We start from the raw sequence: 288,358 nt of genomic DNA on the forward strand, positions 1-288,358 counted from the left end.
CCTTCCCCTCCCCCATGGTCTTCTGTTAAGTTTTTCAGGATCCACATAAGAGTGAAAACATGGTATCTGTCCTTCTCTGTATGACTTACTTCACTTAGCCTCACACTCTCCAGTTCCATCCACGTTGCTACAAAAGACCATAGAGAAGGCCTCTTCAGGGAACAAGGTAAGGAGTCAGAGAGGCCACATCAGGAAGCAGGACCACAATGGGGGGTGGAGGGGGCAGGGAGACCCTGAGACCAGGGATTTCTTAGACCTGGCAGGGTTTGAGGGTCGGGACAGAGACCCCCGCGGGCCTCTAGGGAAGCTCATTCCTCTGAAGTCAGCCTGCTTAGTTAAGGACATCGCCTTCGTGGAATCCCAACGGATTTACAATCCTTGCTTCCTTCCTGCAATCCATTCCGCCAGATGGGGGGTCCCTGACCAAGGACACACAGAAGTTGGTTCCGAATGTGAAGAAAAGTTCCCCTGATGGCACATGGGTCTATGGCCGTGGGGGCCTCTGGTCAAAAAGAAAGAAAAAAAAAAAAAAAAGACGTCTTTCTTTTCTTAATTTCCTGCCGCGGACCAATTTCTCTTCGCACAAGACTAACGCGTGATGTGGCTCCCGGGGGTTTGGAGCCCCCCCACCCCCACCCCCCATCCCCCCATCCCCCCATCCCCCCATCCTTGGACGCCGGAGCCAACCGGCCAGGTTGGGTAGCTGCTGGGGCCAGGCGTCAACTTGAGGACGAGCGTCCCAGGCCCTCTCGACCCACAGCGAGGGCAACGGTCCATCCGGCAGAGCGAGCCTGCGACGCCAGGTGACCGGAGGGGACTGCGGTCGGTGGAGGCCAGTCAGGTGCCCGCGCGAGCGTCTCCCCCGCCGCCGTCCGCACTCGGGACGGCCGCTCCCCCGCGGGTGTGAGTGGCCCGGAACCCGGGCGAAGGCGCGGCCGGCAGAGGGCCCGGGCCCCGGCCGTTCCCAAACCCGCGCCCACGCCCGCAGAGCGGACCCAGCGAACAGCAGGTGTCACCCTTCTGCTTGCAAAGCCCCGGCGCCTCCAGGTGCCTCGCGCCCTCCGCCAACTTGCGGCTGGGAGCCGTGGCCGCGCGCACCTGCGCGGCGCCCGCGGGGCGGGGGTCGCCGCGTCCCCGCGCGCCCCCGGCGGGGGCGAGGGGCGGGGCGGGGCGGGGCGGGCGGGGCCCCGGGCGGCAGGTGCCGGCAGGAGCCCGCGGGCTGCCGGAGGTCGACGCTCGGCGGCGCGCGGAGGTGAGGAGGGCGGCCGGCGCTTGCAAGTCCCTCCCCTTCCCGCGGCCGTTTCCCGGGGCGCCGCCCGGGCTCGGGGCGGCGGCGCTCGCAGCATGGCCCGGGGCCCGGCGCGCCTGCAGTTCCGCGTGCAGCTGCGCTTCGTGACCGAGGAGCAGCTCTTCGGGGCGGGGCCGCTGTCGCCCCCCAGCCCGAAGTGCCTGCGGCTGGAGGTGCACCCGGCGGGGGAGGAGGCGGACGCGACGGTGACCGACGGTGAAGTACCCAGTCCCGCTCGGAAGTTGGGGCCGGGCGCGCGCGAGCGCGGCCGTGCGGGCGGCGGGGGCGTCCGCGCGTCCGCGGGGGTTGCGCGGCGCGGGCGAGTGAGGGGTGCGCTTCGCGGCTCCCCGTGGGGGCGGGGGGTGGGACGTGCCGGGAGGCTTCCGCCCACCCGGACCTGCCCGCGTTGCGTCTCTAGTGCGCTCAGAGAACTTGGAAGCCGTGGGCAGCCGGGCCCTGAGAACTTGGCCGTAACTTAGAGGTGTCCAGAGCGAGGTCCCGAGAAGAGAGGCGCGCGACGCACCCACCCAGGAGCAGAGCGGGACGGGAAACCCTGTCTCCTTTCTTCCAGGCCTGCTGGGCTCTCCTTCCCTCCCCGGCGGCGGGCCGCCCTCCAGCCGCACCTGCAGCCTGGTGCTGCCCGGGTTCTGACGCGCCGGGAGGGCTGTGCCGGGGGGGTGCACCGGTCCGGAGTGGCTGTCGCGGCCGGTGTGGGCTCTCTACTAGGTGTCTCCTTTTAGGTTCAAAACGCGACCTCTTCCACGACGTGCACGTTTTCCAGTCCCTAGGTTCCTGGAGCTGTGGGCTGGCGAATGCTTCTGGTCTTTCTAGGGTCCTGGACCTTTTTGAGCATCCGAGGAAACCCATAGAGCCTGGCCCCACAAAATGTGCGTAGGGAGCACCAAACTTTGCACAGAGATATGACGGGGTAACAAACATCTCCACGGCGCGGCTCGTATTAAACACCCCATCCTAGGAAGGGTGGGGAGCAGAGCCCCAGACAGCTGCAAGCCTCCAAAGACTCCTGGGGCTTCTTTCTTCCGACCCTAACTTCTAAGATTCTGAGTACAGTTGAAAATGCTCTGCTGTTGTGATGTGGTTCCGTTGATAAGAATTCCCACAAGTTCAAATAGCTCTCAGGTCTAGACGTGCTCGTCTGGGACAAAGCGAATCCAAGTTCACTGCTACATCTCCAAGGCCTTAGAACAGACTCAGGCACACAGTAGGCATTCGATAAATGCTTGTTGTGGTAGAAAAGAAAACCATCCGATGTGTTTTCTCCCTTTACTCTGGGCTGGAATGGAGAAGTCTGGGTCTTTAAAAAAAAGTATTAAATACTGTTTGACTGGTGTCTTAGTTTGAGTCTTGGCCCGGGATCAGAAGCCTTACTCAGCAACTCCTAGATTGCAGGAGGGAAAAGAAAGTAGCTTTCAGTGTTTCCCCTGGGAATTTTAAAACGCAAGGTGCCAGAAAAGTGTTCAGTTTGTCAATGATGGTATTTTTTTTAAATGTTGGTGGTTTTTCCTTTTGAGAGAGAGCATGAGAGAGCCCAGGGGAGGGGCAGAGAGAGAGAGAGAGAGAGAGAGAGAGAGAGAGAGAATCGTAAGCAGGTTCCATAGTCACCGTGGAGCCCCAATGTGGGGCTCCAGCTCACCAACCTTGAGATCATGACCTGAGCAGAAATCAAGAGTTGGACGCTTAACTGAGCGAGCCACCCAGGCACCCCAGTGATGGTAATTTTATTTAATCCGTAGCCATACACATGGAGAAACAAAGGACCAGGTTTGAGATTTAACCATTAGTCAGTGTCCTATGAATTCCTTTCCCACAGATACATGTTCAGAGAAGAAATATTGGAGGTTCGAGGTCATTGAACTCGTAGACTCCCCAACAAGTAACCCAGTGCCTGACCTGTAAGGACGAAGTTCCTTTACACAGAAGAATATGTTTTCCCTTAAAGCAGTAAATAGAGTCTAGAGGTGACCTCTGTGGTAGGGATTAGACCAGACTCATGGAAATAGAAGGAATAATTAAAGCTGAGGCAGGCAGGCAGTCATTGTGTGAATTTTTGAAAATTCCTTGGGAAAGATTCACTGACAAGGAAGCAGAGAACTCACGCTCTTAACAGCTTGAGTCCTAAAATGCAGTTGTTAAAGCTAGCTACTCTTTTTATGGAGAGTTTCTGGAGAGAAACTATTCTGGAGTTGTGTTTTTAGTAGCTCGTCTTACTGTATGGCCAACTAGACCACTGTGGGTGATGGCCAGGCAGAGCAGGTTGAGAAACAGATTCTAGTGTACTCTTTGAAGAAATGGTGTTGTATTCAAATAGCGGACCTTGAGTAGCAGAAGTCCGAATGGCGAGGCTTTCTCCCCGGGTGAAGTTTTTGGGATGGGTGCGAAGTCTTTAATGGATTTGAGGAATGGGTCTAAGCAATGTATCCTTAGAAAATGATACAGTTTCTTAGCTCACGTATGGAATTAGTTATTAAACAAGTAGGCTCTGGAGTAACTGTGCCTGGATTCAAATCCCGGTGATGTCTTTCACTAGCTGTGCTGCACTTAGGAGATGATTCACCCTGTGTAAGCGTCAGTTTCTTCATCTGTAAAGTAAGAATGGTCACACGCGTGTTACATCATTAAATAAAATAACATATATACCACGTATAATGCATGGCATGTATTAAGAGCTCAGTAAGTGTTCACCATTGTTATTAATATTTATATTCTGCCCCCCCCCCCCCCAAATAATAGTTTCCTTGGCTGTTCTGAAGATAGCCAGGCTGTATTTTTGTGAAGATGTTCCAAAGGAAACTCCATTAAGTCTAGTCGATAATAACTAGGAAAAACTGAACAATCTTTTAGAGTCCCAGTCTCAATAGCTTGTCATGTAAAAAAAAAAAGGAACAGAACAAGACAAACCAGTTTATTCTAATTTCAGGCCCTCCAAAACTGACAAATGATTTTATGAAGGGAACACACCAGGGGATCCAGCACTCCAGCTTATGAAATCTGAGAAGACAATCATTTATTCCTTTTTTTCTCAAACATATTTTTTTGAGACCCTCTTTCTACCGCGAGCCTTCCCAAGAGCATGCCTGGTTCATCCTTTTCTCCCCAGAGCCTTCCATAGTACCTGGTACCCACAAGCCATCAATAAGTGTTTGTTGAGGGAATTGGGGATCTAAATCAAGAATTTATTTTAGTGTTTATTTATTTTTGAGGCAGAGAGAGATAATGCGAGCGGGGGAGGGGCAGAGAGAGAGGGAGACACAGAATCCGAAGCAGGCTCCAGGCCTGGAGCTGGCAGTAACAGACCCCACAGTGGGCTTGAACTCACGAGCTGTGAGATCATGACCTGAGCCAGAGGTGGACACCCAACTGACAGAGCCACCCAGGTGCCCCTTAAATCAAGAATTTTTAAATTTTGTGGGGCGCCTGGGTGGCTCCGTTGGTTAAGCGACCGACTTTGGCTCAGGTCATGATCTCGCGATTCGTGAGTTTGAGCCCCGCGTCGGGCCCTGTGCTGACAGCTTGGAGCCTGGGGCCTGCTTCGGATTCTGTGTCTCCCTCTCTCTCTCTCTGTCCCTCCCCCTGCTCACTCTCTTTTCTCTCCCAAAAATAAATAAACACTAAAATTTTTTTTAAAACAAAATTCAGTGTATTGATAGGAAATTTGAAGCGTAGTGAGGTCAACGAATCTGGAGATGGTTGCCACTGGAAGGTTAGTTCCTCAGGGTTCCCAAGAGAAGGAAACATGCCACACCATGGTGGTGAGCACGTGGAGAAGCAGTAGGCGGGTCAGGGGGCAGGGGGAGTAAGGGGAGTTGTGGGTAAGAGCCTTCACTGTGGTTTCTGTGGGGGAAGAATGGGGGAGGCGGGGTAAGCAGGCTGAGGGTGGCTGCTTTGAATAATTTCAGCAGGCTGGGGGTGTAGGGTCTCTCCCGAGTTGCCGGGCACCTGGCCCTGGGTTGATTATCGTTGATGGTGGCCTGGAGTTGGAGTGTGAGAGCCCGCTATAGGGAGTGTTGGGGGTGTGGGCTCTGGATTGACCGGCTTGTGTTTGAAAAGTGTGTTTGCAGTGAGTTGTTGACTGTCTCCAGGAATTGGCTCATCTAGGAGGGGCGGTCTCCCTGGGGTCCCCAAGGTCCCAAATGTCAAAGCATCAGTATACAGGAATAAAAGACAGAGTTGGGGCACCTGGGTGGCTCAGTCCGTTGGGCATCCGACTTCGACTTGGGTCATTATCTCGCAGATCATGAGTTCAAGCCCCACATCTGGCTCTCTGCTCCCAGCGCGCAGCCCGCTTTGAATCCTCTGTCTCCCCCTCTGCCCTCCCCTGCTTGCGGATACTCTTTCTCTGTCTAAAATAAATTAAAAAAAAAAAAAAAAAAAAAGAAAGAGTTAATACAAGGGAGAATCAGAGCATACCGGAATCGGTTAGTATATAGGGTGGGGGTGGCCGCACAGAGGAAGGGCCTGTGGATAAGGTCTTGAGTTCGGGTGATGGGGGAAGAATATTATTTTCATCCCTCAAATGTGTTAAGGAACTGGAAAATGGAGAGGAACCACACAGTGGGTGGGGGATGGGCCTGCCTCCTCTCTACCCCTTCCCCAAGGTACGTTTCCTGATTGGTGGGGGGAGGGGGGGGCCCGGAGGACAAAGGAATTTAAGATGTGGGACTGTGTCACACAAAGGTTAATGGTAGACCAGGTCTCCAGGAGAGGAGACAGACGCTTTCTTCCTTGTTCGGTTTAGAGCTGTCTTTTAATTAATCTGGAAGAGTTAGGAAGATACATGAATAAGCCTCATAGGTAATCAAGTATAAAAAAGCAGTGATTTTCTTGTCTCCGAGGTATTTTAAAAGGACGCTACGTATCTTGTTCCCTTGCGGTTGCTCATCTCATTAGAGGGGGAAAAAAAGAACAGAGGAAAAGTCAGAGAAAAACATCCTTTGTATCACATGGGAGTATTAATCTCCCTTCATTAAATTCTGTGGTAGCAAGTGAGTAAGTTGGAGCCTATGACCAGGATCCTGAAGTCAGTCACCTACAAACGATAGAGGCATTCATTATTTTTCATTCAACAAACACTCATCGAACACGTGTTCTGCGCGAATCACTGGCTGAACAGTAAATGAGCTGGAGAAAGACCCATTTGTATGGAGCTAATATTTTAATTGGGGGAAGACAATAGCCAATGACAGAGTGAGGCAGTTGCAGAGCGAGATAAATGTTTTGAACCCAATGGGAAAGAGAAAAAAAAGAGACAAAGGAAGGGAGGGAGGCCAGTTCAAAGAGTAGTCAGGGAAGGTCTCTCTGAGGAAGGAACATTTGATGTCAGGCAGCAAGGATGAAAGCAGCCAGCTAAGCCAAGAACCGGAGGATGAGCACCCCAGGCAGAAGAAATGGCAGGTGGCAAGGCCCCGAGGCTGGAAGGAGCTGTGCTTGTGACCGGGTGGAGAGGGACGGGGAGCGGTATGAGTGAAACTTAGTGCTGCAATTATTCTTAGAGTATAACGAGCCATCTCGGACCCAGTGACTTAAAATAACTATTTGAGGGGCGCCTGGGTGGCGCAGTCGGTTAAGCGTCCGACTTCAGCCAGGTCACGATCTCTCGGTCCGTGAGTTCGAGCCCCGCGTCGGGCTCTGGGCTGATGGCTCGGAGCCTGGAGCCTGTTTCCGATTCTGTGTCTCCCTCTCTCTCTGCCCCTCCCCCGTTCATGCTCTGTCTCTCTCTGTCCCAAAAATAAATAAAAAACGTTGAAAAAAAAAATAACTATTTGATCACGTTTCCAGATTCTGTGCGTTAAGGGACCAGGCAGGGTTGGGCTGGGTGAGGCTTTTGCTCCTTGTGGCATCAACCGAGGCTGCCCTCTGGGACTCAGCTGGTGGCCAGCCTGGTCTGGGGGGGATGCAAGAAAGCTTCCTTTACCTGGGCTGATATCTGGGCTGGTGTGACAGTTAAGCTTTTGTGCCGGTTTGGGTGGGCTGCGGGCCCAGATATTTGGTCAGATATTACCTGGATGTTTAGGTGAGGGTGTTTTTGGATGAGACTAACATTTAAATTGGCGACTTTGAGTAAAGCAGATTGCACTCCCCTCCCCTGCCCCCCGAATGTGGGTGGGCCTCGTCCAATCAGTTGAAGGCCTTAACAGGACAAAGCCTGATCTTCCCCGAGCAAGAAGGAATTCTGCCAGCAGATGGCCTTTGGACTTGAACAGCAACACTGGCTCTTCCCCGGGTACTCACTCTGCCAGCCTACCCTGTGGATTTTAGATTTGCCCGATGTACCCACACACCCTATGGATACTGTTTCTCCAGAGAACCCTCATAAAATGGAGAGGATTCGGAGATTAGGACAGTCAGTGGGGAGCCTGCGTGTGGCTTGGCTCCCTCCCACATGAGCTTCTCCCACCACGGGCTTCTTCCATGGAGACGCATGGCTCCAAGAGAGAGTTTTCCCACAGACTAAGCAGCAGCCGCATTACTCTTGGTGACACGCACCTAGACATCAGTACGACATCACCTGTGTCGTACCATATTGATCACTGCAGGGATAAGGCTGCCCAGGCTCAAGGAGAGAGCGTGTAGACCCCACTTCTTTATGGCCAGAGTGGCACGGGATTATGTGTATAAACTGCGTTAGGGCGAGCCTGAGTGGCTCTTGGTTTCTGCTCAGGTCGCGATCTCATGGTTCATGAGATCGAGCCCCACATTGGGGCTGACAGTGCAGAGCCTGCTTGGGATTCTCTCTCTCTCTCTCTCTCTCTCTCTCTCTCTCTCTCTCTCTCTGTCTCTCTGTGTGTCTCTCTGTCCTCCCCCCCCCCCCCCGTTCATGCTCATTCTCTCTCTCTCTCAGAAATAAAAATACAACTTTAAAATTGCCAGTTAGACCAACCAGGTCATATGGGATGTAACACACAGACACTCTCTCACTCACTCGCTCGCTCACTCACTCACTCACTCACTCACTCATGGGGTTTGGGGCATGAAAACCTCCCTCTCCATCGCAATTACTGAAAAAGCTGGTTAGAGGGCATGGATTTTGATAGGTGCCACAGCGGACTCCCTAACTCTTCTCTCTTGAATTGAATTTGCTCCTCCTCACCTCCCCCTGCAAAAACAAACAAACAGCACACAAAACCCCTGTAAGCCTACCACTTGGTGAGCAGCCCAGAAAACACCATCTCAGCTGGTCATGAAGCGGGTGGGAGGGGGCTGGGATGGGTGGGCTCCTGTCCTTCTCCCGAAGGCTTGGAGAACCCTGAGGGGACAGGGGGTGCAGCGAGGCTAGAATCGCCCCTGGGGAGCAGCATTTCTGAGTGAGGCATGGGTAGCGCGTGTGCTGGGGTAGTTCTTCGTTGTGAGAGACATCACAGAGAGGTTAGCGTCCCTGGCCCCTTGGTGGTAGGTGCCAGCCACCCCCCCCCTCCGTTGTACCTGTTTCTGTGACAGTGAAGAAGAAGTTCATGTGTGCCAGCCGAATGCCCTTCACGTGGGCGCAGGAGGAAGGAAAAGTGCACAACTCTGGCCCCTGCTCACGCCCCGATAATCACAAACTCAAATACTCTGAACTTCTCCATCTAGACCACCAGAGAAACGCAGCGTGTACCTTTGGCATGGTAGTCCCTCTCCCCAACAGTAGACCCCTCCTGTTCACAGTCCGGTCCGACCGTGGTACCATTTAATCACGGCAACTATTCAGACATTATGGTTGGACCAAAGGGTTGTTAAAGGAATAGGAATCCTGCCGAGTAACTTCTTTCTTTTCTTGCTGTTTTTACCAAGAGCAACACTTGCATGATTTCGTTTTAGTTTTTCCCAGGAAGATATTTAATACAACTAAACGGGGATGCCCAGCTAGACCTGGTTTGGGGCTCCAGCCCTGTGGGCTGTTCGTCAGTGAAGAGAAAGCATTGCTTTCCTCTGTGAGGCAGTAGGGGTATCTCGAATGGATGCAAAATATAAAACCATCCAAAGCCCTTGTGTGTTTGAGTCTAACGTCACTGAAGGGAAAATGAATGAAAAGACTCCTTTTCCTGGCGGAATACGGACTCTTTATGATTCCTTTCTTCCTCCACTTTGAATAATTGTACTGAGTTGTGGTCTGTATTGAGTACCCATGAATAAACCAGTTTAAAGACAGGCACTCCACGGATTAAGACTTAGAGTCCATGCCACATGGAAGAGAAAACAGACATGGGCATCTTGTGAGTCAATAGACAGCACAGCCGTCCCTTAATTTGACGAGTTAGCACTTGAAACGAAGAGGTTTATCTAGGCAAGAAGTTCTCCTCCCAGGATCATCCCCCCCAAATAAGTTAGACCAACCAGGTCATATGGGTCAACTAGGTCAACTAGGTCATCCCCTAGTGCTTGGGAGACCTCCCCACAACCCTCAATTCTCTCTCCCCTGCAGCTGGGTTTTCACAGTGAACATTTGCAGATAAAAGCTGAGGGGTTAGATTTTCCCAGCATTTAGTCCTTGAATGTTTCACTCAGAGGAATGACTTTGCATTCTTGAGCAAGGTCTTTTTTTTTCCGGGTCTGAGAGATTGCTGGGTATCCTTAATCACTCTCCAATTGTATTTACCTCCATTCAGCTAAGCTACTCCTTCGTGGTAGGTGCTAGACATGTTATGTCTAGACTCACTGTGAGCTGGAGGGAAAAATAATATTGACCTGATTTTATTGGTTCATTGTGTCCCAGGTGTATCGTCCTCAAAACCTGACTCTGTCCCCCTTTCCGTGATACTGTCTTGTGTTTAATCACCCAGTCTTTAGCCTGGGGCGAGGTTGGACTTGTAGCCACAAACCCAAAGTCAGATTAGGCCACGGAATTAGAAAACACTGTTTGCTCATGGTTTGCAGCAACTAGATTTATCAGTGAGTTTAGAAACCCGAGTAAGAGAGTCGCGTGGCTGATGATACGCCTCTTGGCATATTTCAGGCAGAATTAAGGTTTTCTAAACTCTGGACCAGTCATCTAAATAGAATTGTGTGACCTTCCTTTGTTAATTGCTTCTCACCATTTTAACCCCTGTGTTACAAGGAGGGTGGCGAGGTGGTTGGATTAACCAGATCAGATTTCCCCACGTTTTAGCTTCATGACCTTGGGTTTAGTGAACCTGCCAGAAGCTCACTTTGTTTTCTCTTGTAGAAGCTGAGATCATTTTTACCTCATAAGGTTATGTTGGGGGGGTGGGGTGGGGAGAAACAGAATAATGAAATGTGAAAGACAATACAGTGACTTCCATTTATTTTTGAAGGAAGTAGGGTCAAAACGATCCAATAAAAATAACGCAGAGATACTCAGCAAGCAGTCGTAAAGCAAAGTTACCACCTCTCTGGGGCGTACTTAACGTTCTAGAACCATTTGCAAAGCGGTTTCTGTGGGATTCTGTCCATGGTGGACTTCGCACAGGACTCTTTGGGAAAAATATATTTTGTGATTCTAGCCACTTTCACCCTGTGGCTCTCTGTCACACCAGTCTGTCTCTCTACTGAGGGATCATTTCTCGGGGCCTTTTTAGGTACTGTTCCATTTGCCTACAATGCTTTTCCTACTCCACATCTCCACTCCAGCCTTTTTGTATATTTGGGTCCTTCTCGTTCTTTACTTCAAAGCTTGGAAATCCTTTTCAGAGAAAGGACCTCTCATGGCCCTCCGTGCCCACCGCCATTTGTCTAAGCCCTCTGCTTTCGTGGCGACGATCACAACTTGGAATGAGAAGTGAAAGAATTTTACGACCTACTGTTGGTTAAAATCGAAGCTGGAAACGCAGGCCGCAGGTTGCAAGAGGATTTAATGAGAAACCTTGAGAGGCAAGGAAGAGGTTGACCCAAATGCTTCTGCGAGCATGAGCGACAAGGTCGAAGTGTGTTTTCCAATTAGGAGCCATGAAGGCATGGAGAACGGTGAGTGAGTACTAGCCGGGTCAGGAGAAGGCTCTGTCTCAGTCAGAGTTATGCACGTTCTGAATCTTGTCATCATGAAACAGAGTTCCTGGTCAGTGTATTTACTAAGAAGGGCAAAAAGGTCTCCAGTCATATTTCGTTTTTAACCGTAGAAAGGCCATGGTTATCTGCTGGGAAATAGAAGTCAACCTTGAGGCGATTAAGACTGCTGAAAAGCTTGTTTAACATGTTTGTTGTGGGAAATTGTATTTACTTGCTATATGTTTATGTTAGAAAATTGCATTCTTTAGCATGTTTGTTGTGGAAAATTGAGTTTATTCGCCTTGTTGTGTTGTACGCGGCAGCACCATGATGAATAGCTTACTAACTTCCTTCAGTAACTCTAGCTGTACCTGTGAGAGGAATTCGTTTCATTTATTGATTCGTGCAGTTCATATTTATTGCATACCCACGGTGAGCCAGACACCGTTCAGGGCAAATAGCAGTGTATCAGTTACCTGTTGCCGGGTAACAAATAACCAGAGACTTAGTGGCTTAACACGACACGCATTGATTGCCTCCTCATTTCTGTGGTCAGGAGTCTGGGCAAGGCTTCGGAATCGTCTGCGTTAGGGTCTCAGAACCTGCAGTCAGTGCTCCGGCCAGTGCTGAGATTTCAATATAAAAACTTGACCGGGAAGGGATCCTCTTGTGTGGTTGTTGGCTGAGTCCGGTTTTTTAAGCGCTTTCCACTGTAGGCCTTGGCTTCTTACTGCCCATTTGCTGGAGGTTACCTCCAGTTCAGTGGTACCTGGGCCTACACAATGTGGCCCTATGTCCTCAACGCCAGCAAGGGAGGAAGGGGTCTGATAACAAGATGGAAGTCTCGGTCAAATGTAACTTAATCATGGAAGCCACACCCGTGACCTTCGCCATCGTCTGTTGGTTAGTCCCTAGGCCAGTCCACACTTGACGAGAGGGGATTACATGATGGCACGATCATGCCCTCCCGGGAGGCAGGGATCATTGAGGGCCATCTTGGAGTCTGCCGGCCATGTGGAATGAACAAAAAGAGGTCACCACTTTCACAGAGCATGCATTCTAGTACCATTTGGAAAGGATCAGGGACGTTGCGCTGGACTTCTTGCAGTCTTGGCTGAGAAAAACATAGTTGGAGTTCTAACATGAATTGGTAAACATCACGTAAAGAATCCTTCTTCTTTAAATTAGTTATCAAGTACAGTCCTGCCCTGAATCTCCCAGGGAGTCTGCAGCTAAATCGCAGAACAAAAGAATGTATCTAAAAGTATACAACATCTCCTAGCAGAGTTGCACTGATCGATAGAACCAAAAATCAGCTCCACTGTGCCTCTGGCTTCTAGGTCCTTTGCTCTGCTTTGGAGAGCTGGATGGAAGAGGCCCCTGTCTAGGACCAAGACAAATCCCGTGGTGGTAACTCGTGTTTAGTTTTTAGTCAGGGTTACTTCATCATGACCTCATTGCTTTTTGTGGAGGGCTTAGCTAGCTATTCTTCTTTGTGGGGAAGAGATCCATTGAAGGTAAGTTTGTGCTTAGGTTCAGACCCTGAAGCATTTTCAGGTTGCTCACGGGACACAGTGCGACGTTGTTTCAAACGCGAGAAATTACAGTGGCCGTTGTATGGAGTGAACCAGGAGGCCGGTGCAGTATGGGAAAGGAGAAATGGATAAGGAAGGGAGGAAGGAGGGAAGGGAAGAAAGGAGGAAGAGGTAGGGAGAAAGGAAGAAGGGAAGGAGGGAGGAAGGGAAGAGGGCAGAAGGGAGGGAGGGAGAAAGGGAGGAAGGATAGAAGGAAGGGAGGTAGGGAGAAAGGGCGGGAGGAGGGGAGGAGGGCAGAAGGGAGGGAAGGACAAAGGGAGGAAGAGGGAGGGAGGAAGGAAGGAAGGAAGGAAGGAAGGAAGGAAGCTAAGCCCTCACTGTGTATTTATTGCATCTGAGGTGATAAATGAGGGCTACACTCTACGGATCTCGCTGTTTTCTGTGGCAGTCACGTTGTATGACTTAAAGTCATAATCTAAAACCTGTTTCACAAACCTTGACATTTACCCAGTCATGGGTTTAGAATTCATATTTTATTTTATTTTATTTTATTTTATTTTATTTTATTTTATTTTATTTTATTTTATTTTATTTTTTTAATGTTTATTTTAGTTTTGAGAGCGAGAAAGAAGAACGTGAGCAGGGGAGGGGCAGAGAGAGAGAGGGAGACACAGAATCCGAAGCAGGCTCCAGGCTCTGAGCTGTCAGCACAGAGCCTAATGCAGGGCTTGAACCCGCGAATCATGAAATCATGACCTGAGCCCAAGTCAGGCGCTTAGACGGCTGAGCCACACAGGTGGCCCTAGAATTTGTATTTTAAAAGACTTGGAGATAGACTCTGGACAGGCTTGAGAGAGCAGCTCTGCCTTGGATCGCAGGTATCAGAAAATCCGAGATGAATGAAAATCCATAAATCGGAACAGGGAAGAGGAAGGTGGGTCTGAATGGTGTTCACTGCTCTTCACTCACCCGCGTGCGGCTAACAGCTGCCCACATCCCAAGGTGAGTATTGCAGGTTAATGTGAGATGCTACGTGCAGAATAAGAGCATGTTCGGGAAAGCCTCTGACGTTCAGAGGAAAGGACAGACCTGAGATATAAGCCCAGGCACTGGGCTGGAGTCTCAGCCCTCATAGCGCTTCACTGTGCTTGGAGAACAAATGCTCTGTCATTGCTTCATGCATTTCCGTTGGATGAAGCTTCTTTTTTCCTTCCAGGGACGCTCTTTCCCGATTTCGTATTTTTTCTTCCTCCGAGAATTGTTTCTTTTAATCTACAGATTCTACAGATGACAAACCCCTCAGGGTATGAATGCTGTTTCCTTAGGTTTTTAGAATATCAGATCAGAAGAGCACAGAACATGTCGGCTATAGGCAATGAATATTAATTTCCTAATCCATAGAATAATAACAGCTTTAGAAGAGCCTGTGGTTCAGAGACGTGGAATCAACGTATAGGCTCAGCCAGCTCCTGCATATAAAAGAGCCAGCCTGGAGCTCAGCCCCCCACTGTCCACCTCAGCTCTCTCTCCTGGTCTCCTGGCAGAATATTTAGAATGTGCTTTCTTAGCCAACTTGTATGATTTTTTTCTCCTGCCTCACAGAAATAGTTGTGATTTTTCTGTCTCTCTCTTTCTTTCCATATAGCATTTGATTCTTTGATATTCCACTTAGACTGGGAGTACATTATCTGGCGATAACGCATTTCAGCATTACCTGTGTCTTTGCATTTCCCCATATTACTTTTTAAAAATATTTATCTATTTTGACAGAGAGAGAGTGAGCACAGGTGGCAGAGGGGCAGAGGGAGAGGGAGAGAGAGAATCCTCAGCAGGCTCCCTGTTGTTGCACTGTGCCCGATGTGGGGCTGAATCCCACGAACTGTGAGATCGTGACCTGAGCTGAGATCAGGAGTTGGATGCGTAAGCAGGTGCCCTGCATTCCCCCATATTCTGACGTGGCCCTTTACTGTCAGGGTCTTGGGGTCAGGGCTTATGTCTTAACCATTTCTCTATTTCTAGGGAGATATACAGTAGCCCCTGGTTCTAGTGGGCGTAGTTATGTAGCTTCTGGGGTGGAAAGTGTAATTTTTCCTTGGAAAATATGGGCCTAGATTCCAGATCAGCTTTATTCAGCCATTATTACAGTGAGCTAAGTTTTCTGTAACCCTTCTTATAAATTAACCAAGTTTCTCTTCTTTTATTGCTTAATTTTGTTCTTCTTGGAGCAAATCCTTCCTACTCAGAACATGTGCTGCCGTTTATTATTTTTATGTGTTTATTTTAAATTTTAGTTAACATACAGTGCCATATTGGTTTCAGGAGTAGATTTCAGCGATTCCTCACTTAAAACACCCAGTGCTCATCACAGCAAGTGCCCTCCTTAGTACGCGTCACCTGTCTAGCCCATCCCCCATCCCCCATCCACCTCCCTCCATCAACCCTCAGTTTGTTCTCTGTATCTAAGAGTCTCTTATGGTTTGTTTCCCTCTGCTCTTTTTCTCCCCCCTTCCCGCATGTTTACCTGTTTTGTTTCTTAAATTCCACATATGAGTGAAATCATATGGTATTTGTTTTTCTCTGTTTGACTTATTTCGCTTAGCATAATACACTCTAGCTCCAGCCATGTCATTGCAAATGGCAAGATTTCATTCTTTTTGATGTCTGGGTAATATTCCATTGTGTATATATATGTATATGTATGTATATGTGTGTATATATATGTATATATGTGTGTGTATATATACATGTGTACATATATACGTATATGTATATATACACCACATCTTCTTTCTCATTCATCAGTTGATGGCCATTTGGGTTCTCTCCATAGTTTGGCTATTGTTGATAATGCTATATACTTTGGGGTGCAAGTGACCTTTTGAATCTGTATTTTTGTATCCTTTGATACACTACCTAATATTTTTGTATCCTTTGATGCACTACCTAGTAGTGCAATTGATAGATCATAGAGTAGTTCTGTTTTTAGTTTTTTCAGGAACCTCCATTCTGTTCTCCATGACAGCTGCACCAGTTTGCATTCCCACCAACAGTACAAGAGGGTTTCCCTTTCTCCACATCCTCACCAACACCTGTTGTTTCTTATTAATTTTAGCCATTCTGAGAGGTGTGAGGTGGTATCTCATTGTAGTTTTGATTTGTATTTCCCTGTTGATGAGTGATGTTGAGCATCTATTCATGTGTCCATTAGCCACGTGGATGTATTCTTTGGAAAAGTGTCTGTTCATGTCTTCTGCCCATTTCTTAACTGGGTTATTTGTTTTTTTGGGTGTTGAGTTTGATAAGCTCTTTATGGATTTTAGATACTAACCCTTTATTAGATATGTTGTTTACAAATATCTTCTCCCATTCCATCAGTTGCCTTTTAGTTTTGTTGACTGTTTCTTTCTCTGTGCAGAAGTTTTTTATCTTGATGAAGTCCCAATAGTTCATGTTTGCTTTTGTTTCCCTTGCCTCTGGCAATATGTCTAGTAAGAAGTTGCTCCGGCCGAGGTCAAAGAGGTTGCTGCCTGTGTTCTCCTCTAGGATTTTGATGGTTTCCTGTCTGACATTTATGTCTTTCATCCATTTTGAATTTATTTTTTGAACTTTAAAACAATAGTCCAACACATGAGGGGAAGCAGTTGAGCTAATTTGTGATGTTCACCTCAACAAAGCATCATTTAGTGTTTTGGGAATCAACTCCAGGCTTCTCCACTCCTTTTTCCCTGCTTCTTTCTTAAATGTGTTGTTACGCTGTTAATTAGCTCAGTTCACATGGGGCCAAATAGACTTGCGGTGAGTAGATAATAGCCATCTTCTAAAAGGTCCTGGAATTGCTAAAAAAAATCAAGCTCCCCAGAAAGCTGGAGAAGACGCTTTTCTCCATGGAGCTTAGACCTCAGAGACAGGGACGTCACATCGTTTGAGGCCCAATGGCTTCCTTGACACAAACTTTTTCCAAAGCAGGATGTTCTGTCATTGACAGATAGCAAGATTATGAAATGTCATGGTCATTTTCATTATTTCTGATAGTTGTTCATTCATTTGTAATTGTTATTAAGCACGTTTCTTTGCGCCATTATAAGACCTTCCTAGTAATAAAAAAAATAACCAGTTTACAGGGTGCCTGGGTGGTTCAGTCGGTTGAGCGCCCAACTCTGGATCTCAGCTCAGGTCTTGATCTCACAGTCATGGGTTTGGGCCCCATGTTAGGCTCTGTGCTGGGCATGAAGCCTCCTTAAAAACAAAACAGAACAAAACAAAAACAACAACAAAAAATAATCATTTTTTCTGTATAATTCTTACTCTTGATAATTTTACCTAGTAGACACATAGACTGTTGTCAGCAGTTGGTGGACTCAGTCCCAGGACTTATGAAAAAGGCGCACACTGGCCCTTATACTTCTTGATGAGTGTATACTTATACACTCCTCCTGAGTGTGCCTGTGGATCCCACCAGCTCTTAAATTCATAGAACGAAATTTCTATTGTAGACACCCAAAACCACAGTATTAACAGAATGAGAGAAAAGAGACATGTAACCCAGGGGAACTGAGGCATGAGAGGCAAACAAGGTTAGAAAGAACCATAAGCCCATGTCCGTCTTTTTATAGTAGCCTCAGAAAGTAATTGCCAAGTGACACATTTCCTATGCAGCAAACGTCTTTTACTGGATACTTACGCACCACATAACTGCTCCCCAGCACTCTGCTTTCCTTTTTGTCTCATATTTTTCACTTCCGGCCAATTAGCTGTCTGTCTTTTTGGATATACTCTCAAATACACATAAGTCTTTTGTGACTCTTGAGATGTGCAGCCTACTAATGTCACTGCAGTCATAACAGTACATGCCAACAGTTTACTGGCGAATTAATAAACCTGTTTTGCAGTGTGTATTCTGACAGAGGTAGAAAACTAAGCCCTCCTAGCTGTCATTAGAAATATTTTATATGGTACGACAATGTTATTAAACATTCATTTGCGGCATAGTTGAGCCGATGGTGATGGTGTAAATCCTAATCTCCCAATATATCCTTCCCCCAAAACAAAAACAGCAACAGAGGACTAAAACTCATGCTCTCAGCATAACAAGAAGACAGATACTGTCCAAACATTGTCAAAATACCTGCCACTACAAAAGTGAACATGGAATCCCAGTGAGTTGTCTCTCGTTTTCCTGCTATAAACTCTTGTGAATTACAAGGGCAGCCCCTTAACATTTTCATAGAATAGAGAAGGAAAAACTAGCAGCAGGCCTGGTATTGATCTAAAGTCATCACCAGAAAGAAAAAGTCCACCATAAGAGTGAAAAGACAGGGAACAAAAAAGTGATCGTGTAGATCAGGAAACTGATAACAGGAGAAACTTAAAATGGCAAACAAAGGAGGCAGTTTTGGGAAAGTGACACTTCAGGAGAAGAGAATGAGTTTAAAATGGAGAGGCATCTTTTGAAAGCCGTAGGTAAAGAAGGGGTAAGGGAAAGCACATTTGTGATCCTTTGACATAAAAGAAAAAAGCGAAGAACACTGCCCCCCCAAAGCCATCCAGTAAATGTACCACATTGCACACCCTGATAGAACGAGGTGTCTCTTAAACCACTCGAAACCACCTGTACATCACACAGAAATGCAGAGGCATAAACAGTCTTCATCTATATATAACTACCATGAAAATACAGTAGTGAATGAGAAATTAATGCAGCTGATGAAAATTCCACCCACTAAATAAAATAGAATAAAATATTCTCAAATAAGCATTTGGGGATTCGAAAAACAAACCACTTCAAGACAGAAATTTAAAATCCAAGAACGTAAATGGACACAACATAAAAAAGACTAAAATAAGGATTGATTAAATTCAGGAAAAGCATTGAGTAGTTTAAATTACATAAGAAATGAATACTAATTTAAAAATTCCCTAAGGAATAAGACACTCAAATGAAAACTTAATAAGAGCATTGGAGAAAATTAGGAATATATCACAAGAATAAAAACAAGGTAAAAAAAGAAAAGAGAAAGTGTTTGAAATGAAATGTAAGCAAAGATGATCCAATTAGTTATAATTGGAGTCCCTGAAAAAAGATACAAAAAACAATGGAACAAAATTAATATTTAAAACTGTAACTTAAAAACACCTTTTATTTCTTATAAATAAAAAGTTAGACTATAAATATTGAAAGGGCTTCCTGGGTACCAGGGACTACTGGTCTGTAACAACTAATTCCGAGACCTAGCTGAGTAGCTCTATTAAACATTATGAAGATATCTTTTAAAGTCTTCAGAGTTAGTGGCAAAAACGATAAAATATCTTACAAAGGCAAGAGTGCTAGGCTGGCTTTAGATGTTCAAAAACATGTTTGTTGTTCAAAAGCAACATACAAAGTGCATCACCAATAGAGTAGCATTGTTGTCTTTTTTTTTTTTTTTTTTTTTTTTTTTTTTTTTTTTTTTTTTTTTTATAAATGCAGGAACTCAGGAATGTGTATCCAGGAGGCTTCTTGAGAATCTACTGGAACGCCACTAAAACATGAGTGGATAAGCTTCAGTGTAAGGACTGATGAGGAGAATTTGATGTATTTAAGGGCACATCTAACATTAAATAAAACATAGGGATGAGGGTAGAAAAAATATATGTTAATTGGTGATTAAAGGAAGATGCACAGCCTTAAACACTTTCATCAATGAAAGGGAAAGGATGAAAATTAACAAATTAAATTCCACACTTAAGAACTTAGAAAATGTTAAAAAAAAAAAAAAAGAAAAGGAGGGAGTTAATGAACAAATGTAGATATAATTAACAAGTCAAAATCATGGTTTTTGAAAAAATTTGCAAAATATACAAACCAGTAACATAATGAGAAAGCATAGATATTCAAAACAAGAATTGGCAAACAGGAAATAATCATTAAAACAGATTTTAATATAATTAAAAATATGGTTTTTGAAAAAATTTGCAAAATATACAAACCAGTAACATAATGAGAAAGCATAAATATTCAAAACAAGAATTGGCAAAGTGGAAATAATCATTAAAACAGAATAATTAAAAATATATTAGGGATTCTTTTGCCAATATCCATACAAATAAATTTGAAAATCTGTACAGAATGCACAATTTCCTAAAGAAATTGACTCTGTTGGAAATAGGTTACGTATGCCTATTTTCATCAAGGAAATAGAGAAAGTCATAAGGTAGTTGTTCCATAAGGAAGCATTAACCCCTGATGGTTTCACAGGGGAATTTACCAAACCTTCAGAGATCAGATAGACCCAGTGCTTAATAACTTATTCTAGAATTATGAAATTATTTTAAAGAAGTAAGCTAGTGACAATATAATTAGAAAATTATTGCTGATATCACTTTTGAATATTGATGTAAAAGTACTTGATAAAACCTTACAAACAGAATCCAACATCCCAATAAAAAAACTAATAAATTACAATGAAGTGACATTTATTGCAGGAATGCAAGCTTGGTTCACGCTTAGTAAATCCAGTAGAGTAATACACTATGTTAACAGATCAAAGGAGGAAGAAAAAAATAATATGAATATCTCCAGAGATGCTAAAAAAATCTTTGGGCAAAATCCAATTTAATTAAAAACATATAATTCATTCTTAAAGCCAACATCTTAATGGGAAAACATTAGAGGCACTTCCACTAACATTAAGGACAAAGAAAATAGATCTCAACTACAATTAACCTTGTCCTGGAAGTAATAGCCAGTGCAGTTGGAGGATAAATACTGGAAAAGAAGTAAAATGATTTGGGTTTGCAGATAATGTGATGACGTACTTGGAAAACCCTAGAGAAACAATGGTGAAACTTTCCCTCAAAATAAAAAGAATTCAGGAAAATAGCAAAAGTGAAACAATATAAATTGAAATTGCTAGCATTCTGATACAGAATCAATACCCTGCAAACTGGTGCAGCCGCTCTGGAAAACAGTGTGGAGGTTCCTCAGAAAATTAAAAATAGACCTACCCTATGACCCAGCAATAGCACTGCTAGGAATTTACCCAAGGGATACAGGAGTACTGGTGCATAGGGGCACTTGTACCCCAATGTTTATAGCAGCACTCTCAACAATAGCCAAATTATGGAAAGAGCCTAAGTGTCCATCAACTGATGAATGGATAAAGAAATTGTTGTTTATATACACAATGGAGTACTACATGGCAATGAGAAAGAATGAAATATGGCCCTTTGTAGCAACATGGATGGAACTGGAGAGTGTGATGCTGAGTGAAATAAGCCATACAGAGAAAGACAGATACCATATGGTTTCACTCTTATGTGGATCCTGAGAAACTTAACAGAAACCCATGGGGGAGGGGAAGGAAAAAAAAAAGAGGTTAGAGTGGGAGAGAGCCAAAGCATAAGAGACTCTTAAAAACTGAGAACAAACTAAGGGTTGATGGGGGGTGGGAGGGAGGGGTGGGTGGGTGATGGGTATTGAGGAGGGCACCTTTTGGGATGAGCACTGGGTGTTGTATGGAAACCAATTAGACAATAAATTTCATATATTGAAAAAAAAAAAAGAATAGTAACAAAGGAGATTAAATACTTGAAATAATTCAACACTAAATTTGCAAAAGCACTCCCGAAAGACACAAAAGTATATGATTTAACACAATCTTAATAAAATATCAGCAAGCTTTTTGTTTAAATGGAATTGAGTGCATTGATACTAGGGTTTATGTGGAACAACAAATAGCCAGGAAGACAGTGAAAAAGAAAAGCTATGTGGGAAAACTAGCCCTACCATGCATTAAAACACACCACAAAGCCTATATAATTTCTAAAAAAAATATTTTATTTATTTTTGAGAGAGAGACAGAGACAGAGTAGGAGTGGGGGAGGGAAAGAGAGAGAGGGAGACACAGAATCTGAGGCAGGCTCCAGGCTCTGTGCTGACAGCCCTACGCAGGGCTCTAACTCGTGAACTGCAAGCCAAGTTGGACGCTCAACCAACTGAGCCACCTGGGCGTCCCTCAAAGCCTCTATAATTAAAACATGATGAGAAAAATAGGTTGATGGAATAGAATAAAAATTCCAGAAATAGACCCAGGAATATATGGAAATATTAAAAAGTCATCAAAATAATCTCAAAGATGGACTTTTTAGTATGTTATTCTGAGGCAACTTGTTAGCCCATCAGCAAAAGATAAAGTGAGATCCATAGCTCACTCATATCATACACAAGAATAAACTCCAGATGGATCAAAAATCCCAATATAAAAAATATAATCATGTAAGTACCAGCAGAAAACATACACGATTCTTCTCTTATTTGTGTGAAGGAAAAGACTTTTTAACCGGATTCAAAATACTGATGTAATAAAATAAATGATTAATCAAATTTATTACAGAAAAACACAAAGGCTTGCAATTTAAAACTTAAGTGACAAACTTATGCAAACGTTTTTTGCAACAAATAGCCCAAAGATTTAATATCCTCAATATATAAGTAAATCTTTAAAAATTAGAGGAAATGAAAAATGTGCAAAACACACGAACAGGCAACTCAAAGTAAAAGATATAAAATGACCCTCTAACCTATGAAAAACTATTCAACCTCACTTTAATAAGAAACATGAAAAATAAAAGTACTCTGAGACATCACTTCCTATGTATCAGATTGGTAAAAATCAAAAAGTACACGAACACATTCTGTGTTTGGGGCTGTGAGAACGTAGGCACTGTTACACATTGGTGGTGCCAATGCAAATTGGTACAGTCTTCATAGAGGAAAGTTTGGCACTACGTAAACAAAACAAAACTATATATGTATTTGCCATTTGATCCAACAATTCTACTTTTAGGAATTTACCCTGAAGGTACCCCCTTGAACAGTGTGTAAACACATATGTGAAGTTTTTTCATTGCCGTACAATTTGTAATTGCGCAGTATTGCAGTCTAAATGCTGAGACGTTGAAGATGGATTAAAATACATAGTTACCCACATGCCACGGAGAACCGTGCATGTGTAACACAAATGAACGAGGACAGTCTCTCTGAGCTGTTATAAAGTGATTTCCAGGAGAAATGAAAAAGGCAAAGTGGAAAAGAGTACTATAATCCGCTATGTTTTGTATAAGAAAGAAGGAGAAATAAGAAAATATGTGCACCTGAAATTCATACCAACAAGAAGGAAAGGAAGGATAAATGAAAAACTAGATTGGTTACCCAAAGCGGGTAGATGGGAATCAGGTACAAAGGGTAGAAGTAATGAGAGGGGAGAGGGTTGACATTTTTAAAACTACATGTGTTTAGATAGCTCTTACTTATCGAACTATGCTGATGTTTTATTTACTCAGTATAAATAAAGTAAATAAAAATAGCATATATTGGGGGGGGGGACTTTCAGCTGGAATACAGAGACATAAACTGAACAGTATTGTGAACAAATGATGTAACCACACTAAAGTCTCTGTGAGAGATAAATTGAAATTCTATGATGTTTGAGCATTAGAAGCCTTAAAAGTACTTAATCCAGTCGACCCTTGTTTTGATCACCTTCTTGTTAGAAAGTAATTTGTGTTAGAGGAGAAAGATGCAGTGGTTGTGGGAGAGAAGAAGGCCTGTGTACCAAAAATGTGGGAGTCCATGATAAAATAATAGGGGAGGGATGAAAATGGCACCCTAAAATTGATGTAGGCCCAGGCAAATTTGGCTGATGCAGACATTCTGATCCTGTGGTGTAGCTGATCGATACAGTATCTTAGATTATCGCACTTTTGTTATTTCTGCTTTCAATTCTGGTTTAAAGACAGCATTAATAACTACAATAATAACCATAACAACATTGAGCAAACCTATAGCATTTAAGATGTTTAAAGTTCCATTCTGAGATCTGGCTTAGGGAAATAGCTTCATATATCATTTCTTTAGATGAAATCAGAATATTTTCAAATAAAAATTAACTCAGAGAGTGTGAAAATAGATTAAATTTAATGTACTTTGTTTTATGTTGGTATAGTATGATTTTCAGAAGTTAAAAAAAAATCATAGGGGTGCCTGGGTGGCTCAGTCGGTTAAGCGTCCTACTTTGGCTCAGGTCACAATCTCGTGGTTCGTGGGTTCGAGCCCCGTGTCAGGCTCTGTGCTGATGGCTCAGAGCCTGGAGCCTGCTTCAGATTCTGTGTCTTCCTCTCTCTCCGCCCCTCCCCTGCTCATACTCGGTTTCTATCTCCCTCAAAAATAAATTAATATTAAATTTTAAAAAATCATCAGTGGAATCTGAAAAAATACTAAAATCTTTTTTTTTATTAGACTTGCTGGAACTTCGAGGTAAATAACACAGTCTATAGGAGCAATGATCAAGCAGGCATGTGCAGAAGTTGAGTATCTTTATTATTTAGTATTAGAATATGAACACTTACTTTCATTCACCGTCCACTTATAATAATCATCCTGAATAAAGACTTTAAGATATTGTAGACAACAATAATTTTCCATTAAGTAATAACCCAATTTTTTAAAGATCATGTTAGTTGTTCTCTTATTAAGAACAAAATCTACCCTATTCATGGATTATATAGGTCAAAATGTAGTGGGCTAAGTAAGTGTGTCCAAAAAGATAGGTCCCTGTCCTAATTCCCAGACCCTGTGAATATTACCTTATATGGTGAAAGTGAGTATTACCTTGTATGACAAAAGATGAGATTAAGTTAAGAGTCTTGGGAGGAGGCGCTTATCCTGGGTTTTCTGCATGGGTTCTCAATCTAATAAGCAATGTCCTTATAAGAGAGAGACAGAAGGAGATTCCACAGAGAGAAGAGGACGCATTGTGACTCCTGGCCCGGAGACTGAGGTCATGTGGCTGCCTTGTAGTGGGGGACTTTGTGCCACATAATCTCAGTCCAACTGTATTATTTTGAGACTGAGTAAAAATATAGCTCAACATTTCTCTGGACCTTGGAGTTAAATATAAATCACCTAATGAGCATGGCTAACCATGTACAGAATTTGAAATCTAAGAAACATTTGCACAGAGAGGATAGATCCTCGTAACGATGATACTTTTTCTTGATTCAGATACTTAGAAAACATTCTGAGTATGAGGGAAAAAAAACCCTGAATATTTTATAGTACAAAAGGGTCAACTGAATAGTTTGAGACTGTAGGAGCTGAAGCCACCCTTCACTTTTAGATAAGAGCACATGACATATAGGGAAGATTGCAGGTTGAGAGCTTATTCAGTTGCGTTACATTTTTCTAAGTTCTCTGCAAGAAATCCGTAAAGTATAAATTGTTGCATTGAAGGATTACAGCGGGTTGGAAGGGTATCTTTTGTTGCAAGGGAAGCAGGCTCTTCAAAAGGAGATAGAGGTGTTGTATCAGCAAGCTATGTGCCCATGGAAGCTCTTGACTGAGATAGAAATTTGGGAGCTAGAATGATGTCAAGATGGGAATGTGTAGTAGAATTCCTGACCTAAAAGAAGATGTGGATGGATGTTACATGCCTGGCAGCAATCACCTAAGGAAAGGTACAGGAAGGGTGAGAATTTTCAGTTATCTGGGTATCCACGGGTGAGGAATTTGAGTCATCTCCTGTGTGGTATAGACACTGTATTGAATAAATGTTTGATTTTTTTTTTTTTTGGTTGACAATTCCTTCCTTTAGGAAGCAAAAGAATTTATCCATCCTACACACCAGGGAAAAATGAGTTAGAGATGCAAACGTGATGGGAACTTTGGATAAAAGTGGCCCTATTCTAGAAGGGAGAACTCTGGGCATTTGGAGATACGTACTCTGGATGTTAGGATGTATATGTCACTTTGTTCAGGACTCAAAATGTGAAGATTGTTCGTCATGATTGAAATGTTATTAACATTGAAATTCTCATAAAAATAATGGCGTATAATTCCAACAAAGAACAAAGGGGTGACCCCTTAGAAGACTTGATGATTATGTGAAGAACTTGAAAATGGGTTTTAATTGCCCATAAATAAAACATATGAAGTAAAGATATATAACTAGGGATAAATAATTGCATGACACACAGAACAGTAAGAAATTAACCAGAACATTCTAGTTCCATCCACATTGTTGCAAATGGCAAGATTTAATTCTTTTTGATCACTGGGTAATATTCCATTACACACACACACACACACACACACACACACCCCACATCTTCTTTATTCATTCATCAGTTGATGGACATTTGGGCTCTTTTCATAATTTGGCTATTGTCAATAGGTCTACTGTAAACACTGGGGTGCATGTGCCCCTTCAATCAGCATTTTTGTATCCTTTGTTTTTTTTTTTTTAATTTTTTTTAACATTTATTTATTTTTGAGACAGAGAGAGACAGAGCATGAACAGGGGAGGGGCAGAGAGAGAGGGAGACACAGAATCAGAAGCAGGCTCCAGGCTCCGAGCCATCAGCCCAGAGCCCGACGCGGGGCACGAACCCACGGACTGTGAGATCGTGACCCGAGCTGAAGTCGGACGCTTAACCGACTGAGCCACCCAGGCGCCCCAACATTTTTGTATCCTTTGGATAAATACCTAGTAGTGCAATTGCTGGGTGGTAGGGTACCTCTATTTTTTTTTAATTTTTTTGAGGAACCTCCGTACTGTTCTCCAGACTGGCTGCACCAGTTTGCATTCCCACCAACAGTATAAAGGAGTTCCTCTTTCTCCACATCGTCACCAACATCTGTTTCCTGAATGGTTAATTTTAGGCATTCTGGCAGGTGTGAGGTTGTATCTCAGTGTGGTTTTAATTTGTATTTCCCTGATAATGAGTGATATTGAGCATCCTTACATGTGTCTGTATTATGCTAAGCAAAATAACTCAGAGAAAGACAAATATCATATGATTTCACTCATATGTGGAATTTAAGAAAGAAAACAGTTGAACATAGAGGAAGGGAAGGGAAAATAAGATACAACAGAGAGGGAAGTAAACCGTAAGAGACTCTTAAATACAGAGAACAAACTGACGATTGCTGGAAGGTTGTTGGGTGGGGGGATGGGCTAAATGGGTGATGGGCATTAAGGAGGACACTTGTTGGGATGAGCACTGGGTGTTACATGTGTGATGAATCACTAAATTCTACTCCTGAAACCATAGTGTAATAACACTGTATGTTAACTAACTTGGATTTAAATTAAAATAATACTAAATTAACCAGAAAACCTACAATTTAGCATGGTTTGAAACTGGTTGAAAGTAAAGTAAAACTCAAAGGATTTTTAAATGCTTTGATGATTTGCACCACCACTTTGGGCTGGATGATACAATGTTAGTTGGTAACAAAAAGCAGACTCTGTTTTGCCTCTCTGTTCTTTCTTTCTTTCTTTCTTTCTTTCTTTATTTACTTACTTACTTACTTACTTAATGTTTATATTTTGAGAGGGAGAGAGACACAGAGTGTGAGTGAGGGAAGGGCAGAGAGAGAAGGAGACACAGAACCCGAAGCAGGCTCCAGGCTCTGAGCTGTCAGCACAGAGCCCGACGTGGGGCTTGAACTCATGAACTGTGAGATAATGATCTGAGCCAAAGTCGGACGCTTAACCAACTGAGACACCCAGGCACCCCAATTGCCTCTCTGTTCTTTAATAAGGTGGACCAGAATTCCAATGTATGTGGAAGGATGGAAAAAGTTAAACGCTCAGAAGTTCATAACCTGGGATCCATAGACTCCCAAGCAAACCATGGAGAGAATTCAGATAGTTCAAAACTTGAATGGGTGAAAAATACATCTTTATTCTCACTGACCTCTGGCTTCAATTTAATGTTTCCTTCAATTTTGAATGTAGGCAACAAGCCACAGTAAAATCAGCATTAAACTTTGTCACTAATAATATTTTTGTATCATATTACAATAGTTGTAGCAGCCTCAAAATATCATTTATGCACATCACTGCTTTAAAATTACAATAGTTATTAGAACTACAACTAGATCATGTTACTTAATTTCTCAATAAAGAAAGCATATATTATTATATTTTGAAAACTGCGTTTTGAAATTAGTTTTCTTAATAATGTCATACATTTTTTATGCATTTAAGGATATTATTCTGAGAAGGGACCCGTAGACTTCATCAGACTGCCAAAGGGGGTTATAGAATGAAAATTGTACGAACCCCTGAGTTGGCTTGCAGCTTGGATATCCCACGTACTTGGTGAATGGGGAGAATTCTGAACTGTACTTGGTTGTCTTTAGGGAAATTGGAGAATCACAGAGGTAACTAATGATTAGAAATGGGTAAATGTCATAATTTAATCTAGATCAGTTATGTTGGCCCTAATATTCAGAGACTCCTATATTAGGGCATTAAAAGGATCGATTAGGAAGATAGGGAATAGTGGTTCTCATAGAGCTGTACGTATTATTCCTGTGATCTTTTTTCAGCCTCTATCCAAGCTCCCCACCAATCTCTGTGGTCAAGAACTCAGCTTCACACCATGACCCCATATTTCATTCTGAGGTCAGTTAAAAATCTACCAGCACTTACTATGCCTGCCTTCAGCGTCCAACCCTAGTGAAGCCTCTATGGTCATCCAACCTCTTCCTTAAGGACGATGGCACCCGTTCACAGATTTCCTCTTCAGTTTCTCATCCTCTCATGATCCTTCGTAGTTTTGTGGTCTTTGGGTAACCTCTGTGACCTCAAGCTGAAATTTCAATTTGACCATGCACTACGTCGACCACACTCCAGAATTTGTTCTCGACCAGAAATGTTCCATCTCTGAAATCTTAAACTTCAGTATCTTATGGTCTAATTGCAACAGGCTCACCTGTCCATGAAACAAATGTTTAAAAATGATAATTAATAGCCATCAGTTAAAAATGGAGAAATTTAGCATGAATATCTGGATTTTTCAGCTTCTTCCATAAATTGGAGGGTTTACAACATTGGTCCGGAAATCCTATGTGGGTAGAGTGGGATAGGGCTGCCACATTTTCATGATGGTTCTTTATCTATTCAAGAGCTTAGGCCTTTTGGTCCTTTTTCTTCCCATTTTATAAATCTACTCATTGCTTTACTGCTTTTCTATCTTGTGGGATCCAAAGGCTCCTTACTCTGAAAACATTTTATCAGCACTCTCAAATGACCTTAAGGTCATTAGTGTAAAGGAGAAATTGGGAACAAAAAATTTTTAAGCAGACTCCTTTTCCTGGAAATTAAAAAATAAGCAAAATAAATTAACAAGCTTTTGAACATCTCTTAACATTTCACCGCCTGCAGGAAATCACTAAAACAGGGGTTACAGGGAATTTATGGCATTGAGTTATATCAATAAAAAAAATGCAATACCCAACTCATTAAGTCACCAAAATAATATTTATTTAAACAAACCAAAAGAAAATAAAAGAAATTAGCATTAAAAGCAGGACTTCATGAGTTAGGAAATGAAAATACTGAATAAACCTTAAAAATCTTGTTCTTTGAGAAAATCAACAAAAGGGAAACCACTAGCTAACCTAATCTGAGAAAAAAGGAGAAGGCACAGATACACAAAACTAGGATCGATAAGGGCAAGTAGCTATTAAAAGGGAGGAAATTGTAAAAGATCATGGGACTACTTTGTACTACTTTTATCAAAAACATGGAAAGAGTAAATACCATGAGTATATTTTTCTAAATGTAGCTTACAGAATTGACCCTGATAGAAGCAGAAACTCTGAAAAGATCAATTAGCATAAAAGGAAATTGAGGAAATATTTAAAGAGCACTCCCAGTACAAGCACCAGGCCCCGATGGTGTCACAGGGGAAGGCTGTCAGACTTTTTAAAGGTCAATTATACGAAGAAAGAAATACCTAAGCTATTCCAGAGCAGAATAAGGAACATCTTTCCGATGTGTTTTATCAAACATGTATCATTGATCTCAAAACTGAGAAAGATTGCATAAAAAATTTATTAGTTATCAAAATGAATAACTAATCTTGGTTAGGACTATTGATGCAAACATCTGAAGTAAAAGTAAACAGACCCCCAGAGAGTATCCTTTAAATAACCAAGGAAATGTCATTCTAAGAATATTAGAAAATCCATTAATTTATTATTTTAATAGGACCAGGGAGACGCTCCTCTCGGGCTCTGCATCCCGGGCGAGCAGGCGTGATCCTCAGGTTAACTGTCTTGCCCTTAGTCTTTCTCATCACCCTGAGGGGAAGCGCATAGGAAGGGGTTGGTGATGGGTTAGGACTCCACTTGCATCTGGGGCTCCCAGGGATTCTAAACTCTCATGCTCGTCTGCCTTCAATCTTTAAAAATTCTTCAATCTTTAATCTTCCTAATTGATTGTTCTTTCCTGCTTTTAAGTTTGCCACCGCTTTCTCCCCGAGCCTTCCAAGATGCAGAGCAAATTGTGTTTCCCATTTCTCCTTAGAGGGATCTGGCACCCCACTGAATTTCGTTTGCTTGTTTGCTTTGTAACCTCAGCTGTAGTTAGAGTTCTCCGGAGAAATAGAACCGACATTTACCAATAGGGAAATGAAGAATTTATTCTAAGGAATTGGCGTGTGCAATCATGGAGGCGAAGTGCCCTGATCTGGTCTCTGCAAGCTGGAGACAGATGAAAGCCAGTGGTGTAATCCAGTCTGAGTCTGAATGCCTAAAAGCCAGGAGCACCGAGGGCAGGCAAGATCAATGTCTTTGCTCAAGCGGTCAGGCAGGAGGAATTGAATTCTTCCTTACTGTACCTTTTCTGTTTTATTGGATTGCCCTCAGCAAATTGGATGATGCTTACCCACCCACACTGAGGAGGGCAAGATGCTCCTCTGACCCCACTAATTCAAATGCTAATTTCATCCAGACACATCCAGAAATAATGTTTGGACAAATACCTGGGCACCCACGAACCAGTCAAGTTGACAAATTAAACATCATATATATAAAATTAGGGCCAGGGTAATGTTCTTTTGTGGCTTTCTATATCTTAAACTCAGGAATCATGCCTTATTCGTCAATATATCCCTATAACTAGGGGCACCTGGGTGGCTCAGTCAGCTAAGCGTCCAACTCTTGATTTTGGCTCAGGTCGTGATCTCGCGGTTCATGAGTTTGAGCACCACATCGGCCTCTGCGCTGACAAGGTGTGGAGCCTGCCTGGGATTCTTTCTCCCCTCTCTCCCTGTCCGTATCCTGCTCACGCCCTCCCTCTCTCAAAATAAATAAACTTAAAAAATGTTTAAAAAAATGTCCCTGTAACGAAACACATATTCCTCTCTTGTTCCACATACTTTATTCCATACCTGTTCCATAACCTTATGATTGACATAAAGTAGACATGCCTAGTTACATTAATTGAAAGATTCTCTATTTTTTTTCCTTCTGTGCCTAAAGAATCTTCATATTCGCTCTTGGTTACTTCCTAGTGGTAGTTTCAAACAACTGACAATGTTTATTAGTAAAATATCTGACGGTATTTCAGGAATGAAGGAGAAGCTGTAACTTACAAGCCAGGACCCAGAGGGACAGAAACAAGTTTTTCTGGAGACAAATAAACATTACAACATTAAAGAAAGGTAAAGAAACAATAGATCACCAACCCTTTTCTTCGATTGCTACATTTCTGAAAAATGGTACCAACCCCCTTGATTGTCATCCCAAAGACTTCGTAAGGGCAACTGGGCCTTCTTTTGTGTTGTCAGAGTTCCCGCCTCTAAAGAATGTTGAGTTTAGGAAGAAGAACACGGACACGGACCAAATAGATGCACAATTAAAAGGGCAGCTGGAAGAATGAGAAGTCCGGTGTGTTATATCTGTGCACAGCCGGCAAGACTGTTGAAACTCATTGGGAATTTCCTTCAGTCTCATCTTTCTTAGTCTCTTCTATGATTTGTTTTCTCTTGGTTTCCAGTTTTTGTCACCTATCTAATCTATCTTACTGTTGAAAACAAAAACAACTCTGATTCTGGATTTGACTCCTGCAAGCCATCCTTCTCATGCCAGATTTTGGCATCAGTTTCACAGCCTCGGTTCTTGCATCTTGGAGTGGATCTGACGGGTGTTTCTGCAGGTGTACACCCCTGGTATGATCACGCCCCAGGCTCTGGCCAGTGTTCCAAATTAGATTAGGATGTCTACATTTCTACCCTTTCCTCCGACAGTCCACATCTCTTTCACGTTTTGCGTAATGTCTTCCCAGCAACGTGTTTTTCGTTAGTTTACCTTAATCCAGAATGGTCTGCACCACATGGTGCTCAAACCATTCGCTCAAACCAATTTGTGTATTAATATATGTAAATTATATGCATATTTTTCATAGTTTCCTTGTGCCAATTGAATCTGTGTAGGTCTCTGGTGAGCCATTGGTGGGATATTTGTGGTATCTCTCGGTACCTGTCCTGCTTCCTTAGTAGCTTGTAAATTCGGCATAGGCAAGATTGAAACTTAGCCCATCCCTAAACTTTAGAACACATCTCAGTCTTATGCTTCTTGGGAGGATGCAGTAAAGCCTTTTATGATTCTGGCGCCCTCACTGTAAGCTGTAATTAACATCTACCCTTTAGTAGTTGTTTGGAAACGCGCAAGTATGGACGTGCTAGGGATGGAAATGGCTTATGTAAAAACTTATAAAATATTTATAAAAAAACTTAGATAAAAACCGATCTTACGGAGTTTATAGAAGGTAATGCACCCAGTAAGCATCCATATTCACTCTTCTTATTCTTACTACATTTTGTACCCTTTTTCATTGGGGACTAAAAAAAGCATATCCGTAATTATGTAACCACTGAGAACTCTTTGATTATCCACATTTACCGCTGACAATATGGGTGACCAATTCTTTTTTTTTTTTTATTTTAATTAGAACCAGTTAATTGTGACAGTTGACAGACTTTAGAAAATGCTTCCCCATCCTTTGTTTTCAAATCAGCTGGTTCAGGCTGACTCCCCTTTGAGAGGATAATATCTGATTGAACATATATAATGTCTCCATGTTCTTCCTCCTTCTCTTTCCAAGCTAAGTCTCCCTACCCCCTTGATTTTTTTCAAGTTTTCTCTTTCCTTCAAATTTCCTGAGTGTTGAGTATCTTATCTTAGTTCAGGCTGCTGTAACAAAATATCATAGACTGGGTGGCTTATAAATAACAGAAATTTATTTTTCCCGGTGTTAGAGGTTGGAAGTCAGCATCGGCGTGGCCAGCATGGTCAGGTTCTGGTGAGAACCCTTTTCCAGGTTGCAGACGGCTTGACTTACTACATCCTCACATGGTGGAAAGAGGGAGAGAGCACTTTGGGGGGCCCTTTAATGAGCCACTAATCCTATCGATGAGAGCCGCACCCTCATGACCTCAGCACCCCCCAAAGGCTCCACCACCAACACCATCATGGTGGATTTCGATATGTGGATTTTGGAGGGACAGTAACATTCACACATGGCAATGTTACATTTTGTAGCAGCTAGATTAGGGGTAGGTGAAATCTTCGCCTCTGTATAACATGCTACACTCCGAATGTCTTTGAAGAAAAATTGCCTCAAGAATTGGTTTTGGGTAGCTAGCAACTGACCATTTCGCTGTATAATTTAATTTTTAAAATCCTGGTGTTTTGTTTCTCTCAGTCATGTCGTACCAATTTGTACTTGAAAAAGTTTGCCGTGTGAATTAAGAACAATGTTATTTAGCAAAGGCAATTATTTGATTACCTCCCCTGTGCTAGTCACAGCCTGGCATTTAATCTGGCTGAGGCCCACAGACCGCAATTTGAACAATCAGGGTAGTTTTCTGTAATTGCAATAAATCATATCATTAACCATGACAGACTTTTCCTCCTACATGTATTTTTTTTCCCCCCAGTAACAGTTAACTCGTGAACTCCTTATGAAAGCCACATTTCACTGTAGTCAAGTGAATTTCATAGTCAGCTGGGAGAATCTGAAGACAGAGTCTGTGTTGGAAAAACACTGATGTCCCAAGAGCGGAGCTGAAAGAGGTCACTCTAACTTTAAGAGAGGTAAAGCTCAAATGAATACCCCCCCACGGAGGCCATCTGAAAGAATAATTTGTGAAAGGATTAGCTGTGGCAAGGCTGTTTAATTTTCTAGCAGGGAGACAGATGGAGATCAAGTTGTGAGGCATCCTTATATTGTTGCATTTTGGTCATTTATATAAAATACACCTGCCACTGTATTGAGGCTTCCTGGAATGAAAAATATGAAAAGAGAAAATATTTTAAAAGGAACACTTACTGCCACCTTATGCGAGCTCATGTTACAATATGTCCTCTTCAAATAGGAATTTTAAAAGTGGGCTGTGTTCAAGGCCCTGTCATCTTAAAAGCTTTACTTTGGGGCGCCTGGGTGGCTTAGGCGGTTGAGCGTCCGACTTCAGCTCAGGTCATGACCTCACTGTTTGTGGGTTCAGGCCCCACGTTGGGCTCTGTGCTGACAGCTCGGAGCCTGGAGCCCACTTTGGATTCTGTGTCTCCTTCTCTCTCTGCCCCTCCCCTGCTCGTGCTCTGTCTCTCTCTCAAAAATAAATAAAGATTAAAACAAACAAACAAAACATTACCTTCACATTAACCTTCTCTGGTCCCTGATACGTGACCACATTTAAGAGTTTATGATTTCAAATGATACGCTTTTCTCTGTGGTCCATTTGGTGTTCAAACTGTGGGCTCTCGCTGGGGAAGATGGGAAATACAGGGCATTTTTACTCTAGCATTATTGATTTTGTTATGCACCCAGTTTTTTTTTTTTTACTTATTGATGTTTTGACCATTTATACCTGGTTCCATGTCTCCAAGTCTGCTTTGCTTTTCTATATGTTCAATAAAATAGCTCAGTATTATGATTATGATTATCTAAGCCTTCCAACAGCATCCAGTACTGATCAGGGCTTCTCGGAAAAGAAGTAATTGCCATATCTTCAAACCTTTGCTAATCAATGAAGCATGTCCTAATGTCAAGGACCCTTTGCTTCTTTTTAATTTCTTTGGGCTTTCTTGCTACTTTTAAGTCATCCCTGAATGCTGTTTTGGGTCCAGGGGAGGTAAATTCTCTGAGTCTTGTATGGATTTGTGCTATCTGTATTTTGCCCTCAGATTGATTTCTGTCTATTACCTATACGATTCTAGCTTCAAGACTTTTTTTTCCTCAGATATTTGCATGCATTTCCACAAAGTCCTGCGGTATTTGCCGTTGTATTGAGAAGTCTGTTGTCCGTTTGATCTCGTGTTTTAAAGGTAAATCTAGTTTTATTTTTCTCTTTATACTTGGGGCTCTGAAACTTCAAAATAATGAATTTGAATGCTTGTAAGTTGAAATTAAGGTATCTATCCCATTTATAATTGCACCAAAAACAATAAGATATCTAGGAATAAACCTAACCAAGGAGGTAAAGGACCTGTACTCTGGAAACACTGATGAGAGACATTGACGAGGGACACAAAGAAATGGGAAAACATTCCATGCTCATGGATTGGACGAACAAACACCGTTCAAATGTTCATACTACACAAAACAATCTACACATTGAATGCAATCCCTATCAAAATACCAACAGCATTTTTCACAGAGCTAGAACAAACAATCCTAAAATTTGCACAGAACCATAAAGGACCCTGAATTAGTCAAAACAACCTGGAAAAAGCAAAGCAAAGCTGGAGGCATCACAAGTCCAGATTTCAAGTTATGGTACAAAGCTGTAGTCATCAAGGCAGTATGGTACTGGCACAAAAATAAACACATAGGTCAATGGAACAGAATAGAAAGCCCAGAAGTGAACGCACAACTATATGGCCAATTAGTCTTTGACAAAGGAGGAAAGAACAACCAATGGGGAAAAGATAGTCTCTTCAACAAATGGTGTTAGGAAAACTGGACAGCAATATGCAAACAAATGATACTGGACCACTTCTCTACACCTTACGCAAAAATAAATTAAAAATGGATGTAAGACCTAAATTTAAGACCGGGAAGCATAAAAATCCTAGTGGAGAACACACGCAGTAACCTCCTTGACATCGGCTGTAGCAACTTTCTTCTAGATATGTCTCCTGAGGCAAGGGAAACAAAAGAATTTAAGAATTTAGAATTTAAGAAACAAAACAGACAAGCAAAGGGAGAAAACAGAGAGAGAGAGAGAGAGACTAACCGAGACATAGACTCTTAACTACGGAGAACAAACTGATGGTTATCAACGGGGAGGTGGGGGGTGGGGTTAAATAGGTGATAGGGATTAAGGAGTGCGCTTGGGGGTGCCTGAGTGGCTCAGTCAGTTAAGCATCAGACTTCAGCTCAGGTCATGAGCTTGCAGTTCGTGGGTTCAAGCCCCGCGTCGGGCTCTGTGCCAGCAGCACAGAGCCTGAAGCCTGCTTTGGATTCTGTGTCTCCTTCTCTCTCTCTCTCCCCTTCCCACTTCATATTCTCTCTCTTTCTCAAAAAAAAAAAAATAAAAAGTAAAAATAAACATTAAAAAAATGCACTTGTTGTAATGAGCTCCAGGTTTGTATGGAAGCATCCAATCACTATATTGTACACCTGAAACAAACACAACACTGTATGTTACTTAACTGGAACTCAGATAAGAACTTAAAATAATCCGGTTCATTTCAGAATTCTTATTTTTCATTCTTAAATTATAGTAGCCTTTTTCCTTTTATTGATGCAATATCATTTTGCCTATTAACATCTAAAAAAAAAAATCTGAATGCAGAGAAATACTGAGAAGTGGGTGCTATGAATTAGGTAATACCCTCCAACTAGATTCAACCATTGCTAATCGTTGATGGAATGTTCTTTGGAGTCTAGATAGCAGACGTCCTCAAATATCCTCTTAATGTGTATTTTTGAGAGAGAGAGACAGAGTGCAAGCAGGGGAGAGGCAGAGAGAGGGAGACACAGAATCCGAAGCAGGCTCCGGGCTCTGAGCTGTCCGCACAGAGCCCGATGCAGGGCTCGATGTCATGACCGTGAAATCACCACCTAAGCCGAAATCAAGAGTCAGACACTTAACTGACTGAGCCACCCAGGCGCCCCTAGCTATTTATATTTTATATTAGTTGTTTTTATTAGTTTCTTATCTATATTTCTTAAAAGACTAGATTGATTAGCGTATAGGATTGGTAGGAGTTTCTTAAGCAATTGTGTATTGATTATTCTGTAGGTTGGCATGAGTTTCTACTGGCATTACATCTTTTCTTCAGTGAGAAGGCTGACGGTAGGCTGTGTGTAAGAAGGCAGGTGTGTCGGTCATCAGGCTTCACTTTACGCTGTGGGTACGGAGGAGACAGCATGGGGACTTCTGCCCTAACTGCCAAGGTGCGTGTGACTTCAGGACTTCAGCGTATTTGTTGCCGGACAGAGCGATCTTTCTTCCTTTTCCTCCTACGTGACCTATTGTGTGTCTTAAGAGTTGTAGTCAACTTTGCTTGTCTGTTAGACTTCTACACACAGGTCCACTGTTGAATTAGAAGAAGGCACCCCTCTCTGCACGGATACAGAGGTTGTGGTTAACAAGAAGATGGCCCCCGTGTCACCCCTGACCGGGAACCTATGGGCACTGTGCAAACTGCACACCTGTGTGTGATGGCCTTACCTACATCCAGGACCTAAGGGTTTGCCCCAGAGTGTAGGTCACTTTAAAGAGCTCTGGGGGGTGAAGAGTGGTAGATGGAAAGGTGCCATTGCTTTTTGAGTGCCCACCCCAATTCCCACCTCAATGTAATTTCCTCTTTGCTACGAGCCAGATCTTCCTAATATTCCTAAGCACGACTTTCCCACTTGTCCAGCAAGAGAGGGAGATGTGAGCTTGCGGAGTGAAATTGTACTAACAGATTCAGGGAAGTCACGGTGGACAGCTGCTGGAGTCTAGAACAAACATAAAATGCCCAGATGGAGGGAAGAGGTGTGAGGGAGACACTTGGGAAGGGACACGGGTATCTGGAGAGTCACCTCCGTGGAGGTGAGCCCTGACGCCGTGAGAAGAAGAGAAGCCGTGAGCATCTGAATGAGGAGAGGTCAGGGGTCTTGCCCGGCGCACCAAGGGCGGGAGAGACAAGAGGAATTTGGGAAGTTAAGAGAATGGTCTGTGCCATTTGACATCATATTTGTCCTACATGTATGTCTATTCAGAGTTTCCTCATCAGCCATGGGAAGAAGTCAGAAGTGTTGTGCATGTATACAGTTTCCTCCACAACCCGGCACTGTGCCCTCCTGCATTTTTAAGCCCTTTGTGGCACCTTGAAAGCTGTGTTCTCTCAGGTGCCTGTAACTTCAAACGGAAGATTTTATCTGATTCCTTTTCATCGACGTGAAAAACATATTCGCCTCCTCCTAGACTTCGCTGAGAGATCTCTTTGCCACTTAAATCATTCCTAACTGTAGTCAGTGCTGAGCTGTTTTGTTCCTCCGACCCCTTCCCTGGGTCCATCGCCCTTGAACCGTGCTGCATTTATTTAGTTACACAGAGCAAAAACGATTTCCGTGTGGAGCTGTCTTCATTATGACGTTGATAGTAACCTGATCTTTAACAGAGAGGTAGGTGCTTAGTGATTGTGGGCTACATGGATGGATGAGGTCCCCACCCCAGCCATCTCCAACCGTTCATTCTCTGGCACACCTTCTCATTTTGGCCCTCGACGTTAACGACTTCCATTCTTCAAACTGAGAAAAACCTTGTCTAAAAGACTCATCTCCTCAGAGGCTGCAATAGCAGTTCATTTATTCCTTCACATACCCTTCCATACTGTACTGGGCACTGGCAGAAGCTGGAGATGATCACAAGCAGAGTCAGTCCTCACCTTCTTAGGGCTGACTGTTCAGTGAGAGAAGCTGACCTTAATCCCATGATTACTCAGATAAGTGTAATCTTGTAAAGGGGAAATATGTAGTCCTGGGAGAACCTCAGATGGGGCAGAAGATAATTCAGGAGGTCATGAAAGGCTGCTTCCGGGAAAGTGACAGATGAGCTGACGCTGAAAAGGACGAGAGGGAAGGGGGTCCAGCAAGTGTGAACAGTACGTGCAAAGACCCTGTGGCTGGCACAGACAATAAGAAGTCGGAGAGCAGTAGGCGTTAGTACATGCAGTGTCCTCTGGGCGCTGCTAAGTGGCTTTTGCCTTTAATGTGCCGCGATCCAGGGACCCGGCTCCCTGGGTTCGTATCCTGACTGTAGCACTTACTTCCTGTGTGCCTTGGGGAAGTCTCTATGCCACGGTTTGCTCAGCTGTAATGTGAAAATCATATGTATATATTATAAATATACCTATAGTGATACATGTATACATGTGTAGGTATAGATACAGGTATAGATCTATATGTATACATAAAGTATACACCAAAGATTGTATAGGTATACATACATATACATACATTTATACCATTGGTATATGTTTTATTTGTGCATATATATCTATATCATTATAGGCATGTGTGGGTGTGTGTATGTATGTATGTGTGTGTGTGTGTATATATATATATATATATACACACACACACACATATATACACATATATACATATATATGTGTATATATACACATATATATACATACATATATACACACATATATATACACATATATACACACACATACATACATATTTCCATGACTTAGTGTAAATACTTCCTTGTGTCTAATCTTGCTCGTATTTATTTTGGTAAAATTTGCCTGAGAAAGACATTTTGTTTTGGAAAGTAGAGAGAGAAAGAAATTAAGGGATTGTTTCTCTAATTTTCCCTTTCAGAACTGTAATTTTGAGACTTACGAGGACTTTCAGGCAGTTAAAAACCTCTGCATGTGAAGGATTGTTTTTTCCTTTCTATTTCTTGTCCCTATTTAAGAGCAGGAAGAGCCCGTAGGTAGCATTTCTCTCTAAGCTAAGCGACAGCATGCTTCCAACACCTGAATACATTGATCCGGCACCCGTCACCCCTGAAGTTGAGGCGAGACGTGCAGCCGCAGAAGTCTTGCTGATAAAAACCCCCTTTTTCAAGCCACTAACTACTACTAAGACATTCTTGCATAAAGGGTATAAAGGGATTTCATTTCAAGCATCATTGAGTTGTGAAGGTAAGAATTACGCATAATTTGTTTCCTCGGACCTGTTATTTGAGAGGCCTTATTGATTTTCATCGGTGACCACATATAACTTGCAACATTTCCCTCAATGATCATTTTGATTGCACTTGTGTTAAAATAGCATCCAGAGCACAAATAGAGGGGAAAGGGAGATTTCATTTAGAACTCCTGTTTTATTGAGTGCCTGCTTTGTGCTATTTGGCAAAAGTGGAGTCCTGTGTATGTGTGTGTGTGTGTGTGTGTGTGTGTGTGTGTTTCACAAGTATCACCAAGTGTAGTGACTCTTAGAAGTTATTAGCTTCTGAATACCTTTAGACCATGAAACAATATTTCCCTTTGTCTCCCTTTGTCTTTGTTAATTGGGAAAAATTGCCACACTTCCCAGTGGTAACATGTCTAATTTAATAACCTGAGAACCTGATGCTTGAAAATATAATGAAGCGAACTAAATACCATGGCCGTTTTATAATTACTAATACAAAGCATATTGTAACGAATCTTTACTGATTAGAAAAGACTTTTATAAGGCACAGAATCAGATGAGAACTACAGCTCTATCTGCAACATTTAATATAATTATCAATCAGGAAATTGAGCCTTGAACACATAGGCTGACGGGGCAGAATTTGTTTGAAGATGGAGAGGATCAGCCAATAAATCCCCTGCCAGATTTGTTTCTTCGTTCTGCAAAAAACACGCAGAAATAAATGTAGTGGAACTTTGACTCTATCTTCTCCTGGGGAAAAGTTTGCATCATTTCGTTTCCATCGGGAGCTTAAGTGATCACCCCAGCAGAGCTGGCGATTTTACTTGAAGTTTTGGTATCTTGTATTCCCTGCCTGAGGCAGTATTTCTGTATACTGTAGAAAACCTGGTCTCTTTCAGTATTTTTATGTAAAAGAATCATACAGGTGGCATTATGGCATGATGGGACTTACACTGAATCCCAGGTAGAGTCCTCCCTAGGTGTAGGACCACAGAGAAAGATGAAATTTGGCAGGTGACTTACCCTCAGTATCTCAATGTCCCCATCTGAAAACACAGATGCTTCTTATGGGGATTAAATGAGATTTCATTATAAAGCACACGACCGGATGCATCAAACGTATCAAAAAATGTTTTCCTTTCTTTTCTGCCCTTTCCTTCTGGGCAAGCGGCCGTGACATGGGAACAGTGACACACACAAAGACGTAGTGTGATGTGTGATTCTGAAGCTGTGGCACAATTTATTTTATTTATGTTTAAGTGCCTTTAGTTCTGTGGGGAGGGTCCAACCCTGAGTGCGGGGGGAGATGGTTGGGCGGGGTGATTCAGAGCTTGGAGGTGAACAAATGCAAGCTTGGGTGAACTTGAATCCTGGGTCTGCTCCATATGAGTTCTGTGGCTCTGTGGAGATTACTTAATCTCTGGCAGCCTTATTGTCTAGATGGGGATAGTCTTAGTATCATTGGCTAAGGGATTAAATAGGAAAGGTTAAATGGAAAAGCATATGGAAACCTCATGCCATAGCGGACCCATGGATGTTTTTCTGTGTTGTGGTATTTTAGGTCTCTTATCATTATCTTTTTTTAAATGTTTATTTTTGAGAGAGAGAGAGAGAGAGGGAATGAGCCAGGGAGGGGCGGAGAGAGAGGGGGACAGAGGATCTGAAGCAGGCTCTATGCTGACAGCAGAGAGCCTGAGGTGGGGCTCGAACTCATGAACCATGAGATCATGACCTGAGCTGAAATCAGATGCTTAAACAACTGAGCCACCCAGGAGCCCTTCATTATATCTTTTACATATATATTTTATATGACATGTATTTACATATGATATATCTATATATAGATCTTTGTGTCTTTTAGAATTCGCACACTCCTGCGAGGCCTTTCACTTCACTCATCTACCCCCTTATGTCTGATGTTGGTATTTGAAATTCCCTTAAGGTAAAACCTAGGTTTTTATTTCCCCATTTCACAACCACTTTGACTCTGCAAATTTTGCAAACATAGTTTAATTAGTTTGAGTGGATCTGTGATTGGTGGTGGAATCAGATTTTTTTTCCTGGTAACCGTGGTAGCAAGGAGGCTCAAAAGCAGGCAAAAACTAATAATACACGTTCCTCCGGAGAATAAAAATGTCTCCACGTAGTTTCTCCAAAATTACAAAATCAGTTTCAGGGAGTTGAGGAGGTAGAAGTTCCAAAATGTTGCATATTTCAAAACCTCTTCCCATTTCGTGTTTGTGTCAGCCAGTTTTTCCCCCAAAGAACATTTATTGAGCATTTATAGGACACAGAGTTTGGGATGTGATCCTTGCTATCAAGATATTCAAGGATGGGGGCAGGAAGCAGTGGGGACAGGTGCACAAGTGGGTAACTGTCATACACCTTATGGGGACAGTGGTAAAGAACTAGAGTGATGTTAAGGGGACCTGAGAAGGCAAGGAAGGAAGGGAAAAACGGAGTAGGTGATGGATAGGGATTGGTTCTAAGTCAGAGGCCAGTTCTACACTCCTTGGAGGTGTTGAGAATGTATAGGTGCATTTCTGGTTGTCATAGTGACTGGGGGTGTGGCCTTATTGGCCCTCAGTGAGTGAAGGCCTTCCGTGTACAGGATAATGTCACGCAGCAAAAACAGTTGTCTGACAAACGTCAGCGGTGTTGTGGGTGGCAAACATTGAACAAAGAGGGGAAACCAAAGGAGTCATATTTATATGCTGTGTGTACTATAGGCTTGGGGAAAAGATTTGCTTTGGGCTCGCAGCATTTGTGAAAATAAAGGCAATTAAAAAGCGGGAATCTTCTTTTCCCATCTACTGCCTTTTGTCGGGGTGTCTTGAACTGGTTTTTCGATCCCGTGACTTTCCCAAAGCTTAATGTGATGATGCGTGTTTGCTTGAACATGCCCATCGAGGGTCCGGGGCCTCTTCTCAAGCACCTGGAGAACGAGTCCGCCCAGATCACTCTCAGAATGATGAAACCCCAGGAAAAAAAAATTTTTTTCCATTTTTTTTCTTTCCAACAGACTGCCAAGTTAAGAAGGGGCCAGCTATAAAACACTAGTGACATTCTGAACCAGAAAATCTGTTTTCCTTTGCTTTGATGCATTTTAAAATAAAATAGATTTGCTCAGACATCCAGTGCAGTTAATAGACTTGTCCCTGATGGTGGCCTAAAAGAAGAGAAGACACCAGGAGAAATAATTAAGTTGTGTACGTACACGAGCAGAAGGAAAGGAAGACGAACAGGAGATACGAGTCTGGGAGCCTCAGGCCCCAATAGTGCACCTGCCGATCGCAGAGGATGTAGCCCAATAGGGAAGGCACAGACAGGGGGCCCCAGCATTTCAGCAGAAACCAGAGTCTCATGATGATATATGCAAAGGTTCAGACTCCACTCCATTAATTCCAGACTTTTGCAGAGGCATCTGTAGGCCAGGGCTGGGGATGGGGGGAGGAAGTAAGACAGATGGGAAGAGGGGTAAGGAGACACTGGGTTAGATAGTCCCTCCCTTGACTTTTAGTAGGCATCTCTGACCCTTATGTATATTGGAGTTCTGTGTAAGATTACATTTGAAAATAGTAAAAAGCATTTTCCCTTAAAAACGATTTGAAAAACCACTGGTTTAAAAAAAAAAAAAAAAAACATTGAAGTGCTCATTCCTGTGTTGGCTATTCATTTAGAAATTAATCTGCTGTGCAACTTTGGTCAAGTGCCTGGGCCTCTCTGTGCCCTTGTTTATTCCCTCGTCTGAGTGATAAACGATTCAGACTATAATTTCTTTTTTTTATTAAACATTTTTTTTAAATTTATTCATTTTTGAGAGAGGGAGACAGGGCGTGAGCAGGGGAGGGGCAGAGAGAGAAGGGAGACACAGAATCCGAAGCAGGCTCCAGGCTCTGAGCTGTCAGCACAGAGCCTGCTGTGGGGCTCAAACTCAGAAACTGTGAGATCATGACCTGAGCTGAAGTCAGATGCTTAACCGACTGAGCCACCCAGGCACCCTGTGACTAGAATTTCTTTTTTTTTTTTTTTTTTTTTATTTTTTATTTTTTATTTTTATTTATTTTTGACACAGAGAGAGACAGAGCATGAACCAGGGAGGGTCAGAGAGAGGGAGACACAGAATTGAAACAGGCTCCAGGCTCTGAGCTGTCAGCACAGAGCCCGACGTGGGGCTCGAACTCACAGACCGCGAGATCATGACCTGAGCCGAAGTCGGCCGCTTAACCGACTGAGCCACCCAGGCGCCCCTAGAATTTCTAAGGATTCTTTAGCTTTAACCTTCTGTGAATTTTTAAATGTGTTAACCAATTTACTGCCCTGTTGTGAAGGAGAAGGATTTGGTGCCCTGAGAGTGGATTGCTTTCATGAACTGCACAGAAGACCTAGGAGAATCTAGGTTTTTGATCTGAAAGTCATAAGAGGTGTGAAATGAAAATGAGGTTATTTCTGGAAATTCACAGTTTCCTCCTCTCACAGTTGCTAGTGTTTTCATCAAGGCAGAACGTCTTGACAAAGTACAAGAGCCCTAACTCACCGATTTATTCCGTGTTGTAGTTTAGTCTTTTCACCGGAACGACTAGTGGGCCAGCCTTCCACCAGCTGGATGTTAGGTTTTTACGGAGTAACATTTGTACGGTGGGATTGTCCAAAAAGAGGCCTTTCAGCGGGCGATAAATGTTTTTAGTCAGATACAGGTGCACGGGGTATACATTTATTTGTCTAGGAGTCCTTTGATTAAACAAAACTGTCTGTGTGGCTGGGCTTCCAGTGTAATGCAAGGATCTGAAGTCACTGTCCAGCCTGTCGGTTCTTCTGACAATTCTGACTTTGCTTCCCATTTTCCTGTTAGCATTTAAAGACTTGTGTTACTGGGGCACCTGAGTGGCTCAGTCAATGGAGCGTCTGACTTTGGCCCTGGTCACGATCTCACAGCTTGCGAGTTCGAGCCCCGTGCGGGCTCTGTGCAGACAGCTCAGAGCCTGGAGCCTGCTTCGGATTCTGGGTCTCCCTCTCTCTGTCCTTCCCCCACTCGTACTCTTGTCTCTCTCTCTCTCTCTTTCAAAAATAAGCAAAGATTAAAAAAACAAAACAAAACAAAAAAAACAACTTGTGTGACTTATTTGACCTGCATTCATTTGAAGCATCTTCCGCGGCCGAAGGTTCCAGCTGCTTGTCTCCTCTGTTTGCCTGCGTGAGTCCCTTGGCCATTTGCCAGCCATTTACAATGGTTTTGCAGGAGTGTTGAAGGTAGCCTGGCTCTCTGCTTGTTTTGAAATACAGTGGCTGGCATTGTAGTCGTTTGTAGAGGATGATCTCCGTGGGAAAGAGAGCCAGGAAATCAAATCAGAGGAGAAGAGTAGGGCCTAGCACGTCTTCACACGGTGATTACAAATCCGCACGTGAGTACTGTGCACAGTGTGTGAATGGCCTCACAACACCCCTACGGGGAAGGTATTATTATTACTGTCGTCGTCATCACCACCACCCCCCCTCCTAATTATAGATGAGGAGACTGAGGCTTAGAGAAGTTGAATAATATGCACAAGCCAGTGTTGATTGCTTTGCGGACTTCCTTAAGCTCACTTCCCCTTGGTGGCTGTACGTGGAAATGATATAAAGACACATGGCCGTGTAGTCCTTCACGCATATGCTCTCGTAGTCTAATATCCCAGATTTTTGTACTAATTTAAATTGCAGTGGGACTGCATGGCCTTTATTAAGTTAATTCACACTCGGGTCTGATGAAATGTCACGGACTCCAGGTGAAGTCTGCCTGGTGGTTAGTAAGAGCCTTGGGTTGGGGGCTGGCGTTTTCCTGGCGTCTCGCCGAAGCGTCCGTCCTCGTGGTGTGTCCAGGCGGGGCGCAGCCTGGCCCACGGGCCCCTAGCCACCGAGCACGTGGCCACGGGTGTCTCTCAGTTACATTTTGTAATTCTGCAGTTGAGAACACTCCATCCCGTTCCTTCCCTTGTCGTGCCCGAAAGCAGCTGGGAAGCCTGAAGTCTTTGTTTCCTTCGGCGCATGCTTAGCAGACCAATAGTGAGAGAAAAGGATTCGCTAGACATTGTTTCTCAGCCTTTCTCGCAAGAAAGGAAGATGGATAGGTGGGTTCAAGTGATGTCAGGTCTCAGTGCCAGTTTGTTTTGATTGTCCAGCACAACGACTCCTTTCCGAACGCTCTGAGTATTTAACAGTGCCGTGACCCAGAACTCTCTGTGCTGCGGCTGACGCAAGCCAAGTTCACCCGCACTCTCCAAGGAGCTTTTTTTGCAAGTTTTCCCAATGTTGACCTCACCACATCTTATGAACAGCCTGAGATTCTTATCGGAAGTAGGTAAGGATGTAAGTCATAAATGGATAATTTCCACTGTGCTCTCTGGCCAGCACCTCCTCTGTGCATGTCTATGCTTCAACTTGGGCTAATTTCTTGCCCCCGTCCCCCCTTTTTTTTTTTTTTTTTGCATGTTGTTTGGTCATTATTTCAGTTTCATGGATGTGCAAATTATCTCTTGAAGCTTTTGAGAGCACCGAATTATATTCATTTTTCAACATAAAAGGCTGCCCCCCACCCCCAGGGTAGAAATACTACAATCTCATTGTGTAAAGAAAAAAGGAAACTGTAAAGGTGGAAAACAGAAAAACCAAAACTGTCCCGTGAGACGATCATCCATAATACTTTGTGTTGCGACGTCTCTTTGTTCAAAGTATTTTTTTTAATGTGTCTATGTTTATAATGTGTATAAAATTGGTGTCTTTTAAATGTCATGTAAGTGAATCTATGGTATTAGCATTAAGAAATTCGACCATAGAGGCGCCTGGGTAGCTCAGTCTGTTAAGCATCTGACTCTTGATTTCTGCTCACGTCATGATCTCATGGTTGGTGAGATCAGTTTGTGAGATCAAGCCCCACATTGGGCTCTGTGCTGACAGCATGGAGCCTACTTGGAATTCTCCCGCCCCCCGCCCCGCCCCTGCAAAATAAATAAAACTTAAAAAAAGGAAATTCCACCATAATTTTATGCTATTAAACTAAGGAAGAGAAGGATTCTTAATATTTTTAAGGCTACAGATCTATATACCCACCAGCCTGGTTCATAATGATGATATGGGAGAAAGTACAGACACTGGGGAGCATAGCACATGGACCGCTGGACAGGGTGGCCGGGAACCTTTGAGCTGGACCGGCATTCTCTGGAGGCCTCTGCTGTGTGAGACATGAACTCTTCTGGGAAGAGAACTGGGCTTTTTCTGTGAGTGTCCAGACAGCAGCTCTTTCCCAGCCCATAAATCCACACCAGTAGACCGGCTGAAAATGAGTTCTGGCTTTCCTTACAGAGTCCGGACCAGGACAGGGGCGTCTGCTCTAACAATTACAATTCTGGGAAATCCTAACCTATTTGAAGACAAGTGTCAAAAATAGGGAAAAATGGAGAAGAAATATATAAATGGTTTAATTGTCTGTCTAGAAAAAGGAGAATCAATGGAAACATTATGATTATCAAGAGTTAAGTGACCCAATTCAAAAGAAGTATACAGGGGCGCCTGGGTGGCTCAGTCGGTTGAGCGTCCGACTTCAGCTCAGGTCATGATCTCGCGGTCCGCGAGTTCGAGCCCCACGTTGGGCTCTGGGCTGACGGCTCAGAGCCCGGAGCCTGCTTCCCATTCTGTGTCTCCCTCTCTCTCTGCCCCTCCCCCATTCATGCTCTGTCTCTCTCTGTCTCAAAAATAAATAAATATTAAAAAAAAAAAAATTAAAAAAAAAAAAAAAAAAAAAAAAGAAGTATACAAAAATCATCAGCCCTACCACAGATGAGCAGAAGCATTATCGAGCCTGTAATGGAATAGATTCTGTTTAGAGAGTTGCCCGAAGTGTAACATCTCCAAAAATAACCTTAAGCAATGTCTAGGTATCTACAGAAAGAGGCTTGAAATGTTGACTGAGAACCTTGGAAAACTTGGATAAATGAAGAAACATGCCATGTTTCACACTGGAAAAATTCATCATTATTAATGCTTTTATTAGAATTCACTCCAAGTTATAATCAACATATTGATCATTGGAAGAGAGATGATATTCCAGAAGCCGGCCCAAATATCCAATTTCACCAACATGGATATTAGGGGATGTGATTGTGGAAGGGAGCATATGTGGAGGTTGTTAAGATAATAATACCCCATGAAATCTGACAGGCACAGACTGAAATCCCACATCTGCTCGTTTTTGTGGTTCACTGTTGTTTCTGCCATGGCCGCAACGTGAGGACAGTACCTCCTATTACCTGGGGAATTAAGTGGCATATAACTTGCAGACAGTAGTGGTAACGTTAGTTCATACTGTTTCGTCGTCCAAGTTTTGGGAAAAATAGGCATCCTGATTCTTTTCCTAACATATTATCCTTAAGTCTTTGAAGTGTATTCCTAACTCTATATTTGTAAAGTATTTGTTTATTTAAATATTTATTTTTGAGAGAGAGAGAGAGAGAGAGAGAGAGGAAGAGAGAGAGTCCCAAGTAGGCTCCACGCTGCTCCTCACTGCAGAGCCTGTCATGGGGCTCAGTCTCACGAACCACGAGATCATGACCTGAGCCAAAATCAAGAGTCGGACCTACAACTGACTGAGCCACCCAGGTGGCCCTGGATAATTATTAAAGATAAAATATAATAAAATTTGACTCCTAGGGAATATAATTAATATAGTATTTTCTCTGGCCCCACAGTTCATCCCTTTACTGATTGTCATGAATACTTCCTGTGTTCCGAGAGCATCTTAGAAATGAGTCCTGGATTTCCGGGATTCATTTATAGGCACTGTTATATGTCAGTGGTCCTTGGCTAAAGTAATGATTGTTGTAGAAAGCTTGAAAAACACAAAAATAAATGAAGAAGAAATTTAGAATGACTCATCATTCCATCACTTGAAGATAATCATTATTAATTTTCTTATGTCTTCCCTTCTGTGTTTTCTTTCCCACTTAGGTGTGCATTTGGGTTTCAGAATTAATAAAGACATTTAATCTAATTTCAATAAGAACCTCAACTGAATGTTCTAGAAGTTCAATGGAGCTTAACAAAATGATTCCAGAATTTGTATGGAAGACTTAATAATTAGACCAATTTGAAAAAAACCGTTTAAAAAATATTTAGGGGAGACTCTCCCTTATCAGATTTGAAGCTATTGCAAAACTCCCCAAATTAAAATTGTGTTGTACTGATGTCACATTGTGTAGATACCCCAGAAACAGAATTTGGTGTTTAAAAGAATTTAGTATATGATAAGAATTGGCATCATTATCAGCGGGAGGAAACATTACACAGCAAATTTTTCTGGAATCATAAATTAGATCCTCACCTCCTATCATAAAACAAAATGAATTTCAAACTAATCTAAGGTTAAACATTACAGTTTTTAAGTCAGTTGCTACCACGTTTATGATTTTAATGCAGGCTTTCTTTAACTTAGCCTATGCCTTTCTGATAATAGTCTGCTCTGTTTTATTTTTAACTTTCTCTAATGTTTATTTATTTTTGAGAGAGACAGAGACAGCATGCGAGTGGGTTAGGGGCAGAGAGAGAGGGAGACACAGAATCCAAAGCAGGCTCCAGGCTCTGAGCTGTCAGCACAGAGCCCGATGCAGGGCTCGAACTCACAAGCTGTGAGATCATGACCTGAGCCAAAGTCGGACGCTCAACCGACTGAGCCACCCAGGTGCCCCCTATTCTGCTTTATTTTAAAAAGGCAGTTTCTTGATTTCTTTGATTTTCAATTCTTGATTTTGGCTCAGGTCATGATCTCATGGTTCATGAGATCGAGCCCCATGTTGGGCTCTGTGATGACAGTGTGGATCCTGCTTGGGATTCTCTCTCTCTCTCTCTCTCTCTCTCTCTCTCTCTCTCTCTCTCTCTGTCTCTGCCCCTCCTCTCCATCAAAATAAATAAACATTTTTTTAAAAATGTAATTTATGTTATCGAGAACTTGAATTATACAATTTTTTTCTTGCAGTAAATCTGTTTTATAAAAATTACTTTTATTTGAGAGCATTACCATTATTTGCCATGATATTTTTGGGTTTGAGAATAATTTCATAAGGTCAGGACAATCTCATCCTTACAGAGAATAGTAATTATTTTGTGGTTACAGAGTGAGTTTTCATGCTTTGTGGGCAGCTTTTAGGATCTTATAAGGAGAATGCAGAAGGTCTTTTTTTGGGCACACATCGAAGTACCCAGTGTGACTTATATCTGACTTATTTTGTTTCCTAAATCTGACTTTATTTGTGGTACAAAGTTCCCCTTCATGATTCATTTTAATATGGAGAGGATCCTACTTGTTTCGATTTCTGTGACTCCCCAAATCAGGACTTTGATTTCTGTAACTCATATTATTTTGTCATCAAATAACAATTGGAAATGCATGCAGCATTTTAATTGTTGAAGGTGGAGGGATTATACCAAGATCATCCCAGAACTCCGTGGCTGAAGAATGGCCCCGTCCAGAATGCTCTCTTCACTTTGGACCGTGTAACTTGCCGTGATAGAGTAGTGCTGTCCTGAACCTCACCATTTGTTGATCTGTACCAATTCCCATGTTTGGTTTGTGATACGTGAGTATATTCAGTGATTGTACAGTTTTAGAAAATTCCAGAAAGAATTCTCAAGGTAAACGTAATTGCAACTTATTATAGATACAAATGTCAGGTGGCTTCCTGGAGAATGATAAAGGACATTGATGCAATTAGCATTAAAAATAATGAAGGAGTCATCAGATAATAAACAGATAACGAAGTCAAGACACTGAAATTTCAAGTTTTTCCAATGGTGTGGACACTTTTATTTTGTGTTCCCCCCTTTTTGGGCAATAACACTTGTCCTAAAGTTATAGCTTGCTTCCCCTTTTCCTTGCAGTTGCTAAGACAGTTCAGTTGCTAATGAAAATGCCTTCATCTGGGGCACCTGGGTGGCTCAGTCAGTTAACCGTCTGACTTCTGCTCAGGTCATGATCTCACGGTTCATGGGTTCAAGCCCCGTGTTGGACTCTGTGCTGACAGCTCAGAGCCTGGAGCCTGCTTCGAATTCTGTGTCTCCCTCTCTCTGTGCCCCTCTCCCATTCACTGTCTGTCTCTCTCTATCAAAAATGAATACACGTTAAAAAAAACTAAAGAAAAAAGAAAATGCCTCCGTCTGTTTTTAAGCTGTGTGAGAATGTGCTTTGGAGGCAGGAGTGTTTTTTCCCTTCTTCACACACTCTTCTAATAATCTGTATTGATGTGCTAATCTTCTGTCTGTATTTCCAACATCTTATAAGAATGGTCATATTACAGAAATGTTCAGCATTATACCATGGGCGAGGAAAGTTATACCAACCTTCAAGGTTTTTCTTATTAACTGTTGAGAAAAATTGGTGATTGTGTTTGACTTAATGGATTTGGTGCATTTATTTGAACAATACTAGGTTTTGAATGAAGTTTCTTTTTTAAAAAAATAAAATAAATCATAGCCTTGTATCACCAACGTGCACAGCTGACAGTTTTTTTTAAGATAGTAATTTCAATCTATTTGTTACCAAAGGTCTGATTTCAGAGTTCCATAATGGTAGGGATTTATTTAGCTTGGAAAACCTATAGCAGCCTATTCATATATTCTAAGATGGAAACTAGGTCAAGGAAATTTTTTATAATGTAATGTCTAACAAAGAAGAATTAATTAAGGTGGCTATTGGTTTGTTAATCTGCAAGAATGTGTGAGTTTCCGTGTTTCATATTTCCAATTCCGAGGCGGGATGGATGGGAGCAGAATAATTTTAGTGAACATTCTCTTGAAATGAGAAGGAATTTTTCAGTGTGGCTCCCTAATTACAGCCAGCATGTCAATATCTGAGATGCCTCATAAATTTATATTTGAAAGACTGCCACTGGTCAAACTTTCCTGAAGCCTTTGATTCTCATGAAACAATATTATTTGAACATCTGGGTGGTTTCCCCCAGATTCGTGCAAATCCCACAGGGGAGGAAACAAGCTGTATCCTTGTTCTACAGAGAGAAAACCAGTTTTATAGAGAATTGCCACAAACAGAGTTACGTAGCCCAGTGGCACAGCTAAGAGGTAGAATCTGTTTACACAAGTCATGCTAGTTTTTTTTTCTCTGTCACTAATTTCTACCCCAAAGAGTTAGCTCTTGTATTAGCGATCAGTCTTACGTGGTTGACATGACTTACTCCAGGACTTACTCCAGTCCAGGAACCCAGGACTCACCGTTTGGGTATTCTGAGCTCTTTTGGCCTATACGTAAGATCTTATAAATAGCATATGGTACAAGTGTCCCATATTGTGTCAAATATTACCATCCCCATGCCAGTTGTAGCCGGTGATTCATCCCTTATATAGAGCCACCAATCACACTCCAAATATAACCTCAGAAAATTTTGAATCACAGATTTTTTATGAACTCAAAGCAAAGTGAGGCAGGGAATGGGACACAGAGCATTGTGCGTTTGAAACTGAGCCCAGTTGGGTAGAGAACCTGGGATTCCGAGAGCAAGTCCAGTAGCTATGCTGGGCTCCTACATGGAACCCTTTCCAGAAAACCACCTTCTCCCTCTCTTTCAGTGTCTTTATTAAATGTTTATGTTTACTTTATGGGCTGATCTCCCCCCAGCCCTTATCTTGAGACACATAGTCAACGTAACTAGTCGTGTAAAATGATTAACTGGAAATGGTACATGCCTGAGTCCCCTGTTCCCTGTGATGGTTAATTCTGTGTGCCAACTTGGTTCGATCATAGGCACCAGTTGTTTGGTCGAATGCTAGTCCAGATGTTGCTGTAAAGGCATTTTTTAGATGTGAATTTAAAATTAGTTGACTTTAAGTAAAAGAGATTACCCTTTATGGCACAGGTGGGCCCCATCCAATCAGTTGAAGCCCTTAAGAGCAAAGACTGAGGTCTCCCAATGGAAGAAGGAATTCGGCCTCCACACAGTGTCTGGACTTGAGACTGCCACCTCAGATTTTTCCTGGGTTTCCAGCTCAACAGCCAGTCCTACCGATTTAGGACTTGCTAGCCCCCCAGAATAGTGTGAACCAATTCCTTAACATCTCACCCTCTATTGGTTCTGTTTCTCTGGGGGAACACTGACCGTTACAGCACCCAAGAATTTTCCTCGTGATAGCAAAATACATTTCAGTGGAGTATGTGTTACATACTGGACATTATACTAGATCTTACTCAAGCTACACAAAAACCCTATGAAGTGAAATTCTTATCCTGTCTTTAGAAATGGAGAAACCAACGCTCAGAGACCCTAAGCAACATGCTAAAGTTTCATACTCAGTTGGTTGGCATCTTGGAAGCCATTTTGAAATTCTAAATCAAGACTTTTTTTTTTTTTTTTTTTTTAATTCTATCCTCTTTGCACAGAGGAATGGCTGCTGCTTGGCTATGTGTTTGTCAGATAATTTCTTAGATGACTGGGAAAGCAACCTTGCCTTTTCTCCTCCAGGTTAATTGTGGGTAGCAGCCTAGCCACTAGGGCAGTGAGTTTGATGGAATTCAGCACAGCCACCTCACGGGCATTCCATTTAGATCTCACTCCAAACTTGTTGTCGTCCAAGTGGAACCGTCCGTGTAATGTTGGTTCATTTTCCCTTGGGATAGAGCTCAGGTGTGAGAGTTCTGGGTGCCTGTATTCCACCTGACCCAAGAGACACACTTCGATCAGCTTTATAAACCAAGGGTCACTGGCCAGCTCGAGTTCCCAAGGAGGCTCCTTTCAGTTGGGCACAGCTGGTGTCTTCTCTGTAGATAGCCGAATCAGCCAGTGAAGATGGCCCACCTCTGAAACTCTTCACATTCTACTCTGATCCCTTGTAATTCATGTGTTTAATTCTACAGGTAAACCAGTTCCTGGATGTGATAAAAAACCATTGTAGATTCTGTTCATTTAAAAAAAATTTTTTTTTCCCTGTGTTAAAATAGAAATAAGATGAAATTTACCATTTAAAACATTTTTAAGTACACAGTTTGGTAGTACGAAGTACAGTCACTGTGTGAAGCAGTCATCACTGTTATCTATCTCCCGAAGTTTTTCATCATCCCAAACAGAAACTGGGGGCCCATTAAATAATAACTCTCCTTTCTTCCCTCCCTCTACCCCTGGCAACCTCTTTTCTACTTTCTGACTACTTTTTGTCTCAATGAATTTGCCTCTTCTAAAATCCTTTATAAGTAAAGTTATATAATATCTGTCTGCGTGTGTCTGGCTTATTTCACTTGGCTTAGTGTTTTCAGGTTTCATTCATGTTGCAGCATGTGTCAGATTTTTTTTCTTTTTTTACCTGCCCTGGTCCCGCCTCTCTGCCTGGATCAGAATTTTCTTTCTTTTAATTCCCTGCTTTGGATTCTTTGTGGTATATATCTAGAAGGGAACTGCTGGGTCGTATTGTAATTCAATGTTTAACTTTCAGAGGAAGCATGCAACTTTTCCACTGTCATTGTACCATGTTACATTCCCATCAGTAATGCACAGGGTCCCTTCCATTTTCTCCCCACTCTCACCAACACTTGTTTTGTTTGTTTGTTTTTATAGTAGACGTCCTGATGGGTCCGAGATGGTATCTCATTGTGGTTTTGATTTGCATTTCTTTAATGGCTAGTGATGTTGCGTATCTTTTCATGTGCTTCTTGACAGTTTGTATATCTTCTTTGGAGAAATGTCTGTTCAAGTCCTTTGCCCATTTTTGAATTGAGCTGTTTCACTGTTGTTGATGAGTTATAGACGTTCTTTATATATTCTGGATATTAACCCTTAAATCACATATATGCTTTGAAACTATTTTCTTCCATTCTTTGGATTGTCGTTTCACTCTCTTGATGTTGTCCTTTGATGCCCCCAAAGTTTCACATCTTGATGAAGTCAAATGTATCTGTTTTGTTGTTGCTGTTGCCTTTGCATTTGCTGTCATTTGTTCTTTTTTATTTAAAGGATGATCTTACATAACCATCCTCTCCCCAGATTGTAGCTCCATTAGCTTTTTGGACATCTCATCCAAAATGTATTCTAAGCCTCCCTGAAAAACCATGTGCCTTATGAGCCAAAAGAGTACAGCATACAGAGCATCATGAGTAGAACATTACTCTGAAGTAAGATTGTCTGGGTTCGAAATCTGTTCAGCCACCCTCTAGATGTGTGATTTGGGACAAATTCATTCATATTTATGTGCCTCGCTTAAATCATCTGTAAATTTGAGTTATAACAGTACCTAATTTATAGGATTGCTGTGAGGATTCAATGAGACAACAACATTAAAATCTAGATAGAATATTGCCTATCAAATTGCCAGAATCAATGTGTGTTGGCTGTTATTATTATACCTTAGAAAGCAAGTGGACTTAGGTAGAGCTGGTATAAAATAGAACACTACTATATTATTTATAACCTCATTGAGAAACCTGTCAAGAACTATATATTTATTTCCAGATTTTTTTATTGCTCTCTCTTCTATCTTTGACCCTCTGTACAAGATCTAGCTAACTTGCTTAACTTCAATAAAAACTTTGTCTACAGATGTTTGTGTAGAGCTTAAAACTCAATACCCCCCCAAAAATCAGAATGAGCAGGCACAGATCTCCTGACACAGGGAATAATAATTCCTCATGCTGTAAAACTGGGAAAGTTTGGACAGATTTTCCTCTTATGCTTAACTTGATCTTAAAGATGTCAGACAATTTTTGGATCACATTTCTTTATCTAGAGAAGGAAAATATAAGATATTTTATTACCACAAACTAGGATCGAACTCAATTGACACCTGGTTCAGCGAGATTAACTAATTATGGTCAGAACACACGATGGCCCGCAATCAACTGCTTCTCAACCAAAATAATTATTTTTACCAGATGTTTTAATGATATTTAATTGGCTTATATCTAGTTACTATGCAAAAGGTCAGCTCAAGGTGTTGCCTAGGGGTTAATTTTGCAACTGATTCATCTTAGAGGGTTCATCAGGAGGTTACATTGCTTAAAATTGATAATGCTGATTTTGAAAAATTTCCAGAAAGAAACTATCATAGCCATGCTCTTTTTGGAAAAAGCGTGAGCAGTCGTTGTTTTCCCCCATTTCCCCATTTTGGATGAGAACAGACCCAGAGCTGTTTTCTCCACATTTGTTAGCTCATCGTCCATCACAGCTCCTTGGGCTCATCTCTTGTGAAGGTGGGGTGTCTTATTCTTTGGACAAGGATCTTGGTTAGACTCTTCAAATTTTTTTTTTTTATATCAAGACACATAGCTTTTTTTGTTCGTTTGTTTTTTCGGAAACAGAGAACATGGGCATTCTAGTCTCGCTCTCAAAAGACTAGTCTCTTAAGAGAGAGACCATCTGCCAGGAGTTTGTGAAAATCACCAATGTAAATTAATATTCATGGAAGTAGATGTCCAAAACAATTAAGTTAATCCCTTACTCTAGATGGACTAAGATTTACTGTGGATAAAACTAGGCTATTTATGACTGAAGAGCATTATTTTGATCTCTAGTAGAATGGCTTTTGATTTAATTACAACTTCTGTATGAAACTTAACCTGGTATATTTTATGGGCATGTTGAGAGCGCTGTCTACCACATCACTGTATGTGTTTATGAAAATTCAGAGGCGGCATTTATTTAGGTATCTCTGATTTCCGTGAGTAATTCATACATGTTTATATTCTGGATACAGTGGGCCACTGTCTGAATGTGGTCATCTCTCTGTGTAACAGCTTATTAACCAGATAGAAAGTTCTCAGACAAATGGCTAGCCGTTTCTAGAGAATGTATAAGACTGTGGGTTGTATGTCTATGTAGTCATTCTTCCTTTATGTGGAGCGGTGGAGGAGCCTATCGATGAAGAGGGTAGCCTCTGAAACTGAACAGCTTTGGTTCAATTCCCAGTGTGTGTATTTCCTGACTTTGTGACCTTGGGTAAGTTAATTTCTCAGTCTTTGTGTGTTTCAATTTCCTTATCTGTAGAAGGGAGATAATAGTAATATCTTTCACATTGTTTTGTCGTGAGAATTAAATGAGTGTTATATGTAAAGCAATTAGAGCAGTCTGTGATACCTGTAATTTTCCATACATAAGTTTCATATCATTTTTGCTCTCCCACCATTGTTCTCAATTCTTTTTTTGTTTTTATTTTATTTTATGACATTATAAACGCACACACACACATAATTATTATTAGAATAGCACTCCTTCTGGGGACTCTTTGTTGGAGGTATGAGAATCACATCTTAAACTGCAGTAAGTTAAAAAGACTAACAAAATTTCAAGAATGAATCTGCTTCAGGCATAGCAAGATCCAGGAGCTCAAGTGATATCATTGTTTCTCACATTCGATTAATCCTGGTTTATTTTAAATGGAGTAAGAGATCACTGCTTGCCCTTTTAGCCCAGTTATTCCGTCCGATGGATTTATATGAAGGCAAATTGAATTGAAATAGCTTTAATCCACCATCTGTAACCAGAAGTTCCTCATTAAAAACCACCCAAAAGAAAATGAACAAACTAATAAAATCCATTTCTACTAAAGATTTCTTCAGGACATTCAGAACCTTTTGGAATGAGATAGTTTAAAAGTTACTAAATAAAAGATGATACCAGGATCTTCAAATTTGTACTCTTTTAATGAACACTACTTTTCATAGCAAACAAATTTGTTTTGCTAAAATGGGAAGCGTTATTTTGCCTCTGCCATCACAGAGTTTTTCAGCCTCGTGGTTTGAAAATTCCTTAACAACCCAGCCTGTGTTGCCAAAGAGAATACTCCACAGTCAACAGAGTTCAATTATGTAACTGTCAAGTCATGTTTGTAGTTAACAGAAATCTGACTTCTACATCCATGACTTAAAGACATGTAGGCAAGGGCCGAGATTACTACCTTTATCCCGTGTCAGGTCTGATCAGTTAGTAAGGCCTGTCTGTCCCTGTGTTGAGAAGGATTCTGTGGCTCTATTGGGCCAGGTAGGAAAGAGTGCCCTGGGGGATTAGTATGATCTACACTGAATCAGTGAATTATCATGTATCTGTCATCCTTGTTTTATGCCGTCAGTTCTAAAGAGCTACAGATTATATCCTAAGGAGCCACATGGGGTTCTCATATCCCTACATAAGGTAATTCCAAGATGTTCATAGTCTGTCACACGTAAAAATTTAAAGAGTTAGAAATGCTGCAATCTTCTTGATAGAATTATTAGGAATTAGAATTGCCACTGAGAAATTCTACTTTAACCCATCTGTTACTATTAAAATGTGTTTTCTTTACTTCCCTATGTAGCAAACAGTTGAAGAAAAAAAGTGATTGCTTTATCCTAAACAACTCAAAATGGAAAGTCATTAAGTTTCCCAGCTGGTTAGAACTTGACACGTATAGATATTAAAAAGAAGCTTCGGTAGAGGTAAATAATTATCTCTTTTGAAGACAATTATTAAAAACCAATTCATCACTGACTTTCAAAATACTGCTTTCAAAGTTACACTCTAGCCACAGAATACAGATTGAGTGTTCTGATGTAGTTTTTTATTGAATTTTTTAAGCTTTATTTTTGAGAGAGAGAGAGACAGGGCGTGAGTGGAGGAGGACAGAGAGAAAGGGAGACACAGAATCTGAAGCAGGCTCCAGGCTCTGAACTGTCAGCACAGAGCCCGATGCGTGGCTCAAACCCACGAGCCGTGAGTTCACGACGTGAGCTGACGTCGGACTCTTAACCGACTGGGCCACCTGGGTGCCCCTCTGATGTAGTTTTAATAAAAATACCAGATAACATAAATGTGGCTATTTCAAAATTTATATTTTAGGTTATATTCCACATGAATACACTTTGACTTTATAAAAATAGGACCACAAATCCTCAATTTTCACAGATAATACCACTTAGAAATATTTTCACCTAAATATCCGTAAGTAGAATCAAACTTCCTTTTTCCCCAAATATTTGAATATGAAAATTTTATGTTGTGAGTGAACATCCATATACCTAAAATCTAGATTCTGTTATTAATGTTTTCTTATTCTTGCTCTATCTTGCCTATTTATTAATCCTTTCCTCTCTCCATTAATAAATCCACCTGTTGGGGTTTTTTTTAAATGCTTATGTCTTTATTTTGAGAGAGAGCATGAGAGTGCACGTGTGTTGGCATGAGTCGTGGAAGGGCAGAAACGGAGAGAAAGAATCCCATGCAGTCTGCATGCTGTCAGCATGAGCCCGAGTCAGGGCTCGATCTCACCAACCCTGAGATCGTGACCTGAGCCGATATCAGGAGTCAGATGTTTAATCGACCTAACCACCCAGGCGCCCTCACCATTTTGTTTTTGACACATTTTAAGATCAGCTGTAGACATCAGTACATTTCACCCTAAGTTCTTCAGGATGCATATCATAAAGTTTGATATTTGTTTACTGTTTTTTCTTTTTTTGTAAAATTTACGTGAAATGAAATGTGTAAATCTTATGTATACCGTTTGATGAATTGTGATAAATGCTTCCATCCATGCAACTTAAACCCTATCAAGATAGAGAACATACCATTACCCCTGGAAGTTTCTCAGTCTTGCACCTCTCCACCCCCGCAGGCACAACCACTGTTTTGACATTTTCCCCCTTGAGTTTCAGTCTTGCCTGTCTTCTATGTAGAATCGCACAGTGTGTATGCTTCTGTGTCAAGTGTCTATCGCTCAACATAATGGTTTTGAGATTCACCCATGCTGTTTTGAGTATTAGTACTTTGTCCTTTCTTAGCTGGGTTCTAGTCCATTATATTAATATACCTCAGTTTGTTGATACATTTTTACTGACGGACATATGGGCTCTTTCCAGTTTCTGGCTATTATAAATAAAGCTGCCGTAAATATTCTTGTACATAAAATGTTTTTTGATGGATGTATGTTTTCGGTTCTCCTGCAGAAATACCTGGGATTGGAAGTTCTGGGTCACAGAGTGGGTATATGGGTTTTAAAAATTTTTTTTCTGTTTATCTCCATGATTCTGAAAAATTGGACAATATTCTTGGGTTTGATAAATCAACTAACTCAAGTAAAACAAATATTTCTTGCTCTGTATTTCACAACAGACATCTAATCAGTCTCCTGTCATTAATTTCAAGATATGCCCATGCATTTTGCTGATATCATAAATTAACACATTAATTCCAGTGGCTCTTAATGAAGGCCCAAATAAGACTCTACTCTTCTCTGAGCTTAATGAAGTTATGTCATTCTGAAATGGAGTCATTGTGCCTTTTTTTCAATCAGCAGAAAATAAATGAATTTAATTTTCTTAAAATTTCTATGTTTGCGGGGTGCCTGGGTGGCGCAGTCGGTTAAGCGTCCGACTTCAGCCAGGTCACAATCTCGCGGTCCGTGAGTTCGAGCCCCGCGTCAGGCTCTGGGCTGATGGCTCGGAGCCTGGAGCCTGTTTCCGATTCTGTGTCTCCCTCTCTCTCTGCCCCTCCCCCGTTCATGCTCTGTCTCTCTCTGTCCCAAAAATAAATAAAAAACGTTGAAAAAAAATTTTTTTAAAAAAATTTCTATGTTTGCAACTCTTTCTCTATGGTCTTAAGAGGTGACAAAAGAAATTTCCAGAGATGCACATTAGAAAGAAAATCTTGAAGCATCCAGTCATGCCTTATCCAAGAATGCTGGTGCTTTCATGGGCATGGTTTTCATGGTATGATGTTTTTAACCTGTTGTTAAAATGTTTGAAGTATATGTAAAGGTATATGAAGTGTATGTATCAACATGCAGTGTTATATTAGTTTCAGGTGTACAGTCTAATGCCTTAACAATTCTCTACATTACTCAGTACAGTAAGTGTGTTCTTCATGTCCTATTTTACCCACCCTCCCTCCCACCTTACCTCCGGCCCGCTGCTAGTTTGTTCTCCGTGTTTAAGAGTCTGGGGTTTTGGTTTTTGTTTTGTTTTTTTCTTTTTTAAAAAATTTCATACGTGAGTGAAATTATATGATATTTGTCTTTATCGGATTTGTTTCACTTAGCATTATATCTCTAGGTCCATTCACGTTGTGGCAAACGTCAAGATTGCATTCTTTTTCTGGCTGAGCAATTTCCACATCTTTTTTATTCATCTACTCATGGACAATCAAGGCTGCTTCCATATTCGGGCTATTGTAAATAATGCTGCCATAAGCATGGGGGTGCATGTATCTTTTTGTATTCGTGTTTTTGTATTCGTTGGGTAAATGCTCAGTAGTGGAATTACTGAATCGTTTGGTAATTCTGTTTTTAATTGTTTTTTTAAGAACCTCTACACTGCTTTCCACAGTGGCTGCACCAGTTTGCATTCCTACCAACAGTGCACGAGGATTCCTTTTTCTCATCATCCCCGCCAATACCTGTACTTTCTTGTCTTTTTGTTTCTTGGCGTGCTGACAGGTGTGAGGTGGTATCTCAGTGTGGTTTTGATCTGCATGTCCCCGACGATGAGTGATGTTGAGCATCTTTTCGTGTATCTGTTGGCCGTCTGTACGTATTCTTTGGAAAAAATGTCTATTCAGGCCTTCTGCACATTTTTTTAATTGGATTACTTGTGAGTTTTTTGGTGTTGAGTCGTGTAAGTTCTTGATATATTTTGGATATTAACCCCTTTTCAGATAATATCATTTGAAAATATCTCCTCCCATTCAGTAGTTTGCCTTTTTGTTTTGTTGATGGTTTCCTTCGGTGCAAAAGCATTTTATTTCTGTGCAGTCCCAATAGTTCATTTTTGCTTTTGTTTCACTTTGCCAAAGGACACGTATCTAGAAAAATGTTGCTCAGGCCAGTGTCAAAGAGATTACTGCTTGTGTTTTCTTTTAGGAGTTTCTATTAGGTTTCAGGTTTCACATTTAGGTCTTGAATACATTTTAAACTTATTTTTGTGTATGCTGTAAGAACGGGGTCAGGTTTCATTCTCTTGCTTGTAGCTGTCCAGTTTTTCCAGCACCATCTGTTGAAGAGACGGTCTTTTCCCCCATTGGATATTCTTGTCTCCTTTGTCATAGATTAATTGACCGCAGGTTTATTTCCGGATTCTCTGCTCTGTTCCATTGATCTGTGTATCCATTTTTGTGCCAGGATGCATGTTGAGTTTTATAAGAAACTGACAGACCTTTTCTATAGTGATTGTACCATTTTGCATTCCAAGCAGTGACACGTGAGAGTTCCAGGGTTTGACAGACCCACCACTAGGGTTATCAGCCTTCTTGACTTTAGCTATTCTGCCTGGTTTTAGTAGTATTTCCTGGGAGTTTTGATTTAATTCTTCGAATGACTACTGATGTTGAGCACTTTTTCAGGGGCTTATGTTCTGTGCCTATTTTCTCTTCTGAAGTATTTTAAGTCTTTTGCCTACTTGGGGGGTCATTTGAATTGTTGTAGTCAGCGATTATTAAATTATGTCAAACGTGTTTTCTTTGTTACTTAAAACTTTACAGTGTTAATGTGTGAATTATAGTGATCGAGTTTTGAATGTTACACCAGCCTTGCATTCGGGAGAAACCCTACTTGATCATGATATATTGTCTTTTGTATATACTACTGATGCAGTTTGCTTTTATTTGGGAAAGAAATTTTGTATCTGTTTCACGAAGAAAAATGGCATATAATTTTCTACTTTTGTTGCTTCTTTGTCACAAGTTATCCTGAATAAGTATTGCAGTTTTATTGGCCTCAAAAATGACTTAGGAAGTGTTCTCTTTTCTATATTCTTGAGCATTTTTATGGGATTAGTATCCTTTTTCTTTAAGCGTTTAGCATCAAATTCACCAAGAAAACTATTTGAGCGTGTAAAAAGTTCTTTTTGGTCAAGTTTTTGATAAGAAATAAAAGTTTGTTATTTACATAGGACTTTCAGACGTTTTATTTCCTTTTGTGTCATTTTGTTAAGTTGTACTTTTCAAGATATTTATCCACTTTATCTAAATGGCAAATTTGAGGATTAAAAAATAGATTTATTATTATTGATTTCTACTTAATTCTATGTGGGCGGAGGACACACTCAATATGATTTCATACTTTTTAGAATATTCAAAACTTCATTTATGGTCTATGATATGATGTATTTTGGAGAGTATACTTTGTATTTTTTTTTTAATGCTTATTTATTTCTGAGACAGACAGAACACAGTCAGGGGAGGGTCAGAGAGAGAGAGGGAGACACAGAATCCAAAGCAGGCTCCAGGCTCTGAGCTGTCAGCACAGAGCCTGATGTGGGGCTCGAACTCATGAACCATGAGATCATGACCTGAGCTGAAGTCAGATGCTTAACCAACTGAGTCACCCAGGCTCACTTGTATTCTTGAAAAGAATATGTATTCAGCAGTTTGGGGGCGAGTGTTCTATAAATATCAGTTATATCAGGGTGGTCTATGGTGTGTTCAAACCATGCATGCTTTTACTTTTTTTTGTCTATTTCTGTCAAATTTTTCTTTGTATATTTTGAAATTCTGTTACTAGGTACATCTACTTCTATGAGTGTCTTCCTGATGAAAGGACCCCACTACATTATCAAACGACTCTCTTGATCTCTGGTAATACCTTTTTTCTTGAAATATACTTTATCTGATATCAGTACACCTACTCCAGCTTTAAGCTTACTGATTGCATGTATATATAAATACATTTATGTACACGTATATAAATTTATCCCAACATATCTGTATCTTTATGTTTAAACTGTTGTAAACATCATGTAGTTGGTTTTGATTTTTCGATCAATTCTGATCATCTCTATGTTTTAATTAGCATTTGGTCTACTAACGTTCATTTTTTAAAAAATGTTTATTTATTTATTTTGAGAGAGACAGAGCACAAGCAGGGGAGGGGCAGAGAGAGAGGGAAGAGAGAGAATCTCAAGCAGGGTCCACACAGTCAGTGCTCAGAGCCTGATGTGGGGCTTAAACTCTTGAAATTGTGAGATCGTGACCTGAGCTGAAATCCACAGTTGGACGCTTAACTCACTGAGCCACACAGGTGCCCGAGTCCATGAACATTTAATGTAATTGTTGATATGGTTGGATTTAGGTCTGTCATTTTATTTGTTTGTCTCCTCTGTGGGTGTCTTCCCTGTTCCTTCTTTCTTGACTTCTTGTGGATTATTTGAGTATTTCTGAGAAATCCATTTAAATTTATTTTTTGACTTTTCAGCGCTTTTAAAAACACTTTGCTGTGTTAAGGGTTGCTTCAGGAATTATAACGTACACTTTACCTTTTCACAGTCTACTTAGAGTTATTCTTGTACTGCTTATGTAAAATGTAGGAAATTTCAATCCATTCGGTTCCCTTTACTTTCTTACTGTTTATATTTATCATACGTGTTACATATCCATGTGCTATAAACCTCAGAACAAAATGGTTAAAATTTTACTTTAAACTGTCATTAATATTTTAAAGCAATTGGGAGAAATATTGTTTTCATTAAAACCTGTACTTAACCATTTGTGATGTCTTTCATTCCTTCCTGAAGATCTAAGTTTCCATCTGGTATAGTTTCCCTCAGTCTTTGTAATTTCCTCTGGCATTTTGTATGTTGCAGGCCTCCTAGCAACAAATTCTTTTCAGTTTCCATTATATGACAATATCTTAATTTTGCTTTCATTTTTGAAGGGTGTTTTCTTTGAATATAAGATTTGAGGTTATTGGCCACTTTTTTTTTTCCTTCTAGTACTTTGACAATGTTCTCCTCTCTTTGAACTCTGTGGTTACAGGTGGAAGTCACTGACAGCTCAGATTACTGTTCCCCGTATGTTATGTGTCATTTTTCTCTATTTTAAGGTTTCTATATTTGCTTTTTAGAAGGTTAGCGGGGCACGATTTTCGTTGTATTTATCTTGCTTAGGATCTGCTGAGCTTCTGGTATTTCCAAGTTTGGGAATTGCGCAGCCCTTATATCTTTAAATATATTCTCTGCTGCGTTCTCTCTCTTCTCCTTCTGAGATTTGGATGACCTGTATGCTCGAACTTTTCATGTTTTCCCATAGTTCATTTGAGTCTTTTGTTGTAATTTATAAAATATTTTTTTTCCTCTTGGATAGTTTTTATGTATGTACAGATTCACTGGCTGTTTTTTCCTCTCATCTCATTCAATTTTTCCCATTCTGTACATTTGTAATTTCAGATCTTTTTTTTTTTCGTATTTTTAGAATCTCTTTTGATTCGCTTGCTAGTTTCTCTTTCTTTGAATTTCTCCTATCTTTTAATCCATTGCAATTATTTTTGCTTTATGTCCTTGAGCATATGTAAGTAGCTGCTTTACAATTCTTGTCTGGGGGCTCCTGGGTGGCTCAGTCAGTCGAGCATCTGATTCTTGATTTCAACTGAGGTCATGATCCCAGGGTCATGGGGATTGAGCCCTGCATCATGCTCAGCATGGAACCTGCTCAAGATTCTCTCTCTCTCTGCCCTTCTCCCCTGCTCCTACTCTCTTTCTCTCCCCCCTCTCCCTCTCTCTCAAATAAAAAAATAAAATAAAATTCTTGTCTGCTAATTCTTTATCTGGATCATCTTGGGGGCATTTCCTGCCAATTGTCTTTTGAGAAACTGGTTACTTTTTTCCTGTTTATATATAAGTCACCTAATTTTTGGATTGTATCCTGAACATGGTGAATGTTATATTGTGGAGCCTCTGGTGTTTGTAATATTCCTCCAGAGTTGATTTTCTCTTTTATAAGAGCCTACATCTCAGTTGAGTTCATTTACTTCAGCTGAACTGTTCAGCGCTCGTCCACGTGTACGTGTTTTAGTTGTCAGCAGGTATTTGTGGAGCACATCTGCAGAGTCACCTCCCCCTCTCTGGCTGTCTTCTTTCTAGGATTATCCCCTTGCTGTCTGGCAGCTGTGAGCACCCATAATGATGTCTTCTTCTTCAGGCCAGAAAGTCTACTTTTTGTTTTTTGTATTCAAAGTGTTGCCCAACCTTCGTGGGACACCGGGGTCTTATTCTCAGGCTAGATGCTTTGGAAAATAGAGAATCAACACAGTGCTATTCCTGTCTTCCCTGGGTCAGCTCCTCTCTGGTTTTGGCCTGCTCTTGATGGATGCCAATGCAATGCCAACGCAAGGCACAATCAATAAATATATATTCAACGAAAGATTGTGGAGCAGGTTATTATAGCATACAATAAGGCAAGAGTACGTCCTGATATGATGTTAAATTGTGCTTGCTGCTCTGCATGAAAAAGCTATTTACTTGTTTATTTATGTTAGATTTTAAACCTTGTCCACTGGTGTAAATGTTTCTACCTTTTCAGAAAGATTTTATTAGAAGTGATTAAATCCCCCCCCCCAAAGATTCTTAGAAGGATCCTCTTCACTTTCATAAAACATTGATTTACATGGGACATGTTTTTGGGTATCAGACAATTAACACATTTAACAGATTGCACTGTTCATTTGCTCATTAAGTTATTCACTCATTTGGGACACCTGGGTGGCTCAGTCGGTTAAGCTTCTGACTCTTGACTTTGGCTCAGGTCCTGATCCCACGGTTCATGGGTTCCAGCCCCATATTGGTCTCTGCGCTGGCCGTGCAGAGCCTGCTTGGGATTCTCTCTTTCTGCCTCTCTCCAACTGGTGCTCTCTCCCTCTCTCTCAAAATAAATAAACTTAAAAAAATTTATTCACTCATTCAAAAATGTTTTTGAGTCCAGGTCTGTGCCAGACTCTATGGACACAAATATGAACAAGCAAATTCCCAAACTAATAACGATGCCTCCGGACTCCCAACATCCCCTATGGACCGTGTCTGTGATTTTGTCTTTCCTCTTGAAGCCAGTTATCTTTTTTTGCCTTAAGCTATTATCCTGTAAAAATCAAATCAAAAAAAACCCCCGTTATTCTATTCTTTGAAGTCATTTATAAAAGTCGTTACCAAACCACAGTGCTCCGTCTTCGAGCACTGTCCTGAATGAATTCGGGTGAATCCACTCACAGTGCCCATCAGCACCTATACTGAGCATCAGGAAACACACACCAGCGCTTTTGATGTAATGTTCAGACATCAGGACTGCTCACTCAGCCACGATGAGTCTTTAGATGACAGCCAGTTGCTATTAATAGAATGAACTCTGGTGGGAAACAACACTCTGGCCAGCCGGTTTTTTTTAAAAATTTGTTTTTTCAACGTTTTTTATTTATTTTTGGGACAGAGAGAGACAGAGCATGAACGGGGGAGGGGCAGAGAGAGAGGGAGACACAGAATCGGAAACAGGCTCCAGGCTCCGAGCCATCAGCCCAGAGCCCGACGCGGGGCTCAAACTCACCGACCGCGAGATCGTGACCTGGCTGAAGTCGGACGCTTAACCGACTGCGCCACCCAGGCGCCCCGGCCAGCCGGTTTTTATGTGCACATGCACATCGAGGGACTAATAATCTCTGCTTGTAGCCTGTGATGGAGTTTTACAGAAGGGAGAATGAAAGACCCTGCTAGTGAGCAGGCTGCAGTCTCTAGCTGTGTTTGCTTGGCACACACATTTAAGACCCATCTATTCCAAGTAGGCCAACCTACATTTCTTTTTTTTTTAATTTTTTTTAACATTTATTCATATTTTGAGAGAATGTGAGTGGGGGAGGGGCAGAGAGAGAGGGAGACACAGAATCCGAAGCAGGCTTCAGGCTCTGAAGCACAGAGCCCGATGCGGGGCTCGAACTCACAGACCGTGAGATCCTGACCTGAGCTGAAGTCGGAAGCTTAACCGACTGAGCCACCCAGGTGCCCCCCAACCTACATTTCTGTTTGCAAGGGTTGGGTTTTTGCTCTGAAGTGTTGATGGGTCTCCAGTTTTGGAGAGAATGCTCCTAAGAGCATGAACTCTGTGGCACTCCTAGCCTCCTCTGAACACGGGCTAACTCTGTTTCTGAACCAGAAGCTTTCAGGTAAAGAGAGAAGTTCATGGTGAAAAGCCATTGGCATGAATGGAAAGCATCCACCAAGCAGCAGGTGATCACGGGAAACTGACAACATGTAGTGTGCAAAGTGTTTGATATATATATATATCCAGTAAAGGCATCCTTTGTAAAGAACTTCTGCAAACCAATATGGAAAAGGCAGACATATCGCAGGATGAATGTATAAAAGCTTAAGTAGGGTTTTCACAAAGGAGGCTATCCAAATGGTTAATAAACACGAGGAAAAGCCCTGAATCTCACTGGTTTTTAGGGGAATAGAAAATAAAACCACAATAATATATCATTACGCACACACCAGAAGGGGTAAGATTTTAAAGCCTGACCCTACCAAGTGTCGGTAAGAGTTTGAAACGACGGAACCTCTCATACACGGAATTGTTACGACCACCTTGGAAACCTGCTTCTCAGTAGCTCCTAAACTTGAACATACACCCAGCAGTTCCAGCAGGTAGATTACAGAAATGCAGATAGGTGTGTACCCCAGACAGGTACACGTGTTTGTAGCAGCACTGTGCGGAATAGCCCACACTGGAAACAACCCATGCCTGTCAACAGCAGAAGAGGTAGCTTAATGGTGGACTTCTCCTAAAATGGAATATTCTACAGCAGTAAGACGGAACTAAATCTTTTCCTCTTCCTCAGCAAACGTACGTGCCTTCATCCAGAAACACCAAATCAATAAATAAGTGTCTAGTGAAACTCAGATTAAAATTATCTCACATTGTGATAATCAGTAATCTCTTAAATGATCTGGACTTTCTTGTGCTAACTAATTTCTTTAAAATCTAATAACTTGGACAGGTGTTTGACTTGGTCTGATCCAGCCAAGAAAGTGAATATGGCCTTCTGATTCAATTTCTGTCTCTTTCTGTGTGTCTGTCTGGTTTTTCTTTCCTTTCCTTCCTTCCTTTCTTTCTTTCTTTCTTTCTTTCTTTCTTTCTTTCTTTCCTTTTGTTCATTCTTTTCCTTCCTTCTTTCCTTCCTTCCTTCCTTCCTTCCTTCCTTCCTTCCTTCCTTCCTTTCTTGTCTGTCTTATATGTGCTTTTGAGGGACTTCTTGTTTTTTTAATTGAATAGGTAAAGCTTTGTTTTATTGACATGTTGCACTAGACCTGTTGAAGGTGAAACTTTAGGAAAATACATGGGTTAGATTGTGGGTCTAAAGAGCTCATGATCATATATTCCTGGATGGAACAATGATCTTGATGGGTCTTAGGCCATAGGTAATATTCGTAGCTTCCAGTAACCCCCTTGAAGAGGCCTTGACACAGACCAGGGGAAAGGATATATATGTGCCTCAGGATAAATCCAAGGTGACCATATCACACTGAGGGCTGCAATAGTGTAAGTCTTCTGTGAAGAAGACTTCTTTTTATATAATTAACCATAATATTTTCCCATGGGAACATGTACTCATCTTTTTTAAAAATTTTTTAAATTTGTTTTTATTTTTTGAGAGAGAGAGAGAGAGAGAGAGAGAGCAAGCAGGGGAGAAGGGAAGACAGAATCCCAAGCAGGCTCTGTGCTGTCAGTGCAGAGCCCAACACAAGGCTCCATCCCGTGACTGTGATATCGCGACCTGAGCCGAAATCAAGAGTTGGACACTGAACCAACTGAGTCACCAGTCGCCCCAGTTTCCTCATCTTTTTGAACATGCAGTTTAAAATTTTTTTTAATGTTTACTTATTTTTGAGAGAGAGAATGGAGAGAGAGAGAGAGAGAAATAGTGTGAGTGAGGGAGGGACAGAGAGAGAGGAAGACACAGAATCCAAAGCAGGCTCCAGGCCCTGAGCTGTCAGCACAGGGCCGGATGTGGGGCTCGAACTCATGAACTGTGAGATTATGACCCGAGCAAAAGTTGGACACTTAACCAACGGAGCCACCCAGACGTCCCTTAAACATGCAGTTTTGAGTAGAGTAGCTTTCAAGGGACTAACATTATTAATGTATGCAGAACTCTTATAATAATGTGTACAATCCATAGAGATACAAATTTAATTTGCTTAGGAGCAGACAGTTATCCAGTAAGGGGCACATCTCCATTTAGAGCTGCATTGTCTTTAAAATGAAATGTGCAAATTTCATATATTGAAAAAAAAAAAAAAGAAATGTGCATGGCTATCTATTTGACCTTCATAAATACAGCATACTTTTGTAGTGCTTGCTAAAACACAGTCTTCTTTGTGTCCTCCCTCCCTGCCCATTAATCATTAATTGCCTTTATTCTTTCCTTGAATTATTTCTTTTGCTTATATTATTTGTACCTATCAGGGTACCATCATTCATTCATTCAGCTGCTCATTCATTTATTCATAATTTATCAAATATTTATTGAGAGCTTACTCTGTGCCAGTCACAGTGCAAGTTCCTGGAGATGGAATTGTAATTAGGTCACAGTTTCGGGCCTCCATGACCTCCCCATCCTATAAGAGAGGCTAGTAGATAAATACGTCTTTGAAATGCAGCGAGCTCAGTGCTCTACAAGGTATCGTGGTAAGAGAAAGGGTTGCTTAGTTCAGCTTCCGAGTCCAGGGAGGTTGGGTTGGATGGAAGAATTAGAAAGAATGGTCTATCTATCTACCATTTGCAGAGGTTAGATACTTGGGTTGAGTCTGGCAAAAGAATGTTGTAGGACGTACTTCACGTAGAGGGAACAATACGTAACTCCAAGTAATTTGTTATGAGCAGATCACAGTTAATGCCAAAAGGACTAAAGACACATAACAATGGCTAATATGCTTTAACATCAAGTCTCAGAAACTGTTCATAGTATTTTATTTATTTTACTTTTATTTTAAAATAGTCTTTTTTAAATATGAAATTTATTGTCAAATTGGTTTTTAATTCCCTTGCCTTTGGAGATGTGTCAAGTAAGGAATTGCTGCGGCTGAGGTCAGAGAGGTTTTTTCCTGCTTCCTCCTCTAGGGTTTTGATGGTTTCCTGTCTCACATTCAGGTCCTTTATCCATTTCGAGTTTATTTTTGTGAATGGTGTGAGAAAGTGGTCTATTTCAACCTTCTGCATGTTGCTGTCCAGTTCTCCCAGCACCATTTGTTAAAGGGACTGTCTTTTTTCCAGTGGATATTCTTTCCTGCTTTGTCAAAGATGAGTTGGCCATATGTTTGTGGGTCTAATTCTGGGGTTTCTATTCTATTCCATTGGCTATGTGTCTGTTTTTGTGCCAATACCATGCTGTCTTGATGATCACAGCTTTGTAGTAGAGGCTAAAGTCTGGGATTGTGATACCTCCCGCTTTGGTCTTCTTCTTCAATATTACTTTGGCTGTTCGGGGTCTTTTGTGGTTCCATACGTTCTTAGTATTTTATATATAGCAACTGTTTTCACCTTCTCAACAACCTGTATGGTAGTTACTCTTCTCATTTTTTCATAGATGAGGAAATTGAGTCCAAAAGGCTTAAATAATTTGTCCAGTTAACAGTATATGGTAATTGGTGACGCCAGGATTTGAACTCTCAAGTTCTCTGCCACATTGCTTCCTAAATAGGAAATATGAGTTTGGAGAAAGATCTTGGAGGGCCTATCTTAGTCCATTTGGAATCAGTTCTTTATATTATGGAAACCCCTTGGAGAGTTTTAAGGATGGCAGTGGCATGATAAAATGTACATCAGAAAATTCACTCAGCATCCCTGGGGAGGATAAAAATTAGGGAGAGCAATTTTAGAGGCAGGGAGATCAACTATTTATCTGATCCCTGTTTTATTGCAAAATTAAATGAAGGAGACTTATAAAGGTTATACGAGACACAGTAAGAAAACTAGATTACAAGTAGGGAGATAAAGAGAAAAAAGGATACGGATAGGAAATGGTACCAGCGTTAAGACAGAGGCCGCAAACGTGTGGTACTGTGCTGTATGTTGGTTAGGGATCGACTGCAAGCTTAGTTCTAAGCCACCAGGATGAAGAATTTATTTATTTAGAAGGAGGGAGGGTGAGAGGGAGGAAGAGTAGGGGGAGGGGAAGAGAGAAAGGGAGTGAGAGAATCCCAAGCAGGTTTTACGCTCAGCATGGAGCCCGGTGCAGGGCTGGATCTCCTGACTGTGAGATCCTGACTCGAGCCAAAATCAAGAGTCAAACGCTCAACTGGCTGAACCACCCAGGCGCCCACATGCTACACATCTTTCTGCTGACTTGGCTTAATATAGTGGTCAAGCCTGGAAGACAGTATTTTATAAACATTATTACCGTTAGCCCGTGTTTGGGTAGATCCTGGGTAGCAGAGAGTTCACAATTCTGTGTCTGAATAAGCTCTGAATGAGCACTTTCTGTGCCCTACCCCATTCCACTGCTTACGCCTGCACTCCTCAACACATATTCTGCTGGGCCGTGAACCGCGGGACAGGGCTGAGAGTAGAGACCCAAAGGCAGGATCAATATTATCATAAGAAAAACATGTCCATCTGTGCTAACACAGAGCCAGCATGTGCAGGCAAGACCAAAAGTTCTACACCATATAGCATGACCACGTAAATTTCAGTCCGGAAAAACCACTGAAGCAGGTGCAAGCGAATGCCCACCAGAGTTGTAACTCAGTAAAACATCCAGAAGGCTGGGTTTGAGCAGGACAGCCCCCTGGCGTGTCTTCCAAGATTAATCGTTTGTGAAATGCAAGCCAAAGTGACTGTTGCAATGTGCTATGAGGAATTATTTGCTGTAAAAATAGTGGTTCCTCTGAAATTCTTCCTGCTGGCAACTATTGAGACAACAGGGTCAATTTCTTCTTCAGGCCCACCTTGCTCATCATTAGAAACCATAAAGCAATAAGTCTATCTCCTTCAAAAGTGGATTCTGATTATCAGGGAACAAGCGTAAAAGGTCATGGTATACATTTGTCTTGAAAGAAATAGGTCAAAAGAAACATTTTGATTTATGGGAAAGTATTAGCGGAGTTCATGTTGCGGAATGCTGACTCTTCCGGTCGCTGAATAATGGGAACTTGAGGAGCATCAGAAACCAGGGCGTCTACACTGAGAGTGAGTGGCTTTTAAGCCATAATCAGTTCCTGCCTTTGGACTTACCGGATGAGGACAAGGAGATAGGAGATAGCAAAAGTCACAGATGATCTGGCATCCGTCCTTTTGGATGTCTCTGGAGCTGTTACACACACTAGGATAGCCTGAAGTGGGTTGACCCAAGCACACACTTTCTCACCTTGCTTCCATCGTCTCCCTTGTTTTTTGGGTAGATTGACCTGAGAAACCCTGGTCAGCAGTTTTGTAAAGCAAGAAACCTGCATTTTTTTTTTTCTTATTTTTTGGAATCAGCATATGGTTTTGAAAGCATTTCCAAAAGATAAGAAAGAGGAGAATTCTGGAGAAGTTTTTTTTTTTTAAATGCCGTATTTTACAGCATTCAGGATAGTTAATTGGGAGACTTTTATCAGTCTTTTAAGAAACAGATCATTCCAATGCTGTTAAAACGGATCCAGAGTTAGAGTATTTGGGTCGAACTTCTAAGGCACTGTGTTCATTTCCATGAGGTTGGCATGGCACTGATGGCCAAATATGGCGAAAAACAAAGCAACCATAGATTAGTCTCCCATAGGAGTGAAGAAGTGAAAATACACAAAACTCTCACCAATTTAAATACACTCGCTTATAAGAACGACACTTACCAGTATCCAAGTCAGTTTAACAAAGAAATGAAGGAATCGTTTAACAGAATACCCATGAGTAAAATTTTGCACTTAGCACATTAATAGACTAAAAAAGAAAACATAAATAGATGCTGAAAATTAATATATTCAAGCTTCATTTGTGGTAAAAATATTAGTAAACAATGTTAAAAAGTGCTCTTAATATGGTAAGGAATTTCTATCGTAAATCTATAGCAAACATCATACTAACTGGTCACACAATAGAGACATTAACCTAATATTTTTCTTCTAATTTTTTTAAAGTAAACTCTATGCCAAACGTGGGGCTTGAACTCATGTTGCTGAGATCAAGAATCATGTGCTTCACCGACTGAGCCAGCCAGGTGCCCCAATATTAATCTAATATTAAAAAATATGACATAGATGCTTTCTCCCACTGCTGTTTATTCCATGGTGTCATGGAACTTTTAGACGAGAAAATAAGTTTTTAAAAAGGGTACCAGAGAGGAAATTACAAAATCGTCATTGTTTTCAAATGTTAGGTTATCTACCTAGAACCAACTGCAAATACTATTAGGTGTAATAGTGGAGTATGGTAAAATCACCAGATAAAGGGGAGAAAAAGTTCCAAGTAAATATTTTAATGGAGAACTTATAATATACTAAGACATAAGTAATAAATAAAAACATTAGGCAACAAAAAAACTATGTGGAGAATTAAAATAGGGTTATATGAGAGGAAGTCACTGAGAGGCTAAAGATGGAAGGTTGGGGACAGCTTTATTTAGGAAGTGATGTTTAAACTGATATTTGAATGCCCCCAAAGGATCCAGTCACGAAGAAAAGTACTTCTCACTGACAGAACTGTGAGCCAATAGATTTGTGTTGTTTAAACTGCTAAGGTGGTGGTAATTTGTTGTCAGAAAAAAAAATAGCATTGAGTTGAGAGGCCTGCAGGAGAAATGGGCTCATTAGGTGTAGCCAGATTTCTCTTTGTTTTAAAAAAAATTTAATATTTACTTATTTTTGAGAAAGAGAGAGAGGTGAGCACAAGCAGGAGAGGGCAGAGAGCGAGGGAGACACAGAATCTGAAGCAGCTCTAGCTTCTGAGCTATCAGAGCCCATCGCAGGGCTCGAACTCATGAACCACGAGATCATGACCTGAGCCAAAGTTGGACGCATAACTTAACAAGCCACCCAGGCGCCCCCAGGTTTCTGATATAAAAGAGGATGAGGGACACTTGATACAAGATCAAGGTGATGGAGGGAAAGAACAGGTGTATGGTACAGGGGTGTTGGAGGTCAAGGAATTATGGGAGGCTGGGTCAGATAAACGAATGGCTTGGGGGGCTTGCCATTCTAGTAGTGCGTGAGGTTAACAGGAGCATGAGGCATGATGGGGGAAATCCTGAATGTTAGGGAAGTGGGCAGCTAGACGGGAAGTATGGGGCCACTGGGTCATTATTCTCTTCTGTGGTCCCTGGTGGTGTGATAGCAAAGAGGCGAGTAAAGTTCTCTTGGAAACTGTTCTCTTGGTGATGGAACTACTGCTTTTGTCTTTCCGCAGAGGTGGTGTAGGGGGCTGGGAGATAAGTGATCTCACTGGAAGCAGGAGCCTAGGAACTGCCTCTTCCTTGTAGAGAGTGTTAGGTGTGGAGAGACACAACATACTGAAAGACGTAACAGACACTAAATATAATGATGATATAATTGACCTCGGTTTATAACGCAGAGAGAGTGGATCTCTCGGTTATTGACCTTCATTTCCATATCTTCCCATCTTGTAATGCTTCAGTCTACTGCTTAAAATCCTTAACATCATACTTACCGGGGAAACACTGAAAACTTTCCCCCTGAGGTCAAGAGTGACGCAGAGGTGTTTGCTCTCACCAGTTCTATTCAACGTAGTATTGGAGGTTCTTGCCAAAGGATTTATGAAGAAAATATGAAATAAACGGCATCTAGATTGAAAAGGAAGAAGTAAAAACATTTATGTTTGTATATAAAGAATCCTAAGGAACACCCCCCCCCCCACAAATAATAAACTGTTAGAGCTAATAAAGAAGTTCAGGGGCACCTGGGTGGCACAGTCAGTTAAGCATCCAACTTTGGCTCAGGTCATGGTCTCACAGTTCATGAGTTCGAGCCCTGTGTCGGGCTGTCCACTGTCAGCACAGAGCCTGCTTTGGATCTTCTGCCTGCCCCCTTTCTCTGCCCAGCCCCCATTGGTTCTCTCTCTCTCTCTCTCTCTCTCTCTCTCTCTCTCTCTCTCTCTCTCAAAATAAATAAATGAATGAATAAATAAATAAATAAATAAAGTTCAGCAAGTTTGCAATATACAGGATCAACACACAAAACTAAGTTGCATTTCTAAACACTGAACAATGTGATGATAATATTTTAAAATTCCAAATTGTTTGAACATAACTAGAAAATACTAAGAGTTGATTTAACAGAAGAAGTGCAAGAAACAATGAAAGCTCTAAAACATTTTTGAAAGAAATTAGATAAGACCTAAATAAATGGAGAGACATCTTGTGTTAATGGGGGGGGAAGACTTAATGTTGTCAAGATGACATACTTATCAAACTGACCTGCGGATTCAGTGCAATCTCTGTCGAAAGTCCAACTGCCCTTTTGCAGAAATGGACAAGTTGATCCTGAAATTTATATGGAAATGCAAGGAACCCAGAATAGACAAAATAATCTTGCAGAAGAAGAAGAAAATTGGAAGACTCACACTCCTCAATTACAAAACTTACTACAAAGCTATAGTAATCAAGACCGTGTGGAACTGGCATAAGACTAGACATGTAGGTCAATGGACTAGAATTGGAAGTTCAGAAATAAACCCATACATCTATGATCAGTTGATTTTTCGACAAGGGTGTCAAGTTAGTTAAGCGGGGAAAGAATAGTCTTTTCAGCAAATAGTACTGGGACAACCGGATGTCTACATTAAAAAATGAATTTGGATCTCCTCACTGTATACAAAAATTAACTCAAAGTGGATAAAAGTCTAAGATTTAAAACTATAAAACTCTTAGAAGAAAACTTTGGCTTAAATCTTGTGACCATGGATTAGGCAATGGTTCTTAAATATAATACCTAAGGCAAAGCCCCTAAAGGAAAAAAAAACATGTATTAGACTTTATCAAAATTAAAAACTTTTATGAATCAACAGAGAGAACCAAGACAATGAAAAGCCAACTCACAGAGAGAGACAAAATATTTTTGAAAATCACTATCGGATAAGAGTCTAGGATTTGGAATATACAAAGAACTCTTACAACTCAATAATGAAAAGACAAATAACAATTAAAATATGAGCTAAGGATATGAGTGGACATTTCTCCAAAGAAGATATCAAATGGCCAATAATGATAGTAATAGTAACAGCAAAAAGACCAAATAAGACTAGTGTTGGAGAGGATGTGGAGAAACTGGAAACCTCATATGTTGCTGGTGGGAATGTAGCGTGGTGTAGCTGTGGTTGAAAACAGTTTTACAGTTCCTCAAAAATTTAAGCATAGAGTTACCATATAATCTCACAATTCTACTCCTGGGTACGTACCCAAGAGAACTGAAAACACGTTCAAGGGGCGCCTGGGTGGCGCAGTCGGTTAAGCGTCCGACTTCAGCCAGGTCACGATCTCACGGTCCGTGAGTTCGAGCCCCGCGTCAGGCTCTGGGCTGATGGCTCGGAGCCTGGAGCCTCTTTCCGATTCTGTGTCTCCCTCTCTCTCTGCCCCTCCCCCGTTCATGCTCTGTCTCTCTCTGTACCAAAAATAAAAAAAAAAAAAAAAAAAAAAAAAATTAAAAAAAAAAAAAAAAAAAAACACGTTCAAACAAAACCTTGTGTAGGAATGTTCATAGCAGCATTATTCATGATAGTAAAAAAAATGGAAGCAACCCAACTGGTCAGTGGATAATCTCATGAATAGATAAACAAATTGTGGCATATCCATACATTTGAATATTATTCAGCCATACAAAGGAGGGAGGTATTAGAACATGGCACGGATGAACCTTGAGCATATCATGCTAAGTAGAAACAGCCAGACACAAAGATCACACTTCATGTGACTCCATATGTTTGAAAAGTCCAGAACAGGCAAATACATAGAGACAAAGGAAATTAGTGGTTAGCAGGGGCTGGAGGGAGGGAGGAATGGGGAGTGACTGTTGATGGGGATGGGGTTGCTTTTCAGGATGATGACAATGTTCTGGAATTAGATGGTGATGATGGTTGTACAGCCCTGTGAATTAAAAATATCACTGAATTGCACATTCTAAAATGGTGAATTTTATGGTGTATGAATTACATCTCAAAAAAAAATCCTTGGTGAAAACCAGGCTCATTGTGATGGTGGGCCAGAGATCATACTTTCTATGACTTGAATGCATTTCAGCTGTCTTGTAGCAATCCTTAATGCGTGCTAGATGCTGGAGAGTTTGCATCGAGATGGTGGACCAGGAATGCTTTTTGAAAGCCAGAAAGGATCCAGAGGTATCACTTCTGGTCATTCTGTCACAAATGCTTTGGGATTTTTGTTTATTTTTATTTTTAGAAAATGTTTATTTATTTTGAGATAGAGGGGGAGAGAAAATGAGCAGGGGAGGGGCAGAGAGAGAGGGTGAGAGCACAGAGCCCGACGCGGGGCTCGATCCCATGAACCGCAAGATCATGACCTGAACTGAAATCAAGAGTTGGACACTTAACCCGACTCAGCCACCCAGATGCCCCTGGATTTTTAAATTCATTATTATTTCTTTTTGGTGCCAGAGGCAGCAGAGTTCCCAGGGACTGGTCCATAGTTACATGGGTGTTGAGAGCGAGGACTGAAATATCCATTTTGCTGACATCATCTGTAGCTGAACATGTGTGGCCCTGGAACCAGCAGCCACAGCGCCAGCTCCGATTCCCCGATTCCTGATCATGACTGAGACGGTGGCTTCAGTGGAGGGTCATTTTGGAGTGGGTGCTGCTCCTTAAAGATCAGCCTCGCAGCTGCTCACAAAGCCCTTCCAGTTTTTTCTAAGCTCTTGTTTCTCCAAAGGAAATGTCTTTTTTTCCTTAGATGGAATGATTTCTGCTCCTTCAGCTCTAGACTGATGGATGAACATGGTATATGAAGCTCCCACTCACATCCTCCTCCTGTCCTTCCTGGCCGCACACTTTATGTCCCAGCTCCATCAGACCAGGGTCATTTCCCTCACATACCCTGCTTGTGCGTGCCTCTGTGTCTTTGCACCTGTCGTTACTCCAGCCTGGGTCATCTCGATCTTACTTCTCTGCCTACCTATGTTTTGAGCCTCTGGAAGTCTGGAATCATCTCCGGGAAGTCTCTTGAAGTACCCTTCTTCCCCTCCAAGTCTGGCAGGTGCTCTTTCTTCCTACACATTGTCTCCATGACACCCTGTTATATTTGCAACACTCCGCTTGTAAGTGGAGACTATGAGCACCTCGAGGGGCAGAACCTCTTCCTGCTTTTCTTTGTTACCCTCTAACTCGGCAGCCTAGAACGATTCTAGCGTTCATCCATGCTTTCTTTTCTGAATTGAACTTGTGCCTTTTAGCATTCCTACTGATTTTTTGTGTGTGTAACTTTATAGAAGAAGTGAACACCAGCCGGAGAAAGTAAATTAAAATACTTGAATATATACTATATACTATATAGCTTTATATATGTAGTATATAAATTATACTATATATTTAGTGTATATATATATACACACTATATATATATACTATATATATACATATGTATATACTATATATATTTATATATATACTATATATATACATATATATACTATATATATTTATATATATACTATATATATACTATATATACTATAGTATATATATAATATATATATATTATATATATATATTATATATATATTATATAAAGTATATATATATAATATATATATAAAGTATATATATATAAATTTATATATATATAAAATATATATATATAAAGTATATATATATAATATATATAATATATGTATTATATATATATTATATATATATACACACACACTACAAGCCAAATTTTTGGCTTGTAGTTTTTGAGAGGGTGGCCTTACTCTGGACAGAGGCTCTCCTTTGGACACTGTATCAAGTTCTGGATTTCTCGGAAAAATTAAACAGATACAGATCGAGTTAGGAGAAAAAAAAGGCAGATGGTCCAGTTAGGACAGCGTACTACTCAGCCTACAGCATGGTATTTTAAAATAATAGTGAGTTAGGAAGATGTGCATAAACTACTCTTCATGAACTTGCACTTCTTTGGAGATCATTTTAGGGAAATGCGGGAAGACGAACACACTCAGCCTTGATGCTTTCGTTCTTTATGGTGCACTTCTTGAGTTCAGTGTCAGATGCATTCCAGTGATTCCCTAGAGGACAATTTCAGTGCGCTGAAATGTACATGCACACGATTCATTTTCCGTGCCTTTCAATTCAGTATAATACTAAGTGGTTGTTACCACTTCAAGGCATAGAAGACATATACTATGTGTCTCTCTCTTTTTTTTGTAAAAATAGCTTTTATTTTCTTATTAAAATTTATACATATGAATCACTGAAACCTTTAAAAAATGAGGACAAGGGAGGAGATAAACCATGATTCTACCTACCACTTAAAAAAAACACAAACTATTAAAGTTTATGTGCTGATGCTTCCAGACACTTGTTTCCTTATAAAATTAGAGTTATACAAAATATTTTATTTAAACATGTCATTTAAAACACGTAAGGACCAACTACCCATGTTAACATCAGTTTTGGCAATTCCGTGGCGTTCCCATGTGGATTACCACCATCTACTTAATTAATCCCCCATTGCTTGACATTTAATTTTTTCCAATTTTTCCAAAGCACAAGCAGCACCACAGTGGAGAGAATTGTAATTAAATCCTTCCACACAGACATTATTATATTCTAAGGGTAAACTCCTCAAACTGAAATTACTGGGTCAGAGGGCATGATTACTTTAACAACTTGTGATATCCATTACCAAATTGTCCTTCCAAAATGTCCTATCATCTACACTCTCATCGTATAAGAGTATTATCTCTCTGGATGTTAGCATTCACTAAAAACATAGAAAAGTATCCGCACAGATTTAAATGACAGAAAGGTTAGTTATCTCTTTGTGAGTCTTTGGCGATATTATCCTTCTGTTAAATATGGTAGCGTGTTTCCAGTTTGTAATGTCGTACGCTTGTGTCCTTTCAAAGAATAGATTGCCAGATGTATTTGGTTTTTTTCTTCAGTGGTTCCTGTCATTGGTATCCTGCCTGGAAAACGTATCCAAATGTTCTGTGGCCCAAGTTAACCTAACAATTTACCTTTATGTTATCCCTCTTATGCTTTCGTTTTTCTTTTACAAATGAAATTTTAACCTACTAATAATTTTTAGAGGGAGAAGTGAGAGGTAAATATGTAACGATTTTAAATGTTTATCCAATTGTCTCAACACAATTATTGAGCAAACCATTTTGTCCCCTCTTATTTGTGTTTTCCTAGTTACAGAGTAACTCAAATTATTTGAAAAATCGCATGGTGCTCTTTAAAAACATGCTCATCTAAACATTAAAGAGTCTTTTTGTGACTGCGGTAAAAATGCAAGTGCTTTATCAGATCGAGTCTCTTTTTTTAAAAAAAATATTTTTATTTTTTTAAAGTATATTTACTAGAGAGAGAGAGAAGGAGTGTGCATGAGCGGGGGAGGGGCAGAGAGAGAGGGAGAGAGAGAGAATCCCAAGCAGGCTTCATGCTGTCAGTGCAGAACCTGACTTGGCACTCCCAAGTGCCATGACCTGAGCGGAAAGCAAGAGTCAGTGGCTCAACCAACTGAGCCACCCAGGTGCCCCTAGATCAAGTCTCTTAAAGGACTTTTGGATTCCTTCATAAAATGAGAGGGGTGGTGGCAAAATTATCATTTGCCTGTGAAGCTCCTATCATCTTGTCCTTTCTTCAAACCTAGAATTTCTTGGAAAATTCCAAGACGAAGTCACCTGCATTAAATGGCACTAGAAAAAACGTTTCCTAGTTGTTCCCTAATGGCAAAAGAATATTGAAAGTATTCTACATTTAAAAATTCTCAGGGCACTTGGGTGGCTCAGCTGGTTAAGCCTCAGACTTTGGCTCATGATCGCGTGGTTCTTGGGTTCAAGCCCCATGTTGGGCTCTGTGCTGACAGTTCAGAGCCTGGAGCCTGCTTCAGGTTCTGTGTCTCCCCCTCTCTCTACTCCTTCCCTGCTTCTGCTCTGTCTCTCTCTATCTCTCAAAAATAAATAAATGTTAAAAAATTTAAAAAAGATTCTAGATGGTGTATCTATCGAGTTACCACTTTGGAAAATAAAACATTAACTGATCCTTCCTAAATCATTGATTTTTGTGAAAACTGGTGGAACATAGAGCTGGGTTCACTCAATAACTGATTAGAGTGTTTCTTGTTGTACCTTTATGTACACAAAGGAGCAAAAACATTAAATTATATCTTTCTCAAGGGGAATTGAAGCATTCATTGAATTAATAAGCATATTTAAGTGGTGTTGGAAATTACTTTTGAATGAGAAAGAGATGTAGTCAAATGCCTAATGGTTTTAATGGTATTTTGAGGTCTACTACTCACATCTAGGAATTGTCTTTTTTTTTTTTTTAACTTTTAAGTGTTTATTCATTTTTGAGAGAGACAGACAGAGTGCGACAGACACAGGGAGGGGCAGAGAGAGAGAGGAAGACACAGGACCCGAAGCAGGCCCCAGGCTCTGAGCTGTCAGCCCAGAGCCAGAGGTGGGGCTTGAACCCATGAACCGTGAGATCATGACCTGAGCCAAAGTTGGATGCTTAACTGACTGAGCTGCCCAGGCGCTCTATGGAATTTTCTTTTTCAAATAGTGGCAGTGCTGTGAATAAAGGTACATGTGCTATAAAGGAATGTATGAACGAACAGAAAGGAATGAGAAAAGGGAATATGTGGTGTGACATAAAAATAGGATAGGGAACCCTCATGCTAGGATGGTTAGACCAGTCCTCAAACTTTCTTGTTCATGAGTCGTCCTGGAATCTCACAAAGATACATACTCGGATCCAGATTCTGGGCGTAGGCCTGAGAGTCTATGTTTCCGACAAGCTTCAGGTGATGCTAAGGCGCTGGTCCATGGAGCACCCTTTGGGCCGCAATGATATGCAGAAACTTGGGTTCTTTTTAGTTCTGCAATTCTTGGCTTAACTAACAGGAAGAAATTCTTTGTTTACTTGGTAAAGAGATAACTTTGGGTGTAATTTTTCCAAGTCTATTTCTATTTCAACGTGTGAATCGTCCACACATCCAGAATCTTGACCCACAAATAAATTACTTACCACCTGAAGGTAATAAGGAAGGTGATCGCATGTGCTCAGATTTCTCCAGCTGGAAATAGCCAACAGAACTTGGGTAGTGCTGAGCAAGGAAAACGCTGTTACAGCTTACGCGCAGGAGAGTCTCATGCAATCTCGTACACCGGGTGGTAAACGATCGGTATCTGCAGGGAGCCGTCCAGGCTCCATAAGAGCTGCTTCTGATTTGCCCAGAGTTTCAGAAACCGTGACCATTTTTTGGTATGTTTTCTAATCAGTGGTAATATTATCAGCATGTGCAAGAGGCGTGTCGGTATGAATGCGCGTGTGTATGAATTGGCAGATAATTTAAGGTTTTTGGAATAAGCGTTATAAGGCAAATGTAGTAAACTAAAGATAATCCCAATTTTGCAGATTTCCACTTGTGGGGAGATTGATGGAAGACACTAAAGGTCTAGGGCCAGACCTGCTCTTTGAACTAACTCTCAGGTCTTAGAGAAATCACTTAAAACCCAGGCTTTAGGTCCTCCTTGAGTAAGTAGTTAGGTGATACGACCTCAAGGGTCTTTCAAGTCCATAATTTCATAAAAGAGTTTGGTTTAAAACCTCAGGTTAGTTTTGAGCCAGAGTGTCAGCTTAAAAAAAACAGCAAACAAAAAAACACTTCTTGATTTCCGAGTCTGACAATTGTTTGTGATAAGAACACAAAAGGAATCTCCGTTCTTTTGGAAATTGTCAGTGTACTTTTCATTCCCATGTAGTCAACTTGGTTTTTTTCTTCTGGCCTTTTTCATGTTTTTTGTCTTTGTTTTGGCATATTTGTCTTTGTTTTGGCTTGTTTTGGCATTGCAATTTTACCATAGTGTATCTAAATACAGAATTTTATTTTCCTTTATCCTGACGGTAACTCTTGCTTCTTGTATATGAAGATGCATATTTTCCGTAATTTCAGTTCCGATGTTGTCATCCATTATATTTCTCTCCTTGTTGCTCTATTCCCTTCTCATACAATTCTTATGAAGGCTAAATTAGATCTTATTATGGCCTCGGTCTCTTAACTGATTTCACATTTTCTGTGTCTTCGTCTTTCTCAGAGGCAATCTATAAGGTTGCCCAGCATGTGTTTTCTGTTTCATTCTTTCTTCAGCTGCATCTAATCTGTTTTTTTATTTTTATTAAAAAATTTTTTTTTATTTTTGAGAGAGCATCAGTGGGGGAGGGGCAGAGAGAGAGAGGGGGACAGGAAGCAGGCTCTGTGCTGATAGCAACAAGCCCAATGCGGGGTTCGAACTCCTGAACTGGGAGATCGTGACCTGAGCCGCAATCTGATGCTCAACTGACTGAGCCACCCAGGTATCTCTGTAATCTGTTTTTTTTTTTTTTTCAATTAAAAATTTTCTCACAAATCTGTTTTTCAACTCATCTATGGTGGTAGTTATTAATTTAATTTCTAAAATTTCTATTTGGTTCTATTCCAGTACCTCTTTCATTTTAAAGACATGTATTATACTAACAATAAATTATCTGAAAAAGAGATAAAGAAAATGATCCTGTTTGCAATAACATTAAAAACAATAAAATACTTAGGAATAAATTTAACCAAGAAAGGGAAGGATCTCGACACTGAAATCCACAAGACACTGATGAAAGAAATTGAACAAGACACGCAAAAAATAGAAAGGTATTCTGGGTTCATGGCTTGGAAGAATTAATATTGTTCAAATGTCCCTGCTGCCCCAAACTATCTATAGAGTCAGTGTAATCCCTATCAAGATTCCAGTGGCATTTTTACAGAAGTAGAAAAAACAATTCTGAAACTTCTATGGAATCACAAAAGACCCCAAACAGCCGACGTAGTCCTGACAAAGAAGAACAAAGCTGGATGCCTCACACTTCCTAACCTTTCAGCTGGGTTATAAAGCTGCAGTAATCAAAACAGTATGGTTCTGGCATAAAAGCAGGTACCTGGACCACTGGAACAGAATAGAAAGCCCAGAAATAAACGCTTGCATGCATGGTCAATTCATTCATGACAGCTGGAGTTTGAAGTAGGCTTTTTTTTTAAGTTTATTTTTATTTATTTTGAAAGACAGAAAGCAGAGGATGGGCAGAGAGAGGAGAGAAAATCCTAAGCAGGCTCCGTGCTGTCAGCACAGAGCCCAACGCGGGGTTCGAACCCACGAACAGTGAGTTCACGACCTGAGCCGAAGTCAGGAGTCACGCTTAACCCACCGAGCCACCCAGGTGCCCCGAAATAGGCTTGTAAGAGTAACTAAGGTTAAGCTGCAAAAGTCGGGAATATTTACACCTTACTGCTTTGAAAACAGGATCTCAGAGCTCATGTATGGAGAAATTTTGAAATGCCTCTGTCTGTCTTCTTCCTCTTTGCTTTTACTTGTCGTAGGGAGCTGTGCGATGCGGCGTGATGAAAATAGAGGGTAGCGATCGGGACAGAGGTGAGGTGACGCAAACATCCAGGTAACTCTGAGTGTCAGGATCGCTGTGGAGAGAAGAGGCATCAGGAGCCCTTCCTCATGACAAGCAGTGAGGAACAGACGAGGTGAAGGTCGTGAAAGTGTGCCACAAGGATGGCTAGCTGCTCCCTGGAGCAATTCTCCCCAGTTGAATCCCCAGTTGTCCACATTGGAGCAATTATCCCCAATTGAATAACTACAAGAAGACAGTTTATAGTCTTTCGAAGCCACCAGGAGAGAGCTGGTGATCGGAGAAAATGCCGCCCAGACAGCACGTAGACTCTACAGTTTTTAGTCACTCTAAAGATACATTCACAGTGAAATGAAATTGAAATCTAAGAGAAGCAGCTTCCTGAGGAAGAGTAGGAGGATTTTGCCTGTTTCTGTGGAGAAATGAGGAAGACAGGTTTTTCTTTTGACCTCCTACCATAACTGGGAAAACCTTTTATAAACCCAAAGATCCCAACCGTTTGCCAGAGCAGAAAAAAAAAAGTCGATTAAAAATACCAAGTGTTCAGTGGACACTTTGATATCTGTAATGCTCTGAGGTTTCACAGTCTTTCTTTTTTATGTGGTTTAGGGAGCTACCTCTGTGACTGTATTGATTCACTTGTTTAATTCAGTAAGTGTGTATCAATCCCATCCTATGTGCTGAGTGCCGTGCTAGAAGCAGTAGACGAGTGTATGATCAGAAAGAGTTGGGATTAAAAACAGAACAAGATCTGCTCCTATTTTCCTAGAATTCCTAGGGCTCTCTGAGCACCTGGTCACTTTCCCACCTTGAGAAATGGCGGGGTGGGGGGGAGCTGAAGGATTACTCAGACAAGCATCTCAAATAAATTTGAGGGAGCATTGGGTGTCTAGGGGAGCTATTCGGGAGGTGGAGTGCTAATTTGCTAAAGACAGGATGAAAAGTTACTTCCTTCTGATTTGAAAATATTGGTCACAGAAGTGTTTAAAGTTTCATTACGGAGTTAGTTTCAGTGTTTATTCTTTCTGCCGTGGTCATGTGTGGAAAGAAGGATATGGAAGAAAAGAGGCAATGGTTAAGAACATTTTAAAGCTGATTCAGAGGCTAGAGACATGAGCGAAGTTTGTCCGTTTACTTTGTTTTGTTTTTAACGGTGGGTAAGGCAAATAGGCCATGTAGTTGAGTTTGAACTTGAGTCTGAACTTGAGTGATGTGTGTCTGAACGCGAGTGATGCCGTTGGTGGTTGCGGTCATGTCACCAGCATTGGTCCCTGCTGTGTACCAGGTCTCCTGCGGGAATCAAAGACAAAGAGGTCACAGTTCTTGCGCCTGATGGGTGTGATGTCTTGCACAATGAGTAAGATGGGGGTGCAAATCAGAGAAGAAGCAAAAGGCTGTAAGAGAGGCACAACGTGCTCTTGGGGTGGTGGGGGTGATAACATCTACCAGTTGGGGGCCATCAGGAAAAGTACCATGGAGGTGGTGGCGTTTGAAATGGACATTATAAGTTACGTCGTATTTTGAGTGGCAGAAGGGGAGCTGTGTCACTTCAGAAGTCCCGCTCTTGAATTTCACATCCCTACTTCCCCATAATTATAAACCCTTTTTGGAGATCAGCTGGTCCTTAGTTTGGCTATCTGGTATATGTTTGGGGGGTGGTTTGGGAAGGTGCCTGGGTGGGGGTAGACATCCTTGAAGGTTTGAGCAGAGCTGTGCAATGACTGTGCATGTGCTTCATTAATTGTAACCTGTAAGCAGTGTGAACTCACTTCAGTTACGAGAGCAGATTGCAGTGGAGAGATGGTCACAGTTGTCAAGATGTAATGAAACCATAGAATGAGCAAAGTCAAGGAGTCAAAGAGTTCTTAGGCTTGGCACCAAAAGATGGTCAGGTTCCTCTTGACACCAAAAGGAAAAAACGATCAGTTGGATCTCATCAAAATTGGAAACTTTTACTTTGTGGAATATCCTGTTAAAAGGATGAAAAGTCAAACTACAGAATGAGAGAAAAATATTTGCATACCACATGTATGTATATAACAAAGGACCAGGATCTAGAATATAAGGACTCTCAAAACCCAACAGTTAAAAAAATAGTTTAAAAAATGGGTAAAAACACATGAACAGAAGAGGATATACAGATGGTAAATAAACACATAAAAAATATTCAGCATCATTAGTCATCAGGGAAGTGCACATTGAACCCACGATGTGATAACACCACACGACTATAAACATGTCTACAGCAAAAAATAGTGACAACACCAGATGCTTTGAGGATGTGGAGAAATTGGATTATTTGTCCATTGCTGATGGGAATGTGAAATGGCACCATCACTCTGGAAAGCAATTTGGTGTGTCTTATAAAACTATATGTGCAATTATCATCCTTCTAAAAGTTTAGTAAAATGGTATTCACAAGAAATGAACAACAGAAAAGTGTTGAGGTCAAATGCCATGCAGAGTTACTATGAGAAAAAAGGCAATAAGGGGCAAAACAACATCATCACCAACCATGAAAGCATGCTAGAAAGATACACGCTCCAAAATATGTCTGTAAGTTTAGATTTTTTTAAAAAATTCAGAGAAATTATCCCAAATAGCCAAAGCAATCTTGAAAAAGAAAACCAAAGCAGGAGGCATCACAACCCCAGACTTCAAGCTATACTACAAAGCTGTAATCATCAAGACAGTATGGTACTGGCACAAGAACAGAAACTCAGATCAATGGAACAGAATAGAGAACCCACAAATGGACCCACAAACATATGGCCAACTAACCTTTGACAAAGCAGGAAATAATATCCAATGGAATAAAGACAGTCTCTTCAGCAAGTGGTGCTGGGAAAACTGGACAGCGACATGCAGAAAAATGAACCTGGACCACTTTCTTACACCATACACAAAAATAAACTCAAAATGGATGAAAGACCTCAATGTAAGACAGGAAGCCATCAAAATCCTCGAGGAGAAAGCGGGCAGAAACCTCTTTGACCTTGGCCACAGCAACTTTTACTCACCGCGTCTCCGGAGGCAAGGGAAACAAAAACAAAGATGAATAGCTGGGACCTCATCAAAATAAAAAGCTTCTGCACAGCGAAGGAAACAATCAGCAAAACTAAAAGGCAACCGACAGAATGGGAGAAGATATTTGCAAATGACATGTCAGATAAAGAGTTAGTATCCAAAATCTATAAAGAACTTCTCAAACTCAACACCCAAAAAACAATCCAGTGAAGAAAAGACATGGGCAAAAGACATGAATAGACACTTCTTCAAAGAAGACATCCAGATGGCCAACCAACACGTGAAAAAATGCTCAACATCACTCATCATCAGGGAAATACAAATCAAAACCACAATGAGATACCACCTTACACCTGTCAGAATTGCTAACGTTAACAACTCAGGCAACAACAGATGTTGGTGAGGATGCAGAGAAAGAGGATCTCTTTTGCGTGGTTGGTGGGAATGCAAGCTGGTGCAGCCACTCTGGAAAACAGTATGGAGGTTCCTCAAAAAACTGAAAATAGAACTACCCTACAACCCAGCAATTGCACTACTAATCATTTATCCACGGGATACAGGTGTGCTGTTTCGAAGGGACACATGCACCCCCATGTTTATAGCCAAAGTGTGGAAAGAGCCCAAATGTCCATCGATGGATGAACGGATAAAAAAGATGTGGTATATATATACACCATGGAGTATTACTCAGCAATCAAAAAGAATGACATCTTGCCATTTGCAACTACATGGGTGGAACTGGAGGGTATTATGCTAAGTGAAATTAGAGAAAGACAAAAATTGTATGACTTCACTCACAGGAGGACTTTAAGATACAAAACAGATGAACATAAGGGAAGGGAAACAAAAATAATATAAAAACAGGGAGGGGGACAAAACAGAAGAGACCCATAAATATGGAGAACAAACTGAGGGTTACTGGAGGGGTTGTGGGAGGGGGGATGGGCTAAATGGGTAAGGGGCACTAAGGAATCTACTCCTGAAATCGTTGCACTATATGTGAACTAACTTGGATGTAAATTTTAAAAAAATTAAAAAATTTAAAAATTTTTTTTTAAAAATCAGAGAAATTAAGAAAATCGTACAAGACATTCAAGAATAACATACGGAAGAATTAGCCAACACAGAAATGAAATGATAGAATTCAAGATTATACTTATAAATAAAAGAAAATAATTTTAGAAATGAAGATTAAACTATAAGGAACAGGAAATACATCAAATAAAGGAGAAAAGATGGAAAAATATTTAAATGTGAAAAGAGATCAAAAGGGGTCAAAAGAAAATTTCAAATATCAATGATCTGCCAAGAAGATCCAATGCATAGATGAGAGGAAGGTAGCAAAGAAATAACACAAATACTAAAATTATAATTGAGAAATTTTGTCAACATAAAAAAAATGGAAAATATCTATTGAAAGAAAGCCTTTGTACCTGAAAATATTGACCTAGAATGGCTAGTATAAACCACATTCCAGTAAAAATTACTGATGTTTAAAGAAAGAGAGGAAACCCTTTGGATATCTGGGTAACATTCGTATATTACCTATACATGAAAGAAAAGGGGATTATCATCAGTCTTTTTGACAGTAATGCTGTGTGCTAGAAGAAACTGGAAGACTGTATCGGAGATGTCCGCAGAGAAAGAAAATGTGAGCCAATGGTTCCATATCTGGAAAAACCGACCTTCAAAAACGTAAAGGACAGTGACGACTGTTGGCCTGCAAGAGTTCAGGGAATATTGCTCCCGTGACCCTTCTTAAGGAATCTGCCGAAGACTGTGTTTCCCTGAGCCCTTCTTCAGACTCTGCTAGACAATGACTTTGGACAAGCACAGCGACTGGAGAGGCATCTACAGAGGACTAGCTGTGAGCACTAAGTAGTTGCTAAATGGTGGCTGGGAGGAAACCACTGTGCTACGTGATGGATGGCTAATCTGACAGTGCAGGTTTAGTGTAACTATAAAAAAATGTAGAGGAAGGGGATGATACATTTGCCAAAACCCCCCCAAAACAAAAACAAACCCAAACGAAACCAACAGCAAAACAGCCAGACAACTGAGTAATCATAATCGGTGACGACATTGTTGGTCTTCTGAGACTAACGGCTTAAGAGCCTCACTTCCGTGTTTTTCTCTCTCTTTCTCTCTTCCACCTACAGATACTATCCCAGTTCTCAATTCCAAAAGCTCCTCCAAAGCCCTGTCTTGCATTTCCCACATACCTTCCCGTTCTCTTTTCTGCTGTTAACGCTCGCTTGGCCCCTTTTGACCTGAATCCATCAGTCCATTTTCCGTTTTCACTCCAGCAAGCGAAAGCCTAGGATCTAATTTTTCAAATACAAAATTCTCCAGAGGAGAAGGGAGAGGCCGTCATGTATCATTTATTAGTATTGGGTCATATCTCATAGGAAATGGTGGTGTTAATACGATCAGTATGGCTAATTCTAATAGTAGATTTCCTGGAGTGACATAATCCTGTCCTCTTTTTTTTTTTAATATATACCTTTTTTCTGGTTAAATTCGTCAAAAATAATAACTGCACAGTTGTCTATATACTTTATTCTATCTATAGAGGCGCTGCTTATACAATCATTATTTAGATCTCTTTCTAGAAAACACATTCTTTAGGTAGACTAACTTGTATTTCTAGACAGAAAAATAGTAAAAGGGTCGCTGGGCAAAGAATTGGCATAAATGCCATATTATTAGGTCATGAGTGCTCTTCTTTCCCGGACTTTATATATAAAAATCTATTTTAGAACCTCTGTTCTAGACCATGCCTGATACCTAATGTTCTTGGTCAACTAGTATTGTAGCTTTTTTGTGGAGATTTGACTTTGGCATTTGCAACGGCTGAAAGAGGAGGTACATAGGTGGAGAAGTAGAAAATTTTAGTTAATAGGGACGCCAGGGTGGCTTAGCTGGTTAAGCGTCCGACTCTTAATTTTGGCTCAAGTCATGATACCATGGTTTGTGAGTTCGAGCCTCACATCAGGCTCAGCGCTGACAGCTGGATGTACTCGTAACACAGGTAGATCCTGGATTTCTTGGTATGCCTCTGGGAGTCTTGTCAGATGAGGCTAGGTGGAAGATAGAACAGGCATCTAGGTTTACCACTGTCAAGGTTTTCTTTAAGAATCTTCTGGGAGAACAAATGGCTTTTCCTCAAGGAGGAAGCAACAAAGCTCTGGGCTTTTCTAAAGCTGCCCAAGTTTTGTGCACATGAACTTCTGGTGCTTGTCACTCGGCTGGCAGATCCAGGACTTGCCCTTTGAAGAAGTAAGCAAAGGTGTCCCAGATGAAGGTAAAGTTCAAAAGCAGAATGACAGCAAGGACACAGAAGCACCCAGCCTTCTGTGCCACTGAAAAGATGAAGGAAATGTTTGTAGAGTCAGAATGTTCTGGAAATGTGCTTTTTATTATTATTACTAGTAATAACTTGGTAGGAAGATAGATGTACAACGTATGGTGGAAATGATCTCCCCGTCACCCCCACTTTTCGTCAGTGTTGTAATGGTGTTTCATGGTCTTGGATTTTGATGTGCCCCCAACAGTTGTTTATTGTATTCCTTATTTTTCTGATACAGATTCTTTAAACTTAAAAAGACACATTTCTTGGTGGATAATAGACTTGATTGTACACTTGATAGCTGCACTATTATACTGCTCACATTAGTTAACAGAAAGCAACTAGAATGTTTGGTTTATGTGCGAACATCGTCTAAGGATAGGAAAGGAAATTAGTCGAAGTTATAAGATTAGCAAACAGAAAGCATGAGAAAACATTTATTTCTATGAGTTAATTTATTTTTTTAAATTTTATTTTCTTAGAGCATGAGCAGGGGAGAAGGGCAGAGGAAGAGAGAGAGAGAGAGAGAGAGAGAGAGAGAGAGAAGATCCCAAGTAGGCTCTGCACAGTCAGTGCAGAGCCTGACATGGGGCTTGATATCACAACCCTGGGATCATGACCTGATCCGAAATCAAGAGTTGGACACTCAACCGACTGGGTGTTCCTCACTTCTGTGAATGATTTTAAAAATGAGAATTAAAATAATGCTTATATTAGATACACTAATCCCGAAGTCAGTATTTTTGAACGAATATATTTTTGAATATATCTAAAACTACCAATTAATATCTAATAAATGAGAAAATGAAAAGAATGGTAATACCCACCAAGATGAGAATGTGGTAAAATACACCAGTAAGGGTAGTGTGTTTTCTATTTGATTGCTTGTATTCTCTGATTGTTAAAAATAAGTAGTCACATGGAAAATTCAAATAAGGCAGAACCCTATAAAGGGAAAAATAAAAATGACCCCACATCTCTCCATGCAGAGGAAACCCCTGATGACGTTTTGGTGTGTACCTTTTTGAACAGCTTTCTGTGAAGATAAACACTTTAAATTGCTGTAATAACATCATATGTACTGTTTTGCAACCTGCCATGAAGGCATCATGTTCGATTTAACCAACTATGTACAGGGTGGACTCCTCTTCTCTGCATTTTCTTATGAGTAAACATAAGAAAGACGTTCAAGATGAACGTCATTGAATATACATTCATCCGCACTTGACCAGGTACATCCTGGAAGAAATGATTATGAGCAGAATGTTTAGCAAAGAATACACTGACTTTAAACTTTGAGCCCCGTGGGCAGAATACACCCCAGAAATAGGAAGTTTACGTGCAAACTTATACAGTAACTGCTGTTCACCGTATTCGCATACGCTTTCCAGTATTTGGTGTTGTTAATATGTATTTTAAAAATTTTGACATTGAGGCATAAAAAAATTTTTTTTAACGTTTTATTTATTTTTGAGACAGGGAGAGACAGAGCATGAACAGGGGAGGGTCAGAGAGAGGGAGACACAGAATCCGAAACAGCCTCCAGGCTCTGAGCTGTCAGCACAGAGCCCGACGCAGGGCTTGAACTCACAGACCGCGAGATCATGACCTGAGCCGAAGTCGGACGCTTAACTGACTGAGCCACCCAGGTGCCCCTAAAGTGTTCTTTTTTTTTTTTTTTTTTGAGGCATAAAAATTTAGATCTCATTCTTTTATTACACATTTCTTTGAGTCTCCCTGAAATTCATTACTCATATTCGTTTTGCTTTTGGCATTTTTCTAGTTGTCAGTTGCCTACTGATCCCTCTTACTAATCAATAAGGATGTTCCTTCTTATTTTTTTGAGTTAATGGTATCATGAGGATATTAAATCTTTGCTGGGTATGCTGAAAATATTTTCCGAGCTGATAATTACTTTTCAATTTTGTTTAAAGCATTGATTTTGGTTTTTTTGTTTGTTTGATTTTTGTTTTTTTTTTGCGGGGCACCTGGGTGGCTCAGTCGGTTAAGCTTCTGACTTCATCTCAGGTCATGATCTCGTGGCTCATGAGTTCGAGCCTTGTGTCGGGATCTCTCCTGACAGCTCAGAGCCTAGAGTCTGCTTCACATTCTGTCTCTCTGTCTCTCTGTCTCTCTCTGCCCCTCCCCCACTCACACTCTGTCCCTCTCTCTCAAAAAGAGACATTAAAAAAAAACTTTATAAATCTTTTTTTGCAAAGGTAGATTACAAAAATTAAGCAGTTACGAGTACTTCCTGGATTTTTTGGCATACTTAAAAAAGATCTGCTCCGCCCATATCTAAACAGAGGATAGGAGAGGATGAAGAAAAGGGGATATATGGTCAGGCATTTTGCAACGTCTGAAAGTAGGAAAAAACAGCAATATCAAATCGTAACTGAACACACAAACAACAGCAAAACAAACAAAAATTCTGACCATATCTATTTCAGGAGAATTGAACCAGATAAATTTTGATGCTTTTATTCTATTCTGAGAGGCATGTAATCAATATGTGGAGAGATGCTTTCACTGCTTCAAAAGGTATTAAGTACGAGGTACTGTGCCGGGTTTTGATTCAGAGGAAGAAAAGATCGTGATTCTAAAAAATAAAGTCACTCCTGCCTGCAAAGAGCTCCCAGCTCCCAGGCTGTAATAGTTGTGTGTGTGCAAGGTCCTGGAGAAGGCCAACATCTTTATTTTCTCTCATCCTACTTCAAAACCATAAGAAAACAATTGGTAAATGCAGAAAATCTTAACTTCTTGGGAAAAAGCCACATTTCTTGTGATTTAAAGAAAACGTATTATATATACAAGAGCCCCAGACTCCCTCTTCTGCATCTACTAGTGGCTGCGTTCTTGTGAGGAGACATCGACGCCTTTGAGACACTGACTGGGCTGTAACAGTTAAACCTGCAATCATGCTTTATGCCAGGAAAATGTTTTCAAAACATCTGCGCTATTTAACCAGCCGGGATGTTTTGTGCGAAATATATGTGAATGCTTCCGTCAGGAGGTAATCGTTCAGTTGAAGTAATGGCTGAAAATATTTGAAAATATTGGGTCATCTTAACTCTGTGTGTGTGTGTGTGTGTGTGTGTGTGTTGAATGGGTGTGCATGAATGTGCCACATACTCACGTAACAGTAGAATTTTATATGTAATTATGTTTTTAAGTCAAAGCACTTACTGCATTTGATCTTGTAAGGGAAAATGTAAGACATTAAGGATGGGAACGAAGATCTTTATAATGAGAGCAATGACATTAAATCACATCACGTAAAATTCCTTTTCATGGGATTTGGGAAATTATTTTACCTTTATTATTCAGTCTTCACACAAAGCTCGTGGAATAAGCTCAGTGTTTTCATTTTACATAGTGAAAAAAAAATGTGACTCAGTGCAATTAGGTGCTTGGAGTCCCTAGGTGAGTAAATCGCAGAGATAAGAACAGAACCCAAGTTGATTACTATTGTCCCCACCCTACAGCTGCCCCAACGCCAAGACCTGTTTAACTTGTAAAAGAAGGAATAGCAGGTCACTTCCCAGTTACCTATGTATGAAGCTAACGAGAGCCTGGCTGCTCACCATGGCCCCGCTTGCACAAACTAAGCTCCCTGTTGACTGAGCCTGCCTTGCACAATGTGGGAGGAGCAACAGTGGGCTTTGGAGTCAAATTTAATCTTGGGTCTTAATTCTGGTTCTGCCACTTTCTAGCTATGCATATTTGGACCTAAAGTCTCTGCCTTGTCTTTGTGCCAAGACGCTGGCGGTGACAATGCTTACAGTGAAGATTATGTGAGATCTCTGGCACATACGAGGTGAATTACCCACCTCAAGAGTCACCAACAGGGGGCGCCGGGGTGGCTCCGTCCATTAAGCAGGAACCCTTGATTTCCGTTGGGCTCATGATCTCATGGTTCGTGAGTTCGAGGCCCACATCAGGCTCTGTGCTGGCGGCGTGGAGCCTGCTTGAGATTCTTTCTCTCTCTCTCTCTCCCTCCCTCCCTCCCTCCCTCCCTCCCTCCCTCCCTCCCTCCCTCTCTGTCTCCCTCCCCCTCTCCCTCTCTCTCTCTGCCTTTTCCCCCCATCTCTCAAATAAATAAACTTAAAAAAAAAAAAAAAAAAGAATCACCCACAGGGACATTCCCTGACTTTCCTGGAATGCCATCAAGGGATACAAAATGATTTGGGGAGTACAAGGTTTATAGGGAATGGGGCCTGGGACATAAGTCAAGAGTTTTGAGCTCTGTGCTAACCCACCTGCAAAAAATTGGTATGGGGCCATAGTTAAATTCATCTTTTATCTCCGACCCTCATATCCTCTTACGTCTCAAGAGGCGTTCTATTAAGTAGAAAGAAATGGAGAGCCTTGAGAACATGAGAGAAATAGAGGAATGGCATTGCGGAACCTTTTTACAATGCTCAAAATGGGTTTTCCTAATCCTTTCTTTTTTTTTCACCCTTTGTAGCTGATGGCGTCTGTGTCTTTAAATGCTTACTCAACAGAGACACGGAATGTTGCCGCGTGGGGAAGGAATCCGTCTTGATCACTCTGGGATACAGCAGTGCTCTCTTGAAGTTTGAATCTCACGCGGGTAAGTTTTGCGCCTGTCATGGCTCCCTGGCTTTTCTGAGGCCGAGTCTCCTGATTGGGTGACTTTGCTGTTACTGATTGGCTGGCTCTGGCGGTGTGTTTCCTGATGTGAGCTGTCATCAACCGAGACCCGGCTTTGAAACCAGTGCTTACCTGACACCGTGGCTAGAGAACAACCAGCCTTTTCGTAGACCATGATAATGCTGTTATTCTTGGCCCCCCTTTTGGTCCTCCTCCATCCAGAGCCGCGGGAGAGGCCAGGAAGGATTGTCCCAGTCGTTGTCACTTACTGTTGTCACTTACTGTTCTTGAAGAGGAGGTTGTTTGCAGAAATGTGGCGTTTCAAGTGGAGTGCCGTTCAGAATGATTCGACCTTGTTTTTGTCTTTGAATCATCAGCTGAACATTTTTAGACTCCGGACGGCAAATGAACAGCGGCAGGGAGGTAGAGTATAACCGGAAGCGTTTTAAGAAGGGACGGAAAGGCCCTCTGGAAGATTGTGAATCTGATCAAGGAAATGAAGGCTATCAGTGCCTCGGGTCTACCTTAGGTGGTCGATGGTCATTTTTTTAACTTGGATATAAATTGATCCTTGGTGTTAATCCAGACAGTGTAAACCATTAGGTTTGGTAAATAGTCTCCTCTGGTTAGCTAAAATATCCTAAGCTGTTTCATAACTACTTGGGATAAAGAAGTTAACCTGGTTTCTTGTTTTGAAATTCCACTCATGCAGGAGTCAGCCAGAGTGAGGAACGTATCACGTGTCTGTCCGTCTCCATTCTCTGTTCATCCATCTGTCCATCTTATTTTTATGATGCATTTCAGAGGACATGATAATAACCACCACATCTAAGCCCCTCTGGTTTTCAAGGCCACATGTTACGGGGATTCATCTTCCCAGTGTAGGTCCCTGTGTCTGGGGTGCCTGGTGTGATAATCTGTTTCTTTCCCCTCTCTGTGCCCACATTATCCCTCCCTCCTACAGACAGTCCCGTGGGTCAGTTTGGCTCCCGACCGCGTCTCCACCTTTCCTATCCTCTTCAGTGTGGCCTCTTCTCTACATTTAGCTGTGGAGACTCTGTTCTGCCAGTCTTCGGGTCATTTTCTGGGTTAGTCACTCTGATGTGGGTGTTAACGAGTTGTATCCATGGGACAAGTTAAGCCCAGGATTCTCCTACTCCGCCAGCCTCCCTGGAAGTCTCTAATTAATTTTCAATATTAATCTTGGATACCACAACCTTTTATAGTCACTTACTAGTTCTAGTAGTTCTCTTTTAGATTCCTTAGAATTTCCTATGTTAAAAAAAACAACTGTCGTGCTCGCTTCGGCAGCGCTTATACTAAAATTGGAACGATACAGAGAAGATTCGCGTGGCCCCTGTGCAAAGATGACACGCAAATTTGCGAAGCGTTCCATATTTTTAAGGGGCACTAAGGGATCTACCCCTGAAATCCTTGTTGCACTATACACTAAGTTGGATGTAAATTTAAAAAAATTAAAAATAAAATAAAATAAAAACAACGAAAACAAAAACGAAACTGTCATCTGCAAATAGAGATGACTTTCCCTGTTTTCTGATCTTTATGCCTTTTATGTTTTTTTCTTGACTTTTTGAAATTCTTGTGACTTCCAGTACAATGTTGAATAGATCTGGGAAAGCAATTGTCCTTGACATTCTCCTGATTGTAAGGAAAGTCCACTTGTCACCATTAAGTATAATGTGTGTGGTCTATCTTTTGTGGGTGCCAATGATCACATCAGGGAAGTTTACTTCTTTTCCTAGCTTGTTGGAAATTTTTATTATAATTAGGCATTAGATTTTGTTAAGTATTTTTCTGGATCTGTTGAGACTATCATATTGTATAAATGTAGTGAATTACCTGGAATGAAATAGTCTGCATAGAACTGGTATTAATTCTTCATTAAATTTTTGATAGGATTCACCTGCGAAGTGACTGGGGCTTAAGGTTTTAGCAATAGATTGATTTAGTAGATATAGGACACTTCAGATTTTTTCCTCGTGTCGATTTGATGTTTTATATTCTTCCATGGAATTACTGCATTTCATCTAAGATGTCAGATTAAAATTTCTTCATAGTTTACGTGTTATCCTCGTTTTTTATCATTGTTTTTAAAGTTTATTTATGTATTTTGAGAGAGACAGAGACAGCATGAGTGGGAGAGGGGCAGAGAGAAAGGGAGAAAGAGAGAATCCCAAGCAGGTTCTGTGTTGCCATTATAGAGCCGGCTGTGGGGCTCGAACCCACGAAGACATGAGGTCAAGACCTGAGCTGAAACCAAGAGTCAGACACTTAACCGAGAAGCCACCTAGGTGCCCCTCCACGTTATCCTCTTACTTCATACTATTTATTATAATTTCTTTTTTCCTGATAATTGGTTATTAATGTCTGATCTTTCTTTTTTTGATCAGCATTGCTAGAGGTTTATCAATTTTATAAGTCTTTTCAACAAATCAGCTATGGGTTGCATTTTTTTTCTCTTTTGCTTACCTCTTTTCTATTTCATCGATTTCTCTTTATAATTTTCTTTGTTTTTTTTTATTCCATGATTTTGCTCTGCCCTTGTGTTTTAACTTCTTACAGTGAAGCTTTAAGTCAGTATTTTGTCCTTTTATTCTTTCCTAATATAATTTCCTGAAGTCGTTAACCTTCCACTAATTCTGGCTTTCCTGATATATAACCAGACTTCCCTATGTTGCATCTTTGTTGTCATCCTGTTCAAATACATTCTGATTTCTCTTCTGATTACTTCTTTGGTCTCTGAGATATTGAGAATTATTTTAATTTTCAGGTACTTGGAAGTTGTGCAGATCTCTTTCCGTCATGGAAGCTGGACATTCTGAGTGTTCTGCTATTGGGTGTCTGGATTCTGCTGACTTCCTTTACGGAGTATTAAGGTTTGTTCGCTCAGATGGATTAGCTAATTTTAGGTCAGCTTGATTCTTCTGAGACTTGCTTTTTAGCTTTGCCTTGGCCGGCTTAGGGAAGTCTTTATTCTAGGTCTAGTTTTGACATGCTCCTAAGGTGTGTCTGATCCTTGGTTTCTGCTGTTACGTCTTAACTGTTCAGCAAGGTCTCTCCACTCTGGCTGGAACTAGAAGCTCTCCCCACCCTGTGTTATCTCTGGGAATTGTTCAGCTTAGAGCTCTCTCATAGTTATTCTTGGCCCACTGTGGTTTTGACCATCTTCTGGGCATCAACCCTACACATATTTTATTTAAGATTTATTCAGCTAGAAACTCAAGGGGAGCCCTATGCAAATATTTTTAGTTTTTTCTTCATATAGAAAGAGCTTGCTTTCGAGTAATCGGCCTTAGAAATTCCAGCAGCTTCAGCCTTTCTGAATACCAATCTCTGTATCTTCAACTCAGCAAGATCTCTCTGTCCTGGTTTGCTTTCCAGACCATGTGCTGCAGTATGGATAATGTCTCTAGACAGAAAACCAGGCTAATTGTAGCAGTGTCCTCATTGGTTTCCCTTCTGGATCACAATTTTGCATTGCCTGTCTGTTCTCTGCTGTCTGACGGCACTGTTTCATATATTTTCCTTGTTTCATGTAGTTTTCTTGTTTCAGTGGAAGGAAAAGTATGGTACCAGTTAATCTGTCATGATTATGAGAGGAGTGTTCCCTGTTTCTTTCAAAAGAAAGAAATTCACACACTCAGAACACTTCACATTTCCTGGGCAGTAGTAATGGGTATTCATGAAAAGCCAGAAGCAATCAACATTTTCATTACTTTAGCATACATTCTAGCTCATTTGTACAATTACCGTACAACCCACAAATCAGAGCCTTCTGTCCTGCAAGCCAAGAGAAATGAGTTTCAACTCACAAAATATTTGCAAACGTTTCCTTCCCTTCAGTGGTAGATCTGCCTTTTTGACTTTAATATATCTGTGACGTATGCCAATGACATATTTCTATGATCTTCCCGAATCTTCCTATGATCTTCAAGGGTACTTTCAAAAGATTGGCCATAGACACAAAGAGGTACAATTACAGACCCTATTACAAAGCCATTTGTTTCTGCCACGAATGGTGAAGGGTAAAATTTTATCTGACTTGCAAGCTAATAAGTTAGTTTGCCACTGTTTCATGAATGCTAACAGAAGGCACAAGACTTCTGGTTCAGAGGTAAGGAGTTAATGACTCCGAGAAAGAGCAGTAGACAGAATGTCAGCATACTGTTAGTTTTCTGAGCCCCGATACCCAGAGGCAGGTGCAGAGGATCCAATGGGTGTCTGAACATGCAATGGTAGCCATTACAGGAGAGGAACAGCAAGCTTGGAGAACCCGCTGTTTTATAGCAAGCAGTAAGCAAGCTAAGCTCTTTGCTCCAGAGGAAGATATTATTTCATACCTGAAGGTTGATTGTTGCGTACACAACCCTGAGAAACAGCCCAGGCAAAGAGTAGTCAAGGCCTTGAACTCTTGGCGTACTAAGTAAGACAGGAGTCCCAGAAAGAGGCCTGCAGAGGAACTACTCCCAACACTTTTTCTCTGTGAGGAAGAGGGAGATTTTCTCATTTATAAACACTCAGAGAATGACAGTCTTGGAAGTTTCATTCATAGGTCACATTGAGTTGAACAAATGCATATGTGAACAACCTTTGCAGCAAAGACAGGCACAGACAAGGCAGGTTAGAATGTCTCTTATAGCTAAAAGAAAATATCAATAGTGAAGGACATCCCACAGGGCACCTCTCTTCACAAGTCTACTGAGACAGGCCCCTGGTCTTGGTAAACTAAACACCTGATGTAGAGAAGCAGATGCTTCTGTCATTCAAGGTAGCCCCCAAAGTGTAGACCAACAGCACCAAATGAAAATGAACATGAACCTCTTGGCACTTCTCATTTGTTAGAGGGGACCAGACATCCATTAGGTAGAAATAATTCAGATAGGCTTTGGGCAGAAATAAAAGCAGATATCCAGACAGCAAGAGATGAAAAATAATTTAGAAACAGACTAAGTCAGTACGAAATCACTACGTTAGTACAGTTAGACTCACCCTAGAAGCCAGAGAACATGGGGCTGGACCTGCTCGGCTTATAAAGTGCACGGTTCAAGTAATGCAGCTTGGAAGGTCTGGTGGATAAGTCTGTGTGAGCATCTCAGTGAGACCTCCGTGTTAAAAGTCAAACAAAGAAGCCAAACTTGATAAACATTTTTTGAGGACTGAGCGGAGTTATATCTGCAATAATAAAACATATGTGAGGGCGTCTGGCTTTCCCAACAGCTGGCTCCCAGATGAAGAGAGAAGGCTATGTTTGTGGGTCAGATAGAACATTCTGCGGTTCTAGCTGGATTACACTTGAGTTGGGTGTTTTTTGTTTTTGTTTTAAGGTATTTTTTGTGTTTTGTTTGTTTTTTTGTTTTTGTTTTTGTTGGGTTTTTTTGATCACAGCTTTTAGAAACTCTTTATTTTCTGTCAAGCTTATTTCCATTTTCTGGCCGAGCAGCTTAAGACCACTCAGTGGTCCTTGCAGCCGCTCAGCAGCCTGAGCAGTGGGCGCTGTGGTCCGGTCCTCTGTGGCAGGCCAAGCGCCCACGTCTTGAGCAGACATTCAGATGGGCGTTGCACTCAGTTGGTTTTTTTTGTTTGTTTTTTTACTTTTAAAAAAATGTTTATTTTTGATAGAGAGAGAGAGGGAGGGAGAAAGAGTGGGGGGAGGGCAGAGAAAGAGGGAGACAGAGGATCTGAAGCAGGCTCTGTGCTGACAGCAGCAAGGAGCCCGATGTGGGGCTCGAACCCATGAAGCATGAGATCATGAGCTAAGCTGCTCAGATGCTGAACTGACTGAGCCACCCAGGCCCCGTGAAAAGCTGTCAGTTTTAATAAAGACAAGTAATTCCTACGTTCGATAATGAGAATCAGGATGTGGCTTATCTCAGGATGCAAATGTTTTAGAATGTTTGTCATAGTTCATGACTTTCAGGAAGGCAAGGCTTTAAGCAATGGAAAATTGTTCTGTCCTATATAATGGGACATAATGAGGCTAAGGGCACAATGTCATTTTTACTTTTTACACCATACACGTTTGACCTGTCACATAAGACACCGTCTACTTGAGGGAAGATTAAACAGATCATCTTACTGATGAGGAAACTGAGATTCAGAGAAGATCAGTCACTTTCTCAAGGTAATATGACTAATAATTAACCTACCACGGATTGGAATCCCTAGCTTCCTGACTCCAAAGCCCACACTCTCTTCCCACGTTCTTGCACAGCCTCGCCGATGACACCTGGGTAGTTTTAAGAAAGAAGCCAGGGAAACAATGAAAAGAGCTTGTGCCAAAAGAAAAACACAAGGAAAGCCTTTCGTCCAATGTCTTCACACTTGGAACACTTAATCCTCGAGGAAACATACTCGTAAAGCCCACATGGAGTGCGCGTTTCTATGGTATCCGTGTTTCGTGAGGGTACTGCTCAGAGTCGGTACAAAAGTCTGAGCAGTCCTGGGGATTTGATGTTTCAGGGACTCTCAAAATTGAGGCTGCCTTTCATTTTCTGGACAAAAAGTTTTCTTTAAGTCTTTATGTTGTGGCGGGGTAGAAATTTTGAGACACCAATAGAAAAGGTCTCAGGGTTCCTGGGTGGCTCAGTGGGTTAAGCGTCCCTCCTGGGCTCAGGTCATGATCTCGCGGTTCATGGGTTTGAGTCCAGCGATGGGCTCTGTGTTGACAGCTCGGAGCCTGGAGCCTGCTTCAGATTCTGTGTCTCCCTCTCTCTCTCTTGCCCCTCCCTCACTTGCACTGTCTCCCTTTCTCTCTCTCTCCAAAGTAATTAAAAATATTTTTAAAAATTAAAGAAGAAACAGTCCTAAGAAATTGGGATGAATTTTACTCCCTAGGATATCCAATGACCAAATGTCTTCTATCCACCACCTGTACTGCTTCCCGGCTTCTTCGTGAAAGAAAGTATCTTAAAGAGCCTAGATAGTGATGAGGCCAATAATGGGAGTCGGCTGCCCTGATCCTACACGAAGCCCTCTGTACATGATTTCTAGTCACTTACCAGACAAAGTGGGGGGTGGGGGGGGAGAATCACCTGACCTTTTTCATTACATTCTCTGAGACAGGGATTTGGGGCTCAGTAATGAAATCCAGGTTCAATTTGCTTTTGCCTGATATAGAATACAAACGATCAAGGTTCTCCTTAATCTGTTTACATCCATCACAAAAGCAAGAGGAACATTTCTAAGTAAGGAGCCCATAAGTGGGACCAATTCTGATACAAATTTTTCATCAGTTCAGTGCGTCACTTCCATTTCAGGAATGAGCATAATGGCCTTGACCGCCCCCCGCCCCCGCCTTGCTTTAGAACACTGGCTCTAATCTCTCAGTCTCCCTGGTTCTCCAAGAAGGAAAAAATAATTGCTACCAGGAGTTTCAGACTGGACGTGAGAATTTTCCCACGGATGCCTCCTAACCCCTTTGCATTCTGTGGTTTATGTGTCTCTTGACTGCTCTCTGTGAATCCCTGAACCAAACCGATTGCAAATGCAGGTGTTTACGGATTGATGGGCTTCCTCGGTTTAATCTAATAATAGTTTTCAAAATCAGTGAAAGCCCCCGGAGGAGTTAGTTGCCTGTCTGATTTTCCTGGCCTGGGAGACTCACAGTAAGAACGGCCGTCTCCTCACTCTGGGTCTGTCGGTGCACGTTATGAAGCGAAAGACCGGAGTCCCCAGCTGTAGGAAGTGGTGGCAAGGGAGGGCCAAGCTGGCTGTCACCCAGAGGGTCCCAGATGGCCCGGGTCCCTGCTGGCAGGGGGGTCTTGATTGTCATTTGTCAGCCTAGGTGTTGACAGTGAGCTGTCGGCTGGTGTCACTGCCCATCAGACACAATTGCTGAATTTTTGAGATGCGCTCGGCTTCTCCGGAGTGAGAGAATGTGGCATTTGAAATGTGAGGCTGCTATTTTAGATTTAGAAGTGAGTCAACAGCTGCCAATTATCTGTAACTTGAGTAAGAGAGAAAAATCCAACTTTATTGGGGAGTTGACCTGTATTGATAATTAGGTGGCATCTCTGGGAAAGAAAGGATCAAATATTCAAATATGTCTGCATGAGGAATGTTTTTGCCCTTTTTCTCCTTCTTCAGAACTGTGACTCCGTGATCTCCAAGGCTGATTTTGTCACATGTCCCATGACCTCCGGGAATCTCAGAGACCACTGTGAAATCCAGTACATTTAAATTCACCGCGTTTTAGAAGCAGTGGAGATAGTTAGTGACAGATGCCAACGGAGAAAAAATGTTTAATTAAATGGACTTGGGGTAAATTCTGTGAAGCGGTAGTCACTGCTAGTGGAATTGCACTAGGCGTGTGCAAGGTTGACATCCTGTTCAGTCATTTATGCATCTGGCAAATATTTATTGAGAGTCTCTTCCATGCCAAGCACACATTTATGTGCTGAAGACAGAGTGCCGAATAAATAGAAGTCCTTACAATGATATAGCTGACATTTATCTCAATGTTTATTTGTTTTTGAGAGAGAGACAGAGCACGAGTTGGGGGAGGGACAGAGAGAGAGGGAGACACGGAATCTGTCAGCGGAGAGCCCGACGCGGGGCTCAAACTCACCAACTGCGAGATCATGACCCGAGCCGAAGTCAGACGCTCACCTAGGCGCCCCGTGGCTGACACTTGAAGAGAAGGGCACAGACAATAAATAAATGAAGAATTATAGTGAAGTTGTGTGTGATAAAGGCTGAAAAGAAAAGTAAACCAGGGAAAGAGGCAGAGGACGGCTGGGGACTAAGCATGTGTACCGTTTGTAGGTAATTTGGGGGGGAAGCTTCATGGATAAGTGACATTTGAGTAGAGGCCTGCCATGCAGGACGGGGAGCCTTGTGCGGATCTGGACAAGGCGGGGGGGGGTGGGGTGTCCAGACTGGGGAGCAGAATTACATTGACCGTGAGGCAGGGTGTGTCTGAAGAAAGGCACTAAGAACGGGGGGCCTAGATGAAACGAGGGAGAAGCAGAGGGGCGAGGTCAGAGAACAGAGGCCAGATCAGGTGAGATGTTGGAGGCATGGTGGGGATCCTGGTTTCATCCCAAGGGAGAATGAGGGCGTCCGGAGGCCTTGAAGCGGAGGCCCAGCTTTGTTGTGAGCATTATGCCATTTTTATGTCCACTTGCCAAGCGTGTATTCATACTTCCGTTCATTGTGATTCTCACAGCAGCCCTCCTGTGAGGCCAGCATGTTATCACTCTTGGTTTCCATTTTTAAGCAAAGACACCGAGGCTCACAGACAGGAAGGAAGGCGCCCAAGTGACGAAAAGAAAATGCAAGGCCTGTGGACCCAGCTTCTAAGCTGCCCTTTTCATTTTTCACTGGTTGACACTGAACCTAGAAAACTCGTACCTTGAGTTGGGATGCTAACAACAGACCCAGCAAAGCCAGCTTGTGTCAACATTTCACTCACGGAGAAAAGGAAATGAAGAAAGACAATGGTGGACCTTCTTCTAGGAGTTTGTGAATCATGGGAAAGCTTTCCCATTTTTTTTTTTTTATTTGAAAAAAATTCCAGTTTACAGAGAAGGTACGTGAACGTGACAGAGAACTTCTGAGTACCCTTTAAGTAGATTCATTAATTTACATATTTTCTCACATTTGATCTCTTAAACCCACACACGCTATCGCTTTATTTCTGATCTATTTGAGTACTTTGGGCTTTACCAGGTATAGCCTGATGCTGTGTCCTTCTGTAGATACCCCATTAGGGAGCACTGAGGTCCCTGCCTCTTGTTGGTAATAGGAATTTCGGGCACCCGGTCAAATTGTTTTCCCGTTTCTTTACTGTTAACGTTACCGTGCTTTCCCTGTTTGTCGTGACGAATAAGCATTTGGGGCAAAGGTACTTTGAAATTACATAAATAGTCTGCTCCTCCTCAAGTAGCCTGAATTTAGTGTGCATTGATTATCCATTGCTTTGGGAACATGGTTGATTTTTGGATACATTAGTCTCATATCCTGCAGTCCCACCGAGTCACTTAGTTCTTGTAGACTTCTTTTGTAGATTCCTAGGGTTTTCTATATAAGTGATCATGTCATCTGTGATTAGAAACAGTTGTACTTCTTCCTCTCCAATCTGTACGCTTTTTATTTCTTTTTCTTGCTTACTGCACCAGCTAGGACCTCGAGGCCAGTGTTGCATAGAAGTGAGCCTAGACATCCTGACCTTGTTCGTGACCTCAAGGAAGACATTCAGTTTTCACCATTAGCTGTAGGTATCTTTATAGACATCCTTCGTTGGGTTGAGGAAAGTCCATTCTGTTCCTAATTTGCTAGTCATGTCCATCTTGAATTGTGTTTTGCAAAATGTCTTTCTCGATAGATGAAGAGGAGAGTATCGTTTTTATTTTTAGCCTGTGAATAGGGTGAATTTGATTTTTCAAATGTTAAAACAACCCTGAATTTTTGAGTGAAAGCTCATTGTCATGATGTGTGTTTCTTTTTATAAATTAGATGTGCTAGAATTTCATAAATAGTTTTTGCGTCTGTGTTCTTCAGGTGTTTCTTTGTAGTTTTTAAAAATGTCTTTGGGGGTTTTGGGGGTGGCTCAGGAAGTTGAGCGTCTGACTCTTGATTTCAGCTCAGGTCATGATCTCATGGGTCGTGAGTTCAGGCCCCGCGTTGGGCCCTGTGCTGACAGCGTGGAGCCTGCTTGGGATTCTCTCCCTCCCCACTCTCCCTGCCCCTCCCCTGTTCGTGCTCGCTCTCTCTCAAAATAAGTAAATAAACATTTTGGAAAAAATAAATAACATGCCTTTGTCTCGTGTAGGTATCAGGTTAATGCTGGTCTTGTAAAATGGGGGCACGTTCCCCAAACTAGTTTTGTGAGCTCTTTGTGTGGAATTTGACATCGCTTTTTTCTCAGATGTTTGTCAGAAGTAACAACGGAAGCCAAATGCACCTTGAGTTTTCTCTGTAAGAAGATATTTAACTACAAAGGCAATTTATTTAATATATAGAGATCTAGTAAATATATGTACTGTTAACTGAATGAATTTTACTTATTTATGTCTTCCGTGCAATTTTTCCATTTCATTCAAGTTGTTAAATTACCTGCCATCATGTTCCGCATAATCATTCTTTGTATTGGTATGATCTCCCTCCTTATATCAATAACAGCTATTTCCCCACCTTGATCAGTCTAGCTAGAGACTTACCAACTTTATTCAGCCTTCCCGTGAAAGAGTTTTCGGTGTCACTCATTTTTCTCTATTTTGTTCGTTTTCCATCTTCTTGACTCTTTCTCTTTATGATTTCCTTCCTTCTGATTACTTTGATTTTCTGATTACTCTTCTCCCTCTACCTTCTTAAGGTAGATGCTTAAAGCATTAACCTGTGCTTTCTGTTTTTCTAATAGACACATTGAATGCTACAAATTTTTTTCTACACACTCTTCTCTGTACCTCCCATACATTTTGGTATGTTGTGTTTTCCTTGCCATGCAGTTCGAAATAATGTGTGTTGTTCTTTGGCCTGTGGTTTTTCCTTTTTGATCCATGGATTATCTGGAAGTAAATTGTTTAATTTCCAAACATTGGGAGACTTACCACATATCTTTCACTGTGCTGGTTGAATTCTTTTATGGTCTGAGAACATGTTTTGTTTCAAGTTTGTTGGAGTTTGTTTTAGGGCCCACAGTATGGTCCATCTTGGGGAATGTTCCATGTGTTTCTGGAAAGAGTATGTGTTATGTTACTGTCAGCTTGGATTTTTCTCTAAATGTCAGGTAGTTCAAGATCTTTAGTGATTCTTGGTCTATCGATTATTGAGAAAGGAGAGTCGTAATTAGCAACGATGGCTGGATTTTCCCTATAGTTGTGTCTGCACCTTTGCTGTAGGAAAGTTGATATTCCACTGAGCATTTGTGCACTGATGCTTCACATAATGACACAAGAAAGCAAAAAGTCAAGACTCCAAGCTTTTAGCAGCTGATTTTCAATTTTGTTCTCTTTTGGGGAAAACTCATATTTGCTTGAACCCAGCTGGCGCCTGGCCCCCTTCCGTGCCTCTCTGCTCTCAGGATTTATTATAGGAACGTACTCTCTGGTCCCCATTTCCTGTGGAACATGCACACAAAATATCTGAAGAGTACTAAAATATTTGTGGATGAAATGACATTAAGTCTTGGATTTGCTTTAAAATGTCCAGCCAAGAAAACACAAGATACATGGCAGTAGAAATGAATGGAGATTGATGAAATCTCAGTCAGCTTTGGATCTTGATGATAGAAAGCTTTATACTACTCTCTGAGAATTTAAAAATCATGATTAAAAAATTTAAAAAATGATACATGGGAAAGTCCGTTAAAATATGATTTGGAAGGGGCGTCTGGGTGGCTCAGTCGGTTAAGCATCCGACTTCGGCTCAGGTCATGATCTCACAGCTCGTGGGTTCGAGCCTCTTGTCAGGCTCTGTGCTGACAGCTCAGAGCCTGGAGCCTGTTTTGGATTTTGTCTCTCCCTCTCTCTCTGCCCCTCCCCCACTCATGCTCTTTCTCTCTCTCAAAAATAGATAACCATTCAAAACAAAAAAGAACGTATTGAGACAGCATGTGTCAGTTTGCCTGTTTTCAGGAACATCAGATCTACTGGGATGTGTAGTCAGAGGCAATCTCTTACATCAGAATGGAGTTAAAAATCCGCTTCTGATAGTTTGAAATTCAGCAGTCATTTCTCTCCTGAAGTTATCTGCAGGCAGTGTTCAGGCCTCGAGACCTGAATCACGGTACTCAACGTCTTTACCAACAAGTAGTGTTGCAGAGTCTAACGTCCCTCTCCAGCAGGAGGAACACAGAGCATGAGTCAAGGTTTCTCTGCGGAGAGAGTTGAAGATGCCGAAATCTGTTCTGCGATGGTTCAGGGGGTAAGGAAACACTTGCCCACAAGTCGCACATACGGTAATGGTTCCTGTCGTGTGAACAAGAAACACACGGGTGCTTCCCGGGGTTCCCAGAAGGAGGAGCTGGAACAGCCCTTGGCCTAGAAACACTGACAGCTCTTTGGCCACATCTCAGTCACCCCTTTCCGCTGTGCCCGGTCGAGAAATGGGCTAACCCTTTCTTCTATTGTCCACACCTGTAGATTCTGCCCAGGGTTTAAGGATTCTCTTCACATCAGGCTAAAAATTGTTTCTTTTTTTCTCTCCACCGTGACACCATTGACGTTGGAGGCCGGCTGATGATGTCTCTGTTGGGCTGGGGCGGGGGGGGCTGTGCTGCACCCTGTTGGGTTAGTCGAGCAGCACCCCCGGCCTCTCCCCACTAGATAATCAACAGCACTGCCGTCCCCAGTTGTGACATTGTCCCCTCTCCAGACATTGCCCAGTGTTCCTTGGGGGAGAAAAATCACCCCTTGTTCAGAACCACCAACCCAGAAGCCTTTTGAGGTTTCTGTGGGTTTGACTGCGGGAAATAAGGAAGATTAAGTTTCAACAAATAAGCTGCTCTCTGTCCTTCTTCTCGTCACTGACCTGACCAAGAGCCAGAGTTTGTGAACTGTGGACCAGGCAGATGCGTTTACCAGATGAGTTATGTTTACCCTCCAGGGTGACTTTGTGTTTTAATTAAACTTGAAGGCACTTACACTAGGTCTCTACTCTCCAGCCCTGTTTCTTTATAGCTGCAGCTACTTTCTAGAGATGCACACATGTGGGCCCCTTCACCTACTTACGGAACCTGTCTGGCTCATGAAGCATTTGAATGTGCCACCTTTGTAAGGTGAGGCCATGGTGGAAAAGGCAGGGACTAATATATGTGCTCATCGAGCAGACTTCAGAGCCACTGCGGTGCACATAACACTTTGTCTAAACTAGGGAAGAAAACAAAACCCAAAAACCTCCTTCCTTAAGACAGTCTTTCATCTGCTAGAAAGTAATCATGATTTTGCTAGGGAAAAAAAATACTATTGACTGTCATTGGCTAAAGAATTGTAATAAATTAATCAATCTAAGTATTTCTGATAAATAATCTAGTTCCTGGGTTGTGCAGTGCACATCCTGTGCAACCATACGTGGCAGTCTTCCATAATTAGGTTGAGGAAGGTCTGGATTCCATAGGGAAACCTAGAATTAGGCTTTCCTGGGAATTTCATTAAATAATCAGGGTTTACAGAGGATCTTTGAGACAACAGGGCAGATCATGGAGTGAAGGTAAGATCACTATTATATATATATTTTTTGTGGCTAAAGGAAAATAGCTTCTCTTTATACCAGTCAGATGTTCCGACTGACACCCTATCCTGGACCAATCTTGGGGGTGTGAGGATATCACTCAAGGAGGGCGTGACTGAGAAGGAAGTAACAGCAAAGGTGCCATCAGGAAGAAATAAAGACTTTCCATGGCTGCTAGAACTTTGTGCTCACGCAGAACTGATCCTAAGAGACTGTTCTTTCTGGGCCTGCACACCATTTCTCTGATTAATGATTAACGGTTGTATAGCCAGGGTTCTCAAGAGAGACTATCCCTACATCTTCATGTTCTTAATTTGACATCAATTTATTGCTATTTTTCTTTCTTTGCTTCATTCACTCTCTGTGTTTATTTATACAATAAATGTTTTTGAGCACCTTCTGTGAGCTTGCACTATCGTAGATCCCTGCTCTCGTGGAAAGACCATTTTCCAAAAGTGACTTCAGCCCAAGCAGCCACTTCACAGAACCCCTCTCAATCGAAGATAATTGTAGTTTGTTCAGATTCCACTTTAAAGTTTATTTTTCAGTATTATTGTATCTGGGGCGAGGATGTTATCAATACAGCTGCTGTTAGCATTTTGGCTTCATTATTTTCAGCATTTTCGTTTTGTATCCGTCTCTAAATGGTTGTGATTGTTGTTTATGTGTTATTTCGTACCCTGCTATTTTCATGTCACATTCTGTCGTCAGTATATTTCCATGTTTGTTAGTCGTTATAAGCATCATTGAAAATACTTAAGTGATATTCCACAAACGAGTTCCTATAAAATACTTATGTGATCCTTTACAGTAGGACATTGAAATTATTTCTATTTTTCAGTATAAATAATAATCTTGCGATTCTAATTAGTAATAGCGACATTTTTCATATTACAAATAAATAAATGTTTTTGGGTCCATAGCTTTGGGATGGTTTCATTCTTCCCAATCCCCAGGCGTTGAACAAATGTGCCAGAGGATATGAAGTTTTCTTTCTTGCTCCTATACATACTGCTGGGTTGCTTTCCAGAACACATGTTCTGGTTTATGATGACTCTAGTGGGGTTTCTGTGTATTGTTTCATTGAAACCTTAACATAATTGGATGTTGTGGGTTTTATTAATTCAGCTGTCCTTTTTTTTTTTAATGTTTATTTTTGAGAGACAGAGCATGAGTGGGGGAGGGGCAGAGAGAGAGGGAGACAGAGGATCCAAAGCGGGCTCTGTGCTGACAGCAGAGAGTCTGACGCGGGGCTCGAACTCACAAACCATGAGATCGTGACCTGAGCCAAAGTCAGATGCTCAACGAACTGAGCCACCCAGGCGCCACTAATTGAACTGTCCTAAAAAATAATACATCCGGGGTGCCCCGGTGGTTCAGTCAGTAGAGCACACAACTCTTGAGCTCAGGGTTGTGAGTTCGAGCCCAACATTGGGCATAGAGATTACTTAAAAAAAAAAAAACAATTAAAAAATAGTGCGTCAGTAGAATTTCCATTTCACTGCTTTCTTGTTGATGCGAAATTGGGGGAGATTTTGTTAGAATCCCAGAATTTGAACTCGGGACACTGGGTGCGATCAGATCTCTGCCCCTGGAAGACCCTCTACTCAGGCAGTGAGACGAGCCGTGCACGGATATTTGCTCTGTTGTCGCTCTCGCGGCCATGAGCTAGGGTTCCCCTGCCATGCTTCCTTCAAGTTAGGCGTGGAGGTGAGACTTGCCTTGGCCAATAGCTGTGTCCTTTCTGTCTGAAGGTTTTACAAGCCCGTGTGGCCACTGTCATTTTCTGGTGTTTTGCACCCACCATCCTGAGGCACTTTCTTGCCTGGGTCCTTGAGTGAGAATAACGTGAAACAGAGACCCCGTGCTGACCGGATGTGGACACAGAGCCTAAATTAGCAGCAGATGCTGTCCCACACCTCTGCGATTTGGAGTGTGAAGAGGCAAACAAGCCTCTTCTGTGTGATTCAGCCACCACAGCCGGTCCACCTGCCTGTGCTGCCGCGACATCGTGCGGCTGCCGCGGGACCAAAGAACACGTAGCAGCTCCAGGAGTCAGGTGCTTTCCCAAATAGGGAAAGAGTTTGGTATTTATGTATAATCTACTCAATTCCGAGCAACAAAGTGGGTGACAACATTATGCCATCTGCCAGCTCAAATTATTTTTGTCCTCTCAGATTAAAAATTGTTTTAATATTCAGCAGGGAAATGACTTAATGCAGGTTGGCTTCGGGCAACTTTGTAAAAATTGCTTTTCCTTCATGACAGGCCCGTAAAAGTGAATAATAATAATAATAATAATAATAATAATAATAAGTAACATTTATTGATTGTTTCATTATGCTTCAGGGACCGTGGCAACAGAACCCCTTTATTTCCCTTTGCAACACGATGAGGTCAGTGCTGTCATCATCCCTGGTTTACAGATGAAGAAACTGAGGCTCAGGATGATTGTCACTTGTCAGGGTCATTCACGGGTTAGTCACGGGTGTACTAGGATTTGAACCCAGGTCCGTGGGGCTGTGTGCCAGCCCCTACGTGACAGGGGCCACATTGTTGCTTCCCATACTTTTCTCAAAGCCCCACATGGGACACATTTTGGTTCTTCCAGACCCTTGTCCTCCCACCTTTTCCTGTCACCCGCCTTTGCCATATATGTGATCAAAGATTTTATCCCATATGAGAAGTCTGTCCAGCCCGTGCTGAGCGAACGGGCACTGCGCAGGCTCGAGACACGAAAGTCAATGAGCTGCTGTTGCTTCCCTCCAGAGGCTTTATATGTTGGAGCAGCTCCCACCGAGAGCAGTAAGGCGTGAGCCAGAAAAGTGAGCCACACATGTAGTTTTTAAAAAATATTTTTCCGGGGCGCCTGGGTGGCTCAGTCGGTTAAGTGGCCGACTTCAGCTCAGGTCATGATCTCACGGCCCGTGAGTTCGAGCCCCGCGTCGGGCTCTGTGCTGACAGCTCAGAGCCTGGAGCCCATTTCAGATTCTGTGTCTCCCTCTCTCTGACCCTCCCCCGTTCATGCTCTGTCTCTCTCTGTCTCAAAAATAAATAAACATTAAAAAAAATTAAAAAAAACATTTTTCCATATTTTGTTAGAAATAATGATAATGTAAAATTTACAATCTTAACCATTTTCAAGTGCAATTCCGTGGTATTAAGTACACTCATACTATGCCACCATCACCAACATCGGTCTCCAGGACTCTTTCCACTTTTGGAATTGTAAGTGTCCTTCCTAGTAAACATGTCTTTGAAGCCAAAAGAAACAGGTAAAATTACTTTTAATAATCTGGTTTAACCCAGGAAACCCACACATCGTAACTTAAACACGAAACCAGTGCAGAAAAATTGTTAATGCGATGTTTCATGTTCTTTTTCTCTTGTGCCGTGCTTTTTGGAATCTCCTAGATTGCGTTTTACCCTTAGCAGCACATCTGAATTTGGGCTGGCCACATGGGAAGGGCTCTGTTGCTGCATGGGGCTAGACCTGTTGTGTCGCTCAGTGGGAAGCACAAAGGCAGAGATTGATCATTTCAAGGTAATAAGGGGAAAGATGGGATAGAACATCCCTGGGGCACCGTGGGAGCACAGCAAAGAGACACCTAGCTCACTCTGGAGCTCTAAGGAGGCTTCTCATATGGGCAAAGAACAGTAAAAGACACGAGATCCACGGCACAGAGACAAGCCATGCAAAGAACTGCCCACACTGGTGAGAAGCCAGTGCGAGGCCGGCGGGAATGAGGCCGACTGGCTTCTAGGGCAGAATGGGGCACAGTCAGGAAGGGCTTTGTATGGAAGCAAAAGAGTGGATTTTGTTTGCATGACCCTGTGCAGCCTTACAGTGTCCTTTCCTACACATGAGGTCATTTGGGAATGGCATCAGCCCTCGAACGAAGTAAGCATTTGTGGCTGATTGCCACAGACTGCTAATTGTCTCCTTCTTCTCTTCTCACCTTCTTCCATGTTGTCAGAAGTCATATACTGTTAGGGGTGATAATGAGCATAGCTAACGTGCACCTCCCAGCCAGCCTTGCAGATAAAGAGGGGAGCTGGAGTTATTTGATTGGGTTTCTGGGAAATCTCCTTAACAGGGGCTGTTTGCCCCTTATCGATTGCCCCTTTCAGTTTCTTGCTGCCTGGGATGTATACATGATTGCTGTGAGGCACCCTGAGGATAGAAAGTATGTTTTTTAAATTTATTTATTTTAAAGTTTATTTATTTATTTTGAGCGAGTGAGAGAGAGAGTGTGTGCCAGCAGGGAGGGGCAGAGACAGAGGGAGAGAGAGAATCCCAAGCAGGCTCCAAACCATCAGCACAGAGCCTGCTGCGGGCCTCAAACCCATGAACCGTGAGATCGTGACCTGGGCCGAAACCAAGAGTCAGACGCTTAACCGACTGAGCCTCCCAGGCCCCCTGGAGAGTATGTTTGAAACACATCACAGGAGAAGGGTACATGATACTCGCCTATGTATGACTGTGGAATGACTCCACCAGCCCTGAGCTGCCTCGTTCTGGACTTCTTTTATGCGACAGAAAAATAAATCAAAATCACAGTCTCGTTGAAGTCATTATTATTTGGGTTTTTCACTGTATGCCGATGAACCCAACTCTGAGTCCCACAGGACACACAGCCCATCAATTAACTCTCTAAGTTCATTTTGCAAAGGAGCTTGCCAAGGATCTGAAAACTTCCGCGACCTGGTAAGGATCAGGCAGGAAGCTATAGGGTCAGAGGTAAAACTGAAGCCTGGGGGTTCTGGCTCCAAAGCCTCTGCTTTATCTGTTGTAAGACTTTGTTGTCCAAGGACGTGCTGTCTGTTCCCTCCGGCTCCTGTCGCGGCGCGTTTTTGGGGTAGCCGTCCTGCAGAGGATTGACTAGAGAGTAGCAGGTCACAGCTGGTGACAGCCTGTATTGGTAGCTCATAGGAACTGGTAACTCGTGCGGTGACCACTGTGTTCCAGCTCCTACTTGGGCAGGGGTGTCGTCTGTCTTGACCATCTAGCAGGAGACCCATAAAACGTAGGGCTCTCCCTCCTCTTGAGTCTCCTGCCACAGAGTTGATTTCTTGCCTTTAATGCTTCCCAGCCGCTTCTGCTGGGTCCTCCTGGCTGTGCAGAGAGGAGGCTCAACCAGGCCCTTCTTGTCCTGCCGGTACAAGATTGTGCAGGCATCTGGCTTGCCCCTCTCCCTTCCTGCTGTTTGCCTCCTGGCTATGTCACTAGTCAATTAGCATCCCCAGCAGAGGGTGGGGATGCTCAAATCTGTCAGTTCTGCAACTTGTTGGCATGTCTGCAGAGAGCTCAGCGGGAGAGGGGGTTGCTGACTCAAGGCTAAAAGTGATTTTCGTATCATCCGCAGAGCTCAGTCATCCGTAAGATCCTTATGACTTGCAAGGTGGCCAAATCAATCAGTGGTTTATTGAGCATCCTCACTGACCTTCAGAACTCCTGTTAGCAAAACCTCCGGTCCCCAGAACTCCCGTTAGCAATCCCTCCGGTCCCAGTGCCCGTTGCCGAGCACCTTGTGCCCGCCTCACTGGTTCCAGTGTGGCCAGGTTGTCAGCCTCGCCTTGGGTGGTGACGCCTCCCGGCTGACCCGACACGCCTCACTCTGATTTCTCGGACCTTTTCTGCCAATCTGCCTGCACAGCTGGGCACAGAAGCATGTGTGCTTCTTACCTGTGTATCTAGAGATGGGATGACGAGGGGCTGGCCGGTAAATATTTTAGGTTTCACGGGCCATGTGGTCTTTGTCACAGGTACCCAACTCTGGCGTTGCAGGCACAGAAGCAGCCATAGACAATACGTGAAAGAATGCATGTGGCTATACTCCGATAAAATTTAACTTAGGGACGCTGACGTTTGAATTTCATATCATTTTCATTGGTCACGAAGTATTCTTGTTCTGCTTTTTTAAAAAGATAGGTGAAAATTGGCGCCTGGGTGGCTCGGTTGGCTAAGCATCTGACTCTCGGTTTCGGCTCAGATCGTGGTCTCGCGGTTGGTGAGTTCGAGCCCCGTGTCGAGCTCCACGTCGACAGCTCAGAGTCTGCTCTCTCTCTCTTTGTGCCCCTCTCCTGCTCATGCGCGCTCTCTCTCAAACTAAATAAGGAAACTTTAAAAAGTTAAAAAATATGTGAAAATATAAAAACTATTCTTGGCCTTCGGTCTATACAAAAACATGCCAGAGGCTGGATTTGACCTGTGGGTCATAGTTTGCCTACCAGTGATCTAACGGCAGGGTAACATGGTAACTAAAAGGAGGATTTGTAGGGCGCCTGGGTGGCTCCTCTGGTTAAGCATTCGACTTCAGCTCAGGTCATGATCTCGTACTATGTGGGTTCGAGCCCCACGTCGGGCTCTGTGCTGGCAGCTCAGAGACTGGAGCCTGCTTCGGATTCTGTGTCTCCCTCTCTCTGTGCCCCTCCCCTGCTCACTCTCTGTCTCTCAAAAATAAATAAATATTAAAAGATTTTTTTTAAGAGCGTGATTTGTTTTGGTGCAAAGCCTGGTGCTGTCGCCAGTCAGCTGTGTAATTTAATTGTGGTTACTTTATCCCCCAAGGCTTGGTTTCCTCATTGCGAAGAGGGGATAATCCCAGTACACGAGATGGTGGGCTGGGCTAGTCTCTGTGGGAGATCCGAGAGTGAAGCAGACAGGGCTGCCCTCTCCAGGAGCTGGGAGTCCGGCAAAGAAGGGTCTGCGCGCCCCAGTCCCTGTCACACAACGTGACATTGTGATCATGGCTGTGACAGAGGCACAGCGGGGACCGTCTGTCATCTCCACAGGGGCAGTACAGCTGCTGGAGATTTTGGAATGCTCTGGGTGTTGGCTCCAAGAAAGAACAGACCCACCCACCTGGGACTGCTGCGACAAGGCCCATGCGTGCACCTCTATGAACCCCTGCAGCCCGCCGCACCCCCGTGGCAGTAGGGCCCAGCTCCCCCGTCCCCTCGGCCACCGCCTAGAGTCCTAATGGGCTTGGGGACCACCTGTCTGTCCCTAGGTATCGACTCCTTTGACTCAGCCTGTAAAGACAAAAGATAACAAAGTGACTCGTGAATGATTAAAACCTCCATATGGTTGGGATCGCATAGTTTTCTAAATCGTTTTCTTTTAGACAACATCTGTGTCACAGGCACCCTTCTGAGACCATAACGGTAAGTAGTGGTAACGCACTAATTGTCGATCTTCCCTCCAGAAAGGAGTAAACCCCTTACTTAGCAACAGTCCTGCCCCTTTCCATTTGTTTCCTAAAGTTTTCCTGAGTCTACATCACTCATGAGTCCTTTTGTGTCCTGAATCCTGTGCTGTTCTGTTCCATGCACGTATTTTATACCAATCGCAGAACTTTCTCACGCTTTGAGTGCAGTTACCTAAGTTCAAGCTTTTAAAGCAGTGATCTTCTCATTCTTTCCTTTTTGCAAACTCTTTTCTTCTGATATACTTTAAAAAATGCCAGCCGCAGCTCCAGTTACCTTGGGGATTTCTTGTCTCATTTCTGCAGTGCTACGCTTCCTTTCTGCTCTGTCCACTCTTTGATCTGCCTTCTGCTCTGACAGTGGGAAGGATTTTTGAGGTTACTCTGGAATTTTGAAGTGTGAGAGGAACTTCCAAGTTGAGTATGACATGGAAAGCTTGCCTGTGCAGGGCTGCTGTGTAAAACAATTCCACACAGCGCTCTTCATAGCCTCTGTGGATGTTTTGTGCAGTGCACAACCTGTGTGGTGATACTTGGCTACCCTGGCCCAGTAGACCGGACTCCTTGAGGCTGTGATGCACACTTTGGATGGTACTGCCGTACTCGTGAAGAAGGAGGGGGACGAAGAGAAAGAGGGGGAGGGGAGAATAGCAGTACTTTTGTAGGGCGTCTTTTGTGCTGGACACCCTTGTAAGCACTTGACATATATTCACTCATTTAATTCGTAAACAGGTGAATTTTATTCCGGAAGTCGTGCCTGGCTCCCACAGTGTGCCAGCCCCTGTCCTGGACAGAGTGGTTCTTTCTTTCACGCAAGCTGGGTTGCAGTCCAATGCATTTTGATGGAACCGATCAAGAAGTCACCTGTGATACCCATGGCAGCCCCAAAGCTCAATGCAAAGATCATTAAAATTGGCATCTGACCCTCCCCCTGTTAACGAGTCCAGCCTCACGTTGAGCATTGCATCACCAGGGGGCCCTTCTGTTCAGCTGTCGTTTTCTCCATAACTCTCTGTCTTGGCCTCTGCACCCTGGAAAACCAGGCCATCTTCCCCACCTGCACTCCCACTCGGAGACCTCCCTGCCGTGAGCTTTGCTTCCGGCCATTTCCTTCTTCCTCTTCACCTGCTCGCATTCCTCCTCCTACCTTGGCTCTCCTGTCACCTCCTCTAAGCAGCCTTTCCTCATGGAAGGAATACACTCTGCCTTTTGGAATCTGTGAAGACAGATCATCCTGCAACACTTTGTGTGTAAAAGTGCATTGCTTTGTAGTCGTTCTTGCGTGTGTGTGTGTGTGTGTGTGTGTGTAGCCATGTATTCCTCAGGGTGAGAACCTCAGTTCTAACTTTGTTTATAGCCCCTCTACAGCCCCTCATCCTGTGCCTAGCATACCACAGGTGATCAGTGAATGCGTTTGGATAAGGAGGTGTCTCACCACCAGCCCTCTGGCCACCGCGGCTCAGGTTGTTCAGAGGCTTGCAGCCTACCGAGCAAAGCTGGCTTTCTTGGCTCCCTTCCCTTGTGCCGGTGTGATTTCCACGCTGGACCTTCGGTGAAAACACTCAGAAAGGGCCCTTCTCCCCTTGAGTCATTGTGAAACGAAGAGATCCCCAGCGAAGACAGCCCTTGGGGCCACTTGGATAAAATTCACACCTATGTCCACCCATTTTCCTTCTGTAGAATAAAATAATTTCCAACCCAAGCTAACACTGAGTGCTTCCTGATAACGCGTGTATGTAAATATACACATTTACAAGTGTAAATTGCTTACATACGTAAGCAAGTAGGAACATACTTTTGTATTGTATAAAATATAAATCGGCATATGCACACGTGTGAGTAAATATAAACATACTCAGCCACAACCCCGGGGGATGGGTATTCTTTGCATTCTCATTATACAAAGGGTGGGATGGAGACACATCTTGAAGGAATCTGTCCACAATCACACGACTAGTGAGCAGAAGAGGCAGGATTGAGAGGAACCACCACTGGATGCCAGACAGGTTAGAGTGAGCCTGCACCCTTGGTATCTACAGTGTAGACTTGTAGACTGTACTTCCTGGGATTTGAGTCCTCTGTGGGTGCGTGTACGTGTGTGTGTACCTGTGTGCGTGCGTGTGTACGTGTGTGCCTGCGTGTGTACGTGTGTGCCTGCGTGTGTGTACCTGAGTGTGCAAGAGGCTGGAAACAAATTTCAAGCGCAGTATTTCGTAAACTTGATATTCTTTTTTGTTTGCTTCCTTTGCTTTGTATTATTTCGGGATATCCCCCTTCAGCTTTATCAAGGTGTAATGGACATAGAACACTGTGTAAGTTTAAGGAGTACAGTGTGGTGATTTGATACCCTTATCTGTTGCAAAATGATTACCTCAGTAGGGTTCATTCACACCTCCATCACCTCGAATACCATTTGTTTGTGGTGGTGAGAACATTTAAGGTCTCAGTGTCTTAGCAGCTTTAAGGATGCAATACTATATTGTTTTTATTTTAAGTTTATTTATTTTTGAGACAGAGACAGAGCATGAACAGGGGAGGGGCACAGAGAGAGGGAGACACAGAATCTGAAACAGGCTCCAGGCTCTGAGCCATCAGCCCAGAGCCCGACGCAGGGCTCAAACTCACGGACCGCGAGATCGCGACCTGAGCCGAATTTGGACGCTTAACCGACTGAGCCACCCAGGCGCCCCTACTGTATTGTTAATGTAATCACCACACTGTGCATCAGACCGCCAGCCCTGGATCATCTTTATAGCCAGGACTTTGTATCTTTTTTCCACATCTCCCCATTTCCTGCACCCCCAGCCCTGGACAACCGTCATTCTACTCTCTGTTTCTGTGGGTTCAGTCTTTTTAGATTCCACGTGTAAATGATACTATCTCTTACTTGCCTTTCTCTGTCTGGCTTATTTCACTTGGTTTCATGCCCTCAAGTTCTATCCATGTTGTTGCAAATGGCAGAATTTCCTTCTTTCTCGTGGCTGAATAATATCCCATTGAATATATGAACCCTATTTTCTTTATTCATTTATCCATAGACAGACACTTAGGTTGGTTTGACTACTGTGAATAATACTGCAGTGACCTGGGGGGGTGCAGATATCTCTTCAAGACAGTGATTGGACTTTATTTGGATATATACCCAGAAATGGGTTTGCTGCGTGCTACTTTTTTAATGGTAGTTATTTTTGAGAGAGAGAGAGAGACAGAGACAGAGACAGAGCACAAGCAAGGGAGGGCAGAGAGAGAGGGAGACCCAGAATCCGAAGCAGGCTCCAGGCTCGGAGCTGTCAGCACAGAGCCTGACGTGGGGCTCAAATCCATGAGCCGTGAGATCATGACCTGAGCCGAAGTCGGACGCTTAACTGACTGAGCCACCCAGGCATTCCTGCTGGATCCTGTTTTTCATTTTAATCTATTTATAACTCTTTGAGGAACTGCCATACTGTTTCCCATTGTGGCTGCCCCAGTTCACATCCCGACTAAGAATACACAAGTGTTCCTTCTTCACATCCTTACCAACACTTGTTACCTCTGATCTTTTTGATAATAGCCATCCTAACAGGTGTGAGGTGACATCTCATGATGGTTTTCTCCCCCTCATCTTTATTTATTATTTAAGTCCTAGTTAGTTAACGTACGGTGCGATACTGGTTTCGGGAGTAGGATTCAGTGATTTATCACACACAGCACCCAGTCCTCATCACAAGTAGCACCCTCCTTAATCCCCATCACCTCTCTAGCCCATCCCCAACCCCCCTCCCCTCTAGCAGCCCCCAGTTTGTTGTCTGTTGTTTAGAGTGTCCTGTGGTTTGTTTCCTTCTCTCCTTTCTCCTATGTTCATCTGTTTATTTCTTCAATTCCACATGCATGCATTTCTATGGTATTTGTCTTTCTCTGACTTATCTCACTTAGCATGATACTTTCTGGCTCCGGCCATGTCATTGCAAATGGCAAGATTTCATTCTTTTTGAGGCCTAATTAATATTTCATTGTATGTATATGTTGGTTATTGTTGATAATGCTGCTATAAACATTGGGGTGCATGTACCCATTCGAATCTGTATTTTTTTTTTTTTTTAATTTTTTTTTTTCAACATTTTTTTATTTATTTTTGGGACAGAGAGAGACAGAGCATGAACGGGGGAGGGGCAGAGAGAGAGGGAGACACAGAATCGGAAACAGGCTCCAGGCTCCGAGCCATCAGCCCAGATGCCTGACGCGGGGCTCGAACTCACAGACCGCGAGATCGTGACCTGGCTGAAGTCGGACGCTTAACCGACTGCGCCACCCAGGCGCCCCCGAATCTGTATTTTTATATCCTTTGAGCAACTACCTAATAGTGCAATTGCTGGATTGTGGGGTAGTTCTGTTTTTAGTTTTTTTGAGAAACCTCTATACAGTTCTCCAGAGTGGCTGCACCAGTTTGCATTCCCACCGGCCATGCAAGAGAGTTTCCTTTTCTCCACATTGTCACCAACATTATGGTGTTGATTTATGCTTTTCTGATTAGTGATATTGAGCATCCTTTCATGTACCTGTTGACCATTTGTATGCCTCCTTTGGAAAAATGTCTATTTAGGTCCCTCTGCTCATTTTTTTATTGGCTTTTTTTTTTTGCTATTGAGTTGTGAGATGTGTGTGTGTGTGTGTGTGTGTGTGTGTGTGTGTGTGTGTCTATCAACCCCTTATCCGATATGTGTTTTGCAAATTTTTTCTTCCATCTTCCTTCATTTTGTTGGTTGTTTCTTTTTCTGTGCAGATTTTTGGTATCATCCCACTCATTTATTTTTACTTTCGTTGCCTTTGCTTTTGGTGTCACATCCAAAAAGTCATTGCAAAGACCATCGTCAAGGAGATTCTCCTTGTTTTCTTTCAGGAGTTTTATGGTTTCATTTCTTACATTGAAGTCTGTAGTCTATTTCACATTACTTCTCAGGAGGCCCAATTGCAAATTTCTACATGTGGTTCGTCGTTTGTCCTATCACCATTTGTTGACAAGATTAGCCCTTACCCGTTGAGTATTCGTGGCTCCCCTGTCAAATGTTAGTTCTCCATATATGTGAGGATTTGTTTGTGGCTCTAAGTTCCATTCCATTGGTGTATGTGTCTGTTTTTATGACAGTACCATACTGTTTTGCTTACTATAGCTTTGTAGTGTTTTTTGAAATCAGGAAGTGTGATGCCTTCGGCTTTTGTTGTTCTTTCTCAAGATTGCTTTGGCTATTCTGGGGTCTTTCATGGTCCTGTACAAATTTTAGGATTGTTTATTCTATTTTGCTGAAAAATGCCAGTGGAATTTTTAGTTATTATTATTATTATTATTTTTTGCCATTGGAATTTTGATGGAGATTGCATGAAATCTATAGATGACTTTGGGTGCTATGGACATTTTAACAATATTAGTTCCAAACCATGAACATGGTATATATATATAGATATATAGATATAGATATATAGATATAGATATAGGTATAGGTATATAGATATATATAGATATAGATATATTTCCATTTGTTGGTGTTTTTGAGTTTCTTTTATCAAAGTCTTCTTCAATTTTCAGTGGGCAGATCTTTCGCCTCCTCGGTTAAATTTATTCCAAAGTATTTTATTGTTCCTGATGTTATTGTAATGATTTTTCCCCTTTCTTTTTTAGATTCATTGTTAGTATATAAAAATGCAACTTATTTCTGTAGATTAATTTTGTATCCTGCACCTTTCCTGAATTTGTTCATTAGTTCTAATAGTGCTTCAGTGAAGTCTTGAGGATTTTCTCTCTATGAGATCATATCATCTGCAGACAAGGAGTTTTACTTTTTCCTTTCTGATTTGAATGTCTTCCCCCCACCCCCCCACCCTGTGATTGTTCTGGCTAGGACTTCCAGTACCCTGTTAAATAGGAGGGGTGAGAGTAGACACCCTTGTCTTGTTATAGAACTTAGAGGAAAACTTTCAACCTGACCATTGCATGATGACCATTCAGCATGATGTAATCTCTGGTTTTGTTATATACAGTCTTTATTAAGTTGAGATACGTTCCTTCTGTGCTTACTTTGTTGAGAGCTTTTATCAGGAAAGGATGTTGTATTTTATGAAGTGCTTTTTCTCCATCTACGGAGATGATTGAATGACTGTTATCTTTCATTCTGTTCACATGGTGTATCACATTTAGTGATTTGCATATGTTGAGCTATCTTTGTGTCCCAGGGATAAATTATCATAGTGTGTTGTTAAATTTGGCCTGGTAATATTGTGTTGAGACTTTTTGCATTTATGTTTATCGAAGATAATGGCCTGTAGTTTTCTTTTCTTGTAGTGTTCTTATATGGCTTGGTGTCAGGGCAATGCTCGCCTTGTAGAATGAGTTTGGGGGTGTTTCCTCTTTTTTAACTTTTAGAAGAGTTTGAAAGGGATGGCGTTAATTCTTCTTTAAATATTTGGTAGAATTCACTAGAAAAACCATCTGGCCCCGGGCTTTTTTTAGTTGGGAGGGTTTTTTTTTTAGTACTGATTCAATCTCCTTACTCATTATTGGTCTTTTCAGATTTCGAATTCCTCATAATTCACTTTTGGTACTTTGGTTGTTTCTAGGAATTTCTTCTAGGCTGTCCACCTTGTTCATGTATAAAATCGCCCATAGTAGCCTCTTAATGACCTTTTATATTTTTGTGATATCAGTTTCAATGTCTCCTCCTTCATTTCTGATTATACTTATTTGAGTCATCTTTTTTCAGCTAATCTAGGTAAAGTTTTGCCAATTTTGTTTGTCTGTTTAAAAACCCAGCTCTTGGGGCGCCTGGGTGGCGCAGTCGGTTAAGCATCCGACTTCAGCCAGGTCACGATCTCGCGGTCCGTGAGTTCGAGCCCCGCGTCAGGCTCTGGGCTGATGGCTCGGAGCCTGGAGCCTGTTTCCGATTCTGTGTCTCCCTCTCTCTCTGCCCCTCCCCCGTTCATGCTCTGTCTCTCTCTGTCCCAAAAATAAATAAAAAAACGTTGAAAAAAAAAAAAATTAAAAAAAAAAAAAAAAAAAAAAAAAAAAAAAAAAAAAAACCCAGCTCTTAGACTCTAAAAAACGGAGAACAAACTGAGGGTTGATGGGGGGTGGGTGATGGGTATTGAAGAGGGCATTTTTTGGGATGAGCACTGGGTGTTGTATGGAAACCAATTTGGCAATAAATTTCATAAAAACAATAGAATAAAATAAAATAAATTACAATTCAAATAAATAAATAAATAAGTAAAATAAAAACCCAGCTCTTAGTTTCATTGATGTAATTTTTTTTTTCTGTTCTCTATTTCATTCATACTCTGATATTTGCTTTTTTTGTTCTGACATTGGACTTATTTTGTTCTTCCTTGAGGTGTAAAGTCAGGTTGTTTATTTGAGATCTTGTTTTCATTATGTAGCTATCATTAAAGCTTCCTTCTTAGAATTGCTTCTGCTGTATTCAATAGGTTTTAGTATGTTTTATTTCCATTTTTGTATGTATCAATATATTTTATTTCTTCTTTGACTTATTGGTTGTTTAGGAGAGTGTTGTTTCATTTCCATGTATTTGTGACTTTTCCAGCTTTCCGCTTATTTTTTATTAGTTTCCTACTTTTGTGGTCAGAAAAGATACTGATATGATTTCAGTCTTCTTAAATTTGCCAAGACTTGTTTTGTAACATATCGTATGATCTATCCTGGAGAATGTTCTGTGGGTATTTGGGGAGCATGTATATTCTGCCATTGGATAGGATGTTCTATAGATGTCTATTATGTTCATTTGATCTGAAGTATAGTTTAAATCCAGTGTTTCCCTATTGATTATCTGGGTGGGTATTGAAGTGAGAATTGGAAATTGAAGTCCCCTATTATTAGTTTTTTTTTTATCTATTTCTTTATCTATTTCTCCCCTCAGATCTGCTAATATTTGCTTAATATATTTAGGCGTTCCAATGTTGGGTGCATATACATTTATGATTGTTATATCATCTTGATGAATTGATTCCTTTATCATTTTATAATGACTTCCTTTGTTTTTATGGTTTGGGGCTTAAAGTCTACTTTTTCTGCTCTAACTATAGATACCGTGCTCTTTCGGTTTCCCCTTCATGGGAGGTCCTTTTATACCCCTTCACTCCGAGCCTGTGTGTTTCCTTAAAGCTGAAATAAGTCTCTTGTAGGCAGCATATAGTTGGGTCGTGTGTGTGTGTGTGTGTGTGTACATGCATATGCTTATCCAACCAGCCACTCTCTGCCTTTTGATTGAAAATTAACTAGAAATTAATCCATTTATGAAACTAATATTATGCTATATGTTAACTAACTAGAATTTAAATAAAAACTAGAAACAAAAAAAAGAAATCAATCCATTTACATTTAGAGTAATTATTGGCGGGGTAATTGTTGATAGGTAAGGACTTACTAATGCCATCTTATTGATGGTTTTCTGGCTGTTTTGTATTTCCTTGTTCCTTCTCTTAATGTCTTCCTTCATAAATTGATGATTTTTTTTTGTAGTGGTATACTTTGATTCCCTTCTCTTTATCTTTTGTGAATCTACTATAGATTTTGGCTTTATAATTACCATGAAGCTTACATAAAACATCTTATGGGGCACCTGGGTGGCTCGGTTGATTAAGCGTCCAACTCTTGAATTCTGCTCAGGTCATGATCTCATGGTTTATGGGATTGAGTCCCACATTGGGCTCTGTACTGACATCTTAGAGCCTGTTTGGCATCCTCTCGCTCGCTCTCTCTGCCCCTCATGATCATGTGCATGTGCGCATTCTCTCTCTCTCTTTCTCTCTCTCTCTCTCTCTCTCAAAATAAATAAATAAACTTAAAAAAAATCTTATAACAGGCAATTTTACATCAACAATTCAATTGCGCAAAAACTGTGTTCTATAGCCTCCTTTCCCCATGTTTTGGTTTTGATGTCTCAATTTACCTATTTTTATATTGTGTATTCATTAACAAATTGTTATCGCTATAGTTATTTTTTAAATGGTTTGGATGTCATTATATCCTAGCCAAGTTTTTTTATAGTTTTTTAAAATTGTATTGATTTTGAGAGAGAGAGGGAGACAGAGACAATGCGAGTAGGGTAGGGGCAGAGATAGGGTGAGAGAGAGAATCCCAAGCAGTTTCTGCTCTGTCAGCACAGAACCCGAGTCAGGGCTCAATCTCACCAACCATGAGATCATGATCTGAGCTGAAATCAGGGTCGGATGATTAACCGACTGAGCCACCGAAGTGCCCCTGCTATAGGTATTTTTGATATTCTTGTCCTTTAACACTTAAACTAGTAGTAAGTGGTTAACACACTGCCATATTATAGAATGATGGTATTTCTGAATTAGTGTATTGTATATTTTCATATGTTTCCATGTTACTAATTAGTGTTCTTTCAGTTCATCATAAAGAAATCCTTCCAGCATTTCTTATAAGGTAGGTCTAGTGGCAGTGAACTTCCTCAGTTTTTCTCTGTCTGGAAAAGTTTTCCTGTCCTTTATTTCTGAAGCATAACTTTGCTGGATAGGGTATTCTTGGTAGTTTTTTCTTTCAGCACTTTAAATATATCCTCCTACTCTATTCTGGCCCATAAGGTTTCTGCTGAGAAATCTGCTGATATTCTAATTGGGGTTCCCTTGCAAGTTACAAGCTTTTTATTCTTTTCCTGCTTTTAAAATAATCTGTCTTTGGGGTGCCTGGGGGGCTAAGTCAGTTAAGCACCAGACTCTTAGTTTCAGCTCAGGTCTCATGGTTTCATGAATTTGAGCCCCACATCGGGCTCTGTGCTACCAGTGCACAACCTTCTTGGGATTCTCTCTCTCACTCTCTCTCTCTACCCCTACCCTATTCATGCTATCTCTGCCTTTCTAAAAATAAATAAAATTAAAAAATAAAATTCTCGTTGATTGGTTTGCAGTTTTATTATAATATATTTGGGGAGGATTCTTTCACCTTGAGTTTATTTGGTACTATGGATGTCATCAACTTGGATACCAAGTCTCTCTTCAGAGGAAAGGAGATTTACTCCTTTAAAGAAGGTTTCTGCCATCTTTTCCCTCTCTTTCCTTCTGGACCTCCAGTAATTTGCACGTTTTTTCTCTTTATGGTATCCTATAGGTCACATATGCTGTGTTCACTCTTTGTTTTTTAAATAATAAAACATAAAAATTTATGTAGGTACCCTCCATTTATGTATATTATTTTGTTCACTCTTTTTCATTCTTTTTTCTTTGTTCTCCTCTGACTAGACAGTTTCAAAGTTCTGTCTTGTAACTTACAGATTCTTTCCTCTGTTTTGTCCAGTCTGCTGTTGATATTCTCCATTGCATTTTTTTCAACTCATTGTATTCTTTAGCCCCAGAATTTCTATTGGATTCTTTTTTATGATTTCTGCCTCTTTGTTAAACTTCTCATTTTGTTCATGTATTATTTTCCTGATTTCATTGAATTATCTTTCTGTGTTTTCCAATAGCTCATTAAGTTTCTTTAAAACAGCTATTTTGAATTATTTCCTGGGTAAATCATAGTCTAGTCTTTGTCATTGGTTACCAGAAGATTATTGTGACCCTTCAGTGATATCACATGGCCTTGATTTTTCATGTTCCTTGAAATTTGCAGCATAGCTGTCTTCACATTTGAAGAAGTATCACCTACTCCAGTCTTTACTAACTAGGAGAGAAATACCTTCCATCAGTCCTGCTAGGGATTCTGAGGCTGTCTCAGACCTTCTGTGGATATACCTGCTCTACATTTCTTGCTCCCTTATGTGGCAGAATTCTTTTTTTTTTAATTTTTTTTTAATGTTTATTTATTTTTGAGACAGAGAGAGACAGAGCATGAATGGGTGAGGGGCAGAGAGAGAGGGAGACACAGAATCAGAAGCAGGCTCCAGGCTCTGAGCCATCAGCCCAGAGCCTGACGCGGGGCTTGAACTCACGAACCGTGAGATCGTGACCTGAGCTGAAGTTGGACGCTCAACCGACTGAGCCACCCAGGCACCCCGAGAATTCTTAACCCTTAATCTGTTCTTTCAATCTTGCGATGCTCGAGGTCAAGTACTGATGGTTTTCCTTTGTTTCCCAAAAGATGATGCTCAAGCTTAAGCGTGTGGTCTCTTCTTGGCCCACGATTGGGGGCTGGCTTTCTACATGCTCACCAGCCACCTGCCGGAGCTTGCTCTCACTGCCACCATCAGGAGCTCACACAGAGAGCTGGCCATAGTGGGGAGGTGTGTGTGAGTGAGGCATGCAGAGCATTGAACATGCCTGTGGGCCATCTGCAGAGATCCATGAGCAAGATGTCTCCAGCAGCTTGTTAGTGAGCTTCTTGATGGAGTCCATAACCCAACTTCATAGGATTCTTGTCCCTTTAATGCCCTCTGTGAGTCCTGTCTGCCACTCTCCTAGTCTCTTCCCATTCCCAGTCATGCTTCTCATGATTCGGTAGTCTGGATGGGGTGAAAAAGAAGTGAACATCTTTGGCAGCATTCCGCACAGCTGGAGAAGCTGGGAACTTACACACTCTCACTTTCCCCCGTGGTAGAAATCATGGGCAAGAAGATCTCTCCTAGCCTTAAGATCTGCTTTCTTGGAAGAGGAGTGATGTGGGTAAAGTCAGACTGTTCCTCTTACCCCCTCCAGTGTGTCCAAATTCGTATTTTATTTTTTTGCTTTGACAGTGTGTTGACACTTACCCATTGAAAACCTGGATTTCCACAAAAGTGCTCTCGTCCATAGGTGATTATCCAAGATAGTGTTTTCTTGGGGACTCTCAGACCACAGTTGAGAAGGGCTGGAGCTAGTTCATAGGTCCCTGCGGGGTCCATTGCTGGAACCAAGATCTTTGTACCTGGCACCTGACACATGGTGGGGTGAGACTCTGCCTCTGTCTTTTTGTGTACAGGGCTGGATCCCACAGCTCCCATGAAGGTGCTTTAGGCCATGCGTGGATGCCAACTTTTTCTGGGGAATGGGTTGGGCGGTAGACACAAGGGATGTCTTACTCAGGTCTGATGCTGACATCACTGTAAACTTGGTGTTCTTGTTGCTTTATTGTGATAAGTCATACATTGTGTGATTGATAGTTACCTGGTTTATACGGACAGTTATTGATCAGCTGGAGTATTTTTTAGAAGTTTTGGGCATAATTTTCCCAACCTAGAATAATGGAAAACTAGTTTCCAAAGAAGGGAATTCTGCATTTACACACATAAAAGCCATGACTGTCATGATTTTGTAGTGCTGGGCATAAAAAAAAAAAACATTTCTCTGTGTAATCAGTCTCTCTGGCTGCAGCTAAGCCATTTCTCTGTTAGTTATGTCACCTCAGTCTAGTACCTCTGAATTCTGTCTTTGTTCCTTTTGCCCTCCAGTGTAGAACATGCTCTTCAAGAATGTCCTACTCTCCCTCTCTCTCTGCCCCTCCTTCACTCTGGTGTTTTCTCTCTCCCTCTCTCTCTCAAAACAAAAATAAAAGAAAAAGGAAAAAGAAAGACAAAGTCCTATGTTTTAGAATTCCCCACTTTCTGGAATGCAGATGCTGGTAGGGGCAATAAACATTGGCCTCGCTAATTTGACTCGGAGGAAACTGTGTCTGTATCTCACCTTCATCTGTACAGCAGAGATCATAACACCTCCCGGCAGTGGGGATTGAATTAAACAACACCATGAATGTGAAAATATCAAATGGAGCAGTTCATAAATATGTGCTTGCTTTTTAACCGTGGCTGAGACTGGTAGCAGGAAGTATCTCTCTTCTCCACTCCTGATTGCTCTTTTGTGTTTATCTCCCCTCCTGCTCTTTCCCCCAGCCTCCTCCTCTTCGCTTTGGTTCCTGGGCAGATGCTACTATGAAGACAGTGCAGCTCCCATCTGCTTTCAGCATATGGGACCAACACTGTTGCTTCCAAAGTCCTTGTATTTGCTGTTCAGAGCCGGGGGAGGGGGAGGGTGGTTATTGTGTGGAAAGTGAGGCAGAAAGTTGCAGACCGATTTAACCGGTCTGTTAAATCTTCATACAGTAACGGTGGAATCAACAGATCGATCTTTTTGTCCGCCCTCCATCCGTGAATCCAGCTCCCAATTTCTTCCACCATGAAAGTGGAGTTTCCACACATATTTATGTAAGAAAATTAAAATCCATACATTTCAAGATCAGGGAGAATATAGAAAGCACAGAGAACTGAGGCCAAGAGGACATTAAAACACCAATCTGCATAGCATAGGACCCACAAATACTACTGCAGACCCGTGATTTTGGCTCTCAGCATCCTGGCACCCAAGCAGAAGGGCAAACGTGATCAATTTACAAGATTCTCAATGCCCACAGGGGCAGAGCAGTGGCCAGCAGGCAGACTATATCAAGCAAAGCTCCTTTTGGCATTAGATCTGAAGAAAGTTTCTCAGCGTGGGCCCCTAATCATATGTGGAACATCCTTCAAATGAGAATATCAAGAGTTCTAAGCTCAGTGCTCATTCGAGAGCTGGCGTGTAGTTAAAGCTTCAGCTAAGTCACCCCCTACACACACACACCAAACAAAAACAAAGCAAAAAAACACAACACCTGCTGGCTTTGACCATGAAAATACTGCCTGTAACCAATATCATTGAGTGTAATCCTCCTGACTTTGGGTCCATGGTATACACCATTCCATGTGAGGAGAGTACAGATGGATGTCGACCAAGGAGCATTCATTCAACTCGACTATACCCATTGGCTGCTTATCACAGAGGTAGATGCTTGGGCCCGTTTCTCATGGAAGTAGATGGTTGGGCCAGTTTGTGAGGAGAGGGTGATAATGCAGGCCATGCTATGGGCATCCTTGCTGGGCAGGATTGCTCTTCATCTATGGATGTCACACTCCTGAGGTCCCTAGATCATCTCTAGCTGTAGGGGAGGGTTAGGGGAGGTAGATGCCCTGATAGAAACTCATCTTCACCGCTGAAATGACACTCAGGACAGTCAGCAGCCCCACAGTGCTGGGAAGGTGAGTTGTTCAGGAATGATCCGGACCCATCCCTAGAGCTTATCTAAGCGCTGTAGACTTAGAGTTTTAATGTGCTCTCTTGAGCATCTGCACAAAATAGCCAAGTAAAGTCACTGCCAAGAAGATCAACAGCTTCTTCTATAAGCTCGAAATGAAACTAACATGTGATTGAAAAGGCAGCATGGTAAAATTTCGTCTATCATTTTCTGTAGCTTTTCTGACTTCATGATGCTTGGAAATAGAAGGGGGGTTGTTGATATTTTCAGTTGCAGACTTGCTGTCCACTTAATTTTGTAGTGGATCCTGGGGGATATGGGAGCACAGACTCAAATGCCAGCAGGGCCCAGGCCGGGGACGGAAGTGCCCAGAAGAGGGCCGGTTGCAAATATGAGAAGTCCTCCCCCTTGGCCACCTGGAGATCCGTTTGCATTCAAAACACGACAGCAGCTCCTTCCCTTGTGGTGGTTGTTGCCACGGAGAAATTCAGACCCAGGGATATCCTGATGCACACTTTTAGCCAGAAACTCACATGACCTGTGAAATTTTTCTGGTTTTTAAGACACAGGATGGCCAAATTTAAAAATGCCTGAGGGCTGGATTTAGCCTGTGCTCAGTCATTTTGCACCCAATGAACCAGCTGTATAAATGTGAAAGAGAAAACAACAGAATAGCAAAGAGATTGAGCTACGAAGGCACGTGCATATCCCTGCTTCCAGCCAATTACAGATTCGTGTCATTGAGAAAACCACCGTAGGTGAGTTTTTCTATCTCTCTCTCAAAAAAAAAAAAAAAAGGAAGACAAGAATAATTCATTGTAAGGTAGCACAGCTGTGTAGTATTATTGTTAAATCCATGTTTGAGTGGAAAAGAGCTAGATCTTAAAAAGAGCTAGCTTTGAGATCTTAAAAGCTTGATCTAAAAGTCCCCTATTGGGGCACCTGGGTGGCTCAGTCGGTTGAGCGTCCGACTTCAGCTCAGGTCATGATCTCGTGGTCTGTGAGTTCAAGCCCCACGTCAGGCTCTGTGCTGACAGCTCGGAGCCTGGAGCCTGCTTCCAATTCTGTGTCTCCCTCGTTCTCTGCCCCTTCCCCACTCATGCTCTGTCTCTCTCTGTCTCTCAAAAATGAATAAACGTTAAAAATTTAAAAAAAAATAAAAGTCCCCTATTGTGGGACGCCTGGGGGGCTCAGTTGGTTAAGTGTCCGACTCTTGATTTCAACTTAGGTCACGAGCCCATTATTCATGAGATCAAGCCCCAAGTTGGGCTGTGTGCTGACATGTGGAGCCTGTTTGGGATTCTCTGTCTTCCTCTCTCTCTCTGCCCCACACCTCTCTCTCAAAATAAATAAATAAACTTTTAAAAAAAAGTTGTATTGGGGTGCCTGCGTGGCTCAGTCGCTTGAGCGTTGGACTTCGGCTCAGGTCATGATCTCGCGGTTCGTGGGTTCAAGCCCCGCGTCGGGCTCTGTGCTGACAGCTCGGAGCCTGGAGCCTGCTTTGGATTCTGGGTCTGCCTCTCTGTCTATCCCTCCCCCGCTTGTGCTGTCTCTCTCTTTCTCTCTCAAAAATAAATAAACATTAAAACATTTTTTTAAGTTGTTTTGAAAAAGCAAAAGATGCTCCTTGTCATCTGAAGTGGTCTTTTTATGTGACTTGAAATCTCAAGTCTGTCAGGTACAAAGTACCTTCTTTCCTGTGCCTTGGAACAGGTACAGATGTGCTCAGCTGAGTTTAGGGTCCTTCTGTCTCATCCATTTACAGATAATACATAAAGAGAATCCCAGAGAGATTTTTTTTGTCTACCTATTATGCTAAGTTTTCACTTGGCTAAATGAAGTACCCTGAACATTATGCTCTGACAGTACAGGCTGCTGTTCCAGTTTTTAACATTTTATGTTGGATTTTATTAATGCTTACCCAGAGTTAGTTGTTTGGAGAATGTAGGGAATATGGCATAAGCAACCATAAAAATGTTGATTTTAAGGGGCTCCTGGGTGGCTCAGTCGGTTGAGCATCCAACTTTCGCTCAGGTCATGATCCCGCGTTTGTGGGTTCGAGCCCCGCGTCGGGCTCTGTGCTGACAGCTCAGAGCCTGGAGCCTGTTTCCGATTCTGTGCCTCCCTCTCTCTCGGCCCCTCCCCTGCTCGTGCTCTATCTCTCTCTCAAAAATAAATAAAACATTAAAAATTTTTTAAACGTTGATTAAAGTTGTTAAATGTCATTAAATTTTTTTTAATGTTTTATTTATTTATGAGAGAGAGACAGAGACAGAGAGAGCATGAGCAGGGGAGTGGCCGAGAGAGAGGGCGTTACAGAATCCAAAGCAGTCTCCAGGCTCCGAGCTGTCAGCACAGAGCCCAACGTGTGGCTCGAACCCACAAACGCAAGATCATGACCTGAGCCGAAGTTGGATGCTCAACCGACTGAGCCACCCAGGCGCCCCCTTTTCTTTTTCTTCTTGTCATGATAAGCATACTCTTTAGTCCCCATCACCTGTTTCACCCACCCACCCCACCCACCTCCTGTCTGGTAACCATCTATTTCCAGAACTTTTTTGGGTGTGAAAAGGAATGCAATCAGTAGTTTCTGCAGGATAACCTCCCTTCAGAGCCCCAGAGCCCATCCACTGTATAACGGTGTCTGAGTCTCTTCCTTCAGCCTGCGTGACCCTGCTGTCCAGCCACTCATTCTTTTCCTTTTTAATTTTTTTAACGTTTATTTATTTTTGAGACAGAGAGAGACAGAGCATGAACAGGGGAGGGTCAGAGAGAGAGGGAGACACAGAATCCGAGGCAGGCTCCAGGCTCTCAGCACAGAGCCCGACGCGGGGCTCGAACTCACGGACCATGAGATCATGACCTGAGCCGAAGTCGGACGCTTAACCGACTGAGCCATCCAGGCGCCCCACCAGCAACTCATTCTTAACTAAGGTGGGACACAGGATCCGATGCTCTGCTGGGTGGGATATGGGAATCCAGTGGTAGAAACAGAATGCCAGGAGGTGTGAGCAGGGCCAGATACTCTCAGCGGGTGTGGACAGGAATATGGAGCTGGTAAAAACGTGCCACATCAGGGCTGCAACATGATCCACGACCGGAAGTGTTGACTCAGTCTGCTGCTGGGAGCAAAACCTGGGTTTGGGCTAGCCACAGCTCAAACACTGCAGAAGCCACACAGCTGAAGGTGTGTTTTCCATGGCTCACCTTTCCGCAGTTGGCCCCTTGAGGCACACTGATCTTCTCACTTGTACTTCCCATTCCCACTTATTCTGTCATGTTTCCACTTCTCTCTCAGCACTGGTCAGCTGTGCTTTGGTCAGTCCTTACTCTTCTTTCTTCTGCTGACAGACGCCCAGTTTTCCTTTGGGTTCAGACAGGGCTGACTCGAGTCTGGTCAATGGGCACGGACCCCTGGCCAGAACAACGGACTCAGGAATGGGTCTTTAATTGAACAGGGTTCAATGAGGTTCGGTCTGGGGCTTTTGTTGGAACATTTTAGAGAGACTGGCTCTGCTGGGGTGGTTGCGGTGTCGTTCCGGAGACGCTGGTGGTAATCTTGTTCTGTGATGGGTCATCTCGTCCTCCTGAGCGTGAAGCCTGAAGCGAGAAATAGGGATTAAGAAAGAGAGAAAGAGACAGTGATAGGAAGATGGGGAGGCAGAGCTAGGAAACAGAGGGAGAAGTAGAGAGAGGGTGTCTCAGCACTATCCTTTGAGATCCTGGTCACAGCCATTCCTGAAAATGGAATTTTAATCCTTGATTTGTCAGTTTTGTGAGCCGGAGCATTTCTCTTTCAGTTCAACTTAGCTGAATTTCCACCACTTGCCAACCAACGAGTTTTCACTGATGCCCTTTGCTTAGAATCTTGGTCCTGCGCGGGGTCAGTCAATTATCCCTCTGTCCAAGGCTGACCCCTGTTCCTTCTGCTTACTGGAGACCACACAGTGCTTAGATTCTGGGCTTTTCCTGTCGGCGGTGGAACACCAGGGCGGGAGGATGAGGATCCCACGGGGATGAGGGACTTGGCTCAACCTTCAAACAAATGAATGAACCTCCCTCCAAACCTACCTTCACAAATGGTGAGGCCATTTTACATGTTTAGGTCAATGCCGATCATCTCAGTAAGTGTTTAATTGGTTTTTAAGATATGCATGAAAATCGCCTCAGAAACTTGATAGAATGTGTGACCCATTTTTTTTTTTTTTTTTTGCAGAAGTCTCTAAAGATTTATAGATGTAACAAGTATAGAAAATACTCCCGAATGGCTCTCCCCAGTGCCTTGTACTAATGTTTTGGTTGGACAAAAATAGTGTTAGGTAAGTGGTATTTGGATCATGAATTACAGGTTTGGATTGCAAATTGCAAGGCTCGGAGAGAAAAGCAAAGCGAGTCGAACATTCAGTTTCTGAGAATGCCTCAGTACTTTTGTTTTGAGAGAGGCTGATTTGGCAGTTGCTTTCAAGGAATGCTGACAAGTTCTGTTTTGTTTTTGTTTTTTGTTTTTTTTTTCCCCCAAAAGGAGACAAAAACGGTATGAGAGAGAAATTAGCTGGACGTTTGGTGAAGCCGTCTGTTTGTCTAGTTTTCCCATGCGTACAATAGAAATATCCAGTGTCTTTTTTTAAAATGTTTATTTATTTGGTTTGAGAGAGAGAGAGAGAGGGCGAGCGGGGGAGGACTAGAGAGAGAGGCAGAGAATCCCAACAGGCTCCACGCTGTCAACGCACAGCCTGACGCAGGGTTCGAACTCACAAGCCGTGAGATCATGACCTGAGTCGAAATCAAGAGTCGGGCGCTTAACCGACTGAGTCACCCAAGCGCCCCAGAAATAGCCAGTATCCTGTAATAGTGCTCTGTCGACCGCTCAAGGAATCTACTTTATGTCTAAATCCTTCTGCTACTTTACTAAGAAAACCTGCTTGTATGAGAAGTAAGAAGGGCCGTCCTTCAGTTGAATTTCACTCAGCAGCAGAGTCCCCTGCAAGTATACATGTGGGGGGTATGTTCAGAGAGAAGACCAGCTTGCAGCTGTTGGCCTCCTACCCATACTGCTTGAATGATGCCCCCATGGGTACACCTGTTTGTCCACCTCTGCCCAGATAGGAGGAACAGTGCAGTCTTCCCTAGCCCATTTCCATCCCGAGAGGGGGGGCACCCAGACCGTGAAGCTAGGGGAAGGAGAATTGAATGGGGTGAGTCGTTGCTTCGTTGTCTCCTTTGTGTACTGACTGCAGGAAAATAGATCGCTTCCTTAGGTGCCCAGCGCGCTGAGCTTGATTTGGCAAACTTGAGCTGATGAGCTAGAGAAAAAAATAAAAGAGGCTGTCGGTAAATGAGTCACGATAGCCCCAAAGCATGTCTGCTACAGTGTTTAGAGTTTGACATATTATTAAAAAAAAAAAAAAGAAGAAGAAGAAGAAGAAATCCACACCGCGATTATCATATTGTCAGTTGTGTATTTTCTGGTACAATTTTGGGACATGTGGCCAGAACAGGTGATGCAGTCAGACAGGTATTACCCTTTCCTGCAAAGAAAGATGCTTGGTAAATAAACTCTGCATGGAAAGCACTACAGACAGTATCTCTTGTAAATAGCAGCTATTTAAGAGAAGCGAGCAAACAAAAACAGATCCCTTCAATCTGGTCTTTTGGAAGGAACAACAATAAGGAAACGGTGAATCTCCGCAGTCTATTGATCCGCGAGTATGACTGCATGCTGAAATTGAAAAGTAATGGCTTGGTACGAAGAAGCCGAAATCGAGCTCGAGAATCAAAGGAAAATGATGAGAGCCATGGCTGTAGCACGGTTAATATCTACGTGGTAGAGAAAATTGCATCTTTTTGTTTGTGGTGAAAATGACAGAACATGGCGGTTTAAGCCAGAGCGGCTGCCCTCTTCACAAACAGTGTGGATAAGTGTGTCCTTTGAAAGAAGTCCCCTTTTGACTCACGATTCATGCCTTGCCGGAGGGACTTGGCTTTTGTTAGGAATAGAGGGCATTTCCTCCTTCCTATATGCCCCGCCCTGTGCTTCGCTTCTGGAATCTACCCAACTGGGACCTCTTTATTCCAGAGCCCTGGCTCTGACCCCTCTCCTCCCACCTTTTCTACCCTGAGCGGCCGGAAGGAGCCAATATGCAAACGTGAACATCCATTTAGACTTAATTATGTTCTAAACAGCGGGCCTTTCTTTTCTCTCCTCTGGGAGCCTTCCTGGCCCTACAGAATGAATGGCATCTTGTAAACAAATGATGCCTGCAGATCAAAAAGCTTTTTCATTAAAAAAAAAAAAAGAAAAAAAAAGGCTCTTCTTGCCAAAATGTTCTCCAAAGGCAAAAGTACCTGCTGGATTTAAAGATTCCTTCGCTCCTCTTGGCGAAAGTCCCTCCCCCTAGTTTGGAGAATCAAGGAAGAGAAGTTGCGTCTGGCTGCGTCTCATTTTGGGTCCTCCACTGAGAATTGCCACAGAATGGAGGTTTATGTCTCCCCAAAGTTCATATTTTGAAACTTCATCCTCAAATGTGGTGGTATTTGAAGGTGGGGTCTTTGGGAAGTGGTTATAAAAGAGACCCCAGAGAGGTCCCTTACCACTTTCACCATGTGAGGACACCGCCAGAAGCGAGCAGTCTGCAACACTAGGGCCTGACCATGCGTGGCACCCTGATCTCAGAATTCCAGCCTCCAGACCTGTGAGAGATGGATTTCTGTTGTTTATAAATCACACGCTCTACGGCACTTTGTTAGAGGGGCCTGGATCGTTTAACACAGTGTCCTCCAGAGTCCTTTCTTCTGGACACTGAGGGGAGGGAGAAGTCAACAATTAAATTTCTTGTCCTTTTAAAAGTGTGTTTAAAAAACATCCTTCAGGTCATGATCTCGCGGTTCGTGGGTTCGAGCCCCGCGTTGGGAAGCTCGGTGTCTGTGTCTCTGTCTCAGTCTCTGTGTCTCCTTCCCTCTTTGCCCCTCCCCTGCTTGTGCTCTGTCTCTCTATGTCTCTCAAAACTGAACAAATGTTAAAAAAAAAATAATTACAACAAATTTTTAAAAAATCCTCATACCTCGCTAGGAAACACAGACATTTTCTTTATTTGTACATATTCATTTAACCACTTAAAGTAAAGGTAAGGGTGGCTTGTAAGGAAAACATTTTCCTGGCAGCCATTGGGACAGAAATCATCATAGGCAGGAGTTAATTGATGCTGCTTCCTGCACTTTCCTGGATGCTTCTTACTTTCTGAATCCCATAAATACATCGTAAACTTGTTACACAAGAGACTCTGAAAGAGTTGTGACTGTAGTGTCTGTAGTGTAATAATATTGGATTTTTCTTTTTTTTTTTAATTTTTTTTTTTTTTAACGTGTATTTATTTTTGAGACAGAGAGAGACAGAGCATGAACGGGGGAGGGGCAGAGAGAGAGGGAGACACAGAATCCGAAACAGGCTCCAGGCTCCGAGCCATCAGCCCAGAGCCCGACGCGGGGCTCGAACTCACGGACCGCGAGATCATGACCTGAGCCGAAGTCGGACGCTTAACTGACTGAGCCACCCAGGCGCCCCGATATTGGATTTCTCAAATAGCAAACATAATAGAGCTGATAGATACAATTACTGTTTATTTTGGAAGGCCGGTTATGTGTCGCACGGATACTGCTGTAACCTAAAACTTTGTTGGAACTTCTCTTTTGCCGTCGTCCCCTTTGGAGACGGTTGTCTCCTTTGGAGTCAGTTGGTGAGTGACACAAGACTAGCCGTGTTACTTGATAGTCATAATCTTGTTTGTTAACCAAAAATGATACTTTCCCACGTGTCACGCATCCTGTTTGCTAAACTAGGCACCCTTTATTTTTGGCTGTATTAAGAGCTCGGATTTCCCCCAAAGTATGGAGACGGTTGAGAATATTCAAAAGACTGTGCGTTGAACAAATGAATTTACTGTAGGCTTTGAAAGCCCAAACAGCTTAGATGCCCAGGATTCAAAGAACTCACACATGGGTGACACAAACCACTGCTGGCTGTCTCTGTGAGATCAGAGGCAATTGGACAGGGGCCAAGAGACCAGAGCTGGGTAAATATTATCTAATATCTTCTGGTATTTTTTTTAGTATGTCTGAGAAATTTCATTTCATTTCATTTCATTTCATTTCATTTCATTTCATTTTTTGGTACATTTGAACATTTCAGTAGTCTCAGCAGATTTCAATTATACAATCCACTGTTAGCGACTGTAGTCACCATGTTATACATTAGATCCTCAGACCCTGTGCATCTTGTAGCTAAACATTTATATCCCTTTACCAGCCTCTCCCTATCCTATTCTGCCCCACAGCTCCTGGCAACCACTTTTCTACTCTCTCTTTCTTTCTAGGAGCTTGACTTTTTACAAGAAGATTCCACGTGTAAGCGATAACATGCTATATTTGTCTTCCTCTGTCTTACTTCATTTAGCATAATGCTGTCAAGTTCTATCCATGTGGTCACGAATGGCAGGATTTCCTTCTGTCTCATGGCTGAATAATATTTCATTGTGGGGAACAGATATTATATAATATATAATATACATATATATATTAACATAAAGTATTTCTCGCATCTTTATCCATTCATCTGTTGACAGACACTTAAGCTAGTTCCCTGTCTTAGCTACTGTGAATATCGTTGTAATGAACATGGGAGTGCAGACATTGCTGAGATAATGATTTCACTTCCTTTTGGATTATATACCCAGGAGCGGGATTGCTGCATCAGATGGTAGTTCTATTTTAACTTCTTGAGGAATTTCCTTACTGTTTTCCGTGGCGGCTGCACCAGTTTACATTCCCGCCAACAGTGCACGAGGGCTCCCTTCTCTCCACATCCTCACCAACACTTGTTATCTTTTGCTTTTTGATGATTGCCATTCTGACAGGTGGGAGGTGATGTCTCGCTGTGGTTTCGATTTGCGTTACCTGATGATGGGCGATATGAAGCGTCTTTTCATGTGTCTGATGGCCATCTACATGCCTTTGGAAGAGTGCCTGTTCAATTCCGTTGCCTAGTTTTTAATCAGATTGATTAGGTTTTTTTCCTACTGTGGGGCTCTGTGAGTTCTTTATATATTTTTTAGATATTAACTCCTTATCAGATGTGTGATTTGCCAATATTTTCTCCCATCCTGTAGGTTGCCTTTTCATTTTGTTGGTATTGTCTTTGCGGCACAGAAGCATTTTAGTTTGATGTCATCCCGCTTCTTTATTTTTCCTGTTGTTGCCTTTGCTTTTGGTGTCAGATTCAAAACATCATTGCCAAGACCAATGTTGAAGTGTTTACCCCATTTTCTTCTAGAAGCGTTATGGTTTCAGATCTTATGTTCCACAATTTAATCCATCTTGAGTTGACTATTGGGCATGGTGTAAGGGGTCCAGTGGATATCCAGAGGCGCGTGTGGATGTCCACTCTGCCCAGCCTCATTTATTGCAGAGACTATCCTTTCTCCATTATACCTTCTTTGTTTCTTTGTTGTAATTTGGTTGAGTATATAAACAGGAGTTTATCTCTGGGCTCTTTCTTCTGTTCCATTCATCTGTGTTTTTATGACAATGCCATAATGTTTTAATTACTACACCTTTGTAATATAGTTTGAAATCGGAAAGTGTGATGCCTCCAGCCTTGTTCTTCTTTCTCAAGAGTGCTTTGGCTGTTGGGGGTTTTGTGGTTCCATACAAATTTTAGGATTGTTTTTCTGTGAAAAATGCCCTCAGAATTTTGATAGGATGGCACTGAATCAGTAGATTGCTTTGGGTAGTGTGGGACATTTTCATCATATTAATTCTTCCAAACTATGAGCACAGGAGATATTTCCCCTTATTTGTGTCATCTGCAACTTTTTTCATCAACGTCTTACAGATTTTAGTATGTAGATGCTGGTGTCACTTCCTTGATCCCGTTTATTCCTAAATATTTTATTCTTTTTGATGCAGGTTTAAATGGGATTGCTTTCTAGTAGTTCATTGTTGGTGTTTAGAAACACAGCTGATTTTTGTATATTGATATTGTATCCTGCAACTCTATGGAATTCATTGGTTATAACAGTTTTTTTGGTGGAGTCTTTAGAGTTTTCTATAGATAATATCATGTTGTCTGCAGATAGAGACAATTTTGCTTCTCCTTTTCCAATTTGGATGCCTTTTATTTCCTTGTATTGCCTAATTGCTCTGGCTAGGACTTCAAACACTTTGTTAAAAAGGAATGGCGACAGTGGGCATCCTTGTCTCGTTCCCAGTCTTAGAGGAAAAGGTTTCAATGTTTTACTGTTGAGTACGCTGTCAGCTGAAGGACTGTCATGTATGGCTTTTGCTGTGTTGAGGCGTGTTCCCTTTTTATACCCAGTTTGTTGCAAGCTTTTATCTAACAAAGTTTTAAAACATTTTTGAAGTTTCAAAATAGTACCCAATGTCTTTTGAAGGGAATAAAATGCAAATATAGAAAATTGTAGTTGAGTAGAGTTGGTACTTTTGACCCCCTGTAGAAGTTGACAAGGAAATAATTAGATCCAAAATTTGAAGGAACATGGTTAGAAATCTTGTTGAAATTAAGATCTCCTAAGTCTGTGAAACTGTTGCCTCTGGGAACAAATCGGAAAAACAAGACCAAAAGGAAACCGTAATTAATGGGCTCTGTAGCTTTATGTGTAGTCGAGAGATTCTATATGAAAAGTACTGACCAGAAAAAGCTAACTATTGTTCATGAAAAAGCAGGCTGTAGGGAGGTCTGGGTGGCTCAGTTGGTTAAGCATCCGACTCTTGATTTTGGCTCAGGTCATGATCTCAGGGCCATGAGATGGAGCCCCGCGTCCGGCTTCACACTGGGCATGGAGCCTGCTTGAAATTCTCCGTCTCCCTTACCCCGTATCTTCCCCACTCACAGGCATGCGTGCACACCCTCTCAAAAAAAAGGAAAAAAGAAAAAAACAGGTTGTAAAACAGGAGAGTTCAGTACTATTGTAAATAATACAGAGAGAGATAAAAATATATGAAAAAAAATTACTGGGAAATTTTATCCCAAAATATTATTAGTGGTTATACCTCAGAATCCTTTTTTATTCTGGGCTTTCTTTTCTGAATTGTTAAATTTCATATGATCACATTATTTACAGAGTTGTTTTTTTTAATTGTAAAAGAAAACAGTCAAAAGGTAAATGTCACGGGGGAACAGAAATACCGATTCGTCTGTTGATTGCCCACGTAGGAGGAAATCGTAAAGAATTAGAGTCTCTTTTACTGTAATATAGAGTTAGGATACTTATTTTGTACGGAGGTTCTGTTAACTGGAGTTCTCAAGAATGTCTTGTCATCAGAGTCACCAGGGACAGAGTTAAAGATACAGGTGCTGGGCTCTGTCATCCCAAAATAGTACGCCAGGGTAGGGACTTGGGGTCCAACTATAGGGAAATGGCATGTCCATCTGAAACATACATCCATTAACAGTCATGTCAAGAGACTACTTAAAAATGCGGGAAGTTATTCATGTACTTTTTTCTTCTTCTTTTTTTTTTTTTAAATGTTTATTTATTCATTTTCAGAGAGAGAGGGAGAAAGAGAAAATCCCAGGCAGGCTCCACTGTCAGCACAGAGCCTGACATGGGTCTTGATCCCACGAACCGTGAGATCCTGACCTGAGACAATATCAGGTCAGACACTTAACCAATTGAGCCACCCAGGTACCCCGATAGTATCTTAAATTAAAAGATGTATTTATAAAATAATGGGATGAAATTGTGCAAAGAGGAATTTTTACACACACACACACACACACACACACACACACACCCCAAGAGAATATACACCAAAACGTGAATAGTAATTAATAGCTTGCATAATGAGATGATTATTTTTATTTTCTTCATTTGGGTTTGTTGCATTTTGTGAATTTTCTACACTTTTCAAATACTGATTTTGTAATTATGAAAAATTTTTTTGCATTTTTAAACATTATTTTTGAAAAATTTTTAAATTTTAAGTTATTTTAAAAATTTTGTGTTTATTTTTGAGAGAGACTGAGAGTGGGGGAGGGGAAGAGAGGGGGGGGACAGAGGATCCAAAGTGGGTCGCGTGCTGACAGCAGAGAGCCTGAGGCAGGACTCGAACTCACAAACCGTGAGATCCTGACCTGAGCTGAAGTCAGACGCTTTACCACCTTAGCCACCCAGGCGCCCCTCAAAGACCTTTCTAAGTCAAAAGTCACAAAACTTGACAGCCTTGTAGGCTGTGTTAGCTATTAGTGATACCACTTTGGGGATTTTTTTTGAGCCTTCACTTATGTATTCTTTTCCTCAAATAATAGAAAGCTTTGCCTTGTATTCACATATCTTCAGTTATTTTCCTTTTTCTCTGTACACCTAGAGAAGTGTGAAAAAGAACCCTGTTGTTACAATAGAATGAGATTATATAGATATACATATGTATATATATCCATTATATGCATATTTTGTATTCACATATATATTTTTTCCTTATCATCAACAATCACCTTCCCCAGAGGACTTACTTAGAATAAACCTGTTTAGCTTTGTGAATGCGGGACCAGGAGGATCCCATGAGCCCAGTCTCTATGTGTTCCATTAAGCTCTCTCATGTGATATTGGTGAATGCAAATATGTGTGACAAGTGTACGTAAGGGTGTCACATCTCAGAGTGGCACCCATAGCCACCTTGCCGTTCCTTATCATGTGTGTGTTTGGGGATGAACATGCCCTTTGAATCTTCTTTTTTTTTAAATTTTTTAATGTTTATTTATTTTTCTGAGAGGGAGAGGCAGAGCGTGAGCAGGGGAGGGGCAGAGAGAGAGAGAGGGAAACAGAGAATCCAAAGCAGGCTCCAGGCTCTGAGCTGTCAGCACAGAGCCCGACATGGGGCTCGAACCCATGAACCGTGAGATCATGACCTGAGCTGAAGTTGGGTGCTCAATTGACTGAGCCACCCAGGCGCCCTTTCTTTCTTTCTTTTTATTTTTTTAAGTTTATTTATTTTGAGAGAGAGAGAGAGAGAGAGAGAGAGAGGGCATGAGCCAGGGAGGGTGGAGAGGGAAAGAGAGAGAATCCCAAGCAGGCTCTGCACTGCAGCGTGGAGCCCGATGCAGGGCACAAACCCAAGATCTGCGAGATCACGACCTGAGGCGAAATCAAGACTTGGATGAATGCTTGACTGACTGAGCCACCCAGGTGCCGTCTGCCCTTTGAATCCTCTACTATTTTCCCAGAATTTTGTAAAGAGCGTAGTGGTGAATTCTGTGCTTCCCTCCGTGTAGAAACGGGTCTGCTTTTTGTCCCTGCAGATCTCAGCTCATTTTCAAATACCTTGAAAAGCTGCCGGAATGAGAAAAAGGAGTCCTCGGTGTTCAGCCAGCGGACAGAAGAGGCATCAGCCGTGCAGTATTTCCAGGTCAGGAAAGTTGTTCCGGGTGGAACTGAGTTTCCATGTGATGCACACCTGCGGATACACCTGAGCGGGCTAGAGGGCTGGCTTGCCTGATCAGGATTATCATCGTCACTACCTCCTGCTCTCCTCCCGCTCTCACTCAAGACCTCTGTCCAAGTCCTATTTTTCTCTCCTGGCTCATGAGACTCATTAGGGACATCCCTTTTGGCTCTGGCCTTTCTCTCTCTTATCGCTGTTACTCTTGACCCTCATAGCCTCTGCTCTGAGGAGGGACCCTGAGCACTTACTTGTCTGACCAACATCGAGGCCTGAATCTATCTCGTGAAGCACCTGCTGAAAGTCTGGGGTCCACTTACAGTTCTAGACCTTACAAGCAGAGCTAAGAAGGACAGGTCACTGTGTCTTTCAGAGCCTCAGCTTGCCTGTGTATTAGGTTAAGCCTACCTTGACCAAGGTGGCTCTCAGAACCATATGTGCATGAAGGGGACGACTTATGGGTTGTTGACTGTCCCTGTCCTTGTCTTTTCCCCCACAGTTTTATGGCTGCATTTCCCAGCAGCAGAACATGATGCAAGATTTTGTAAGGACAGCCACTTACCACAGAGCCATCCTCCAGAACCACATTGACTTTAGAGACAAGGTAATGCCAGCAGCATGTTATTATCTCAGACCATTTTAAGAAGGCTTGTCAAAAACGAGAATCAAAATTAAGCTTTGGTAGAACCACCGTATGACCCAGCAATTCCACCCCCTAATTATACATGCCAAAGAATTGAAAGCAGGCATTCAAACAACTGTTTGGACATGAATGTTTATAGCAACACGATTCACAATAGCCAGAGTGGAAAGAACCCAAATGCCTATCAGCTGATGAATGGAAAAACAAAATGTGGTACGTCCATACAATGGAATATTGTGGGCATCGTTCATATTTACCTTATCCACAAAAATAATGCAGTGCTGATACGTGCATCAACATGGGTGAACCACAAAACCTGCCGAGTGAAATGAGTGACAGAAGCTCATAAATATGATTCCGTTTACATGAAACATCCAGAATAGGCAAATCAGAAAGGAGGCAGACAGGTGGGAGCCAGGGGCAGAGGAAGGGAGGAGTGGGGAGTGGTGCTTAATGGGTACAGCGTTTTTTTTACGGTGATAGAAATGGCTGGAAACTTAAGACAGGTAACAGTTACATAACATAGGGAATGTGCCGGATGGCACTGAATTTTACAATTTAAAATGAGTAATGGTTCGTTTGACGTTATGTGCGTTTTTCCTCAATAAAGAAATTAAGTTTCGAGTGCCAGGAACTCAAGAGACTGAATGACCATCTCTTGGTGCATGGAATGGGTTAGGACCTCTATTCCTACCTAATGAATAGCTCTTATTAAGTCACTGTCCTTCGATTTTTTTTCATAGACTCCACAAGTGCCTGCACGTATTTCCTTCACAAAATGCATCTGAATGATGAATGACTGCTAACACGTTATGAAAGTATTGTCCATTATTAGTCTCCTACCTGTTAAATACAAAGCCAGCGTTCAAAATACTATATGGCCCATCTCGGAGGCATGAAGACCGGTCAGTGGAATCAGCAGTCCCAGGATTTAGTTTTACGTTTTCTCCCTAACTAGCTGCGTGATCTCAGGCAAAACACTAAACTTCTCTGAGCGTCGCAATCTATTCTACTGCCACAGTAAATTGTAGACCATAGCCTTTGATATCTGCAGTATTAGCTCCTCCGGAAGGGTATGGTAGAACATTGAAATAATGATCCTAATGACTCATGGCTCCTCGTGTCCATGCCTATTTGCAAAGTCCTATAGCTTTCCCTTTCATCAAGAGATAGTCTAATGTTTTACTTTTATCTCTGTGCTGTTCGTATGATCTGCTTTCACCAAAGACGATGACAGAGGTCACATCGTGTGGATTTCAGAGCCTAGGGCTTAAGGAGCCTTGTGGCTCCTGGCCTTACCCCCTTGGAACCCTGAGATTACCGTACTCAGTGAAGAAGCCCGGTCTAGCCTACTGGGGGTTGAAAGGTCACATAAGAGGACTGAGGCCCTCCAGTCAACAGCCAGCACCGACTGCCAGTCCTGTGAGTGGGGCCACCTTGGCCTGCTGTCTAGCCACCCCTGCAGCTGAATGCAGAAACGTGAATGCATCCAGGCAAGATCAGCAGAGAAGCTGCCTGGCCCTCCCATGGAATTGAGAGAAATGATAAATTGTCTCCAGTTTAATCCACTAAATTTTGATGTGGCTTCTTCCGCAGTACCAGTTGATTAAAACAGAAAATTCGTGAGGAAGTAGCGATAAATGGGCACCCAGCTCAAAGCTGATCTGCCACTGGCCTTCATTCTTCTGTCGTATTCTGCTACTGAGCCCATCAGCGTTTTTTGTACTTTTTATGTTACGTTGGTTATTCCAGAATTTCCATTTGGCTCTTGTTTCATGGCATCTGTTTCTTGCCTGAGGCTTTCTGTCTTACCCATTGGTTTCAGCAGTGTTCACGATCGCTGGTTGGCGCGTCTTTACCATCGTTTCTGTCAGATCACTCTAACATCCGTGTTATTGCTGAGTTGGCTTCAGTTGGTTGCGTTTTCCAAGGGAATTGGAACTTCCCTGGTTCTTCATATGCCGCGGAATTGTGGATAGTATTCTATGCATTCTGAATATTATGTTAAGAGACTCTAGGTTCTTGCTTAATGCCTAGAGAAAATGTTGTTTTGTGTTTTCGTGTTCATTCAGCTTGGTTAGTTTCAGGCTGCGAGTTCCACACCACTAGTTGGCCTTCCGAGGGGTCTGGTTCTCACATCAGTTCGGTTTTTAAAGCCTTTGGCAATGCTGTTTGGGTCTGCATGTGTGTGTCACCCGATGGTCAATCTGGCACCTGGGGAGAGTTCTCAAAGTATTGGTATGCTAATGAAGATCAGATTCCTGCATGTACAGATTGAGGGTGAGCCCAGGAATTTTTTTTTAAATTTTTTTATAAATTAATTTTATTTATTTATTTTGAGAGAGAGAGAGAGAGAGCAAGCAGGGTAGGGGCTGTGGGTCGGGGAAGAGAATCCCAAGCAGGCTCCGCACTGTCAATGCAGAGCCCGACGTGGGGCTCAAACTCACGAGCCATGAGTTCATGACCTGAGCCAAAATCATGAGTCAGGTGCTTAACTGACTGAGCCACCCCAGCGCCCAGCCCAGGAATTTATTCAGGGAAAGAAAACTTTATGGAGTTGCTTTGCCAAACTCCTTCCTCTCCCTGATTTCCCGGTGCTTTCTGATTCCCTGAGACCACTTCTCAGTCTCGGGCTGAAAATCTCGCTTTTTCATGCGCTTCCATGACTTTGCCTACGCTGGCCAAGCATAGAGAAGACAAAGAAAGAAGAAAGGCAGCTGGCGGGGCGTTGGTGGTCTCAGCCTTTGGGAATGACAGCATCGAATGCGGAGGTAGGTTGCCTGCCCTCATCGTTTCGGCTCCTGATGCAGTCACTACCACTAGATCGCTGGGGGCTGGAACACAGAAGAGAGGAAAGGGGAGGGAAAGAAAGGAAAGAGAGAAGAGGAAAAGAGAAAAGAAGAGGAAGGGAAAACCGGAGCATTTTCATATTCGAGATTGTAGTGTCCTTTCTTGATGTCGGAGCCAGAACTACTAGGTGTCCCCAGGAGCTCTTTTGTCTGTGCCCTGGTGCCTATTTCTGGTGTGTTGAGTTCAGATCATGGAGGATATGGTTTGGCAGTATTTGAATTCTGGTCTTCCCCAGTCTGCCTGCTACTGTACACATTTCAGAGTCTTCCAAGTACCTGTCCCATGCATTCTGTATTTAGTGGAAGAGACATGGTACAGTGAATTCTCTCCAACTTACCCAGGACCACTTGCTTCCTAAAAGGCAAAACTGGGTACTCTGATGATTGAGGGTGATAAGACCAGAGATGACTGTTTGGCCACAGGGTCTCAGATGTCTTGTCATATGTCCTGAGGTGCCCGTCACCCTTGCTTTGCCAGTGGGGTCCTGCCTGGTTAACAGATAGGAAGTAAACATCCCTAACAAAGAGGACCTGATTATGGCAGGTGGACAGGATTAGGGTAGAGGGGGAAAGCTTATTTCTTTTGACTCTCCATCTCGTATTCAAGAGAGTGGGCAAGCAATCTTACTGACCTAAGATAGGGATTTTTTGCTAATTGAAAAAAAAATAATCACCTCTAAACTATTGATTGCTTTGTGGTTTGAAGATGTTTCCTGGAGGTAATACTTTTGCTTAGGAAAACTTCTCTCCCTCTGGAGTTGCTTAGTTTTCATCTATGATCTATTTTCTATTATCTACAATCTATTTTCTGTGTTATCTATAATCTGTTTTTAGTTCTGGGGTTTACGGCTTCTTAAGACCACTCCCCAAACGACTGATCATATGAATAATTTGCATTCTAATCTTCCACAGAATTTCACATGGATTATGTCACTTGACCCTTTCATTTGTGTATCTTTTCATCCACAAAAATGAAGATACTGGCCCGGATCATCTTTAAGGTCACTCACAGCTGTAACCTCATTTGATTTTGCAAAATATCCTTTTCCTGCCGGCCTGAAATGGGTTTGTCTGCCAGTGAAATAAAATAGACGTCTATCTGTTGGGGTTTATGAAGGTGAAAATTAATCACATGGTTGATAATTAATTATATCTCTTTTCCCTTCTGAGTTCTGAACCAATTTAGAAATAGACCCAGATGTCAGGTAGAAATAATATCAGCTTTATGGTTAGTAGTGCTGCTTGGAGAACAAGGCTTGAACCTGTGGCCAAATAAGGCCTTCCTATTTCTTTCCCCCACAGACTGAACTTTTCCACCCATTTGTATGCTGGACAGCCAGTCTCCCCAGACAAACCCTGCTATCCCAAAACTACCATAGACAGGGTGGTTTAAACAACAAATATTTATTTGTCATAGTCCTGGAGGCTGGGAAGTCCAAGGTCAGAGTGTTGGTAGAGCCGGTTTCTGGGGAGGAGTCATGCCCTGGCTCATACATAGGTCGTCTTGTTGTACCTTCACACGACGCAGAAGAACAGGAAGCGAGTTATTTAATGTCTCTCCGTATAAGGGTCCGAATCCCCTTCACGATGCCTCCGCCCTTGTGACCGCATTCCTTCCCAAAGGCCCCATCTCCAAACACCATCCCACTGGGGATTAGAGTTTCAACATTTGAATTTTAGGGGGACACAGATACTCAGTCCACAGAGCAGGTTCCTTTGATCTTGATTATAATTTTGTGAGATAAAAGCTTACATCACTGCCACTTTAGAGACAAAAGAGCTAAGGCCTGCGGATGCTATTAACTTACCTGATTTTATACAACTAGGAAATGAAAAGGCCAGGATTTGAACCCAGTTAGTCTTACTTTAGAGCACCCCCCCTACCCAGATATGAACCCCGGAAAGGGACTGCTAAAATTGCCAAGGGAGAATTTTGTCTCTCTGAGCTTAAGGACAGCGTGGAAACATTTGGTCACTTAGATATCCCCGTGCATGTAGGAGGCAGCGTGGTGCAATGGTTATGGTCGAGTTCCAGACCTGGAAAGCCAAGTTCGAACAGCAGCCTGGTCACTCAGCACGCACCTGCCGTAGGCCTTTATCCTGTTTGCTTTGACGTCTTTGGCTAGTTGGCTGCTACCGGCTCTGGGCTTTAATATCCTTTATCTGTTAGAGTGGCGACTACTTCTTGGAGTCCTTGCTAGGTTAAGATGGTACATTGCATATGGAAGGCTCAGTGACCCATGGTAGCAATTCAGTACCTGGTAGCAAGTATTATTATTGTCACTGATGGTGTTGGGCATGGTGGTGTGGGTTCTGCCTCTGCTATAGTTTCAAATCTTGATTTCTTTTTTCCTATGCTGCCTCCCCTGTGCACTTTTAATGAAAAGCCTTTCTTGGCCAGAGCACTGCTGGCTGAAGACTCCGTTTGGAATCCATCCAGGAAACTGACCCCTGCTGGAACTCACCCCCTCCCCCTCCTCAGAGTTTCTGTTAATTGCCATCTGGCTATTTTTAGTTTCTTCAAGGGTGTGCAGGGTCCAAGCAGGGAAAGTCCATCCTGCTGAGGGTGTGGGGCTGTGTGAGCCGTAGGGTTTTAATTTGGAAATGTTTTGACACTTCATTTGTCAGGGCACCAGTTGCTGGAACCTTGGGAGAATAAGCGGGAGCCGGGAGCTTATTACTTTGTTTTTTGTTTTTTTTTTTTTTTAAATCAGCTTTTTCACACAGGAGAGAATCCCCCGCCGCAACAGCTGCTTGGTGCATTCAAATGTGCAGTTGGCTTAGGCTGAAGGGATTCGGGGATTTGAAAGCTTAAAAAAAAAAACCGTAAATAACAACAACATACATGCAAAAGCAACCCACTCCCGATTGTCAGCTGATACTCTGATTTGCAGAGCCTGAGCTCCTGGCCCCTCCACGGTGACTTTTCTTCACTGTGGGCTTATCATCAGCTTGGTCAAAGGCCCTGGAGTCTGCCTCTCATCCTCCTCAGAAGTTCTCCTCCCGCTTTGAAACGCTGCAGAGCCTTGGCTAAGCCCACACACTAATGAGGTCTGACCTTCATCATCGACAGGAAGAAAGCTGCAGCACAGGCCCGCCCAGGAGTCCTGTCTGTATGGGATGAAACAGCTCTTGCCTCCTTATTTTAAAAACAAAACAAAACAAAGGGAGGGGGTGCGCCAGAATAGCTCAGCCAGTTTAAGTGACCGACTTTGGCTCAGGTCATGATCTTGCGGTTGGTGGGTTCGAGCCCCGCATCAGACTCTGTGCTGACAACTCAGAGCCTGGAGCCTGCTTCCAATTCTGTGTCTCCCTCTCTGCCCCTTGCCCACTCACGCTCTGTCTCTCTCTCAAAAATAAATGCGCATTAAAAAAATATTTAAAAAAAAACAACAAAACAAAACCTCTTTAATGAGGTATGGATCAGGTCAAAAAATGATACATATTTGACATGTGCAACTTGTTGATATTGGAGGCATCAGCGTATACCCGGGAAACCATCACCACAGTCTCCGCCATAAACGTATCCATCACATCACTTCCAAAGTTTCGTCCTGCTGTTTACTTAATATTCCGTGATAAGAACGCTCAACAGCAGATCCATCCCCTTAGCAAATGTTTAAGTATGTGACGCAGCATCATTAGTAGCAAACAGAGTGCAGCGGACATCCAGGAATTCAGAGTTGAGTTGCTCATCTCACGCAGCTGAAACTTCATACCCTTTGACTAATGCCTTCCTATTTCTCCTTCTCCCCAGCCCCTAGCGACCAGCATTTGCTCTCGGCTTCAATGAATTTGACTATTTGAGATGCTTTGATTCAAGGGAAATCGTGTAGCCTTTGTCCTTCTGTGTCTGGCTTATTTGATTGAGCGGAATGCCCTCTAGATTCATCCATGGTGTTGCTCATGGCGGAATCCCCCTTTTAAGGAAGAGTAATATTCATCGTATGTATATACCACGTTTTCAAAAATCCATTCTTTACGTCTTCCGCTTCTCGCCCCTGGGCATCATCTTTGATCTGGTGACAGCAAAACCCTTGCTCAGTGCTGTGTAGGGAGGCAGGAAGAAAGGAGATCGCTCCTGATTCCTGCTAGGTGCTTGGCATACCTTATCTCCCTTAGTACTTGTGTGTTAACTTGTTAGCTGCCAAGTTCAAAAGCCAGCTCTCCCGACTTGAGGGAAGGAAAGAGAGAAAATAATTTCTTTAAAGGATACGGGGTCATCAGACAGTAGGCGTGGAGGCTCCGTGACCAAGAATAAGTTCCAAAGTCACACTGTACAATTGGTCTCAGAGAGACAGCAGTGCAGCCAGACATGGGCACCATGCCTGCCCAGCCTTCACCCTCTGGTGCCCTTGAGTGTTGTCCTTAGAACTCCCCTCTGGTGAGCTAGAATCCGGACGCAGTTGTGACCTCCCCTGAGCGGATTCTCTGGCAGCCCCGAATCTTCACATTCCGAGCTTCGCCTGCAAAACGCATCTTATTGGTGGAACTTCGGGCCTGCCTCTGATTTAGCTTCGAGGGTGCGACAAAGGACCATCAGACGCCTTCAGCTTCCCTGCTGGGAGGCTGGTGCTGCCTCAGAAGTGGGGCGTTGTCCAAACACAGGAAGGGGTTCAGATGCTGAGAGGCATAGGAATGGCAAGTGCCCACCGTACCATGCAGCGAACAACCACCATACCTGTTGTCTAATAGTATAGATAAAGGGACCAGATACATACATTTGACTAACTTGCTTTAGGGTGCACAGCTACTGAGTGGTAGAGTTATAGGCAAACTCAGGTCTCTCTCTCTCTCCCCCTCTCCGAAAGACCTGAGTAATGCATTTGTTTTCCTATGGCTTGGACTTTGGAGGCTGTTTTCATTTCCTAGGGCTGCCTTACAAGCTCGGTAGCTTAGAACAACAGAAATTTATTCTCTCTCTGTTCTGGAGGCCAGAAGTTCAAAATCAAGGTGTCCCAGGGCCATGTTCCTTCTAAAGGCCCTGAGGGAGGGGGTGGGCTTCCTGGCCCCTTTGTAGTTCCTTGTGGTTGTTGGCAATCTTTGGCGGTCCTGGACTTGTAGACGCATCGTTCCAATCTCTGTCTCCATTGTCTGTGACAATGTCTCTGTGTGTCTCTGTGTGTTAATCTGTCTCTTCCTCTAATGATACCTATTATAATCCAGTATGTTGTTATCGGAACTTAATTCTCTATAAAAACGTTATTTCCAAATAAAGTCACATTCATAGGTTTTGGGTGGACGTGAATTCTGGGAGACACTGTTCAACCCACTCTGGAGGCCAAGATTCATGCTAGATTGTATACCACAGGAACTCGTCCCAGGGATTGATTCTGTGAGGTAGGGGTGAGCAGAAAGATAGAGAAATGGGACTTGGCCTTTTTTTTCTTTTTTTTTTTTTTTAAGTTTATTTCTTTTGAGAGAGAGAGAGACTGAGCATGCAAGCACGGGAGGGGCAGAGAGAAAGGGAGAGAGAGAATCCCAAGCAGGCTCTCTGCTGTCAGCACAGAGCCCATAGCGGGACTTGAACCCACAAACCAGGAGATCGTGGCCTGAGCCAAAACCAAGAGTCAGGAGCTTAACTGCCTGAGCTACGCAGGTGCCGTGAAAAATGGACTTTGGTCTTAACTGATCTCTTTGGCCCCTTGAGCCTTAAGGGAGCCTCTGCGTAGATTTCCCTTCGTAGAATGTGAAGGGAATGATTCTATGCAGAATGATTCTCTGCGTAGAATGTGAGTGTGAAGGCAGATGGCGTGTCTGTGCCAGGATTCTCCTGAGCTTGAATAGAAGCCGCTGCCGGAAGACCACAGGGAGAAAGATGCCAGAGCCGGCAGAGGAAACTGCTTTCGTTTGGTATGAGAGCAAAGCACAGCTTTCAGGGAGAGCCAAGGAGACTGAATACGCGGTGGTTTCAGACTCTTTTTTAGGGCATTTGGGAATGAGGGAGCGGGGGGCTTCCATGCGCTAGATGGATTTCTAGCCAAGATACCTGTGCTCAGAGCCCATCTCTGCGTCTTTCAAGATGGTGACAAGCGCCCTTACTCTTTCTGAGGTTCATGGTGAATGGAGATGAGACTGACTCAGACCCGGCAGCACAACGGGGTGATGGCACTATAGCAGTCGACCGTCAGGCCTCCGTGGTTTAAGCCACCAGAGCTTACGTCCAGGCCGATCCATTAGGGGCTGGCTGAGGGCCCCGCCTTGTCTTAGGCTCACCCCAGGCCCCAGACTGCAGGAGCGGCCTCCACATGAAACACGCAGGGAGAGGGAGAGAATGGCAGACCCCGCCCCGAGTTCTTCAATCTTCCAACCGGAAGTGACCCACGGTACTTCTGACCACATCACGTGGGCCGTAGCGAGTCATGGGGTCACTGCTAATTCGAAAGAGCAAGGAGATGCAATCCTACCGCGTGCACATAAGGAGTACCAAAAATAGTTGGTAAATGGCACTAATGACCATCATACCAGATGCTGCTTTTGCAAAATCGTTCAAGAAGGGACAGATTGCTAAGGTGATATTGTCAATGCATCAGCTGTGCGTGAGAGGGAACTAGGGGAAAAAACGGGAGGGTTTGAAGGATTAATATCTCACTGCTGTGGTTTTATTGGTTAACTTACTATTAACTTCTGCCTGATGGATTGCCTACCCACTGGATACGAGGCATTTTAGAAAGTTCCTAGGGTTGAATTTCTAAACCTCCCTGTTCCCTCTAAGGCAGTACTTCTGAGGCAGTGCCCAGGATTAGGCAGAACCCTCTGTGCAGCCATCATTTCTAAGGTACATGATTTTGTTTTAGTATCCGCTTTCCAGTATAAGAACGTAAGTAGGCAAACAGGATAAAATCAATGAGAAGCAGTTACATAGGACCACACGATCCATGAAAAAGGCAGCTGTAAGTACTCTACTAGAACCTGATCTTGTCTAGCACTGAACCGGGAATTGGGCTCTGATGAGCTTAGAACTTGGACTCCTCTTTTCGCTTAATCTGAGCTGTGGACTCAGTGGTCGTGTTGAATTTCGCGTAACCTCCGTCATTTTCCTCACCTAGCTTCCCTAAATCACAGATCCTGAGGCAGAGGCTTACGAGCTTGTACTTTATTAGGGAGGCCGATCTTAGGAAAGCACGTTTAAGGAGGAGGAGAGTGAGGCCGGGAAGGACAGAGAGGGTAAGAGAGCATATTACTGACCTTGCCACAGCTTTATTAAAGCTGCTTGGTGTCACATGATATATTCAAAGAGGCCACATGAGGCCCCTTTATCCCCAAGCCATTCATTGAAGGGGAGAAAAGGGGAAAGACTTGTCCCCTGGGTGCCACACTCGGACTGGCCAAGGTTCGCCTCCACAAGGTGTCAACTCCCTTGTGTTTCAAGGGCACACACGTGCCGGTGCTAAGCGGGTGCTCTTGGGCTTGCCTCACGCCTCAAAACCAGCAAGGAAATTGCGGGAACAGGCGTGGAACAAAATACAGGTGGCGTGAGTGGGGAGCGTGTGCTGTTTTGTCCTGCCCATGACCACCATGAGGGACCGGGGGCGCCCCCGCAGCAGAGCCTTGGGCAGTAGTGGCTGTAGCAGTGGCAGCAGCAATGAAACTCAGCTCCAGCGTTCGCAGATGACCACAGGCAATTTCTAGGGCCACCCTGGCCACACAGCCACGCAACTGTTCCCATTCCGGCACCACGCAAAACCCGAGCGTGTCGTAAACACCACCCCAGCCAGAGACCTGGGAGGCAGTCTAGACCTTCCCTTTTCCTGTCCAGTCTCCAAATACTTTAGCTCCAAATACTTTAGCTTTTGCAACTCCTGTTCCCCTCTGTCCCCTTGCTCATTCGTAGCTCTCATTCATATCATCCTTCTGGAATGTTGCACGTTTCCCGCTTAGTTTCCCTACTGGCACCAGAGTGAAAAATACCTTTGGCTTTACGTGGGAGAAAGTCCCCACTCACGTCGGCTAAAACTGTCAGAGGTGGTATAACTCCAAGGTGTTTTAACCCAATGACTCTGAACATCACATCCTAGTTTAACTGTGTCCAAGAAAGAAGAGGTGTCTTTTCTGTGTGTCTCAGAAGGGAAGAGATACTTGCCAATACCCCCTCGTGGACTTGCCCTCCGGTCTCATTAATAGCATTTTATCACACACCTGAGCCTAAAGCCATCACTGGCAAAAGGAACGGAACCAGCTAGGATTGACATAGGCCACCAGGGTCCCTCCCTGGGAGTGGGGATGGTTTACTAAATGGTGGAGGATAAGTACTCAGTAATATTGAGAATAATTCTCCTGTTGAAATGTCTTATGGTCCTTCTTTACTTGCAGATCAAGTCCAAGCTCTTGGTCTTGTATACAAGACCGTCTGTGATCAGGTGGCTGACAGTTGCTCCAGCTTTGGCTCCTGTCATGTTAATGTCTCAGCCATGTCCCTACTTCTACCCGTAACACACAAATGACGCTCGGAGGACATCTATTGCCTCCTAAATGTGACAGGCTCTAGGTGCTCCCACTACTCTGTCGATTCAGAGAGCACAACTTTGACTCAACTTTCAATGTCCACTGCTCAGTGTACCTCAGGGAAGTCTTTCCAGACTCCTATATGTAATTCTGTCCTACAATCGTGAAACACAGTATTGCATACAAATAATGTCATACAATAATGCAACACATAATTGTACTTCTTTCTGACATCTGTCTCTCTCTCTGTCCCAGACAATCGTGCTTCATTCATCTCTGCATTCCCAGCGCCTAGCAGTGCTTGGCGCAGTGAGTAATGCGAGGCGTTTAGTAGATGTCCGATGAATGATTGAGTGTCTAAAGCTTTAGAGCTAGGTGAGCTTTAATCCGAGACCACTGAGACCACTGGCAGCCTACGAAGGGGGCTGATCATCGGGAGATAAGCAAAGCGTGATCCATATACTCTGTGTTTTCCACAACAACAGGAAAATCATGGGAGAGCTGGTGAAAGGTACTTCTCTTAAAAGATAGGTGATGGATTGATCTACCTTCTGCCAGAAGACCAGGCAAGATGAAACAAGGGTTCCTAAGCATTAAACATGCATTGTTCAAATACAGGCAGCTCTTTGGTCAAAAGTTTCACTGCACAGCAGATATAGAATTCTATCTTCTGAGGAGCTCCCGCTGCAGGATTCTTATGCCATAATGGAAGTGCTGATTATCTGAACAAAATTGAAGTCTTAGCTGCAAAGGCCGTAAAAGGATGTCTTCTGCAGGCCTTGGGATGATTTGGAATTTTCTTCTCTGACCACAAAGAAAGCTGTGCAGGTCCGTCATTCTGTTACTGTCTAGACGCTGTGTAGTCCATCTGTCAGTCAAGAGCTGGGATACTGAAAGAGTCGAGTGAAATCTATGGAGGTAGGCAGTCCATGGCAGGTGGTGATGGAAACAGGCCCAGCACTGCAAGAGCATGGGGCCCACGTCACTTTGGGTGGTTTGGCGGAGGTGTCTCCAGATGTGAGATGACAATGGCGAGAAGAAACATTGGTGGCCTTGGCAGTGGACAGGTGGGTTGGACACAGGATCTCGGCGTATAGGACGTACAGAAATTACAGTTGGGATATTCAGTTCAGGATCAGGTATTGATATGCTCAAGCCACGAAAGAAAGAAGGAATTAATAATAACTGGCATAACTCAAGGGGCTGATCGTGGGGTAATCAGGTCCCCAGTCTTGGAAGATAATTATAGAATTGCTGGGGTGAAATAAGAAGGCCAAGTGTGACCAATATTAGTATAGCCTGAAAAGTGCAAAGAATGACCTAAGTGGGAAGCACCCAGGTGGCTCAGCCCGTTAAGCATCTGACTCTTGGTTTTGGCTCAGGTTGTGACCTCGGTTTGTGGCTTTGAGCCCCACATTGGGCTCCAGGCCGACAGTGCGGAGCCTGCTTGAGACTGACTCTCTCTCTCTCTCTCTCTCTCTCTCTGCCCCTCCCCCACTCAAAATCAATAAGTAAACTCAAAAAAAATAATAATAATAACATAAGTGGAAGATGAAGGGAGCGGCTGAGAGCATAGGGTTTGAGTTAGACGCGTTTGCTTTTTTTATTTCATCTCTGCTATCTATTAAGTCCGTAGCTGTAACTTTATCAGATTCTCAGCCTCTTTACAACATGGAGAAAATAATCGTACTCTCATTATAGAATTGTCACCACAAGTAAATGACGTAATGCCAACAAAGTTCTTACAGGCATAACAACATAATAAGTATAAAACAAAGGGTACGTATTTACTTTCTTTTTACTCTGTTATTCAAGAGTGATTTTGTTTCACACTTTCATAAAGACCTAGATGTTCCTCATTAATTTTAACCTAGTAAAATCCAAATAAGTGTCTCTGAACCTTCTTGGAGCTGTTTTAGCCCCATCCAAACATTTTGCAGGATTTCTTTGCCCAGGAAAACCACCAGAGCATATAATTAAAATCATCTGTATAAACAGAAGGATGACCCTATCTGTTTAATATTTTTTCGAATTTACTTTATTTATAAATACATTCTTAGAATTCTTGGCCACTGTTACATGGACCAATTGTTGACTTTTCCCCATGAGTCCTGGCAGGGAGTTCACACCATTTTCTTGTGTTCCCTGATAGGAGCCCCAAATTCACCATCTTCACTTACTGCCTGTGTAGCCAGGGGCGGCTGAGGATTTATTCTCTCTCTAGAGAAGCATTGTACACAAGAGCTAACTGGATCATAGTGTGATATAATATGGCAATGTAAAAAAATAAAATAAAGTCCTTCTTTGAAAGTTGCTTACGATCACTAGATTGGAGAGGTTGTGTTATGCCGGTAGAAGATGCTTTTTAAGGAGGTAGTATTTTCTGGATCATGAACTGGTTCCCTCTTTGTGGCAGTAAGACACATTTTCTTTCTTTTTTTAAAGAGAGAGAGAGAGAGCAAGTGTGAGTAGAAGAGAGGGACAGAGGGAGGGAGAGAATCTCAAGCAGGTTCCGTTCCCAGCATGGAGCCTGATGTGGGGCTCGATCCCACAACCCTGGGATCATGACCTGAGCCAAAATCAAGAGTCACATGCTCAACTGACTGAGCCACCCAGGCTCCCCAGAGACACATTTTCCTTATTCAGTTTGTTCAACAGAGATGTAGTGAATGTCTCCACTATGTGCCAGACCGTATGCTCTTATCAGGGATTCGGTCGTGGGTGAGGAACAGGTGGAAGTCTCTCCCTTAACCAAGTGTATAGTCCAGGGGAGCAGATGTTAATCAAATAATCACTCATTGAATGGGAAATTATAACCAGGAGGAGTGTTACAAAGGAAGGGTATACAACAGGAGGACTTAGCTTGGGAAGGGAACAGAGATTAGGGATGTCTTCTCTCACGGAGAGCCATTTGGAATCTGAAGGGTGAGTTGTTGTGTCAGCCAAAGGTTCTGCAGGAGAGAGTTTACACACTCGACAGGGTGTTTTGGGAGAGTTAAATCACAGGACTGCGTACCAAGATGTGGGCGGAGTTAAGAGAACCAACACAGGATGCTGAAGCAACCTGGCACTAGCCAGAGAGACTTGTTACCACATGTGGGCTGCAATGGGCGCTTCCTGGAAAGTGGATGGGACGGTCATAGCCGTAAAGATGGAAACCCACCGAGAATTGTGGCTTTGGGTGGAGGGGACAACCAGTCTCCGGAGAGCCAGGAAGGAAGAAGCCAGGAGAATAACTCACCTGACCTTGCTGTTCCCAACCCCTCTGACTTTCTGTTGTATTTTCTCTTGACTGCTCCCAAATGGGGTCCAGGGGCAAGGAAGCCATTGATGCGGTCCACGTAGGTGAGACTTGTGACAAAAAGCAGGTGGAGGAATGTGGAGCACAGACCTGGAGTAACAAATAGAAAAGATCTAGCTTAATGGGCATTGACTAGGTAAAAACAAAAACATTACCATAGGCTGATACCATAGAGTATGCAGTGGGGAGCACCCCAAAGGGAGCAGCATTTACTAAGGCCCTATGGCAGAAAGGAACATGGAACCTTCCAAGAGGCCTGGGTCAGGGCAGAAGGCTGCCTCAGATAGTCACAAGGGTGACCCAAGAGACATGTTGGGATCACAGTCAAGGAGGAAGGATGGAGATCACAAAAAGAAACAGTATAGAGTCAGGTCTGTGAGATGGCTTGGAGACCAAGAAGCAGAAGGTTAGGTTGAGTGAAAAAATTCAGCATGTAAGTGCTGAATAAGGCAAGGGCATCCTGGGCTTAGCCTCTGGCTGCTAGCTTTGCATGCAAGGACACTCCCAGAGTTGAAATGGCTGGGGAACATCATAAGCCTTTTCCAGAAATATTTCAAGGTGATGTTGGAATTAGAAGACTGCCCTAATGAGTCATCGCATTTGGTCATTTAGCCAACAAATATTTATTAACGATTTTTGCTTTCATGTTGTGCTGGGTGCTGAGAGATAAATGATGTGCTTCTTATCTTTGGGGAACTCATAGGCTTGGCAGGGAAGGCAAACATGTAAAGAAATATTTGCAGTATCATCGGGGCACCTGGCTGGCTCAGTAGGTAGAGCGTGTGACTCTTGATCTCAGGGCTGTGAGTTCGAGCCCTGCATTGGACATAGAGATTACTTAAAACCTTAAAAGAAAAAAAATACAGTAAAACGTTGGTTTGCGAGCATAGTTCGTTCCAGAAACGTACATGTAATCCTAAGTACTTGTGTATCAAAGCGAATTTCTCCATAATAATGGGAACTCAGATGATTTGTTCCACAACCCAAAAATATTCATATAAAAATGATTACAGTATTGCAATATACAAAATAATAACGAAAATACAAGATATCAAGAAAAAAGCAAATTAACCTACATTTACCTTTGAAAACCTTTGTGGCTGGTGTGAGGGAAACGAGAGAGAGGAGAGTTATTGAGTAGGACGAGTTTCACTAACGAATGTCGACTACAGTGCAGTCTTAAAAACTCTTGTCAGGGGCGCCTGGGTGGCTCAGTCCGTTGAACATCTGACTTCAGCTCAGGTCATGATCTCACGGTCTGTGAGTTCGAGCCCCACATCGGGCTCTGTGCTGACAGCTCAGAGCCTAGAGCCTGCTTCAGATTCTATGTCTCCCTCTCTGCCTCTCCCCTGCTTGTGTTCTCTCTCTCTCTCTCTCAAAAATAAATAAAAACATTAAAATATTAAAAAAAAAAAACCTCTTGTCATATACTCTATGCAATGTAACTGACAATAAGGCAGCAGAGGAAAGGGTCTATAATCTGCTGGCAGCCTGACCTAGAATGAAGCAAAGCATTCCTAACCTTACTCTTGTACGGAAAACCAGAGGAACATCCATGGGTGCTTTGAAGTGACAAAAAATACACTACTGCCAGTGGGGGGCACCTTCCAATGTTCTGAAAAATTACCGATTTCTGCCAAACACCGCAGCCTGAGATTGAACATCCAAGCATGGGGGATGATTACCCACAATCCCACAGTGAAAGAGAGAAAGAGAGAGAGAACCATTGGCTCAGTTGTGATCACGTGACGTTTGGCATCACGGACGACTCGTATTGCAAGACATGGCTCGTTTATCAAGTTAAAATTCATTAGAAATGTCTGCTCGTCTTGCGGAACATTTGCAGAACAAGTTACTCGCACTCCAAGGTTTTACTGTATATGCGGTGTCCTGTGGTAAGCTCTTCTGGAGAGCCATGTACCAGGCAGCCTAGACTGGGGACGTCAGAGAACGTGTCCCAGAGATGTGGTATCTGTGCTTGGTCGTCACTTCCCCAGGGGGAAAAATGAGAAGAATTTCACCCAGCAGAAAAGTATTGTTTCAGTGTGTGCCAACCACTAAAGCAAACAGTCCCTAAATCTCAGTGGTTTCACGTAAGGAAATTTCTTTCTTATGGCACGTCCAGGGTGTTCTGAGTGGCTCTTCCCAAAGTGGCGACCCAGGGAGTCAGGCTGTTTTCACCTCCAGCAGCTGGTTTCCAGCGTGACTCCATAAGGAGCAGAGGGTGTGGGGAAGGAAGGCAAGGTACACCTTCAGCCACCTCCCCACAGAAGGGACACTCGTCACTTCCCCTCATGCTCCATTGAGCTAAGTGGTCCCGTGGCCCTATGGAGATACAGGGGAGCAGAGATTGTCGTCCAGGCTCTGAGAGAGCATGAACGTCTGGCAGGCTCTCGGCTCTCTCTGCCACAGGGGATCACACATGAGGGAGCCTAGAATCAGGAAAAGGCCTGCAGTTGGCAAGCCGGGGGGGTGGGGGTGGGGGGAGGAAGAAAGAAGAGAATTACAGAAAAAGAGACCAGGAAAGCCAGTCATTGCCGGATGGCTGAGGCCCAAGGACAGCACATCGAGGAGATGGGGACTTTCCGCTTAGCTGCGTGGCATCATTGGGGGTGTCTGATATGCCCAGATTTTCATCTCTTCACAGCACACCCCTTTTTTCTCATCTTTTACTACACAGAGAGAAGGCCACGATGGTGGGGAGGGTTGAGCATTGCCCAACTCTGCCACTTACCGGCCATGTTACCTTGAGCTGGAAGTAGTCTGTCCACGCCTCGTTTCCTCATCAATAAAATGGGGACAAACTGTGAACTCCCCTTTCCAGGGAGACATTGCAATCAAATAGTGTGAGGAGAACATCCTTGGGAAACTGTGGATGGCTTTGGAGGTACAAGGGGATTTTATTGCCTCTGCCCAACGTGGGGGGATATTTTTTTTCCCTAGGGCAAGAAAGGATAACTTAATATCTGCCAAGGTCCTCACACGTGCCCAGTCCTGTGGTGGCCTACCAGTGCTAGAATAAAAACTGGGACCAATGTAATCTTCTGTGAGGGCAAGAAAATATGATTGGAGGTAGCTTCAAGGCTTCCTGAAGTGCCATGTAGGAAGGCGTATAACAGAGTTATCTGTGTTAGTGGCCTCTCTCCTCTCGGATTTGGAAACCCCAGCTGGAAAGGGTAGTATATTTCCATTAGAGCCTAAATATTTGCTTTGACCTTTCGTTTTTTCACCAGAGGATTTATTCTAAGCCCTCCAGAGCTTTGTTTGCAACATTGCAAGGCTTACATAGACAAGGCAAAATGTTCCTTCCTCTCCCCACCCTCTCCCATCAGCTCCAGACTGAAAATTCCCTTATTAAGTTTTTACATATATACACAAGTGGGAAGCAGATGGCATTATCTGGATAATGCTAAGAAAAGATCAGATTCTTTTCCAAGGCCTATGCACTGTTTTTGAAATAACCAAATGAATAAGGTTATTTGGGCCTGAAAAGAGGTATTGAAATAAGGTACCTGGGAAATTGCCTTCATTTGGGATTTTTCATCAGATAGGGTCTGGGTCTATTAAAGCGTACCAAATGGACTAATCTGGGCAAAGTTTGAACCACATCCATCAGGCTCCCTCCCATCTCTGACCTTTTTCTCTTTTCTTTCCATCACGTATCTCCTTCCTCTCTTTTGCGGCAAACATTTCTTTGGTTTTTAATCTGCAAGGGTCAAGAGAGCTGAAAAACGCTGTTCCAAGATGTGCTTCACAGCTCCCTAATAAAAGAGACAAAGAACACCACTCACAGGTTTTCAGGGCACCTGTCACCAGAGCAAACAGGTGCAATTATCATTGTGTCTTCATTTTGCATCCATGTTTTGGACTGGGTGTAGACTGTGAAGTTTTATATTTTTATTGAATAAGGCTCCGGAAAGATTCTTCTGGATCTGGTGTGTCTATTTGGGGGGGGGGGGGTGCTGTGAATTGTACTTCCCACCCTAATGGCCGCATTCGCTAAAGAGTGGTCACAGGTGTTCTTGCAACGGAGCAGGGCCATGTGAAGATGATGTATTTCCTAGGGAGGACGAGGGGAGGGGAATGTTGGTATTTCTAAAAGTGTAGACAGCCTGACAGCAAATTCCAGAGCCTGGGTGACATTTTAAATTGGTAATGCTCCTAATTACCCAAACCCTAGGAAACCATATGGAATACAGCCACAGTTCTAGCATTAATATGAGTGAGCACTGTGAACCCGTTACTAACGGCATGCTCTCTTAGAATAATGGCACAGTATCTGTGTCAGCACAGTGTGATACTGCGGTTAAAACACACAGACACGCACACACACACCCTCTTGATATTTCCTATTTTGGGGGGAAATTTTCCTGCTATCAAAGTAAAAAAAAAAAGAGATCTTTTCTAAATTTCCTACGAAAAGTAATACTTGGTTTCCTCGCCTAACATTGCCTATCGGCGTCGCCGTGTGAAAATGACAGATTTATGAGGATGGACGTTAAGTAAGCAGGTTTTACGGAACATGCGCTTGGAAGGCGGATGTACCCAGATGCGAGTCTTCACTCCCCTCTCTGCTGCTAGATGAACTGGGGACTGTTGGTCCGTGTCTGAATTTCAGTGTGGTCGTCTCCAAAGTAGTCCTAGTAATGATGTTTACTCAGACGTTTATTATCAGGATTTAGAGCCAATCAAAACGTCTTGCTCAAAGCCAGTGCTGAAAGATGCTGAGTTAAGAGTCACTGATGTGGCAGGAGCAGTCACCTGAAATCCCAGTGATCAGATTGAAATTTGGGCCTTGGCTGCAGACATGTTTGGGGAGGAGGCCCAATACATATCACGTACCTCCTGCCTCTCAAATGTTGGGCCCTTGTGCTAGCGAAAGGTGATTGTCTTGATTTAAGTCCAAGGTCTGAACCCAGAGAATAGAAAAAAAAAAGCTTCTGAGAATTCTGTCCACTGCCTTAATACCCTCCTACCCTCCATTTGTAAACCTCCCCAACTGTGGGGTGGGGGGCCTGCAAAAAAGAAAAAAAAGCAAGCACAAACCCCACTTTTGGATTTTTGAAGACTTTATCTTCAGTTATTTCTGAATATATACATATATGAATATGTAATAAATTTATATATAAAAATTTTACATATATAAAATAAAACACAGAAGGTATAAAAACATATAAAATGATCGGTGACACTTTTCGTTTTGTTCCTGCTAACAGATTTGATAGGCGAGCTTATTCATGACGCTTTACTTTTCTTGGCCCTGGACGTCCTAACAGCGATCTGTGTTACAAAGACACCATGGTAGGGGAGCCTGGGTGGCTCAGTCAGTTCAGCGTCTGACTTCAGCTCAGGTCATGGTCTCACAGTCCATGAGTTCGAGCCCCGCGCTGGACTCTGCTGACAGCTCAGAGCCTGGAGCCTGGTTCGGATTCTGTGTCTCCCTCTCTCTCTCTGCCCCTCCCCTGCTCATGCTCTGTCTCTCTCTGTCTCAAAAATAAATTAAAAACAAAAAACAGAGACACCATAGTAATAAGAGCAGTGATTTGAAAAACACCAATTACCTGCCAGGTGCTCTGTAGATACTTCATGTTACTTAATCCCTCCAACAAACCTTAAAAAGTGGATATTATTATCCCATTAAACATCTGAGAAAATGGAGTCTCACGGAGATCCCTAACTTGACTAAGGTGAGACCATTTGTAAACAGCAAAGCTGGGGCGTTAAGCCTGAAGACAATTGCTCAAAGCCATGGTGGAGCCAACATACCTGTGCATTTTCTCACCCCTCTGTTGTCTTCGCTCTTTCTTCCAGATTGTCCTAGATGTTGGCTGTGGATCAGGAATACTATCATTTTTTGCCGTGCAGGCTGGAGCTAGGAGAGTGTATGCTGTCGAAGCCAGTTCTGTCGCACAGTACGCGGAGGTAAGTGGTTGTATTTTTACAGCGTCTCCTAACTAGGTCTTCAGTAAACGTCAGGGGACTAAGTGATGGAATCTTCCAGGTGGGTCATTGAGAAGCATTTTTTTTTTTTTTTGCCAGTCTGATTATTTTGTTCCTGTTGGCATTTTACTGCTGAGAGAAGCCAGACGTCACTGGAGTAACTGACATGAAAACAAGTTTTTAAAAAATTTCATGACATTGAAAATAGAACAAAACTTTCTTCTTCCCCATCCACTGGGTGGCAGGTGGGCCAGAGGGGGAAATGAATGTCTTTTTATCTTTAATGACCTACCAAGGTGAGGAGTCAGACTTTCTGGAGCGAGATTTATCTTGTTCTTAAGTGCTGTACTGACCAACTGTACCACTCACCTTATTTTTTTAAATTTTTTTTTTTTTAACATTCTAGATCCCTAATTTTTTTTAATGTTTTTGGGAGAGAGAGAGACAGAGCGTGAGAGGGAGAGGGGCAGAGAGAGAGGAGACAGGGAATCCCAAGCTGGCTCCAAGCTGTCAGCACAGAGCCCAACGCGGGGCTCGAACTCACAAACCGCGAGATCATGACCTAAGCCGAAGTCAGATGCTTAACCAACTGAGCCACCCAGGCGCCCCTGCACCACTCACTTTAAATTTTAGTTTAGCTTTAAAGGGCTGTTGCTACATGGTTGTATTTGGAGCATAGACAGATGTCTGTGTTTCAAGGAGCTTTTTCAGATTTCAGGCATAGGTTGGAGGATAGATTCTTTGTTTTGAATATGGTATTCTGTTATCATGATTAAATATGTACAAATATTTGAGAATAAGTCAAAGGCAGAAGTCAGGTCATAATGGCTTTCAGTAATAGTTGGTTGGATATAATAATAACCTGACTGAGCTGCAGAGATTGGTTGGGTGTGTGCGCATGCGTGAATGGGGTAATGTGCTTGTCATTCACACCTGGACGAGGCCTGAATTTTAATGAGGGTTGGGAGGACAGAGAAGGAAGTTTGGCTGTTCCTTCTAATGAATATCGTGAAATGTTTCCCCAACCCGGGACAACTGGTAACGCAGAGCCGTGGTTGGTTTTGGATCGAGTGAACAAAGAAGAATCAGAGACAGGCCAGTATGGCGTGTGTGGAAGGAAAGATTGCCAAAGCCTGCTGGCTGGAATGTTGTTTTCCTTTCCAACAAGTCTTGATAAAATATTTTTGGTCATTTCCTTCTTCACCAGTTCTTAAAAGTTGTTTTTGTTGAATATTGGATACGCGCAAAAGAATATTTGTAAGATGTGTAAGTATAAAGGATAATGATGCAATGGACATGTGCCCTCTACTTCTTTTAAGAAATAGGCCATTAGGGTTTCCATTCAAGGTCCATCTGGCTCCTCCTGATTGCTTTTCCTTTCTTCTCTAGACACAGGTAACCACAGTCTTGAATTTTTGTTTCTCATTCCCTTGTTATGTATAGGTTTACCTTATATATTTCTTTTTTTAAATTTTTTTAATGTTTTATTTTATTTTTGACAGAGAGAGAGAGAGAGCACAAGTTGGGGAGGGGCAGAGAGAGAAGGAGACACAGAATCTGAAGCAGGCTCCAGGCTCTGAGCTGTCAGCACAGAGCCTTACGTGGGGCTCGAACTCACTAGCTGTGAGATTATGACCTGAACTGAAGTTGGGTGTTCAACCGACTGAACTACCCAGGCGCCCCTACCCCTCTTTCTATCCCTAAAAACAAACCCTGTTTCATAAATAGAATCATAATGTATGCATTCTTGTATCATTTGTTTTTTTCGTCCAACATCATGTTCCTGATGACCATTCTGTGGATGTACACAGCTATTGTTTCTTTATCTTCAGTGCTGGATACTGTTCTATTGTATGAAATGCCTCAAGTTGCTAGTTTACTGTTCTGTTGGCAGACTTTGGATGGCCTCCGTTATACAAGTGTTGTTAGGAATATTCTTGCACAACACCCGCCCGCCGCTGCGCCTTTGATAGAGCTTCTCGGTATAGACCCAGCAGTAGAATTGTTGGGTCACAGGACACGCATGCCTTCAGCTCTGCTCTGTAATGACCAGGTGTTTCCCACAGTGGTTCTTCCACCTTTCCCTCCCTCCAGCAGTAAACGACAGTGCCATTGTTCCACAGCTTCGTCAGCAGTTGATATTGTCAGGCTTTGGAATTTTTGCCCATCTGGTTTTTATGACATGCTGTTTGCATTTGCATTTGCATTTGCATTTTCCACTTATTAATGACTTTGAGCACCTGGGCAGAGCGTTTTGGCCGTTTGTGCCTTCTCTTCTGTGGAATAGCTGTTCAAGGGCTCTTTTGGACAAGTTTTACTTTGAATTATCTTTTTAATTCTAATTCATCTGTAGGAATGCTTTCTGTACTCTCGGTATTAATCCTATTCCATTATATGTGTGAAAAATAGCTTTGTCCAGTTGATCTCACCTTTTTCTTTACGATGCTAGTAGATTTAAATATGGAATCCTAAATAAAGGAGAAGAGGAGAATAGAAGCTTATGAAGAGAGAACCCTATAGTTAAAGATGCCTCCGCTTAGAGGCATCTTAAGTATTCTTAAGGATAAGGAAGTGAGCCTAGAACTTTATCTCAGGTGTTGCTCAATCATTTAATCATATATTCATTCAAGTGCATCCCACAGTTGTGTTTTTTGGGAATATAGGAGTAGCAGTACCGATTAAGGTCAGTCTTCAGAGAGGTTATATTCTTGTATTATTTTTTTTTAATATTTATTTTTGGGAGAGCGCAAGTGGGGGAGGGGCAGACAGAGGGGGAGAGAGGATACTAAGTGGGCTCTACGCTGACCGACTGACAGCAGCGAGCCTGATGTGGGGCTCAAACTCACGAATTGCGAGATCATGACCTAAGCCAAAGTCGGGCGCTCAGCTGACTAAGCCACCCAGGTGCCCCCAGAGAGGGTCTCTTCTGATAACAGAATGATCCTGTGGTCTCTCATTTCAGACACCACTCCCCCCACCCCCCAAAAAAAGTGGCATAAATAATTCAGAGATTTTCTTTTTCTCATACAGTTTGTTTTCACGTATGTTTACATATATTTTATTTTTTTAAGTTTATTTTTTTCATTTTCAAGAAAGCGAGCATGAGCAGGGGAGGGGGAGAGAGAGAGGGAGAGAGAGAGAATCCTAAGCAGATTCCGCAGTGTCAGCATGGAGCCTGAAGCGGGGCTCAAACTCATGAACCGTGAGACCATGACCTGAGCTGAGATCAGGAGTCTGATGCTTAACAGTGCCCCTCACGTATATTTTAACTTGATTTGAAGAATAGTCATGATTTTTAAAACCTTGAGAACCTAATACCCTTGGCTGTAGTATTTTAAGAGAAGAGAGGAAGGAATTTATCTACAGATACTCTTGCATTCCCTATCCATAGTCGCTCTCCAACCCCAGCATAAACCCTCAGTAATCACCAGTGCACCGTAAGAGGGGCCGTTCTAGAATTGTCTTTGAGATTGGTTTCTCCAAGAGAATCTTCATCCTGATTACACATATCAGCAGAACTGTTGCCTTCTCATGGAGTGGCGCTCCCCTCACGGACACTGTTACCCAGATTGTGGCTGTTGTGTAATTATGAGGGTATCTAGCAAGGAGCTAATACACAGGAGAAGAAAAGAGAAAGAATTAAAACTTTTTGCACTATTTAAAACTTTTTGCACTATTTAAAACTTGGAATAATTTCGGGGCGCCTGGGTGGCGCAGTCGGTTAAGCGTCCGACTTCAGCCAGGTCACGATCTCGCGGTCCGTGAGTTCGAGCCCCGCGTCAGGCTCTGGGCTGATGGCTCAGAGCCTGGAGCCTGATTCCGATTCTGTGTCTCCCTCTCTCTCTGCCCCTCCCCCGTTCATGCTCTGTCTCTCTCTGTCCCAAAAATAAATAAAAACCGTTGAAAAAAAAAAAAAATTTAAAACTTGGAATAATTTCAAACTTGCAGGTACGTTGTAAAAATAAAAATAGTTCAAAGGCTGCCCAAATTCTCTTTACACTTTACCCCCCTTGCTTTATCGTTTAGTCTGGTTTCCGTCTCATCCCTCCCCCAAACGTATATACACGTGTATGTAAATATTTACATATATATCAATAGAGATAAAGGAGGAGGACACACACACACGCACGCACACACACACACACACACGCACACACTTTTTACTATGGGTCAGCGATATATATTATGACCCTTTATCCTTAAACATTTCAGTGTGTGTTTCCTAAGAATGAGGCTATTCTCTGAAATAACCAAAGAAGAACTTAACTTAAGGGTGAAAAAAGAAGCTGTACAACGACTTGTCCATTGAGTCTTTCGATGTCACTGATCCAAAGGTTTTAGAGAAGCCGCAGCACGAGCGGAGAGATGGTCATCGTGGGTGTTGGGGCTAGGAGAGTCTATACCGAGCTGCCTTTTTGCTTGCCTATTATTTCCAAAGAGACTTGATTTTTAAAGCTTGAATTCCAAAAACCGTAGTTTTATTTTATCTTTGTTTTTGGCTTCTGAAGAGGATTTTTGTGTTTCTGTAATCTTTCTTTTCTGTATATAGTTGGGGCAGGTTGGGGGCGGGGGTAGCTTTTCAGATGCCAGAGAGGCTGCGCAGAGTCCTTGAAATCCTTGCTGCCAGGTCTCTTTGGCCCCGGAGACGTACCCTGCATGTGGCCCCAAGGACAGGCTAGTCACAATGCATTCAGGGCCAAAGGTGATTAGAACCTTCTCAAAAGGTGGATTTAATGCCAGTCTGGTCCCTCCTGATGAAGGCTATGGTCCCCACCGTGCCCCTGGCTGCTGCCTTGGGTGTCGTGAGATGCCCCCGTGGGCGAGGCCTTTTCACCCTTGTGGAGGGCGACCTGTACCAGCTCTTGATTTCTGCTTCTTACACTGACAATCATCTGTACAATTTGTGGGTGGCAGATTGCAAGTGTGAACAGCACACAAAAGATTTTCACTGTAAGCACAGGCTTTTATAGCGGCTCAGCACACAGTGCATGGGGCTCCTTTCGACCTTTTCATTATTTGGTAATTGAACCAGCAGACATTTAATTCTTTCCTCTGGAGTCTTCATTAAATTGCTCGGAAAAGATAAAATTGCAACAAGAAAGAAAAATGAACAAATTTAACTACCATCGCCTGGGCCTGGATTCTTCTTCTCACGCTAGGCTTCTGGGCTTTAAGTAAACAGAATATTTTCAAATTGCACTAGATTCAATTTCAGTTGCTTTCAGTGGCTCACACGGATTGTGTCCGGGCTGACCCTCAGACGGCAGGATGGTGTGAATGACTCCTTGTTTGGAGGGCATGTACACAGAGTCAGTTTTTGCGGGATAGTCATGAACTTACCCAAGTGCAGCCATGTGCTCTCATCCTGGGCCCCTTCTGACATTTCTGGGTCAGTAATAAGAGATCGTCCTTGTCCAAGAAACAGGGCAGGACTAAAGGTCTCCCCTGGGTTCCCAGCCTGTCCACCTCAAAATGGCAGCTGTGTCTTTCTCTCTTTTTGCTTTCTTATGTACAAAACATAGAGCTGAAGCTCCAGGATCATAGAGACCAAATGGCAAAGAAAAAGGCATTAATCAAACGTACACACATACACAGTCAAGAAAGAGGGTATTCCTTAATTTCAGTTGCACGCAAACACAGGTCATTTCTCTCCATCTAATTCCTTGGGGGGCCAGGGGAATACAAGACTATGAGGGTAAGCAATGGTGAATAGATTGATGCGTTATAACCAATTTAGTCTTGAAACAGAGCTCTCTGGCACTGAGACTTAACAATATTCATAATCATTGTTGGGCCACTTAATAATTAGACTTTACTGGTACACAGTTCCTCTGTCTGCCTCATTAGGATGACTTTGAAGGAGTCAGACCAGGTACTTCTAGATGATGGAGAGGCAGAAGTAAAGGCGGGTGGAATTGGAGCCATTGAGATACTGCCTTTCTAGACCTGCCCAATTCGTAATCTACGGCTGTTCTGTGCCTCATGGGAGCCACGAGACACATGTGACTGTTTGTATTTAACTATAGGTTAATTTTTAAGAATGAAATACCTTAGTCACACTAGCTGCATTTCAAGTGCTCGACAGTCACAAGTGGCTAATGGCTATTGTATTGGACAGGGCAGGCAGGGAACATGTCCATCATCGCAGAAAGTTCTAGTGGGAAGCACCGATGGAGAGGACACAAGTGACCAGACTTCACTTGGCTGGCATCGGATGGCCAGGCTGGTGTCTGTGTTCATGGCCAGGCATTGGGAGCCTTGGCCGGATTGGACTGGCTTGATGTTAGGTGAGGCGCCCTCCCCAGTCCCTCATGCTGTGGGCATTGTTTATTTTTCTCTGATTTATGTGTGAGATCCGTCACAGAACAGGTTCCCTAGGAAACAGACTCTGGTGCAGAGATCTGCATGGAGGAAGTTTATCATGGAGGGCTCTCAGGAACCTGATGTGTGGAGAAATGAAGGAGGCAGGGTGGTACTATGCAAGGAGGCGTTAAGCTGCATTACCGTCGGAATAAAGTGAACGTCCACTTGCACGGGAGTTCCTGAGCTGGGGCTGCCTATGGGAGTTGAATCACCTTGAGGCAAGGGCTTTCCATCCCACACCTTTTTGGTGTGCACTCCCTTGGGAAGGGCTGTGGCTTTGGGTCAGATGGCTGTGTGGGTGGAGGGAATTTGGTAAGACAAGACCCAGCTGAGAACCATCGTTGCCAGTGTTCCAGCAGCTGGGGGAATGAGTCCCATGGTCCCAAAGCAAAGATCTGTAACATATGCCAGAGCAGGTACTACAAGATCAAGATTCCAGATCCTAACTTGGGACTATAGAGAGGAAGCTGGGGGAGGATGGAGATGAAGATGTAATAGCAAAGCCAGGAGGTGATGGAACAAGCGCGATGATACTAAAAGCTTAGATGAGGCCACAGGGCACTTTGTCACATGTGCTTTAGGTGCGAGCAAAGATTGTCTAGAAATGGATTACACCACCTGACGTGATGCGCCTTCTACTGTCGGAAGCCCTGTGAAGACACAGCATACATCTAGGACACGATCTCTCCCCTCAAGTGGCTTACAATCCAGGTGGATTTCAAACAAGTGAAATTCTTGACACAAGACAGCGAGAACATGTGAACGGCAGGGATGAGAAGCTCCTGGGCCAGCAACGGCTCCCATCGGCTGGGTGGGTCAGGGAGGCTGGTGGAGGAGAGATGGGATTTGAATTGAATCCTAAAGGGTGAAAGACACGAAATGCCGTCTTTTCAAGCTTCGCCTCTTACTGCCGACAAGGAGATTTCTGAAGGCCCTTTGGTTCTTACTCGATTCCTTATCTTACGTGTGTTGGTAATCTCTTCACAAAATACTTTGAAGGCCAATTCTTGAACACTTGAAAGAGCATATACTTTGAAGTTTTCTGAGTTTATCCTGATTTCAACTCTTTGAGCTAGCTTTTTTCTCCAGTATTTTTAGTGTCTCCTACAGCTTACTTCTACTTCCTTCTCATTCTCCACAGACAAAATGCCTGAGTCATGAAGTTCCATCCAGCCCATCAACACTTTTTATTTTTGCACTGACAATGAAATTAAAAGGTGGCAGCAAGGAATCTGTTAAGGAAATGATAATAAGCATTTTTGCGTAGCTGAACTTTTAGAATTTAGGATGCATTTCTACATCTACAAACATGTAGTTCTTCCAGAAGAATCCGTGAAGGGCTTGGGGCAGGTAATATCATCCCCTTATCATAGATAATGCAGTGCCTTGGACATGGTAGGTCTTCACTTGATATTAGCCAAAAGGCCGAGAAGTGATGGCCGTGGTAGGTCTTGAAGATGGGACACAGCCTGTGAACATCCAGGGGCTCATGGTTCCCTTGGAGATGAAGAGGTTAATGGGTTGGCTAGAAGCTGGACCACCTACCCTTCAGATAGTTCTTCCAAGATACAGGAGAAAACCCATCTTTTTCTTGTAAGGAACTGATTGTGAAGCATTTAAACGGGCAGACAGGTCTGCCATGTAGGAGGGAAACCTTCCTCCATTGGCCGTATCAGCTAGGAACACACTTGGGACAAGAGCAGCATAAAGAAATCCATGGGGAACACCACCTCATTTGCCACAAAACCCTACTCAGGAAATAAGAACCCTTCTTACAGCTGGATTAGTGATCGAGGCAAGGCCACGTGGGAGAAAGTATCTTTGCCTCTTTGTCTCAGCACTCAGTTCCTTATAACGTAGGCTCTAAACACCTTTGCCGGCATTAGAATTGATGATTCTGGAATCACCCAGGGTGGGGTTGTATCCTTGATCCACAGCCTAATGGCCGTGTGACCTCGGCAGGTATTAGTTTCTTCTTGCTGCTGTAACGAATTAACACAAGCTTAATGGCTTAAAACAACACATATGCATTGCCTTGCAGTTCTGAGCATCAGAAATACAAAGTGGATCTTGTGGGGCTAAAATCAAGGTGTCACAGAACCATGTTCTTTCTGGAGGCTCTAGCAGAGAGTCCATCCTTTGCCTTTTCCAGCCTTTGGAGGCTGCCCACATTCCTTGCCTACAGGCTGCATCATTCTGACTTTGTTGTTGTTGTTGTTGTTTGTTTGTTTTGGGAGTTTTTATTTTGTTTTAAACGTTTATTTATCTTGAGAGAGGGAGAGTACACATGCATGCATGTGAGCAGGGGACGGACAGGGACAGATGGAGAGACAGAATCCCAAGCAGGCTCCATGCTGTCAGCACACAGCCCGAGGCAGGGCTCGATCTAACGAATTGTGAGATGGTGACCTGAGCAGAAATCAAGAGTCCGATGCTTATCTGGCTGAGCCCCCCAGGCTCTCTCTGAACTTTGCTCTTCACTATCATCTTCTTCTCTCCCTCTTACCTCCCTCATGAAAAGATCTTTGTGTTTATATGGGCCCACTAAGACAATCCACTATGCTCTCCCCGTCTTAAGATCCTTAATTTCATCACATCTGCGAGGTCCCTTGGCCATGTATGGTAACACACTCAAAAATTTGGGGGGAGCAGGATATATACTTTTGTTTGTGGGGGGGTGTTATTCTGCCTACTATAATAAGTTAGTTTGCCTTTCTCTACCTCATTTTCTTCACCTATAAAATTTTAAATAATAATAGTCCCTTGTGAAGATACAAAAATCACATGAGAAAATCGATATAGAAATTAGCGCAGTGCCTGACATTCTCTTGCTATTGTTATCCTTGTCACTATTCCTTGTGGCTATTAACGATGCTGTTATGGGGCCTCATTTCACCCCTGTCTCTGTACAAGTCAACCCAACAGAGATCATGGAAGGGTGATCCCCAGGCAACAATGGGAGGCATGGGGCAGAGCACGTTTTCTAACAGTGTGTGTTTAAATTGCATTTTGCAATTTCCTTTAGCACCCCTTTCTAAAACCCAAACAGTTGCAAGAGGCAGAGCCTCTGTACTTATGCCCTGCCCTTCTCAGCAATTCTGCAGACTGGCCAGAGCCGTGTGTCAAGCCGCTCTGTAACATCCGGGTCTCGGGAGAAATTCAGAGCTGTTTCTAAATCCTTTCCCGGGTAGACACTGTGCTTGATGACCCAAATCTCCTAAATTGTCAGATGGCCTCGGGTTTGGTGACTGTTGAGAGGAAACAAACCACTTGGGCATCAGGGAATAAACAACACAGTGGCTCTCAGATGAAGGTAGATCAGCATGTCCGGCAGGACTTCTCTAACACAGATTGCTGGGCCCCACCCCCACAGGTTCCCATTCGGTAGGTACAGGGGTGTGGACCGAGAACTCACATTTCTTCTAAGTTCTGCTGTTGCTCATGCTTGGTCAGGGGACCACACTTTGAGAATTACTGGGATTGTATGACATCAGAGACGAAACAGCCCCCAGAAAGGGTTTCCCACAATGTCTGAGTTGGGCAAGTAAGGGAGCTGGATGGGAACAGTGGGAGGAGCCTTCCTGCCCCAAGCTCCCTACAGTGACAGGAACACCCCCTTCTTTTCGCGATGGATAGATTTTATCACATCCAATTTAGTAAATAGCCAGAAAGGCTGGAAGCCAGAATGTATTGTGCACATCACTGGGACATGGTTAAAAGCAACAGAATTGACTTGTCATTTTTTTGTTTGACTTTTGGAAAGTTTGCTTTTATTTTTAACCTCAATTTCCTTTCTTTCCCAGTTGTATTGAGAAATGATTAACAGATGTCACTAAGTTTCAGGTATACAGCACGATAGTTTGACTTAGGTATTTTGTGAAATGATTACCACAATAGGTTTAGTTAACATCTATCATCTCATACAGATAAAATACAAAGAAGAGAAGAAATTTTTCCTTACCATGAAAACTCTTAGGATCTACTTTCTTAACAACTTTCTCAGACATCATACAACGGTGTTAGCTACAGTCAGTACGTTATATATTGTATCTGCAATACTTACTTCAAAAGTAAAAGATTGTACCCTTGAACCATTTACCTCCATTCCCCGCCCCCACCTCTGGTAACCACAAATCTGATCTCTTTTTCTATGAGTTTGGTAGAATTTGGGGGTTTTGTTGTATCATGTTTGTTTTTTTAAGACTACATATAAGTAAGATCATACATACAGTATTTGTTTTTCTCTAACTTATTTCACTTAGCATAATCTCTTCAAGGAACATTAATCTTGTCGTAAATGGTAGGGATTCCCTCATTCTTTAGGGTTGAATAATAATCCATTGTATACATATACCACAACTCCTTTATCCATTCATCCATTGATGGACACTTAGATTATTTCCATGCCTTGGCTATTGGAAATAATGCTGCTATGAACATGGGAATACAGATATCTTTTCAAGTTAGCGTTTTCATTCCCTTTATACCCCCTCTCTTTCTGTTGTTGTTGTTTGAGGTATAATTGAGGTCTGGAGGCAAAAAAAAAAAAAAAAAAAACACTTTGAAATTGATGTCCAGGTTCCTCAATTTACAGATTTACAGAGGAGGGGCTGGAGAAGGTAAGAGGCTCGCCCAAATCCGTAGCTGTCTGTCCTCTGTGGTGGAAAGGTGTCCTCATTTCAACACGGGACTGTCAGTCATCTCGATCTTTAAACCGTAATTCAATAAATCAAACAACTCTTTGGCTCACTTTGCAGCATCTGAAATATTCTTTCCTCAAGCCTCAGTCTTAATTCATGGCCACTCAGCTCATTGTTCCTCCCTTTACCCCCTAGCAGCCCCCAGTGTTCACGGCTGTCTGTTGTTGGCCAATTTGAGGGAAGCAGCAGAAAAAACGCCTGTGGACCTAGAGCATTTTCCTGCAAGGCACCCACACATTTTAGGGGGAGTTGCGATTAGGGCACATGTTTTCTTGGCAGGCAGAGCAGGGAAGGTAAGACAGACTGTAATTTAAATTTGGCCAAATAAGTAAGGCATCCCTTTGAGCTCTCCCGGGGAATGAAACTGAAAAGCATCAGATGGTTGATTACTTATCATCGCTAAAAAGGTTTTGATGTCTTAGAGCTCCCTTCAGCCCTAACAGTGAACCCGTTTCACACTCACACCCTCCCCATGGCAACGCCTCCCCCCTCCCTCCTCCCAACCCCGCCCTAACTGTACTTTTCCCAGCCAGCTCCCGGTAGCTGGAGAGTTTCACCCTGTGCCAGGTGCCACAAGAGAAACACACACACACACACACATACACACACACACACACACACACACACACGATCAATGTTGGCTGTGTGACACTCTTGGAAGCCAGACCAGCATCTGAAGAGCAGAATATTCAGTCAAATCAACAGGTTGGTTTTCCCGCACAATGCTAAGTAATCACCATGACTCCTTCTGTTCCACAGAATTGATGAATCCTCATTCGCTCCGGGCTGATGGTTTGGCCGTCATGCAGCCTCAGATTGGTGTCCAGCCTTGCTCTTTTCATCCACCGTAGCTTAGGAAATGATAACTGGTTTTGCCACCTGGGTAACTTTTTAATGATCTGAAAGACCACAAGGAGCCAGCATTTCTTTTGTGCAGTTCCTCATTCAACAACCTAATAGCTATCTGAAAAGAGCTTTCTTGAAAAGAAGAAAAGTCTGTTCCTCTTGGGCAGAGGCAATGGTACCTCACGATTCTCTGATTAAACTATCACACTGAGCGTATTATGGGACATCCGACTTGCTTGAGACGGACTTACCGCTGAGGTTTCTTGGTATTTGCACTGATGCTTTTCCGCCAGCCAGCCGTGAAATGACAGATGAGTGTCCCTAAACTTGCGTGTGAATGGTAAGTCAAGTGCCCAAGAAGCTGCTGGGGCCCAGCCGCCCCCTGGAGCCACCCTGGAGGGGGAAACGTGTTTTTCTTTAGGGTTACCTTCTGTGCCCATGAACTTGAATCAGGAGTGAAACCAAGGTCGGCACCACAGCGGGGTGCGATACTGGAAAGAAAGCTCACTCCACGGTCTGTCCTCTGGCTCCAGTGGACAAGTAGCCTTTGCTGGCAGGTCCCAAACTTAGAACTGGAAGCAGGAAAATGGTTTTCTCTCCTCCCTAACCTCTTTTCGGGATATAACATTGGAAACCTCAAAACCTCTGTAAGGTTGTCTTTAAAAAAGCAACTAACTGCTTAGGTTTGGAGTGACCAGCGCTCCAGGCAGGAACCTGGTCATTACTGCGTGTAATGTGTCTGCAGCATCCTGTTTGTGTCTCGTGATTGGCATACTTTTTCAGCTTTCCTGTGATGTATGCAGATTGATTTGTTTTGAAAACTATGGATGTGCTACTGTGCTAACATACCACGTATGTTATAAATGATTCCAAAGTTAAAATGATGAGATACCCACTAAACACGTACCAACGGCCAAAATTTAGAAGACTGATGATAAAGGAGCCGAGTGGCTCAGTCGGATGCGTGTCCCAACTCTCGGTTTCAGCTCAGGTCATGATCTCAGTTTGTGAGTTCGAGCCCCACCTTGGGCCCTACGCTGACAGTGCAGAGCCTGCTTAGGATTCTCTCTCTCCCTGACTCTCTGCCCCTCCCTCACTCTCCGTGTCTATCAAAACACATAAATAAACTTAAAAATTTTACAAGACTGGGGCGCCTGGGTGGCTCCGTCGGTTAAGCATCCGACTTGAGCTCAGGTCATAATCTTGAGATCCGTGAGTTCGAGCACCGTGCAGGGCTCTGTGCTGACAGCTCAGAGCCTGGAGCCTGCTTCAGATTCTCTCTCTCTCTCTCTCTCTCTCTCTCTCTCTCTGCCCTTTCCCCACTCACACCCTGCCTCTCTCTCTCTCTGAAAAATAAACATTTAAAATTTTTTTTTAATTTTTAAAGACTGACAATAAACCAGTGGGACCCACATTCACCTTGTGTGAGAATGTAACATGGGATAGGGACTTTCAAAAACCATCAGGTGAATTCTGTTTAGGTTAAACATGCACTGTCCCTAGCATCCAGCTGTTTTATCCCTTGGCATTTACCTAGGAGAAATGAAAATATATGTTTGCACAAATATTTGTACACAAATGTCCATCAGTAGATGAAAAGACAAACCAATTGGTGGTATATTCAAACAATGGAATACTATTAAGCAACGTAAATGAATAAGCTACTTTTCCATATAACAGTATGGACAAATCTCAAAAATATTATGCCAAGAAGACAGATACAAGAAAGCATATTCACCTATTTATGTGAAAGTCTAGAAAAGGTAAAGCTAATCAGTGACAGCAGATCAGTGGTAAGTGGGCGAAGCAGGGTCAGGATTGACTGTAAGGAAGCGGGAAGGCAATTTGGCGGTGATGGGTATTTTCCGTATCTTGATGGCGGTGGTATTTACATGGGTATACATATTTATTAAAACACGTTAAACTGCACACTTAAGATAAGTGCGTTGTATATGAATTATTCAACAAATATTCAGTAAACATACTGTTTAAAACCAAAGGTAAACTTCTATTCACTTTAGTACTAGAAATCTTAGCCCATGCAATCATATGTATAAGAACCAGAAATAAAATTATTGAAAAGGAGGAAAGATAAAAATCCGCATGGCTTTTAAATGCATAATATTTCGCTATTGGCACACAAGAACCTATAGAGTTAATATGATTTAAAATATTGATATAGAGGCAGCTGGGTAGTTCCGTCAGTTAAGTATCTGATTTTTGATTGTGGCTTAGATCATGATCTCATGGTTCCTGCTATGAAGCTCCTCCTGGCACAGAGCCTGCTTGGGATTCTCTCTGTCACCCTCTCTCTGCCCCTGCCCCGTGTGTGCACTCTCTCCCTCTCTCAAAATAAACTTGGAAAAAACTATGTAGTATTTGCTAATAATGTGATTTAAAGGTCTGGTTCTTTGTTAAACTTATCTTGATGCTTTTTGTGAAGGCTATGGGGTAGAAAACATACAAAAATGTGTAAATTCAAATGGAAGGAAGGCAAAATGAATTGAGCAAAGTAAATCACAATGATTCATTTTCAGCCCATCTACCATTATGCAATCTATTTGAAATTCAATTAATACATTTCTCTTTTCTCTGATGTCAATCAGAGACAGCAGAGAGCCTGATGCGGGGCTCAAACTCACAAACTGTGAGATCATCACCTGAGTGAAGCTGGACTCTTAACTAACTGAGCCACCCAGGTGCCCCCCCCCCCCAAGTCTTTAAAATTTTCCAGCCATGAGACTTTTTATCATTTTCAGAAACAAAATCGTGTAACAATGAAATATTCCCAAACAACCATTTTCAAAATGTTCTTTCCATAGCACGAGTTTCTTTTCAAAAATAGCTCCTCCTCCATTTATTACTCAAAGTCATCTTTATTTCAGAAGGGCGACTTACGTTTTATTTTTTCAAAAATGTCTGCTAGTAAAATAATTCTGATCACTACTTGTCATCACGGAAAATTTCAGCAAATGACAACTCTTGTCTTTAACAAGAAAACTCCATGCCTCGTCTATAAGTAGAGCGACTCTTCTCTGTACTTTGCTGTGAAATAACCGGGGTAGGCTTATTGCTGGAAAGATTTTCAGGGATAGCCCCATGTTCTCACAAAGTACTATAAACAGTCTGTTATCTCACAAAGGCCTTTTTCTAAATATATATGAAATCCCATAGCCCCATGTGGACTTCTTCCTACAAAGATTTGTCTCTAAGAACTTGCTGATGTGTGATGCCTGTTAGTGGATATTAATATTTGCTGTTCTTATTAATTATTATCAGTGTTTACATCAGTCATCCTGGTACTACCTACGGTTTGAGACCATGTTTTGTTTTGTTTTGTTTTGTTTTGTTTTGTTTTGTTATTTGATTATATGGTTTTGATTTTTGAGAAATGCTCCAGAAAGAAAAACAATCATAAACTCACACACACACACACACACACACACACACACACACACACAAAGAGAGAGGCTCTGGAAAATGGGGAGAGGTTAGGTTTGCTAGAACCAACCTGGCATGGTATCCATAAGAACTGTAGAAATGGGCATCCAACAAAATTGATATTTGGGCTGCTGTAGCACTTAGTTAATAGAAGTCTGTCTATATATATCTATATATAGATATAGAGAGAGATATAGATCAGTCAGGCTAGTGAAGGGTTTTGAACGAGGCTCTGCTAAACTAACAGAAGACTAACTTCTCAGGGTAACAGCAACAGAAGGTTTATTTTTTTGCTCATGTACATGTTCATGGTTATGGCTTTTTTTATTGACTGAAGCAAGTGACATGACCAAGGCTAATGTGAATGGGGCAAAAATGTATGATTTTACCAAGGAGAAGGGAAGAAAATTTTCATGGACAATGTGAAAACAGCTTGGTTTCTTCATCTTCAAAAATCAGTCTGATTTTGGAAAACCTATTGCTTGGGTCACAGAAGGATAACTCACATTGGCTTAAGAGAAAAGAGAATTTATTTATTGGCTCATATAATCAGGCAGTCCAGAGGGCTTCTGAGTAATACCATCCGGCCTCCAGAGAGTAGCTAGTGACCCAGATAAGTTTCATCCTCTCTCTCTCTCCCTCTCTCTTTCTCCTCCACCCACTCCTTCCCCACTAGAGCTCTGCTTCTTTCTATGTGGGATTCATTCTCCTACTGTAGACAGTCCGTCTTCGTGTGGACGGGAAAGACCACTGGCACGCAGGGGGCCCCTGAATAATACCCTTTCAGACCCATGACTCAGGAAACAAGTAATCTTCTCCAGGTCTACACTGAAAAAACATCTTAGTGAAGTATTTTGATCAGTCTAGCCACCTGTTCTTCTGACCCTCATTCCCAGAGGGATGGAGTTCTGTGATCGCCTGGACCCGGTTCATATGCCAACTTCTGTGGCTGGGGCAGAGGAGGAGGCTGGCTGCACCTGGCAACCTTACAGCGTCACACCATCAGAAGAGGGGAGTAAGAATTTCCCAGACAGACCTGGTCCTGCGCAGGTGAAATCAACCGAGGGCCCGCACACATACCCGCCTTGCTCTCTCTAAAGAAGATAAAGCTTGTGCAAGTCTTTTGTAAACTGTAAAGCATTGTCCAAATGCTAATTGCTATTATTATTCCTTTTGAGTTGAGTTTTAAAAAAAAGCCCCATTATTTACTGGGGTAAATTAATGCCCGTGGCTGGCCAGCGTCGTTCCACCCACTTACTTAGGTGAAGGTAGAGTTGCTGTAAACAGGCAGGGGGTTCCCAGTGGATTGAGCACATCGGTGACAACCCGTTTCGTATTAAACCCAGAAGTGACGCTTGTTATTTGGGAATGAGGGTGTACCTGCAAGACAACTGTTCGGTGACAATGTTGAAGAGTTCTGCAGTGTGCATTTTCTGAGTGCTCCTGGTCCCTGGCGTGGTGCTCGGGAATATTCTGGAAGAACAAGACACAACCCCTCTCTTGGAGTCACATTTCACCCCAGCCACATCCCGATAGCTCCGAATATGCAGATTGTGTCGAGGAAGGATCAGGACAAATTGACTGAATTTTTCACTTTTCCTCCTGATGCCTTGACAGCCTGTTTCTCATGCTTACTGGATGATGCTTAATTTAATTCATGTGCCCCAGGCAGCATGCTCTGTGTTGCAGCTGGTGCACAGTTCGTTTGAAAGGGCTTTCTCGGCACGGCCAAAGGCAGGAAGCACACTGCCGTGATACCTTGATGAATGGGTCCCTTGAGAAAGAGGCGCCTTTATAATGAAGTCACAAAAGAAATCTTCATAAATCCTTGGAAGCCCAGCAGCGCGTATGTGCGAGTGCAACCAGCATACTTCCTCAACAACCCTGTTGAAGGTAAAGAAGGCCAATACTAAGCAGAATTAAAAAAAAAAAATCTGCTGTGTCCCCCGCCCCAGGCACCATTCCTATAGTCATCTCCGCGCGCACACACACACACACACACACACACACTGCATCCATGTCTGTTGTGAACACTGTTCCTGCCTCCAGGACCCAGGGCCCTCTGCTTTTCCAATCAAAACAGGGAAGAAGAAATAATTGTCACTGTCCCATGTTGACAGATCCCTCGGGTTACTCTCGGGCTAATGAATTTCACCCTCTAGAGCTGCGTTGCATGTTGGGCCTTGAACTGTAACTTGGGTAGATGACAGCTTCTGAGGAGAGGAGTGTGGGTGTCTGAAATCACACTTAACCTGATGGAGTCTCTGTAGGGGACTCACTAGGGGGCCCATCGCTTTGTGAGCCTCCTACTTTCCAGATCCTTCCTTGGCTGGGGCCTTTATCCCAGCTGGCATCCGGAAAGGCCCAGTCTCCATCTTGACTCCATTCCAGGAAGCAGAGCCACTTTGGAGGTAGTGAGGATTCACAGACTAATGTCCTTCTTTCCTTTCCCTTGACACCCCCCCCCCCCCCCCCCCCCCCCCCCCCCCGTGTAGAAGTTGGCTAAGGCTGTTGTAACCAAGCAGAACAGACTGGGTGGTTTACACAGTAGGAATTTATTTTTTCACAGTGCTGGAAGCTAGGTGTCCAAGATTTAGGTGGCCACAAGGTTGGCTTCTTCTAAGGTCTGTCTCCTTGGCTTGTAGATAGCTTTCTTTTCTTTCTGTCTTAACATGGTCTTTTTTCTGGGTGTGTCTTCATCCTCATCTTTTCTTTAAGGACATCCTGGACTTGTCATATTGGGCTAAGCTCACTCTGATGACTTCATTGTACTTTACCTCTTTAAAGACTACATCTCCAAATATAGCACATTCTGAGGTACTGGGGATAAGGACTACAACATATGAATGTGGGGCAGACACAATTAGCCCATAACAACTCATCTTCCTCCCCTTATTCTGACTCCTGGCCTGGCCTCTTCTCCTCTCTTAACTGATGAATCCAGGGCAGGTTCGGCCGACCCAAGTCCCCAGTGGCCAGATGTGTGGAGCTGGAGAGAAGAACTAAATGGTTTCCCCCAAAAAAGCCAAGAGTCAAAACCAAGAAGCCCTTGAAAAGGAGTAAGAAGATCGGCAGGCTTGAGGTGGTCATCAGAAGCTGGGGTTTAGATCTGAGGAGTCAGGCAGCCAGCGAGGACACAAAGGAGGAATGGTAAATCAAAATGGCGGCAAGACGGCACTCTGGGTCAACACCAGAGTTAACACAGCCTAGCCCAAGGCTGCTTTCTACAAGTCTCTGGCACAGGGATCTGACATAGATTAGGCATTCACCCACCCTTACATGATTTATTCAAAATCCAGGCTTTCTCTTCCTTGCTTTGCCGTTTCTAGTTCATGATTCTGTGACATTATACACATTGCTCTCTCTGCTCGAAATCCCCTTCTGCCCCAGTGTTGACCTGGCAGCTCCCCCATGACCTTTTCCTAACCTGCCACCTCTGATGTAAAGCCTCCCCAACTCAGTACATCTTTAGCTCTTCGGAGATCCAACTAGGTTATCAAGTCTCACAAGAACAGAGACATACCTGTGCACTTTTTGAGTCCCCACAGATGTAAGATATCAGCAAATGCCTATCCAGTAAATGTTTTGAATTAGGCCGGTCAAAATCTGTCTTTGAACTCACTTGGTTTATATGTCCCTTCATGTGTCTCTCATTCTTCCTTATATGTAGGGAAGCATATGTTTAGCTCAGTGCCTTAAGTAGTGTAGGCACAAATGGTTAAAAATGTAGACTTTGCTGCCAGACTGCTTGGGTTGAGCTCTGACCCCAGTGGTTTTTTGTTTTGTTTTGTTTTGTTTGGTGACTGTACTAGTTTGCTAAACCAGCCGTAACCAAGTACCCTAAACTGGGTGAACTTGAACACAATTCATTGCCTCCTAGTTCTGGAGGCTTAGAAGCTAGAGATCGAGGTGTGGCCGGGTTCATCCCTTCCAGGAACTGTGGCGGAAATTCTATGGCGTCCTCTCTGCAAGTGTCTGGTGCTTTGCTGGTATCCCTTGGCTTCTGCGACATCGCCCCGACCTCTACCTTCATCTTCACATGGGCGTGCACGTGCACGCATGCCCAAGCTTCCTCCTCTTGGGGAGAAAAGAAGGCCTGTCGCACCGGATTCGGGGCCCACTCTACTCCAGTAGGACTCCAGCCTCTGTCGAACTCAACACTCTGATGAAGTGACGACATCTGCAATGACTCCATTTCCAAACAAGGTCACATTTTGAGGTACCAGAGATTGCCGCTTCAACATAGCGATGGGGTGGGGGAAGCACATTCAACCTGTAACAGCGACTCCTGGCAGATTACCTAGTGTCAGTCTCTGCGTTAGTCAAATGGAATCATCACATAGCCCACCTTCTAGGGACGCGTGATTAAATGAATTAACGTACGTAAAGCACTTCAGACAGAGCAAGCCACCAGGAAGCCCTGCCTCAGCATTAGCTAGGATCCTGGGCCGTGTGTACGGTTACCTCCTTCACGAACCAGCTGTGTGGAGGCAGATTCGCTGGGTCATTTTTATACACTGACGATGGTATCGCATCATAAACTGTGCAACATACAGCAGATCCCTGTATGCCTGGTAGACAGTCTCTGAGCTGAACTGACCAAACCGAATGGAAGGCAGGGACAATGCGGGTGATCGCAGGGCTGGAATTCAACGTCCACGTACATTTGTCAGATAGTCCCTTTGGCAGATTACACGTTATCGTGCCATTCGCGTAGTGGGGTCCCAAAAGATTGGCCTGGGAAGACTTTGAAACCCCTCTTCTTTCTTGGTTTCTTCTTGAGATTTCCTGCTTGCTTCGAGAGGCTTAGGGAATTTGGTTTTACACATACAAATGCTGTTCTGTCTCCAGGTGGAGAGAGCTCACGCTGCCTGAGCCGCTTACCTTTGGTTATTGGCGTAATTGAATGCCGCAGTTCTGGGGTTCTCTACTCAGTTGTGATATTATCACTGCGAGGCAGGAGAAAGAAGGGAAGAACAATGTGATATTTCTTCCTCAGAGGCCTGGGTGGGCCATCTGGCAATCTTTAAATCTAGGTGCCAGATTGAATAACATGCTTTGGGTGACTTTTTAAATGTATTATTCAAGGGAGATGTTGTTTTAACCTCTGTGCTGCACACCGCTTCCTAGCTGATGGAAATCTTTTCTCTCCTTTGCTTGAGAATTATGTGGAACACAGCCCAGCAGAGACTAATAAATCAGCACGAGAATTCCTCAGCTGGTCTGAAGAGCAGCTAATGATGGCAACGGTGGCTCAATTTTTCTGCACAAAGCAAGGACAGGGAAACAAGGCACAGCTGTCGTGCAGCAGATATATGAGGCACAGTCTGGATCCTGACCAATGGATCTTCCTCTTCTTCCAGCCAAAGTGGGGGTCATCTCCATGCGGGCATGAAAGATGTCTGCATGGGGGACAGTGAGTCCCGCTTGTAGCCTTGATTGGGTTGCACCCTGGTTTCTTGAAATCGACAAGTCGCGTTACTTTTCTGGGTCTCTGTTTCCTCTTAGGTACCATGAGGTTGTTGAACCGTGACTGATCTTTGAGGTTCCCTTATGTGCTTTTCCTTTCTGCCTTGTGGTCCATAAACCAACAGAGCCCTGGTCTTCTGTGTCCGGGCTAAATGGTCGCAATTGCTATAGTTTCTGACAACCCACGCTTTAACTGCTCTCTTGGAGTTCAGTGTCAATAGCGTGTGATAATTGCGTGATACTGTGATGATGTATCATCTTGTTTCTGGCACAGAACTCCTCGGAAGCCCTGGAATTTCTAGGTGTTGAGAGCTATAAAGTTGTCTTTTGTTATGTTAATGAGATGCTTTTAGGACCGCACCTAAGGAGAGGGGCTGGTTGCCCGGGGAGCCAACCAAGTTGTTAGAAGAGGAGAAATTTCATTCTCACCCCTGACCTTGGGGGAGGGAACAGGGATTGGAGATTGAGTTTGCTTGCCAATGACCGATGATGCAATCAGCCACGCCTGAGTAATGAAGCCCCTGTAAAAACCCAAAAGAACAGGGTTCTGAGCGCTTTCAGATTGGTGAACACGTGGACACTGGAGAGAGTAGTTTGCCTAGAGAGCCCGGAAGTTCGTTACCCTTTCCTCAGACCTTGCCCCGTGCATCTCTCCCAACTGGCTCTTCCTGCCTTACCTCCTTTTATAATAAACCAGCGACCTAGTAAGTAAAATGGGTGCGTGGGTGCCGTGAGCTGCTAGCAAAGTAAACGAACTAGAGGAGGGGGTCGTGGGAACCTCCTACCTGTAGCCTGTGGGTCAGACGTACGGGTCACAGCCTGGGCTTGCCACTGGCATGTGGAGGGAGTGGGGCAGTTGTGTAGGTTTCAACCCTTAGCCTGTGGAATCTGGTGCTGTCTCCAAGCGGTGGCAGAATCATCACCCTGTTGGCACCTGAGAATTGCTGGGTGCTCTGTGGGAAGCCCCTCCACACACACTCATCAGAATTGGGTCCTAGAACCCAAAAGTAATCTGCGTCTAAATTGCTTTGTCTCAAACTGAACGCGAGCCTGGAGTGAAATCCTGAGCCTGTTTGGTAAGTGAATCCTATGAAACAAGGGACACACGAGGTCAACTCTGTTTCTTAATACTGAGAAGCTGTCTGAGTGGCTCTGCCTGTAAGTCGAGACTCTCCTTGGCCATCACGCGTGAACGTAAAAGGAAAACTGTTTTCCTAACTCCTGATACTTTGCACACCTAACGTGTGGGGGTTTGTTCCCTACGCCAACCGATTTCCCAACTCTCTGGACAGCATCTGGGGTCAAGTAATTTAATTCAATTCTGACACCAATTACCTGGAGTCAGTGTCAGATTCCATGGGTTCAAGGACTCAGTCCCCCAAGGCTGCCCGCGTTTTGATAGTTTTCTAGAACAGGTCAAAAACTTAGGGAAACATCTACTTACATTTGTATCCGTTTGTCGTAAAGGATGTTATGAAGAGTGCAGATGGGCGGCCAAATGAAGGGTCCCAAGCTTAGGAGCTCCCGTCCCTGTGAAGTAGGGATGCTTCTTCCCAGTACACGGATGCATTCACTAACACGGAAGCTCTCCGAACCCATCGTTGAGGGATTTTCATGGAGACTTCATCATGTGGGCATGATCATTGATTAACTCCATCTCCAGCCCCTCTCCCCTCCCCGGAGGATAGAGGGGAGACTGAAAGTCCCAAGCTTCCAATCAGTGCTCTGTCTTTCTGGTAAGCAGCCCCCATCCGGAAGCTATCCAGGAAGCCCCCCAGGACCCCTCTCGTGAGAACAAAAATTTCTGCTCTCACCCAGGAAATTCCAAGGGATTTAGGAGCTCTGTGTCAGCAACTGTGGGGCAGGGACCAAATATGTACCCTTCTTATTATATCACACTGTCTTTGTAAAGGCTCAGCGTTAAACTGAGATTGAGAGGACGAAATACAAAAAGTGAAAACCATCCCCGGACCTCACCTTTAACTCAGGGCTTCTTAGCAGGCGGACTGAGGTCATTGATAAATGACAGAAACAGATGAAGGGTCTTCTGGAAGTATATCAGCAGGTCACTTGCTGAAGGAGCTTGCTGAAACACTTTGAGGGGTGACAAATTAAAGCATCCACTGGCCGGGGAAAGTTTAACTGAGACAATGGATGGTTCGGGACTGTCTCAGAAGAAAGATGTTTTGTAAGCGTAGAGCGATCTGGGTCACCGCGCTCAAATGGTGACTGGATATTTATCTGAAGCAAGAAGGGACGGGCTGTGGAAGGTGTTCCGAAATGGAACAATTCCTGTGACAAGGAAACAGAAGGAGGGACACACGGACCAAGGATCAGATTCTGAGAGTCTGTGATTTGGAAAAGGAAAAATAGATATTTTTTTTCAGCCCTGATTTCTTAGTAGAGGCCCCAATGTGTTTTTCTATAAATCCTTAATTACATTTCATTCCATAACGGAGTTTTGCATAAGGTAACAGTTTTCTTTAGATCATAAATATCCCTGGTGATTCATAATACTCCTGGCTTGACCTTTCAGAAATGTGTTTTGTTTTTTTGTCTTTTGTTTTTTCATGAGCCGCTTTCTTAGACTGAATACTCTTTTTCTTAAGAAGGACCTAGAGGGGCGCCTGGGTGGCTCAGTGGGTTAAGCAACTGACATCAGCTCAAGTCGTGATCTCCCAGTTTAGGGGTTCAAGCCCCGCGTCGGGCTCTGTGCTGACAGGTCAGAGCCTGGAGCCCGCTTCAGATTTTGTGTGTGTCTCTCTCTCTGTCCCTGCCCCACTCACACTCTGTCTCTCTCTCCAAAATGAAAAACTAAAACATAAAAAAAAAAAAAAAATTGAAGAAGGACCTACAGAAAAGGAAATTCAGAATGCCTTTGCTGCATTTTTTTGTGACATATGCATTTTATCAGCCCTCACTACAGAGGAGCGATTGTACTTACCTGCTGTCTCCTCCAGGCTCCGAGGAGTGAGCTGCACATCAGGCTGTTCGTATATCCAAGTCACCGGTGGCTCTTAAAGCCAAGGATAGGCTAATTATCTGAATATCACGTTTGATGAGAAGCCATTTGCAAAGATGAAACATTTGAGGTCTGGTAAAACCTGAGACAGTTTTTATGGGCTCGTAACATTTGGTGGAAATTAAAATCCAAATGACCTTCATTCCTTCGTATTTGTCAAAATATTGTTTGGTCTCAATTATTCTATAGACAGATAGATTTGTTTTCAATGAAGCTCCCCACTTTTCTTTGGCCTGTAAGTAGTTTGTATTATTTTTATCCCATCAGCTACATCAAGCATGTAATCTGTTGGTCATGTATATAAATGGAAGGCCCTAACTTCAAATAGTCCTTTGGTGCAATTTTAAAATCCCTTTTTCTATTAAAAACTTCAGTCCAGGGGTGCCTGGGTGGCTCAGTCATAACCGTCCGACTTCGGCTCTGGTCATGATCTCGTGGTTTGTGAGTTCAAGCCCCGCGTCAGTCTCTCTGCTGACAGATCAGAGCCTGGAGCCTGCTTGGGATTCTGTGTCTCCCCCTCTCTCTCTGCCCCTCCCCCACTCATGCTCTGTCTCTCAATAATAAATAAACGTTAAAAAAAATTAAAAACAAAAAACTTCAGTCCAGTCAAGAGGTTATTTCATGACCAGCTGCTACAAAAAACCAGAGTGCTCTTGATAGACTTAAATCAATTTGAGTTTTGGTCTTCTTATCTATAGAGAGGAGATAATAAAGCCCCTCCCACAGAATTGTGGAATAGACATAATAAATAAAACGCAAAGGTGGGGGGTAAAGATCCCATACTATCATTGATTTTACCAAAAGCAAAGCCACCAAAATATAACTATGTGAATATATAATCACATAATGTAACTGGACGTACATAGAATCCCATAACTTTGTACTGTTGGTGTGTCTGCCCAGAGGAAAGAAATGAAAAGTTAGCTCATGTTTATATACTAATATTTAGCGTTCCTCTAAGGCCCATAATTATGCTGGAGGCTCACAGACCTCTACATCCTGAAGACTGCTTATGGATGGAAACAATCCCTTAGTGGGGAAATGTACTCATGCATATAAGAGGAGGTGTAGATAGAGGAGGAGCGTCTCCACTCTTCTGCATCAGCCCCCCTCTCCTGCACGCTCCCTCAGGGCCCACATGGAACCCAAGTTTAGGTAGCAAAACAGTAAAAATTGATTGAAGTCCTTGAACCCCATGGTTCTGTTATGACCGTCATGGTTGAAAGGTCCTTTGGGCTGAACAAGACCTCCACTGTTTATCTGTTGGTTCACCTGCGTGTAACAGAAAACCCAAGGGAACCTTGGCTTATACACCCAAGAGATTTTTTTTCTTCCATGCAAAAGATGGGATGGGCATTGGGGAGGGCACTGTTGTGATGAGCCTTGGGTATAGTTTGTAAGGGATGAATCATTGGGTTCTACTCCTGAAACCAACACTACCCTGTATGTTAACTAACTAAAATGCAAAAAAAAAAAAAAAAAGTCTGATGAGGTAGCTTAAGGCAAGGTAGCAGCTCCAAAGGATTTGTAGAGACCTAGACCCCTTGCCTCTCTCTGCTACATATTCCTGGTAGAGCTTATCACCTAAAGGTCACATCAACGCCAGGTCGGCTGCTGGAACTTCAGCCAACAAATCTGTGTGTAGGTAATAAGTTGGCAAAGGGAGGGCTCAAAAATGGCTTTCCTTTGGTTTCTTCCCCCCTTTTAGGGAGACCTGCTGGAGGTCCCTCTCAACACTTCATGTTTATACCTCCTAGACCAGAACTTAGTCAGTTAGCCATGCTTGGCTGCTAGAGAGGCTGGAAAGTAGAGTCTTTTAAGTTAGTACATTGTTGCCTCTGGTAACACAGGCATTACATTAATTAGATAAAAAGCAAAAATGGATATTGGATAGGCAGTGAGCAGTTGCCACACAAAGTGTAAGTTACTTGGGCCTTTCTGGGGAAAGAGTAGACAGTGAAACCCTACGGTCAAGGGGAGTTCTCCTGACAGCCTGATTAACTGTCTACATCCCTACTCCACTTCACCTGGGAGCTGGTCACTAATAACTAGCCTGGCTCACCCAACACAGGAAAAGAGGGAATAATAGCTAGCATGTATTGTGCATCTGCTCTTTGCCAAATGATGCATAATCACTTTATAGGCATTACTCATTAAGTCTCAGAGCAACCCATGAAGTCAGCACTAATGTTACCCCTAGTTCTACATGTAGGGAAACTGAGGCTCGAGATCAGTTAATGTGACCGAGTTTGCTAGAAAGCAGATAGGCAGAGACTTGACCTCAAGCCTGTGGTCTCTTAACTATTGCAGTATACTTCATCACCCACAAAAGGAAGGAAAAAGGAGCAGGAAGAAAGTCAGGAAGAGGGGACAGAATAAATGCAGTCCCAGAACTAATGTGAAAAATGGTACGTTCCAATAAGATCATTTTTTTAAAAATCTGTATGACTTTCACACAGATATAAAATGAACATGTGTCACATATTTCCCTTAGCTTACGAATGGGTAAGCTAGTAAGATGTTAAGCCTGTTGAAAGGGGAATTCGGAGAACCACATGTGTATAGGTGGATGAGGAATACTGAAAAGGATTTAGAAATAGACACAAGACCAGTCTGTCCACAGGGCGATAATCAATTACATTCCACCAGACACAACTCCTTTCTGTTTTTGACGATAAGAGAATTGCCTGCATTATCATCGGTTTGACTTACAGAGTTGTAAAATAGCTCTGAGACACTGAAAGGCAAACATAACCTATAAGGAAGGTTATGCCGGGCGGGGCACTCCATAACCTTTGTGTCAATGTTAAAGTCTCCTAATTTGAAAAACTTGTCCTGACATACCTAAATCACCCTCTTCTGTTACCGGAGATGCCAGCATTTAGAGAGGACTAGAGACTATTGGCCAAATTTCTCTTACCCACGTACCCTCCATTTGCCCGCTGCCAGAGATTAGGAAAGGCAAAGAGTGATGTCTCCTGTTTGAACTGCCCCAGTGTGTTGGTAATAACTTTCCAAGCCAAGATGAAACATTGAATCCAAGGCTGCCATATCACCCTTGGTGAGGTAATTAACAACTACTTACCAGATGCCTTTGATGTACAGACCCTCTGCTAGATGAGCAAAACAGACCTGTACCTGCTGTCAGATATTTATAGCCTACAAGGGAAAACACTTTCCAGTAGAGGGTAAGCAAACTGGCTAACAGGATGTATGGTAGTGCACCACCCCCCCAACACATCCACAGATGACTCTTAATTGCTTCTGTAGACGTTACATATTTCTTAGTGCTTACTTTATAATTTGGTCAAAGTATCCTTTCCAAGCCTAGACAGCTTGTCTGCCTCCTTGATGCTCTTCTTCCGCAGTTATTGAGCTTTCTGGAACATCATCAGAGGGAAACAACTAAGTGTCTTAAAGTCACCAGTGTGCCTTTTTTTTTTTTTTAATTGGCGTCCAAACTCCAAGGTTGGCAACACTGCCTTCATAAAAGCTTTATGTGACTTCTGCGCCCTTCGGAGATTCTGCAGTTGTATGGGGGTGGATACGTTCCCGCTCAGCACAGAGATGTTCCTGGACTCCTCAGGCTCTGCCCTTATGTCATCTGAAAGAGAAACAAAGAGAAAAACAAGTTCCTGTCTTTGTCTCTCTCCCCGCCACCTTCCTTCTGTGTCTGTCTCCCTCCTTGGTCATTCTCTGTCTTTCTCACTTTGTGTGTTGGCCTCATTTGCCTGCCAACCAGTTCTTGTTTGCAAAGGTTTTTTGCACTCACATCCCTGGCTGGTTCCTCCCAGGGGCCCATTTACTCTTTCCTGGGGGCAGATTTCAGAGGGCCCTGTTTTCTGCACACTGATAATTGGGCACCAGTGGCTCAAGGCGGGGGGGGGGGGGGGGGGGTCTTATGCCGAGCTCAGTGTATACCTTGATTATAGGCAGAAGGGAGGGAAAGGGACAAGGGAGAGAGACAGCGACCGTGGGTACTCCCTCCTAGACTCTTCTTAGAGACCAGCCAGGCCACAGTGCTGCTGTCTCTGGTAACGGTTACGAACTGCACTGGTTTAAACACGTGGGTAAATAGAATTGCTCTCTTGCAAGTCTCTCCCCTGTGACATGTTCTTGGGTTGAACACTAACCCCCATAGGACTCTGTTTTCTGATTGGTAAAATGATGGAATCAGAAGTGGTAGTTGGCAAAGAACTTTAGCTTAAGTATTCAAGAGAATACTTAAGTAAACTTGAAGTCGTTGAATTTTTAACAGGAAGGTTAATAGTGCTTTTTTAAATGTTTGAGCAGATGTTCAGAATTGCCCATTTGAAGGACGGGGTTCTGAAAGGAGAGAATAAGAGAAAGACTAATTAGGGATCCTGCTGTTTGCAGGACTGCTCATTGACTCTGTGTGTGTGTGTGTGTGTGTGTGTGTGTGTGTGTGTGTGTGTGTGTTTTAATTTAAATTAAAGTAATACCTGTTCACAAGGAATCAAGCTGTATAGGAAGGCCTTAAGAAAAAAAGGAAACTTCTCCCATCCACCCTACTAATGCCTGCTCATTTTTCACAATGTTAACTACTCTTGAGTGGTTCTGGGTTCATTCGTTCATTCATTATTTTAATGTTTATTTATTTTTGAGAGGAGTGTGAGTGGGGAGGGACAGAGAGAGAGGGGGACAGAGGATCCAAAGCAGGCTCTGTACTGACAGCAGAGAGCCCGATGTGGGGCTCGATCTCACAAATCGTGAGATCATGGCCTGAGCCAAAGTCAGACACTTAACCGACTGAGCCACCCAAGCACCCCATTTGTGCTTGAGTTGATTACCATAATAACCTTATGTCATAATACTCATACTTCTCTCTCCTGAATCATCTGCTTTGAAGATAGTGTTGACTCTCCCTGTATAATTGAAGAGGAAATTTCCTCCTTCTGGTACAACTCCCAATTTTCTTCTTCTTCTTCTTTTTTTTTTTAATTTCTATATTGTCAAGATTTAGAATGCTCCACTAAGTCTTTAATGTTTGTTTGTAGGTTGCTTCTGAAAATTTGCAAAAAAAAAATGAAGTTATCAACACCCTCATATTCCTCCTTCCTCTTTTGTTAATTATATACTGTGAAGGTGTAATATATTTCTCATTGAAATATAACCAAATTCTTGCTATTTTTTACTATTTGTTCCATAATTAAATGGACTCATTTCTAACCATGAGTCTTATTATAGCTTCGTATGGCCAAATTCTTTATTTAATTCATCTCTCAATTATGTGAATTTCTTTTTTTCTTTCTGACAAAGCATTTTTGAAGGGCTTATGTGTGCTACATAGTCTGAGTTCTTTCATGTTGGAAATGTGAATAGCACTTTCTGGATTTAATATTCTTTTGGTCATAATTTTTTTTTCTTCTAAATTTTGTGGAAATTTTTTTTTAACATTTATTGTTGAGAGACAGAGACAGACAGAGCATGAGCATGGGAGGGACAGAGAGAGGGGGAGACATGGAATCTGAAACAGGCTCCAGGATCTGAGCTGTCAGCACAGAGCCCCACATGGGCCTCAAACTCACAAACCACGAGATCATGACCAGAGCCAAAGTCAGATGCTTAACTGACTGAGCCACCCAGGTGCCCCTGTAGAAATTTCTTAAAATGAACGTGACTCGAGAGGAATCTAATGCCATCCTGATTTTCTTTCCCTTTTAAGGTGATTTATTTTTCTGCCTGAGTGCCCAAGGAATTGATTCTTTTTTCTTTAAATCCAAAGTCTTGAGCAGAATGTATTTCCATGGTACTATTACTGTATGAAATTTTCCTATGGCCAGTGTATATTTTTCCTGTTAAAAGAATTGGGTTTTATTTCAGGGAGATTTTGTTCTATTTTTCAGTGATTTTTTTGCATTCTATTTTCCTATACTTCTGAGACATAATTTCCTTTATTGCTGCTTTGTTTTCATCTGTCTTCCATGTCTATTAGCTTCTTTCTGATGGCAAAATCAGTTTGTCTTACTTAATCTGCATTCAGGATGATTACCTCGAGCTTCTCTATTGATAGCCTGATTTTAAATTTATTATTATAAAATATTTTATGCATACAAAAGGAGAGATGAGCATAAATATAAGGTATGAAGAGTACTAACCAAATGAGCCCATATATCCGCACAACCCAGTGTAAGAACTAGACGAATCTTAACCATGTATTAAAATTCCTTGGGGCGCCTGGGTGGCTCAGTCGGTTAAGCATCCGACTTCGGCTCAGGTCACGATCTCGCGGTCTGTGAGTTTGAGCCCCGTGTCAGGCTCTGGGCTGATGGCTTGGAGCCTGCTTCCGATTCTGTGTCTCCCTCTCTCTCTGCCCCTCCCCCGTTCATGCTCTGTCTCTCTCTGTCTCAAAAATAAACGTTAAAAAAAAAAAAAATAAAAAAAAAAATAAAATTCCTATTTGCCTTGCCCTGATTCCATGCCCTCCCCTCCCTTCAGTCTCAAAAGTTAATAACATCTTGAGTCTTGTGCTTAGCATAAAAAGCTTAAAAATATGATTTAGTATATCCTAATCAACATAGTTTACTTTTGAATACATTCAACCTTTTTTTAATAAAAGAAATCATTCTTCAGCAACCTGATTTTCCCCCCTAAAATTCAGTTTGTGAAATTAATTTATGTTTAACACGTGTACCTCTGGTTCTCTCTGACTGTGGAAGAGTATTCCTCATATGGATATACCGCTATTTACTCATTTGTTTCCCTATCAGTAGTTACTTCTGGCTCATTGTAAATTTTTATAATTTACATATTTATAATTACAATTTATAATTTACAAATTATAATGAAATTATAATTTACATCCTATAATTACCAGTATTATAATTAAATCCTTAGTACAGCTTATCTTTTTTTTTAACATTAATTTATTTTTGAGAAAGAGAGCATGCGGGAGTGGGGAGGGGCAGAGAGAGAGAGAGACACACACAGAATCTGAAGCAGGCTCCAGGCTCTGAGCCATCAGCACAGAGCCTGACGCGGGGCTCAAACTCACGAACCCATGAGATCATGACCTGAGCCAAGTCGGACCCTTTACTCACAGCCACCCAGACACTTCTAGTACAGCTTATCTTGAATATACATTCAAATATTCCTCTGGAGTGTGTATTTTTAGCTGGTGATATTTCTGAGTTGGACAGTGAGTACCTCTTTCAGCTTTTTTGATGCCAAATGTTTTTCCAAAACGGTTATAAGTAATTGGAATGTAATATATTTTCTTCCTGCATATTAGTTAAGTATTATTCCCTTATTATGTTGCTTTGCTTCTTGGTTGTTTCTTTGGACCCCAAATGTCTCATTTAATCTCCGCTCTTTTGCCTTATCATCTTGTCTTTAAAATCGTGTTCGGGGGCGCCTGGGTGGCTCAGTCGGTTAAGCGTCCGACTTCGGCTCAGGTCACGATCTCGCGGTCCGTGAGTTCAAGCCCCGCGTCGGGCTCTGGGCTGATGGCTCAGAGCCTGGAGCCTGCTTCCGATTCTGTGTCTCCCTCTCTCTCTGCCCCTCCCCCATTCATGCTCTGTCTCTCTCTGTCTCAAAAATAAATAAAATGTTAAAAAATAAAAATAAAATAAAAATAAAATAAAATCATGTTCGATTTAATCCCTATTCTCTTTGATTGATACATTTCTCTTACTTTCTCATTTGATTTGATCCTTAAGATGACGTGAAGGGATCAGTGCTATTATATTCTCATTTTCTTTTAAATTTTTTTAAGTTTATTCATTTTTCAGAGACAGTGAGACAAAGCATGAGTGGGGGAGGGGCAAAGAGAGAGGGAGACACAGAATCCGAAGCAGGCTCCAGGCTCTGAGCCATCAGCACAGAGCCCGATGCGAGGCTCAAACTCACGAACAGTGAGATCATGACCTGAGCCGAAGCCGGCTGCTCAACCGACTCAGCCACCCAGGCGCTCCTATTCTCATTTTACACGTGAATGAAAGGACTTCCAAGAAACTATGTGTCTTGGCCAAAGTCTTAGAGCTACTAAGTGGAGAATCTGACAGTAGCACCCAAGTCTTTCACCTCCAAGACGCTTGATTTTTCCACCTCTTTGAGACAGGATACAATTCAATACTGTATGGTATTGTGTGGTATAGCTTCTAAGACTAACTAAGCTTCCGAACTGCACAGGCATAAATAAACAACACCTTTTAATGCCTGTAGCTCAATGAAAAACCTCCCAAGCGAGATAAGAACTTCACCAAGTGAAATTATTACCATGATCTATCTTGGAAATCGCTGTGATACTAAAAGGGTGAATTCTACTGCTGCCACTACCTAAAGTGTGTGCGTGTGTATGTGTGTGTGTGTGTGCATGTGTGGGCACAATTTAAGCAGCTGATACAAGTGACAGAACTATTGAAGGGTTTTTGAAACCCAGTGTAATTGCAAGGAAACAAGATCCAAACAAAGATGTAATGTGAGTTTGCTCGTACCTTGATGGTGTCCGGAGAGTAGAGCCCTTATTGGAACCTCCCTCTATTCTGAACTCTCAGAGAAGGACCAGGTCCCATAGGGAGAATCTGTGCAGCAGTGAACATGGTGGATGATGGAACCTTCCTCTGGATTAGTAGCCTTCTCCAGCTCTTGGGGAGATGCATTAAAGTTCCTTTTTCCTGTAAAGGATAGTGCTACAAAGTTTCGGCTTTGGAAGAAGGGTGTGTGAGAAGACAGGCTAACACAAGATTTTCTGTACTGAGAGTGTTGTAAACCAAAGGTGAAGGAAAACAGCAACATTGACTCAAAGACTAATATCCAGAATTAGCTATTCTCTTGTCTTAGAGCTATTATTGGTTGGATTTGTGTCCTGTTTTCAAATACCATTGTCAACAAATTGTATTCAGATTTAGACTTACCAAATAAACTATTTTCATTGTTTCCTCATTATTGATCTGCAGGAGATAAATAAATGTCCAGTGTGAAAAAAGAACTGCAAAGCATCCAAATAAGTTTGGGTGTCTTTGATTTAACCAAGCCAAACAGTTTTCTTTCCTGCAAAATTCTTCAAAGCAATTGATATTGCTAAGGATATCTCTGATTTTGTAAGAGGGATATATATTATAAAGAAGCTCCAAAGTTATTTGATCATGAAGCTCTTATGTTCGTGGACTCCAGGAATATATTTGGGGGGAAATTGGGCTTTCTTCTAATCATAAAATGTTAGAACTAGAAGGAGCCTTAGATCAACTCGTTTTAAATTTTAATTTTGCAAGGAGGGAAACCAGAATTTATGGGCTTTAGTGACTTGCCCGAGATCACACAGCTCTTTGGTAGTAAAGGTAGGGCTAGAATTCATATCTTCAGATTCCTGATCTAGTGTTCTTTGAATTGAATGAAATTAAATGAAGTCACATGATACAGTGACCTACCGGCAGGCCTTTTTTCCTACTTCATAATGCGGTATTCCCTTCTTTACCAGTGAGAACAATGAGACTCAAACTTATTTCCTATGAATCCCAAATTGCGCTTTTGACAGCTCATAAAATCCTCCCTCCAAAGCCTTATTATATCTCAGATGTTCCTAAGGGGTCAATGGTCCAGGATTATTCTCTGTAAATTCTCCATAGAGAATAATATCATGCTCACTTGGATATCCTATCACATTGGTCTCTCTACCAAAACTTAGAAAGCTCCCCTTCTAGCATTCTGACCCAAGTTGATGAGGCAGTTTTATACACTACCTTGTGCAAAGTCTCATACCCCATAGGCAGAATTTAGAAAGGGCTTAAAATCCAGAAGTGGAATCCCTTTGTGGCAGGCAGAGGGGCAGTGTGTATCAGAAACCTTTAAAATTGCCATGTTCTTCTCACCAAACTCCACACCCAAAAAAACAAATAATCCAGTGAAGAAATGGGCAGAAAACATGAATAGACACTTCTCTAAAGAAGACATCCGGATGGCCAACAGGCGCATGAAAAGATGCTCAACGTCACTCCTCATCAGGGAAATACAAATCAAAACCACACTGAGATACCACCTCACCCCAGTCAGAGTGGCTAAAATGAACAAATCAGGAGACTATAGATGCTGGAGAGGATGTGGAGAAACGGGAACCCTCTTGCACTGCTGGTGGGAATGAACACTGGTGCAGCCTCTCTGGAAAACAGTGTGAAGGTTCCTCAGAAAATTAAAAATAGACCTACCCTATGACCCAGCAATAGCACTGCTAGGAATTTACCCAAGGGATACAGGAGTGCTGATGCATAGGGGCACTTGTACCCCAATGTTTATAGCAGCACTCTCAACAATAGCCAAATAATGGAAAGAGCCTAAATGTCCATCAACTGATGAATGGATAAAGAAACTGTGGTTTATATACACAATGGAATACTACGTGGCAATGGGAAAGAATGAAATATGGCCTTTTGTAGCAACGTGCATGGAACTGGAGAGTGTGAGGCTAAGTGAAATAAGTCATACAGAGAAAGACAGATACCATATGTTTTCACTCTTATGTGGATCCTGAGAAAGTTAACAGAAACCCATGGGGGAGGGTAAGGAATAAAAAAAAAAAAGACGTTAGAGAGGGAGAGATCCAAAACATAAGAGACTCTTAAAAACTGAGAACAAACTGAGGGTTGATGGGGGGGAGGGGAGGAGGGTGGGTGATGGGTATTGAGGAGGGCACCTGTTGGGATGAGCACTGGGTGTTGTATGGAAACCAATTTGACAATAAATTTCATATTAAAATAATAATAATAATAATAATATGAAATTGCCGTGTTCTTTAAATGCGCCAGAAGCAGTGGGAAGTATTTGTTATTATTTGTTATTATTTGTTCAAACGCTGTTATAACGATGAAAAATGTGCCGTAACCTCAATGTCTGATAACTTGGAGTTGGTTAAATGAATCAGAGTATTTTTTGAAATACTATACAACCAGTAGAAATGGTGTTGTAGAAAACTTCATGGAATGGTGTTTAAAACAGAACTTCCTGACAGGTAGGCCAGGACGGATATAGTGATGCCCTTTGTCCCCATGGGAGCTAGTCAGGTTCTAGTGCAACCTGAGCCCTCAGCTCAAATATCTCAAGGTGCCAAACAAAATATTTTACATTTTCATAAACAGAGAGACACTCACATGTCTGCTGAGGGATATACTTTGCCTACATCTGGATATGACAATACAAACAGTCTTTATTTTCATGTTTTTGCTCACCTGCGTTTCTCTTTTTTAATGCATAGTACTCTTTAACAAAAATAATGTGACAGTAATAATTTTAAAACTTACACAGCCTTTAATATACTTTATCTTGTTTTATCCTCAAGCCGGCCTGTGAGATAGGCACTACTATTATTCTTTTTACTATATAAATGCTATTTTTAAATTCCATATTTGAAGCTATTAAGAACCGAACAAGTTGATGCAGGCAGAAAGGAAAAGGTGGAAATGAGATATTTCTGAAAGGTAGACATAAGAGAACACAGCTACTAATTGTCTGTGGGAAGCAGCTAGGCCCCCAGGATGTTGAAGATTATTGTATTCGTGAACAAAAGAGAATCAAGGAAATACAAGATTATATAGAAGTTTTAAGAAAGTCTAGAGGAAACCGAGAAGAGCAGGGCACCAAAAGCCTTAACCTTTAGGCTTTGTCTCTACAGGGAAAAATCCCATGAGCCCCATGACCTAGACTTCCACATGTATCATCCATGATAAAATGGAATTCCAAGAGTCCTTGTATGGACAAATGTCGACAGTGGGTGACACATTCATAGTTTTCTTCATTGTTTTTCCAGATCAGAGATTAATTTATTCCATCTTTAAAAAAAAAAAAAAGTTTAAGTAGGGGTGCCTGGGTGGCTCAGGCAGTTGAATGTCCAACTTCAGCTCAGGTCATGATCTCACGGGTTCGTGAGTTCGAGCCCCGCGTCGGGCTGTGTGTTGACAGCTCAGAGCCTGGAGCCTGCTTTGGATTCTGTGTCTCCCTCTCTCGTTGCTCCTTACCCGCTCATGCTCTGTCTCTATCTCCTTGAAAAATAAATAAACATTAAAAAAAAAAGTTTAAGTAGAAAAGACTTTTAATAAGTTCACAGGGCATGTGTTGGTAAGCAGCACCCTAGAAGGACTGTCTCGAGGTAAAGGTTACCCTAGCTATGTGACGAAGTAATCAGAAATGGAACAAATGTAATGGAATCATGACGAACACATGGTGTGCCACACTCATGACAAAGAAAGGGATCAAGTTGTGAAAATACAAAATGGAAGTTGTGCATAAACACAACGAGCAAAGATCTAAGAGTCTCGGAGAGCCACAACTCCAAAAGGAATGTGCTGTCTACATTTATGCTCGTGCATATAAGATGTTTATTAGGAAATGTATTTTTCAGGCAGTAGAAAGACATAAATGTAATAATGCAAGTTCTTTGACATATTTGGCATTAAGAAGAAATACATTAGAAATATAATAAATACAGATCTCTTCAAGATCCCACTTTGAAGAGAACTCAAAGTTATTAAACAGAATACAGAAGACATCAAAGAAAAATGAGTACATAACTGTAAAATGTGCTTCTGCAGAAAGGGCAAGAATGTGCTCTTACTTATTTTTGGAATCCAAAGGCCAAAGGATAATTTAATGAGCGTCAGGATCATTAATTTGTGCAAGATTCTTGTAAAGAGCTCTTTGGCATCTTTACTGAAGGCAGAATGATGGAAAATAAGCTGAAACCATGAACAAAAAAACAATTCCCTCAAAAGTACAGGCGCATATGAATATACACATACACAGACAACACCCCCACACACCTTCATGCACACACACACCATGTACATGTGTGTAAAGAGTCCGGAGAGGGGTATACATCAAACTCTCCATAGTTAGTATTTGCATGTGGCACAATTACAGGTGTCTTTATTTGTGTCATATCTGTGTCTTCTCACAGTAAACACGAACTATTTGTACATTAAGAAAAACAAGTTTGTTTTTATTCAAGGGTTTATAGAAACAAACATGTCTCTTCCCTCTCATCCCTATCACGGTGTCAACCCTTAATCTGTAGACCTTCTTTTTTTTTTTTTTTTTTTTTTTTGTAAGACCCTGTATAACATCAGTACTGGCACCTAGCACCCTGTCTTGTCTTTTTCAGATGCTGGTGAAAAATAACCACCTTTCAGACAAGATCATTGTTTTGCCAGGGAAAATCGAAGACATCTCTCTTCCCGAAGCCATCGATGTGATTGTGTCCGAACCGATGGGGTACATGCTGTTTAATGAAAGGATGTTGGAGAGTTACCTTCATTCCAAAAAGTGGCTAAAAGCAAATGGTGTGTTGGCCAATTCCCGATTCAGAAGATAAGCTAACTCTTCCGTAAAACTTTACCATCCTCTCCCCCGCCCCATATTTAATTTTGGGCAGAAAGGAGGGGAGGGCATTTCTATGAGAGCAGTTTTTAAATTTTTCTCATCTTAATCTTCCATAAGAAATCAGCTAGTCCCCAGCCATAAAGCCACAGAGGGTAGTGTGCTACACAGTATTAAATAGGGGTAGAGAGGACCAGTTCCGAGCTATGTATTTGTGTCCTGTTTCTATCACTTTCTTCATTAAGGAACTTGGCCGGACACTTGACCTTTTGACTTTGGTTTTGTCATCTGTATATTAAAAATAATCTCTAAAAAAAACTTTCTATGGGCGCCTGGGTGGCTCAGTCAGTTGGGCGTCCGTCTTCGGCTCAGGTCATGATCTCACAGGTTCATAAATTCAAGCCCTGCGTTGGGCTCTGTGCTGACAGCTCAGAGCCTGGAGCCTGCTTTGGATTCTGTGACTCCCACTCTCTCTTCCCTCCCCGGCTTGTACTCTGTCTCTCTTTCCCTGTGATCAGTACTGAGATGATAATATAAAATCCCGCATTCTTTTTGTGCTTACCAGGTATCTACATGTGCTAAGCAATGTGCATAAATTCATTTATGAGGATCTTACCAAGTGTGAAGGTTGGAGGTTTTTAATTTATTTGAAAGGTCAGCGCTGAGGTTCTTGGTGATTTTACGGTCCTCCCCCATGGGGTGTTTGGCAACGTCTGGAGACCTTTTGGTTTGTCAACAACTCGGGGAGGGGAGCTACCGGCATCTGGTAGGACAGGCCAGGTGGGTTGCTCAATGTCCTTCAGAGTATAGGACCGCCTACCCCCCCATAAAGAGCTCTCCGGCCCCAAACATCAGCAATACCAAGACTGAGACCGGCCCCCATTTATGAAGAGAAAATGGAAGCTCCGTGGGAGCAAACAACATGACAAGGACACCCTCTACTGAATGACAGAGCCGGGGTTCGAACTCAGGTCGGTCTGACCCTGAAGCCCACACTCAGGACTCCTGCATGTGCCCTAACTTTCCTCTCTACTGGAGAGAGTAGAGACGCTTCCACAGAATGTCTTTTTTCAAATAGAGCATGGGAAGTGACCAGCCAGTTTTAAAAGTGGCTGTTACACTTTAAAAGTGGCCCGTTACACTTCCAGCACCTTCCCGATGCCGTGGTTCCCTGCCTTGACATCCAGTGAAGACAAAATAGTGACAGCCACCAGCACGGTTCTTACTCCCAGTTAGGCAGTACATGCATTCCAAGTGTATGCATGTTTTTTTTTTTTTAATCTTTTTGTAATGTTTATTTTTTGAGAGAGAGAGGGAGACAGAGCACGAGTGGGGGAAGGCCAGAGAGAGAGGGAGACACAGAATCCAAAGCAAGCTCCAGGCTCCGAGCTGTCAGCACAGAGCCCGACGCAGGGCTCGAACTCACAGACCGTGAGATCATGCCCTGAGCTGGTCAGACGCTTAACCGACTGAGCCACCCAGGTGCCCCCAATTGTTATGTTAAGTTAAAGCCTGAGGCTCCTCTATAATTTCCTGCGTGGTTCAAAATGTAGGGACTCTGAGATAGGCACTTAAAAAAGAAACTCCTGCAAAAATAAATGAGTAAAAGGGTAAAGTATACCTGATGTCACAAACTTCATTAACATGCTTGTTGTGTAAACAGCCCAGGAAGGTCTCATAAGCCTGATGTTTACGTGACAAAACTGAATTGTGGAAATGCATGTAAAGGAACAGGCTGCTTGGATTTCTTACTCAGTGCCCTTCAGAAAGAATTCTTACATTTTTTTTTTCTGGATTTCTTTTCACATGGCTGAGTACTTGCCACTGGGGAGATTGTGAACATGGTAAATTCACCTGCATCTGTTGAGTCCCTCCAGGCCAAGTATCTAGACCTAATATCGGGGTATTTTTCCCCCCAGATATTTGTAATGGGTATGACTAGGCTGTATATCTTCAACTAGACAAGTAAACATGAATACCGACTTGATCTTCCTTTTAACCCATATGTTCCTGAAGGAAGATTGGTTTTTTCCTAATTATTTCTATTCTCCGTGAAAATAAGGCATAACTTACAACATCAAATAATGTTAAAAAGACTTCTAATAGATAGGAACCCTCTGCCTCACCTCTTCCTGTCCTCACATTTCCCCCACCGAAGGCTATTCCTTTCAGCCACATCCGCTATTTCTTCCATGATGTACCTATATATTTCGACATAAAAGTATATTTCGATGTAAAAGTGTATATATTGCTATTTTTGTCACTCTCTGGTTGAGAAGTTCACTCCCCTTGCTTCCCTCCCCCCACCCCCATCTTCTCAATATATTTATACAGGTCCTGAATCCCTTTTCCAAACCCTTGAGGCCAGATGTGTTTCAGAATTCAGAATCTGGAGGACTCGGGACTGGTAATACGGTCATATTACCATGGATTACTTAAATCTCCAGTGGGGCCTGAGGCAAGGCTCCATAATGAAACATGTTACATTTCTGCCACAAAACATGGGAATGTGGCTACCAAGTGTGATAAATGAAGGCTGTAAATAAACTCACATAGGCTCAGGTCAGGGTTTGCTGTCAGATGATGTTGCTGCAAACGTACGAAGCTCGGTTGCTTCACAGAGCTTTTTTTTGGATTTCACAATTTAATATAAAGAAATATAGACCGAGATCATCATTTGGCGAGATCAGTAATGGACGTTTATATTATGATGACAACGCAAATATCGTTCCGCACTGAGTCAAGGGGTATAGTGGGTGCATTTTTATTTTCTCATGAAATCTTCTGTTTTTCTTGGAGTTATTTTTTTATTAGCTTGGGTTTTTTTTTATAAGCTCATGGCTAATTGTTTCCATGCTCCAAGAGGTCAGACAGATCATCTCAATATGCGGTCTGTGGAGGCCTTCCTTCCGTGGCTCCTCTGTCTTTCTCTCCTACACGGGACATGCTTGTTCCCAGTCCTCTTGCGTGCTTTCCATCATTATTCTTCTGTCTTCTTTCTTGGGGTACACCGTCATTTCAGCAAAGAGTATCCTCTAACAGCTTTTGGAGAAAAGGTATTTGAGAAGTTACTTTTCATTAACCCCTTGGATTATCATTTTGCAGGGTAGGGAATGTGAACTTGGGCACAATTTTTACTCAGTATTTTATATTTTATTTATTTTTGAGACAGAGAGAGACAGAGACAGAGCACAAGTGGGAGAGAGGCAGAGAGAGAGGGAGACACAGAATCTGAAGCAGGCTCCAGGCTCCGAGCTGTCAGCACAGAGCCCCGCGTGGGGCTTGAACTCACAAACCATGAGTCGGATGCTTGACCGACTTAGCCACCCAGGTGCCCCTTTACTCAGTATTTTGAAGACATCTCTTTTTGGTTTCTGGTTTCCAATATTGCTACTCAGAGCTCCCATAGCCTTCTGACTCCTGATCCTTTAGAGGGACATAGTTTTCCCCCCTGGATGCTTTTAGTATCTTGCTTTCTCTCTAGCCTTTCTAGCTTTTTCAGTTCTCGTATTGGTCATGGAGTGAAGATGTTTAATCAGAAGACTCATTTTCCTCAACTCTAAGGATTGTTCTTATATTTTTACCTTTGATGATCTCTCCCCCTCCATTGTGTATCTTTGAAATTCCCGTTAGGCTCAAGGCTCAGAGCATCTCTAAAGCTTCCCAGGTTTATACAAGTAGGGATACATATTGCTTTTCTAAGGTTGTTTAACCTCCTTTTGTCTTGAAATTGAAAACCCACTAAGAAGTCATTATTGTTTTGACACCAGTGCATGAGATTTAGGTGGAGACATGTGGATGATGTAACAATGGAGGTTTTTCTCTGGCCACCTCTGAAAATACCCTAAATAAAACAATCTGTTCTATTTTCACAGACATTGACGGGAGCGTGGTTAAAATATGGGCCATTGACTGAAGATGAGACTCCATATCGGGACTTTTCCCTTCTACTTATTAGCTCTGTGATTGTGGCTGAGTCGCTTAAATTTCCCTGTTCCTTGCTTTTCTCATTTATAAAATGGGCCTAATAATAGAGCCAACTTTCTATTGTTAGGAGAATTAAATGAACTAATACTTGGAAAACCCATTAAAAAAATTCATGGCAGAGTTGACATAATCTAGCAATTTTAGGCATTATTTTTGTGACCGTATCTCCAATTTCTAAGACGATCCTCACTTCTGAAATGGGGTTAGTCGCTCATCTTTCTTTGGTGCGCAGTTTCCTAAGTGACTGTGAAAAAGGGTCTCCCTAAAAATGACAAGAATAATAATGCTGATCACTGTGTCTACCTGTCCAGAAAGGCCCGACTTCAGGCATGCATTCTAGGTGTTTGCCCACAAAAGAATCTGCCTTTCCCAAGGTGGCTGTACATATCAGGAACAAAACACGTGAGTTGGTGTCCCAGCAAGGAGGGTGGTGAACCTCCAGAGAAGCCAAGCTTCTAGAAACGCTTAAAAAGATAATCAGCACAATTATACAGGGACGAAGGCTGAGAATGGAAATAATAATGTGATGGAACGATGGGAATGTAAATTATTTTCAAAGCTGTTTTTACAACAATAAGATTTTTAAAGTGAAGGAAGGGCACGGAATTCGCAGCACAGGACGTATAGGGAGGAAAAAGCCAAAAGCAGAGAAGGCAGTAGGCCAGGTTCGATGTCTCACCTAATTCCCCAGAAGCTTTGATTGCAGCATAGCTTTGTGACTTGCATTAGTATTCCCTTCTTATATTTCCTCCAGTCTTCTGCCTAATTTTTTTTTTATCCTGGCTTCGAGGCAAGATTAGTTTTCAGCCTCTTGTGTAATAACTGAAATAGAATGAAAGAATATGTTGGTCAAGTGGCAGGTGGGTGTACCCTTCTCTCAGAAGGCTGTGGAAGTCAACGTCTGGGTCTTTTGTCTTTTGCTCTTTAGGAATGATGTTCCCGACCTTCAGCGACATCCACTTGGCCCCCTTTTCTGACGAACAGCTCTACATGGAACACTACTCCAGAGCCAACTTTTGGTAATGTTCTGTTCTCTCTTCCATTCCTTTTCCCTTAGAGTAAGCCAGAGTTTGGCATTTTGGGTTACCCAGTTGGCGGGGGGGGGTGGGGGGGTGGGATTGGGAGGCAAGGAGAGGGGTGCTGTGCATGCATAGGATGTTTAACAGCACCCTTGGCCTCTACCTACTAGTTGCCAGGAATGCCTTTCCCCCTGCTGTGAAGCCAGAAATGTCTGTCCAGACATTGCCAGATGTCCCTGGCAGGGGAAGCGGGGCACAGAATCATCCCCTGTTGAGAATCACTGGAGTAGACAAACCAGGGAGCTGCTTACGCACTGTCACCCGTCCAGAAGACCACCTGTTGCTGGAATGACAGCATCCTCCCCCTGCCTGCTGGCCGCTTCTCCCCACTGAACACCATCCACTCCTTGGGCTCAGAGCTATGGCTTCCGTTGGAACGCACCTCGCGGTCAGAGGGCGTGGGAATCAGTACCTCTTGATGTACATGAGTCGATCAAAACTTTTTTCTGGAGTTTTCGCACTAGTTGGCTATTGGCTTTTGGACGGTTCGTTTTCTCTCTTGAGACCTGGTTTCTTTGCTTGTAAAACGAGAACCAAGACAAAGCCGCTGCCGGTTCTAAACCGCCGTTCTTGCTGGCATTCTTTTTTGAGAACTGGTTTTTACAAGGAGAATGATGATATCGGACCCACGGGAGGGAGAAACAGAACAGATACCCTCCGAGTGGGAATGCTGGGTGTGTAGGAGGACAGGCATGTACTGGCATATGGAAGCGGATGGATGCTAAAATTTAAGCTTTGAGTTCCAGCTGATGTACGCAGAGCCTTCCAACACAGAGATATATCCACAGTTGATTTCCGGGTTTTTGTTTTTTTTTTTTTTCTCTTTGCAATCCTCTCTCTTGGTGAAGAAGCAGCAGATAGGAGGCACTTTGGTTTCCCAGGTTACCAGCTCTTTGAGGAGTAGGGTCAACGGGCTGAAATTCTTCCTTTCTCTCTGATTTTTTTTTCTTGCAAAATAGGCTTTCCTAGCACAGACTTGCACTTCGTGGTTTTGGCTCAATCTGTACCTTTGAAGCTCCAAGCCACATACTTCCCAATGGGGGTGAGTGGCTTCTTGGAGCATGGCGGGGAAGACCCTAATTATGATCATTGTTCTTTGGGCTCCTGCCGACCCTCAATGTTTATATTTTAAATATAAGCCTCCTGGGTGGGTGAAGAGGTTGGAGAGGCAGGAATTTCAGGTAACAGAAGAGACCAGACTCCTGTCCCCGGTGGGGCCGCGGGGTAGCGCGTTGTCCTGGTAGCCTCGTGTGCCTTCCCACCTATTACCACCTGCCGCCAGCTTAGCTCCCTGCGAATGAATGGTAATGATCACAGCGGATTGGCCAGGCTCACCAGCAGCATACAAACATACTGCTATTTATTCCATCTAAAAAGAAAAAAAAGAAACTTTTTTCTGTCTCACTTCCCCAGTTAGCCACCACCCATCTCTCTGAGTCCCTCTGCAGCCAGATTCCTCAAAAAGCGGTGTCTCTCCTTCCAGTCTCCAACTCTTTCCTTCAGTTTCTCTCTTAAGACGTTCCTCCATGGCCTCTCTTACCAAGGTCGCCGGTCTGCTGACCTCCACGTGGCTACATCCAGTGATCAGACCTCACCTGTCAGCTTATTTAACCCACGCCAGCATTTGAGCAGCGTTTGAAACGCCCAAAACCACCTTTTTATTTCTCTCCTGCCTCACTGGTCGCTTTCTCAACCAGTCCTCCTCTGGTTCTTACCTGTCTCCTTCACCTGCTGACATTGGAGTGCCCCAGAACACAGTCTTGGACCTCTTCTTCGTCCACAGTTACTGTCTTGGCAAACTCACCCATTCCCATAGCTTCAGATAGCATCTGTACACTCCTGATTCCCAAATGTATCTCCTGAGCTCAGACATGTCCTTGAAACTCCATATTGTTATAGCCAGCTGCCCCCTGCGCATCTCCCCTTACAGAGATGTACCATCCAAACTCAACTCGTCTCCCCCACTTCCCCTCAAAATCTGCACCGGTCATGGTCTTTCCGTCTCAGCCGATGATAACGTTGTCCTCCCAATCATTCAGACCCCAAACCTTGAAGGCTTCTCTTTCTTTGTCACCATATCTAAACCATTGAGAAATTCTGTTGGTTCTGCTTTTGAATTATACCCAGGATCCTGTCCAGTCTCAACTATATTCACTCTTCCCCTTTGTTCCCAACACTGTCCTCTCTCATCTCCATTACTGTGACAGCTTCTTAACCTGTCTATTCCCAGCATTTCCAAAGCCTTCTGGTAAATTCTGTCCAGTCAGGTTCCTCATTTCCCAGGACCACGTTCATTCAGCTCCCACCACACAGGCTTCCTTGCTGATTTTCAGACACATCCAACCACCTTGGAGCCCTTGCATTTGCTTATCCTCTTATGTGGAATACTTTTCCCCCACTATTCACGTGGCTAATTCCTGCACCTCCATACAGTCTGTCAAAATGTCAGCTATCCTGAGCATCCTATAAAATGGTGGCCGCAGCACTCCCTATCCCACTCTTCCTGCTTTGTGTTTTTCCTCTAGCACTTATCACCTCCAAAAAGAACTATAATTCCTTTATTTGTTATTGTTTACTGTCTCCATCCTTTCTGATAAAATGTAAGCCCTGCAGAAGACCAAATTCTGTCATTTTTCACTCTTGTATCCCAAACACCCTACATTTCAAGTGCCTGTCACATGGTAGGTCCTGAATAAATATTTTTGAATGAGTAAAAACTCCAGTAATCTCAAGTGAGTGTGCAAATAATTACTATTAAATTTTAGTTCTCTCTTCAATTTCTCTATTAAAAAAAAATAATACCATGAATATCATTTTACAGCTTTTTTACTGTTTAAAATTTTATTTTTTATTTTTATTTAGTTTTGATTTCAGGACCTTGTTGACTTGTTCTCAAATTTTCTCAATATTCTCTTGCTGCAGAGTATTTCTTTTGTTACTATATCATAATTTATCAACTCAAGCTATCCAATGTTGGATATTAAATTATTATTATTTTTTAATCTTTATTTTTGAGAGAGAGAGAGAGAGAGAGAGAGAGAGCAAGCAGGGGAGGGGCAGAAAGAAGAGAGGGGACAGAGGATCCGAAGCAGGCTCTGCATAGAGAGCAGCGATCCCAATGCGGACTTCAAACTCATGAACCGTGAGATCATGACCTGAGCTGAAGTCAGATGCTTAAGCAACTGAGCCACCTAGGTGCCCCTGGATATTAAACTATTTTAATTGCTAATTTAATCCTATAAACTTTATAAGAAACAACACTAAGGAGGCTGTCTGCATGGCTCAGTAGGTTGAGTGTCCCAACTCTTGATTTCAGCTTGGATCCTGATCTCACAGTTGGTGGGATCAAGTCTCATGTCAGGCTCCATGCTAAGCCTGGAGCTTTCTTGAAATTCTCTCTCTCTGTCTCTTTCTGCCCCTCTCACCACTTACAAATTCTCTCTCTCTCTCTCTCTCAAACAAAAACAAAAAAGCAACACTAAGGTATTATTTCTATATTCTACAAGAATATAGAATTTTATAGAATTCTGTATCTTAAATTCTATAAGAAACAATACTACAGTGAACATCCTTTTATAGAAATCTTGGTTTGCATTCTGATTATTTCCTTACAATAAATTGCTAGAAGCAGAATTACTGGACCAAAAGGTGTGAAGAAGGATCTTTAAAAAAATTATTCTTATATATTGCCAAATTGCCCTGTAGAAAAAGTTTTACCAATTAACACTTCCACCAGGGGTATATGAGAATGTCTGCTGAGTCTTGCCCATACGGGCTATGTTTTTTTAAATGCCAATTTGATTTGAAAAAAAAAAATGGTGGCCAGTTTATTTTTAATCTGTATGTCTTTGATAGCTAGTGCATTTGAACGGTTTTATTTTTAGTCAACAAACACGAAAAAAATGTTTAAAAAAATATCTAGTTAACAAAATTCCCAGCTTTCACTCTCCTTCTAATTCCCCTCCCTCTATGAAGAGGTTTCTGCATTAGGGTGACTTGGATGAGGCCCTCTGGTTGCACTTGTGCAGGGAAATGAGTGGTGAAAGGGTGTGCAGTTGCCATTACAAGAGGTATAAAAGTGAGGGGCACCGGGGTGGCTCCGTCGGTTGAGTGCCCGACTTAGGCTCAGGTCATGATCTCGTGGTTTATGAGTTTGAGCCCCACGTTGGGCTCAGTGCTGACAGCTCAGCGCCTGGAGCCTGCTTTGGATTCTGTGTCTCCCTCCCCCTCTGTCCCTCCCCCACTCACTGGTGCACACACACACGCTCTCTTTCTCTCTCTCTCTCGAAAATAAATAAAAACATTTTAAAATTTTTTTAAAAAATTAAAAAACGAGAGGGAAGACCATGAAAGTGCTGGCTGAGAGGAGGAAAAGCAATGAAAAAAAGTGATTTAGATATATTCTGGGGAAGGGAGCTGAGAAACTGAGGAATAGCAGGCCGAATAAATAAGATCATCAGGTGTAATCAGTGATCGGTCCTCACCTGACTTTCTCATCAATCAGTACTTGGCACCATTGAGTCTTCACTTCTGGAGCCTAAGTCTGGTTTTCCTCCTTCATTATTGGCCCCAACTTGGTCTCCTTGTTGATTCTTCCTTATGACCCAAGTCTTCAGGGTTGGATTGATTCCAAGTTGGCTCTTACCGTCTTCTCCTTTCGGTCTCTGTTCCCCTCCGTACTGATCTCATTCCATCTCCTGGCTGTAAATACGGTCTTTATGCCAGAAACTTCTGTAGTGGGAACTCCAGCCCACACCTCTCCCTGGAACCATAGACTTTAAGTGTCCAGCTGGCTAGTGACAAGTCTGTGTGGATGTCTCTTGGGCATCTTAAATTTAACACGTCCAAAGGCAAGCTGCTGACCCTTGTCACCACCCCCCTGCTCACCACTGCAAAACAAAAAGACAACAAGCCAAACAAAACACCCTGCTTCTGATATAGCCTTGCAATAGCCTTCCAACTTGCTTCCTCTTCTTCCTTGATGACACATAATTCAGGTCATAGTCTTCCTCAGCTCAGAACCTCCAGTGGCTTCCCACCTTCTGCACTGTAAAAGCCAAACTTCTCCCTGTGGTTGATAAGACCCTCCAGGATCTAGTGCCACCCTGCTCCCCTTGTGATGTGGTTTCTTACCACTCCTTTCTTATCCTCTGGGTCTTCAGTGACTGCTCCCCTTGCCTCTCCATGGACATACCAGGCTTGCCGCCACCTCACTGGCCTCTGCCAGAAATGCAGATGGCCCCATGGCTTGCTCTCATCTTCTTCAGGTCTTAGCTCACACGCCATCTTCCCAGGAGACCTGCTCTTAATTATAAATTACAATCTCTTCCCTCCTGGAAGCCCGTATCTCACTTCTCACTTCGTTTTCCCCCACTTCACTTATTATCATCTGCTGTATTATATGTTTTTACTTATTTATTTAATGTATTGTCTGCAGGTTCCATAATAGTGGCTATTTGTTTCGCGCTGTTCCGCATCATCTAATCTAGCTAGTAGTTGTTCAGTATTCATTTATTAACTGGAAGATAAATGCATTGGCGTAAGAATTCCTTACATATTAAGGGTATTAAGACTTTGTTGTATTTTCTTCAGAATTTTTAATTTGCCTTGTAACCATCTTTGTGATGGTTTTCACCACAGAAGAAGTTAAAATATTTTTGGGTAGCCATATCGACCAGTGTATTCTTTGGTAGTTTCTTTCTCTTCCTTTATTTGGAAAAGGGCTTCCCCACCGTAAGATTAGTATTAACTTCTATTTCTTTCATGTTTTCACTTTTTCCATTTAACATGTTTTAAAATTTATGTTTAACTCTAAAATTCATTGTAGTTTAAGTATGTGGTAAGCATAGAATTTTATCCTTTCTAAATAACCAATTATGAGGCTCTCTCAGTAGACAAGCGTACTACATTCTGATGTTAGTAGCAGTCACCTACAAAATTAACAACTTCCTTATTTGATCAAGACTTCTTGCCCCTTATTAATTAAGATTCTAGAAACTACCTCCTGAGAATAATCTCAGTCATAAAGAATCATCATCCCCAGCTGTAAAACTTCTTTATGTGATGTTACTACTGATATTATTTAAAATAATTGGTTCAGGGGCTTAATTTTTTTTTATTTTCATGTTTATTTCTTCTTGAGAGAGAAGAGAGAGCACAAACAGGGGAGGCACAGAGAGATACAGAGACACAGAATCCAAAGCAGGCTCCAGGCTCTGAGTTGTCAGTGCAGAGCCCGACGCAGGGCTCGATGCAGGGCTCGAACTCACGAGCTGTGAGAGCATGACCTGAGCCCAAGTCAGACACTTAACTGACTGAGCCACCCAGGTGCCCCTGTCAACTTCTAACTGTAAAACCTTACCAAGTTAATTTAATCTATCTGAGACACAGTATCGTTATTCATAAATTAAAGGTAATAATACTCCCTACCTGGGGATGGGGGCCTTTCAGAGATGGGCCCTCTACTTGTACTTTGCTATTTTGATAGCCCTTTCTTCACAGGCCGATGTGAGGGTTCTGCCAGATTCTGAAGGTCTCCCAGTTGTATATTCGGGGACTCAGAAAATAACCACAGGGTGGGTAGGAGCCCACTGGGTCTCTGTGAGATGGACTTGGCCCAAAGGTTGGAGAACATTTACCATGTGCGCGGTGGTGGTCCTTCAGCGTCATTCATTAAGAGGCTGGGCCTCTACGGCAGTCATGGACCAGTGGTCTCTAGACCCATAAGCCGTATCTGGAAATTGGACCTGGAAATTGGGTGAGGGACCTCATCTCTCTATTGTGGCAGCCGACATCATCCTGCTTACCAGCTGGCAGATGTGTTGTTGTCATTGTTGTTACATAATTTGAACACTATCCTAATTAACTCTATATCTGTCTGACATCTCTGGGAACACGATGGTCTGTTCACCACCACCACAGGTCAGGGTACCCTCACTGTCACTGTAGCCTTGCTTCCCAACACTGTAATTATGTCCTTCTTGACTATGACAGGTAATTACCGCTTCCTTGATTCTGACCTCTGAAGTTCCCTCCAAATTGTGCTCACTAGGAACACAGTGTAATGGCAGCAACAGCTTTTTTAATCTGCCGAGGACAGCCACCCTAAGCTTCCCAAAGATGCCATTGCTCTCTTACTTGTTGATCCCCTATTACCTTTGTGAAAGGAGGGTGTCCTGGGTCTTTCCTGAGAATGTAGTCGGGGGAAATGTTCTTGGGTCTTACTTGGTAGATCTTTCTAGCCTTTCTGAGCCTTCTGACTCCTTCCTTAATACTATGCTGCAGAAGTTCTGGAATCACCACTTCATTGACTGCAGGCCATCATGATGACCAAGCTTCAAAGTGACATCCCAGCAGACTGTTAGGTCTGGTATTTTGTTAGAACACTGAATCCTATGAGTGCCCACGTCAATGAAATTGTGTCCTATCCTGACTTGCATTCTACCCTTTCTAGTTCAAGATCCTTAAAATTCACTTCTATACGTATTTCCCTGGCTCTTGGCAGGAAATATTAGTCAGCTTGTATATTGTCTTCAGTATGTAAGTTAGACTCTTCCAGAATAGGAATTGACTTACTGTTCAGGCTGTGCTTGAGTTATCAACCTGACAGCCATGAGGGACCATTAGCCTGAAGGCAGCTGGCAATAGTGAAACTGATCTTGAGGAGAACAGAATTATCTTGCAAGGCACAGGCTTCAGGAAATGGGGTTGTGCAGCCTTCAGGAAGCTACTGCTTGGACAAGAAGGTTAAGAATTCTGCTTCTGTTCATCTGAAGCATTCAGGGAGAGTTGGGAAGATGTTTTCAGGATTCTGCCCCTTGTTCACTCAACTCTCCCAGTCCCAGGCCTCGGGGTCCTACTCTTTGCCAGCCAGGGTGCTAGCTATGATACATAAGACCTATCAAGGTTGCATTCCCAATCTCCTTTGCAGCTCTTCTGCTGTTGCTGATTTACTATCTTGAACTCAGCTTGGGTTCCCCAAGGAACTCAGTGTTAGGTAGAGTTGATAAGCTACAACTTCATTAAAGAATGTAATCCCAGCAAAACAAGAATGAGAAGTAAGAGAGATTCGGAGAAGGAGGGAGAGCTAATGCAGAAGCACATTACTCATCTGACCACCACATGGTATCAAACACCAAGAGGCTGCTTGATCCCTCAGGGCCATCTCCAGAGGCTGAATGAACTACATCTCCAGACCGTGTATACAGAGGATTGGGGAGATTTGTCCACTGCCTGTTATCTCCCCGTTGGTCAACTGTTCACCCCTCAACATTAACTAGCCTATACCTTTGGGTTGTGAATGTGTGAACACCAGATGGGTCTCACGGCATCCATGCCCCAGAGTCAAGAGGAATACCCTCAGGTGGAAGTGGAAGGATGCACAGTGCCGGCCTGAGGTGACGCACCGTTGGGCTGTGCCCACATGGGGCCAAATGAGCTCGTACCTTGGCACGACAGGTCAGAATACATGGCTGAGGATTTCAGAGAACGGGTAAGACTGAGAGGATCTGAGGTGGCACTGAAATGGTGGTACACCACTTAAGGAACCAAAAGATACGTCTCAGTTTCCTTTCCAGGGTATTGTGAGCAGGTGGTATGCATCCATCATGGTGGACAAGGGCAGTGCCAGTTGAGTGATAGCAGGATGCCGGTGGTGGATGTCCTGTAGTCGTTTGTACTTATGAAAATCAGAAGTCTGCGCTTGCAAAGGATGAGGGAAGACAAATGCGGGAAATCTTCCACGGGCCCTGAGTGCTCTCTTCTCACACCTGTCTACTCTGAGTCTACAAAATGCCTTATTGACCATGGCGCTGAGACTGCTAAATGTCTTATTGACCACAGTGCTGCTGAGAAACACATTATTTTTAAGGAAATCCATTCATCTGAATGGACAAACTGCTCAATTCCACTGGGAAGGTATTGGATGGTTTGTTCCCAGGCTAATTCTGCCTCCAAACAGAAATTTCTACTGAAGGTTCTTTTGGCTTAGCAAGAGTTTCGTGCCTTCTGGTCTTTCCCAAAAATATATTTGGCCTTGATAGTCACCGGTACCCAGAAACACCATGTGGACCAAATGAGAACATTTCAAATTGGAATATGATGTAACCGAATTTTTGTGGGAAGCCAAGTATATGGCACCACATACCACAGAGAGGGAACTTTTGAAGGAACACTGCCATGACCAGTGTAATCGTGTTTCAATTCCCATGTGCCCGTGTCATTGTTCCATTTATGCCTTCACGGTTGCTTCACTGTAATCTCCTTTCAGCCACTGGTATTTCTTCTTGATATCCCCTCTGCTTCTCTGTGTATAGCTACAGTTCTGGCACCCACCTGGCTTTTGTGCACAGAAGAAGCCTCAGTTTCTACATTCATCTTTTATGTAACTTACGTCAAACTCCTAGCTCTTCCACAGTATCCATCCCTTTGGCTACCCACATTGAGACCTTATTTTCTTTCTTTAACCATGTAGTGTCTCTTTCAGTGTTGCAGACACAGTACAAGTGTCCCAAGTGGAAGGAGTTCAAGTGCAATGCCAAGGTCTAAGCCAGGCTCGGGAAACTAACAGGGAGGTTTGGAGTAATGGAATAGATGACCCCAGTGTGGTCGAGGATGAGGCTGAATACACACTCTCCCTATGGGCAAAGTGCCTTTGTGAAGGAATCTGATCTTTAAAATGGTGAATTCCTCTTTCCGTGCATTCACTACAGTTCCAGCAAGCAAGTTATGGGCTTGGAAGAAACTAAAATTTGTGATGGGAATAGGAGCATTTTAGACGTTGCACACTTCGCACTAGAGGGGAAGCCATTTTTAAAGTCATGGAGCGTGTTCGGGACTGCAGCTAGAAGGGCAGGTGCACGAGCCTTGGGAGTGTCTGTTACAAATAGGGCGGTGAATCCTTCATGCTGCATCTCAACAAAAACTCTTCAGTGTTTACAAACGGGCTTTTGTTCAGAGAAGAAGCTTGAACTTCCATATTCATCTTTTTCGTAACCTAGCTCTTCCAGGATTTCTACTGTTGAGCCCATAGACAACAAATGCACATTTAGGAACTCATAGCTCCATACCCACGTCTCCTTTGCAGCTGTTGGAGGAAAACTCTTAGACTTGACCCTCACTGGGTCAGATGCCCAATCCTGGGATCATTGCCAAGACCAGGGCAGTAAGATGCTCTGGTTGACTGGGACTGAACCACATGAGTCGAGGGCAGAGATAAGACACCACCCAAGTCCCAAGGACTGAGTGTGAGGGAGGGATGCCTTCCAGAAGAAAATCTGGTGCTGTTACCAGAAGAAGAGCAACTGTTTGCTGCTTAGAACGAACAAGAGATGTCCACCTAATTGTCTTGATGGACCCACTCTTCCTTCTGATACAGGCTTCCATAGGTCCAATTGTTAGGCAAACCGGTAATGTCTACACTTACACCTGCACACCTAGGGATGCCCCTTGGATTCCTTTATGGAATCACAGGCTTGCCCTTACTTCTTACGAAAGATGCACAGTCTGAAGCTTGGTTTCTTTTAAGGACTGTGCATTTATTTCCCGCTCTTTTTTTTTTATAGCAAAAAAAAAAAAAAAAAAAACCAACCCATATTTTAAAAAATGTAAACAGTATATACATATATCGCATATCAAATATAAACCACATTACTTTGCTGGAGTTTAAACCCCAAAGACCAAAGACATCATGAGCCAAGCATCTTTATAGATACCACTTTACACAGTGGTATGTCTGCATTCTACAGATGGGGGAAATTGTCGCAATTGGTATATATAAGAGATGTATAAGAAACTAAGAAGATATAACTTGTTCCTAGACATGCATCCTTTTCCTGTGAGCCATCCCCACAAGGCCACCCCAGCCACCCTCTCATTCTGCATCCACAGTGCCACGAGCCCCATGTGTGTCTTTGGTGACGTTCTTCGATCCCTGTGTTTGTTTTCTAGTTCGTAGGGTTTATACATCTCTCCTCACATTGGCATAACCTTGGTTTGTAGGGTTTATATATCTCTCATCAGGTTGGCATAACCTTGGTTGTCACTGTTGGTAAAGTATATAGTACATTAAGACACAAAAAAGTTGCTTAATTGTCGGGGTGCCTGGGTGGCTCAGTCAGCTGGGCGTCTGACTTCGGCTCAGGTCATGATCTCACGGTCCGCGAGTTTGAGCCCCGCGTCGGGCTCTGTGCTGACAGCTCGGAGCCTGGAGCCTGCTTCCGATTCTGTGTCTCCCTCTCTCTCCGCCCCTCCTGCTTCTCTCTCTCAAAATTAAACATTAAAAAATTTTTTAAAAAGAGTTGCTTAATTGTCAACAGCAGAATAGGGTCTTTCCTTCCTTTCCTTCCTTTTTTCCCTTTCTTTTCTTTCTTGTTTGTTTTTTTCCAAGGGAAGGAAGCTCCTCAATGGAGGTGAAGATGTAAAGATATTTTTTAAAGCAAAATGTGCGAGCTGTGCTGTGAGAGCGCATGTTCATATCGTCAAAGAGAGCGCTCACGTCACAGAAGCTCCCCTCTGTGAATGCAAGAGGCCGGTGCTGACTCCTCTAAGAGAACAAAGGTGGTACCACTTTCCTTCCAAGACATATCCAGGAGGCTGGTGGGGAGAGATGTGTGGACGAGGAGGAAGGACAAAAACCAAGATGAACTGGTGAAGACCCAAGAACAAAGGAGGCCAGAGAGGTAGCTTCCCCCTCATGGCTCTCCAAGCTGAGCTCTGCGTGTAGAACCTGGAGAAGTTCATGTCCGCATAAACGGGTTGCCTCTTTCTCTGTGCTCTGGGTCTGTTTAGGCCTAGCTAATAGGACTGTTATTTTCCTTCTGGGCTCTCTTGGCAGGACTTTCCAGACGTTGCATGTATTATGGTGGAGAGGGAGGGGAAGGGAGTTAGAACTGGGAAGTCAGGAGAAGAAAACACACGTGGTCTCCACCTTATGGGCTCATAAAGAGGCCATAAGTTAACTTGGAAAATAAAACCCACAGATGATGAAAACAATGGAAATTATCCCCAGCTTCCAAGTCAACAGACTCGTTTCCTGATTCATCCCCCCACATTGTCACTTAGGAGACCCAGAGAGATGCCAGCTCCCATCTGCTTTAATTATTTTGTGATGCATTTCAGAAGAAGATTTGAGATTTCTAAGAATCAGAAAGATGGTCTGGCCGGAAAGTTTTTAAAACCCAGGCGGTGGGCTGTTGGCCCACCGCAGTGCACACCCCAGGAGTGGTACCTCCGTGTACCACAATGATCGTGGCTGTTGGGCTTTCATTGGCACCACACAAGGCAAAGGCACAGACTTGGTCCCTCTGAGGCTGGGTACAAGGGATAGAGAGCAGTTTGCAGCCTCAGGCACTGCCGGGTGGAAAGCTGCCTTTGTCCTTGGGGATTGTCCTTCCCCTACTTGGTGAGGATTGTAGAACCGGTAACTTAGGAGTAGTCAACCCTGGTTGCACATGAGAATCACCTGTTGAGCTTTGGAAACAGGCAGTAGGTTTACACCCTGGATCAAATGAATCGCAGTTGGAGGGATGCAGTCCAGGCGTCAGCTTTTTAAAAGCCTCCCAGGGATTCTAAAGGATGGACTTGAGTCCTTCTGGGCTTTCTGGGAAACTCTGTCCCGCCTCCGTCCCTTTCCTTTCTTTCCCCCTCTCCCTCACTTTCCTTCTCCCCTTCCTTCCCTCTAATGAAAACTTTGTGACAGTGACTTATTTATTTCCCCCTAAAACACCTTCACTCTCCTTCTAAACACTGCAGTGTTTCCAGAATTTTCTAGACTTACAGGAGCCTTGTGTTCAATATACGCATTCGTATTTTGGCTGCATTGTGGGCCAGCCTGGCCGTGCCCCTTGTTGGAAGAAGATTAAGAAACACGTAATGCAACTGAACAATCTTGGGGTAATGATCTTCCATTTGTCCGTTTTCTTCATTGGCACCTGTGCCCACGCATAGGCCTGTTACGGACACCCAGTCTTCCGTTCATTCCCTCAAGATAGATAGATGAAAGCTAGCTACGTAACTGTTAATCCTAATAATATACCAGCCCTGTGCTAAGTACATATACACTGATGAATAAGAAAATACTTTTACTTTTAAATGGGCTAAACTTAAATATCGTATTGTAACACAAGATTTAAATTTTTTTTATTTTTTATTGTTTTAAATGTTTATTTTTGAGAGAAAGAGAGAGATACAGAGCATGAATAGGGGAGGGACAGAGAGAGGGAGACACAGAACCCGAAGTAGGCTCCAGGCTCCAAGCTGTCAGCACAGAGCCCGACCTGGGGCTTGAACTCAGCTCAGAGCCTGACACGGGGCTCGAATTCACGAACTGTGAGATCATGACCTGAGCCGATGGACACTTAACTGGCTGAGCCACCCAGGCGGCCCTTAAAATGTTTTCAATGGGACCATTTGAGCTGAGTCTCAAAGACTGGGTAGGAATGAACAGGGCAAAAGAGGGGAAGGGGATTTCGAGGCAGAGGCAAAACCGAGCAGAGGCTGAGAGCTAAGAAATGGCTCGTGCCCCTCAGGAGCCACCTGCAATTCAGTGGGGTTGCTTTTCACTTGTCGGATGAGAACTGGCTGAGAGAGCATCCCAAGCAGACTCCGCGCCATCAGCCCAGAGCCCAGCTCAGGGCTGGAACCCACGAACCATCAGATCATGACTTGAGCTGAGGTCAAGAGTCAGACGCATAACTCACTGAGCCACCCAGGCGCCCCCCCTCCCCCCGCCCCGCCACCGGCCAAATAAAGCTACTCTTAATCGACACCCTAGATCTCTACTCTCAAGAGTTTAGACCACTAGCCAAGCTGACCCATAGCGCCTGCTGGGTCCCAGGTGTGGTCTGAGGCATGGTCCTTCTCTTACGTGAAGGTAAGACAGCCAGGGGTGTGCAGGTAAACGCTTTGCCTCTGGCTCTCAGAAGGAAGGAAGCACAATGTGTCGAGTTTGTCCTTGTCGCCAACCACAGATTTGAGAAGAACTGTGTGCAGTGCACTGAGACAAGCAGGTTCCAGGCTCCCCACCAGGCACGGCCCTCGCTCACTTGGGACTCTCCCGCCGTCGGCCACCCTGGCAAGCGCCATTGGAAAGTTGCAGGCCTGAGGCTACAGCAGAATAGAAAAGAGAAATCTGTTTCCTGAAACAGGGGCTTTAGGGAGCTCAAGTCATGCTCTGGGTTGGATAATGAGGGGGCCAAGGAACTGTGTTTCAGGACTTGGACAGTAGGTGCTAGAGTAGGCAGCCGCTTTGGGGCCCGAGGTCAGGGGTGGGAGCCCAGAGCTTCTAAACATCCTCCTAAAAATCCTCAATAATCTTCCACAAATAATGTCCTTCACCTCAACCACCTCCCCCTTCTGTCTTTTCCCACCGCAGGTCATGTACAGGTCTTCATGTTCACTGGAGAAGATTCCTTCCTCTGTTTGTCCCCCTAGACCAGTTTCCCTTCCCGTGTTTGCACACGTGCCCCAGGCTGCCTCTGAGGACCTGGGAGGTGGCCTCCCAGGACGTCACAGCTGTAAGGGGCTCGGGGACTCTGCAGAGGGGCAAGATGCACGACGATTCTCTGTGTTCCCTCTTTCAGGCACCAGCAGTGTTTCTATGGGGTCAACCTGTCCAGTCTCCGGGGGGCCGCGGTGGACGAGTATTTCAGGCAGCCGATAGTGGTAAGTGTGCTTCATTCCAGGCTTTCCCCCCATGTGTTCGTCTATCGATCCGCTCGCTCGCCCGCTCGCTCACGTACCTGGGAGGCACCGTGTTGCCAGGCTCTGTGAAGCCGGCACAGAAGAGAAAAAAGAGCTCCTTGGAGCCCTGGGTTTTCGAGTGCTCCAGCTCTCATTTCCAATCAATGACGAAAACTCTCAGGGAATGATGCTGTCGGAGGCAAGGAGATTTTCTGACCGCCTTTCAATAAGTCACTTCTAATTCTCCCACTGCCCTGACTCACCCCGTGTACACACACAGCCCTGGTACTTGTTCAGTAATTCATATCTTCCCATTGATTCTGGTGGCCTCAGGCATAGAGGAGGAAGCTCTGTAAAATAAATAGCTTAGATCAGGAGCTTTGCTGTCGAACACGTTGGGGTTTCAGTCGTGGCCCCATCCAACTGTGCGACCTTGGACAACAATAAGTTTGCATTAACCCAAACTGGCTTAATTACTGGGCTTCCAAAACCGCAAAGCCTGAAGCAAGGGACCTGTTGCAGGGGTTCAGACAATGTCACCCGAGTCTGATTTTTCCATCCTTGTAATTTGTCTCCATTGCCTCTGATTTCACCCTATTCTCAGTCAGGATCTCCCCTTGTGGTAGCAAGATGGCTTCAGGGACTCCAGCCTCAGACTCTTACAACTCTTTTAAGTCCCACAGGAGGACCTGCCTTTTTCCGGTAACTTGAGCCAGAGCCCCAGGATTAGTTTGGGTAGAGCCTGACCGCCCTCCCTTGGGTCGTGCTCCTGCATCTGAAACTGTATTCAGGGAAAAGGTGATCAATGATTGGCCAAGCTAGGGTCACAGGCCACACCCGGAGCAGAGGTAGACTAAGTTTTTCTGGAACTTCCTGGAACGTGCAGAAGTGGTAAAATCTGGATGATTTTCAGATACACCAAACAACTGCTCCTTAGCACTCAGGAAAGCATGAAGCACTTAGTGCTTGGCGTGTAGAAAACGTGAAATAATTGTTAGCTACTCTGACTGACAGTCATTCTCATTAAGCTCATGCCTTCTAAATCCTAACTCTTGTTGACTTAACACTTCAAGAGGAAAGCCACTTTACAGGCTTGCTTGGGTTCGGTTTATCCTGACCGAAAGATAATGCCTCTGCTTCCTTTCCCCCAAGGACACGTTTGACGTTAGGATTTTGATGGCTCGGACGGTCAAATACACGGTAAACTTCATGGATGCAGAAGAAGCAGATCTGCACAGGTTTGTAAATATCAGCATCACTCCTGGTCTTTAAAGCCTCTTCTCAGCCTTTCTCAGCCCCAGAACCTCAGTGCAGGGTTTTGCCGCTCACACAGGGGCGAGATCTCGGGTGTGAGTCACACACAGGGATGGTATATCAATACTCGTTCCATTTTATTGCAGAACATGGATAATGCTGCTTCTTTCGTGTGTTGTTTTAAGAGCTGAATGAGAAAAACTAAGTAGTAATGGCTTGAACTTCTGCAACCACTCAGTGTTCTGAGCCCTTCACCTCCAATGACTCATTTCGTCCTCACGACAGTGCTCTACAGATGGAACTACTGTTACCTCCATTTTAATGGTGACAGATGTGAGGCAGAGTGGAACACTGGGTTTCAAAAGATCACAGAATTAGTATGTTAAAAAAAATTTTTTTTTTCAGCAGCAGGCAAACGTTTATTAATGTATAAGATTAGAAAGAATAGTAGTAGAGAGGGGACATTCAAAAGTGAATGCTCCCAACTTTCTTAATGTTTATTTATTTTTGAGAGAGAGAGAGAGCGAGAGAGAGAGCATGTACACAAGTGGGGGAGGGGCAGAGAGAGACAGCGACACAGAATCCGAAGCAGGCTCCAGGCTCCGAGCCATCAGCACAGAGCCCGACGCAGGGCGCGAACTTACAAACCGTGAAATCATGACCTGAGCTGAAGTCAGATGCTCAACCGACTGAGTCACCCAGGTGCGCCATGAGTATATTGGACCTGGGATTTGAACCATTCAGAAGGCTCCAGAGTCTGGGCTGTTTGACCCCTCACTCAGGCCAGTGCCCACATTAATGTCAAGAAGAGTACAGCCTACTTTACATTAGGTGCTGGGCTAAGTGTTTCACAGGCCCTGGCTCCTTTTCAAAGAGGACACTCAGTAAATGTTAGCTTTTCCCTCCTCCCTCCACTTCAAGGGACTCTGTAATGGGAACTCACTCCTCAGATGGTGCTCTGAATCCCCTTTGGGTGATTTTTCACTGGTATTTTGCCTTTTTCTCTCTGGAAGGAGATCTCTATGCACATTTTTTTCTGGGTACGAAATTTAAGACCCAGCTAAGTTGTCATCTTTCCTGGACCCCTGAGGAAGCAAGGGCCAGACTCGAGCAGGTGCAGCTGGCCAACGCAAACCATCATCTGTCTGGAGATCACAACGGACGAAGGGTGCTGTGTCTAATCAGCGCAGGCTAGAACCTGTAGCACTAACAAAAAGAAACCTTGAAACAGAACAGATGGTTTAACTGACTGTGCCCCCCAGGTGCCCCAAGAGACTCTTAACTATAGAGAACACACTGACGGCTGCTGGAGGGGAGGTGCATGGGGGGGATGGGCTAAATGGGGGATGGGCATTAAGGAGGGCCCTTGTGATGAGCCCTGGGTGTTCTGTGTAGGTGATAAATCACTAAATTCTGTTCCTTAAGCCAGACTACACTGTATGTTAACTAGCTTGAATTTAAATAAAATCTTGGAAAGAAAGAAAAAAGAAGCCTCGGTGGTTTATAACACAGGAGTCTCTCTCCCCGACCCTGTTTATCTATCGTGCCCAGCTTTCACTCTGTACAGCATCACCCACCCTGGTGCACCAGCCTCTGTCTGGAACAGTCCTCCTCACTGAGGAAAGAGAACGATCGTGGCAAAGTCTGTACTGGTAATAAGAGCTTCTGCCTGGAAATGACACAGATCACTTCTGTTCACATTTAATTGGCCAAAGTAAATCACGTGGCCGGGCCTGAGCCTGGGTGAGAGGATAATTGCGACACTACCCTATGCCCAGCTCAAGAGAACTGGCATTTGGGAACAACTCCAGTAAGTACCACAGGCCCAGACAAAATGGACTTCTATTGACTTTATCTGCTGTTCCGGGCCCCCTCCTGAGTCCCAGGGAATTTTTTGAAAACTACATCTGTGTTGGCTTCCCAGAGATGTCACCTGTCATTCAGTTTATTTGTGTGTTGATTCAGCAAATGTTTATGGAGATCCTACCCTGTGCCAGGTGCAAAAGGTAATTTTTAAAAGTCTACCCTTGGGGTGCCTGCGTGGCTCAGTCAGTTATGCATCCGACTCTTGATTTCAGCTTGGGTCACGATCCTAGGGTAGTGGGACCGAGCCCCACATCAGGCTCCACACTGAGCACGGAGTCTGTTTAGGATTCTCTCTCTCTCTCTCTCTAAAAAAGAAAAAACAATAAATACATAAATTAACAAAAATTTTTTAAAAAATTAAAAAAATAGGGGCGCCTGGGTGGCTCAGTTGGTTAAACGTCCAACTTCAGCTCAGGTCATGATATCACAGTTCATGGGTTCAGGCCCCACATCAGGCTCTGTGCTGACAGCTCGGAGCCTGGAGCCTGCTTCGGATTCTGTGTCTCTCCATCTCTCAGCCCCTCCCCTGCTCATGCTCTGTGTCTCTCTGTCTCTCAATAATAAACGTTAAAAAAATTTTTTTAATTAAATTTAATTTTAAAAAAGTCTACCCTTGAAGAGTTCATAGTCTATTTAGGGGAATGCAAAAAAACAGGAGGAAATAATGGCCATGCAATGTCAAAAAATTCAGTGTGATCGGTACAATGGAAAACTCTAGAAATGCTCTGCCACAGGGTGAAAGAAGTTAGGGCTTTGGGGGGGCACCATAAATGCAAATAAGGTACCACCTCCCTTGAAAATCTTTAGAGCACTCTCTAAAACATGTCTCCCCTTAGCGGTGGACGAATAATACCATCTTGTAGCTGTGTAACACTTTTATAGTTTGCAAAGCCCTCCCGTACACATTTTTCCCCATTTGAGCACACGAGGACCTTGCAAAGGGAAGTAAGAGAGAGCCTTCGTCGCCCATCAACGGATGAGGCAACTGAGGCTCAGGGAATTTAAGTGACTTGTCAAGTAAGCACCTAGATTTTGTTGCACCTTCCCCACTATTCTTCCTGTTCCTGCTCATCGTGCATTTGGTATAAACCATGGCCGCCTCGGCGTGATGCTTGCCATAGCCTGGTGGGAAACTCGTGCAGAGTTTTGTCAAGACGCAGAATTCTCCCATGTGTGGCATCACCCAGGCATTAATCACACACTGAGAGAATCTTGCTGCCAAGGCAACTGTGCTTAAGAGGGAAGGAAAATATTCCGTGATTTTCCCCGATCCCACAAATGCATCTAGTGTGCCTGTCAACAACAACAAAATAATTCCAAATGTTTCTATGCTCTCTCCTTTTTCTTTCCTTGCAGAGTAGAAATCCCCTTTGTGTTTCAGATGACACAGTCTGGCCTCATCCACGGCCTGGCGTTCTGGTTTGACGTGGCCTTTGTTGGATCTGTGTAAGTGTCACCCCTTCTTTGACTACTCTGTCCTACGCCATCCTCTGCGTTGTGTAGTCGTGGCTTGAAAGTGTTTTGAAGTTGATTTCAACAGTAATACTTGTTTCTCTAGGTTCCGAGAAAGGAAGGCACTTTTAGATTTTAGGGCGAAGTCAAAATGAGACAATTTTCCATGGTGTCCTCTCAGCTTTGGCTAACGTAGTGTAAAACCTCTTGAGCCAACTGGATTGAGACTTAAAGGGATGGGAAAGGGTCTGTGCTTCATCAGCCCTCTTGGTCTATTCCAGAATAGAGGGTGGGAAGGACCCCCAGCCCCTGCCTTGGCTTCCAGCATGTTATCCTGGTTAGAGAACCTCCTGTACCTGAGTGATACCTGGAATCCTACCTTCCCTGACTCTGTTCACGCCCTCAGCCTCACAGAAGATGCTAGAGAGTCCTTCCTCAATGATCAGGCAGGCATATACCACTAATGCTAATTGCAACATGAGGTCGTTTCATCGTGTCTTCCTTGCCCTTCCTGAAGAGCTTGGAAAGCTTCAGAGGAAAGAGGAGAAAGACCACCTACAAGTTGACTGTCCGTGTTTGGTCTTCCTCGTAAGGGCTGTGCCATTACCGTACCCCCAAACGTCTACTCTCCTCCTGACTCCCCTACTCTCTTGCCAGGCTTTCTCGTGCTCTCTGACTGGTGAACCCAGTAGCTCTGGGCCACATGACCAGGTGAAAGGAAAGCTTTTGCATTACACTCCTCTCTTCTCCTCGTAAAAACATCCAGGCTTATCAAGACATCTGCGGAGAACAGAAGTGCCCGTGGGGGTGGGGATGCTCAGGGAGCTTGTGGGGATGCTCAGGGAGCTTGTGGGGGTGGGGATGCTCCGGGGAGGAGGGGACCCCCGGCAGCCTCATCTGGGCTGACAATCAGAGAAAAAGAAAATGCTGTACAAGTCGTCCCTACACCGCAGAAGTGTATTTGTTCAAGGAATCCATACATTGGTTTCTCAGACTTTCCCCCAGTGAATCTGTTCCTGCAGAGCTAAGGGAGAGAAGCTTGAAGTGGCCTGCTCCAAGGGGACAGTTCCTTTGAAGTGAAATGCTTTATCCTATAAAGCTTTAGACAGCTTGCATCCTGCTCCCGCATGTGCCTGAGTATATTTTGATAGAAGAGTGGTTTATATTACTTAGCGGTGAAATTTTGTAAAATGCACCCCCCACCCCCCCACCCCCCTCGCTGCAACATCTTCAAGTCAAAATAGACCCTGTAGGGGTCAGCTGTGTGTTCCACGCACACCTTATTCCATCCAAAACAGCGACACGTTTGGGTGAGTCACCAGGACAGGTGACCTTGGTGTTTGGAGGCACAGCCAGGTATTCTCGCATCTTCGTATGAAATGAAGAACGCCCATGTAAACACTGTCACACACACATACATGTGTGGGACGTCTGAACTGGAAGGACAGCAGAGACCATCTGCCCCAGGGCTTTTCTTGCTTCCAGAAGCCCTCTCAGGTTCCCTGAACAGGTTGGCATGAGATGGTAGGAGGCCAGACTCCAGACTTGTTATCTTGAGAGACACTTTTCAGACAACTCAGTTCCCAACTTAACTCTATTCCTTGTTGGGCTTCTAACGAACTTTGATTCAGAAAGACAGATTGAAGGGCACCCGAATGGTGCAGTCTGTTGAGGGGCCGACTCTTGATCTCGGCTCAGGTCAGGATCTCACGGTTTGTGGGTTCGAGCCCCACATCTGCCATCACCGCAGACCCTGCTTGGGATTCTCTCTCCCTATCTCTCTCTCTGCCCCTCCCCTGCTCATGTTTGTTCTCTCTGTCTCTTCCTCTCTCTCTCTCTCTCTCTCTCTCTGTCTCTCTCTCTCAAAATAAATAAACTTAACAAAAAAGACAGATTGACAGAATGGCCAAATCCACAGGTTTGAAGGTTTGAAGCCTGGCTCTCCAACTGTCTTCTGTGTGATGCTGGGCATGTCCTTTAACCTCCCTGTGCTGACTTTATCGAGTTACTGTATAGACTTAGTGAGGGAATATATATAAAGCTCTTGGGACATTGCCATGGCAATGACCTAAACTGAGCTACCCTTACCTTAAAAGGATTCCATGAGTTGAAAACTCTGCAAACCAACTATCAACCTAAGTCCCCAGTGCAATCCATGCAATATGGCCCCAGAACGTAACTGACTTTTAACTCTTCTCCCGTCCCACAGGGTAACTGTTTGGCTGTCGACAGCCCCAACTGAGCCTCTGACTCATTGGTATCAGGTGCGGTGCCTTCTCCACACTCCCCTCTTTGCCAAAGAAGGAGAGACCCTCTCAGGGAAAGTGCTGTTGGTAGCCAACAGACGGTAAGTAGTAGACTACTGACTACTGGGCACGGGGGTGCGAGAGGTGGGAGCGTTTTCAGCACCTCGAAATGGGCAGCAGGCTTTACAAAAGCCCAGCTCACTCTGCTACCAAGACAGCAAACATCTTCCTTGCGATGAGGGCCACAGGGATGGGGAGCTTGGGGTGACTCAAGGGCAGCGGGGGTTCTCCACCTGACCACGGAGGTGGTCGGAGTGCTTGCCAAACGCTTGAATTATCAAGTGCTTGAAATCCCACATCAACTCCTGACCTTCCTTGCATCCAGCCACACGCCCTCAAATTTAGTACAATACCATCGATTTGTTCCCCAGGGGACAGGCACAGCAGGGCGATGTGTGGTGTGGGCACAGCAGGACTGGCTGTGTCCCTCTGGTAATGGATTTCACGAGGCCTCTCCTCTGCAGTGATGACTTTGATTTATCTCATTTTTAAGATGCTCTATTTTCTTTCACCTTGTTGGAGTTTCTCCAGAGTGAATCAGGGGAGAAAGGAATAGCGGAGCAGTTCAAGGACTCTCAGGATATTAAGGGTACTCAGAGATCATCTCACTCAACTTCCTTCTCTCCCTACCTCCCACCTCTTCTCGGACCTGCACTTGAACACTCCTGTGATGGAGAGCTCATCCCCTTACAAATCAACCCTTCCATTTTTTTTTAGTGTTTATTTATTTTTGAGAGAGAGACAGAGCATGAGCAGAGGAGGGGCAGAGAGAGAGGGAGACGCAGAATCCCAAGCAGGCTCTAGACTCCGAGCTGTCAGCACAGAGCCCCGTGTGAGGCTCGAACTCACGAACCGTGAGATCAGGACCTGAGCTGAGGTTGGACACTTAACCAGCTGAGCCGCCAGGTGCCCCAACCCTTCCATTTTCAAAGTCTATATTTCTTTCATTACAAAAACCTAACACGCTCACATATAAATTCAAAACTACAAAAGTGTCTGGAGTCCACACTAGCTGCCACCCCTCACCCACTCCCCAGATGGGACCCCTTGGTCCATATGCTTCCAGGTGATTTTTCTGTGCATGTACTAATAACATCATTGTGGGGTTTTTATTGTTGTTTTACAAGAAGATTCAACTAGCCGTCTCCCACTTAAGTTTTCACTTAGCATTAAGTCCTGAATCTGTGCACATAGATCTGCTTTTTTATTTTAATCGATGCATAATAGTGGAGGGCATAGGTGTATTGCATGTCTTTTTAAAAATCACTGACAGAGGGGCATCTCCATGGCTCAGTTGGGTAAGCATCTGACTCTTGGTTTCAGCTCAGGTCATGATCTCATCGTTCGTGGGTTTGAGCCCCTCACTGGGCTCTGTGCTGACAGCACGGAGCCTGCTTCGGATTCTCTCCCTCTTTCTTTCTCTCCTCCTCCCCTGCTCGCTCATGCTGCCTCTCTCTCTCAAAATAAATAAATAAACTTAAAAAACCATTTTTTTAAAAAACTGCTGATGGGTTGATACTTGGGTTGCTTCCCACGTTTCCCCCTTTTTTTGGCCACTGTGAAAAACTCTGCCCTAAATACCCTTGAACATAAAGCTTGCACAGGGACAAGAATATTTCTACATGAGATCCCTAGAAATGGAGATGTTGGATCAAAGGGTATGTACCTGTGACACTCTGATAAATACTACCTTTTGTGTATTTTATGTATTTGTACCTTTATGTGCAACCTCAATGGTTGCACCAATGTCCACTCACGGTGATGGACGGCCATGGACGGCCAGGCTCATTTCTGCACTTCTTTCCCTACACTGCCTGTGATTGGTCTCTGTGGCTTTTGCCAGTAGTGATGTGTGTGCACATGTGAGGGAAGGGAGAGAGAGAACGTTAAGCAGGCTTCTCACCCAGCCCAGAGCCTGATGCAGGGCTTGACCACACACGCAGGTCTAGGATCGTGACTTGAGCCAAAGTCAAGAGTCAGACGCTCAACTACCCAGGTGCCCCTACAAATACAATTTTTATTTTATTTTATTTATTTTATTTTATTTTATTTTATTTTATTTTATTTTATTTTAATGTTTTTTATTTTTGAGAAAGACAGAGACAGAATGTGGGTGGGTTAGGGGCAGAGAGAGGGAGACACAGAATCCGAAGCAGGCTCCAGGCTCTGAGCTGTCAGCGCAGAGCCCGACACGGGGCCTGAACTCAGGAAGTGTGAGATCATGACCTGAGCCGAAGCCGGTCGCTCAACTGACTGAACCACCCAGGCACCCCTCCAAATATAATTTTTAAAAGTTGCATCTGGTTGTTTTGGTTTATATTTGTTTAATTACTAATAGGGGTAAATAACTTTTCATATGGTCTTTGGTTATTGATGTCTTGTACTTCAAACATCTCTGATCATTAAAAAATCATTCTTGCTGTTGATCCTACAAGTACTTCCTAGTAAGTCTACTCATTGACCTTACTTTCACTTCTGAGTCTGTTCCAGGCTCCAAATGGCAGTTGTTGAAATATTTGGAGAGCTCTACCAAAATCCTGCCAGTCTTCCTGGCTGGCTATAGGCTAACATCCTGTAAGAGTGATTTTTAAATTGTTGGAGGTTCTAAGCCCGCCCCTCTGGAGAGTTGGTGGGACTTTTCTGGAAAGTAATTTACAAGAAGGGAGTTCCTGTGGCGGGAGAGACATGACCATCTTTGGGCGGTCTGTTTTCCTCGACTCCCATTCTCTCTCCTTCTGTGCCGCTGCAGAGTCATCCTGCTTCCTGCCAACATGGCTCCTCTTCTGCTTGTTTCTGTGGTTCTACCATATTGCAGTTTTAGGCACGTCTTGCCCGCCCCAGTGCCTGCACAAGACATTACACATGAGGAATAAAGCTTTTGCATTTCAGAAAATGCTCCTCATCCTCAGCTTGGGTGTTTTGAGGAGCACTCTCTGAGATGCGCCCCCCTCTGGGCTCTCTTGCTTCTCTTGGCACTTCTGTGCTTTTTCCTATGTGCCTTACAGCCAATGCCAAGTGCTTCTGTAGCCCTTATACATGAGGTAGAGACTGCAGATTCTATCTTTCTCCCAGTTTTACAGAAAATGAGGTCCCTGGTCTGCAGTGTCTTTCTCTTCTGCTTGTTTAGGGGATGGTTTCCAGGAGGCAAAGTTGGGAAATGCTGATTTATTCCGCGTTCATCCTGGAAGTCACCACTTTCTTCCTCAATCCTCATAAACCATCTATTTAATGACGAGTTCTAAAGAAAAAAAATTACTAAGGAGCAGTAGCCAACATCAGCTTGGAGTTGGGACTTGCCTTTTCTTCTTAACATTCTTTTGCTTTCAGATATTTATATTTGAAGGTATCTTAGGGTATCATTAGGTGGGTGGATTTAAATCATCTTATTTTCCTATTACTTTTTTCTTTCTTTTAAACAAAACCTTTTTTTTAATGTTTATTTATTTTTGAGGAAAGAGACAGAGCAGAAGCAGGGGAGGGGCAGAGAGAGGGGGAGACACAGAATCTGAAGCAGGCTTCAGGCTCTGAGCTGTCAGCACAGAGCCCGATGCGGGGTTTGAACTCATGAACCATGAGAACATGACCTGAGCTGAAGTCCGACACTCAACTCACTGAGCCACCCAGGCGCCCCTCCATTATTTTTTTCTAACATATCTTGGGTTTCATCCTTCTCAGTCATATTTTTTGACCCTCCTCTCCTTTATTCCCCCGATGGGTAAGAAAGAAGCAAACCATTTACCTCATACACCTGTGTCATGACTCACGGGTTCCTCCAGCCTTCCATACCTTTCTTAAAGCACCAATGTTGTATCACTGTTATTTGCCTATATGTGAACTTCCCAAAAAGAAGGCCCGAGTCTCATTCTATGGTGTATCCCTCCTGACTTAATTCATTTCAGAGATTCGGCAGTGATGTGGAAGGACCACCTGAATGAAGAAGTCATGTCAGGATCCTCCTTTTAGTAAGAATTTAGTCTGGCTCAGTTGAAAGAAGACGCTAAGAGATTATGGACACATGATACTTAGCAGCAGGAAGAAAGGGAGGAAGGCGGAAGGAAGATTTTTTTTTTAATATATTAAAAAAGATTTTTTTTAACGTGTATTCATTTCCTGAGAGAGACAGAGCACGAGCAGGGGATGGGCAGAGAGAGAGGGAGACACAGAATCCAAAGCAGTTTCCAGGCTCGGAGTTGTCAGCACGGAGCCCGACGTAGGGCTTGAATTCATGAACCGCAAGATCGTGACCTGAGCTGAAGTCGGAGGCTTAACCGACTGAACCACCCAGGTGCCCCTTTAATATTTTTTAAATGTGATTTTTTAAAGTTTATTTATTATGAGAGAGAAAGCATTAGTGGGAGTGGAACAGAGAGAGAGGAGGGAGAGAGAATCCCAAGCAGTCTTCACATCATCAGTGCCAAGCATGATGCAGGGCTTGAACCCACAAACTCTGAGGTCATGACCTGAGACATGACCAGGCTTTGGCAAATGTTAAAGGAGAGAACATAGTATAGTCATCAGCACACAGTAGGTCCACAGAAAATCTTAGTTCCGTTTTTTCCCGCCTTCTTCTCTTCCTTACTCTCATTTTTGCTTTAAAATTATTACTTTCTTTGGCATTTTCTCCAAACTCAGCACTTCCTTAATGTCAGTGCTTTGATGTTCTTTTCAGTCAGGTGCTGCTGGTTTGTCCTGCCTTTGGATAGGATCTCCCCCTTCCTTATTGTCAAATATTCTTTTAAACTCTGGCCTCCCGGGAGAACTGCCCCCCCCCCCCCGCCCCCGGGGTAAGCCACACTGGCGTGACAATGGCTGCCCTTTTCTTCCCAGCCAGGACCCCTTGGGATCGTATTGTTAGCGTTTTATTTTCCACATACTTCCATCATTCTTCGGCTGTCATTCATATTATTGCTGTGGACAGTAAAACAGAACTTATGTTTTTTATGAACTTTATGAAATGTATACGCCTCAAGTGCACAGAAGCTGGTGTCCATGAAGTTTTCTGATCGTGTGCACCTCGGAGTAAAGACATTTTGTATATGCGTCCCCTGATTATAGACTAGCATTTATCTTATAATTCTGTGAATGTACTACAGTAATAATAGAAAGTATAAAGTGGAGTGCTCGATATAGAGATATATATACTATATACTATTTATATACTATTTATATATATACACACACATGCATAGACATGTCTCTGTGTATAAACACACATAGAAACTTACATGGTGTGTACGTCATAGGACACAAAATTAGAAATAAAAAGAATGAATGGAAAAAAACAAATATACGTAGGCTGACTTGGGGTCTAGCTCAGCCACTCACCCTGGGCCAAGATTTTTTGGAATATACTTTAAAATTTGGGGATCCCTATGAAGGTCTGCAGTACTCAGGTCTGCCAGGGAATTTGGTTTTCAGAGCGTTCCTTGTGTTATGAAACTGGAAGGAATGCTGACCAAAGAGTTAAAGGTTTGGCAGCTCCAAGTGGCGCTCCCAAAGGTCATCTCTAAACTGCTCTGTTTTGCGCTCAACTTTCCCTCAGACCAAATATCTACGGGTCTGGACAGCTGCATCGGCAGGAGCTCTGGGGCGAAACTCTTGTCGATGATCAGGAACAGTGAGGCATTAGCATGCGCGGGCTCAGCTTTAAGGGATGTTTCTTTGTCCTTTGTTACTCAGATTCTTCTGGCTCTGACCAATGTCTCCACCGCCCAGTTGGTATTTACTCAGTGATGTTGTACCACATTGTCTGCGGTGTAATCAGATTCTCACTGAACCGTCCTGCCTTAGCAAAACCCGAGAAAGTAGGTGAGCATAATAGAGAATGAATCCAGCACTTTCCTAGTGACTTCACTAGTGTTCAGTATGTGTTAGGTGAACACGTGTATTCGTTTCCCAGGGCTGAAAATTTTAAAAATCGGGGCACCTGGGTGGCTCAGTCAGTTGAGCATCAGACTCTCGATTTCAGGTCAGGTCACGATCTCGCAATCATGATATCGAGCCCCACAGTGGACTCTGCACTGGTCATGGAGCCTGCTTAAGAGTCTCTCTTTCCCTCTTCCTCTGCCCTTTTCTCTCTATCAAAAAAGAAAGAATTAAAAATCGGAGCTAAGTATTTTCTTCCACCCCCCCGTGTACCCTCTTGGGGCACACTCAAACCCCTCTGAAGAATGCTGGTCCAGGGTCCATTCTACTGAGGTTCTCATTCCTTCATTCGCCTATCAGTAAACCCTCAGTGACTTGAGTCATTTTTTTTCTTTTTTTTACTTTTTTTTTAAATTTAAACTTTAGTTAACATGCAGTGCAATATTGGTTTCCGGAGTAGAATTCGGTGATTCATCACTTACATACAACATGCAGTGCTCATCACAAGTACCTTCCCTAATGCCCGTCACCCATCTAGCCCAGCCCCCCCCCACCTCCCTCCATCAACCCTCAGTTTGTTCTCTATTGTTAAGTCTCTTACGCTTCCAATATCTGTTATTCCAAAAGGAATGTTGGTATGAGAAACAATGATATTTTTAATGTTTTTTTGGTTTTTTTTTAAATTTATTTAGTGTTATTTTTAAATATAATTTATTGTCAAAGTGGCTACCACACAGTGTGTAAAGTGTGCTCTTGGTTTTTGGGGTAGATGGTTTTGCACTCAATTCTTGAACTAAAGGATGTCCCCTCTTAGGTCATTGGTTCCATCTCTGTAGATTTAAAAAAAATTTTTTAATGTTTATTCATTTTTTGAGAGAGAGAAGGAGACAGAGTGCCAGCAGGGGAGGGGTAGAGAGAGAGGAAGACACAGCATCCGAAGCAGGTGCCAGGCTCTGAGCCATCAGCGCAGAGCCCAGTGTGGGGCTCAAACCCATGAACTGTGAGATCATGACCTGAGCGGAGATCAAGAGACAGACACTTGACCCACTGAGCCACCCAAGCGCCTTCCTATGTAGCATTCTGGAAAGAGCCTTGCTGAACAACACCCTAGAGCAGGAACTTCCTGTCTGTTCTTCCAGACCCCACCTGGAACCTTTCAGTTCTCTGTTGTGTCATATGCGCATCCATGGACACACACATTTGCTCAGACCTCGGGGTACTCTGTTTCTGCATTAAGTCTTACGTTCATTGCTTTAAATATTGTTAAGAAGGCATCTCTCATTTGGGAAAATAAGTAAGTGTGTCCCTCCCTGATTTCTCAGCCTTTTTATGATTCCAGCAAGGGCCGCCCTTATTCCTAAGGAGCTCACTGTCTCAGTATCTCGCTTTCCTTGTGTCTCCCTTCAAGTATCACAAACGCAGTGAACTCCTCCTCAATGTATCATGAAGGGAACATTTTATAACGAAATAATTCGGAGTCAGTTACATGAGTTGAAATACAATCAAAAGACATTGATTTTTTGTTTTTTAATCTATGCCCATCTTTCCCTCTTACTTTGTTTGGCCCCGATAAAAATCTGGAACTTGAGGTACAGGCTTCACAGGATGTGACATTATACATCAGCCTGCCCAGGCCACTATTGGTGACAACAGGGTGAGAGGCATTTATAACACTCAGTAATTTCTGGAATTTGACACAGAAGCCAGAGACCATCAAGGAAATTCCAGTTAAAGTAATCAATGATATGTTAACCCCAGGCATTTAAAATATTAAGGATTGGAAGATATGTAATGAAATTAGCACTTTTATACTTTGTAGGTGAGGAGGTAGTTTAGTCCACTTTCTGGAAGATGTTTTAGCAATAGGTGCTGGGAACCTTAAATATTTATGTGCTTTAGCCTGGCGAGTCTAACACTGAGAATTATTCCAGGCAAATAATCGCCAATAGGACATAAAGATGTACTACGAGAATGTCCTCTGCTGCAGAATATCTGTCGTCAAATTAGGCTTTTGTTACTAAAAGCAATAATATGTTATAACATGTTTGTAATACGTTATAAAAATGTAAATATTTGATCATGGGGCATCATTAATTATCCTGTGTAATGCCCGTTAGTGCCACTGAAAAATGTGTTGTCAAGAATTATAGGATAAATGCTTGTTTATGTTAAATCAAACTAGGAGATATGAAGGAATATTTAAGATCATTGTATTAAAAATTCACATTTATGAAAACCATAGAAGGAAAAATACACAGGAAAATACTCTATAGTGTTAGCTGGAAGATTCTTTGTCTAGTGACATCATGAATTCTTTTATTTAATTTCTCTTTTTCCTTATTTTTCAGTTATTCTACAGTGAATAGGTAGCACTTTATAATCCAAAGAAATACATTTGTTGTTGAATACGTACGACTAATAAAAATCCCACAAACATAGGTCCTTCAGATTAGCCATCAAAGATATGTCATATGACTTGTTCTTATCAGCCAATTCCCACTGGAATTATATGAGCCTTCATCTGGGGCCTCTGAAAATCAGTCACATTTATTGACTGTTTTATGTCAGTTTAAGACTTTAACGTGTCCAGTCTCTGCACGAGTAAGATTATTTTGGTTACTTCGGTGGGTGACCCATAAAGTGCCTCTATTAATTAAAGCCATTTCTGTCCTTGGCTGTTGATGAAACCAGAAATACCATTAACTTTGTAATTTTTAGCTCAAGAGATTACAACTGCCAAACTCTTCTAACAAATAAACAAGGCCTTCTGTTGCCTCTGCTAACGTTGGTAGCATCCCCATAAACACACACGACCGTAGACGAGATGCCAACCCCACACTCTTAAAACCCTCGTGAAGTAAGTAGGTATGTGTACAAGGTGCCTTCAGTGTGTGTGAAGAGGTGACCGGCCTCGTAAAATGATGGAGTTGTTTTGTTTTTTTGTTTTGTTTTCTGCCATACAGACAGAGCTATGACATTCATATCGTGGCGCTGGTAAACCAGACAGGCTTCAGATCTGGGAACATCCTCGATCTAAAGAATCCTTTCTTTAGGTAAGAAATGCTCTCAGCCGTGTCCCAGCCATGTGTATAAAATCTCAGTGGACCATATGACCGGGTAAAGAGGTTCAGAATAATTCCACCTTTCCTAAGAGGAGAAGAGGCATCTACCCTTCCTCCTTAAGGAGACTTAGATCCTATGATGGAGTTGAGTGTTCTAGTTCCATTAAATGGAATTCAATATGTAACAACCTGATCTTGAAACCACAAAGAGTCCTACAAAGTGAATTCTCGTTCCAGCTGAGCTATAATGAGCTGCGTGACCTTGGGCAAAGTCACTTCCTTCTGGTATTTGGTTTTCTCATCTGCACGATGTGGAGTTTAAATATGGGCTCCTCTGACCTTCATTCACTAACAGATGGTTTTGTGCCGCATTTATTCCACTACACCTGAAACATGAAGTCCATTTAAAGTAAGTTTGTGAGATATTTTTGAGATCACGTAAGTCAGGACAAACCCCTCTTTAGAAGCCATGCAGGTTTTGTCTGATGTAAAAACTTGCCACAGTGAGAGGGGTATGACGGATGTTTCTGGAAGAACCCCTTGTCTCTTACACCTCATCCATATGAGCCCATTAAAAATCCACACGTGGGGGGCGCCTGGGTGACTCAGTCGGTGAAGCGTCCGACTTCAGCTCAGGTCATGATCTCATGGTTCGTGAGTTCAAGCCCCACATCGGGCTCTGTGCTGACACTTCAGAGCCTGGAGCCTGCTTCTGATTCGGTGTCTCCCTCTCTCTCTGCCCCTCCCCTGCTCACGCTCTGTCTCTCTCTCACAAAATGAATAAGCATTTAAAAATTTTTTTTAATCCACACATGAAATCCACCCCAGAATTAAAACCACTGGGCACTGTCACTCTTGACTTCCCTACCAAAAAAACAAAAAAAAAGACTTTTCCTTCATACTATAAAGTCTCCCAAGGCTTTGTATTCAAAGCATCATGTCTCTGTAGTATTGAAAAGCATAAAGAGAAGAATAAACACGGGAAACCAAACCAAAAGTTCTTCGGCAGAGATGAGAAAATGAAATCGTGACCTTGAAGCACGGGAGGCCAAACATAGGCAAGGCTTCTCTTGTTTATGCTGTGTGTGAGTTGCCACGCATCGTATGAATCTTAAACTGATAGCCATTTAGGGATATGGGTGCCGTCTTTAACTTTGAGGGAAAAGGGGAGTTCTCCCTCCCATCCCTGTACAAAATCCTGTCACTAAAGTCGAGGGCACAGATTGTGGCCTCAGAGCATGCAGACTATTCACTAGCACAATTTGACCTGCCTAGGCCTCAGTCTTCTCCTCTGTGAAATGGGATTAACAACACATGCCTCACTGGGAGATTGCAGGGATGCCCATCACATGTCCAAGCACTAAGCAGTTCCTGTTACTGGTGGTCAGTAATCGCCAGTTTGCTGTCTTTCTCCCTTTTCTTACTGGTCTCTGTGCTCCTCCTCTCTCAGTATGTAAATAGATGATGGTCTTGCACTTCATTCCAAAGAGAACCATTTGGATTTGGGGATAGAAAGTGAATTTTTGTAGGGTTTTAGAAAACCCCCCTTTTGAGTGCAAGAACCATGCGAACCAGTAACTTGAGTCCTGCTTCCACTTTGTCTTAGGACAAGATTCTAAGCAGGACACAGACAGGGCCTGGGCCTTGGCCTTGGCCAGCCCCTGCTTTGCATAAAGACACAAACACAATGGCCATAAGGTCACAGGGAGGACCGGTCAAGGTTGAGCGACTCGCAAGATGGCCACAGCACCGTCAGAACAGACACACTGTGGGGTGAGGGTGTGGGGGCAGTGGATGCCTTTCCTTTTCCCTTCTCTCAGTACCAAGTCTGACTGATGTATTTAATTAATTAATTAATTAAGCAGATAAGGCTTCTTAAAAATGTGACTCCCCTGGACACTTCACATCTTATTTACACTTCTTCACCAACCTTTTCCTAATGTCTAGCACAATCGTGACGATGGGTGCTAAACGACCGAATCTTTGAAGGGCACTTCGCATCGGGTGCATGAACAGTTAAATGTTCAGCTGTGGTGATACCCTTCTTTGGGTCCCCCACAGTCACAGCACCTGAGAAGCAGCACAGGAGCATGTGTGTGCGTGCGTGTGTGCGTGTGTGTGTATGTGTGTTGGGGAAGTGGCATTGCCCAGAGAAATTATTGGTGACTTAGAGGTAATTATTGGTAATTTCTTTATCAAAATGAGTAACTTTCCATTTTTTTATTCTACCCATTTTTAGGGCACGATAGATTTACACACAGGAACAAAAAATTCATTTTTGGGTTTGGGCTGATACCTGGTACCATCTAAAAACATCTAATGGGGCATGCCAAAAACATCTAAGGATCGACAGGTTAATTACTGAAACCTTGAATAGCCACCATTAAATGTGATGTGCAGGTTTCTGTCTTTCCTTAGGCAGGCTAGGGAGACTTTGATTTTCGCTATTATTTTAAAGTAATTTGAAAATAAAAGAAGGGCTAACAAATGTTGCTAAAAGTGAGCAAAGGGACAGAACTGCTTCATCGGCAAGGGAAAGCTCTCCAGTAACCCGGCAGAGTCTCCAAGGACTGTGAGGCCAGTCCTTCATCACTCGGGTCCCACACAGTCTGTCCCCAGATCTGGCTGGCGGGGCGACCAGGCAATGTCTGCCTCCAGGAAGCTTGTGTTGTAGTAGGAGGGAGGGCAGGGCCTTAAACAGCTAACTGCATAATTATGTCATCATACTTGCAATGCGTGATGAGTAGGAGGGGTAGAGGGTGCCAAGAGAGCATTGATGGGGAGACCTAGAGCAGAATGAATCCATAAAACCCACCACTGGTACCCCTCACCCAGCAATAGCTGGAGAACCCTTCGTACATGGTGGCAAAGTTTATTTATTTATTTTGAGAGAGAGAGAAAGAGAGAGAGAGAGAGAGAGGGAGGGAGGGAGGGAACAAGCTGAGGAAGGGCAGAGAGAGGGAGAGACAGAATCCCAAGCAGGTTCCACCCCATCAGCGCAGAGCCCTATGTAAGGCTCAAACTCACACACTGCGAGATCATGACCTGAGCAGAGCCCAAGAATCGGACACTTAACCGACTGTGCCACCCAGATGCCCCAAACATGCCCACCTCCAAGAAGCCTTCCAAGGCCAAGGCTGGCTTAGATGTCCCTCCCAGAGCACTCAGCTCTCTGCAGACACCACTTTGGGGGCATGTGTCTCAATTACTGGGTTTTTTGTCCGCAACCCCTCCTACCTTGAGCACAGCATCTTGCCTTCTGCTGTTTGTAACATGGTGTTGACACAGCAGGTGCTGGGTGAACGTCTGATGGGTGGGTGGATGAACATGGCCCCATGGCGCTCCTGAATGGCCCCAGAGTTTCTAACCATGGGGCTCTGGAGCCAAAACCATGTCTTATTTTGTGCTGCCGCCATAAGCCAGGGCTCTGTCCCCTTCACAGCCTCTCCCAAACCACGTGGTCCTTCTCTCTTCCTCCCAAACACAGATTCCTTCAGTTTCCCCAACTGCACTATCACTTTCCTTCTTGCTTTTCTCCATTGAATTTATTAAGTAATTATCATGCACCAGGAGATGTTCTCATTGCTAGGGTATAACAGAGAATGATGGGGGTATGAATTCCCTGGTCTCATGGTTCCTGAAAGTCTCAAGGATTGGTGGGTCTCCTGACAGACATCCAGGAAGTAAACAAGTGAGATAATCTCAAATACCGGTAGTTTTCCCCAAAAAAGATAAATAGAGTAATAGCTACCTGATCTCAAGACTCAGGATAAACCTATGGTAATCCAGGCAGTGTATGCTGAAAAATGACCCATGTAGGTGAATGGAATGAATAGAGGTCAGAAACGGACTCGCACATATACAGCCAATGTGATTTTTGACGTAGTTGCAAAAGCAATTACACGGAGAGGTGATGGTCTTCCAGAAGTGGCACAGGAATGATTGGATATCAATATGCAGTAAAATTAGTGGCCTTCAACCCATATCTCACACCGTCTAAAAAAATTACCTCAAAAGAGATCATGGACTGAACCATAAAATCTAAAAAATATGAAACTTGGAGAATAAAACATAGAAGGAAACCTTCATGATCTTGGGTTAGACAGACGTGTCTTACATATGACACAGTTCCTAAAAAGGGAAAAATGATAAATTGTCCTTTATCAAAATGAAAAACCTATCTTTGAAAGACGATGAAAAGATGCGTTATAAACTAGGTGAAGATATTTGGAAATCACTTACCTGGGGGAAAAAATCATATGCCGAATATAAAAAGAATGTATGCTAAATACTCTCAAAAAAGCCTAGTAATGGGAAAACATTTTTGGTAAGGGCCAAAGATGTGAGCGGACCCTCCATCAAAAAAAAGATATAATCGCCAAGAAGCACATGAGAAGATGTTCAGCATCATTAGTCAACAGAGAACTGACAACCAGAACCATCGTGGCAGTTCCATTAGATACATACACCTATTCGAACGGCTAAAATAAAAATTCTGACAATACCAAATGCCGGTGAAGATCTGGACTGAGAATTCTCCCTCATGGTTGGTAGGAATACAAAATGGTACAGACAATTTAGAGAATAGTTTGACACTTCCTTAGATGGTTAAAAAAAATCCGCTTACCACATGACCCAGCCATCTCACTGCAAGGTATTTATACGAGAGAGATGAAAACTCTATCTGAATGTTTATGGCAATTTTATTTGTAATCACCAAAACTGGAAACGAGAATGCCTTGCAAGTGGAGAATGAATAAACTATGATCCGTGATTTTCAGTAAGGACAAGGAAAGACCTCCTGATACGTACAATAATACAGATGAGTCTCAAATAAATTGAGCTACAGAAAGTGAAAGCAATCAGACTGCGAAGGCTACATAATATATGATTCCATTTCTATGACATTCTGGAAAAAGCAACACTCCAGATACAGAGAACAGCTCTGAGCTGGCCTTGGGGAAGGTTTGGCTGTAAAGAGATATGGCAACACTTGGGGGCGATGGAACTTTCTAGATCTCGATTATAGCACTGGTAGTACATGTATGTATGCATTTGTCAAAGTTTGCAGAACTACAGTAAAAGGGGTGAATTTTACTGTATGTAATTTTTTTCTCAATTACATGAAAACTTACCAAAAAAAAACAAAAACAAAAACAACCCACCAACATTACATAAAGGGATAGCAGAAAACAAATAGAACATTCTGCTAGACAGTGGGAAGGCCAGGGATGGGAGATGGGTGGTGTTTACACTGAGTAGTCTGGAAGGCCTCTCGGAAGAGGTGGCGACGAGTGGTGACTTAAGGTCAGGAAGCGAGTGGCATGGACAGGTGTGCGAGCTGAGCCACCATCGACAAGAGCCCAGGAAAGGGCAAAGGCCTGTGGCGAAACAAGCCTGTTGAAACAGCAAGAAGAGAGAGAAATAAGTCGGTGCTTAGCCTTTGCTGTCAACTTATAAAAAAAGAAAAAGTTCTTCCAGTGAACAAAAATCTGGATCATCATCTCAGATCTGAATTTAGGCTATGCATAATCAAACTTACTAAATATAGTGGGTAAATATAGATCTAAGGCTGCCCATAATAAAAACTCCAGGAAGGGCATGGGAGTGGAAAGGAGGAGGGGCGGGGGACCAGGAGGGAGGGAGGGGACAGGAACACAAAACTAGCTTTCCTGTGCCTTTGGATGGAGGTGGGACTGACTTACTCTGTATCATAGAAATCACCTTCTCTGTTTTAGGTTTGCTTAGAAGATAGTCCCAAGCCAGTCACTAAGTCAAATGAAGGCCTGCGAAGCCCCTCGCCATCCAGGTTCAGATTTCACGTTCCAAATGTGCACTCTGCATTTTACAAGGATGATTAGGTTTATTTAAATTCTTTTTTTTTTTTTTTCTTTTTGCCCCCTAACTCTAAAATGTGCCTCCTAGTTTTATTGACAAGTCTGTTTCTTGGTGCTTCTTAGACTGGCTCTTTACAGCTTTCTGCATGTGAGCTGAACAAATATTTTTTTTGTTTTCAATGTGTGATTTCTCTGTATCATTATCTCAGTAAAGCCAACAGCATTGCTTTCGTTTTTAACGTATTTAAAAATGGGAATTTAACAAACCCCTACCTCATGTTTATATGAATGCATATGTATGACATAACCTAAGAGCATGTGAGGAGTGATCTTCGATTGACCATTTTAAGCTGTTCTCGCCAATATTTTCAGCACATCAGCAGCTCATCTCCAGCTCAGCCACGCGTGAAAGAATTTCTGCCTTATTCATGTAGTGGAATAATACGATGTCAGGAATGCGCTTCATCGGCAATATCTGATGACTCTGTGTGCAATTAAGAAAATAAAGATGGGGGGCGCCTGGGCGGCTCAGTCGGTTAAGCGTCCGACTTCAGCTCAGGTCATGATCTCACGGTCCGTGAGTTCGAGCCCCGCGTCGGGCCCTGTGCTGACAGCTCAGAGCCTGGAGCCTGTTTCAGATTCTGTGACTCCCTCTCTCTCTGCCCCTCCCCTGTTCATGCTCTGTCTCTCTCTGTCTCAAAAATAAATAAACGTTTAAAAAAAAAAAAAAAAAAAAAAAAAAAAAGAAAATAAAGATGGAATCTTTGTCAGCTCTCTTAGGTTTGCAATAAAAACGTACAGTGCGAGATACCATGGAGGCCTCTCCTTTACTTGAAGACTTTGTTATATGTCACGTGTCAAATGGTGATAAAAAGATGATCTTTGCGAAGAGCAGGTTCTCCCCTGACCCCGACAGCTCTTATAAAAATGGATGTCACGTCAGCACACGAGCTAATGGAGCCCCCGGCAGCCCGCTCACTGTGGAGGGGCAGGGAGCTGGAATGAACTGGAAGTACCCGTATCCTCCCCAGCCAGCCAGTCACCCACGGCTGTGAGCCTTCCACCCGGCCGCTTTGGCTCCTTCTGGCCGCTCTGTTTCTAACAGTCTTGCCCTTCTATCCAGCCCAACAGTCTTCCTCACATCACTGTGGGGCTCCCTTCCACTGCCCCTTCCCCAGCATGTGTCACTGCCCACCTTCCACGCTCACAAAAAGGATGCTTTCCCACCCAACACCTCTCCTGTCCCTCCCTTGGTCTAACCCTTTCTTGCAGCTCTGTGTGACCCTGGACCCTAAACACACACACACACACACACACACACACACACACACACCTTTCTCTTCTATTAACCAACTTCTTTGTGGGTTGGAGTGAGTCTGATTCACTTTTTAATTTCCTGCGATGCCTAAGGGCACGCATCAAAGGTGCTCAATACATGTACATTGATTAGGTACATAAATTTATCCTGAAGTTGAGAGTCATTGTAATTGTGGAGTCAGGCCCGACGACCTTGTAATTGCCTTTCAAACAGAATAGGCAGAAACCGGTAAACCCTCCATCACAGAAAGCACTAAATTGCTGGTGCCACCTGTCCCACCCACACCCAGGGCAGGCATCCCCGATTGACCCCAGCACTCTTCCCCGCCCAACCAGACAGGCCCTCACAGTCCTTCTCAGCCCACACTCTAGGAAGATATTATCAGTCTCTGCAAGAGGGCACAAGAGCTAAAAACCATGACTTTTAAGGATGCAGAAAAATGGATAGTATTTCCCAATCTTTCAATGATCCCAAAGATAGGTAGTCTGTATGAATTTGTAATTTTGCTGAAGCACAAATTTGATACAGATACACAAAATATATACAGTATGCAGTATATATATATAACTGTGGGTGTGAGCGAGTGCCTTTAGTCATTTAGAGAATGCATCTTTCTATAATCAATAACTCTCCTGATGTATTCCTTAAATTTTTTTTTCATCCTTGGGGTGCCTGGGTCCGTTAAGCTTCGAACTTCAGGTCACGTTCTCATGGTTCGCGAGTTCAAGCCTGGCATCAGGCTCTGTACTGATGGCTCAGAGCCTGGAGTTTGCTTCAGATTCTGTGTCTCCCTCTCTCTCTACCACCCCTCCCCCACTCATGCTCACTCACTCTCTCAAAAATACACATTAAATTTTTTTTTAAAACATTAAAAATTTTGTTCATTCTTTTTACCTTGTATCCGGAAATGTAAATAAGTTCTTAGTTTTGCTTTTTAAAAAATGATGTAATGTAGGGTAGAGTTTATTTTAGTGGGAAAATTTAGTAACTTTACTACTTATTCCTGTCCTCCGATCTATAGGGTTATTAAGATTCAAAGGAGATTGCTTAAGTGTCAATGTATTGTGTCCTGTGGGGAAATCACATTGCCATAGTGTCTGCAGCTTTGAAAGTGATCTCAAAGTGTGTCCGCTGTGAATATCAAGAGTAGATTGTGGATCTGGGGAAATCTTGGAAATCTCAGTCTTTCCTGACGCCATCCCATCATAAGATAAGGCCAGAACCACATTGTTGGCAGGAACTGGTGTCAGGAGCTGCTCTGAGATAGCCCACAGCCAGCACACCTGTGGGACCTGGAAGTCACACTACTTGAGGAACTCCAGGACATATACCAGGAAGTCAACTTTGATGCCATTAACACAGCGCTCTGACTGAAAACACCCTGCACAATAAATGTATCATATCTCCTTACAAGAAGTCCAGAGGGAGAGTGGATTCAAGAACCGATGACAGTATCTCGGTGATTTCATCAAAGACTGAGGCTCTTCCTTCTTCCTAGGCCAGCCCCCCTCAAAGGCACAAGGACGTGAAGCAAGTTACAGGAGTCATGTCCAGACACAAGGACATCCAGAGTCACGAAAGAGACGATCGCTTCTGGCATCTCCTCTCAAAATAATGATTATGATAGTTAACACAACACTTAGTACGTAGCAGATACTTTTCTAAGTGCTTTACAGATATTAACTAAATTTTGTCCTTATCACAACCCCATTAAGTGTGTATTATCCTTAACCCCATTTAACAGATGAGGAAATGGCAGTAAATAAGGTGAAGTAACTTTCCTAGTGACGTACAGCTAGTAACTTCAGTCCACTTCAGGGACCGTGCCCTTAACCCCAAAGTTATCTCTACTAAGAAAGCCTTTCCAAAAGCAACCCAGAGCCTTGCTTTCATGCTTGATTGGCCAGAACCGAGTCACATGGCCATCTCGAAACCAATCACCGAAGAGAGTCATGAGATTACTGCAAGGAGAGAGAAGCCAATGAAGCTTTATCACTGAGCTGGAGATAGGCTCATCTTTCCCAAGGGACAGAACCTGAAAAAAAGTAGAATGCTAGTCCCAAAGAGAGGAGATGGACATAAATCAAGGAACTGGCATTTCCTGCTCTCAGGTACTGCCTAAAAACAGCCCAGCTTGACTAATTCCATTTCTTCTGCTTTGATAAAGCAAAAAGAGTGGGTTACCGTCGTTAGCCACACGTGTATCTCGACCTCCTCTCTTGCTTGTAAGCACTCTAAAAATAACGCATCTTACAAATCTGCCTATTCCCCACAAGGCCTGGCCATAGGGCCTTGCACATAGAAAGTGTTCAAGAAATGTTTGTTCATTGTAATTGGATTTTCATTCTCAAGTCTACTTAATTGAAGAGGTCAACAGTTGGCCATGCTCAAGGCAGGCAGATAATGCATTTTCACATTGATCTAACAATCAAATGAATTCTGAGAAGCTTCCCTTGCCATGCAAAATAGCATAAAATCACACATTAACATAGGTCAGTGCAAAAGCCCAAATTATTAAATTGTTAGTGTCTTGCACTCAGCACCCTTGGAGGTAACATTAATGTCACACTTTTATTATGACTTGACATTTCCACTATATTTCAAGGAACACATCAGAGAATCGTAAGAGAGCAGGCTACATAATTTGCACAGCCCTATGCAAACAGAAGATGCAGACACCGGTCTGGGTAGATAAGTTAATCTCCCATTTCGTGGGCCTCTTGCTCTGACCTTCAGTCGATAGGTGACCCCCAAGAGATTGTAACTTCCCAGGATTGGGAGTGGGTGAGAAGGTCACATGGAGTTGCCCACTGAACTTACTGTGATCAAATCAGCCCACAGCAGAGACTAGCATTGCCTTGCCCTACCCCAAGAAGCAGCAGGATGTGTGCCTGACGTTGACCCTACCTGTACCTGGGCAGAGCAGAATGTAGCAGAACTTGGGCCACCCCCACCTGGTTGCTGCAGTAATCAGGGGCAGGAGCAGAGACATGGGAGGCCAGGCAGAGCCTGAAGTTTGGTGGATGGATGAGCTCTCATCCCAGAGGGGCAGTAGGGAGATGGGACCACCTGTGAGATAAGGCTTCAAGCCCTGGGTGCAGGCTCCAGGGTTCCAGCATATTTCACTTACAAAACACCAATTCAAAGATAAAAGTATTTGTGGATTTCAAGATGATGGCCACAGGGCATTAAGCCCCATACCCTTCTGAGCACAGAACCCCATGAGCCTGCACTGATCACACACCCTGGCCACAGAGGTCAGGTGTGGTACCTTGTTTCAATGGAACATCCATGCGTGGAGAAGGTAGACACAATTTTAAGACATGCTATTATACAAAACCTTCTTGAATGGATGAACTTATCTAATGGAATGGGCGAAGAAGTTGGGCAGTGAAGAGGGTAATTCCTCCCTGTACGACATGTCCCTTTCTGTAGCTCCTTTCCTAAATGTATGCCATGGACACTTGGGACTTTATCCTGCAGATAGGCAACGGGGAGCCTATTTTCCTTTTTTTGATTGGAGGAGTAACATAATCGATGGATCTCTGGTGACTGTGTGGAGTAGGAATTCAGGGAAGAAGAGACACTGGGCATACAAATCAACTAAACTCTAGAAGGACTATTAATGAAAATGACATTATTAGCACAGGAGCTAAAGGTCTGGGCTCTTTAGTTAGAGCTACCTGGGTTTAAATCCTGGTTGTCCTTCCTAGCTAGACGTGGGCCAGTCACACACCTTCTCAGCTTCACTTTCTGTATCTGTTGAAGTAATAGTGGGAGGATTCTTTGTGAGAGTTGAAAGAAATGATTGTATATGAGGGACATGACAGTGCCTGGGTCATTACATGTAGCTCTTAGTATATTATCATAGGGAATGGATTCTTGCTAGTTTCTCGTAGTCTCACATTTATATACTTTCTAAAAGCTCTGTGCTGTCACTTACAAGAAGGAAACGCCCACATGCCTGACCACCGCCATCAGCGAGACTCTCTCCCCTCCGCAACCCATAATTCCTTGGGGCAGAGGGAGTTGCTTTTCCTTCTCCTACTTCGTAATCTTCTGCTCTACCTTTGGGCAGCAGCCTCAAGGTCTAGCTCTCCAATATGGCATAGCATCCTCTCTACAGAAGGAACTCTTGGCAGGGTCCCTCATTTATGAAAGGGATTGAGAAAAACCCACCTTGTGTTAATAGCCTAATTTTAAACACATCATCTCGCTAAAGAAATCACCTCATTCATGTATCCATCCCTCCATTTATTCACCCTCTCTTGCCCCACATCACAAAGGATGATGATTTAAGGAAGAAAGAAGAGTACATTACTTAGATATGTAAGGTATATTGTCTCCATTAAAAACATACTCCATCATTGTTATAATAATGTCATCAGTAAAATAATTTATGGACATCCCACTTACCTGTAACTGACCAGGATCCAAGTTATGTGGGGGACACAACAAAAGCACTTACACCTCACAAGCACCAGAGGCTCCTGGCACAGTTTCCCAGGTGTTAAGAAATACCTAGAAATCAGGATGAAAGAATAGGTTCATGAACACAAAAACTCTAGGGCCATAGTCTCTCAAACATGGAGCCACTGCGAGTTTCAGAATCAGGCACACTAGGTTTGCTCGTGTGTGGATTAAAGTGCCACCTACCACTATTTCCAGTGCTCTGCTTCCAGACATATAAGAGGATCACATTTCCTAGGACCCTTCAAGTTAGGACGGCCTTGTGATTTCCTATGGCTTCTACAATGTGAGCAGAAGTGATGCACGTCACCTCCATGTGGAAGCATTTAAGAGATGGTGTGAGATTCTCCAGGCCTGTTCCTCCTCCTTCCTCAGTAATTGTGGAAGCCACTGCACATAAAGCTGCCTTCAGCCTGAGTCCCTGACTACCTCAGAACTCCCCTGTCAACCTATGTTATACATGTAGTTAGAGCAAAAACAAACCTTTGTTGTCTTAAACCACTGAGCGTTGGGAGCATTTCTTATCACGGTGTTATTTAGCCCATCCAATCCAATACAGCATCATTCCGGGCTCAGAGGATACACAAATAAACAAGATAGGCTAAGTCTCCCTTGGCACATGGTGGCAGGAGGGATACGTGTAGCAGACACACAAGTAAAGAAATACGTAGAACATTGCAATATGCAGAGTGCCGTGAAGAATATAATGGCAGGGAAGGGAATGTGGAGGGCCGTGGAGGTTGCTACTTGGGCACCAGTGCTCAGAGGAACCTCACCAAAGTGCTGAGTGCTGAGCTGGGGAAGAGGAAGCCACCTCAAGATTTAGAGGAACAAATTCAGACATTTCACAGTAATTCGGAAATTCGGAGCTGAGGGGGATAGGACCGAATCTATCCCATCTACTGGCTCACTCTGGTTGCTTTTGATAAGCAGAGTGTATGTAAGAATGGAAACAGGAAAATCCAGATGCAGTAAAACAAATGAGAGAGGGGGTGTTGGGGTTGGTTGACCGTGACCAGGTTCAGGATCTGGTGTGGAGATGGTAGTAATAGAACTTGCTGGTAGACAAGGCGCCTGGGTGGTTCAGTCGGTTAAGGATCTGACTTCAGCTCAGGTCATGATCTCACAGCTCGTGGGTTTGAGCCCCACATCAGGCTCTGTGCTGATGGCTCAGAACCTGGAGTCTGCTTCGGATTCTGTGTCTCCCTCTCTCTTTGCCCCTCCCCTGCTTGTGCTCTGTCTCTGTCTCTCTCAAAAATAAATATTAAAAAAAAAAAATTTAAGAACTTGCTGGTAGATTGGCTGTAGTAGGAGAGGAAAAAGAGAATCAAGATCAACTCCTTGGTTTTTGGTCTGAGCCGCTGGTTTCTATTTACGAAGATGGAAAAGGTGGGGAGCAGGTCTGGGAGAGAAAATCAAGAGTTCTGTTGTGAGTTTGTGGGGTTGGAGGTGGCCACTTGATGGCGAAGTGGAGTTATCGAGCAGGTGGTTAGATGTGTGCATGTGGACTCGGGAGGAGAGAGTCTGGAGATAGGGGCTGGAGAGTCATGGAGCGTTAGGGGTGGTAATTCAAGCACTGGCTTGGCTGTGGTCCCTTGGAAGGTAGCATGGATAGGAGAAGAGAACCAAGAGCTGGGAACTCTAACATGTAAAACTTAGAAAAGGAAGGGTCATCAGGAGAGACTGAGCAGTTGGCCCAGTGAGGTCAAAGGGCTGGAGTGACATGGAACAAAAGAACTTGTTTCAAAGAGGAGAGAGGAGCACTTTATGTCCAATATGGCTGGCAGGTCAAATATGATGGAAATGGAGATTTGGCAATTGGAACAAGTAACAAGGAACAACTTGCTTTGTGGGAGTAAAGAGGGAAGAATGACGAAGCAGAGAAAGTAGAACTAGACAGCTCTCCCCCAGAGTTTGGATGTGCAGAATGGCAAAAAAATGGGGTGAGAGCTGAGTCCCTGTATCCAGATCTGCCTTGACAACATGCGTAATCTCATGTCCTCCAACTCTGGTTAGACTTGAGCCCCATCTTAAGCTTTACAGACTACGTGTGGGCTGGAATCTTTTCCTGAATCTTCGCCTCACGTCTGGGAACACATAACTGTCTGCCAGACTACCCTGAGCACAACTTTCTGCCTACCAAAATCTCCACTTAAAGTAAGACTAAACCACGTGCCCTGGAGAGATATGGACGAAAGGAGAAAGAAAAAAGTGTCATCTTTTCTTTGCAAAACCGGAACAGTTCCACGTACATGAGAGCAGTCATTGACAATGCTATGACGTCCCCCAAAAGGCATTGACCATCAAGAAGGTGAGTAGCGATGGTAAGAAAGTCGGAGACCTTACGTGAGCAGCAATTAAAAGCAAGATGACAGATGGTCACAATGCTGGGAATTCTTTTAATTTTTGAATTGTCAATATAGTCTCATGGTTCCAAACTCAAAATGTATAATGGAGGTGCAGTGATGTCTCCTTCCGACCCCTGTCCCTCAGCCTTCCATTCATGTCTCCAAAGTCCACTAATGTAAGTTTCTCATCCTTCTTTCCACACACACCTGCAAATAAACAGGCATCCTTTCCTTTCTCCGTCTTTTGACGCAAGTGCTATTATGCCCTGCGTACTCTTCTGCATCTACAAAGCCAGAAATTTGACAACATGGAAGGAAGTGGATTTTTACAGTTTCACCTAACAGCTACTGAATTCATGCTAAATATTTTTTGGGAAAGTTTTTTATTAGGTAGTAGGCATGATACGTGGAGTCTAAATTGAGTTCTCATATGTCTGGGAGCATCTGTTGAATGGGGTGAACCTGTGAGGAGGGGGAAGGTTCCCAGGAGAACCAAAATAGGAAATGTGACATTTGTGCCTAAGCATTCCGATGCCAGTTCCCAGAGACTGTCACGGAACCTAGTCATCACTGATGTGATGTGCCTGCTCGCCATAATCCCATCCCTTCCAGCACTTCTGGGAAGGCTCTGCCCTCCTGCCAGCACACCCACGGGGTGCCTTGGCCAGCTCTCTCTGAAGTCCGTCAGCTGCCAAGATCACCACCTGTCCCCTGTCAAAATTGGCCTTGAATTGCAAATGTCTCCCTCCTGGCTGACCATCCTTGGATGCCTCCATCAGGGTTTATTGTGTAACCAGGTCCCATGTTCCTGGTCTGATGTCCCACCAGCAGCTGCCGTGTCTGAGCCCTTCTCCTAGCAGGGAGCCTGTGCCTCTTGAATGCGAACCAATTCTAATACTTGAAAAAAAAATTGGGCCCAGTTTTTAAAATTATCATCTGATATGCCAAGCAAAGTGAAGCTCATTTTCAAATGATTCCCAGCTGTCATAATAGCTTCGTGCCTGGATGGCTCAGTCATCGCAGAAGCAAGGAGGGCAATTTGATTTCATATTTGACCTGATAACAGGAATTGTGATTGGAAATCAACTTGAGATGCTTAGAACAGCTACTTATAATCACATCAATTAACATTGGTACGTTGCTTTCCTGTGTATAAAGCACTTTTATGTACACTGTCATAATATGTTAGGGGTGATGGTGGCTTTAAGGAGAGAACAAAACAGAATGATTTTACTGCCTGAGCTTAGAAACAGGAAGGAAACAGACAGGTTCTTACAAAAGGAAATAGCAGAAGCAGACCATGGTGCTAAAGCACAAAATACGCGTTACCTGTGCCGAACCCAGGGAGGCAAGAATGAAGACATTGCCAATTCAAGAGAGACACTCCATGGGAGGAGGGTCAAGCCAGACTGAAGTCCTGTAACGAAGTGTTCAAGACTGAGGGCTGTTGGACACCTGTCTGGCCAGAGAAGGTTGTTTGTTCTTTCATTTATCACATCGGTAATACATAGCTTTGATTAAAATATCATGATGGCAGATAAACCAGAAAATAAGTAGGACATTTAGGCTTCTCTGTCTAGCCTGTCTTATGGCCACGTTCCTGGAGAGAGATGCCTGATACCCATTCCCATCGACACCCCCCCCCCCATTTTGCTGCTGCTTCCCCGATTTCCTGGAAAAGCACTTACCAGCTCCCGGTCCAACCTGGTCCCTCTTCCAGTGGTTTGGGAATAAGTATTTTCCTAGCTGTTGATGACTCAGTAATGGGCTTCATTGATGATAACTATACTTCCAGGAGAACCGGTAGCCATAGTTATCTCTCTTTTCAGAGGCTGAAATGCACAATATGTCCATACAAATGGCGGAAGAATTCTGCTTGATTCATGTCATGGCAATGAATGCCAAGCAAAACCATGATTCACCACATCTGGTGATTTTGATCTGCCAATTCTGCATAAATATTTTCTTTACGGTACTTTCCACAAAGAGTCTCACGGAACTGGCTCGAACACATCTTTGGGTTTCTACTCTCCACCCTCACTGCCTTTGCCTATCAGAGTCCCTTGCATACAGCAGGTGATCGATAGATCTTTACCGAATGAGAGTCTTCTTAGTTGCCGTGTGATGAGCCTCCACTGTTGAACGGACTCAGTAGGCTTTGTTTTTGTGTATATCCCTCCTGGATGAAGCCACTGTCCTGATGAGCAAAAGTGGGAGCTGACTTGAGGGTTGATTCTCCCCACCTTGGGGGTAAACATAAGGGCACGAGTGAGGGTTAGTGTCATGACTAGAATGTGACAAGTCTGGGGTGTGTGTGTGTGTGTGTGTGTGTAGGCATTAGTACTTTATCCCTGGTCTACAGGAATTTTCCAACATGAGACTTTTCTTGCCAGAAGCTAACACGACTTCTTTCTCCTCTGACGTTTCCCTCCTCAAGACTCCCCTCCCTCCAGAATTCTCATCCATCTTATTGCAGTTGTACCCAAATGCCTCCAGTAAAAATTGACCTTAATTCTTGGAGAAAACTAGATTCAGGCCGTCGTGGGCAGGACACAAGACGGAGGTGAGCTCTCCAAAATGCAGACCACAAAACAAGAGTAGGAAAGCTGTCAATGAGATCAGGACTGGCCTAGCATTACTGGTATACAGTTGAGGGTTTGTTTGGTTTTTTTCTCTTTTCTTTTTTATGGACAGTTCTAATAGTGCTTGTAGGCTGTAATTATCCCAAGTCCTACCCTGGTCCAGAAATGAGGACAGGAGCAAGGATGGGACACAGGAGGCAGGAGAGGAGAATGAGTGCAAAGGGAAGTTAAATTAGAGGGAGAAATAGTGGGGAACTGTAAGTGGAATCAATGGAAATGGCAAGGTTTTATCAATAGCCCTTTTCCTAGATGGAAGTGTATCCATTTGTATTTCTGTCTACTGGGGCACCTGGGTGGCTCAGTCGGTTAAGCATCCGACTCCAGCTCAAGTCATGGTCTCATGGGTCGTGAGTTCAAGCCCTGCATCAGGCTCTGTGCTGACAGTTCAGAGCCTGGAGCCTGCTTCCGATTCTGTGTCTCCTTTCTCTCTGCCCTTTCCTTGCTCTCTCTCTCTCTCTCTCTCAAAAATAAACAAACATTAAAAAAATTATATTTCTATCTACTATCCGTCCACCCATGCACTCTTCCATCCATCCACCCTGCCTTTTTCTGAAAGAATTTACATTGATTTCCAAGGATAAGTTGTATGTGATGATATAATATAAACTATAACTGGATAGAATAACACAGAAATACTAGGATGGGGACAAAATGGAGCCGAGAGTTGGGCTGACCCCACACGCTCGCTGGATTGGATCTCTGTGCTTCTCTAAGGGATGGCCTGTGGCAAAGAGAGGCAGTGACACCCAGACCCAGAGGGAGCATCTTGCTAAACCCAGGGCTCTGGCCTGTGGCATGTGTCTTCCTCTTCAGATCTGTCTCTCTGGTCGTGTATGGCTTGGACTCAGCACACCCAGTTGGGTTCCATGGGGTGAACCCTGCAGAACGAGTGGCAGGGAGAAAACAGAGCTACCTATGAGTGACTGTTAGTGTTGTGGATGCTAAACCCCAAATGCAAATACCACTTGACTTGCAGAAGGCACGCTAACACAAAGAACCTGCCCGACTAAAGAAAATACGTTGTCGGAAGTTATAAAACAACATTAATTTTTTCGGAGCTCATAAAATACCGAATTTTAAAGTCTTTTTTTGAGTTAAGGGGAAAAAAAAAAAGGATTTAAAATCGTATTGACAGGGCCTATGAGATTCTTTTCTTATCTGACATCTCCCTCTACTGACCGTACTGTCTCTGTCTTTCCCCTCGCAACCCAGCAGGGACGTCCTTTGAAAGCGAGGTGCCTTTGAGTCTTTGCTCACAGATTGGAGGGGACCAGGGGGAAGATCATAGGTTCCGCTTGGGACTTGGGGAACTGGGCCATCCGAGTGAAGTCAGCAATAGAATGCATGTCTGGAGCTCAGAAGAGAAGCCTCAGACAATGAGAGGAGCAGCAGATTGTTCTGGAGGAGAGGATGAAAGTTAAGAGGAGGAGAAAGAGACGCCCTCACCTTGAACCTCTCACACATCAAGGTCAGGCAGATGAGTAGGAGCAAAACTGCATAAATTCACTTGTTCATTCCTCTGAAGGCTTTTTGTTGTTGTTGTTGTTGTTTATGGCACTTCCTACGCAGGGCCATCCATCTCTGGCTTGTATCATCTCAGTGTTGGGAAACTCACTCCCTCATTGTCGAGAATTGTTTCACAATGTTTATCGTTAGAAAGCTACCACTTACGATGAGCTGGAATCTGTTCCCCCATGTTTCCATCATTTTTATCATTCTGTGTGATCCAGACTCTCACCTCACAGTTTACCCAACAGATGCTTCCCCCTGAGAATCCCCTGAGAGAAGGCTGGCTAAATGGGTAATTTACCGAATTTGAAGTCTATTCCCTCCCACTCCTCACTATCCTCCCTTGAAAGCTGTGTCTTATTCCCCTTCCTTCTCAACCTCCAGCCTATCAAACGATTCAGGGAGGCTTTCTAGGAAGTAAGTGCTTCGTGGGCATGATCTCTTTAGACATGGTGTCGATCGAGTGAGCTAGACCTCACCATTATCCCCATTTACAGATGACGAAACGGAGGCTCAAGGAGATTTGTAACTTGCACAAAGCCGCGTGGCAAGTGTGTGGATGAGCCCTGCTTGGAATCCGCATCTGTCCGTTATCAAAGCTTGGGCACTTAAATCAACGTGATTCTACCGGTTTTGTCCGTAGACAACATGGGGCATAGGGAAAAAAAAAAAAAAAAAACCCCGCATTGGTGTCCACTGGGCTGGACCGAATTGTGATAACACCTACTTGAAAATTGGTAATTTGGGGGTCACGGGGCTTATAGTTGAAACAAGTAAGACTTAGTCTCTGGAGCCACATCTCTTCCCTGTTGACCCTACTGACTCTTCCTTATCCCAGCGCCAGCATCCGGAAGCGCTTCTCCTTCAGATTTAATTCCTTCTGCTTAGCCGTTCCCACAGTGACCTCGATCTGACTCCACCTGCAGCACCGCCCTTTCTCCAGCCCTCTCCGGGAAGTGCTCCAACCTTATGGGGCCCCTGCTGGGAGGTGCACTGGGGCCACAGCTCCCATCGTTCTGGTCCGGATTCCCCCAGGGGTCGACAGACTCCTGCCAGCTATATACTGGGCCTCACTGGCTTCCCACTAACCACTCTGTAACCTTAGGTGAGTTACTTAACTCCTCTGAGCCTCGTGTTTCTTATTGTTAAAAGGGAAGAAGCATCTGACGGTAGGTTGTAAGTGTAATTGAGAACGTAAGTTAAATATTTAATACAGCGCGTGCCCCACATCACAGCTACTCCAAAGTCGTCGCTGTTCTGAGCCTGGTGGGGAAATTGAAAAATCTGTAATTATCATTTCTACCTGGATGAACGATTAGAAGAAAGAAAGGCAGCATATGGAGAGCAAAGTCACGGGTGTGAGAAAGCAAATAGAATGCAATTTCATGGAAGCCACAGAAAGAGTGTTCACCTCACTTCCTATTCCGATCTTTCCTTTGACAAGGAGATGCACAGGACTCCCAAGCCTTGTTTCTGTAGAGCAGTGGAGACAGAGGGCAGGGAAACAGAGCAAGGTCTTAAGAAAGGCAATTACTGATGACTATCAGGTGTGGTGGCAGGAGGAGAAGGAGGGGGGGGGGCAGCAGTCCAAGGCCAGTGGGTTATATCAAGCAGGTGATTGATGAGTCCCCCCTGAGTCAAAGGCCGAGGGAGTTTCGGAGTGAGGCAGTGAGTGAACGAATGAATGAGTGAGTGAAGATGCCTGGGGTCTCGTTAAATAATTTTGAAACTGTTGACATGGTTAGGTCTGTCGCCTTTATGCCTTTTTGGTAATGGTGAGAGCAGAATGGGGAGGATAATACAATATCTTCAGCCACTCCCCCTGCCCTGCCCACTTTTTAACCCAGAACATTAGGTAAAAATTCTTTCACCTGCTACCATCCGTGGCTCCCTAAACTGACCAGCTTTTTCTGAGGTGCCCTCCAGTTGCGTGAGATCCGAAATAAGGTGCCCGTCAGAGAAGACTCGGGAATATTAGTTTGTGGGTGGAAACTGGTCATCAAGGATTCAGAGATGTGTAAATGTGGGTCTCTAAATTTAAATCCATTCAGGAGGGTCTCCCGAGACTCTTTTGCTCACATCGACCGAGGCTGGATGAAAACCTATTTATTTGTTCCCCTCAGCTCATTCCCTAGAACCAGAGCCCCCCTCCTTGAATGCTGTTGGCTGGCAGAAATAGTCTAAGCTTTGCAGGGGTGGGTGGTGAGTATCCAACTGGCCAATGACTACAGATCAGGGCTTTTTACACATTAATGTGCATGAGAATCCACCCCCCCCCGCCCGGGGATCTTGCCAAAATGAGGTTTATGCCTAAATTAATGGGGATGGGGGTGGGGGCGGGGGTGCTGAGAGTCTATTTTTAACAAGCTTCCAGGCAGTACTGGTGCTTATGTTCTGAGGACCAGCATGAAGGACCATATTTTGAGAAGCAGGACTATAACGTACCTGCTACACCCCCCTTTGTGACGTTCTGTGGGACCCTAACACACTCTCGGTGGCAGTTCAGCTCTAGAACTGCCTTCCTCCCCTTCCCAACCACCACCACCACCACCAACAACCCCTGCCAGAAAAGTGCAATAAATAAAAATTCAGTTGATTACAATTCCATATTCACCGCTTAGAGGTAGCTTTTCTCTGTTTGCTTTGGGAGGAAAATGTCTTTTCTTCCTTTTTGGAATCCAGAATTCTTGATTTTTTTTTTCATCTTACCGGTTTGGCACAAACCTACTTGTGTTGATTTGGTATTTCCTCTGTGGATAAACTTCCTGGCTTTGGAAAAAGCCTCCTTCTTTTATGAGGCACTTTTAACCTGCAGGATTTCCATTTAGCTTAATTGGCATATTTATGTATTGAGATGGGTACCTAGAGGGCTTGGGCCACAGCACTTTTGTATAAATCGAAAAAAAATGAAATGAGCTCTTCTCACAGTTGTGTGCCCCTCAGTCATGGAGTGCGGTAAAAGGCTCATCATTTACAGGCTGCAAAAGCTCAGAAGATCAATAAGCAGAATGCAACCCGGAGTCATTTAGAAAAGCAAACCTCAGGATTTTCAAAGCCCAATTATTTCAGGAGCTTGGCCATTGCTAATTTCCTGTTAAATCCTTTCTGGGCCTTCATTCCCTCGCCATGCAAAGGAATGGCCTTCGAAACTCCTGAGGAATCATCCTCCTGAGATGAAGCCAGAGAACCTTCTCCTGAGGGTCGGACCGTTTGTAAACTCTGAGGAGCTGTCTGTGCCTGGCCGGCCCCTTGTGATCACAAGCCCGGCCGTCGACTGTCACTTGTCAGGTCACTTCGGAAGCCTCGCATGCTTTGAAGGCAAGTGTGGGAATTGATTCTTATTGGTGTAATATACCTATGGTTAATGGCTTATGGATTTTTATATAGTCTGGCCCCACTAGGCATGTCTGTGAAGTCTCTATTAAGGTTGACAGAGGAGAGAGAAGGTCAAAGGACCTAGGAGGACACATGCATGGCTTTCTTCCAAGGCTGACGAGAAACAACTCCTTCGTGAAAATTCCAATGAACTCCTGAAAATTTGAGAGAGAGGAACCATTTAATGGATATCGGAAGAGTTTGGCTTCTGAGCACAAGAATGAGAGTTTCACAAGAGGCCAGGTGATGTCAGGAACACAGAAGTCCTGCTTAATGAGTTCATGAAAACAGATAGAAGTGAACCAGCTACCCTTGGAGGTCTTAGCTTCTGCCAAGATGTCTATAGGGAGTTGAGTGGTGGTCCCGGACACTGTGAAGGTGATCTTATTTGGAAAAGGGGTCTTTGCAGATGTAATTAAGTTAAGGATCTCTAGCTGAGACCATCCTGGATTAGCTGAGTGGGCCCTAAATCCACTAACAAGTGTCCTTATAAGAAGAGGAGAAGACACCAAGGGGGGAAGGCCCTGTGAAGATGAAGGCAGAGATTGAGGGATGCATTGCAAGCCAACGAGCCCCAAAGGTCACTGAAAGTCACCAGAAACTAGGCGAGAGGTGCTGAATGGAGCCAATCCTGCCAACAGCTTACTTTTGGACTTCTGCCCTCCGGAACTGTACAAGAATGCCTCTCTGTTGCTTTAAGCCACCATGTCTGTGGCAGTTTGTTTCAGGAGGCCCCAAGAAACTAATGACCAACTATGACCCAGGCTGCGGGCTCTGTCCTCCACAACAACCCTGGAGAAACTCAAGAACCAAGAGGAAATGTGGATTCTAGAAACTAGTGATAAAAAATGTGAGCTGCCCCTGAGGAAGGAGACCAAAGGTTGTCTTGCATGGGGATAAGACAGGTGGGTGTGGCAGCCAGAAGGATGGCGACAAGACAACCTGGAGGTGAGCCTCTGCACTCGCCTCTCCTCCAGGTTCTTGGAGAAAGCACTGACTGACCTATCCCATCTCCTCCGGCAACATGTGACGGGGACACAGGCAGGGGTGGATGGGGAATGAAAGGAGGCATGGGAATAAGCAGCTGGGAGCATCCACTCTGCTTCTCCTCCTGAATCCCAAGGAGGGGACTCCCTGCCCCCGTGCTGCTTCCCCTAAGTTTTCAAAGAGGCATTCCTGACTGAGGAGTTGCCCTGTAAGATGGCGGCCAGTGGCAAACCCCAGCAGTGGTTCTGTGGTGCCCGGAGCTCCGCCATGGTGCTCTCTCCTCTAACTCAGGTGAACTCACACACACGAGCCCCTCGGATTGCATTCCAGGCAGCATTTCTGGAACAAGAATTTAAAATGAACACGGGCCCCCTGGGTGGCTCAGTCAGTTAAGCATCTAACTTCGGCTCAGGTCGTGATCTCACAGTTCGTGGGTTCAAGCCCCGCCTCGGGCTCTGTGCTGACAGCTCGGAGCCTGGAGCCTGCTTCGGATCCTGTGTCTCCCTTTCTCTGCCCTTCCCCTGCTCACACTTTGTCTCTCTCTCTCAAAAATAAATATTTAAAACGTTAAAAAAAATGAACACAAAAAAATGCCTGTGGTAAGGGGCGATAGATACACGAGAAAACAAGAAATGAAAAAAAAAAAGTGGAAACTATGATATTTAAAATACTAACATAATAGATGGAATAAAAGGGCAGATACAGCTAAAGAATGAAACAGTGGATTTGGTCAGTTTGTAACAAATACAGACCGTGGGATGATAACCTCAGTGTACAAGCAACCTGTACGAATTGAAAGCAGAACCCCTGAACACTCCAGTTTTTTTTTTTAAGGTTTTTTTTTTAACGTTTATTTATTTTTTTGAGACAGAGAGAGACAGAGCATGAACAGGGGAGGGTCAGAGAGAGGGAGACACAGAATCTGAAACAGGCTCCAGACTCTGAGCTATCAGCACAGAGCCCGACACAGGGCTCGAACTCACGGACCGCGATATCATGACCTGAGCCGAAGTCAGCGGCTTAACCGACTGAGCCACCCAGGCGCCCCAGAACACTCCAGTTTTTAAGCATGCAAAGGAAAGGAGCAAAAATTCCTGACAGAAACAGAAGGAAAAAAAAAAGGCCAATCAACATGAAAAAAATCCAAGCTTACTAGAAATAAAATACATAGAAGATAAAGCAGTAAAATACTGTTTTAATCCCAAATTGTAAAAAGTGTAAAGCAATTACAATGATCAATTTTCACTGTCTTTGATGAGTGTTTAGAGGTTTTTTTTTGTTTTTTTTTTTTTGAGAGAGAGAGAAAGAGAGAGAATGAGTGGGGGAGGGGCAGAGAGAGGGAGAGGGAAAGAATCCCAAGCAGGCTCTGTGTTGTCATAGCGGGGCCCGATGCGAGCCTTGAACCTATGAACCGTGAGATCATGACCTGAGCCAAAATCAAAAGTTGGACGCTAAATCAACTGAGCCACCCAGATGCCCCAATGAGTGTTTAAATAGAAGAATTACAGGCAGAATCATGGGCTTCATAGGTGATACAGATCTTCGAGGTAGCTTCACTACCTGAAGCTGGGGCTTGGGAGGAAGTTGGAGAAGAGCATGACCACACTGGGTGCTGGAGGTGAGGCCAGGCATGCGGGCAGGTTGGGTAGTGAGGTAGGCATGCTCTGCTCTTAGACGGCTCACAGCTTCTCTGGAGAACATTTTAAAACCGGAATCAAGATCCTTTTGGCCTACTTACAATCCGAGATCTATATGAAGATGCGAGCAAAGGCTTAGGACGGTCTTTGACTTCTGACCCCTGCTCTGTCAGGGGAAATTTGCTCCCCCTGTTGTCTGTTCTGACCCTCCAAGGCAAAGTCCTGTTCTGGGGCTTCCTGTGACCTGTTCACTTCGTTCAGGCTTTGCTCAACTACACAACGAGCGGTTGCCTTCTGGCTGCCATATTGCATGGTGAAGCCAGCTTGAGGCGGGGGTCAGCCCTGGCCCAGGGTGGTGAGGCAAAGGAAGGAAGATGTCTGCATTCCTGGTGCCAGAGAGTTGCCTTGTCTGCCTACTCTGGGTCTTTGTTTTTGTTTTTTGGGGTTGTTTTGTTGTTTTGTTTTGTTTTGTTTTGTTTTGTTTTGTAATTCCAGGATGGTGAAGAGTGTTATATTAGTTTTAGGTGTGCAATATAGTGACTCAACAATTCTATACACTACTCAGTGTTCATCATGATTAGTATACTCTTCATCCCCTTCACCTATTTCATCCATCCCCCCTACCCACTTCCCCTCTGGGAACTACTAGTTTGTTCTTTGTATTTTAGTTTACAGTCTAGTTTTTTGTCTGTCTTTTTTTTTTCTTTGTTCATTGGTTTTGTTTCTTACATTCCACATAGGAGTTAAATCATATGGTATTTGTCTTTCCCTGACTTATTTCACTTAGTATTATATTCTGTATATCTATCCATGCTCTTGCAAATGGCAAGATTTCATTCTTGTGTATGGCTGAGTAATATTCCATTGTGTAAGAGTGTGTGTGTGTGTGTGTGTGTGTCCCACATCTTCTTTATCCATTCATCTTTCAGTGGACACTTGGGTTGCTTTCATAATTTGGCTATTGTAAATAATGCTGCAGTAAACATAGGGGTTCATATATCTTTTAGAATTAGTGTTTTCATATTCTTTGAGTAACTACCTAGTTGTGAAATTGCTGGATCATATGGTAACTCTGTGTGTAATTTTTTGAGGAATGTCCATGCTGCTTTCCATACAGTGACTGCACCAGTTTGCATTCCCACCAACAGTGCATGAGGGCTCCTTTTTCTCCACATCCTCACCAACACTTGTTGTTTCTTGTGTTTTGATTTTAGCTATTCTGACTATGTGAGGTAAGAGCTCCCTGTGGTTTTGATTTGCATATTCCTGATGATTAGTGATGTTGAGTGTCTTTTCATGTGTCTGTTGGCCTTCTGTATGTCTTCTTTGGAGAAATGTCTGTTCGTGTCTTCTGCCCATTTTTAATTGGCTGTTTTTTGTTGAGCTGTTCTTAGTTGAGTTGTATCAGTTCTTTATACATTTAGAATACTAACCCTTTATTGGATATGTCATTTGCAAATATCTTTCTCCCATTCAGTAAGTTGTCTTTTGATTGTTTCCTTTGCTGTGAAGAAGCCTTTTTGTTTTGATATACCCTCAATAGTTGTTTTTTGTTTGCTTACTTGCTTGCTTTTGTTTCCCTTGCCTCAGGAGACATATCCAGAAAGATGTTGCTATGGCTGATGTCAGGGGGATTACTGCCTATGCTCTCTTCTGGGATTTTTATGATTTCAGGTATCACACTTAGTTCCTTAATCTGTTTTGAGTTTAGTTTTGTACATGATGTAAGAAAGTGGTCCAGTTTCATTCTTTTGCATATAGCTGTCCAGTTTACCCGACACCATTGTTGTATAGACTGTCTTTTTCCCATTGCCATAAAATTTTTTTAACATTTATTCATTTTTAAGAGACAGAGCATGAGTGGGGGAGGGCAGAGAGAGATGGAGACACAGAATCTGAAGCAGGCTCCAGGCTCGGAGCTATCAGCACAGAGCCTGACGGGGGGCTTGAACCCACGAACTGTGAGATCATGACCTGAGCCAAAGTCGTACACTTGACCAACTGAGCCACCCAGGCACCCTGCATATTCTTTTCTGTTTAATGTTTATTTTTTGAGAGAGAGAGAGAGTAGGAGAGGGGCAGAGAGAGAGGGAAACACAAAATCTGAAGCAGGCTCCAGGCTCTGAGGTGTCAGCACAGAGCCAGATGCAGGGCTCAAACCCACAAACTATGAGATCATGACCTGAGAGGAAGTTGGACACTTAACCAACTGAGCCACCCAGGTGCCCCTCCCATTGCATGGTCTTGCCTCCTTTGTCAAAGATTAATGAGCCATATAATCATGGGTTTATTTCTGGGCTCTCTATTCTGTTCTATTGATCAATGTATCTGTCTTTGTGCCAGAACCATACTATTTTGATTACTATAGCTTTGTAGTATATTTTGAAATCTGGGATTGTGATACTTGCCATTTTGTTGTCTTTCAAGATTTCTTTGGTTATTCAGGGTCTTTTGTGGTTCTCTTCAAATTTTAGGTTCTGTAAAAAATTTCTGATTCTGTAAAAAATACTGTTGGTATTTTGATAGAGATCGCATTGAATCTGTAGACTGCTTTGTGTAGTATGGACATTTTAACAATATTTTTTCTTCCAGTCCATTAGCATGGAATGTCTTTCATTTGTTTGTGTCATCTTCCATTTCTTTCATCAATGTTTTCAGAGCACAGTGCAGTGTTTTTCAGTTTCTTTCACCAATGTTTTCACCTCCTTGGTTCAACTTATTCCTAGGTGTTTTATTATTTGGGGGGCACTTGTAAATGGGATTGTTTTCTTAATTTCTGTCTCTGCTACTTTATTATTAGCATATAGAAATGCTACAGATTTCTGTATATTGGTTTTTGTATCCTACAGCCTTACTGAATTTATTTATCAGGTCTGGACCTTTTTTTAATATCAAAAGATACACCCCTCCTCAGTTTAAGTCACTCAGATCAGGTCTCTGATTAATAGCAGTCAAATACAATTAAACGTTTAGTAAAGTTTTTGAGCTTAGTTAGCTCTTTTCACTAGCACATGTGCCATAAATTTCTGTTAGGTTGCAGGCATTTGGGTGACATCCATTTCCTGAAATACTGTGAAACCTACATTAATCATCAAGTCGTTTATTTTCTGGTTTAAATGTTTCAAATCCAGTTGTTCTGTGGCAGCCCTGGAGCAGGTGGGTGATGACGCGTGGAGAGGTCGTATCCAAGTAATACACAGGAGTGAGCAGATGTGGGCAGTTAAAATGGAAAGAACATCTGTAAAATACATTTCCTCTAGTTTTCCAAGTGTAACTCAACCTCCCCCTAATGACTCTTAGTGGCCTCCAAACTTATGTGAAGGGAACTGGTAAAAGATGAGCCTAACGCCAGTGGCCAAATGTGTTGGTTACCTAAACAGAAGACGTAAGGCAAGTGGTGCTGAGGAGGGGGGGCATGTGTGATGTGCCTTCTGTGATACAAGGAAGACTCTTGCTTCCTCTCAGACATCTCAGTCTGGTGCCTAGACTTCCTTCCATGGATTTTTGTCACTTTACTTAGATCCTTGTTGAGAAGAGACTAGAAGGAAAAGGATCGAATTGCTAATAGCCAGGGGGAATAAGTTCATTATTAGAACACACTCCAGAGGTCTGAGGAATTTGGAAAGGACTGTACTTCTAATCAAAAAGCTGCAGCTCTGAAATTTACGGTTACTAATCTAATGTGTGCCTCTTGACATCATCAATACACCATTAACCAGATCTTTTCCATTGGTAGGTCCTCCCCACTCCCACCTCTTAGTTGTTAGGAATGTTTACAGAATCAAGTTCATTAATGTAGTTTGTATTTAAAGCTTCCTTACCACTTGGCCTAGCAGGATCTCTTAGGCCTCAGAGATTCCTCTCTTGTCTTTGGGGACATTGTCTGAGAAAATAAGATGTTTTCTTTCCATATTCCTTTTACCTAGCAAGATCTCCCTGCATATGGTCAAGTTGTATATTACAGTGTAGCATTCTTACAGATTGATTCTGAATATAGCACAGACCCAGACCCTCTCTTCTGCAAATTTTACCCCAGTTTTCCTAATGCTGAGTTATCAATATTCTTATATGAAGGCAGCATAAAAATACACGTAGAGCTTGTGAAATTCTGTTAGATGTCTTTGGTTATTATTTAGGTATAAATATCACTGGGGACAAAAGGGGCTTTATTGGCGATACAAACCTCAGTGTAATTCCTGAAACAGACTCAATAGAAACTTGGAAGAACATGAGTGGCCTCGGTGCCTGGAAAGATGAAGCCAAAATTACCAAGGAAGAGAGGAAAGTCTGGGAGGAGTGAAGGAGGTGACTGGGCCCACCAGAGAGGCTGGCATAAGAGTGACAAGGGTGACGGTATGGTGGCACTCTGGCACTTGGCCGTTTTATGTCATCTTGTTTCTCAACTCACTTGAAATATAAAATGGGTCCCAATGATCCATCAAGGTCATTTGTAAGTGAGATGTTAAGGCCTTAAGAAGAGTTCATCTCTGGTCTCATTTCTCATTTCTCATTTCAGTAGAAAAATCTACTGAAAAAGTATGCGAGGGCAATTCTCCTACAGCTCAATCTTCTGAGTCTAAAAGAAGGCAACGAGAATTGCATAAGCGAGTAGGCCATGATGAGTGAGATGGACTTGGATGAAAAGACTTCCTAGGGGCAGTTAGTGGGAAGAGGGAGGGAAGAAAGAAATGGAACTAAACAGATGTACATTTTCATTACTGAAGATTCAGCACAAAAGCAAAGGACAAAGAACAGGCTGGACGCTCCTGAGGAAGAAGAACAAGATGGCGGAATGCGCTCTATCATCTATCAAGAGGAATTATTGTTCCGTAGATACAAGATAGTGAGGTGCTCGTGTGGGATAGATGAGCAGACGGGCACAAAGTAGAAAAGCCAGACATAGATTCATACATAAATTAACACTTAATTTATAACTAAGGAGCCACTGAAAAGTCATAGAAGAAGAATGTCTTTTTTAAATAAATGGTGCTGGTAACAATTCAATGTCCTTAAGTGAGAAAAGGAGGAAGGAGAGAAGGAAGGAAGGAGAGAAGGAGAGGTCTTGATTTTTACTTCAAACCATACACAAGAACCAGCTCTAGGGGATGAAATCTCTAAATGTGAAAGGCAAAACAAATCTTTTGTGAGATAATGTAGTGGAATATCTTCACAATCTGACAGTATGAAAATATTAAACAGAACACAGAAAGCTCTATTGTGGGAATATATTAATACATTGGACTGTATTGAAATTAAAACTTTGGTTCATCAAAAGATACCGTTAAAGCCTGAAAATGTTGGCTGGTCCAAAGGTAGTGAGTTATCTCAATTGATTGGTCACAGTCAGTTAAAGACTGAAAATGCAAACCATAGAATGGGAAAAGATATGTGCAACACATTATTCAGAGTAAATGAAGAATTCCTACAGGCAATGAAACAACTCTGTAGAAAACATGAGCAAAAGACTTAAGCACTTAACAAGTGAGGGATCCAAATAAAAATGCACTCACCTGTTCTAATACAGGGGCCACATAAATCAAAGCCACCATGAGCTGTCACTACACATTCTCTAGACTGACTAAATTTAAAGAATCTAGGGGCACCTGGATTTCTTGATTTCAGCTCAGGTAATGATCTCTTGGTTGTAAGACTGAGCTCCGTGTTGGGCTCTGTGCTGCCAGCATGGAGCCTGCTTGGGAGTCTCTCTCTCCCCCTCTCTGCCTTTCCCCCACGTGCATACATCCTCTCTCTTTTAAGCAAACTTAAAAAAAAATAAAAATAAAAGTCTAACATTGTCAAATGTGGCAAGAGCACAGAGCAATGAATGAGATTTCACATGCTTTGTTGATGGGAATATAAATATGCATTTCCACATTGGAAAATAGTTTGACAGTATTCAATAAAGCTTTAAATATGCCTCCTCTTGATCCAACAATCTCACTTCTAGATATAAATTCCAGAAGATGTCTGCATAATCACATTGGGAGACATGTAGAAGACGATCCAGAACAACATTATTCATAATGGCAAAACTAGAAACAAATGACCATCAAAGTAACATTGATAAGTTGTGAAATTTTTATGCAGTGGTTTTCCATATAGCAACAAAAATCAAACAACAGGTGTTGGCAAGGATGTGGTGAAAAGGGAACCCTCTGGCACTGCTGGTGGGAATGCAAACTGGCGTGGCTACTCTGGAAAACAGTCTGTTCCTCAAAAGGTTAAAAATAGAATTGCTCAATGATCCAGCAATCACACTATTAGGTATTTACCCAAAGAATACAAAAATACTAACTCAAAGGGATACACGCACCATAATGTTTATTGCAGCATTATCTCCAATTGCCAAATTTTGGCGGTAGCCCAAGTGTTCCTTGACTGATGAATGGATATGTGTATGTATATATATGCATATACAATGGAATATTACTCAGCCTTCAAAAAGAATGAAATCTTGCCATTTGCAACAACATGGATGGAGCTGGAGAGTATTGTGCCAAGAAAAATAAGTCAGAGAAAAACAAATACCATATGGTTTCACTCCTATGTGGAATTTAAGAAACGAAGAATCAAAGAGGAAGAAGAGAGAGGCAAACCAAGAAACAGACTCTTCACTGTATGGAACAAACTGATGGGTTACCAGAAGCGAGGTGGCGGGGGGGGGGGGGGAGGGTTGGGGCATGAGATACACAGTGGGGATTAAGCAGTGCACTTGTTGTGCTGAGCACTGGGTGTTGTGTGCAAGTGTTGAATCCCTATATTGTACACCTGAAACTAATGTACAACTGTATGTTAACTGACTGGGAAACAAAAACTTAAAAAAAAATAATAAGCCACAGTGACAAACAACTGTATGAATAAATCCTTTTTTTTAATGTTGGGCAAAGGAAAGTAGACACAAAATGAATGTTGTCTTAGTCCATTCAGGCTGCTGTAACAAAAGACCGCAGACTGGGTGGCTTATGAACAACAAGAATTCATTCCCCACAGTCTGGAAGCTGGCAGTGCAAGGTCAGGGTGCCCACACTGCAGGGTCTGTCATACATCCCTCCTGGGCAACAACGATTGGGTCGAGTCATTGTGCGTGGAATAGATATGTGATTTGCACATAACTTGTATTTTGTACACAATATTCAATTTACGTCAATTCTTCTCTACTCTGCAGGAGGAGACATGACTAAGAATGTTTAGAGGAGCATTATTTAGAATAGCACAAAAAGTGTTCAGAGGTGCACACTTACATGGGCAAAGTGTAAAGACAAGCCAGGAAGGGATGAGCACAGAGGGGAGGGCCTGACGTGCACTAACTCTGCTCTCGCCTCGCCTGGGAGAGAAATCAAATCTAAGGGAATCGCATTCCCTAACAATGCTCCATCGTTACCTTCTAGAATGGTAGCATCTCCAGGTTGGAAGGAACCTTAAAGATCACAAAGCAAAATAGCCCTTTGATTTTTTTTTTTTATTTCAGTTTTTATTATATTTCAAGACTGGTGAGAGATTTCAATAGAGGGTTGCCAAATGTTTTATTGTACCAGGTAGAGAATATTTTAAAACCTACTGCTGTTTATCATTACATTAGTTCATAAGAGGTGGCATTGTATCCTTACAAAGTCAAGCAAAGCAAGAAGCAAAGAGTATAAGAATAAATAATAGTCCTTTAAATGGAATAAGTTAATAAGATTAATGATGCGTGTTGCCCATATCTTTCTAGGGACTTGGTAAAAATTTTATACTGGATTGCCACCCATACCTAGGTTAGCATATGGCGAACCTTGACCTCCTCTACCACTCATCTAATACTCAAACCTTCTTCCCCCAATCCCTGGAAAGCGTAGCTACAGCCTATCCATGATTGAAGACTTTGGTGAATGAGAACGAACTCCTTCCTAATAACATGTCTTCATCTCTGAACATCTGTGACTATTTGAATATTCTTCTGTTTGTTGAACCGAATTCCAGCTCTTTCTCTTTCCTTTATTGATCCTAGACCAGCAACTGCACATACGACCAGACTGCACAGTCTCTTATTGTCAGCCTCAAGATTTGAGTAGCATACTTTATCCCCTATGACTCCTGCTCCCCCTTATCCTTAGACATCCCCAGGTCTTTTGTACATAGTTCCTATGCATATCCCAAGTCGTCAGTATACTTGTCATTCTGCTTATAGTGTTTCAAATCTGTCTGTATTTTTAAAAACATGGTGTTCCAAACCAATTGCAAGTTTCCCAGGAGTCTGCCTCACCCAGAGCAGAGTAAACACATCTTATTCTAGATGTTAGGCCTTATTCAATGCAGCCTAAAATCGCCCTAATTGACCTTCTGTTTCTTGTTAACCCATTTGTTGAAAACGAGTTGATATGCCAGTGTGGGTCTAAAAATTGGCTGATCATAAAAAGAAGCCTAGGGTAACCTATCTTAAAATTTGGAAGATTTGAGAATGGCCAGTTATTTATTTTTAAATGCTTTGAACTCACCTAATTTGTGCTTAGCCTACATCTCTTCACTTGTCAGAAAATATACCACCATTAGTGTGGTCTTCCAACGTCTTTCAGGGGACTCACATTTGGTCTTAGTATGGAAGTCCAGGGTAGTGCTCAGGAAAAAGAGAGTGAAGTTACCCAGCGGCCATTTGTGCTTGGGGACTGCGCACTGGCTCCACCTACTGGCCCCAGGGGCTCTTACAGCTTGTCCAGGCGGCCGGCTCTCCTCTGTCACTGAGACTCAGCTTCCCAGTCTGGGATTTGCAGAACTTACTTTTTCTCTTCTTAGAAAATTAAAATGCTGTGGATTTTTCACGCAGAGTCTCCTGTTACTCATGTTACCCCATTAGGCTACAAAAGTACCACCAGGAGCAGTTCAATATCTCAGGAAACTCCTCCTGTATTTACCTGGGCCAACACACACACACACACATACAAAGGTAAAATGATTAAATATCCTCATCTATCTTGGCTTGATGAGAAAGTAAGACAATTTACAAAGCAATTAAATTATCAATAATAAAGTAACAACTTGCATTTGTGTGTGTGTGTACATATATATTATCCCAGCCTCTAATAATTTGCAATATATGTGTATCTCCATATATATGTATATATATGTATATTCAATTTCAATTTCGTATGTAAAAGAAATTCACTCAGTAGAAAATCACAAGCCTTTTACAGAGAATATGAAATATGGGATTTCTTTCTTCATATTTCAAAAAAAAGAGGAGAAAAACATGTGCTTTCATTAAATATTTTCTAGCCTATTTAACAAGGTAAAAATATACTTGCATTACATAAACTCTTCATTTTATGTAATAGGAATATGGTATTTATGTTTGTATCACTTAGAGTTACCAAAGCTCATCCTTTCTTTTATTCCTTTAACTCGTAAGAAGTCACCTTCTGCACCCCTCGACTCCATTGACATCACCCTGCGGAACCCCCTCAGGGTGTTTTTGGACTTTCAGAGCCAAGAAAACAGAATGGTAGGGGATGGACTGAATGGTGGAAATGCCAAAGTTCTTTGTATTCCCCTTCTATTCCAAACTGGTCCATTCCTTTAACAAATACCATGCATCTGCAAATAGTGAGCATGTGCTGTGCACCCAGCCCTACTGTAGGCTCTAGAGAGATCCTTGTGACAAAGACATCCCTTCCCTCATGTAGCTTGCATTTTAGTGTGGGAAACGGACAATCAGAGTAAATACAAAAGAAGTAATTTCAGGGAAGGAGCAGAACTAGGAGAAAAATAAAGCAGGGTAGAGGATAGAGACTAATGAGGGGTACTTGAGGTAGAATGCTATAGAGATTGTACAGCTGCCAGATGTTCTGTTATTCTGATGATTGGGATTTGCTGGCTTTCATCAATTACTACGTCCTCCCTCTTCCTCCTCCACCTCGAGAGGGAGAAGAAAGGCAGGGAAAAGCAGAGGACTGAGTGTCATTTCTGGGACAGAGGGCGACTCATCTTTTCTCTGGCTAAAGAAATAAGGGGGGGGGGGTGGTTAGCAAGGAGGTCCCCAGAAGTGACTCTGGCTGGAACTGCTAAAGGAGAGAATAAACCCCAGGGAGAGAAGATGGTAAAGAAATCTTAGAGCTTCCGAAGTGTGACAAGAAGGGATGAGGAGAGGAAGAACCGTAGGGCAGGGTGAGAGCAGGGAGGGTGAGGAGGCAAAAGGAGTGCGGGATCTTGTACTGAACCATTCCTTCTTGAACTTGAGGCTGGCTGGCTTGAGTGACCTTTTGCTCCCTTCAGTTGTCAAAAGTGCGATAGACCCATTAAAGGGACGTTGAACCAAGGATTATTCATGTAGGGTCATGGAATCTCCAAGAGGTCCCTGGATGGAATTGAAGAGGTTCATCGACTGGCTTTAAAAAGAAAAAAAAAAAAAAAAGGAAAGGAAAGGAAGGAAAAAAAGAAAAAAGAAAATCCATCTTTATTTTCACTAAATTCTGACTAAAATTAGGCAGTTTCATCAGACACGATGGCAGGCTACAAACATCACATTACAGGTGTGGCGGATATCTTGAGGTATCATTTTGGCTCATTACAATTTCGGAAGTACACTGAATAGGACGCCTGCCCTGGGATCTTATTCTTCAGTGCATCAAGAAGCACATTTTCTCAAATATCCTGATAGCTGCATTTCAATATAATTGGTTTCCTTCATAATCCTCTGCCTTCTGTTTTATGCATTTAAAAGCAGGATGCTGAGAAGGAGTTCAGAAGCCTCAGCGCCCTGCCAAAGGGGGTAATAACCCCTGTATTCAACTCTGTTGAGAGCTCGATGGGGAAGATCCCAGTCTTCAGGGCGGTCCACGCCAGAGGGGCCCGCAGAATTGCTTGAGAACACACAGGACTACATTCACCCCTTTGCTCTGGGGCTCCAGGCCGTCGACTTTAGGAGAGAGTAATAATGATCACCACTCTTCTGTCTAGCTTGCTGAGAGTGCTGGGGAGGAAGTCGTCCTGTGGGTCTGGGTTCTGGCGGGCGGTTCAGGGGGAAGAGCGCCATCTGGTGGCAAATGCCCTTCCTGGGCCACGCACGTGTGTTCGTCTTGAGGTTAGGAACGTTCCCGCAAACCGCAGGGGCATTCCCAACCGTCAAGCTTAGCTCTACCCTGTTTGCCTTGCATCTGTCCAGTCTTGCCAGTTCCCGGCCTAACAGACGCAGTGCATGAGAATCCTCGAGCAAGGTTCGGCAGAATCACATTTTTATGTCTCCTCTTTGGAAATGTCCAGGCGGACAGACAACTCTCTGATCTCATCTCCTATTACACTCACTGTCATCAACAACGCTGGCCTCCTGGTAGTTCCCCAAACAAATTCATGATGCTTCTGCCTCAGGACATTTGCACCTGCTGTTCCCGCTGCCTAAAACTGGGTACCTCCAGGTACCAACAAGGCTCCTTCTCTCACTTCTCTCACAGGATCAGAGACCCATACGCTTTCTTTATTTAATGTTCCTGCATAGTATTTCTCACTTTTATTGTCTTCCTCCTCCTGCTAGAACATGATTTCCATGAGAGCAGTGACTATTATCTCTTCAGTTGATTGTAGCATCCCCTCTGTCTACCAAGTGCCAGCCACAGAGCAGAGAATCTGACGTCTGTTGGATTAAAGGCTCCTATTTCCTGCCAGCAGGAAATCACACTCTCCATTGTGGATGGACCTTGTTTCATTGCCGGCCACGAGATCTGTCCCCCGCCGCCAGCCCCAGACTCACCCAAAGCAAAACTCCGAAAAGCAGAGTGGCCCAAATCTACCTCTCATGTCAATCATGAAAACCAATCTTGGGATACAAGGATCACCCAATTACAGGTTTTGACTGTGAATACCCGGGAACAGTAAGAGAATGCAAATTGATGATGCTTATATAGGAAGGTTGCGTTTTAGTTCCTCCTCGGGAGCTTTTTGAAAATGCCAATGCCAGGGGCACCTGCGTGGCGTAGTTGGTTAAGCCTCCGACTTTGGTTAATGCATCAGGCTCTGTGCTGACAGCTCAGAGCCTGGAGCCTGCTTCGGATTCTGTGTCTCCCCCCCTCTCTCTGCTCCCCTCACCAAAATAAACATTTTTTTAAAAAATGCCAATGGTTAGACGCCTCCGCTAAGGGGTTCTGATCCCATTAGTCTGAGCTGGGGGGTGGGAGGGGGGGATGGCCAGGCTTTGGTAGTTTTAAAGCTACCAGGGGACTCTAATGTACAGCCAGGGCTGAGAAACACTGGTTCAGTCCTTTCTGACCAAGCACAGCCATGCATTACTGTTCTTGTTTCTCACGAGTCCATGTCGGTGGGGGAGGGGGCGCGCGCAGGTGTTTTGGTTGCCATGTTACAGGAGATCCAAGAGAATGACTGGGCAGGGCTGGCCAGGAAGTGTAAGAGCTAGGATCTGAATCCAGTTCTGGCCCCGAGTCCAGGACTCTTTCCCACGAGAGGAGAGCAAAAGTCACCTCTACGGGAGACTGAATAGCCACACATAACGACCTCTACTTCTCCTCGGTAGGCTACTTCCAATTACATTTCCTTGCCTTCTCCTTTTGTGCCCAGCACCCAGCACATTCTAGGCCCTCCACAAGATGAGTGAGCGAATAAATGAATGGGAAAATGAATGAATGAGTAAATGGATGAATGAATTAATGCATGAATGAATGAATCAATGGAGAAATGAATGAATGAGTAAATGAATGAATGAATGGAGCCATTGTGTCCTTGACCCATTTGCTGTATTGTTCTCAGCAAATTCATCGTCAGTTTGAGTGTGCCTGTCCTGATTTGGTGGGTACGCTTCTGGGTAAAGTTAGACCCAGGCTGCTTTTACTCCAGTAACATCGGAGCTCACATCCTACCCTGGTCAGGGGACCTCTCTTTCCTTTCCTTTTCTCCAGAACATTTCTGCAGCTGACATGAAGGAATTGAATTTGTGTCTGCTCAGAAATCCCAAACCAGCAGGCTTGTCATAAGTGGGTCTCAGTGGAATAATTCTCTTTCCCAGCAAGTCAAAGCGGGAAGAAGGATCCTCATTAAGATGTTGTCACTTAAGATGTTGTCGCCAATTTCTTTCCAGATGAACCTAATGGTGCCTCACACACTGAAAAACACCCATCACCTCCAGTCAATGATGTTATAGTCATGTGACCAAGCGCGTGACCAGAGCCTGTGGTCCCAGGGTTTCCCGGCTTCGGCACTATTGACGTTTGGGGCTGGATAATTAATTCTTTGTTGTGGGGGCTGTCCTGTGCACTGTAGGATTGTGGTAGGCATCCCCGGCTGCCAGATGCCAGGAACACACTCTCCCCACGAGGCTAATTTTGTGTCAACTTGGCTGGGGCACGGTGCCCAGCTCTCTTGTCAAACATTATTCTGGGTGTTTTTGTGAGCGTGGCTGGAGGTGAGATTGCCATTTAAATCAGTAGATTTTGAGGAAAGCAGATTGCCCTCTACAATGTGGACGGGCCTCATCCAGTCAATTGGTTAATCAATCCAATCATTGGTTAATGCATCAGGCTCTGTGCTGACAGCTCGAAAACCTGAGTAGAATGAAAGACTGACATCCCCCGAGGCAAGAACGATTTCTGCCAGGAAACAGCCTTTGCCCTTGAACTGCAGTATCCACCCCCCCCCCCCCCCCCCCCGCCGCCCCAGGTCAGCAGCCTGATGGCCCTTTGACTTGAACTAACAATTTTGAACTTACCAGCTCCCGAAATTGTGTGAGCCAATTCTTTAAAATCAGTCTCTCTGGACTCTTAAATACAGAGAACAAACTGAGGGTGGATGGGGGCAGGGCGGGGAAGGGGAGAAATATGTGATGGGCATTGAGGAGGACACTTGCTGGGATGAGCACTGGGTGTTGTATGTAAGCGATGAGTCATGGGAATCTACCCCCAAAACCAAGAGCACACTGTATATGCTGCATGTTAGCCAACTTGACAATAAATTATATTCAGAAATTTTTTTAACATTTTTATTTATTTTTGAGAGACAGAGCGCGAGCAGGGGAGGGACAGAGAGAGGGAGACACAGAATCCAAAGCAGGCTCCAGGCTCCGAGATGCCAGCACAGAGCCCGACTCGGGGCTCGAACCCATAAACCTTGAGATCATGACCTGAGCCGAAGTTGGACGCTTAACCGACTGAGCCACCCAGGTGCGCCAAAATTTTTTTTCTTTTTTTTTAAATTTATTATTATTTTTTTAATTTACATTAAAGTTAGTTATCATACAGTGCAACAATGATTCCAGGAGTAGATTCCTTAGTGCCCCTTACCCATTTAGCCCGTCCCCTCTCCCACAACCCCCTTCAGTAACCCTCTGTTCTCCATATTTGAGTCTCTAATGTTTTGTCCCCCTCCCTGTTTTTATATTATTTTTGCTTCCCTTCCCTATGTTCATCTGTTTTGTGTCTTAAAGTCCTCATATGAGTGAAGTCTTATGATATTTGTCTTTCTCTGACTGACTGATTTTGCTTAACATAATACCCTCTAGTTCCAAATGGCAACATTTCATTCTTTTTGATTGCCGAGTAATACTCCATTGTGTATATGTATACCACATCTTCTTTATCCATTCATCCATCGATGGGCATTTGGGCTCTTTCCCTACTTTGGCTATTATTGATAGTGCTGCTATAAACATGGGGGCACATGTGTCCCTTCAAAACAGCACATCTGTATCCCTTGGATAAATACCTACTAGTGCAATTGCTGGGTTGTAGGGTAGTTGTATTTTTAATTTTTTGAGGAACCTCCATACTGTTTTCCAGAGCGGCTGCACCAGCTTGCATTCCCACCAACAATGCAAAAGAGATCCTCTTTCTCTGCATCCTCGCCAACGTCTGTTGTTGCCTGAGTTGTTAACGTTAGCCATTCTGATAGGGGTGAGGTGGTATCTCAATGTGGTTTTGATTTGTATTTCCCTGATGCTGAGTGATGCTGAGCATTTTTTCAAGTGTCGGTTGGCCATCTGGATGTCTTCTTTGGAGAAGTGTCTATTCACGTCTTTTGCCCATTTCTTCACTGGATTTTTTGTTTTTTGGGTGTTGAGTTTGAGAAGTTCTTTATAGATTTTGGATACTAACCCTTTATCTGACATGTCATTTGCAAATATCTTCTCCCATTCTGTCGGTTGCCTTTTAGTTTTGCTGATTGTTTCCTTTGCTGTGCAGAAGCTTTTTATTTTGGTGAGGTCCCAGTTGTTCATCTTTGCTTTTGTTTCCCTTGCCTCCAGAGACATGTTGAGTAAGAAGTTTCTGTGGCTGGGGCGCCTGGGTGGCTTGGTCGGTTAAGCGTCCAACTTCGGCTCAGGTCATGATCTCACGGTCCGTGAGTTCGAGCCCCGTGTCAGGCTCTGTGCTGACAGCTCAGAGCCTGGAGCCTGCTTCCAATTCTGTGTCTCCCTCTCTCTCTGACCCTCCCCCATTCATGCTCTGTCTCTCTCTGTCTCAAAAATAAATAAACGTTAAAAAAAAAAAATTAAAAAAAAAAAAGTTTCTGTGGCCAAGGTCAAAGAGGTTTCTGCCTGCTTTCTCCTCAAAGATTTTGATGGCTTCCTGTCTTACATTGAGGTCTTTCATCCATTTTGAGTTTATTTTTGTGTATGGTGTAAGAAAGTGGTCCAGGTTCATTTTTCTGCATGTCACTGTCCAATTTTCCCAGCACCACTTGCTGAAGAGACTGTCTTTATTCCATTGGATATTCTTTCCTGCTTTGTCAAAAATTAGTTGGCCATATGTTTGTGGGTCCATTTCTGGGTTCTCTCTTCTGTTCCATTGATCTGAGTTTCTGATCTTGTGCCAGTACCATACTGTCTTGATGATTACAGCTTTGTAATACAGCTTGAAGTCCATGTGCCAAAAATTTTTTTAACTTACCATATGATTTAGCAAAAACTAAAAAATAAATAAAAATAAAATCAGTCTCTCTGCATATGCATACACAGCTCTTACTGATTCTGTTTCTCTGGACAACTCTAATACAGCCCCAGTAGTAACAACTGAAAATGTCTCCAGGCATTGCCAAGTGACCCCCAGGGCAGGGGGGTGGGGGGCGGATGAGGCTGGCATTCTCTCACAGCTTAGTTTCTGGAGAGGCTGACCTGGATAGAATAGTCTAGAACCTAGTGGAAGCTGAACTATCTTCAAGGATGTGTTCTCTCTGTAGAATCTGGTTGGAGTTCTCAGTAATCTCTGGAATATCCTAAGTTGAAACTAATCAGCCCTTGCCTTGAGTCCTCGAATTCTCTCTTCTAGAAAAACTATATTCTACCTGCCTGAATTTTACTTCAAAGAAAAATAAAAGGAAATCACCTTTGAATCCAGTCCTTACAAATGGTCTCATTTATAGGGCTCTCTCTCCGTTACTTTATATTAAAAAATGCAGTATTGCTTGGAGAAGGTGAGCTGTTTACTAGCTCTATTAATGTGTACTGTGGGTGCTAAATAGAGGCACCTGAAAGAATTTGTTTTACAAAAAGGCAATTATATATATAATTATTATATATATATTATATATATAATAATTATATATATATGTGTGTGTGTATGTGTGTGTGTATGTGTATATATATATATATATATATATATATATATATATATATAATTATTTCTTAAAGTTGTAAACTTCAATGTTGCAAGTCCTTTCTGAATACAGTATTGGGTGACTTCAAATGTGCCTCTCTTGATGACAAGGGCACTCTCACCAAAAACGAATAGGGAGACTTTACTGATAAAATGTGAGAGTAAGAGCAAACGATATTCCACGTTTGCATGTTATTTTAAAAAATGTTCAATGTTTGTTTTTGAGAGAGAGAGACAGAACCTGAAGGGGGGAGGGACAGAGAGAGAGGGAGACACAGAATCTGAAGCAGGGTCCAGGCTCTGAGCTGTCAGCACAGAGCCTGACGTGGAGCTTGAACTTGGGAATGGTGAGATCGTGACCTGAGCTGAAGTCAGGTGCTTAACCCATGGAGCCAGCCAGGCGCCCCTGCGTATTATTTTAAATGTGGCTCTAAATATGTCCATGTTACTAAATAAATGAAATAGTCCCAGGAGACATCTGGCTAGTACCCCTGTGTCCATAAACGTTTACTAACAAGCTGGCTTGGGGGGCACTTCCGGGGGCACTCACACTGACAGAGGAAGGCGCAGTGAGTACTGAATACTCAGGCGTGGGTAGCACTTGCTAAGACAGAAGGACCAGAGATTGAACAACCCCCTCCTCCTTCTCCTCCCTCCCCCTCTGCTCTTCTCCTTTGCTTTTTCTTCCCAGCCTCGTGTTCTGCTTCACTCTCTGGCTTCGTCTATTCTCTTTGCTTTGCTCTCCTTCCTCTGTCCTTATTCCTCTCAGGCATATACCTTTCAAAGATTTCCATCCCCTTGGGCATATATCCTCCCTTTTTGTTCACAGATCAAATTCTGATGGAGGGAAGAGAAAGATCCAGAAGTGGGTGGAAAGCCAATTCTGAGAAGTCACCATGGAATGTCAGTGGGGAGGAGCCTCTCCCGACGCACAGGGTCTGCAAAAAGTCGTGCGGTTCCAACCACAAATTCGGCAGAATATCACCCACAGCCCCCCACCCATGTGAACCTCAAAACGGGACTCCCACTGCCTAATTTCAACAGAGCAAACAGGAGAAAAAACGAAAAGTAAAGGTTATGTCTTAGTTATTCCTTCCACTGCAGGTGCGAATTTGCTGCAAGAATCAGCATTTTTTCTTTTTAAATCAGATTGATTTTCCTACACTCCCATTCACCAGAGGGAGTGAATGTTTTCAGCTGGTTTAGAAAGTCCTCCCTTGTTCATGGATCAGGGAGTCCTCCAAGGCTCTTAGCTGCCTGTAAAATTGAGGAAGGGGTCCTGTAATGTTTTAGTTCATCCTGGCTGCCAAGGAAACGCCCATTCGCCAAGCCCCATGACCTTGAAGGGCAGGCCCTTTGGCTCCGCCTCCCCCCACTTTCCGAGAGTCCCACCTTCCCTGACTCCACCTCCACCCCCTTCCGATCCCAGCCCTCCCAACCCCTGCAGCAGTTCCCCTCCACTTAGGCTCCATTCTTCCAGGATCTCCTCTTTTTTATTTTTTTATTTTTCTTCTCTTCCTTACCCTCCCCTCCCCTTCCCTCCTCTCCTCTTCTCCTTTTCTCCTTTCCCTTCCCTTTTCTTTCCTTTCTTTCTCTTTCTCTTTCCTTCTTTCCTTCCTTCCTCCCTCCCTTCCTTCCTCCCTCCCTTCCTTCCTTCCTTCCTTCCTTCCTTCCTTCCTTCCTTCCTTCCTTTGTCTGTCCTGCCGAGGAACATGGGGTGAGGACAGGACAAACGCCTCTCGATCTTTCAGTCCTAGCTATGAGAATGAGGCCACATTCATGCCCTAGTAACTTATTCTCCAATGCTTCTATTCTCTGATTTTCAGACTTTGGTGAGTTTTCTCAAAAGCTCCTGCTTGAAATATTTGAGCCAACGGTGAGGTTGTACTAACCTTATTTATTTATTTGTTTTGTTGGTGTCAGTTATTCTTAGGTAATGTTCCTGATTCGCATTATTTCTTCATTATTTTTTCTTTCGTTCCCATGAAAAAGGCAGGGTAACTAAATGAGCGAGTCTGGAATTGGGTCGTGTGTTCCAGTACTCTCCCTTGAGCGTGTTCAGAAGTATTATCACCCTTTTTCCCCGGTCCTTGCCTAATATGTGTAATTTATAGGTATTTTAAAATTAGTCTTACGAATACTCATGTTCTCAGATGTATTCAAAAGATGCCATGTGGGGCCAGGCCAACATTTCTCAGAGTTTAACCGCAGTGTCATTAAAGGGCTAGAGCCACTTGTCCCTTGTAAGGCAAGAGTCTGGAAGACCAAGCTTGCAACTCTTCCTTTATAAGAGCTCTTAAAATCTGTTCCTTCTTTTCACTCCCTGCCCTCAGCACATCGGTCTGGACCCGTGTCACTCTGTGCTCAGGGAACTGAAATGATCCTCAGTTATTCCTGCCGGTGGCCTGTCCATATCTGCCACCGTCACTTCTTCGCTGAGCACCGTCCACCCCCCTCCCCCGCCAGCAGATGTATCTTTGAGGGTTTCTGCCGATGCTACCTCGCTACAGCCGCCATCTCCAGAAGCAACCCTCAACCCGTAACTGGTGGGAGCTTACGTGTGTCAACACCCCAGCTCCTGCACCCCTTGGGTGTGTGTTCTACACTGGCTCCCAGAGTTCCCCAACAAGGTTAATCTCCAGTTACCCGCAATGGTAGATAGCTTCAGAGTGAACACTTTGTCGGCAGCCTTCTTTTCCTTCTCTCCCCCAGTTCCACACTGGTATTTCCTGGCACTGCCTCCAAAATCAGTCCTTTTCCCTTGGATTTTTGTTTTAGGGTTGACTTCTGGAGGAATTCAGTTCCAAGACACTGCTTGCCATGCCACTAAAGCGTTTTGGCACAGTCTTGTTACATTAAGCGTTCTTAAAAAGGTCAAAGAGATTTGGGGCATCTGGGTGGCTCAGTCAGTGGAGCATTTCACTCTTGGTTTCAGCTCTCATCGTGATCTCACAGTTTTGGGAGCTTAAGCCCTGCATCAGGCTCTGTGCTGACAGCTCGGAGCCTGCTTGGGATTCTCTCTTTCCCTGTCTCTCTGCCCCTTCCCCATTGTGCTGTCTCTGTCTGTCTCAAACTAAATAAATAAACTTAAAAAAATAAAGTTCGAAGAGAGTAGCAAAAACAAACCAACTTTGCAAACATCACTATCTCCGCTCAGAAATTATGGTCAACCTCCAGTGAATGGAACAAATGGCTCTTAGTCTATGACCTGGGACTCTGTATAACACAGCCTTTTTCTACCTACGGTAATTTTATTTCCTGGAAACCCCACTCCACATGGAGATTGCAACCGTTTGTGTCTACTCACCCTTTCCTAGGGGACACAGTGTTTGTCTTGACCCCGAGAATTTGCTGGGGGCACAATTCCCACCACCTCAACGGTCCCCCCACCCATTTCGGTATATCTAAGGGTACCACCCATTACAACCCGCATCCTCTTTGTGGACCTTTTTTCTGCTAAACCCACCACGACTTTGGCACTTTGTTGACTCCTATCCTGGCCTGCCACCTGGACGGTGAGCCCTGCCTGGGGAAGATGAACTTCACCTCTTTCAGACCTACAGTGCAGCCCCATAAACACTAGACAAGGAGGCAAAATCCAGACTCTACCATTTATTAATGGAGTAACTGTGGTCAACATAGATATCACCTCTCAACTCCTGTGTTTCTATTTGTGACATAGGTGTGATCTAATCCCCACCACATGTGGTTGTCGTGATAATTTGAGTGGCATAATAAATCGTAGAAATGCTCTAGAAACTAACAAGTGGTATCCAGAAGTTAGTCGTGATGACACGACTGGTAGAAAACTCCCCCTATGGCTGTAAAGTGGGAATGATACGGTGGCATAAGACCAGGGGCTCCCTGGAGAGCAAGAATGTGACGCTCAGGAAAAATCAGGAAAATACACATCCTTACACGGAGTTTGCCAGAACCCGTTCTTGGGCCACAGAATCAGATGATCATAGCTACTTCACAATATGCATTAATTCTACAAAGTTTACTGTTTCTTTTGAATGCTTATTTCTTTTTGAGAGAGACAGACAGAGACAGAGCACAAGTGGTGGAGGGGCAGAGAGAGTGGGAGACCCAGACTCCGAAGCAGGCTCCGGGCTCCGAGCTGTCAGCACAGAGCCCGACGCGAGGCTCAAACTCATGAACCATGAGGTCATGACCTGAGCCGAAGTCAGACACTCAATGAACGGAGCCACCCAGGCGCCCCAACAAAGTTTGTTGTTTGAGGTCAGATCCTTTTCTCCACTGCTCAGAACACTAAGATGGTTCCTCTTTTCGCTCCAAGTAAAACCCGAAGTCTTCAATCTGGCCTAAAAATCCATTTATGCTTTGCCAAGCACTCCTACGCACCTTGTGTCCTGCTAGTTTCTTCCCTTAGCCGACACCAGGGACACAGGCCTCCTCCCTCTTCCTCAAGGACACCAGTCATGTGTGATGATGGATGACTCCCGCCTTGTATCCCCTGTTCTAGCTCTTTCCTCTGCCTGGAAGGCTCCTCCCCCAGAGATGTTGGGCCAACTCCCAAGTCTTCTCTGAAATCTCTCCTTCTCAATGACGTCACTCTGACCACCCCATTTACGATTGTAATCTGTCCGCCCAACCTGGCTCTCCCATTACCCGGCTTTATTCTTTTCACTGTGGTACCCGTAACATCTCCTCCAGTGCACTTAGCTCTCATTTGTTACTGTTGGATGTTTATTGGCAGGGAGTCTTACTTTTGTTGGTTAATATGTCCCTAGCGCCTAACACAGTGCCCAGGACATAGCAGCCACTGAATAAAGATGGTTGCTGGATTTGTTGACGTAAGTTCTTACTGTGTGCCAGTGAAGAAAATGACCATGATCCCTACTCTTAGGGGTTTCTAGTTCAGCAGTGGCACTTATTTAACAGATGCTATTGACAACCAAATACATGCCAAGCAATCTTGGAAGCAAGTCCTGGAAATATGACAGCAAACAAGACAATTTCCCAGCTCTCGTATGGCAAATTTATCTGAAATGGTACAATGATGGGGTTAAGCGTCTGACTTTGGCTCAGGTCATGATCTTGTGGGTTCGTGACTTCGAGCCCCATGTTGGGCTCTGTGCTGACAGCTCAGAGCCTGGAGCCTGCTTCAGATTCTGTGTCTCCCTCTCTCTCTGCCCTTTCCCTGCTCATGCTCGCTGTCTCTCTCTCTCTCACTTTCTCTCTCTTTCAAATATAAACGATAAAAAACTTTTTTTAAAGAAATGGTACAATGATGTTTAAAAAAAACAGATATTGGAGCGCCTGGGTAGCTCAGTTGGTTAAGCGTCCAGCTTTTGGTTTCCACTCAGGTCATGATCTCTTGGTTCATGAGTTTGAGCCCCGCATTGGGCTCCACTCTAATAGCGTGGAGCCTGCTTGGGATTCTCTCTCTCTTCCTTTCTCTTTGCCCTTTCCATGCTCACTCTCTCTCTCTCTCAAAATAAATAAATAAACTTTAAAAATTAAAAAAAAAAAAACATATCAAGGGGTGTCTGGGTGGCTCAGTCGGTTAAGCGTCTGACTTCAGCTCAGGTCATGATCTCACAGTCCATGAGTTCGAGCCCTGCCTCAGGGTCTGTGCTGACAGCTTGGAGCCTGGAGCCTGCTTTGGATTCTGTGTCTCCCTCTCTGTCTGCCCCTCCCCTGCTCATGCTCTGTCTCTCTGTCTCAAAAATAAATAAAAACATTAAAAAATAAAAATAAAAAAGTTTAAAAAAAAACATATTAAAATATGTAAAGTTCTTGGCCACCAAATTTAAAATTCTAGATTGTTATTTTAGTGTCCCTGTCTTACAGACAGGCACCAAGGGCACCCCGCCTTACATATACCAAATCTTAACAAAGATGTATCAAAACAAACACCAAATTGTGTAGCTCCCCAAGACTGAACTTCTACTTTCAATACTAGGATGTATTTTGATTCAATAGTTTGTATAATTTATTGTCGATGGTGGCTTTTTTGAGGGCCTATTGCTTTGAGTTGTTCAATACTAGGTCATATGTTGAAGAATATATAACAGAAATTAAATCTTGCCCCCCCCCCAAATATAAGAAGGGCAGAGGATTAGTCTTTTTTTTTTTAATTTTTTTTTAACATTTATTTATTTTTGAGACAGAGAGAGACAGAGCATGAACGGGGGAGGGGCAGAGAGAGAGGGAGCCACAGAATCGGAAGCAGGCTCCAGGCTCTGAGCCATCAGCCCAGAGCCTGACGCGGGGCTCGAACTCACGGACCGCGAGATCGTGACCTGAGCTGAAGTCGGACGCTCAACTGACTGAGCCACCCAGGCACCCCAAGTCTTCTAAAACCCTAGTGATCATTCCGGTTTTCATCCTGGTCTTGCCACGGAACTAGTCATGTGACTTCGGCAGGCCGAGAAGTCCCCCATCCCACACGCTCCCATCCCCCCACGAGTCAGAACCTGCTGCAAGAGGTGAGAGGTATGGTGGGCTGAGAGCCTCCAGCCCTCACCCCTTCCGGGTCCACCACGGTATTCAAGCCAAGGCCACAGTCTCCCAGGGTGGCTGCAAGCCAGGCACAGAGCAATGGCCAAGGCGCACCATCCGCATTCCTGTCCCAACTGGGTCTCTTCCGAGGAGACACTCCAGCCTGGCCGAAAACCTTCTGGACCTTTCAATGGGTCTCTTCCCATCAATCCTGCCTTCCTGCGTTGCAGTTGGAGGCGCTCCCACTTAACCGTGTTTCCACTTTCCTTTACATTCCCTGCGTACATCTCTTACATTTCTAACTCTGTCTTTGCTTTGCACTTCCCAGAAAGCTTGAAATAACACAAAAGGTACCAGCAGTGATTCCAGAAAGCTGGCAATCAGATGGGGTTTTGAGACTGGCTTATTCACCATGGCTGGCGAGGAGGATCACAATCCAAGTGGTATGTGAGGCACGGCTAGTCCTTGGCATCAGACGGTTGGTTGCTCGGTTACAAAAAAATAAAAATAAAAATAAAAAAAATCACCGTGGGTGACCGGGGGACATCTGGCGGAGGGGAATTGCCAGCACAGTGGCCCAGGCATTTTGAAAGTTAAAGGGGGTCCGGTGTATTTAAGGAGAGTGAAGTTGGAGGGTTCCCTGCCGAGTGATAATGAGAAACTGGAAGCAGGTGAATAAGGACCACTGGGAGAGCCAGAGGCCTCCATGGTAACTTACAAAGGTGGTACCATGCAGAGCTTGCAGAGGTGACCCACGCCTTTCTAATTAAGAGCTAGACTTGCCTTGTGCAGGAAGATACTGCAGATGCCTCTCCCTGCAAGGCAACACCCGCTCCCCCCTCAGCTGCCCCTCCTGGCTGGCAGGCCAATAACTGCAGTTACCTCCCAGCATAACTGAGCCGGGGACAGGCTGGGCCTGATTACAGAGAAAAGAGAGTATGCCCCCGAAGACCTGCGAGGATTGGCCAGCATATACCGTCAGGGGCAAAGGAGGAGCCGGGGGTGGGGGGGATTGTGAGGGTGTTTGACCAAGGGGTTAGAAGGTGAAAGTGAACAGGCAGGGAAACGTTGACTTGGAGTCACTTTCTTGGGACATGGAATTTAACACCCCGGCGAGGACCCCGGGGAAGGGGGCGAACACACTGCTATGTGGCTTTCTAAAGCCTGGAGAGCAAAGGTGAGACGCCTGAGTTGCCGTGGCAGATGGCAAAATAGGATGGAAAAAAATAGATGGAAAATAGGATCAGAAGCAGTTCGCATTCGTTGGAATGAACAACAATATTCATTTACAGTTCTGTACCAGGGCCATGTTAGCTCGCCCACCTCCTGTCTTAATATAGTCCGGAGAGATCTGGACCATCTGGACAACCTGAAGAACTTCACATTGATCCGTCACATCGATAAGATGAAGACACGGCTAGTGGGCTGGAGACCTTGGTAAGAAACACGTGTGCCGGAAGCTGGAAGACAAACTCTGTAAAGATTCAGGGACAAACCACTTCAGTAAAGCTTTCGGGAATCCTAAAAGGTAGGGCTGAAAAGAAGGAGGTACACATTTTTAAGGCCAGGGATATGTCAGGCAGTCCCCTCCACAGTAAAGGCATTTTGCTACATCCTGCGTTCCCTATTATGAAATAAAAAGTACAATGCCACCTCTTGCACATGTAGGGATCCTGTCCCAGTGCATACCCCGGAGGACATGGAAGGATGCCAGCCCTAAGTGGGGCCTGGATCGGGAAAGAACTGCACAGCAGGTCCAGGCTGTAGTGAAGGCAGATTTCCCACTTAGACCAGAACATCTGGCAGACCCTGTGGTGTGGAGGTGTCAGTGGTGAGAAAAAAATGCAGCGTAGAATTCATAGTAACCCGATTAGGAAGATCCCACCACAGGACCTTGGTGTTCTGGCCCGGGATCATGCCATGTGTAATGGAGAGCTCCTGGCATGTTCCTGAGCCCTAACAGAGATAGAATACTTGACTATAGCATAGCATTGACCATCCGTCCAGATCTATTCATTAAGAGCCGAGTTCTGTCTTGCCTGTCAATTCACAAGGCCAGATGGGCCCGGCCATGTAAGACAGAAATGATGCATCAGGAACTGGGCCCGAGTAAGACCAGAGGACACAAGTTAGCTGCGTGATCAGGGAGCACAGACCTCCATATCACCCACACGATGGTACCAGCTCCCTTCCCCAAGCTCTCATCCATGATCTGATAATAATGTGTCATACAGACAGCTGGAGGAGCAGGAGAAAGCCCAAGCATGGATTACAGATGACTGGGCTCAGTTTGTGGGGGAGAAACTGAAACCCGACAACAGCATTACATTCTCATACGGGCCGAAAGACAGTGGAGAGGGAAAATCTTTTTAGAGGGCAGGCGGTGCTCCTTGTCA

At 43.2% G+C, this 288,358-nt stretch overlaps 1 protein-coding gene and 1 non-coding gene across 2 annotated transcripts; both read left to right on the top strand.

The window, feature by feature from the left end:
- The first annotated feature begins 1,258 nt into the window (after positions 1-1,258).
- On the top strand, positions 1,259-238,807 carry LOC132663674 (histone-arginine methyltransferase CARM1-like). The gene is made up of 12 exons (XM_060610154.3): positions 1,259-1,504; positions 95,944-96,069; positions 144,781-144,887; positions 145,420-145,524; positions 165,970-166,080; positions 203,048-203,225; positions 208,178-208,268; positions 222,908-222,989; positions 224,160-224,245; positions 227,484-227,573; positions 229,789-229,926; positions 238,714-238,807. Exons 1-12 carry the CDS (start codon positions 1,345-1,347, stop codon positions 238,805-238,807), a joined length of 1,368 nt encoding a protein of 455 aa, XP_060466137.1. The 5' UTR covers positions 1,259-1,344.
- On the top strand, positions 97,385-97,491 carry LOC132663997 (U6 spliceosomal RNA). The gene has a single exon (XR_009603370.1). It is a non-coding gene; the product is annotated as a U6 spliceosomal RNA (small nuclear RNA).
- Positions 238,808-288,358: the final 49,551 nt, after the last annotated feature.

The sequence above is a fragment of the Panthera onca genome, chromosome D4 (assembly GCF_046562875.1).
Source record: "Panthera onca isolate mPanOnc1 chromosome D4, mPanOnc1 haplotype 2, whole genome shotgun sequence".
Lineage (NCBI taxonomy): Eukaryota > Metazoa > Chordata > Mammalia > Carnivora > Felidae > Panthera > Panthera onca.

Bases quoted from the DNA above. Each gene is read 5' to 3' on its own strand.
- LOC132663674 (XM_060610154.3), top strand. From the start codon at position 1,345: ATGGCCCGGGGCCCGGCGCGCCTGCAGTTCCGCGTGCAGCTGCGCTTC. The intron at 1,505-95,943 runs GTGAAGTACCCA...CACCCTTTGTAG, and splicing joins GGACGCGACGGTGACCGACG to CTGATGGCGTCTGTGTCTTT. The intron at 208,269-222,907 runs GTAATGTTCTGT...TCCCTCTTTCAG, and splicing joins TACTCCAGAGCCAACTTTTG to GCACCAGCAGTGTTTCTATG.